Source organism: Lampetra planeri, chromosome 18, assembly GCF_965212315.1.
Source record: "Lampetra planeri chromosome 18, kcLamPlan1.2.h2, whole genome shotgun sequence".
NCBI lineage: Eukaryota > Metazoa > Chordata > Hyperoartia > Petromyzontiformes > Petromyzontidae > Lampetra > Lampetra planeri.
In genome coordinates this window covers 6631310-6864990 of record NC_136124.1, presented here as the reverse complement: position 1 = coordinate 6864990, position 233681 = coordinate 6631310, and the positions used below count along the sequence as shown (strand labels likewise).

Here is a 233681-nt window from a genome sequence, read left to right as displayed (position 1 = left end):
CCCACCCGCCACCAGCAGAAGCCCAGCCTCGCCTCTGTCCACCAGTAACTTCGTAGTTAAGTCTATTGGCAAGTCGTCGTGTGGTGAGGTGGGGTAGAGTGTGGGTATCCCCCACCTCTTGCAACGCGTCTAGCTAGTGTGTGGAAGAGTAGGCCAAATATCCTATTAAGGGGGCTCCTTAGAGCGCCCTCCAGCGGAGGCTCTTCCGCCAGCAGTGGGGTGAGCGAGCAGTTTGCAGGGCTGCGCCTTTAACTTCCCAGCACACGTGGGGGGAAGGGGGCTATGGGGGGCTTACGCTGGAGGGGGTAGACACTTTTACTTTGCATCTATCCAGGAGAGAGCTACACTGGGTTTGTTTTTCAGGAGGGGTCGTGCTGCTGCTGCTAAATTGTGGGGTTTTAATTGAATAAATTTTCAGCCAATCAATGACGAGTCGTGTTTATTATTATTATTATTATCCACGTGGGAGAAAAACCGGAGCTCAACGCGAGCGAGCGAGGGGACAACGCTCTATCCCCGTACATATGGAGACAGATGGCGATCAGTCCACACTTCGCTCTGCTGCCATCTCCTGGCGAGCCAGAGGTTATGGCGCCTCTTGACGCCCACCCACCCACCCACGCTGTTGTCTCCACAGTCGTCTATCGCCTGCCACGTGTAGCCCCCCCCCACTCCTCTAACCTCGTCTCACCTTCACGGGTTTCACTGGTGGTGGTGGTGGGGGGGCGATGGGAGGGGAACGATGTCATCGCCCGATCACCCCTACAGCCGCAAACACGGCTACCTCGCCTCTGCTTTGGCGCCGCCCGTGGCGGCCGCGTGTGCGGTGTTGTGTGACATCAGTGGCGAGTGGGGGAGCGGTGGTGCAGCGGTTAGCGCTACGCTGCGCTACGAACCTGGCGACCCGAGTTCGATTCCCGCTCACGGCCAGCACCAGCGACGATTATTCGAACCGGTCCTGTAACTCCCCTAGGTCGACTCAGCCTCGTGCGGTGTCGGGAGACAAAGGTGGTCGGGCGTGGTGCTGGTCACCCACCCCTCGTGTGCCGTGCCGGCCTTTATAGGTGCTCGCTAACAGCACTTGCCCCTACAGTCTGTTTAGGCTATACGGGGGATATTTGTCTTTTATTTTCTGAAGCAGTCCTGGGCCTCCCCCTAAGTTGACTCAGCCTCAAAAGAGTACCTGGGCGTGGTGCTGGCCACCCACACCCGGCCTGTGCCTTCATAGGTGCTCGCTAACAGCAGCACTTGCCCCAAAATTCGGTTAGGGCTACATGGGAGATCTTTGCCTCTCTGCGTGTGTGCCGCGGGAGACTCGGCCTTGAATGAGTAAGTGGGGCGGTGCTCCTCATAGGTGCTCGCCAACAGTCTGTTGAGGCTATACGGGGGATCTTTGTCTTTGCAGCGTGACCCAACTCACACCCGCGACCTTTACGCGCTGCACTAATCCCCGCACGCGGCCTGCATCAAACACCACGCACGCGCGTGTGCGCGTGTGCACAAAGGCAATTTAAAAAAATCCCCCGTATAGCCTTGGACAGACTGTTGGGGCAAGTGCTGTCAGCGAGTAGCAAACTACGGCAAAGGCTTGCACGAAGTTGTTGGTGGTGTGGCCAACACCACCGATGTTGTGACCGTGAGCAGAAAGCGAACTTGAAAAGCCGGCTTTGCTGACTGTTGGGGCCAATTCTGTTCACGAGCACCTGTGAAGGCCGGGGATGGCGCACAAGCGTCGTTTGTTGTGGCCAGAACCACGCCCGGCCGCCTTTGTCTCCCCAGTGCTGATTATTGCACACACGTACACACACGTGTTGGGCTCTGGGTATCAACGCCTCCTCCTTCTCCGGGCACCCCGCCGATCCCGTGGCCCCTCCCCTCCAGGATCAAGGCTCTCATCCCTCTCCCTGCATGACCACGTGACCCGGGCGAATGCGGTGGTCATGTTGAGCACCGCGGTGTTGGAGAGGGGGTCACGTTTATTCCGTGCAGGGCTCGCCCCGTGACCCCTTCACGAAAACATTTAATCAGGGCCGGCAAACTCCCTGCACACACTACAGTGACTACACTCATTACTCATTACACACATTCACTATACACTACATACACAAACTCACTATACACTATACACACTCACTACACACACACTCACTATACACTACACACACACTCAATATACACTACACACACTCACTATACACTAAACACACACTATACACTACACACACACACACTCACTATACACTACACACTCACTACACACACTACACTAGAAACTACACATATGTCGTGACGTAATTGATGTGACTACCGTGTTAGCGCCAGCCACTATCATAGGAGTGCTGCTGAGCGCCGAGAACCTCCCTCGGGGGCTCGAGGGACACGTGACAGGGAGCCGGGAGCTCCTGACTTGATCCACGAGGGGGCGTGGCCTAGGGCGGGGCGTGGCCTAGGGCGGGGCGTGGCCGAGGGCGGGGCGAGCCGCGGCCAGGGAATAAAAGGAGGAGCCCCGACGGGGATCGGGGCTCGTTTGTGGGGATCGTCCTGGTGTCCCGGTCTCTTTGCTCTTCGTTCTTCGGGTTGAGTCTTAGCTCGGCATCGTGGGTCAGGCAGCGTGTGTGCTGACTGGCCCGTTCGTTATAGCTAACGCGCACGCACGTGGTGAACAGTATAGCCACACCTAGCTGTACTGTAGAACCGGAAGTGGTTTGAGAAGTTGTTAATACACGTGTTGCCTCCAACTATAGTGTGTGCTCCTTTGTATATTACACTACACATACACACTCACTATACACACTCACTACACACACGACACTCATTACACACTACACACACTCAACAAACACACTATACATTACACACTCATTACACACATTACACTCACTATACACCACACACACTTTACTCACGACACACACTCACACTTCACTCACTACATGCACTCACTACACACATTTACTACACTCACTCCACTCACGACACACTCAGTACACTGCACACGCTATACACACACTGCACACTGACGACACACACTGGAATATATATCATCTCCATCAGAGAGCACTGGGACCCTGGGGAGGCAGGAAGATGCCAGCAAGGGGGGGGGGGCAAGTGGGGGGGGAGGTGCAAGTGGGGGGGGGGGGCCCAGAGAGGTGGGGGGGAGAGTCCTGAGGAAGGGTTGGGGGGTCTTGGAGAGGTAGAGGGGTCGTGGGGACACACAAACTACACACACACTGACTAGACACACACAACAACCGCCATTCGCCACTAAGTGCTGGTGACGCTTGTGCCAGGCTATGTGCACTTTGATGCCACGTGAAGCATCGAACGCCCGCTGGTAGGAGGTCACGGGGCAGACCCAGGAACCACGGGTCGACTGACTGAGATGACTGGCTGATGCATCACCTGTGCCCCCTACTGTGCCAACTTGCTGTGCGATAGCCACCCGGCGCTCCGCTCGTTGTTGTGAGCGTCGCTCCTCCGCCCTCCGTTGTTGTTGGAGGGGGCAACTGCCTCCAACTGCCCAGTAGCGTCCTTCACGAGACTCTTACACATGACCCAGCCAACGCAACCTTGCCTGCCGGAGGAGCTCACCGATGGGACTATGTCCAGATCTTTCAATGATTTGTGAGCTCCTCACACAATCCTGCCTGGTTAAACCCAGGATGGATTGTAGACAGGCCAGCCTAAATGTTTCTAACCTGCGAAGATGTTCCATTAGGGGGGTCCACGTTTCGCAAGCATAGAGAAAAGAGGGAATGACCGTGGCCGAGAATACCTGAAGCTTCGTACGAAGCGACAGACCAGGTAGCTTCCACACAGCATTACGCAACCGATGAAAAGATATTGCCGTTCGACTGATTCGGAGTGAGATCTCTGCTGTCAGACCGGACCCGGTCATGAGCACTGCTCAGGTATGGGAAACTCTCCACTCTCTCCACAACTGCCCCATCACCAATTGGGAGTTGTGGGGGTGGAGTGTCCGATGGTACAAAATGCCCAGGCAGGTTTTTGTGGGGCTGATGGTAAGGCCCCACCTCTTAGTGGCAAGCTCCAGGTTCAGCAGCAGCGCCTCCAACTCTTCCCCTGAATGAGCAGCAATTACCAGATCATTGGCATACATAACGTGGTTGACCAATAGGGAGCCATCCCCTGACCGCACTCGGGCATCAATCAACCTCCCATTGTATCTGTACCAGAAGGCTTCACGAACTACGTGGTCGAAAAATATGTTAAATAATGTGGGAGCCAGAAGACATCCCTGTTGCACCCCAAGGTGAACAAGGAATGTCTCCGACTCCCGGCCACGTAGTTTTACCTGGACCCGCTCACCATAATAATGGTCGTGAGCAGAGGGTCAGGGACTCTGAAAGCACAAAGAATAATCCAGAGCCCAGGCCTACTGATGGTAGCATAGCCTTGACCAGTTCAATAAAGCAGAGATGTAGGTTTTGTTGTAATTTCCCACACCTCTGCTGTAGCAGACGGACAGGAAATATGGCATCTGTGCAAGACCGCCCTTTTCTGAAACCGCATTGGGGCTCCGCAAGCCTCTCCTCAGCGTGCCTGGCAAGGCGATGTTGAATAATCCTTGCCAGGACCTTTCCCGGCACACTGAGGAGTGAGATGCCCCTGTAGTTGTTACAGTCTGTGCGGTCCCCCTTCTTAAAGAGGGGGACCACCAGGGCATCCTTCCAATCCTGCGGAACCCATCCAGTGGTCCAGACTGTTGTTATGCCATGTAGGGCAGTCTGTGCACAAACGCCACTCTCCCTTAGCATTTCGCTTGGGAGATCATCTCTGCCCGGTGCCTTTTCCTGGTCTCAGACTCTGGATCACCTTCAATACTTCCTCAACAGATGGCACCTCAGCCAGCCACTCACAGGGGGTGACTTCTTCTTCCAATATTTGGGACACCGCAGCCTCAGCAGGGTCATCCCCACTTTGTCCCTTGATGTTTTCGAGGCTGAGGGATTTCCCCTCCCCCAGGACCTCACATAAATGCTCAACAAATCTGCAAACCTCTTCCGGGGGGTTGGAGATTGGATCACCGTTCTTTCCCCTAATGATGGTAATAGGTGTGGTGCTGCAGGTTATTTTTTTGATGGAGTTAAATAGCGATTTGTGATGGCGGGCCATTGAGGCAGACTCCATCTCCTCAGCAACCCGCGACCACCACCCATCCTTGCAGCGCCTCACGGCTGTCCGAACCTCCAAGCGAAGGCTCCGGTAAGCCTCCTCATTCTCTGACGTGGGATGCTGTAGACGATGAGAGTGGGTCTGTCGCTTTTTCTCAGCCAGCCTTAACACCTCCTCTGTCAGCCAGGGTCTCTGGGGAGGTCTGGACCATGTTCCCAAAGCAGTCGTTGCAGCTGCATGAGCCATAGTCCTAAACCTCGCCCATTTCCCCTCGACATCTGGAGGAGTAGGGGATGATGCCAACCCCAGCCGCAAGCGTTGATGAAATTCTCGCTTGCAACTTTCATCAGCTAGCTTAGACCATGCCACTTTGGGTTTGAATGGGGTCCTGGGTGTACACCTACCACCGGAGTGGAAGAATGGCAGGTGCATCTTACAGATCACAAGTCGATGGTCAGTGGGTATATCAGCTCCATGGTAGGTCCTGGTGTCAAGGACATGGGCCTGCATCCGCTGTTCCGTCACTATGTAGTCCAGCAGATGTTCTTGCTTGGACCCGGCATTCATCCATGATGTTGTGTGGATGAGTCGATGCCGGAACAGCGTGTTGGTAATTACAAGCCCATGGGCTGCACAAAAATATAGCAGCCTCCTACCGTTGTTATTGAGCTGATCTGGCCAATGCCTTCCAATCACTCCAGACCAGGTGCCAGCATCATGACCAACTCGGGCATTGAAGTCGCCCAACAAGATGACTCTATCCCGAGGGGCCACTTTAGCTAGCGCCTGTGACAGGAGGTCATAGAAAGGAATCTGACTCATCGGCCTTGCCTGCATCCCTCCACGGATGTTCGTCTTTGGTGGGGGCATAAGTAACCACGACCACCACTCCTCGCCTCAGGTAGATGGGAAGGCGAGCTTAAAGTAGCCTGGGGCTTACAACTTCCCACACTGCACTGCCACGCTCCCACGCCCCCTTCATTATTTTGATCAGAAGAAGAGCCACTCCCTGTTGTTTGTCAGTCTCCTTCCCCGAGTAGAGGACTGTCTACCCCTCATGGTGGCAGGAGCCAGAGCCGGTCCACCGGACCTCCTGAATACCAGAGATCCAGGCGGTACCGGTCCAGCTCACGATAGAGCATTGGCAGCCTCTCCTCCGCAGTGAGCATTCGAACATTCCACGTGGCCATCCGCAGTGGTTTTTTATTGTTTCTGGAGGAGCCCCGAGGGTAAGGATTCAGTCTCCTGGCTCCGCCAAAAGGGGTTTGGCCAGGAGACGTCATAGACACCTGTCCCCCCCCCCCACCTCGGGGCCTCTGGCACAAGCTTAATTAGATATTTTAGACGTGGTTTTGTGGTAATTAATTGAAGGTGAAGGGGTTACCAGCCCCTCGCACCCGTCCAGAGCCCCCATTTGGCCGCTGTGGTGGTCACAAACGCCATGAGGGGAATGGCCAGTCTAACGAGGTAGGGGGTTGTTTTTGCCGGACACACACTCACTACACACTCACACTATACACACAATACACACACAAACTACACTCACACTACACACTCACACTACACAAACTATACACATACTACACTACACACACACTACACAAACTATACACACACAAACTACACACTCACACTACACACTGCACACACTACACACAGACACTACACTCAAACACATTATATACACTACACACATAAAACACAACTACACACTAGAGAACACAATATACATAAAATACACGACACATACACGACACACGTAGAACACCCTACACACACAATAAAACACCCTACACACACTACACACACACACTACACACACTACGCACACACAATAAAACACCCTACACACCCTACACACACACACTACACACACACACTACACAAACACCCTACACACACTACACACACACTACACACACTACACAAACACCCTCTAGTGTCTAGACCGCCACGCGCTCAGCCCTGCCTCATTCTGAAGGAATTGGCCAAATATCCAGAGGCAGGACTCTCGCCAAAACGTGCTGCCCAGAGCAGTGAGGCGCCAGCAATGGGCGTTGGGTGGAGGGGGTACGGGGGGCTAGAGGGGAGGGGGGGCTAGAGGGGAGGGGTACGGGGGGCTAGAGGGGAGGGGGTACGGGGGGCTAGAGGGGAGGGGGGCTAGAAGGGAGGGGGGCTCGAGGAGAGGGGGGAGGGGCTAGAGGGAATGGGGGGGGCTAGAGGGGAGGGGGGGCTAGAGGGGAGGGGGGCTAGAGGGGAGGGGGGCTAGAGGGGAGCGGGGACTAGAGGGGAGGGGGGGCTGGAGGGGAGGGAGGCTAGAGGAGAGGGGGGGCTATAGGGAATGGGGGGGGATAGAGGAGAGGGGGGGGGTAGAGGAGAGGGAGGCTAGAGGAGAGGGGGGATGGAGGGGAGGGGGGCTAGAGGGGAGGGAGGGGGGCTAGAGGGAATGGGGGGGGGCTAGAGGGGAGGGAGGCTAGAGGGGAGGGGGGCTAGAGGGAATGGGGGGGGCTAGAGGGGAGGGGGGCTAGAGGGGAGGGGGGCTAGAAGGGAGGGAGGTGGGCTAGAGGGAATGGGGGGGGGCTAGAGGGGAGGGGGGCTAGAGGGGAGAGGGGGGATAGATGAGAGGGGGGGGGCTAGAGGGGAGGGGGGGCTAGAGCGAAGGGCGGGTAGAGGGGAGGGACTTGGGGGTGTTCACGTGCTAATTGGCACCCAGTGTAGGTGTCGTGTGTTGTACGGAGGCGCACACTGGAGTGTGGAGGCAACACGTTTATTCCAACACCTCAACAGGGTAAATCACTAAACATACACTGGTTCTACTGCTAGGTGATAGCTACACGGTTAACTATGTGAGCAGCGGGTTAACTACACAACCGGGTCAGCCAGTTACACGCTGCCTGACCCACGATGCCGGGCGAAGCACGAAGACCGAAGGGACGCAGCACCAAAGGTTGATTCCACAGGCGAGCCCCGATCACTCTCGGGGCTTCGCCTTGAACCCCCGGAGCGCGGCCTCGCTCCGCCCTCGGCCACGCCCCCTTCTGGATCTTGCCAGAAGGCTCTCGGCTCCACGTCACGTGTCCCTCGAGCCCCCTTTCGCCCCCCCCCTTGCTACCCTGTTGGGGTCACGTGCCCTCTCGGGTTCACGCGGAGTAGCACGTCCTCACTTGCTCTCCTCCAGCCCTCACCAGAACCATGCCCCCCCCCCCCACTATGGCCAGCTTCCATGTCAACCCATGGTCTGGTGGCAGAGATGACCCCCCGACGTGCGTTTCCACTCTCGTAACGCCACAGTGACACCGTTAATGTCCCTACATAAGTAATGTGTTCGTTGGGACACAGGGGTAGGAAGGGGGTTAATGGAGACGGGGGGGGGGGTGCGGGAATGAGTTAATTGAGACGCCGTTGTCACGGTGAGACGCGAGGTCGCGCATTCGGTTACGAAATGAGCGGTGCCCGTGCCAACTTGGCGAGAGGAGCGAGACAACAGAGAGAGAGATAGCGCACAGCAGCACAAGACTCAGACAAAGATCCCCGTATAGCCTTGAGGAGACTTTTTGAGGCAAGTGCTGTTCGCAAGGAGCACCTATGAAAGCCGCCACGGCACACGAGGGGGTGGGTGGCCAGCACCACGCCCGGCTGCCTTCATCTCCCCATGGCTGACGTTTAACACACACCGCACCAGTCACTCATTTAAGGCTGAGTGGAACTAGGGGAGGGTTCAGCACCGGTTCAGATATTCGTCGATTTCAATCGCCTGTGAGTTAACCTGAGTTCGATTCCCGCTCTTTGAGGATCACTGGCAGGAGATCACGGTACAGACCCAGGTGCCTTGGGTTAACTGGCAGATGCACCACCTCTGGTCCCCACTGTGCCAACTTGCTGAATTTTATCCAGCCAGCACTCGGCTCATTGGGTTGTGAACGTCGCTCTTCTGCCCTCCGCTGTTGTTGGAGGGCGACTGCCCCCAACTGCTCAGCAGCAGCGTCCTTCACGAGCCTCCTCCACAGAGGCCGATATTGACACCGCTGGTACCGGTATTCGGCAAGTCGACTCAGCTCTACGCCCTCCCGTGCCGCATCAGTCCATCTCTTCTCCAGTCCGTGCCGCGCCCGTTTAGTACCCCCCCCCCCCTGCTATATTCGGGCAAACAGAAGCTGCTTGGGCATGCGGGTTACGGGACCCAGCCAACATAGCCCTGTCTGCCAGAGGCGCTCACTGATGCGGACAGTGTGTGGATCGTTCGGTTATCTGTGAGCTCCTCACACAATCCAGCCTGGTTAAACCCAGGATGAATCGTTGGCATCGCAGCCTGGAAAGTTTCATATTGTAACGGGGCGCACGTTTTGCGCGGACATGGAAGGGAGGGCGTGACAGTGGCCGAGACGACCCGAAGCTTCGTATAAAGCTCACCCGCTCACCCGCTCTGCATCCACCCACTCACCCACCGACTCACCCACTCACTCACCCACCGACTCACCCACTCACCCACTCACTCACCCACCGACTCACCCACTCAGTCACCCACTCACTCACCCACCGACTCACCCACTCACTTACCGACTCACCCACTCACTCACCCACCGACTCACCAACTCACCCACCCACCGACTCACCCACTCACTTACCGACTCACCCACTCACTCACTTACCGACTCACCCACTCACTCACCCACCGACTCCCCCACTCACTCACTTACCGACTCACACAGTCACTCACCCACCGATTCACCCACTCACTCACCCACTCACTCACCCACCGACTCACCCACTCACCGCCATGACGCTGAGATCCACGCGTTGAGCCCACGCGGCGCGGATACGAAAATCGGGAGTCGAGGACTTCACGGGCAGGGAGAGGCACACGTGGGAGAAAGACACAGAGACAGGGGAGAAACACACAGAGAGGCAGGAGACAGACAGAGGGAGAGAGACGGGAGACACGGGAGAGACGGGGGAGGGACACGGGGAGACAAAGGTGGATAAGGCGATAGGACAGACGCAGGTAAGACACTGGTAAACACAGATAGACGAAAACACAGGTAGACAATAATAAACAACATGGGACACGGGTCGACACACGCATATGCAGAGACACGAGTAGGCAGGCACACAGGTAGACACAGGTAGACAATGACAAATATGCCCCCTATAGCCTTACCTGACTGGTAGGGCAAGTGCTGTTAGCGAGTAGCACTTATGAAGGCCGGCACGGCACACGAAGGCTGGGGGGGGGGGGGCAGCACCACGCCCGACCAGGTAGACACAAAGGTAAAAACAGAGACACACAGGTAGACAGGAAGACGCAGAGACACGGGCAGACACACACACACGGGGAGACACACACACACGGGTAGACACACACACACGGGTAGACACACACACACACACGGGGACACACACACACAGGTAGACGCACACACAGGTAGACACACACACACGGGTAGACACACACACACGGGGAGACACACACACACAGGTAGACACACACACACAAACGGGGAGACACACACACGGGGAGACACACACACGGGTAGACACACACGGGGAGACACACACACACACACACGGGTAGACAGACACACACACACGTGTATACACACACAGGTACACACACACGGGGAGACACACACAGGCACAAGTACACACACACACACAGGTACACACACACGGGGAGACACACACAGGCACAAGTACACACACACACACACGTGTATACACACAGACAGGTACACACACACACGGGGAGACACACACAGGCACAAGTACACACACACACGGGTAGACACACACACACGGGTAGACACGAGTAGCAGAGGCGCAGCTGCGCGGACTTAGTGCGCGAGTTTCGCCGGAGCTGACCTAGACGGGAGCCGAACCGCCGCGCCCCGCGACTCTCATTGTCTCGCGGGCTCCTCCCCCGCTTCAGAGTGGCCGCAATTAGCGAGAGAACGGCGACGCGGGCGGGGAGACGAAAGCCGCGGCGAGAAATGTCCCCACGTCGCCCATTGCCACCGCCACAGGCACGAAGCCTCGGGGTGGAAGGAAGCCGGACGGGAAAGGGGGACACGGGGGACGTGGGGACACGGGACACGGGACGTGGGGGACACGGGACACGGGGGACACGGGGGACGTGGGGGACACGGGGGACGTGGGGACACGGGGGACGTGGGGGACACGGGGGACGTGGGGGACGTGGGGGACGTGGGGACACGGGACACGGGACACGGGGGACACGGGGGACGTGGGGGACACGGGGGACGTGGGGACACGGGGGACGTGGGGGACACGGGGGACACGGGGGACGTGGGGGGGACGTGGGGACACGGGACACGGGACACGGGGGACGTGGGGGACACGGGGGACGTGGGGACACGGGGGACGTGGGGGACACGGGGGACGTGAGGACACGGGGGACGTGGGGACACGGGGGACACGGGGGACGTGGGGACACGGGGGACGTGGGGGACACGGGGGACGTGGGGGACGTGGGGACACGGGGGACGTGGGGACACGGGGGACGTGGGGGACACGGGGGACGTGGGGAGACGGGGGAGACGGGGACACGGGGGACGTGGGGAGACGGGGGAGACGGGGACACGGGGGACGTGGGGACACGAGGTTCACTGAGACTGATGGAAATGAGGACTTGGGGACACGGGGGACGTGGGGACACGAGGTTCACTGAGACTGATGGAAATGAGGACTTGGGGACACGGGGACACTGGGATAGCGGGGAACGGGAATTTAGGATCACTGGGACACGGAGACACTCTGGGGTAGCGGGAACTTAGGATCACGGTACCTCTGAGAGTGAGGGAAATGAGGACTTGGGGACACGGAAAGACGGGACATGGGGATAGTGGGAAACGGGGACGCGAACTTCGGATCACGGGGACACGGGGATCACTAAGACTGAGGGAAATGAGAACTTGGGGACACGGAGACACTCTGGGAACATGGGGCAACGTAGACACCGATATATGGGGAATACGGGAAACGAGGGTTGAGGGAAGTGATGCCTTTGGGACAGGGGGACACCAAGTACCTGAGTTCCGAGCTGAAGCTAAGTCCCGCAGCCAGGAGACTCATCCTGCAGCTCCCCCGGCTCCTCCATCAGATGCGAGGGGTAGCGGCAACCGCGGGGTCCCCCGGGCCCCCCTCGCCACCCCGGGGCCCCAGCGCGGCCTCCAATCGCGAACCCCGGAATCAGCGGGGGGGGGGGGGGGGGCAGAGGGAGGGAGCAGAGAGAGGGGGGAGCTTGAAGGAGGGAGGAGATGGAGGGAGAGAGCAGAGGGAGGGAGCAGAGAGAGGGAGGGAGCAGAGAGAGGGAGCAGAGAGAGGGAGCAGATGGAGGGAGCAGAGGGAGGGGGGCAGATAGAGAGAGAGGGAGCCAGAGGGAGGGAGCAGATGGAGGGAGCAGAGGAAGGGGGGGCAGAGAGAGAGAGAGGGAGCAGAGGGAGGGAGCAGAGAGAGAGAGGGAGCAGAGGAAGGGAGCAGAGGGAGGGAGCAGAGGGAGGGAGCAGAGGGAGGGAGCAGAGAGAGAGAGGGAGCAGAGGAAGGGGGGGCAGAGAGAGAGAGAGAGGGAGCAGAGGGAGGGAGCAGAGAGCAGTTGGGGAGTGGCAAGAGTAATGTGAGAGGGGAGCGATTGAGAGGAGAGGTGAGAGAGGAGAGGAGACAGAGCAGAGGTGAGGAGAGGAAGCAGTGAGGAGAGGCGACAGGGGAGAGAGGTGAGATGAGAGGCGGTGACGAGACAGAGGAGAGGGGGGGGAGAGGTGACGAGGGTGGGTGGAGGTGAAAACGGGTCGAAGGGATGAAGGGGGCGAGAGCGGGGAGGAGGCAGGAGGGAGAAGGGGAGAGAGAGCGGAGAAGGAAGGAGGCGGTAGTGAGGAGGAGCTGAGTGGAGCTCCTGCAGGTGGTAGCAAGCTTGGGCAGCAGGCGGTGGGGATGCGGCAGAACAGCAATGGATTATATTAGTGAATCACTGTTTGTGTGTGTGAAGCTTTCGGGTCTTAATTATTCCCGAGTCAGCGTGGGTTCTCACTGGGTAGCCTCCCGGTTTCCCTCGCAGGGCGGGAGACTCGGGGAGGCTGTCATGGGTTCATACATCCATTGACGTCTTACATCACCACCATCACTACCATCACTACCAACACCATCACAACCATCACTATCAACATCGCCAACAAGACCACCATCACCATAATCATCTTCACTAATACCAACATCAACCACCACTGCCATCACCAGGTGCACCACCTACCAACGATATCACCACCATCACCACCATCACCACCATCACCACCATCACCACGATTCGTAACCACAACTAGTGACTACCACTTATCGGTAATAATATTATCCCACCTATCCCAGGCACGTCCGCACTTGGGTTGCTAAAACCGGTAACCGTTTTCCAGTTCCCCAATTCAGGAACCGGTAACCGTTTCCAGCGGAATTGTTGCAATGAACGCGCCAGCCAGCACGGCGGTCTAAGTGACCGCGTGGTTCATCTGTACAGTTAAGAGGTTAAGGCGCAGCCCTGAAATTTCTCGCTCACGCCACTGCTGGGGGGGGGGGGGGGGTAGGGGAAGGGGCCTCCACTAATTTAGCGCTCTCGAGAGTACTTGGTCTACTCTTCCACGCTGGCCAGTACAGCAACGTCTTGGAAGAGGCCAGCCCACACTTTTACCCCAACACACGCGACCTGCCGTCAGTGGCGGCTGTGGTTGATGAAGGCATTGCCACTGCCCCGTGGCGGGGGTGGGGGTGGCTCTCACTCGCACGGTCGTTTCAAATGCCGCGCCGGGAGATAGAATCCAACCGGCGTCATCTGTTTTGTAAGTCTCCGGTGCGCGAACCATCACACCCCTGTGGCAACTGCCTTCGTTTCACGGTTAAAAATTAAAACCAGATCCGTTCATCGCCAGACATTTCTGTCCGTGCGGCAATGCGGTAACCGGTTTTTTTTTCAATGCGGTTACCCTCCCCGCGTACCCCCCACGTGGCGCTCGGGGAGACAACGCCGCCTCGTGGCAATCCGAGGGAGTGGTCCACTCACCAATTCTTCCAACTCAACCACTTCATCCACCCATTCATCTAGCCCCCCAAATCAACCACTCACCCACCTAATCAACCACTCACCCACCTATTCATCCAGCCCCCCAAATCAACCACTCACCCACCAATTCATCCAGCCCCCCAAATCAACCACTCACCCACCAATTCATCTAGCCCCCCAAATCAACCACTCACCCACCAATTCATCTAGCCCCCCAAATCAACCACTCACCCACCTAATCAACCACTCACCCACCCATTCATCCAGCCCCCCAAATCAACCACCTAATCAACCATTCACCTACCCACTCACCTAACCAACCACGCATCCATCCAACCACACACTACTCAACCGCATCCAAACAACTCAACCTCCGAAGAAACCACTCAACCATAAATCCACGCATACCTCAACTACACAACCATCCAACCAACCAACCAGCCACCGATTCACGGACTAACTTTGCAGGGGCGGCGGGGGCTTTATAAATAACAATGACGCGTGTGGTGCCTGCGAGTGTCCAACGATCGCCCCCCACATGTCCACCTCTCGACGAACAAGGGTACAACCACGGTGAGCCCGTCGGCCAATCACGTGCAACCGCAAAGTGTGGGTCCTCCAATCTCTTTCTCCAGAGCCTCTCTCGAATGGAGGCCTTTCGACCAGCAGTGATGTGAGCGAGAAATTGCAGGGCTGCCCCTTTACTTTCTGCGATCCAGTTTTCGGAAAACATCTCCGATGCGATAATTGTTTTTTTACCCTTCCATCTGGCAACAAAACTGACACCTTTTTTTACAAGGAGTCATGTTTGCATAGACCACAATACCTGCAGTCATAATGCAAACAAAAAACATAACTCTAATAATGTGCACCGTCCTTGAAGTTGATTGGTCCACACCCGAGACAGCTTTCCTTAGAGCCTAGTCTCACATGGTGTTGGACCAGATGACTCCGATGCGCTTTGGTATTTTCACGTCAAACACGTCATCGCGTCATCACGTGGACGTACACGACGACTGAGGTTGGTACACAGCAAGCGATGGGAGCAGGAACGCAGCAACAAAGGTCGATGATCGTAAATTCGATTCGCAAATGGTCTGGGGGGGGGGGGGGGAGATATTCCACACAATGAGTAATTGTATACTAATCTCTAGCGCAAACAATAATCCCAAGAATCGGACCGTCTCTCAGATGACGATGTGGAAGCTCCTGATGTCACCCTTGTGGAGGTCAACTGTGCCCTTCGCAGTGTGAGTGAGGACATCTCACCTGGATCAGATGGTATAACCGTGGACATCATTAAATTACTCATGGAATCACACAGAGCAGCAATCACCGTCCCCCTACCGGAAGACTAACATCTGTTTGCAGGCCAGGTGCCGAGCCACCTTGTACCCACATCGACAGTTGCTACTGGGGGTGCCCTTTTAAATGCGTCGAGGTGAGATTCGTTATAAAGCGCTCTTCATGCGCCCGCGAAGGGCGCAATATCACGCACAAATAGCTACATAAGTGGCACCAACCGTCGTGATAAAATTAGTTGGGCCTGTTCACAAAATGTGAACAAAGATGTCAAATAACTAGGCCGTGGAATGGTGCCTCTAGCTTTCTTCTACTCTGACGCGGCGACGAAACGGACCTGAAGAGCGACGGACTCATTCGCTGTTCCTCTTTGATGGAGGAATGACGGAGGCCGTAGGTCGCCAACAGACCAACGGGGTTGGAAGCAAAGGCTGAGACGAGGTTTTCCTACCATCCACGGAACGACCCACGACCAATGGTGACTTGTTGGCAAAGACCCATGAACGTCGATGACCGATGTGCCGAGCCCTTGTCGACTGCGAAGAGGCATTTCACTCAAACGAGCTCTCACAAACTGACGGCTAAATAAACTACGCAGAAAATTTTTATATATATTTTTTTAAACCCGCTCACAAACATGCAGCAGCCACGCTCGGACAACAAAGCAAGCGGTCAGTCAGTCAAACTAAATAAACCACTTACCGAACCACAACTGCTCACTCGGCCAACCAACTCGCCTAACCACTCCACATGCATCGGAGACTATCTAGAACTTGATGCGAATGCCAGCAAAACGAAAATGATGCCCTCTGGAAAGCGGTTAATTGACTCCCGCCACCCACCCCACTTCCAAAATGATGGCATTCGACTGTCAACAAGTTGAACTCGACGTGGACAGGTTTAAACAACACCAAGATGTCATCCTCGACCAACAAGCCATCGTTTGCTGCACATACCCATCACAATAAAGGTTTTAAAAAAATGGCTTCCTGTACAAACTTTGCATTTCACCCCGACTACGATTTGATATTATAGGCACTATACTCCCCGTCACACGACTACTGCATCGTAATGCTATGTACAGACCTGGTGTTGCTAAGCGGTAAAACTGGTTCAATTGCACCACTCCGCTTTGACATTGATGTCCACCCACAGCACCCGAAACTTTATTTCAACTCGAATCAGCTCCCCAATGATCCGCGCAGGGAATGGCATTGGGCCATCTTCACCCTCAAAAGCGCTGACAAAATAAGTCTGCAAAGGAGCTTCTGGATCATTTAATTTCCCCAGGAAATGGCGCAACGGTTGCTAGAATATGTTAACTACCTCGCGCTGGTATACAGGAGGTCGTGGGTGAGACCTGACCCAGACGCCTGCTGCTGTATATTTGGAGTTTGCGTGTCTCTTTCCTCGTGGTCGCGTGGATTTTTCTCCGTCTTTGCCCTCCACATTTAAAAACACGCGTTTAGAGTATTACGCTGCTATAAATATCCACATGATAAGTCACATCGTTGAGCTATCATTTGTGCGGAGTCAGGTCGCTTCTACAAACAAGCTGTATAGCTCAGTGCGCATTACTTGCTAAAATAAAAAAAAAACGTAGTTCCTGAATCCTTATAAGTCCCCCTCCCAAACTCGGTTTAAAGGCCTTCCGTGTAGCGGAAGGGATTTAAATCGTAATCTCTGGAATAACCGAGGGAAAATCTCTGGGATAAAATCCTTAACTATCCTCGTCCCACATCAATTCACTTTAGGCCCTCAGATTTCCTTTCACGTGCAATTGGCTGCTCTGCAGATGTTAAGTTCCATGTTGTTTGTGACAATTTAACCTCGGTGCCGTTTGGCACCCAAATACTTTGTCTGTACTGCGTTCTACCAGCCTTGGTGTGTTCTCTATGCTTACATTTTGACTGAAAACTTTCGTGACTGCATGAAATCATATTCTTTGGTTATTTCGGTAAAGTCACGTAGATAGAAAATAACATGAAAATAATAAAGAATAAAAATGAAATAAAAACCAAAAAACTCACGCTTTGAGTTTTTGGTTTTTTATTTATATACATATTTTTTATCTACACTTGTTGCACCGTGATGTCGATTCACGACCTTGCCGTTCGGCACCTGACATGGACTGCAACGCTTTTGGATCGTTGTGTTCATGTTATTTTGCTCTAACCACGTTTCTATCGAGGAACCAGTTACCTTCCCATCGAAAAATATAAATATATTGCCCAATAGGTTTTACCCACGTCAAAATAAACCAAACCACTCAATAAAGTTACCTAGCACCAACTTCCCAACCCACTCGGCAATAACTCGATATATCAACCGATTAACCACAAACCACTCGGGCAGCATCCACAACATCCACTCGGATGAAGCTTCCTTCATTGAGAGCACAGTGGGATCCCCCACCCCTCACTGAGACATCACCGCACCATCATGTTGGCTGGTGCCGCAACCTCCCCACTTCTCTCCCGCGCAAGCCACAACCACCGTCCTGACACCGGCCACATCGATAGCTCCATCAAAGGACTCCAAGCACGCGTCTGTGCCACGCTGCGGAGACGGGAGCTCTCAGGGAGGGGGCGACCGTTGCTCAGGAGCGCCCCGTGTGGGGCTCCACGTGTGGGGCTCCACGACTCCGACTGATACACCAGAAGACGAGCGGAGTGGTCGACCTGGTGAGAGGGCGGGCGAGTTGCAGGCATCGTCCGAGAAGGAGCAAGGGCCCGTGCTGACGCCGAGTACAAAGTTTTATTTTGCAGAAACTGAGCGCGCAGCAGGGAAGTGGGTGGGTGGTTGGATGAGTGGGTGGGGGCACTCGGTGGCCCAGGGTTCAGTGCTGGGAAGGGGAAGGGTTGGGGGGAGTGAGGCAATGTGTGTGTGTGAGGCCCATGTTGGGAGGGTGGGGTCGGATTTTTCCCCGGCACCTCCCGCCGCGATTCGCCGCGGCGCGAGCGCATTGTGCGGGTTGTGTGCAACATCGGGGGCCGAGCGCCACCAACCCCGGGCGCCGCCCGCGCGAAAACACGATCGGCACCGGGGCAGCAGCAGTTTGTGCAAATCAAGTCCCTCCCCCCCCCCCCCCTCCGGCGAGGCCGTGCGCCACGTGTCGGCGATCCCGCGACTCCGCCGATCGTCGCCGGGACGAGGATCCACGGTGAAAAGTCCCCTTTTTCGCGGTAGTGGCCACCGCTCGCGCTCGCCGCTTGCCCACCGCTGTCGCGCTCGTGCTCGCTCTAGCGCGCGCGAGAGAGAGAGATCGCTACGAACGTGACCTCCAGGCCCAAACGCATTCTCGTCGTCGAAACAAGAGCCTCGACGCGTGTGCGAGCGCGCGCACGGAACAAAATACATAAAAATATATATATTATATACCTTCTTCCCACCTCGCAAAACAAAAGAACAAACTCTCTCCTCTCGCTCGTCCGGTCGAGCTGGCGCGTGGAGGCCGCCCCCCGTGATATGTGTGCCGTCGGCGCGGGGCAGAGGGACCAGGCCAAAAAATAACAACACTACACATGTACAGTATGGTACAGGGTACAGTATGGTACAGGTACAGTATGGTACAGTGTACAGTATGGTACAGGTTCTTGTGGAGCGGCGGTGGAGACGCCGGCAGTGGCGTGCTGAGCGTGCAGTCACGAAGATCAGCGACTGCTGCACAGGGGCCGTGCTGCCCTCGCCGCCAGGGCCGACTCCAGCAGCCGCCAGCAGCGTCCCCGCGCAGTTCAAGGGGATCGAGGATTTAAACGTCGCTCAAGGGGTGACGGGGGGGGTTAAGGTTGAACGCAGGAAAAACGTCTCAGTCGATGGCGGCAGCAGCACCAGCAGCAGCTGGGGACTTCATTTCCTTCACCAGGGGGCCCCCTCCTCCCCAGTACCGCAGCCCCCCACCACCGTGCCGCGGCTCCCCCCCCCCTTTGCCACGGCCGCTAACTGGAGCATTCGCGTATGGTGGTGATGGTGGTGGTAGCCGGGCCTGTGCCGGAGCAGGGTGGGGGGGGTGGGGATGGCGACCCGGTGAGAGGGGGGGGGATCCCCTGTGCGGTGGCGATCGATCAGCCAACCGAGCGATTGAGCGAGCGAGCCGCTGTGCTCACGGTGGCTCCACCGAGAAGCCGCGGCGTGCGTCGCCGCTCCGCACGGCTCCAAGCGGCGCTCCACGCGGCTCCGGGGAGCGAGCGAGCGGCGGCGCCGCCGCTATACCACCGTCCCGCTGGGCGAGTTGGCCTGCGTCTGCGCCGCCGCCTGCCCCTGTGAACACGGGCGGCAGCCATCGTCAGCGCTCGTCGTTGGGCGTCAGTTTCCCCAGCAGCTGCTCCGCGCCGCCGCGGTTCTATAACGGAGAGAGTGCACGGGGAGGGAGCGGCCCCACACACACACACTGGCTGAGGCTCCTGCCGCCAGCAGCGGCGTGGTTCACGTAGCTCAGTCAACCCCCCACCGAACCACCCTCGCTCTCCCCACCGCCGTGCCTTGAAGCTACACGGCACGGCAACTTGCCTCCACGTTGCTGCCCTTAGCCAACATCTTGTTGCCCTTTCCTGCACGATGCTGTCCCGTTTCAGATGTCGTGTAGAATCTCACGTTAAACACCATGAATGGGCCACTTCTGATTTGCAACACAGTTGCACATCTACTCAGATTCGCCACCCCTACTGGTGGGAGCGGGAAGCAAATGACTTTCACAGCGGACCGAGTTTCAAAGCAATAATTGAGTCAACATTTATGTTGTCCAAAATCTTTATTAAAATGTTACTCTACTCCCAGCAACACACTGTCCTACATCGACCCTCTAAACTCACTCTACTCCCCTCCATGGACTCTCCTTCCTCTCCCCTCTCATCTCACTCTACTCTCCATGCATTCTCCTGGCTCTCCGCTCTCATAGCAATTTACTCTCATCCATGCACACTCCCTACGTCTCCCCTCTCATCTCACTCTACTCCTCTCCATCCAGTCTCAGATCCAGCAGCCAAGGTCTCCTGTCAAATCCTTGAGCCAACCTCTGTTCGGTTGTAAGTCATCACATCTCATGAACATTAAGTAATCTCATCCACAAATTCTTCTCGCCGTATTCTGGAACTCCCTTCCCCAAACCATCCATGCTGTCTGCTCCCTGCCCCCCGTTCAACTGAGCCCACGGTCAGGACCTGCCCCCCAAACCTGCTCTGCCTGCGACTAAACAATCCTCCTCTAGAATCATACACGTAATGTACAAATCGCCGATAACACGTCACGCGTCGTTTGTGCGCAGGGTCTCGGGGGACGGGGCGGTCGCGTTTAGACACCGTACAAGGCCACGTTGTACTGTATCGTGAAGGGGCCGGCGCCAGCGCCGCGTGCGATCCCCGGCAAGAGCCGTACCGTCTTTCCGGGGCGCGCCCACGTGCAGATGAACCCCTCCTGGCAGGCGCTCACCACCGCCTCCTCCAGGAAGACCAGCACGGTGAGCCTCTCGTGCGCCACCTTCTTGCACACCAGCGGCTCCAGCAGCGGCACCTGCTCGCCCGGCAGCGCACCGCACAAGCCACCGGGGCGTGACATATCAGCCGAGCGGAAGCCAACGGAGTCCGTCGTGTAGCCGGCCGCAGCCTGGCAGAGGCCAGGCAAATGTTGCGTGGCTGCCAGAGCCGGGCGACATTGCCCGTGGTTTCGATTTCAAGCTTTCGTGACTGCAGGGATTCATCTTATTGGTTCTTTCGGTAAAGTCACGTAGAAGCTGCTTGCGTTGTGGCTGAAACGTCGTGAGAATTATTTTATTATGTTTTATTTTTATTATTTTATTACTTCCCTTCTACGTGACTTTACCGAAAGAACCAAGAAGATTGCCCGTGGTTGTTATTTATTGTTGTTGTTTCACTTGTTTACCCAGGAAAGCCTCACCGAGTTTCAAGACTATTTTTGAGGAGGGTGTTGCCAAGTTTTTACTCTAGCGGGCGACATTACTGTTGTGTGTAATCCCAAATAAGAGTAATTTTGGTGGTAATTTTTTTCAGCATTGGGATGTTTTTTGGCCAATACCAGTTACATGTAAACGGGGGGAAATTGGAGAAGCCAGAAGAAACCCATGCAGGACAGGGGGAGAACATACAAAGTCCACACGTGATGGCACACCTAAGTCAGGAATCGAACCCAGACCCGTCTTGCTATGGGGCACAAGTGTTACCACTTTACTGCCATCCTTCCGCTGCACCACCCTTAACTGTGAAAACGACCATGATGTTGTCACGTAAACGAATATAATTTTTGTCTTTGGCCAAGCAATGATTAAAGCAAGTTTGTGTCGTTAGACACCACCACCTGACACAGCCAAACAAATTAAACTGCAACGTGTACAAGCGTTTGACGCGGCAATTATTATTATTTCATCTGAACGGTGAAGAGACGGACGATTCTCACCACCTAATTGAGCAGCAACCAGACACTGCGCCAAGAATTTTATGCCAACTTCTCGGATTCAGGAGGTTGGCATGAAATTCAGCAAGTCGGAACAACCGTGCCACTTTCCCCGGCTTATTTTGGTGCCGTGACCTCACAGGACGCGACGATGACCTCGATGTTCAAATGACCTCGATCGCGCCGCTCAGCTGATACCGAGATCGCTCTCCGTCACAGAGCGGTTGGCGGTCACCGTCGGTTTGTGGTTGTCGGCGAAGTCATAAATTTAAAATGCCCGAGTGGCTCGACGCTCCGCACACAGGCGCACGCACGCAATATGTACATAATGGGTTTGCTGTGAAAGGTAGAGGTGCAGACTTGCACCTACTCGCTCACACCACTTCTGACGGAAGGGCCTCCGCTTGAGGGAGCCCTAGAGGGACGTTCTAGAGGGTATTTGGGACCACTGGTGGATTCGGGGTACTTAAAAAAAAAAACTTTTGGCTCGAGTGTCACACACATCATTACTTGGGCAGTAAGGAAACAAATAAAACCAAGGTGTTCCTAAACAACCAGCAAGGCGGAGCCTGCGCCTCGCCTAGTTTGCCTTTCAGGGTCAACAGATCCCCGCCTCGGCCGAAGCAGCGAGCGGCGGTGCCGAGGGTTGTGTGTGGTTTTACAGTGCGGCACTGCGCGTGCCAGTGCCGCGTCACTCCAATAAATCGATACGGATGCCACGGGACTTTGGCCACAAGCTTGCAAAGGTGGGGAGGGTGGGGAGAGAGGGCGGACTCTTCGATGATAAAGGAGATAAGGCCTCGGCAAATGTGGCAAGAGCGGAGTGAACAAACGTTGGGTTTGTTCACTCTCACGCCACACACCCTGTGTACTATTGCGGTGGCCTGATGTGCTATGAAGGAGGGTCATTGCCCGAAACGTTGCCTGTTGTTGTTTTTTACTTTAAGGTAGTCTGGGTTCGCTTCCTGACTTGAGTGGCTTTCAGTGTCGAGTTTACATGTTCTCTCCCGCGTGCGTGATGAGGTACGGTTAAATAATCTCTGTGGATTGGCACGACATGAGGCCTCAATCCAACAGTTGCATGACAAAAAGCTGCTGATTATTATGATGACACGATGCGTAATACACTGCACCATGTTGGACTGTGTGTGCTGTACCGTGATACAATGCATGACACCTGGCGCTACACCGCTAAGTACTGTGTCTACTATAACAAGTGTTTGACCATTTAATGTAGCCGTGTGTAGCACTGGGGTTGTCTTTTTTCCCCAAATATCATCCAATTTTTTCCATCCCCCCAATTTTGCAGAACCAAATGTAACGTGATAGGTTTGTTGTGCAGTCATTGGTGACCGGGATGAGACCATCAACTCACTACACCTCACACCTAACGACCCGGTTTCATCACGGGCGGCCGAAACCCAGACTCCGAACCCAGGATTCTTAGCGGATGCCGGCTCAGCGTCTCCGAGCTCCGAGCCGACCACACCGTGCACCCTGCCGCCAGTGGGAGGCCCTCACCTCGTCCATGCGTGGGCAGGGCGGGGTGCCGAGGAGGCGCGACGAGTCCGGGCGCTGGCTCTTGGAGAGCACGTGCAGGCGCTCGGCGCTCTTGCTTGAGATGTGCCCCATGCTGTGGTTGCGCTTGTGCTCCTTGTCCAGGCTGCGCTTGTCATTGCCGCTGCGGTCGTGCAGCGTTAGTGTCGCAAACTTGCTGATCCCGGCCGCGATGGCGCCGTCCACCAACCCCCCGGCGCCCCCTCCTCCCCCTCCCCCACCGCCGCCACCACCGCCACCGCCGCCGCCGCCGCCCTTGCTGTTGGCGTTGGCCACGGCCGAGTGCGGGAGGGAGTTTGATCGCGGCAGGGGGCACGAGCCGCCGCCGCCGACCACGGTGGCACCGGCGGCGGAGGGCGACGTGGCGCCCGAGTTGGCGGCCGTCACGATGTTGGTCTGCGTGCGCGCACGCGACAGCGGTTGGTGCGGGAAGAGGACGTCCTCCGTGAGGTCCCACAGGCACAGCTGCGTGTCCTGCCCCACCGAGCCGAAGCGGTACGTCACCGACACGGGCCGCCCGTCCGCCCTCTGGGACAGCCGCGATAGCGTGCTGTTGGCGCGGTCCCGCCCGGCGGCGCACGAGCGGCCCTGCGACGCGGCGAAGGGCGGCGTCTGCTCGGGGAACTCCTCGTCGCTGCCGCTGAGCTCCGTGGGGTCGGCCCCGTCCTCCAGGCTCGTCGTGTAGGGGTCGAAGGCCACGACGCTAACCCACGACTTGTGGCCGTGGCCGCGCGCGATCACGCGGCCGTCCAGGAAGGACCACACGCTCACTAGGTCGTCCTCGCCGCCCGTCACCAGGTACTTGCCGTCGGGGCTCCAGCAGACACACAGCAACCCGCCGAAGTAGGAGCGCATGGCGCCCTGCAGCTCCATGGCCTCGAAGGAGAAGACGCGCAGGAAGCCGTCCTGCCCCACGCACGCCAGGTGCTTGCCGTCGGGCGAGAAGGCGAACTCGTTGAGGGCACCATCGCCGACGGCCCAGCGGTGCAGCGGGTTGCGGCTCGACTTGCTCTTGCAGGCGTAGACGCAGTACCCGTCGCCCTGCTTGATGGCGGAGTAGGAGGGCGCGCTCGTGCCGCAGCCCAGTTCCTCGTTGTACAGGTAGAGACTGCCGCTCGCGTGCGACACCACGAACAGGTTCTCGCTGCCGGGCACCCACTTGAGGCACGTCACGCGCGTCTTGTCGATCAGCCTCTGTGGGACAGAGCGGAGAGAGGGCAAGGCTGACGACATTCGCCGCTCGCATCGGCGCAGCTCTTGCATGGCCGTGTTGTCAGGGTGGAATTGAATCGTGCTCGATGCTCAAGACCGCTGGCATCGCGAAACCGGGGAGATGGCGTTACTGTATGTAAGTACATCTATGTAACACCTGTGGGCTCCGGTTTGTTTGTGTGAATGTGTGTTTATACATGCACATGCTTGTCCAATTGATAATGCATGTTACTCTGAGTATTCTGTGTAAGTACCTTCGTGTGTTGCTGTACGCTTTCACTTACTGGTGACCTGCATTTGTCCCTGGGTGTTCGTGTGTGTCCCTTCGGGTGACCCTGTGTATTTGTGTTCATTTGTGTGTGGTCCTGTCTGGGCGTGCGATTTTCGTGATCGAATTTATTTACGTGTGCCTGTGTGTGAACGTTTTGTACGTGTTCTTGTCGAATCTGTCGCGTAGTCCTATATGCTCCTGAGTGTGTGTATTTATGCATTCCATTGTGTGTTCCTGCATTCCATTGTGCGTTCCTGTGTGTAAGCGTGCTTGCTCGATAAATAAAAATTCTGATTTCTGTTCGTGTATTCCTGTACTTTGAATGTTTTTAAAAAATCAATTGTTGAAATCAACTTTTGTCACCGGAAATGTATTTCATTGAATACTGATTGTTTGCACACGGTTTTCAAATTCTTCTAAAACTCGTCTGTTTTTGCTCCGATTTATATTGCCATCATTGTAATTGTTTTTCCACGACCACCTTCATAATTTTGGTAACCCAAAATGAGACCATTCTGGTCTCTGGGGTTCTCACCGTGTTCTAAACAAAACAACACTCGAAACTTGACTTGGCATTTCCTGTGTGGGTGCGCACGCGCACGCGTACTGCTGCACATGTTCCTGTGCCCCCGCGTGCACACACCTCCTCGTTGAACAGCTTGCTCGTCTCCTTCTTGACGGGGTCGATGAGCTGCACCTGCCCGGCAGAGAAGCCCACGAGCAGCGCCACGCTCTCGGGCCGCGCGGTCAGCGTGTTCACGTCGTGGCACGTGGGCTGGGTGCCCTTGTAGATCCGCTTGTCGATCGGCTTGTTCAGGTCCACGGCCTGCAGCAGTCGCAGCGATAGCGGGAGACACAGGCGGGGCGGTCAAGCGAGTGTGGCGACGTGCGTGTGCGCGCGCACAGCCTGGCACGAGCGCCGTGCTGACGTCGCCGTCACTTCGTGGCGAATGTTGGGCTGCTGTTTTGTACCCGAGAGGTGAATATCTTAAGAGTGCTGGGCTTCGCTTATGTCGACTCGGCCTTAAGCGAGTACCAGGAGTGGTGTGTAAATATGAGAACTGCCGAGACCAAGGTAGCTAAGAGTGGTCCTGGCCACACCACCCCCTAGTTCGACTTGTTGGCCCGAATAGGTCACAACAGCATTTTCTCCAACAGAGCAAGTGCTGGAAAAAAGGTAAAACGTCTATACGGAGGATCTTTGTGTGTGCACGTTTTTTCTGAATGTTGCTCCTTATGATTGTGTTTTTCAGGTGGCCTCAAAGTACACCTAGTCTGGCACACGCCCTATGGTGATGTCACCGTTACTTAGTTTTGAATGACTGCTGTTGCTATTGTTTGCTTTTCCTACGTGCTCTTTGGTAGTTAAATTTACAATGGAGGAGGGATACTAGTCCATTGCACCTGTCCCGTGCCCGTCATTTTGCCACTGTGGTACATGTCCGTGCGCCATGAGGGTACTCAGCCGATAAACATCAGCCTTTCCCCCATTAGGCATACATACAATACACACTACAAGGAGATCGGGATTGTTGCTGCCAGTCAATTCACCTATAGCACCGAGGTGTGTCCCATGTACTCCTGCCAGAGAGCCTTCAACACTTCACGCGGCCTCAAAGTGTTGTGTGATAGTGTACGAATTTGAAAGCGAGAGTGTATGTTTGTGACTGTGTTGGTGGGTGCCAGTTTAATTGTATGTGTGTGTGTTAGTAGTATAGCGTGCTGCGATACGCACACGGTGACCCAAGTTTGGTTCCTGCCCACGGCCAACACCAGTGACAATTATATGAACCAGTGTGGGGCCTCACATAGGCCGACACAGGCTCAAATTAGTACCCTGTGTAAACATCGCCACTAGCAAGACAAAGGCGGCTGGCCAAGGTACTGGCCACCCACCCCCTCGTATGCTGTGCTGGCCTTCATAGGCGATCGCTAACAGCACTTGCCCCAACAGTCTGATAATGCTATACAGGGGATCTTTGTATTTTGTGAGTGCGTGTGTGCCTGTGACAGCGTAAATGTGCATGTGATTGTGAGTAGGAAAGTTCGTGCATGAGTGCACGTTTGAGTGCAAGTGGATGATAGTGCGTGCCAGTGGGTATTTGCATGTCAGTGTACATGTAGCATGTATCCGAGCGTTAATGCGCTTGTGTCAGTGAATGCGAGTGCATGAGCATGCGAGTGAGTCTGCAGGCTTGAGTAGGCATGTACTTATGGCGGTACCACGAACTATACAATTACCCAAGGAAGTCTCACCAAGTCTCAAGACTCTTTGACGACAATGTTTGCATTCAGATGTTTGATCTAAGAATGTTTGATTTGTGGTAGGAAACCAGAGTGTTCAGAAAAACAACTCGCACATATCGCAGAATAATGAAAAGGTAACACAAAGGGACTTACTTCCTGTACATGGTTTGGTTTCGCCATTTCACCATTATGCCCGATTCATTAACCCTTGTCGGAAAAGCGCTGGACCGCAAGAATGTGACAACTGTGCCCGCCAACTCAACCACACACAGATAACTATATTCCTCACCCTAACAAGAAAAACCTAACCCTAGCACGAACTCTCGCAAACTCGAGATTTCAAAGAACGAGCCCCTACTCGCAGAAACCAAGCCCCTCCACTCAGTACCTATCCCTGACCGTAACTTTGCCAAACGTCTCCTCCACATTTCCCCCAGAACTCCCTTTAGAATGTTTCAATTGATCATGCGACGCCACTGCTGGGTCCGAGGAAGCACCCGAGGCTCAGCCAATGTCAGCAAGGAATGGGGGCAGCAAAGCAGAGCATCGTGGACCTCACCGCGCAGGCCAAGGTCAGGGTTTACAGGTCGGCACCGCACGCCAATCCGTTTCACACCGGCGAATGGGAAAGGAGGCAAATTACAAAAGGGTGCAAATTAACGCGCACGAGCCGATCGGAGGCAGAACCTGGACATAAGCGAGACGCGATGCCACCTTGGCAGACCTGTAACATCAACGGATGAGCTTCACAAGGTATTTTTGCTACTTTGCCCATGGGGAAATTTAACGCCAGCTACCACGTGATATTCACATGCCAGCTGTCACGTGATTTTGCCAGATGATTTCCCCCCCCCACCACCACCACCCCTGCCGTCCACGTGACCCTGCTTGGGGAAGCGTGGGAATTCACTCCGGGTTACGCCACGCGATGAAATGCAGCATCTTTTACAAGTTTCACGTAGCAGGGGGCTTCCCCACCGTCCGGCGGTAATGTAATCGCCCGTGTAAATTAGTGAAAGGCCCTCGATACGGCACTCCTAGCGAAGCCTTTGCCAGGAGAGGTAGGGCAAGGGTCTTGTCACTGGAGGCACGGCCCTCGTAAATTGGGTCACGCTCCAGGCAATTAGGGTACGGCGCTTGTATAATTGTGGCATGGCCCTGGTAATGAAGAGACAATCCAGTGAACGGGGCTCTGAGGGCACTGCCCCTGTACCCGGGGGGGGGGGGGGGCACGGCCCGACTCCCACGAGGGCGGCCCCACCCCGTCCGCTGCCCCTGCCGGGTTCTCACGGAACAGCAGCAGCAGCACGCGCCGGGAAGCAGGGCACGGTGGGTGGGGGGGGGGCAAGGCGAAGCAGAGGGCAGAGCAGGGCTCAGGAGGGCAAGGCTGAGGGGCAAGGGCATGGCTGACGAAGACATAAGAGCACATGACGGGAGCGAGATGGATGTGTGTGTGGGGGGGGGGGGTGCATAGCTGACAGGGAAGGCCAAACGCCGGAACGGGCAAGGAGGGAGGTGTGTGGTGAAGCGGGCAAGGCCGGCAGTGGTGGCGAGGCGGAGCGGGCGAGGAGGGCACGTCCGCCGCGGGTTGTGGGCGAGCGGGGGGGCAGTGGACGAGGCGGCAGCGAGTCCGCACCTTGCGCACGCCCTTGTAGATGTAGAAGTAGAGCTCGCGGCCCACGTTGAAGCAGATGCGGTCGCCGCTGCCGGACTGGTCGTTCACGTTGACGAACGACACCTTGACGGGGTTGGAGCCCTGCGCGCTGAAGGGCACGCGGTTGGGGCGGCTGTACTCGGAGAGGGAGAGCAGGCGGTAGGTGCCCTCGCGCGTCGAGAACTGAGTCTTTATGTCGCTCATCTCCTTCCCTCCTCCTCCCTCTGTCGCCATGTCGTCCGCGCCGGAAGTTCGTCGCACGCGTCCTTCCGGCGCGGTGACGTCACCGCGAAACGGCCCGGCGCGGTGACGTCACCGCGTCACGGATCGGCGTGGGGACGTCAGCGCGTTGCTGTTCGGCGTGGTGACGTCACCTCGCCACAGCCCGGTGCGGTTACATCCCCGCGTTCAGGCTTGGCGCGGTGACGTCACCGCGTTGCTGCTCGGCGCGGTGACGTTGCCGCGTTACGGCTTGGCGCGGTGATGTCACCTCGTTACGGCTTGGCGCGGTGACGTCACCTCGTTACTGCTTGGCGCAGTGACGTCACCTCGTTACGGCTTCACACGGTGACGTCATCTCGTTGCGGCTTGGCGCAGTGACGTCACCCAGGGCCCGGTTAAGATTGTGTAGGCCCCTGGGCTCCAGGTACTGTGAGGCCCCCAGGAATATTTTGAAAAGGAAAACAAAGTTAAAGAAAATGTATATTTCACAAGGCTAACAACAAATAAAATTCAGCATTCACAAATAAAATAACTTTTCACTTGTTTATAAATCAGCCCCAAGTACTGTACTGAAGAAGCTTGACTCAATGTATCACTCGGCCTTAAGATTTGCATTGAACTGCCCATATAGGACTCACCACTGTGACCTCTACATTGGGTCAAACTTAACATCTCTGAATGTTCGACGGCTTGTGCACCAGATCTTATTTATTCATGATGTACTTGCAAAAGAATCTGCAGATTACCTGCTGGATCTCATCTCTGTTTCAAAGAACAAATTTGGCCTAAGGTCTACACTCATTTACCAGCTTAATATTCCCTATTGCCGTACATATACTGGAGGAAGGGCCTTTGCTATTGATGCCCCCAGGGTCTGGAATGCTGTTGCCAATAAATTGAAACTTGAGTCACTACCTATGAGATCTTCACTCAAAACTGCTCTAGAGGAGTTGTACACCCCTAGCTGCCAGTGCTATTCAGTGACCTAAAATAAAATGTTTCGCTCCGGATGATCGCTACAAAGTATGACCTGTGTTTTGATTTAGTGTGCTGATCTTAAAGGTGGAGTGACTCATGCAGCCAGCTATGGCTGCAGGGTTTTGGTAGTACATGTTGTTTATGCCATTTATTGTGAAAATTCTGTCACAGTTCCTATGATTGCTTTTTCATTGCTTTCATGGCTTTATTTTGGTGATTTCGAAAAGTGTATTGGTTTAGCCATGTTTGTTTGTTGTAGTACAGAGTTAGACTGATGGCCTTAATCTAAGCTGTCTTGTGGTTGTTGTTGTTGTTGTTTGACTTGCATCCCACTGGGATTTTTGCACACAGCGTTGGTGTGCGGTGTTTTTTCTGCAATATTTTGCTGCCTTTTCTTGGATTTTCTGTTTGCACTTAGTCACATATTCACTTTAAGATGTTTTTTGTTCATGTTTTTTGTTTGTTGCGGTTGCACCCGATTCAAGAGCTGAATGGCTCACAGGGCTATACCTAATAAATGAACTTGAACTTGAACTTGGAGGCCCTCCAGCTGGCGGAGGCCCCTGGGCTGCAGCCAATAAAGCCTCGTGCCTTCATCCGGCCCTGACGTCACCGCGTTATTGATCGGCGCCGTGACGTCACCGCGTTTCTGTTCAGCACCGACGTCCCCCGCGTTTTGGCATGGCGTGGTGACGTCACCTAATTACGGCTTGGCAAGATGAGCGTCAGCGCGAAACGGTGAGGCGCGGTTACGTGTTCGCGGCCAGGCTTGGTGACGTCACTGGGGCAGTGTTTGGTGCGATGACGTCCCCACGGCAAAGCTCGGCGCGGGGACGTCATGTCACCAGTATGCACGAGGTGGGGGGAGGGGTTCGAGTTGGCGTCTCCCCGCGTCTCGATTATTGACAATATTTTAGTGATATCAATGTCCACATTGATAAGCCACTTCACTGAGCTATCATTTGTGGCCAGGTGGCTTCTAAAAAAAGCTTTTCGTTAAGTGGGCTTTACTTGGTCAGATAAAAATAGTTTAGCTGTATTTGTATGTATTTTTAAGTTATTTGTTTACCTTTCCTATAATTTGTATTGTTGTTGTAACATTCTAACCTGCCTCTACTGAACATCTGTGAAAAAAGAGCTTCATATCTCATCGGATTCCTCCAGGATAAAATAAACATTCTGATTCTGAAATGGTTAATTCAGTGGTTGAGTGGGTGGTTATGTTTGAGTGAGTTAATTGAGTGGGTGGTTGAGTGTTAATTGAGTGGTGGTTGTGGTTGAGTGAGTTAATTGAGTGGGTGGTTGAGTGTTAATTGAGTGGTGGTTGTGGTTGAGTGGGTGGTTATGTTTGAGTGAGTTAATTGAGTGGGTGGTTGAGTGTTAATTGAGTGGTGGTTGTGGTTGAGTGGGTGGTTATGTTTGAGTGAGTTAATTGAGTGGGTGGTTGAGTGTTAATTGAGTGGTGGTTGTGGTTGAGTGGGTGGTTATGTTTGAGTGAGTTAATTGAGTGGGTGGTTGAGTGTTAATTGAGTGGTGGTTGTGGTTGAGTGGGTGGTTATGTTTGAGTGAGTTAATTGAGTGGGTGGTTGAGTGTTAATTGAGTGGTGGTTGTGGTTGAGTGGGTGGTTATGTTTGAGTGAGTTAATTGAGTGGGTGGTTGAGTGTTAATTGAGTGGTGGTTGTGGTTGAGTGGGTGGTTATGTTTGAGTGAGTTAATTGAGTGGTGGTTGTGGTTGAGTGAGTTAATTGAGTGGGTGGTTATGTTTGAGTGAGTTAATTGAGTGGTGGTTGTGGTTGAGTGAGTTAATTGAGTGGGTGGTTATGTTTGAGTGAGTTAATTGAGTGGTGGTTGTGGTTGAGTGAGTTAATTGAGTGGGTGGTTATGTTTGAGTGAGTTAATTGAGTGGTGGTTGTGGTTGAGTGAGTTAATTGAGTGGTGGTTGTGGTTGAGTGAGTTAATTGAGTGGGTGGTTATGTTTGAGTGAGTTAATTGAGTGGTGGTTGTGGTTGAGTGAGTTAATTGAGTGGTGGTTGTGGTTGAGTGAGTTAATTGAGTGGGTGGTTATGTTTGAGTGAGTTAATTGAGTGGTGGTTGTGGTTGAGTGAGTTAATTGAGTGGGTGGTTATGTTTGAGTGAGTTAATTGAGTGGTGGTTGTGGTTGAGTGAGTTAATTGAGTGGTGGTTGTGGTTGAGTGAGTTAATTGAGTGGGTGGTTATGTTTGAGTGAGTTAATTGAGTGGTGGTTGTGGTTGAGTGAGTTAATTGAGTGGGTGGTTATGTTTGAGTGAGTTAATTGAGTGGTGGTTGTGGTTGAGTGAGTTAATTGAGTGGGTGGTTATGTTTGAGTGAGTTAATTGAGTGGTGGTTGTGGTTGAGTGAGTTAATTGAGTGGGTGGTTATGTTTGAGTGAGTTAATTGAGTGGTGGTTGTGGTTGAGTGAGTTAATTGAGTGGGTGGTTGTGTTTGAGTGAGTTAATTGAGTGGTGGTTGTGGTTGAGTGAGTTAATTGAGTGGTGGTTGTGGTTGAGTGAGTTAATTGAGTGGGTGGTTATGTTTGAGTGAGTTAATTGAGTGGTGGTTGTGGTTGAGTGAGTTAATTGAGTGGGTGGTTATGTTTGAGTGAGTTAATTGAGTGGTGGTTGTGGTTGAGTGAGTTAATTGAGTGGTGGTTGTGGTTGAGTGAGTTAATTGAGTGGGTGGTTATGTTTGAGTGAGTTAATTGAGTGGTGGTTGTGGTTGAGTGAGTTAATTGAGTGGGTGGTTATGTTTGAGTGAGTTAATTGAGTGGTGGTTGTGGTTGAGTGAGTTAATTGAGTGGGTGGTTATGTTTGAGTGAGTTAATTGAGTGGTGGTTGTGGTTGAGTGAGTTAATTGAGTGGGTGGTTGTGTTTGAGTGAGTTAATTGAGTGGTGGTTGTGGTTGAGTGAGTTAATTGAGTGGTGGTTGTGGTTGAGTGAGTTAATTGAGTGGGTGGTTATGTTTGAGTGAGTTAATTGAGTGGTGGTTGTGGTTGAGTGAGTTAATTGAGTGGGTGGTTATGTTTGAGTGAGTTAATTGAGTGGTGGTTGTGGTTGAGTGAGTTAATTGAGTGGGTGGTTATGTTTGAGTGAGTTAATTGAGTGGTGGTTGTGGTTGAGTGAGTTAATTGAGTGGGTGGTTGTTCGAGTGCAGCAGCGAGGTGCACGAGGTCCATCGCAGGACAGCGAGAGATGGCGACGACTTTGCAAGGCCATAATCCAGCAGTGGATTGACCATTTCTCGATCCTGCTGCTGATGTTGATGGCGTACGGGTTCACTGCCGCTCTCATGGGGACCGAGCAGAGGGCGAGCGGGGGGGGTGGAGGTGGCCACGTGGGGGGGGGGGGGGGGGGGTGGTGGAGGTGGCCACGGGGGTGGTGGAGGTGGCCACGGGGGGTGGTGGAGGTGGCCACGGGGGGTGGTGGAGGTGGCCATGTGGGGGGGGGGGTGGTGGTGGAGGTGGCCACGGGGGGGGGTGGAGGTGGCCACGGGGGGGGGTGGAGGTGGCCACGGGGGTGGTGGAGGTGGCCACGGGGGGTGGTGGAGGTGGCCACGGGGGGTGGTGGGGGTGGCCACGGGGGGGGGGGGGGGGTGGCGGCCACGGGGGGGGGGGGGGGTGGCGGTGGCCACGTGGGGGCGCTCTCGGCCCTGCGACGCCTTCTCCCCCCTCCCCAGCCTTGCCCCCCCCCCAGCCTTGGCCTGCTCCTCAGAACCGACTGCTACCTGGTCCCTGGCGCTCGCTCGACCCTCACCGAACCCTCTCCTCCTCGCCAGGAGCCGTAGGCCACGCTCGAGACGAGCGCAGCAGCCGCGGCCCCGCAGCAGCCGCTCGCCCCGAGATCGAACCCCGAGATCGAACCCCGAGGCTCTCTCCTCGGAGGTCACCCGCGCCGAGCGCGGCCATGCGGCGGCTGCTGCGGTTGCGTCCGGGAGGCCGCGGCCTTCCCGCCCTGGGCCCCCTACGGCTCCCCACCCTGGGCCTCCCCGCGACCCGGGCCGCGGCGAGCGGCGAGCATCGTGAGGCGAGGAGCGCGGCGCAGGTGACTACAGTGATCAGAGTGAGGGATCAGTGGTTACAGTGAGTGATCGATAACTACAGTGAGTGATCAATAACTACAGTGAGTGATCGATGACTACAGTGAGTGATCAATGACCACAGTGAGTGATCAATAACTACAGTGAGTGATCAATAACTACAGTGAATGATCGATAACTACAGTGAGTGATCAATAACTACAGTGAGTGATCAATGACCAGAGTGAGTGATCAATAACTACAGTGAGTGATCAATAACTACAGTGAGTGATCAGTGACCACAGTGAGTGATCAATAACTACAGTGAGTGATCAATAACTACAGTGCGTGATCAGTGAGTGAGTGATCGATGACTACAGTGAGTGATCAATGACTACAGTGAGTGATCAGTGAGTGAGTGATCAGAGTGAGTGACCAGACGAGTGGGAATGAGTTTGTGACTCACTCCTAGTGACTATTCACTGGGTGACTACTAAATGACTGCACTGACGGGGTGACTGCACTCCCTTGCAGTGCCTTGGTTATCTCGGAGTGAATCTTCACTCAAAGCTTTCGTGGCGGCAGGAATTCATTCTTTGGGTCTTTCGATGACGCCTGCTTGTGTTGTGATCGAAATGTCGCAGCTTTTTGTTGTTTTCTTTCAACCTATCTACGTGACTTTACCGAAAGACCCGAAGAATGTAACTCGGAGTGACACGACTGCCCTGGCATGCACGCACACACATGGTGACTAGACGAACTCGGAGTGAACTCCACTCCTCTGGCATGTCTACAAAATGATGTGCCCGACATGAGCGACTCTGCCCCCCCGTCCCGGCATCACCTCACCGACCCTCTCTCATACCCAGCCGCCCTCGGAGCCCGAGCGGGACTGGGTAGGTCCCCCGGACCGGGACTCGAACCTGCGTCCCGTGCGCGTGGGGAGACGACCCGCCGAGTCGCCGCTGGAGCTGCAGCTGCGCGAGCTGCGTGGAGACACCGAGGCGTGGAGCCACCACTTCTGGAGCGATCAGAACCTGACCTTTAGCCGGGTAAAGGCTGGCGTGGGAGAGGATTATGTGACCCCATCCCCCCATCCCCCCCTCCTTCGGGGGTCTAACATAGCTGGGTTTGGACATATAGCAGGGGACGAGGTCACGAGTGTGTGTCAGAAGTGGTGAGATCAATTAATACTGGTAGGAACCTCCTGGTTACACCAACTCACAGGGGATTATTGTGTCTGTCCGTCCGTCGTGCAGGGAGGGGCTGGGTGGGGAGGGAGGGGCTGGGTGGGGAGAGAGGGGAGGGTGGGGCTGGGTGGGGAGGGGCTGGGTGGGGAGGGGCTGGGTGGGGAGGGGCTGGGTGGGAAGGGAAGGGTGGGGAGGGGCTGGGTGGGGAGGGGGTGGTCACCCCGTGGTGCCCTTATAAAACTCAACGTTTAACCTACTCACGCCGGCTTGTGCCCGCCCTCACAGCCGGGCATATTTGCGGAATACACCACGCCGCCGTTGACCCTGGCCATTGACCGAGCAACCCAACGTTCCTACCAGCTCCCTCCGCAGGAATGTGTTTTGTCACGTTTTGAGCCAGCTGGCCAGGACTGGGCAAAGACTAAACTTAATTTTTTTTTGTATTTTACTTGTTAAGGCCCACTCAGCTATGTAGCTCTTTTTTAAAGGCAACGTGGCCGCACATGATATTTCAACGAAGTGGCTTATGTCGAAATTTATAGCGTGTTGATTCTAAATGTGGAGGGAAAAACCAGGGGACCCAGAGAAAAATCCATGCGACAACAAGAAAAACACGCAAACTCCAAATATACAGGCATCAGGGTTGGGATTGAACCCAGGACCTCCTCCATACCAGGCGAGGTAGTTAACATCTCGCCACTGTGGCACTCCTAAGACGTTGTCCACTTTCCACACAGGCAAACCGAGAGCACAGATTTAGGCGTTTCTTAACTCATCACTTAAACAACAAATAGTGTATCTTCTATATCAATAAAAACCTTAATCTGTATGTCTCAAAAAGCTATTGAATACTTCCCGACAAGGTAGAAAGCTCAATTTTGGTACACATGTATTATTTAGGACTCAAACAACAGGAACAATCAGAAAATCTGAGATTGTTAATTTATGGCCCCCAAATCTCGATTGTAAGTGCCTCATAAACATGTTTGTGCATGGTATCATTCAGAAACCATTCAAAATATAAGATTGCGGGTTTTTTTATTTAATAAGAGGGTTAACTGGCAAATAAAAATAAAGCGAGAACCATTGGGGTTCTATCTTTTATTGTTTTTGAGATATTTCGGATTCAAGCGGTTTTGAACAAAAAAATCTGCATTTTTTTAATGTTCAAATCTGAATAATTTGAAAACGGTAGAAGATAGGGGCTTCCCCTCATAGAGGATTACGTAAAAACAAATTTGTTCTTTCTTATAAAAGTAGAATGGAATCTTTAAATTGAGCGGTTTCCGATGGGTACGTCTTTAAATGTAAGAAGTTTAATCAAATCAACAATTTTGTTCGTGTAAATATTACAAAATTTTAAGTAGTTGTTCATGACTGATCGTATAAAAAAAAATCATATCATGTTCATTATTATATTTTTAGAAAAATTTTACCTGGAGAAGGCAGTCTTTTATTATCTAGTATTTAAAAACGCACGAAATTAAAAAGCAAGTCGTGCAACGGTTAGCGCACTGCGCTCCGAACCCTGCGACCCAAGTCGATTTCCACTCACGGCCAACACCAGTGACGATTATCTGCATCTGTCCTGGGCCTCCCCTAGGTCTACTCAACCTCAAACGAGTACCTGTTGCAATGTGTAAACACCGCCACTGGGGAGACAAAAGCGGCCGGGCATGGTGCTGGCCACCCGCCCCCTCGTGTGCCGAGCCGGCCTTCGTAGGCGTTGCTCCCCAACAACACTTGCCCCTACAGTCTGTTCAGGCTATAGGGGGGGAGGGCATCTTTGTGTTTGATGCGGTGTGAGGTCAGCTGTGAGATGTGAGCAGCATTGCTCCACCTGTGCCCACACCACCCATGCCCACGCCTGTGCCCACACCACTTGTGCCCACGCAGGAGAAGCAGCAGTTCATCGTGAAGCGTCTGCGCGATAAAGGGCTGGGGACTCACGATGAGGACGGTGAGTCCCGGCCCCACCCCCTCCCAGGGATTCATCTCCCACTGGAACATTTTGCAGGTCGCCGTGTAGACTGGAGTTGGCATGTGACCGGTAGCCGCAGCCTGGAGTGAAAGGTGTACTGGATATGGTGTGCGCCTGATGCCGAAATATATTATGGGTCGTGAACGTGGATAGACCCAAGGTGGATTGTCAATGTACATGGGACGTGTGCTGGCCGGGTCGATGTGTGTGTGTGTGTGTAGATGGGAGGTGTGCTGGCTGGATTGGTGTGTGTGTGTGTAGATGGGAGGTGTGTGTGTGTAGATGGGAGGTGTGCTGGCTGGATTGGTGTGTGTGTGTGTAGATGGGAGGTGTGTGTGTGTAGATGGGAGGTGTGCTGGCTGGATTGGTGTGTGTGTGTGTAGATGGGAGGTGTGTGTGTGTAGATGGGAGGTGTGCTGGCTGGATTGGTGTGTGTGTGTGTGTAGATGGGAGGTGTGTGTGTGTAGATGGGAGGTGTGCTGGCTGGATTGGTGTGTGTGTGTGTAGATGGGAGGTGTGTGTGTAGATGGGAGGTGTGCTGGCTGGGTCGGTGTGTGTGTGTAGATGGGTGCTGTGCTGGCTGGATTGGTGTGTGTGTGTGTGTGTAGATGGGAGATGTGTGTGTGTGTGTAGATGGGAGGTGTGCTGGCCGGGTTGAGCTGTTCTGGCAGGCTCGTGAAGTTTAAACAAGCTCGAAATTGTGCCGTGGATAGGAAAAGGAGGAGATGAGTATTTGAGCAGGAAATCACTTGGATTTTATTTGACTTGTCTGCGCATAGATCGTCATATGAGCGATGGTGAGATTCGTACGATTCCTGCGTGTAGGTTCCAAGAGGAGTCTGAGCGTGGAGGAGATGGCAGAATTCTACAAAGGCTTTCTGGATGACAACTACACCAAGCACCTCAACTATAACAAGTGCGTGCCCTCGTGTGCGAGTGCCACGCGCGGTTGTACACGCGTGTTGACATGTCAACATTGCGTCACCATGGTGAGACAGCCCATGGTGATGGATGTTGATGGCAAGTTGAGGGAGTGTTTGGTGGTTATGCAGGGAGCCTCATGCGTGTGTGTGTGTGCCCCTGCAAGGAGTGTTGTGTGTGTGTGTGTGTGCATTCCTGCAGGGAGTGTTGTGTGTGTGAATTCCTGCAGGGAAGTGTTGTGTGTGAATTCCTGCAGGAAGTGTTGTGTGTGTGTGTGTGAATTCCTGCAGGGAGTGTGTGTGTGTGTGTGTGTGCATTCCTGCAAGGAGTGTTGTGTGTGTGTGTGCTCCTGCAGGGAGTGTTGTGTGTGAGTGTGTGCATTCCTGCAGGAAGTGTTGTGTGTGTGTGCGCATTCCTGCAAGGAGTGTTGTGTGTGTGTGTGCTCCTGCAGGGAGTGTTGTGTGTGTGTGTGTGCATTCCTGCAGGGAGTGTTGTGTGTGTGTGTGTGCATTCCTGCAGGGAGTGTTGTGTGTGTGTGCTCCTGCAGGAAGTGTTGTGTGTGTGTGTGTGCTCCTGCAGGGAGTGTTGTGTGTGTGTGTGTTCCCCTGCAGGGAGTGTTGTGTGTGTTTGTGTGCTCCGGCAAGGAGTGTTGTGTGTGTGTGTGCCCCTGCAGGGAGTGTTGTGTGTGTGTGTGTGCTCCTGCAGGAAGTGTTGTGTGTGTGTGTGTATTCCTGCAGGGAGTGTTGTGTGTGTGTGTGTGCATTCTTGCAGGGAGTGTTGTGTGTGTGCTCCTGCAGGGAGTGTTGTGTGTGTGTGTGTGTGCCCCTGCAGGGAGTGTTGTGTGTGTTTGTGTGCTCCTGCAGGAAGTGTTGTGCGAGCTCCTGAAGGGAGTCGTGTGTTGTGGCGTGCGTGTTCTCCTGCAGGGAGTGGTACCGCAGGAACTTCACCATGACGTGGATGATGGGTCGCGTGGCCGTGCTCCGAGCCTGGAGGTTTGTGCTGAGTGGCGGTCGCCCCCGGTGACCTCGCGACTCCCCGTGCGGTGGCTGTAGTCACTGCTGGCTACTGGGAGGAAGTAGCCGCCGCCCGTGTCTCCCGGCTGACGTGGTCGCCGCGCGGAGACCGTGTCCGGAGCCGGCGATCCGTGCGCATCGTGCCTGTGGCTCGGCTCTGGGCACAGCAACCACAACAACCATTTTACAATAATTTGAAAGTATGTTGCGTGTATGCGGCAAGTTGGTAAAATGTCGTGAGAGCGGCCTTTGTCATCGCCGCTCTGCCTGCATACGTGCTTGTTTCTGTATTCTCCCGATGGCCTCCGTGTGAAAATTGCGAGAGTTAAAAAAAATTGAATTTATCGGCGTTTTCAGATGCAATTTCCGTAAATTGCGCTATGCGAAAAAAATGAGATGTTTTTGTAAACATTTTTTTTTCTAAAGTCGCATTTCAAGACACTTTACAAGAATGAACAAAAACTACCTCGGGGTAGCAGGCGGAGGGGGTGGAGGGGGAGGGGCGGTCAAGGCAGGGAAATCATCTAAGAGAGAGGAGAGATGGCAACACTGCGGCACAGCAAGCAGGGCCCAGCACCAACAACAACAACAAAAACATTGACAACAAGCGACGGCGTGGGCAGCCAGGACAGCTCCAACGAGTCTCAGGCTCATCCTGGAGGAAACTGGGGGTCCAGGCGATGCCCGCGGACGCTGCACACTGCCGGAAGTAAACGCAAGTTTGGATGTGCGGGATGGTGACCTCACGGTGTGTCCCGCGTGTTGCGAACGAGTTGCGAGCCGGAGTTTCCTTTGCATAAAATAAAGACCTATTCGTCTCGAGCCGTTGCCGTGGGTGTTGCCACTCCACGTGACATCGCATATCACCCCACCCCCGTTTCGTCAGCCACTGCCACCAATCATTGCCCTTGCACCTAATCGTCACCCTCTTTCGTCACCGCACATTGTCACCCTTTGTCACCGCCTGTCGTTGCCCTCTGTCAACGCGCCCCGCTCACCGTGAACTCTGGCGGCGCAAGCTGTCCGCGTGTTCGGGTTTAAACCGATGGGAGGGGGGAAGGTGGCCACCACCTTGCGTCCGTGCGCCTCTACCGATCACGGCCAGGGTCACCCGGGAGTCGGGAATTCGCTTGGGCAGCCAAATGGCGCAGCTTTAAAGCGCTCACGCGCTAACGCACGCACGGGTGAGATGTGTAGTGCGTGTATTAGGATCCTCGGAGGGCAATTTTGACCTTGCGACCAAAATAGACGTCTGCAATTGAATCTGGCGGGGAACGATCAGAGTCGGAGCTGCGGCAGCAGCAGCGACTCGGGTGTCGCTCACGGGGGTCGGGGTGAGGGTGGAGTGGGGGGGGGGATCGTACGTGGCAGGTAGCCTCGTACGCCTGGCCGGCGTCTGCAGCTGCAGGAAGAGTAGTCGAATGGAGGAATAAAAGTCCGGCCAAATCCGGAACCTCGGCTCACGCGAAATTTGCACGGAGCCGGACAGCGGTTGGGCAATAAAATATGCACGGTGAGACTGCGTCGTAATTGTGAGGTGTTTTTGATGGTTTGTTTTTACTGGGCGAAAGGTGACATCTCATCTCAATCATTCAAAGGGCACCCCCCCCCCCCCTCCTGCAGTGGCAGCCGTCCCTGTGCGACACAGGTTGACTCAGCAGCTCGCCTGCCAAGTGGGAAATCATCTGCCAGTCGCGGGCGATGAGGACTAATGTGGGATCCCATTCGAGTCGTTTGCAGGTGAAACATGTGTTTTTGTATTTGCACGCTAACGCCGAGTACGCAATGTTCTTGCCGAAATTAAGCGGACGACGCACAGTCTCGCAGTTATTTTTAAATCCTTTATATTAAGTTCACTTGTTTGCGCGCTTACGACCGTGCAAATCTTTCGGTCGTTTTTTATCCCACTTCCCGTGATCCAATCGAGCTGACATTTTGCACACAGACTCGTTGTGCGTGACAATTTATTTTCGTGAAAATTTTTTCCCAAAATTTTCCACTTTTTAGGAAATTTTTATTTTCATATTTGATTTAAAATACCAATGTGATAAAAATGAAACTCTTACTCGAGAAAAACAGAAATGAATAAAATAAAACCGATGCCACGCATATAAAGGATTTATAGTGAAAAACTTTGTTTTTACGGGTTAATTTTTTCATAATTAAACCACCCGCACAGGTATTTTCCACGGCGGCCTGCCAGGTTTGAATGTCGAGCCTCTCGCAACAGGCGCGCTGTGACGCGCCAGTGCTGGCCCACGTCCCACCGCCCCCTACGCAACACGAGTTGACGTGAATGTGTTTAACCAGAACAGAGCTCGGGGCGACGAGGATGTTACAAGCCTCGCTGGCAAGAGCGACCTGGATCACGGACATGGCAAAAAAAAAATCGAAATTAATTCAATAGACACGACAACCAGTGCGTGCCACGGGTCAAATTCGCACGCAGATGGACAGCAGCGATGCATATAGAGACATTCCTCCTGCTCGTCAACAGAACTTATAAACACGTTTAATAAAAAAATGTTTAATTAAATAAAACATTTTATTATTTTCAAACCGCTACGTGCATATGGTAATCCAGCCAGGATGTATTGTCTACGGTACATGCACGTGAAGGTTCAACTCGTCCTGTAGACAATACTCCATGGGTGTGGGGATTTTCTCTATATCACAGATTTCTCTCAAATCTCTGGCGCCTCTCCAGGGTCCCGAGTGAGCTCACGAGGAAGGGGGGCGCGCGGTGGGGGGGGGGGGCGCAGGGTTGGGGGGGGCGCGGGGTTGGGGGGGGGGCGCGGGGTTGGGGGGGGGGCGGGGTTGTGGGGGGGACCGCGGGGTCGGGAGGGTGCAAACGCTCGTTTTTTGGGAAGAAATCGACGCACAGCGCCAAGTCGCTCGTCTGTGCGGACGTCCGCGATACGGCAGGAAGGACGCGGCATGGAGCCTCTCGAGAGGCAGGCAGGTTGTAGCGGCTGCCCTGTGGCAGACCTGTGGCAGACCTGTGGCAGACCTGTGGCAGCGGCTGCCCAGTGTGACGATCCACATGAGCGGCGACGTGAAGAGAGCGCTTTGCGCAGGGGACATGGGGCAATGACAGTCCAGGCGGTGACTGCTGTGGTGTTGGAGCAGATATCGAGAACCCGGCATCTCTTGTGTCAGGATGTAATCTCCACCTGCTTGTCACCCACAAATTAAGAGTGACCACCCTCCCAAGGAAACTCCACCTGGTCCCCTTTCACTCTCTGCTTTCAGCAAGACTCTCCTACAAAACGTTCCTTTTCCACCCCATGCTTTCGGACCCCCTTCATTGTTTATATTCTCCCCTTTCCTTTAGTGGCTGGGTGAGTGAGTGGGTGGGTAAATTAGTGAGTGGGTGAGTGAGTGGGTGAGCGAATGAGTAAGTGGGTGAATTAGTGAGTGGATGAGTGAGTGGGTGAGCGAGTGGGTGAGTGAGTAGGTGGGTGAGTGAGTGGGTGAGCGAATGAGTGAGTGGGTGAATTAGTGAGTGGGTGAGAGGGTTGGTGAGTGATTGGGTGGGTGGGTCAGGGTTAGAGTTTTAAATTAAATTTGCTACTGAAATATTGCACTCCCAGAAGGCCATGGGGCAGATGGTGAGTCGTGTAACACAAAATACTTGTATATTTTTTTCCCGTTCAGAAACAAACACACGAAGGAAACATTGTCTGCCTTTTTATACGGATTTTTTTTTTTATTGTATAAGAGCTTGAGAAAGCGCGGCGATGGGAGGGAATTCCAAAGGTGAAGCGGTGCGAGGGAAGAATCGGGATGACGAGGTTGAGGTGGATCACATTTGGCCGAGGGTGCCACTAATTGGTTAAAGGAGGGAGTCCTTGCAGTCGTCAAAACTCTAGGGTCGTGCTTCCCGCCTCGAGATGTAGTCGTTTTTTTTTACCAGCGCTTAAAATTATTCTGCGTGTACCCTCAGAATGATGATGATGGTGATCTGAGCCTGATACTGGATGATGGAATGCAGCGAACTGGAAATAGTTGAGGTCAAATAGGTGGTGCCGGGTGTTGAATTTCAGTCGGAACGATCCCGAATTTCAGCCAACGGTAGAAAGGGGCGGAAGACGCGCATCCAGCGCTCATTTGCAGGGAGGGTTCTCGGGTTCGAGTCCCCTGGCCGCCCTGGTTAATAAGGCGGCCGCATTAGCCGAGAAGATGCGACGCGCAGTCTGCTTCACGGCGGACCTTGGAGGATGCCGGGGGGGCGTTATTCGAAATAAGAGTCGGTCCAGCGACACGCAGTGTTCACATTTGCAACATTTTGCAGTGACTCTCAAACTATGCGACAAGGAGAAGCATAGCAACCAACGCTCAGTGCTGCGACAACTTCCTCAAGAAGAGTCTTGAGACTTAGTGAGGCTCTCCTGGGTAAACAACTAGCAATGGCACATGCAGGCTGTGTCTCCCCACCTCTCCCCGTCTTTCCCTTCCTCTCCTTGTCCCTCGATGCATCTCACCGTCGCTGCACATCCTCATATCCCCGTGTCTCCCCCGTGTCTCACCTCCGATAAGCACGGTTGGATACGTACGTTACAAAAGAACTTCAACAAACACGTGTCCCACCGTGTTTCCGTGGCTTCTCCGCCTGTGTTTCTTTATCCGGCACCGTGTAATTTTAACCCTCCATGCCACTGCCCGACTATGGCTGGGGGTCACGCTGACCAACCCTGCACCAACACACAGCATCAAAAAAACCCCGTGCAGATTTTCCCCGCACGACCGCTTTTGAACGAAAACAATAAATCGCTGACTTCTCAAAGATCCTCGTGTTTTGGCCACAGCGGCACGGAGGCGAGTCTCCTGGCTCTACTCCAGCTCTAAGTTTAACTGAAATGTCCTGACGCGGGGAAATACGAGAGAGCCACCCGAGGCTCGGCCCGCACCAGTCCGGCCACCACCACCGCCGCCGCCGCCTTCTCCCTGCGCACGAATTGGGCCACCGGACCGTTCATGGCCACGGTCGGGGCCATGGGGAGGCCTCACGAACGGGACCGCAGAGGGCCCCCGCAGCTTCTTTTGGTGGATGAGGGGTGGAGGAGGAGGAGGGGGGAGGAGGAGGAGGAGAAGCTGGTGGACTCCCCGCGTCTCCACGCCACCAGCTCTGAGCTTGATTAAAAAAATGGCCGATGTCTCCTCACCCACGGACTCAACCTCACCTGCAGCAGCAACCCTCACGCTCATCCCTCAGAACGACCTCAGCAGCTGGTCCCTCACCTCGCCCCCTTCCTCACCTCCTCTCTGATCTCACTCTCTCCCTGAGCTCACATCGACCCTGACCTTACTTCCTCCCTGACCTCACCTTCTCCGTGACCTCTCCTCCTTTGTGACCTCACCTCCCTCTATTGCTTGATCTCACCTCCTCGCTGACCTCACCTCATTGACCTTACCCTCTCACCTCTACCCTGACGTCACCTCCTCATTGACCAACCTCCTCGCTGACCTCACCTCCTCGCTGACCTTACCTGACCTCACCAGCACATTGACCTTACGTCCTCCCTGACCTCTTCCCTCGACCACACCGCCTACACAATCTTCCCTCTTGAACAACAACAGCAACAACAACAACATCATCAAAGCTCATTCTCTGACCACCTCTTCCCTGACCAGAGGTAACCTCGTCGCCGCGACCAAACCCACACGTACCGCATGCGAGATTCGAGTGACCATGATGTTGATGATGAGCCCGTGTTATTTCACGTTATGGGGGGGGGGGGGTCGTGTTTGGGGGTGTGTGGGACTTGGGGGTGTGTGGGGTTATTTTTATCTCGAGGGGGGGGGGCTGGGGTTCGTGGATACCCGAGACGACCCCGCTGAGTGGTTATAAGAGGCAACTCTGTGCGGGGCAGCCCCAGCTCCAGCCTCAGCTTCAGCTCCAACCACAGCTTCTCACTCCACAAAGGTGAGACACCCGTGCACAACAACCAAAGGTGAGACACCTGCTCGCAACAATCAAAGGTGGGCAGGTGTGCGCCAGGTGAGCACGTGTGTCTATGATGCTGTGCACAATGACGATTTAACGCCTACGAGTACACTTTTCTTCACGCGATATAGCCCAGAGGTTAACTCACGCAGTTTAGTCCGCATGAATCCAACACAATTTAACCCACACAGTGGCCACGAACATTGCCGTGATACTTTGATACTGCGATATATCGTACATCGAGTACACGATAATCGTATCGTCCGTTTTGCAATACACCGTTCGTTTAATCTTAGATGTAAAACACTCATGTGCCGTATGCTGGACTTCTTTTGCACCCTAGGTAGCCAACCGTAGCAATCGGAGGGGCCCCTATGTGTGCTGTCAAAATCGCGTATGAAACAGGACCCTGCGGGGTGGGCTGGTAGGAACGAATAACCAAATAATATAAACATAATGTATTATTACACTTGTTAAGCCAGGAAAGCCCCACTGAGTCAAAAGGTTTTTGTAGGGTCCTGCCAAGTGTTTGCAGTAGGGGTCGATGTTGATACACGGACGGACGGACGGACGATATAATCTATTGGTGGTCTGGTCCACTTCGTTCCTACCAGTATTAACAGAAGCAGTGATGATTACAGTCATCAGTAGACAGCTCAATGACCCATACTTTGATACTGGCAAAAAGGTCCAATTGTGTCGCTGCTCATCCCGAGCTATAAATGCCCTGATAGTGGCATTGTCTTGGTACTGCTCGCCTTTTGGCGTTCTCTGGACTGACACTGGTGGTGAGACTAGGCACTAAAGAAGGCTTTCTCTGGTGTAGGCCAATCAGTTTAAAAGACAATGCGGAAATTATTATCAGAGCATGTTGGTTTTCATGTTCACCACAAGTACATGTGGTTAATGCAGACTTGATTCCTTGCAAAAGGTTTCTGTTTGGTGTTTGAACATCTGAACATTTACTGTTTTAGTGCCAGAAAGGGTAAAACCTATTCTTTAAGTTAATCTTTGGTCGTAAATGTAAGTTTCGTGTAGCAAAGCACTACACTATAATACACATTTTAAACACAACTACAGTATAAAAGTATGGGAAATCGATATCGCGATTATTGACATATCTTGAACATTTATATCGTACGATATCGTACTGTTGATAATAATATCGCATTGTAAGAAACTATATCTCATCGTAAAAAAATGTTTATCGGCGTGTCGCCGACATCGATATCGTATCATATCGTTCAAAATGGAAATGGCATCGTGAGAAACGCCATCACCGCGACCTTGGGAACCACTCCGGGACTTTTGGGGGTCATCGGGCGGGTTACTCGCCCGTTCCTGTTGCGGCAGGCAGACCACGGGGTGATTGAATTCAGGTTACAGATGGCCGCAGTGTTGTCACGAGGAACCGATTATTCAACCCTTGCAAGCGGGGCTCGCGTGACACCCGGCCAGGAGGCTCAGCAGCAGAGCGAGAGAGACCCTCCGTCTCAAGGCGAAAGTTGCGAGTTCAAATCCCAGTTGGGTAGGGGAGCGGAGTTGGGAGTTTAATCAGCCCATCATTCATTCCTTCCTGTGGCGGTCGGAAAAATAGGTACCGCTTTGTGGGGAAGTCAACAGAGGCTGTCCTATGAATAGACTCACGCCCATCATAGGAATGTGGAATTTCCACCACTTGCTCAGCAGGGCTGTAAAAGGAACGGCACCATTGCCTCAATGCCCATTTGGGAAATACATCATCCGGGCTTAATTCAATTGCAAGTAATCCAAATAACTGATAACTCTTAGGTGTGTGATTTAGCGATCAACTCTAGATTACAAATGTAATGAGTTTGCACGTATACATTTTACAATATATAAGTTAACGTACAGCCTCTTCATATTTGTCGCTCCACCTCAACAATTTAAACATTCCTCGTTTCAAGAACCATTGCTTTATTGTAACAAAAGACAAAGATCCCCACGTATAACCCGTAACAGACTGTTGGGGCAAGTGCTGTTAGCGAGCACCGATGAAGGCCGGCACGACACCTTTTTCTCCCCAGTGGCGAAGTTTATACACCGCACTAGGTACTCAATTGAGGCTGAGTCGACCTAGGGGAGGCCCAGGACCGGTTCAGATAATCGTCACTGGTGTTGGCCGTGAGCGGGAATCGAACCCGGGTCGCCAGGTTCACCACTACACTACCGCTCCCCACACGCACACACCAACACACACACAAACACACACGCACACTGTGAGCCGGTTTCGGCATGCAGGGTCTCATCGGCACCGATTCCAGGCTCCCTTGCAGCGAACGCTTCTTGAAACCGCCAAATAATTTTCGATTCCTAATGTTTATATTTTATTTGCGTGTCGAGATGAGGTGTCCAATTAACCCCCTGAACTTCTCGCCAGAAAGGACCCCTTCCATCAGCAGCCATGCCGTTCGGAAACACCCACAACACCTTGAAGATGAAGTTCTCGGTGGAGGACGAATACCCCGACCTGTCGGCCCACAACAACCACATGGCCAAGGTTCTCACCAAGGAGATCTACGGCAAGCTTCGCGAGAGGCAGACCCCCAGCGGGTTCACCCTTGACGATATCATCCAGACCGGGGTGGACAATCCCGGTACGTAGAGGTCACCCATCAAGGGGTAGTGGGGAAGAAGGGAGCGGGTGGTGTATGAATTTCTGTTGTATGTTACGTGGCTTTTCTATAATCAATCTACAGAATCCGAATTTGTCAGAGAACACGTGGGTCCTTGCCGATACTAAACCATACAACTATAAACTATTCTGATTTTACCAGGTAAGGCTCACTGAGCTATCCGGCTCTTTTCAGGAGCATGTGGTGGCTCAACGAAGCGGCTTATCGTGTGTACATTTATAGCAGCCGAATACGGAGAAAAATCCACATGACAACGGAGAGAGAGACCACGCAAATTCGCAAATGTACAAATGTACAAATGTCAAGGTCGTGATCGAACCCACGACCTCCTGTATACCAGGCGAGGGAGTTAACATCTCGCCACCGCGGCGCCTGGCATCCCAGGATCGTTGATTCAAGCAAGTGTGGGACACTGAGTGGTCCAGAGTGTTGCTTCACTCAAAGTGCTTGACATAGTGTACAAAACGATCACACGCAATGGAATTATGTGATTGAAAGTGGGCGTACTACAAGGATTGAGAAATGAGTGACAGCGATAGAGGGAGTGACTTGGGGATCACGAAAGGGTAGGGGAGGGACGGGAAGGAGTTGAGGGACGAGGCGAGGGAAGAGGAAGAGATTGGGTGATGGAGAAAAGGTGAAAGGGAAGGAGGTTAAGGAGAGGGACTGATTAATGCCACACTCGCATCTGCTGTTCCATCCCATCGACCGCGGTGTCTCTGCCCTGCCTGCTTGCCCTCAGGCCACCCGTTCATCATGACCGTGGGGTGCGTGGCTGGAGACGAGGAGTGCTACGAAGTCTTCAAGGAGCTGCTGGACCCCGTGATCCGCGACCGTCACTCGGGCTACAAGCCCACGGACATGCACAAGACCGACCTGAACCCCGCCAACCTGAAGGCACGCGCCGCCGAGCTTGCCGAGTAGTCGTGATGGATGGATGGTGGTGGTGATGGTGATGATGGTGATGGTGGTGGTGGTTGGATGGTGGTGATGGTGATGATGATGTTGGTGGTGATGGTGGTGGTTGGATGGTGGTGATGATGATGTTGGTGGTGATGGTGGTGGTTGGATGGTGGTGGTGATGATGATGGAGCCGGGAGTGTGAGGATGATGATGATGATGATGGTGGAGCTAGCGAGGTGTATGATGATAACGGAGCTGGCAGTATGAGGACGATGATGATGGTGGTGGTGGAGCGGTCCGTGAGGATGCTGCGTCCGTGTGTGCTCTAGGGAGGTGATGACCTGGATCCCAACTACGTGCTCAGCTCCAGGGTGCGCACGGGCCGTAGCATCAAGGGCTACACGCTGCCCCCGCACTGCAGCCGCGGGGAGCGTCGCGCGGTGGAGAGGCTCTCCATTGAGGGTGCGCATCACCCCCCCCCCCCGCCATCAACAGGGAATTCACTCACCCCACGGGGGCTCCACACCACCCCCCAACACTAACGAGGGATCTTCTCTACGTTACCATCTAAAGGCCCCCCCCCCCCCCCGCGGGGATTCCATAACCCCCCCTCCCATGCGGGAACTCCACCACCCCCCCTAACGGGGGCTCTGCACACCCCCCTTAATGGGGGATCCTCTCCACCCTACCATCCAAAGGGACTCCACCCCCCACGGGGGTTCTCTATCCCCCCCTCCCACCCCAATGTAGGGATCACCCCCTCCCACCCCCACAACCCCTCACAGGGAATTCACCTCATTAGGAGCTTCATCCTCTCACAGAGGTGATCTCCACAGGGGCTCCATCCCCGGCAATGCCGTAGATGATGATACCTCTCGAGTCCCCATTCGTCCCTGTGGGTCCCCCACGTGTCGGGCTACACGCTGATGACACCACGTGTCATCCCGTGAGTCCCCACGTCTGCCTCCTGCAAGTCCTCTGACGCTGCCCCCCCCCTCTGCCCCCCACCCCCCTCGCAGCCCTGAGCAAGTTGGACGGAGACCTCAAGGGGACGTACTACGACCTGAAGACCATGTCGGATAAGGACCAGCAGCAGCTCATTGACGACCACTTCCTCTTCGACAAGCCCGTGTCCCCGCTCCTGCTGTGTGCCGGCATGGGCCGCGACTGGCCGGACGCGCGAGGCATCTGGTGAGCCAAGTTCCTCCTCAAACTCAAGAGATACAATACGGGACCATTTTGTTGTTGTTGTTGTTGTTGTTGCCAGTATCCAAGTATGAACAAGAAATAAGAATGGGGTTTACCCCTTCTGGCAATAAGGGGCCATCCATTTAGAACATACGCATGGAATGGAGAGGGGAAGGGGGTTAACCCAAATGCGTACGCTTGCGTATGGGGAGTCTACTGACAATGTACCCATAGAAAACGGGGGGGGGGGGGGTGGTGAAGCCTCGATAACAATGTGTCTACATTGGCCTTCAAATGAGTCAGATAGTCCGGCGGTGGACTCTCTGTTTGCTTAAACACGTGAATATTATCGATCCTTGATCGATTCGGCGTGAATTAAATATCGGCCGTTCTATAGGATTCCGGGGGGCGGGGGGGGGGGTGTAAAAAGTCCGCGTGTGTACAGGGAGGGGGGGAGGGGTCAAGTTTTGACAGAATTTTGCGTACCTACTAAATGGATGGCCCCACTAAAGGCCCCCAAACCCTTCAGACGGCTGCGGCGTCAGCACCGCCCCAACAAATATTTGAGCCGCCACCGAAGATCGACCTCTGCTCCCACGTCGGTCGCTGTGGGTATTGAAGGGCCTGTCCCCAGAGTCTGTGGGGTGGAGTCTTGAGGCTCGTGTGTGCATGGTGGTCGCGAACTTTGAGGTGTTCCCGGCGCGTTGGGGAGGTAAGGGGGCTTCGACCAACTCTAAACTAAACTATGTTTTTGTTATTAAACTAAACATCTTTTTTACGAGATAAGGCCCACTGAGCTGTGTAGCTCTCTTCAGAAGCGACCTGGCCACGAATGATAGCTCAACGAAGTGGCTTATCACGTGGACATTGATAGCAGCCAAATGCTCCAAACGCACGTTGATTCTAAATATGGAGAGAAAACTGAAGAACTCGGAATTTTTTTTCACGCGACCACGGGGAGAGAGGCACGAAAACTCCAAATACACATATTCTTAGGTTTTTTCGGTAAAGTCACGTAGGTAAAACATCAAAATTAATGAAAATAAAATAAAACAAAAATCACGACGTTTCGGAGGCAACACAAGTCTCCGTCATCAGGTGGGACCGTCACAGCCGAATTAGCTGCATCACAGCAGGCGTCAGGGTCGTTATTGAACCCACGACCTCCTGCATACGAGGCGAGGTAGTTAACATCTCCTAGCCACCGTTGTCCCATCCTTCGCCGACCTCCCGTCACCACGGTCACCGTCTCGTGTGTCCCCCTCCCCCCCGGCTCGCAGGCACAACAACAACAAGACCTTCCTGGTGTGGGTGAACGAGGAGGACCATCTGCGCGTCATCTCCATGCAGAAGGGCGGCAACATGAAGGAAGTGTTCAACCGCTTCTGCACGGGCCTGCAGAAGGTGATTTCCCCCCACCCAGACCCGTGGCTACGGTGCCTCGAGGTCACGGCGGACCAGAGGCCCGAGGAACGGACGGCCCAGAGGCGCCCTTAGAAGTGTCGTAAGCCCCAATTAATTAGGGGCAATTGGGCGTTCAGAAAATGAGTGGTTTCCAGGCGACACGTAGGAACCAAATACAGTCTCCAACTCGCATCGTCGCCATCTCTCTGGCCGCTCTCGGTACGTGTCGTGATAAAGGGGACATTTGCCCAAAATGTCGCCTGCTACGTCTCTTTCCCTTCGAGAGCGATTGACGAATGCGTCGAGTTTGTTGTTGTTGTTAATTGTGCTCGTGCACCATTGCCAACGCAGCAGCATCGCCAACACAATTCGTTTAACGTCGAAGAGAGATCGCCTTAGGGGTCGACCGTCAACGTCACGAAGAGTCGTTGAATGTAAAGATCTAATTAAGAAAAGCAAAACATCGACGTGGAAGTTAAATTATGGCGAAGTATCGTTTGCATTGGTTTCATTGGAGGTGTGCCCGAGTTTTCCGATCGGGCGTGACACGCGATTATAATAATAATGATGAACATCGTCAATGACACGGTGTATAATCAACAACATTTCACAGTGAATGCAATCTGCGTGCACGACGCAACCGTAATTCATTCAGCCGCAGAGCTGCCAAAGTGATGCGCAGTAGCTATAGAATTCGGGCCACGTTGCGTGGCTTTACGGGTCGGGTTAAACCAACTCTGCTCGAGCTTGTGAGAGCCACAGACACCCGACTTGGGACGTACAATCGGCACATTGCCACCAGGGGGCAGGCTGCCTCGAGAGGGCCGAGAGCCGAGTGTGGCACCACTGGTCCCCAGCGTGGCTTTCAGCCCCGAGTGGTCTAACCGGGTGCTCCGGCACAAGCACTCGAGAGGTTGCCGTCGGCACAGTCGCCAATGGCGATAAGGCAATTTGTTGGGGCTGTCATTTGTGGCCAGGTCGCTGCTGAAAAATACTTTATTATCACCGTGGGCTTTACATGGTAAGATAAAAAAACACAATCATTTTGTTGGTATATATATATTTAAAGCGATTTGTTTATCTTTCCTATACGTTGCACTGATAGCGTGTTTATCTATTGTACGTTGTTGTGGCGTTGACCCACCCCTTACTGTACATGTGCAAAAGGAGCTTTATAGCTCATCGGATTCCTCCGGTATAAATACATATTCTGATTCAATAACACGGGCACCCGAATATGTTTGGATCGGTTGCCACGTTTCAACCGATCGGTCGCTACATTGCAGCGCCCCGAGTGTGAATAGGAGCCAACTGTAGAGACCTCAGCTGGTTACTGGTAGTCTGCTCTTCAACTCCGGCAATCTCAGTCTCGGCAATTTTCATCTGGAGGGTCCTGCCAGGTCTTCACGACAGTGGTGTCGATGTTTCTTTGTGCGCGCGATCCCGAACGAGTAACGTGAAGCGTACATTTTCAGCATTAGGATGTCTGGCCATCACCAGCTACGTTGTGCGTGTTTCTTGTTTAGCTACTCTCAACACGTGGAACATATTTCCCAATTTAATGCGAGTTCCGATTTAAAATAAATCGGTCAACTTCTTGACGATTTCAACCGTGCGTTGACACGTTCACGCGAAGGCACACAACACATACACACAGCACACACAGAGAGCCCGTCGTGATGTGCGCGTGTGGATGTGCCGGGCAGATCGAGGGGATCTTCAAGGAGAAGGGCCACCCCTTCTCGTGGAACGAGCACCTGGGCTACATCCTCACCTGCCCCTCCAACCTGGGCACAGGTCTGCGCGGCGGCGTCCACTGCAAGCTCCCGCACATGGCCAAGCACCCCAAGTTCGAGGACATCCTCAACCGCCTGCGTCTGCAGAAGCGCGGCACTGGTATGGGGGTGGGGGGGCGACGCGCCATCACCTATCGGTAGAGCCGAGCGGTGTAACCAAGTGGAAACATCGAGCGATAGAGCTGGAGTGGTATATCAGTACTCGTGTTTTTTTCGGTAAAGTCACGTAGGTAAAAAATGAAATAAAAATTAATAAAAAGAAATTAATATTTTAATAATTATTTTATGAATTACTATTTTATTTTTATTAATTTAAATTTTTACTTACGTGACTTTACCGAACAACTAAGAGTATTAATCCTTGCAGTCACGAAAGCTTCAAATCTAGAATGGTATATGAGTGTCCATTCCGGGCCGCGTTCGCAGTCACCGATTGGCTCCCTCAGCCACGAACACGGCGTCTCAGCTCAATCTTGGGAGGCGCTCGACTGATTTCAAAGATGCCTCGACAAGTGAGCGGCTTGTGGAAATCCCGAGCACAGTTGGGGCCGTACTGCGATGACACGAAGCAGTCACAATCCCTGGGGGGTTTGATCTTCCACGAAGCGCATGGTCCACCCTAAACCGCATCCACTGTACAGACCATGGGCAGTAGATGCGGATACTTTGATGCACAAATGGAATATTGAAAACTCTCCAGAAGTGTTGCGACTGTGGTCATCCAGATCAGAGGCCGTACAAACGTATAACGATGCAATTGCCCCGATTAACAAACACGAAATCGCAGGGATACACTCCACTCTGCTGTTCCTGATGCAGTTATCTGGGCTTGACCACCTTGAATGTGAAATTGTGGTTTTGCTCTGCATCGACATCACGAGCCGTACGACCGCAGAGCCACCATGCGGTCAAAGCAAAGCAGCAGGAAGCAAGTTTAAGCGGTAGAGCGACGTGCGACCCGGCATTGCACTGTGCCCCGAGGGCACCAAGTGGCAGTGTACACACTGTGCTCTCCGTGCGTCAAAGACCCGGCCACGTTGATGACCACATCTTGGCACGGAACCCAGGGCACGTGTGGCCGGAACCTACGCTCACACGCCTTCCCCACACCCCTCGGTAGCTCAGGTCCACACACAGTGCCAGGTACTCGTCTAAGGCTGGCTATGCGCCTCACCTGTCGACTCAGCCATCAATGAGTGCCGAGTGCTGTGGTATGCAAGCGTCACCACCTGGGGGGGGGGGGGGAGATAACAATGGCTGTCCGTGGTGCTGGCTACAACCACGCTCTTCCACGTGTGGCCACGCGAGCCTCAATGAGTCCTCGCTACAGTACCAACGACATGGTGCAACAAGGCCACGTTGGGAAATGCGTTTGTCTGTGCGTGTGTGCACAGGCGGCGTGGACACGGCGGCCGTGGGCGGCGTGTACGACATCTCCAACGCCGACCGCCTGGGATCGTCCGAGGTGCATCAGGTGCAGCTGGTGGTGGACGGTGTGAAGCTCCTCATCGAGATGGAGAAGAAGCTCGAGAAGGGGAAGACCATCGATGACCTCATCCCCGCACAGAAGTAAACCCCCCGAGCGAGTCCCCCTGCTACACCCCCCAACGCCCCCAACGCCCCCAACCCCTACTTGCCCACAGGTCAACTTCCTCCCGTCAGTCAATCGCAGGCACAGGCTGGGCGCTCACGCAGCTTCATCTGATATTCCAAAACGCACGCAGCAGTCGTGGTTGATACGGGGTGACCGAGGGAGGGAGCGAGTCGACTTGAGGAATTTTGGAAAAGGTTGAATACTTGCACCGGATTCGCCTGCAACACCCCCCCCTCCGCCCCAACTACATCTCGTCAATCGAGCAGCGGCACAGCAAACATCGCTGCACATGTGCGGCACGCGTTTCCCGCGTGTCGTGCGCGAGGTGCTATGGGGGGGGCGGGGGGAGAAGACGGCCCTTCTCGTTGGGTTCACCGACGGGCCAGCGCCAGGGGGGCCTCGTCGTCGGTGCGCGCACGCTCCATCGCTCGTGCCGGTGTTCTCTCCCGTCGCGGCACATACACACGCTGCAGCCGCGAGTGACAAATTACACACCGCGTCAACAACAACAACTGCCCCACCCCCCCTCGCTGTCTGCAAGAAGGAAACATTGGATGGAATAAAGCATTAAGGCAGCAGTGGCCACTCCGCCGTGGGTCTCGTTTCTGTGCTTTGAGCGCGTGTCGTTATCCCTTCCGCCTTCCTGGACGTCAACATCCCCCCCCCACTGCTCTCAATGCTGGAGATTTCGCCAACAGGATAGTGATAATTATAGAAACGACCAATAAAACTGACACCGCATACGTGTTAATATACCGATTGTTATATAACTCGACCGTTCTGAAATCTTGTCGAATGACCGTAGTGACAGTAGTAGATATTACGAGGCTGTCCGTAAAGCAAAAGGCATCCCAAACTTGGGCCTAGTTACAATACTTGTACAATTCTAGTCACATGCACACGAACAATTGTAAGTTGCACCCGCCCAAAAAACGTTGCTTTAAATTAGACGGCAAAAAACAAGTGCCTCCTGTGATCTAGAGAAGGCAGTAACAGAGACGGTGAGGTTGGTCAAGTATAGTGATTACTCTCGTGCCTTTAATTAACCTGCCGGGCACAAAAGGGCAGCGACAACCGATGAACCAAGGGCCGGGGGGGCAGGGCAGCAGCTGCTTCACAAGAGCACCCCGGTGTGACGCACGGTGGCACGCGCGCACACACACACACACGTGGGCGCACGCGCGCGCACCCATCCGCGCATCGGCAAGCAGAAGCAAAACCAGGGCGAATAAATTTGGCAAGTGCATAATTTACGTCACGTTTATTACACGTTCACATGAAAGAACTACAGTTTTTTTTTATTGACAACCAAGCCACTCATTTAAAACTTTTTTTTTTGAGAAAAAGAAAAGCAAAAAAGTAGTAAAGACAATGAAGGAAAATACACTAGATGACAGAGTGACCTGTGAGGATTATTACAGGATTATGTACAGCCCCAAATATTCATATTTCACAAAACATGATTAGGGTGAGCTCAAACCAGCAGGGATCGCACATGGGTAAGGGAGGGGGGCAGGGTGGAGGGGGTGTGGGGGGGCAGGGTGGAGGGAGTGTGGGGGGGCAGGGTGGAGGGGGTGTGGGGGGGCAGGGTGGAGGGGGTGTGGGGGGGCAGGGTGGAGGGGGTGTGGGGGGGCAGGGTGGAGGGGGTGTGGGGGGGCAGGGTGGAGGGAGTGTGGGGGGGTAGGGTGGAGGGGGTGTGGGGGGGCAGGGTGGAGGGGGTGTGGGGGGGCAGGGTGGAGGGGGTGTGGGGGGGCAGGGTGGAGGGGGTGTGGGGGGGCAGGGTGGAGGGAGTGTGGGGGGGTAGGGTGGAGGGGGTGTGGGGGGGCAGGGTGGAGGGGGTGTGGGGGGGCAGGGTGGAGGGGGTGTGGGGGGGCAGGGTGGAGGGGGTGTGGGGGGGTAGGGTGGAGGGGGTGTGGGGGGGCAGGGTGGAGGGGGTGTGGGGGGGCAGGGTGGAGGGGGTGTGGGGGGGCAGGGTGGAGGGAGTGTGGGGGGGTAGGGTGGAGGGGGTGTGGGGGGGCAGGGTGGAGGGGGTGTGGGGGGGCAGGGTGGAGGGAGTGTGGGGGGGCAGGGTGGAGGGGGTGTGGGGGGGCAGGGTGGAGGGAGTGTGGGGGGGCAGGGTGGAGGGAGTGTGGGGGGGTAGGGTGGAGGGGGTGTGGGGGGGCAGGGTGGAGGGGGTGTGGGGGGGCAGGGTGGAGGGGGTGTGGGGGGGCAGGGTGGAGGGGGTGTGGGGGGGCAGGGTGGAGGGTGTGGGTAGAGTCGGGGAAGGGAGGGGGAGCAGTAGTTTGATAGCTGAGACTGGGGACTCATGGGAGGGAGGAGCACAAAGGACAGAGCCTCCAGGCAAGGCTCAGGGAGTCAACTTGGCAGCGAGACCCAGCCCATTACCCCCCCCCCAACCCGCCCCACGTCTCGTGCTGGTAACTTTGTACAATGATTATGGAAATGTTCCTGGACCAGGAAGTCCTCACCAGTCTCATGACTCGTATTTCAGCAGGGTACCACTACATTGGGATGTTTGGCCAATTATATAAACGAGTGTTTTGGCTTCGTGCGGGAGAAAACTGGTATACCCAGGAAAAACTTACGCGTACAAAGGATGACACTCATATCCGCACAGATAGGATTCCAGAGAACCAATTTTCTGTACGGCCGACCTCCTAGCAACTTTCCAGCCCCAATCTTACAACACCTGGCATTCCCTGGCAGTCTCCCTTTCCAGCCCCAATCCTACAACACCTGGCATTCCCTGGCAGTCTCCCTTCCGCATTACAAACCAGGCTCAACCCTGCTCTTAAAACTTCCATACTTTGGCGAGATCCGGAGAAATTTCAGAGCGATTTGACCGTGGGTGCGATTTTCACGACAGCGTTAACGTGACGTTGATAGAGAAGGTGGAGCTTCACTGCCAAAGGGGATCATCCGAGAGGAGGATGATCCTTGCATTGCTCCGCGGGTTTATAGCTGCAAACATTGTTGTTCATCTGCGTGCGACCCCGGTGTGCCGCCACCCACGCACGCGTACGAAGGACACGCGCGGTCGCCACCCCCACCCCCCACTACACACAACTTCCTCCCAAGACAGGAAATGTACAGAATCAAGTTTTTTTTTTCTCCAAAGTTGGCTATTTTTAGACTCCTCGGTTAAACTTGAAGAAGTCAACTGTTTGGCATAGGCATAAACTCGTACACCTGACCATCGACTCCGTGCTGGAATGTGCACACCTGCCTCCAACTGCCTTTGCAGGCGTCGCCTGTATGTACAGAACCGCTCCGAGCACCGTCCCCCTAACACTGGCACAGAGGCTGCGCTTCCTCTTGTCCTAAAAAGGCGTTCGCACTCTCGCTGTGACGTCACGAGCTGCGTGCTCTCACCACCACCACCCCCGGCCCCCCCCTTCACCCTCGCACCCAAACAAGCTACAGCCACATACATTAGGTCAGTCTCAATAATTATCATATCTACTCAAACACTATTCATAAGGAAGACTTTCCAAATGCTTTAAATTTGTTTATGACTTCACAGCTTTGTGCAAACAAATGATTGAAATCCCCGTATGCTTATAATATTTACATCTCTTTTTTTATCCTGCCTTTGTTCTGCCAATCTACCCTGGTATCAAAAGTATTTTCAGCTTTTAACCTGCCCCCCCCCCACCCCTCCCCAGGATAGGAAGGGGGAGGGGTAACTTATTGAGACAGGCGGCTAGCCAGTCACAATAGCAGCTGAGCATCAAACAGACACACCAGACAGCCATCCACACAACCATCCACACAAGCAACCAGCCGGTCAGCCGGTCAGCAAACCAGCCGGGCAACAAACCAGCCGGTCAACAAACCAGCCGGTCAGCCAACCAGCCAGTCAGCAAACCAGCCGGTCAGCAAACCAGCCGGTCAGCAAACCAGCCAATCAGCAAACCAGCCGGTCAGCAAACCAGCCGGTCAGCAAGCCAGCCGGTCAGCAAACGAGCCGGTCAGCAAACCAGCCAATCAGCAAACGAGCCGGTCAGCAAACCAGCCGGTCAGTAAACCAGCCAATCAGTAAACCAGCCGGTCAGTAAACCAGCCAATCAGCAAACCAGCCAATCAGCAAACCAGCCAATCAGTAAACCAGCCGGTCAGTAAACCAGCCAATCAGCAAACCAGCCAATCAGCAAACCAGCCGGTCAGCAAACCAGCCGGTCAGCAAACCAGCCGGTCAGCTGGTCAGTCGGTCAGCCAGTCAGCCAACCAGCCATCCGCACAGCCAACCAGCCAGTCAGCCAACCAGCCATCTGCACAACCAACCAACCAGTCAGCCACTCGGGTCAACCACAGATAGCCAGCCAACCAGCAAGCCAGCCAGCCCGGCCAGCTATAGCTGGCTAGGCAGGCCAACACTCAAAACAAAGTGCTCATCAAGTGTTAGGACAGCGCACAGCAGAAGGAGAAGCACTACACCGGATACCTGGGTTCAGGAACCAAACCAGCTGACCGACCAGGCTCTCCTCAAGTTAATGTCCAGTAACCAGACAGCCAGGGCTGGAGACCAAACACTGACTGGCCCGTGAGCAGCCGGCAGCCGGCAGCAAGCCCCGTAAGCCCGCTGGGGCCCCGAGCCGGGCAGGTGAGCGAGCGGGCGGCGCGGGGGCGGGGGGGGGCAGGCGTCACACCCCCGGCGAGGTTGGCTGGCTGGGCCCCTGCTTCTTCGACTTGGTCTTTCGAATTCCCAGATATGTAGCTACTGCAACAAAACCACCCGACGTAAGCAAGCACGGCTCGCTCGCTCACTCACTAGCAACGCAGCATGACTTACGTCCCCCAACGCCGTTTAACTGGCACCGTGGCCAAAAGAAGGTGCTCTTGGTCGGCACTGCGTGCACCACATGACGACACGCGCGCGTGCGACCGCATGCGCATATGGAATTACGGCTGTTAAGCTGTTTAAGTCCAAGATATATGAACTGTAAACAATTGAAAAGTCAGGAAACAGCCTGCCTTCCGAAGGCGGTCTGCAAACAGTTAAAATGATGTGAAAAACTTGAATCTAACATCGGAGTTTAACGCATAGGTTTTGGCAGCCAATATTATGACTCGTAGTTGATTTTTGGGTCAGGCAACCTGGATTTTGTGCTGAAGATGGCTGGAAAAGTTTAGTACGAAACGTCGAATTTAAATCGCTACATTTGGTTGGAAGGATTGTGCTTCAACTTGAGCCGAAACCATAATTGGTGCGTTAAACGCAAGTACTCGTTAATGGAATTTTTTTTTTTTTGCCAGACAGTAATGTGGCCTCACCCAAAAATAAATGATGAAACAGAGGAGTGCTGGGAATTCCTGGCACATGGCACAGTGCAACGATTTCAAGTAGAGCCTGCTCGGGATTGGGGTCCTACTCACCGTGTCTGGGATAACTGCCCGATGACCTCAGGAGGAATTGCCTGTATTTTATTTTTTACACGTGGAATCTCTGCATGCAGCTCACGCGATGCATTATGCGGGTGCCGACATTCGGTGTACGAAAGGCACGCCACTAACGTCAATGTGCACAGAATTTGTTACCTTGGACTTTCAGGTCTCCTGGCTCTTTAACTCCGGGCTGTGGACCTTCAAAATGAGAAAACACAATAGTCAGTCGGGCAGGCAGCAGCGGCAGCAGGGGGAGGCTACGCGAAGAAGCACAGAGGTTCAAGGAGTGATTTAGCACCAACCGCCACACACTCTTGATAGCGAGCATTAGGAAGGAGACGTACGGGCGGTCTTGGCACCCGGGGTGCTGGTCACGGCAGGGGCATGTGCGGAGGCGCTCTTGGGAGGGTCCATCGTGACTCTGGACACAAATACCAGGCGGCGAGGCTTCTAAACAGCTGACAGGACCTCTACACACCTGACAGGACCCCTACACACCTGACAGGACCCCTACCCACCTGACAGGACCCCTACCCACCTAACACTTTCTTTGCCTGACAAAAAAACTTCTCAACATGTAGAAAATGTGTCAACAACTCACAACATCATTAACTAACTGTCAAACTGCTTAATCACTGCTTATAACCAGGCACATATTCTAAGCATGCAACAATGCTTAGCACCCTCTCAAAAACACCTGATAAGACCCTTACACACCTGACAAGATTCCAAGATAACATTTGAAATTACCCACAAATTTCTCAATTGAAAAACACACAGCAACAATCCTCCCTACAACAAAACTTAGCAGGATCCTCCTGAAAAAGTGTATTAATATTCACAGTGAGGCTTTCCTGGGTATATACCAGAGGTGGGACAAAGTCATTGTTATGCAAGTCCAAGTCGAGTCGCAAGTCATCAAATTCATGACTCGAGTCTGACTCGAGTCCAAGTCACATGACTCGAGTCCACATCTCATAGGTGGGACAAAGTCATTGTTATGCAAGTCCAAGTCGAGTCGCAAGTCATCAAATTCATGACTCGAGTCTGACTCGAGTCCAAGTCACATGACTCGAGTCCACACCTCTGGTATATACATGTTAATAATGTTAAGAGCACACTTGACAAGATCCCTAAATGCCAGACAAAACTCTCAGCACAGCTTCTGTACAAGCAACAACACTTATTAGCACCTAAAAAGCTTCTGGCAGTTGTTAAGATAGACATCGGAACTCATGCTTTCTTTGGAATAGCTGGAAAAGACTTCTCACGTGGAATAATTTTTGCAGGACAAGGAAAGATTTACCACACTGCACACACTCACAACGCCAAGCAAGCCTTCTGGAACTAGCTTTGAACAAAATCAACAATTCTACCTCAACGAAAAGAGGCATCAGCCAGTTGATATGATTCGGGTATAAACCCAGGAGCTATTATAATATCAAAATTTAAAGTGCCAAAATACACGATGCATTCAATAAAAATTATTGCAATCCTCCCAACCACTAGCAAAGCAGCGCCTCGTAATACCGCACGGTGCGCGCAGGCGGCAACGTTCTGATACACATTCCAACCGTCGTGGCAACATTCCTCGTAAGCGGAGTTCACAATTGACGAGAGGCTGCGTAGGAAATTCTGTTCACGCAGACGAAGGCATCTGCACCGCGGTGTGCCCCACACTCTCAAAATCGGGCAAACCAACGGCTACAGTAAACCACATGCAGTGGCTCCCATCTCTAATGCGGTCAGAACACGGCAGCTGGAAGCGCAGCCGTGCAATCCTACAGAAGGAATCTCTGGCACGCCGAAACCCCGGCACAGACGTAGCTCGGCAACTAACTAGCCTTGCCCACCACTACGCTTGTCTGCACGAGTAGGGCAGCGGGTAAAAATCCACGCCTAAGATGGCGCTCGAGGTTGCGTGCGAGAGAGCCCCATGCGTGTGTGTGCTCGCCAGGGCGCGTGCGATGCTGCCGCCGCTGTTGCCGCCGCTGCATCTCTACCTGCGGCTGAACTTGGAGGTGAGCTTGGAGAAGATGGTGGAGGGGCCGCGGCGAGACTGGGACAGTGCCTCGTGGTCGTGAGAGAGGGAGGGCGATGGCGGCGCGTTGTAGGCCGCGCTTCGCGCCGTCTCGGGCAGCTGGCCCCCGTGCACGGTGTTGCGTGCCGACACACCCCGCGAGAAGTAGCCCGTCTCCGGCGCGTTGTTGTTGATGCTGTGCGTGGACGGCGACATGGCCGGGATGCGCTGGCCTAGGACGGAGCTGCGACAGCACCACCACCGGGCAGATGGGCGAACGCGGGGGTGGAGGGAAACGAGAGGACGCAGAGGGCAGCACCGACCGGACGACAGTGAAAGGGGGCACCGGCGGTATGACATGAATTAAGTGTCGTAACGAGGGCTGCCGCAATATGGCGAAACTATTTGTCGTACGATATAAAATCCATGAGAGTCGTACCTATCAGTGTGGTTAAATATCGCGATTCTAAAATCGCTAATTTTAATTATCTTAAAGGTTTTATATTCCTGAAAATATAAAATTTTCATGCATATTATTCATTAAATAAGTGCTTTTCAAAATGTTTTCTCAAGTAATTTAAAGCATAGCGGTTGCATATCACCATTTACGAGTTCAATAATTTATTTCATCTTATCTTGTGTAACCCACATCGGGTGCATTAGAAGCAGAACAGATCGATAAGTTATAAAGATTAGTAAGACTCGTGGCAGGGTTATGTTGAGTGAACTGCAGTTACAAAACTGTAATCGGACCGGACGTACCACAAATCACAAAAATAAATGCGACAAAGATGCAACCGAAAATTGCATCGTCGCCATCGCGGCAAAGCTTGTAACCGTCGGGGGTTGTCCGTGCCGGGGCAGTTTCTCGACGGGACTCAAAAAGCCCCAGCGTCGTCTTGCCAAGGGGCCCAGAGCTGAAGGACCCCGTGGGGGGTAACCCCCGCCCACCCCCCACGGGCGTGTGCAGGCGACCGGCAGTTGCGACGGCGGCGGCTTACTTTGATCGTGGCGGGGCATCCCGGTCCTCGATGCGCTGCAGGGGGGTCCGGGAGGGGCGGCTGGCTGTGGCTGGAGACACGGTTTTGTAATGGCGGATGGGGCGCGAGGTGGTGGGTGGGATGGAACCGGAGCTTGGGATGGCGGCAACAGGGGGGCTAGATAGCCCGCGGCGCACCGCGAACACAAACGTGGAAACCACGCGCAAAAAAAACCGAGGGGAGAAAATAAACGTGGCGGTCAGCACCCACGCGCGCACACGGGGAAAATAAAAACACGATGCTCACGAAACCACAAACACTACTCGGTTGCGGCCATGGCTGATGATCTAGAGCCAGGGCAATGAGTCGATTAAGTTGATTAATCAATAAATATATTAAAGCAACTACTTTTTTTGTGGTTGATAACTCGGGCCCCAATTAAAAATGGCAGTTGACCTCTACAAGCCACGCTCGGTGTCACTTGCGTGGTGATGCTGATGACATCACCAAGCCCTGCCCATCACCTCCGGTTCAGCAGCACACGTGGGAGAAGAGGCAAGACTTTTTGTAACTATTCATGTGTAATCCGATTCATTGTGTAATCGAGCTGATGATTAGTACAGCAATCAATAACGTGTCTAATCGGATATAGCCCAGACCCCTTTTCCACTTTCACATCTGAGCCATGCTAGCACGGGGCCAGGACAGCTCGCGTGTTTTTCTACTGGCTATTATCCGTGTGGAGCCGGAAACAGAGCCGTGCTACTGGTCTCGCATAACATCTGACTCTGGCTCGGGGCCCAGCTGGACTGGGTGTGGGGAAATTGGTTTATGCAATGCTTTCGACGTGCGTCTTGATGCCACACATTGCACGTGACGTCCGCGGGCATGGCTAGGCAACTTGCTTAGAACCAACACCACCCCCTCTAATGGAGGTCTCATTCATAACATCCCACGCATGGAAACGTCACAGATAAAAGGGGGACAAAATGCCAGGCAAATAATAAAAATAAATCAATGGCACAAAGGCAATGCATATGCTCAATGAAGAATGATGGTACAGCTGCATGGAGATGGATTCGTGTTTACGCAATGCAGAAGCACTCACCAAGCCCTGCCGGGTGTTTCGGTGTGTGCCAAGGGATATGGTGGGTGTGGTGTCTCTGATCTCCAGGCAAGGGGACACGTGACAACATTGCACGGTGCCTGTGGGTACGGTGCCTGCGAGTGCAGTGCCGTGCTTGCGAGCGTGTCGTGCGGTGCCAGCGAGTGCAGGTGCGGAGGTTCTCCACCCACCCGGCGTCCTTGCCGTTGTGCGTGGAGGGGTGGCGCTCGCCGCTGCTGCGCTCGCAGATGTAGGTGTTGCGCCGGATGATGCTGCTGGGCGGCGGGGCCGCATCACTCTGGAACCCACAACGAGCACCTGAGTCCTGGCCCAGGCTCCGCACAACTGCAGAGCGCGGAGCCCTCGCGCCGCACGCACTCCGCACGCACTCCGCACGCACTCCGCACGCACTCCGCACGCACTCCGCACGCACTCCGCACGCACTCCGCACGCACTCCGCACGCACTCCGCACGCACTCCGCACGCACTCCGCACGCACTCCGCACGCACTCCGCACGCACTCCGCACGCACTCCGCACGCACTCCGCACGCACTCCGCACGCACTCCGCACGCACTCCGCACAAGCGCCGCCACGTATCTGCGACGCGCCGTTCCTCGAAATTTCACAAGCGGCTCTCAACGCCGCACTCCTACCGGTCTCGAGTGCCGTCGATAAAGAGGCACTCTGGCGAAATCGCTGCGACGACGCGCCAATACGTTGTAATGCGTCAATGCGGTGACGTTGCCACAGTGCTACAGCGCCACACTTGACTGGGGTACGTGAATAAACATTTTCAATGGTGCCAGACTACTGCGTGGGACACACAACCATGGGATTCATCTGCAAGGGCTGTTTGTTTTTTGGGTAATGCTCACAGGTTAGAGGGACCGAACCACTGAGGTCCTGGGTTTGAATCCAGGTTTTGGCCGTCCTGAGATTAAACTAGGATTGCAATCTTAGTCCAGTCACCGATATAAAAGTTGGTCCTATGCTTTATTTGGATGAACGATTGGTTTTACCGTCGCTAGACGAACATTACTCTGTGTGGCAGGGCGAGTGAAAAGTGCCGCCCCCCTTACTCTGCAGATAAGAGGTCACTTGAAGGGGATCTCACAGAAGCAGCATTGCGATATCCGCTGTGAGAGCCGCGTGCAGAGAAGCGAGCACGAGCGCGAACGTACGGTGGGTATGGCGGACGCTTTCTTGCGGTTGGAGCTGGGCGTCTTGGTGGGACTCGTCTGCTTGCCCAGCAGGGGGCTCGTGGCGGGGTCCGTGCGCCTCGTGGACGTGCTCGAGTTGGCCCAGCGCCGCGACGTTGCGCTCCCTTCGGTGCCGCCGCCGCCGCCGCGCTCCAGCTCTGACGTGTTCGTCTGGCTGCGCCGGATGTACGACGTCGACGTGGGGATCGTGAGGCCCGCTGCAACAAAAACAACAAAAATCGGGACACGGTGGGCGTCGGGCAACGCAGATGAGCAAAATCTATAAAACTTGTTTTTATTTTACCAGGTAAGGCCCACTGAGCTGCATAGCTCTTTTTCAGAAGCTATCACAAATGATAACTCAAACGAAGTGGCTAATGTCGAAATGTATAGCAGCCACATACTCTAAACGCATGTTGATTATAAATGTGGAGGGAAAAACCCGAAGGACCTGGAGAAAAATCCACGTGACACTGGGAAAGAGACACGCAAATTCCAAATATACAGGCGGTCAGGGTCGGGATCGAACCCACAACTACCAGGCGAGGTAATTAAGATCTCACCACTGTGGCGCCCCCCAAGCACGGGGGGGGGGGGGGGGTATAAACACAGACATTCAAAAGCACTGCCATTGGTTGGAATGAAGGTCGGATGGACACAACGTTACCAAGATCGGGACAGGGCACTGTGTGGAGGGAATGGGCACTCACGGTTGTCGTTGGCACGCTGCCGGTTCTTCTGGTTGGTGGTGACGCTGCGTTGCACTCGAGAAACGGAGGGAGAGGGGGAGGGGCCCAGGCCCCCACCTCCACCCTCTGTTCCCCCACGTAGCTTTGGCAGCGAGAGGGTGCTCCCCGACCACGAGTTACGGCCACTCTGTAGTAGCCGTCAAACACAATTGCTATCAAACAACCAAACACACAAAGACAAATATCCCCCATAAAGGCTTTTAGCAGACTGTTGAGGCAAGTGCTGTTAAGCGAGCATCTATGAAGGCCAGCATGGCACACGAAGGGATGGGTGAGCCAGCACCACATCCAGCCGCCTTTGTCTCCCCAATGCTAATGTTTACACACTGCACCAAGTACTCACTTAAAGCCGAATTGACAAAGGGGAGACCTAGGACCGGTTCAGATGTTTGTCACTGGTGTTGGCCGTGAGCAGGAATCAAACTCGAGTCAATGGGTATGTAGCGCAGTGTGCTAACCACAATGCGACCACTCCCCACAATCACACGCACACACTTATAAAACTCACACACAATCACATACAAAAATACACAATTACGTATGATGGTCTCAGGCTCCAAATCGCTCTACGCACGTTCCCAGCAGATGGCACATCAGCCAGCGACATGCCAGATCAGCTGCCACTGATCGTTCCATGAGGGTAGTCGGCCAATTAACATCAGCCTCTCCCTAAAAGCAGCATTATTCATTACTCGCTAGTGTTGCAGTCTGGTACTGAGGTGGGGTTAACTGGTGTTTTGTTTTTCTAGACAAGCGGATACACAAAGACAAAGATCCCCTGTGTAGTTTTAACGGACTTTAAGAACACACGACACACTATACACACACTACCAAAGACAAATACAAAGATCCCCCCGTATAGCATTTACATACTTTTGGGGCAAGAGTTATGAGCAAGCATCTATAAAAGCTGGTGCGGCACACGAGGGGGTGGGTTGGCCAGCACAACGCCTGGCCCCCCCTTTGACTCCCTAGTGGTGATGTTTAAATATTGCATCAAGTACTCATTTGAGGCTGCGCCGACCTAGGGGAGGGCCCAGGACCAGTTCAGATAATTGTCACCGATGTTGGCCGTGAGCGGGAATCAAACTCTGGTCGCCGGGTTTGTAGCGCAGTCTGCAAACCGCTACACCAGCGCATTACACAATCACATACACACACAGCTCCGCCAACCTCTCAGCGGCTCTTGTACCACAGCAGACACTTACGTCGGGGCTCTTGTTTCCCAGCAGAAGGTACGTGGCCATGATCTCATCATACTTTTTTGCAGAAAGAGATCCCACAATCTCATCCATCGTGTAGCCCATGCCAATCATTATCTCTGCCACACAAAACAACACGTAGAGCAACGCGTCAACGAAACCGAGCTAAACTGTCGGTTTAAGTGACCGGGCTTCATAACAGGGCGTCGGTGTGAATAATTACAGATCAGCACAGTCTACGGTGCCGGTGCACATCGTTACAGATGTAACCAACTCGAGCACGTTTGTGTGGATCGTTTTATACAAGCCAGTCTAGTGCGTCAGTGTGGATCCTCGTGAGATGTAACGAGTCTACAGTGCCAGTGTGGATCGTTAAGGACGTACCGGTTCTAGTGTTCAAGGTGGATAATTTTCGATGAGCCCGGTTTAGATTATCATTGTGCATCCTAGCAGAAACAAAGCGTCTACAGTGCCAGAGTGAATCAGTAAGAGATTTGAAACCACTCTAAATAAATGTACTGTGGATTTACCGATCCTTTTCTGATCGTTGATGTCCAGCTCGGGCTCCTGGTAGGGTTTCAGCTCGTCCTCCTCGTGACCCACGTTCATCCACCTGTCGCGCATGATTTGCTGCACAGGCGCGCGTCGCGCGGGCATACAGGACACGCAGGCACCACCGTCACACAATCCCTCCGGCACTGAACATTTAACACCGGGGGAGGGACGAACGATGCATCCGTTTGTTGTCGGTTGACCAATCAATGGTTACGCTCGCGACACACGCGTCTGACCGTGACCGAATCTGTCATTTTTCGATTTGTATACATTACACTCCATTAGCCGACGCGACCCGTGGCTGGCCACGTGGCCCAGTGGTTGAGCAAGCAGCTCCCAATCAGACAGGAAGGTCGGAGAGTTAAAATCCCGGTTGTTGGCTTTCCTAAGCCATCATTTCCTTGATAAAAACAAGTGACAATTTGTGGGGAAGACAACAGAAGCAGTCCAATGGATACTCGCCCCGCTGCCATAGGAATGTGGAATTTCCACCTCTAACTCAGGGCTGTAAACTGGTGAGATGACCATCACCTCAATGCTCAAATGAACAAGAAATCCCTTTAACACGCTGTAGCGACTAGAGGCATGAACATGTTAAACCAAGGAATCGATTCCTGAATTGAATAAAACTGTAAATGTATCAAATAGTAGGGACAATGAATCATTACATGCCTAATTTATAGAACTCATCATAATAATTAGTCAAAGGCATTTTCTTTCAATGACTAAAAAAAAAACCTTTCATCCGGCAGTGAAACGTACGCTTGTATGCACACTCAGGATAACGTCGCATTATGGACCGTTTTTCGATAATGTGAATTTACGTAGCGTCTACATTCGACCGTACCTCAACGATACTGCAGATAACAGTGGGAATATTTATTTTAGAGAGAGACAGAGGTCATAGGCAGAAGGGAAGAGGAAGGTCTTGAGCCTGGCCTTGAACAGCGGCAGGAAGTCAACAGCACGGACATCTGGGGGATGGGAATGCGAGTCTATGGGGGCAGCAGTGGATAATAAGAATGTCCAGCCGACTAAGAATGTAATAATTAATGTATTCAAACATGATGCATGCATTAAATAATACGTGTATCAATTATTAACAATGTAAATGGTATGTGCATTTATGGTAATTGCCCCTCAAGCTGATAAGAGTGAGCAGGACAGGGAAAAGAAAACGAGCCAACACACAACACGGGCAATGCGGCCGAGAGAGCGTGACAAGGTCAAAGAAAAACGCAATCCCACAATCGAATGGTGACCTCAAGTGGCCGGGGGGTGCGCCATGAATCATTATGTCTGGTGGCGACCTCTCAACGCTGCGTGCGCCAACCGATGATAACACGACATTTAGGGGTGGGACGTTCAGTTGGTCGAGTGGATTAAAAGACAAAGTATTGAAAGAACTACTCTGTGGTCGGTTACTCAGGCCCCTTTAAAAACGGTTGAACATAATGCCTCCTGTGAAGGCGGGAACACCCCACGGCCGATTATGTCAATGACGTCTCCAAGTCATTCCCATCACCTCCTGTCCGGCAGCACACATGGGAACAGAGCAGATACGTTTTTTTTTCCCCGAACTATCTTCTTGTTATCCTACGAGGGTCACGTAATGTAGGGTACAGATAGGCCAGCTCCGAACAAGACCCATGGTGCTGCTGCTCGCGATCAACAAACTCAAACGAAAGCCTGCAGTGTTGATTGTCAAGGAGATAGGGGCCGAGGGGCCAGGAGGAGGGCACCGATCTCACCTCTAGGCTTCCCCGCTTGATTGGATTGAGCACCAGGAAGCGCTTGAGTAGATTCTCACAGTCGGTGGACATGTAGAAGGGGATGCGGTACTTGCCGCGCAGAACCTTCTCCCGCAACTCCTACACAACCAAGAGTTGAATTCACTCGCGACCCCGCGGCGTGTGCTCGCGACCCCGCGGCGCGTACACGACCTACAACGCTCACTCACTACCCCGTAATATACAAACACCCACACACAAACCACCGCGTGCCCACACAACCCACATCATGCGCTCATTTAGAAACGTGTGTTTAGAGTATTTGGCTACTGTAAGTTTTCACATAAGCCACTTCGGTGAGCTATCATTTGCGGCCAAGCCACTTCTGACCTGGCCAAAAATGACACTAACCATTGCCCTGGTAAAATAAAAATTAAATGACCCTCAACACACATGCATGCCACATGACACACACCACTTACCCACATCCCATGTACACAACGCACATTTACTCACTACCCATAGCACGCACACACAACCCACACCAGGTGCTCACTGCACCTGCCCGTGTCCTCATCCCCCACCCCCACGCACCTTCAGGTTCTGGCCGTCGAAGGGCAGCGACCCGCTGACGAGCGTGTAGAGGATGACTCCGAGGCTCCAGACGTCCACCTCGGGCCCGTCGTACTTCTTGCCCTGGAAGAGCTCAGGCGCGGCGTAGGGGGGGCTCCCGCAGAACGTGTCCAGCTTGTTGACGAGCGTGAACTCGTTGCTGAAGCCAAAGTCGGCGATTTTGATGTGCATGTCCGCATCCAAGAGAAGGTTTTCTGCCTGTAGACGGCCAACATCGTCATCGTCATCATCAGTTTGTGTCTTCGTCCAGGCTTGTCGGTGTTAGTCGCGGTCAGTCACGCGGTGGTATTTAGTGGGTGGTCGTGATCATCGTCACGCTCGACGATTTTCGTCTACCATTAGTCATCGTTGACTATGGTAAGAAAAGAATCCTTCGTTAACGAATGTTTTCGTCAATCACTGCTTCCGATAATGGAATTAACAGAATATTTTTTTTTACTTATACTGGAGGAATCCGATAAGTTATAAAGCTCTTTTGCATAAATTTCCAGTAGGGGAGGGTAAGAACGTTACAACAACAAAGAATACAAAACACGACAGTAGTGCAAAGTACAGGGAAGGCAAACAAGTCACCCAAAAACATACAAATAAAACTAAACCATCTCTTTCCCACCAGGCAAAGCCCACGGAGGTGTTAACTTATTTTTCAGAAGCGACCTGGCCACAAAATAAAAGTTCAGCAAAGTGGCTTATGTGGAAATTTACAGCAGAAAAATTATCTAAATAACACTGCAGCACACACAGCCAATCACAGATTACACACAGCGCCCGCGCACAGCTGGTTTAACCACCAGACCAGCTGATGCCAATGGCGATAAAGTCGATTATTAGTGATACGAGTAAGTTAATCATGCTGTGCTGTCAATATCTTGCAGTGAATAATGCTCAGACGAGCTAAATTTCAGCTGGGTTTGTTTTGGGTCAGGGGACCTGGAAAATATTCCACATCTGGTGCAACACATCCAGTATACCACCTCTTATTATTGTGGCTACAAGTTACAGTCACATTCCTGGGCGCCAAGGTGGCAAGATGTTAACTACCTCGCCTGGTATAAAAATGTTGTGGGTACGATCCCGACCCTGAGGCCTGTATATTCGAAGTTTTCAGGTTCTCCCCATGGTCGTGTGGATTTTTTTGCCGGTCCACCGGTTTTTCCCTCCACATTTAGAAACATGCTTTCAAAGTATTTGGCTGCTATAAATGTCTATGCTGAGCTATCATTTGTGGCCAGGTCACTTCTGAAAGAGAGCTAGACAGCTCAGTGGGCCTTGCCCTGATAAAAGAAACAACAGTTTAGTTTAGTGATCCAGCCAACCAGCCTACCCGGAAAATGTCAGTGAAAAATTAAGCTCTGCCCGTGCATTACATCAGCCATGGGAGAGAGCTAGACTGTGAGCAAACGCACCTTCAAATCCCTGTGCACAATGTTCTTCTGGTGACAGTACTGCACAGCAGACACGATCTGTAAACACAGCAAAGGGGCCACAGGATGACAGTCATGAGATGTCATCTCAATGCTGTTACACGGCTGCGATATGACGTCCGCCGGACTCTTGGACACCTTCCCAGCTTCCAACTCTGGCAGCACGGCGGAGGGTGAAAATGATTCAAGCTTAAAAGTAAAATTTTGTTTATCCAGGTGAGAACTCAAGGAGAGCAGGATCATCTCTCGTTTGCACCGGTGACCCGGGTCACCAAATATAATACAATTAATAGCATTAACTAAATTACAGCAAATAAACATTCAAATTCGGAGCAAAAACAAACCAGAGTTCAGAAGAGTGTCAAGAGTCAAGGGATAGGTTAAGGCATGAGGAAATAAGTAAAAAAACACACAGGTCACACCTAGCAAAATAAATCAAGTGGAAGAGGACCACGCACGTCATGAGACACAATGAGAGATAAGGAAGACATTTTACTCTAGAGAGGGGTCCCAGAAATGGGTGCAAAACGCAGAGGAATATAACAGAAGATACGGCAGCAAGATGAAATCACAGAGTACGGAGCAACTGAGCAAAGGAAGGAATGGAAGTAAATTGGGAGGTGTATGTGTGTGTATGCGTGTCAAACTTCTTTTGCACCATACGTTGCAAATCGTGTGGGGGAAGGACAAAAACGAAACACAAAAAACATTTATAAAGAAATTCGTTTTCAATCTAGATTTAAAAGTGCATAGCTGGTGGGCTGGGGGCGATTCTGTTGCCCAGCAGTGGGAAGTTACAGACTGTCAACAACTACACCAGCAATGGGCACGGTTTGGACATGGGGCGGCAAGGTGGCCTCACCTGCCGGAACTTGGCACGCGCCTCCTTCTCCTTCATGCGCCCATGTGCCACGAGGTAGTCAAACACCTCCCCTGGGCGGCGACACACACACACGCGCACGTCACATACACACACGCACATCACACATACACACACATGCGTGTCACTCATGCCGCTCGCAGGCAGCGACTCGCACGGCCCGCCGCCCTCGTTGGAAACGCAACTCTCCGTGAGCTCGAACACACAGGGGGCCCCATTCATCGGAGTATCAAGTGTAATGGCACCCCTCATTAAAGTAGCACACAGACATGATGATTTTTAACTGTACAAGGTTAAAAATCAGCGTGGTCTCCATTCACGGTTGTAGTGACTCCAAAGTCTAAAGAGGCACCCCTCTTGTTAAAACTTAAGATTTCCCTGTAAGTTGTTGGGGCAAGTTCTGTTAGCTAGTACCTATTAAGGCTGGAATGGTACATGGTGGGGTGGGGGGTTTATTTGAAACAGTTTACCTACACAATCCCTTGAGATTGAACATCTCACACGCAAGCTTCTGACGGCCAGCACCAGTGATGCTTACACACTGCACAAGTTACATACTAAATTTGAAAAAGGAGTTGACATATGCGAGCCCCCAGGACTAGTTCAGATAATAGCCACCCATGTTAACCGTGACCAGGAATGGTACTTGGATAAGCCGGGGTTCGTAGCTCATTACGCGAAAGCATTTTTGCCATCGTTCCCCACTTGCGAGACGCCACGCACTCCGCAACGCATTCCTCCATGCTGCGCCATCATTGCACGAATGTGGTCAACACGAGGGACCCGATATGCTAACCAATTGCCCATAATTGCTGCTGATGTTGCGAGGGCTTCCCCCTGGATGAACGTGGCCTGTCGGTGACACTCACCACCACTGGCGTATTCCATGACCAGGTACAGCGTCTTTTCCGTCTCGATCACCTCGTAGAGTTTCACTGCCGCGCACAAAAAAAAACCCAAATAGTCACGTAGCTGAATACAGCTCCGGTGCATTACAGGTAACCGCGACGGCCAATACGCAAAGGTGCGTGTGAGCGAGCGAGCTTCCCGACAGAAATAACGACACGCAAAGGTCGCTTTACAAATGTTAGGATGCCACTACTTCCATCGATATGCCTCGTGTGTATGTTATGTGACCACCAAATAGCCTTGTCTGGACCACCAACTCAAAAGAGAGCCGAGAGCATAGCTGGATTATTTTTTAGACCAGTAACTCAAAAGAGCTTAAATTATTGCGAGTGTGGCCGTCCCTTCAGGCAGCAGTGATGCAATGAAGTTACCGATGTTGGGGTGATTCAAACACTTCATTATCCTGACTTCTCGGAAGAGCTGCAACAAAAAAACAAAGAGCGTTTCCATCATTCCTGCTGACAACGCAAGGTAAAAGAAAGCTACAAAGCAACTACCAAGGCAGAATGCAGATAGAGTCTAGAGTTCAGAACGAAATGCGCACGTACCTTTTGAAGGCTTGTTGGGTTCAGCTGAGTTTTATCAATTATTTTGATGGCCACCTACAGGGAAGAAAGGCGACAACTGTCAGCCACGAGGGTAGAGCTCCTGGTGACGATGCAAAGAGCGTCATTTATACACAGGGAAGACAATGTCTACGATAAATCGCATCGTCCGTTTTGTAAAATACAACGATCAGCGTCCCTCATTTAAATGTGTATTTTATTGACAAAATACGTACGAATTAACAAAAGCACGATAATGAAGGTTCTACACAAATGGTCGTTTGCCATAAAAAAAATCTGTGCTTTGTCAAATGTTTGCCGAAGTGATTGACAGCAAGGTGGTTAGATGACCTCATCATTTTCGTAGCTCAATTAATGGAGTTCATTATTTCTTGTGTCAGTGACAGCACCCGTGTTGTTAGCAGCACAGACTGTAAAGTTGCAATGACTATAAGACTTAGAGCAGGATTTTGCCGAACAAGCTTTGGTCGAATACATTTTAAGTAAGCTACATATGTACTGATGGAAGTACAGTACAGCAAAACACAAAAACGACACAATAAAAAATACCTAACAATAACTAGGCCACGGGAAAAGGATGGAGTGTTATTCGTCACGTCGTCAAAATGTATATTGGATCGTAACGTGAAAAATTACATCATAACAACCCAAGTACATGGCCGAGCAATCCCTTTGAATTGCCGTGAAGTGACACGCTGTCGCGGTGGAAGGTCTCACCTCTCTGCCGGTGAGGATGTGTCTCGCCAGCTTCACCTTGGCAAAGTTGCCCTTGCCGATGGTCTTTAGGAGACGGTAGTTGCCGATGTGGGGGAGCTCCTCCCCACACGCGATGGAGCTGCGACTGCGGGAGCCATTGACTCGCAGTGACTTGGAGGATGGCGTGTCAAAGCGGCCCTCCATAGACAAGTGCTGCATTCACACAAAGACAAAGATCCCCCGTATAGCCTTTATATAGACTGTAGGGGCAAATGCTGCTAGCGAGGATCTATGAAGGCCGGAACGCGATGGGGTGGGGGTGGCCAGCACCATGCCCAGCCATCTTTGTCTTCCAAGTGGCGATGTTTATGCATTGCACCAGGAACTCATTTGAGGCCGATTCAACCTCGGGTAGCCCTAGGGACTGGTTCAAATATTCACCACTGGTCGTGAGGGGGAATCAAACTCGGGTTGCTGGGTTTGTAGCGCAGCTCTCTAACCACTGTGCCACCGCTCACCATGGGTACACCACGGCTACACAGCACGTTGCCAAATCATCACCACAATACTACTGCAGCATCCCAGTACACAGCTGCAGCATCAATACGACACTGCCACAGCATTGCCACAACACTGCCAAACCGTAAACACTACACTACACCACAGCATCAACAACGATGCTACCACACAGCATTATTATCACCATAACACTCCCACAACATTAAAACATCAACACAACGCTACCACATTACCACAACACTCTCACAGAATCAACAACACTACTGCAGCATAACCAACACTCCTGCAGCATCAACAATGCCATGCCCATAACACTACCACACAATCCCCCACACCATCACCATAAGTCTACCACATTACCAGCACAATGACACAATCACTACAAGACTACCAGAGCATCACCACTATCACACCATAAATACAACCCAACCACACCATACCCACAAAACGACCACACCATCTCGACCCCATAAAATACATCAAAATAACGCATACCACACCACTAATACACCACGACCACTCACACCGAAATGATCACCATCGATACACCATATTTGTGCAGTTTGTGGTCCTTCCCCTGCATCTCCGATTAGCACGGTTGGCTACGTAGGGTGCTAAAGAAGTCAAACTTACAACCACACATGCATTTACACCATCCCCAAAGTCATCATCACACCATCACCTAACCCATCACGACATCGCCACTTCCATTCCCAACACCATCACCACATCCCTAAAATCATCACCAACGCGATACCCAACATCAACACCAAATCACCATCTCCACCCCACCGCCAAACCATGATAAACATCAATACCGCACCATCATCAAACCACGGCAACACACCAACACCGCCCCATTCATACATCATCCCAACCCCATCACCACGGCGTGTCCCATCACGGGCCTTGCATGGCCGCTCTGTGAATCCCATCGGCGCGGGGGGGTCAAAGGTCGGTGGAGCTGTCCCGTATCCGCATCCCCACGGGGAGGGGATAGGCACGGCAGCTCCTCCTGTCTCCCTGTCCCTCTCTGCATCGCGGCTCTCCATGTATCCCCTCGCCTCTGTCTCCCTACCCCTCAATCAGTCTTTTCCGTTCCCTTGTCGCCTCGTATCCAGCTCCTCCGTCGCCGGTCTCTCGCCATGCATCTGATTGAATCTTCACGTTTTTGACTTCTCTCCCCGCGTCTCTCTAACCCGTCCCCCTTTATTCCTAATCCACGTCTGCCCGTCTCTCCACAAATCTCTACGCGCCATTCACCGTCTCCCAATTTCCCTAATCCCCGTGTGCAATACCATGTCCATGTGTATTCCTACCTTTGTATCACCCCGCTTCCTCTTAATCCAACCGAACTCCCGTGCCCTCCCCCCTACCCCCACACGTACCTCTTCCTTTCATCCACAATATATGTTGGTCTTCGTACCTCTCCCCCTGTTATCTCACCGTCTTCCCTAGAATACACGTCTCCACGTCTCCCCCAGTTACCACCGTCTTTCATCCCCCCCCTTGCATCGCTGTCTACCCCAATTGTCCCCATCAAAAAATCTCCCTCGACCAAGTGATTCCCCACGTCCCCGTCTCCCATTGTCTCGCCGTCTACCCCGTCCCGATGTCTCCCCCAGCTACCCCCAGCATACCCCACCACCCCCCAGCATCTCCCCCAGGCAACCCGTGACTCCCCATCGAGTAGCCCCGTAGTCTCTTCCTCGTCGTCTACCCCCAACCACCCCAACCACCATCGTCTCTCGGTGCAGCCGCGGCCCTGACCGTGCCCGGGCCGTGGGGAGGAAGGGGAAACCCGACAACGACGACGCTGCCACCACCACCACCACCGCTGCGTCTTGCGCCACGATTCGCCATTTAACGCCACCTCCCCCCTCCTCTCCCGTGCCCACAGCTCCCCCGCCGGGTCTCATCGCAAGCTCCCTCGCAAGGGGGACGCGGCCCAGAGCCTCTTTCGCCTCCTTCGGCGTTACTCGAGGCCTCCACCCCCCACCCCCTACCGCCCACCACCGCCGCCCGCACGGGGCCCGGTCCCCTTTGATCCCCGCCCCGGCGGCCCCCGTCGCCGCCGCGATCCCCTCGGTTCCCGCGGGGGCCCCGGCGCTCGCCTTGGGCTTGAGGTCGCTTCCCGCTGCTGCGGCGGCGGCGCCACGGCCCGACATCGCGTCCCGTGCCGCCTCCTCCTCCTCCTACACCACCACCACCGACGACTCCTCGACGTCCCCGCAGCCTCCTCCTCCTCCTGGTCGTGGTCGTGCTGCTCGGCGGTCGCCGTCGTCTTCGTCGTCTCCGCCGCTCCTCTCCGGGGGCCCGCGGCGGGGGATCGGGGCGGGGTCCGAGTGGGGCCCCGGCTCGAGATCCGGTTCCAAGATCCGGGTCCTCGTGCCCCCGCCCCCCTCCGCCCAAGGCGTTTAAATGTCCCCGCCCCCCATCTACCACCCTCCCCCCACCTACCCCCGCCCCCACCTACCCCCGCCCCCCATCTACCCCGCCCCGCCCCCCACCTACCCCCACCCCACCTACCCCCACCTACCCCGCCACCCACCCCCATCTACCCCGCCACCCACCCCCATCTACCCCGCCCCCCACCTACCCCGCCACCCACCCCCATCTACCCCGCCCCCCACCTACCCCGCCTACCCCGCCCCCCACCTACCCCCACCCCACCTACCCCCACCCCAATCTACCCCGCCCCACCTACCCCCGCCCCCCACCCCACCTACCCCCACCCCTATCTACCCCGCCCCCACCTACCCCCACCCCACCTACCCCCACCCCCATCTACCCCGCCCCCCACCCCCATCTACCCCGCCCCCACCTACCCCGCCCCCCATCTACCCCGCCCCCCACCTACCCCCGCTCCCCACCCACCCCGCCCCCCACCTACCCCCGCCCCGCCCCCCCCACCTATCCCCACCCCCCAAGGTGTTTAAATACCCCCCGCCCCCAACCATCGCCCACCCCCACTGGATCCGGTTCCTCACGGTCCGCAAAAAAACCCGGACGGGATCCGGATCCAACCCGGCCGCGAGGCGGAACCGCCGTTGTTTTTCCTGAGCGGCGCAGGGCGCGGCCGATTGGCTGCCGCCCGCGGAGACGTCACGCCCCGGGGCCCGCGCACCCATTGGTTGAGGCCGCGCCTCTGACGTCGGGCGGGCTCAGCCCGCGCTTGATTGACAGCCGAGCCGCCCCGCCCCCTCTCTGCAATCCCCACTGCGGATAAGCGCGGAGCGAGAGCGGCCACTCTTGTCCGCGCTGGGGAATACAATCACTCGCCAAAACCCCAGTCACTTGTTAAAACCAGTCACTCCTTTGCACCCAGTCACATCCTCTCTAAACCCAGCCACTCCTTAAACTCGGTCACTTCGTCTCTAAACAGTTGCTCCCTCTCTAACCCAGTAACTCCTTAAACCAAATCACTCCCTCTCTAAACCCAGACAGTCTCTAAACCCACTCCCTCCCTAAACCCAGTCACTCACTAAACCCAGCCACTATGAACGTGAACACACACTTAACCTGCACACCAGTTTATTTGGATGGGAACCGATCTCCTCCACGCGTACAGGGAATCGTTTCTAAAACACGACGAGGTTTGTAACAGGAACCGCTCTCAATGTCCATCCGGGGGTTCACGCGTCCCTCGCTCTCACCCGGACTTCTGTACGAGGCACGAGCCGGAACACAAACCTCGACCCCTGCGACACGGCCAACATCGGCCGTAGAATAAAAACGGACGAGACGAGGACAACCGCCAACCGCTCTGCTGTGGCAGCAGAAGTTTCCGGGACTGTCGTGCAACTCCTCTTATCCGCAATATAGTGGGGATAAAAGAAGCATCACTGTCGGCGTCATCATCACGATCGCCCGTGATCAAGCCGTTGCCACCTCTCACGATCCTACAAAGTAACAATCCACGACATTTTTTCAAAACTCCATCTTCTCTGAAGATTTCCCCTCGGACGCATTCCCTCTCCATGTTCAACCGTACTTAATCCTGTCCACCGAACATCACTCGTTATAGCAACGTATGTGTGCTGCCCAAGCCCAATTTGAGTCATCACCAGAATGATCAACCAACCGCTGGATGGATGAAGACCCTCCCCCCATCTCTTACGATCCTGCGACGGTAACAAATCCACCAAGTACCTGGACCACGAGCCGATTTCGTTGCTGTACTGCATTTAAAATAAATTGCACAAATAAAATAAAGCACTCGCCGCCCGCCCATTTCCCTGGGTGCTCTCCGCACTGCTGCCACCACGGTGTTGGCAACCCGATGGCGCGGGGAGAAGGGGGCAGCCGGGTGGAGCTTTGATTTCCGACGGGCTTAACTGGCACCCGCCGCTCGCGGCGCCACCCCCACCAGCCCCGCTGCCGGCTCGCCGGAAGCCTCGTCACGTGACCAGTAGCGCCGGTAGATGTCGTCGAACATGTCCTTGCAGGTGATGACCGCGCCCAGGCGGGCGCACAGCAGGAAAGCGCCCGACATCTTGCGGTGCAGCGAGTAGCTCTCGGGCGGCGGCGCGGTGAGCCGGTGCCGCAGCAGCACCGGCACGAGGCCCTGGATGCGCGCCGTCGTGCTCTGCGCCCCGAAGTCGAAGGGCTCGTCGCGCCTGAAGGGCTCGCCGAGGATCATCACGGCATCCACATGCGCCCGCTCCATCGCCTGCGGTCGGGCACAGGGAGGCCGGGATCGGTCAAGTCGGCTGATCAACGAGACATTCTAGCCGACCGATTACGATCGTTGTGGTTGAAGCGACCGACGGAAGTGAACTGCGTGAAGAGATAATGAGGAAGGCTGCAAAGTGGGGGTCAATAAAAATACGAGGAAATGTGATTGGTTTAATATTGTTAACTAAAATACCAGGAACTCTCTGCTCGAGAATAGAGCTGGGACAATTGGACAGTCAAGCCAAGTAACTCACAACATGTAACGGATTACTTTTTTTCTGGAACAATTGCTCTGACCACCTTTAAAAACGATGGCTGGCTCCACGTACATTCTGCCTCCTGAAGGCAGGAAACCCCCCTACAAGCCAGGCCCGGCATGACAAAGCTGCTGATGCTTATGACGTTGCCCAGCCCCACCCATCACTTCCCGTCCAAGGGCACATATTGGCAACAGAAGTGATACTTTTTTCTGTCAACTATTTTCGTGTTATCCGATTGGACGGAACCTGCCGCCAGAGGGCGACTTCATTTCTGACCGAATATTTTTCCGGGTTATTGATAAACTGGAGTAGTCATGTGACTAGTAGTCACAGCCATAGCGAGAGGTACACTGGATGTCAAATAAAATTCCAGGTCACCGACCCAGACAGATAAACCCGGCTGTAACTTAGGCCCCAGTCCCAAACCAAGTCTAATGGAAACAAACGCTACGTGTAAAAATCATCACACGGGTATTCCAAGTTTGGCTTCTGAATGCAACCGGCAATAAAATTCCAGGGAAGGAGCTTCGTCACAAGCGCTTGCCTTGGTCTCGTATCCCGTGAGGAACTTGAGGTCGCGGGATTTCTGCAGAACTCGCTCTGTGTCTCCGTCAGCAGCAGCCCTGACGACCTGGGCAGATTAAGCGTCGCATTACACGACGCATCGCATACTGATCTTCGCACCTGACAGGCTCACAGTGATGACATCACCTTACTCGATTTAAGAGGAGAAACGGGAAGACTTCTTGACAATTCCAGCAAATCGCCTGAAGCTGGTTGTAATCACCCGCGAAACGTCGTACTCAAATTGTAAATGTTGTGGGTCTACTCTCCAAAACACCGGTGTGCTGAAGAAGCAACGAATTGGCACGTTTTGTTTACGTGACAAACCTTACTAAATCGGCTGTGTCGGGTGGTTGGGGGTTAACGACAGATTTATATTTACCCAATCTGATCCACAAACTCTTTATTTTGAATAACTAGCTTTACTACCCGGCTTCGCCCGGGACTTGGATTCTTGTCTTGGATTAATAGACGGCCTACGCGGAGGGTGGGGGGATGCGTGACGTCAGCAGGCACGCTGTGTGACGCTGCTGCATGCAGGTGACATCACAATGTGACGTCACCGCTCACTTGCCGTGCAATACATTATATCCATTATTGCGCCCCCCCCCCCAAAAAAAAAATACAAAAGTCTATTTTATACTTTTTGCATTGTGTACAGTCTGGTATCTACACAAATGCCAAATTAAAAGTTTGTAGCATGTTGGGAAGTATGCTAAACATTTCGAACAAAGACACATTCACAAATTTCCCTTTTATATATATTGGTCGTGAAAACTGATGCATCGCATGGTTTAGTTTTATTTAACTTAGGATACCCTCTAATGGCAGCTTGTTCGCTAACCCTGCCAACGAGAGACCCAGGGTGCCTTACCTCGATGTAGTCGTCTGTGAACAGCTGGCTGAACTCTCGGCTCGCCCCAAAGTCCAGCAGAGCCACCTGCCAATCAGCAGCGACCCCCACCAAGGCATTAGTCCAGACAGCGGCAGCAGCAGTTAATAGAGTGATGTCCTTGCTCAAATAAGCATGAGGCATTGGTGCTCATCTCCTGTTTACTGCAGCCCTGATCCAGTTTTACAGCCCCAAAATTCCACATTCATATGACAGGGGCAAATGTATCCATAAACAATCACTGTAGACTTCTCAAAATCGTGGTGCTTATTTAAAGACCAGTACAATGCAATTTGTACCATTGGAACCTCATTTGCCAGTAAAAAAATATGATAATTGTTTTTTTACCCTTTTATCTGGCAACAAAATTGACAACTTTTTTACAAGGAGTCATGTTTGTATTGACCACAATACCTGCAGTCGGAATGCAAACAAAAAACATAACTCTGATAATGTATTCACTGTCCTTGAAGTTGATTGGTCCACACCCGAGACAGCTTTTCTTAGAGCCTAGTCTCACATGGTGTTGGACCAGATGACGTCAAAAGGCGCCTTTTGGCGTCATCTGGTCCAACACCATGTGAGACTAGGCTATACGAAATAAATTACACTCAAGGCTGTGTGTATACATCTCATGGGTGCAGATGTGTATTTGTGTGTAAATATGCACAGAGCAGTAGTGTAATGGTGAGCTCAATGCATCACGAACCCGAAAACCCAAGTTCAATTTCCAGACTACGGCCAACATCAGTGGCGAATATCTGAACCAGTCCTCGGCTTTGAGTGAGTACCTGAGGTGCAGTGTGTAAACGTCAACGCAAAGGCGGCCGGGGGGCGCGGTGCTAACCACACCACGTGTGCCTTGGAAGTCCCTTCATGGGTGCTCGCTAACGGCACTTGCCCCAACAGCCTGCGTAGGCTATGCGGGGGATCTTTGCCCTTGCGTCCGTGTGCGTTTTGCTGCCTGCCCACCGACTGTGTGTGCACGCACCTGCTGGGTGCCCGCGTTGTAAAGGAAGTTGGACCAGTTGGGATCGGTCTGCATGAAGCGGAACTCAAAGAGCTCCCGCAGGCACAGATGCAACACACCGGAGCAGATCTGAAGAGCAAAAGCAATCAGAGTTTCAGATGACAATACATCATCATCATTACCGTCGCAGCCATCATAATTTATTCCTTACACCACGCAACAAGCGCCTGGGTTCGATCCCCAACTCAGTTGCCTTTGTGTGTGGCGTTTGTATGTTCTCCCCCAGTTCTGCATGGTTTTCCTATGGTTTCCTCCAATAGCCTCTCTTTCCCCAATCTTTGATCATAAACAGCTTTTCTCCATTCAGGAAATATGTCAACTGTTGTCTAATACAACTTTAATAGTTCTCCATAAGAGGTTTTTTTGGGTTAGATCGCGTTTATTTACGCGGTCTAACCCAAAAAAAACCCCTCTATTATGGATGATATTGGTCGCGAAAGCCTACGTGTTAAACTTTAATAGTACTGTTTGTTCCTGGCCGCTTTACGCTTGGGGCCTACTGTGCTCAATAACCGGCCACCCTCTCGTGCGCCCGCTCGTCCGCCTGCTCGTCCGCCCACTCGCCCGTCTCCCCACTCGCCAGCCCGCTTGCCCGCCTCCCCGCTCGCCCGCCCGCCCGCTCACCCACCCGGTTGCGAGTCTCCTGGTCGAGCGAGCGAGCTTGCTCAAGTGGCTCGCCAGCGAGCAGCTGGGTGGTGAGGATGTGACGGCTGCTCAGCTCGCTCACCACTTCCGGCACCACGAACAATGGGTCATCCTGCAGCAACTCCCTGCACACACGCACGCACGCACGCAGCGACGATGCACGCGGGAACAACACGCCACATCGCACCACGGTTAATCCCGGTCACACAAACAATGGTCCCCCATGGTGCCTATGACATCGGCCACACAACTATAGGACGACCTTTGTCTCCCTGATGTTTACACATTCAACCTAGAGGCCCAGAATAAATTAATTTGTATTCGCCAGTGATAGAAATACAAATATCCTCCATATAGCCTTTAACAGACTGTTAGGGAAATTGCTCTTAGCAAACACCAATGAAGGCCGGCACGGCACACGAGGGGGGTGGGTGGCTAACACCACGCCCGGCCGCCTTTGTCTTCCTAGTGCTGATGTTTACCCAGGTACTCATTTTATGCTGAATCGACTTAGGCGAGCCCTAGGACCGGTTTAGACATTCGTCACCGATGTATGCCGTGAGCGAGAATCGAACTGGTGTCTCCGAGTTCGCATGGCAGCGAGGTAGCCACTATGCTATCACACACAGGCACATGCACTGCATGTTGCATAATTGACCCAAATACACTGGGGGACTCTGCTGTGTGGACATTTTTTGGCGATACTGCATTGGCAGTAATGCACAAGTGTACAAAAAAACACATTTGGCAATAACACTGCCTTAGAAAGGGAAATATTTGTATCCATATATTACTACGAGGCGATTTTTCAACTAATGCATCTTCATATGATGGACCAGAGGTCACCTGACAGGATCTCAAAAGTGGTTCTGTCATGTCCGTTTCCAAGTTAGAGCTTTAAATGGATTTCCGGTCTCGGGACATTACATAAGTGGCACAATTGGGATAATATCTTGAGACAAGATTTACTCCAAAAATGTTTATTGTAATTATTATTGTTACGCTTGTTTACCCGTGAAAGCGTCACAGAACCTCAAATATTTTGTCAGGAGGGTCTTGCCAGATTCTGGCAGTAGAGGGCGATGTTACTATGTCTAATCGCAATTCGGGTGAACTTTTTTTATTCGCAGTGGAGATGTTTGGCCGAATACCAGCTGCATCATATAGTGAATTTTTTTTGCCATATTTGTAAATAATAGGTAACGTTTTGGGCAATTGGCCCTTCGTCTACTTCTTCACAGCACAGAGACGATGGACCACAAAAGTCCACGGAGGGGCGGTTTTGACGCTTTCCCATTTCGAGACGTCTGCAAGTTGCAGGATGGGTGTCCTGTTCACCGCTGAATCTCAGAACGCTCAAGCGGTTAGCATTAACTTTATTTAGAGAGGAATAGCACCGTTGTTTTTAAAGACACTGTACTCACCGCAGAGAACTGGAGTGACAGGACCACACTATGATAGCTGGCGCCAAAACGGTGCCACACCTCCTCCCGCATGGCCTTGTGGGAGCCTCGATACCGATAAAGTTAATTAATTTTTTCATCCGATGCCGTTCCGATGACGTGCGTGTACGTCGTGCGGAATCGGAAGAAAAACAGCTCATCGGATTCCTCCAATATAAATATTCTGATTCTGCAAACTGATGACGTACACGTGTGCGTCACCGGAATGAGAAAGGGTTAAAGAGAGAGAGAGAGAGCGAGGCGGTCCCCACCCACCAGAAGCGCCGGGTGCACACCGCCTCCCGCTTGTAGTCGCACTCCCACGCCAGTTCCCGGCGCAGAACCTCGATCGCGCTGTCGGCGAACAAACCTGCAGCGGAGAGAGCACGGCGCTTTGTGTGACCACGCCGACGCGAACACGACAACGCCCGGCGTTTCCGGCTTGAGACATCATGACGTGAGAGATTTGGCAACTTTCGGGTTGCACCAGCAACTCAACGGTTTGTCACAGAGATTGGTGACAAATCTAGCGACTTCCTCGAATGAAGACGCTGTGCACATTCAGGGGCGATTCCCGATTTATCAAGTTAAATATTTTTAAATACTTGCTAAATTATCGAGGGGACGTGCTCCCTCTCTCTGCCTCCGCCCCCCCCCCCCCCTCTGTCTATTTAAGACCACCACACAGAGACGATCACCCTCTCTCTGTTACCTGTGTTGCTCTCGCTATGTATCTTGGTGATATCTGTCTGCTAATATGTCTGTCTATAGTTTTCTGGTTAGATTTTATGTCGCTATTTCATTATACCTGATGATGATTGCTTGTGTTGCAATCGAAACGTCGTATTCTATTATTTAATTTAATTTATTATTTTATCTTTAGACGTGACTTAACCGAAAGAAACAAATAATAATTCCTGCAGTCACGAAAGTTCTAAAATTAAGATTGTGCTTTAAGGAATTGGTGGCACGGACAAAACCATCCAATACGAGGTACCCAAGCACAGGATGAGTGGATGTGTGTATGTGTGTATGTGTGCATGTGTATGTTTACAGGCGAGGGTATGTGTGGGCTGAGGGTGTGTGTCGGAGTGAAGTGGCGAGTTTGTGAATGAAGTGGTGAGTGTGACGTTTAATGGTGAGTGGAGTGGCGAGTGGAGTGTTGAACATAGTAGTGAGTTAAGTGGTGAGTGGAGTAATGAGAGCGGTAGTGAGCAGAGTGGTGAGCAGACTGGTGAGTGGCTACCGTCGGGGAGTGCGCGTGCCAGCGAGAGGACCCCCATGAGGTTGCCGATGTCACTGTCGATGCTCTGCTCCACGCCCGGGTACTGCAATGGTGGGCGTGACGCGCACACGTTACGCGCGGTGCTCGTGCCGGCCCGCAATGGGGGGGGGGTGGCCGAGGTGGGGGGGGGCGGTCTTAAGCAAAATCAATGTGGAGGGCTCCCCAGGAGGCACATCTAGAATCTTACCAAGGTGGAGGAATGGTCCCGAAATTGCAAGCTTGTAAGACAGGGCCCGATATTAATATTAAAAAACACTCAATGTATATTCTCAAGTAGCACCTCTGATTAGCACGGTTGGCTACATAAGGTGCGAAAGACGTTCAACATACATGCATATACAAATATGACAAAAACATTGTTTTGGGGTCTCAAGGTATTGGGGGGGTGAGGAGAGGGGGCTGGATGATTTACACTGCCGTCCCCCCACATCCGCCACTGGAACTCCCCCCACCTTTGAACATATACACTTCTCGTGAGATGACAGCAGCGATAAAGACAAGAGTAAGAGCTGTAGCTAGATGGGAGAAGAGATAAAGAGACAGCTGTAGTGGCGTGACAGAAGAGAGAGAGCTGCAGAATTGAGAGAAACGTTTTTTTAAATGCAAAAATAACATCTGAATCCGAGTTGATACTTGGTGCATTCTCAGGGGCGCCACGGGGTCAAGATGTTAACTACATCGACTGGTATACAGGAGGTCGCGGGTTCGATCTCCACCCTGATGCCTGTATATTTGGAGTTTGTGTGTCTCTCCCCCGTGGTCACGTGAATTTTTCTCCAGGACCTCCGTTTTTTCCCCCTCCACAATTAGAAACAGGCGTTTACAGTATTTGGCTGCTATAAATGTCCACGCGACAATCCACTTAGTTGAGCTATCATTTGTGGCCAGGTCACTTCTGAAAAAGAGCTACATAGCTCAGTAGGCCTTACCTGGTCAAATAAAAAATAGTTTAAAAGTTTAGCTAATTTGTTTTGTGAATACAGGGCCCCCTGAAGGTGCTTGGGCCCTCTCCCCCCCACTCCCCTTCAGGCTGTTGCTCGGTTTTCTTGGTGCCTAGCATCACTATCGGTCAACAGAAACGATCCCGGCAACAGCCGCGACGACGTCCCATCGACGCCTGTCAAGAGTGAGCCGTGAGCCCCCCCCCCCCCGCGACCTTTGATAACGGCTGCGCTATTAACAAAACGTGCGACGGCACAGTCGAGCCGTGGTCATCGTCCCCTCGGCCCAAAGTCCCCTCGGCCCACAACGTCTCAGCGTCGACACACAAAGTCCCATTGCCCGGACAGTCGCCGTCCCCACGCGCGCGTCTCCTCCTCCTCCGAGCGTGCCGGATTCGCCACCCGAGTTTTTGGGGACAGGCCACTCCGTAACGATGTGGACAATTTTTGTTGTTGTTGTTGTCGTCGTAAAACCCTCCACCACCACCACCACCACCCGACACGGCCGAACTAATTGAACTGTGCCGCGTACAGACGTTTTAGAGACGCCGCGCCAACTGTTGTTATAATTGCACTCACCAGTGGGTGAGTTGAATGGCAATTTTCAGGGCCCAAATATAGCAGCAATTAAGACTCTGCGCATCTTCACAAGTCGCATCATTCCACTGTCCTTATGCAGAGGTACAATGACTCACGCAGAGCTCCATAGACAGGTACCCTCACACCGAAAACAATAGGCTCACATACTTACATGATCCGTAGACACAAAGACACATAGACTTTAGATACATTTAAATCAGCCATTAACTTATAAATAGATCCATAGACTTACGTAGAGAAACACACATTTACACAGAGACCCATACATTTACATACAATATGGGTGAATAAGTGACTAGGTAAGTGGTTGGCTGAGTGAGTTGCTGGGTGACTGGCTGGGTGAATGAGTAGCTGGGTAAGTGAGTGGGTGGATAAGTGATTGGGGGGGATGAGTGAGTGGCTGAATGGGTGGCTGGATGAGTGAGTGGCTGGGCTCGTGGCTGGCTGGGTGAACAAGTGAGTGGCTGGCTGGGTGAGTGGCTGGCTGGTTGGGTGAGTGGGTATATGGCTGGGGATTAAGCGAGTGGCTGGGTAAGTGGCTGGCAGGCTGGGTGAGTGGCTGGGTGAGTGTGTGCATGGATCAGGGGCCACCGCACCTGAATTTTGACAGCGACCGTGTCTCCGCTGGGCAGGGTGGCGGCGTGGACCTGTCCGATGGAGGCAGCAGCGAAGGGCTTGTCCTGGAAGGAGCCCATGTGGGACCTCCAGTCAGAACCCAGCTCCGTCTGCAGAACCTTCTGTACAACCACACGGTCAACAATAACATGGTCAACAACCGCAGGTACAACATCTCAGCGTCGACACACAGGCTCTGCTCCTGTTGGGGAGAACTCCACCTCCTGTCCACCCACCGAGCCAGCCACTCACCCACCCACCCAACCAGCCAGGCACTCACCCACCCAACCAGCCAGTCTCCTAGCCAGCCACTCACCGACTCGTTCACTCTCTCAGTCACTCATTCACTTCCCCAGCTGCTCACCCAGTCATTCACTCACTCACTGAGTTACTCAATGACCTAGCCACTCACTCACTGAGCCAGTCACCCACTCGTCCACTCAACCACTCATTAACTCCATAACCCAAGCACTCGCACATGCACGGTCGCTCATGTTAACACGTGGGACACGGCCCAGAGCCACCGTCGTGGGCCACGGCGTCACCCACCTGCGTTTGCCAGGAGGGCATGAAGTCGGCACTCTGCCGCACCCTCTCAAAGATCTTCTGCACTTGGGGGTTTATGAAGCTGTTGTCTATAAACGACACAAACATCCGATGTTCACAATCACAAACACACACTCGCAACAACAACGGCGGCTGCCATTCGCCATAGAATGGTGGTGGCATCACCACGGGGGTTTTTGCCAGGCTATATGCACTCTGAGGCCATCACGTGAAGTGTGGAAGTCTTTTAGGCAGGAGGTCACAGGACTGGACCACCCTGATCCAAAAACACGACGAAGGTTACTTGGGCCTCCATTCACCGCAGTGTTAGCGAGGCGTGCGTTTCACGTTGTGCATTAGTGTGCTTTGCGTTCGTAAGGCATTTCGGTCCCCACGTGAAAAAGAGCATCTTAGCTCAGTGGACCCGACCCGAAATAAACGAACAGACTGGTTTGTTCCACGTGGCGCCGACATCCCCCCATTTTTCATGCACGGGGGGATGTTGACCCAGCCCATCATCTATACGTGGTCGTTAGAATTAGTACCAATTTGTAGAGTGGTTGCCTTATGGAGATACTCTTCCCTGCCATAGGAACGTGGAATTTCCACCATTGGGCGCTTGTAAATGGGAGATGAGCATTGACGACGCCTCAATGCTCATTCGAGCGTTGATCTTCCGAGTGCCATTTTAAGGTGAAGTATGGGGAAGTGGGGCGGGGGGGCTCAGAACCTTGGATGCTGAGCATCTGTCCCAGCTTTAGGGCGGCACCGCGCACCTTGCAGAGCGTGGCCACGATGCGCTCGGCATTCTCCTCCGTGAGCAGCACGCTCCCCGCCAGCAGGGAGTCGCCACCTATACCAGCAAAGACAAAGACCCCCCCCCCCCCGTATAGCCTTAACAGACTGTAGCGGCAATTGCTGTTAGCAAGCGCCTATGAAGGTCGACACAGTAGACGAGGGGGTGGATGGCCCACACTACGCCCGACCACCTTTGTCTCCCCAGTGGCGATGTTTTTACAGACTGCACCAGGTACTCATTTGAGGCTGAGTAGACCTAGGAGAGGCCCAGGACCGGTTCAGATAATCGTCACTCGTGTTGGCCGTGAGCGGGAATCGAACTCGGGTCGCCGGGTTCATAGCGCAGCACGCTAACCTCTGCAATACCGTTCCCCAAAGATAAAGACAAAGATCCCCCGTATAGTCTGAACAGGCTTTTAGAACCAGTGCTGTTCGTGAGCACTTATGAAGGCTGATATGGCACACGACGCGGTGGGTGGCCAGCACCATGCTGGGCCACCTTTGTCTCCCAAGTGGCAATGTTAATACATCACACCAGGTACTCATTTGAGGCCGAGTCGACCTACATGTACACACATATTGGTCCGCTTCCCAATATCCATGTGCACATCACCACATATATCCCCTTTGTTGACACGGGCATTCTGTGTTTCACAGCAGTGACTTTACCGTCAGCTTGGTCCGATTTCCCAAAACTTTTCTTCACGACTTCTGTGAGAGCTCCAATTCCAAGCCCCATAGCCAGACCTGAGAAAGCAGAATGCATAACGTGGGTCACACGACAAACAAATGCGCAGTGTCACAACGAGCATTACACAAACACCCGTATCCCCTCTACCACATGCTGCGCCCATTTAGCCTCCTCCATCTGGCAGAAGCTGCTTGGGCATGCAGGCCAGAGGACCCAGACAACGCAGCCTCGCTTGCCGGAGGAGCTCACTGACGATGAGACTGTTTGGATCTTTCCAGAACCTGTGAGCTCCGAACATAGTCCAGCTTGATGTTGTCCCTGAGTGGGAATCGAACTTGGGCGGCTGGGTTCGTAGTGCGGTGTGTCAACCGCTATGCAGACCACTCCCCCCACCAAGACCCCCCATATAGCCTTAACAGACTGTTGGGATAAGTGCTCTTAGCGAGCACCTATAAAGGCCAAAATGGCACACAAGGGGGTGGGTGTCCAGCACCGCTCCTGGCCGCCTTTGCATTCTTAGGGACGATGTTTACACACAAGCTTAGTAGACTTAGCGGAGGCCCAGTACCAGTTCAGCTAATCTTCACTGGGTGTTGGCCGTGAGCGGGAATCTAACTCGGGTTGCCGGGTTTGTAGCGCAGCGTGCAAACCGCGACACTTCCGCTCCCCACACACAGACACACAAACACATGCCTGCACAACGACGCACGTCTGCACTCACCGCCAAAGTTGGCCATCCTGGCGATCTTGGTGGCCGGAACAGCTCTCTCTCGCGCGCGCTCGCTCAGCTGCCGAAACAAACGACGGCCATCGACCATCGAACCTCGCAACGCACAACAACGCCCCACATTTCTAGCCGCTTCGCACCCCACGGGCCCCGTCTGGCTAAAGAAAACCAGCAGCAGATCTAGTGATTTCCCAACAGCGTGGTGCAGAATTCGAAACGTCAAGATTTTTCTATTTACTAATTAGGGCCTTGCTTTAATAATAATAACCATCAAAGTAATGTGACCAGTACATGTCGTTAAAATACTGACCGTGTGCTTGGGGAGCGCCGCCATTTTGCCGGCGCCGCCCTTCGTCCCGGCCACCTCCCGCGCCTTGCGGATGTCGCTCGCGGTCAGTCGGCCTGCCGACGGGCCCTGGTGGAGGCGACGTAGCGGGCCCAGCGGAGGCAGCGAGGCTCCGCCGTGCAAACCCCTGCCGGGGCCCGCTCTGGCGCCCGCCGTGCCGGCCGCGCGCCTCGTGGTGCTGCCGGCTGCCTCCGCGGTGCGCCACGCGGGCCCCGCGCGGGCCCCCACTCCGCCAGGGGCCCTTTTGTCCTCCCCCCTCTCCCCCGACGCATCGTCGCACAAGCTTCCTCCTGCCCTCGCTCGACTCAAGATGCTGTCCGGCGAAGCGCCCTGGGAGAGGGGGAAGAGGAGAAGAGTCACTGCACAGTCCCTCTCTCTTCTGTCTGGCTATGAATTGGGCCAGCAGATGTTGACCCACGTCTGTGAATCCAGCTGCTGGCTTCTGGGCAGTCAGTGCGGAGCCCACTCGTGCCCTCGGAGAACGCTCGCAGCAGACAAAAGTTCACACAGAGAGAGCCACAGACTCGCACAGAGAGCCATAGGCTCACACTAACACAGAAACATGTGACGACATATGCAGCCGTCCAAACGTTTCTCGAAGACAACGCCGTGCAAAAAGCGTTGGACAAGCCAACACACGTCACTCAGTGGCATCATTGCCTCTTCATGTCTCTGTCTCTTGGTATCTGCTTCCTTGTCTGTTGCTGTGTCTATTTCTGTCTCTCCATATCTCTCTGTCCCTATCTCTCCGTCTCACCACCCGTCTCCATCTCTCTCTCTCTCTTTTCATCTCTGTCCCCATATCTATCTCTGTCCCTATATCTATCTCTGTATCTCTATTTCTGTATCTATATTTCTACATCTCTTGTCTCCAATTCTGTCTCTCCCGATCTCCCAGTCTCCATCTCTATCTCCGTCCCTCTGTCTCCAGCTGTCTCTCTCCTCCCCGTCTCAATCTCTCTTAATTTCTGTCTACAGCTCTGTCTCTTTCCCCATCTCTGTCTTCATCTCTGCCTCTCTGTCCTTCTGTCTCCATCTCTCCGTCTCTGTCCCCCCATCTCCGTGTCCGTGTGGTGGCGGGCGTGCGGCCGTTGCCGTGGGGGGGGGGACCGCCCGGTGTGACGCTCACCTGCCACGTGGCGATTGCAGAGCTGACCCAGCTCTCGAGGGCAGCGCCATTCTCCACCGCCAAGGCGATCGCCACCTTCGCGATGCTGCCGCTTCGCGCCGCGCGCTCCCGCAGGCGCTCGCGCTGCAGCGAGGCGACCGCGCCACCCACGTGGGACAGACCCCGCAGCACGGACAGTGCCTCACCCGCCATGGAGCACTGACGCGCACACACAAAGACAAAGATCCCCTGTATAACCTTTAACAGGCTTTTGGGGCAAGTGCTGCCATTAGCGAGCAGCACCGATGAAGGTTGGTACGGCAGATGACAAAGGTGGGTGGCTGTCACCACGCCCGGCCGCTTTTGTCTCCCCAGTGCTGATGTTTACATAGTGCACCAGGTTGTAATTTAAGACTGAGTCAACGTAGAGGGATTAGGAACAGTTCAGTATTTCGCCACTGTTATTGGTCATGAGCGGGATTCGAACTCAGGTCACTACGTTTGTAGCAAAGTGTGCTAATCACTGCGCCACCGCACACACAAATAAATACATATATGTATATATTCACACGTGTATATAGTCTAAGTGGCTTCCTGTTCAAGTGAGCATTTCCATTGCTTAAAAAATCTCCTTCGTTACTCTCCCACATAATGCAGTTTGATACCAAGCAGTCAATTATTTAGATCTTCACTGGCACAGCTGATCGGGCAAGCTGCCTACATTATCCATCCAACGCAACCTTACTTGCTGGAGGAACTCATTGATGGGATTGTGGCCAGATCTTTCAAGGACCCTTAAGCTTGTCACACAATCGAGCCTAGTTAAACTCATGATGGATCATAAGCAGGACTGCCTGCGTATTTCAAGCCAGCGCAGAAAGAAGTTCCTTTAAAGGGATACACGTTTCACAAGTGTAGTGAGTTCAACTGAGTCGCAGACGTACTCTTTGGAGGCAACACATTTATTGATACCAACACAAAGGGGTAACTGCCCCTTCACCAGATAACAACCTAGGGTGGTGGATCACCAGGCTAACTACACACTATAGTGGTGGACCACCAGGCTAACTGCACTAGCTACACTGTCAGTAGCTACGACGGACAGGACCCCCGCTTGGGTCCAGGTCCACGTGTTGGTGACTCTTTTCGGACGTAGAACGTAGATTCTTTAGGATAACCACAGCAGTCGGTCCCTCTCGGGGACCCGGCTTATATCCTCTGCGGCGTGGCTGGCTCCGCCCTTAGCCACGACCACCTTCGAGAACCCTCGAGCAGGATCTCGGCCCTGACACGTGACCACCCCTAGCCCCCACCTGGGGGCCCTGTGTAGACTTTACCGGTCAAGTGTCCTTCGGGGTCAATCAGAGTGCCATGGCCCTGAGTAACCCCATTCCCATGGCCGGCACTCTCACACCCCATCCTGTAGGGGTCGGCACTGCACGCAGAGCGTGGTGCCCTCCAGCACTGTCAATCAGTGCTCACCGAGCCCCTCTAGGGCCGGTACTGAACCCAAATCCAAGTGGTGCACGCGATGTCAAGCCGGCATTACACAGTGACATCCGCGATGTCACTACACAAGCATAGAGAAGGGACGGCATAATTGTGGCTGAGACGACCGGGAGCTTTGTATGGAGTGACAGGCCAGGTAGTATCCACACAGCGTGACACAGCGGATTATAACTTTATGCTGCACGACTGATTTGAAGATGAGACCTCTGCTGCCAATCTAGAGCAGGTCAGGTCATGAACACAATGGCCAGGTATGTGAACTCCTTCCGCCCTCCCCAAACTGACCCAACGAGTTGACGGGGTGGGAGTGTTTGATGAAATACAAGATGCTGGCAGGTGCTTTGTTTTAGTGGGCCCCACCTCTTCATCAAACTCCTTCTCAGAGTAATTACCAGATCAGCAGCATACATAACTTCCCTGGACCACACACGGGCAAGCGACATGCTGTACACGCAACAGATGAGAATAGCACTCCCAGATGAACAGGGAATGCCTCGCATCCCCAGCCACGCAACCGTACACGGGTTTGCCCACAATCACATAGGTCGTAGTGATTGTGCAATCTGTTCCCGTGTAATACGTAAGCCCCGTGTTGCACAATAAACCATGGGTACTCTCATCGTGCACGCTGTCCCCGTGTTCTCCAATTTCGTGGACCCTCTCCCAGTCCTTTATAAACTCCATAGACTGCGTGGACTCTCTCCACATCTGCTCTCTCCCCGTGCAATGTCCCCTTGCACTCCCCCCATGTTCCTCTCCCCGTGTCCGTTCCGCGTGTACTCTCTCTCCCTCCCCATGTACTCTCTCCCTCTCGCATTGTCCCCTCTCTGTGTACTCCCTCCCTCTGTACTCTGTGTACTCACGTCCCTTGTTCTCTCCCTGGGTACCGTACTCTCTCTTTCCCCGTCTCTCCTCTCTCCCCCGTGCCCTCTCCGCGTGTACTCGCTCTCCTTCGCCGTCTATCTCCGTGTATTCTCTCCCATTGTCCTCTCTCTGTGTACTCTATCCGCGTCCACTGCTCTCTCTCTCTCTACCCTCGTGCACTCTCTCTTTCCTCGTCTCCCGTGTGCCCTCTCCCCCCGTGTACTCTCTACCCCCCCCCCCCCCCGTGCCCTCTCTCTCCCCGTGTCCTCTCTCCCCCCGTGTGCCATCTCCCCCCGTGTCCTCTCTCTCCCCACGTGTACCATCTCTCTCCCCGTGTGTCATCTCCCCCCGTGTCCCCTCTCCCCCCGTGTACCATCTCCCACCGTGTCCTCTCCCCACGTGTACAATCTCTCTCCCCGTGTGTCATCTCCCCCCGTGTCCTCTGTACCCACGTTTACCATCTCTCTCCCCCCCGTGTCCTCTCTCCCCACGTGTACCATCATCCCGTGTACCATCTCTCCCCCCGTGTGTGCCCTCTCTCACGCTGCGGTACTGTACCTCTCTGGGTCCTCCGCCGGCTCCACGTGTTACGCAACCCAACTTCGCGCACCACGTGACTCTCGCCCGCCGCTTCCGGTTCAGGCCTCGCCCTCTGATGTCACGTGGGAGGGAGCGAGGGGCGGGGCGAAGGGATCCTTCCGCCATCGGGCGGAGTGAAGCGGCTCCGGGTGGCGTCGTGGGTCGCGCAGCCACCGCCGCACGAGGGGGTCCCGGACTACACGGGGGTCTGTGACCCCGCCGCGAAGGGGCGCTCCGGGTGCCCTCCAACCGGCCCGACGTTGAGCGCGATTGCCTCTCTCCCTCCTTCCCAAGCTCCGCTCGCTCGGACGAGGTCCCCCGGAAGAGGGGAACACGCTGCGAGAGGTGAGGGTGGCCCTGGCGGTGTACGGTGAGTGAGGTCTGGGCCTCATGTCCCCCTCGCGTCTTCCTCCCCTGGGGTGGCCACTAACATCCTCCTGCTCCCTCCCTGTGCTGTGCCTAGGCGGAGCCCGCGGCATGGGGGCCCTGCGAGGCGGGGCCCCGCTGCCTTAGCGGAGGGGATGGCGGCGGCGCGGGAGCGGGGCCCGGGCAGGGGAGAGGGGATTGAGGGGACGGCCCGAGACCCCATCGCCTCGCACTACCCTGACCCCTTAATTCAACATCAGCCTGACCCCATCACCCAGCCTCACTCTGATCCCATCATCCGGCATAATCATGACCTCATCACCCGCCCCATCACCCATCCTGACCCCATAACCCACCACAACGCTGACCCCATCACCCACCCTGACCCCATAACCCACCACAACCTTGACCCCATCACCCACCCTCACCCAGACCCCATAACCCGGCATAATCATGACCTCATCATCCGCCCCATCACCCATCCTGACCCCATAACCCACCACAACCTTGCCCCCATCACCCACCCAGACCCCGTAACCCACCAAGACCCCATAACCCACCCCATCACCCAGCATGACCGGCGTGGAGGAGACGCCATATCTCCTGGACTGGTCCAGTGCCGATCTGCGAGGGAGTTGGGGGCCACTCTCCCTGTTGAGGCCGGGCCCCCTCGGCCCGTCCCCCCACGAATCCCCCAGCTGATCGTGACGGAGGTGGAGGAGGGTGGGGGGCCCGCGGCCCCCTCGCCGCTGGCCCGCTCCCTCTCCAACTCGTCCACGTCTTCGGCGGGGGGTGGCTTCTCCTCGTCCATGGAGGAGTCCGAGGAGGACTTGTTCCTAAACGAGCCCCCCGAGTGGCGGGGAGCAGACGCCTCGAGCCACCTCCACTTCCCGCTCAGCGCCAATGGGAGCCGCAAGGTAGGAGAGGGCAACGCGGGAGGGAAAAAAAACATTCGGTTTGAAATGAAGCCCTGGTCTGTGTGTGCTTTGGTTCGGGTTACACTCTGCGTGTGGTGTGCGTTGCACCGTGTGGCTGTGCGTGTGTACGTCGCGGTGGGTCATGTGCGCTGCGTTCGTGCGTTGTGCCAGGCTGATTTTTGGTTAACCCGCTGAGACCTCTCCATAATCTCATTTGCATAAGAAATAAAAAAAATATTGCACGAACATAAGTGAATGTTTTAGATTATAAATTGTACAATTAAGTTACAGAAACATACGGATAGTGGGTGACTTTCGTACTAAATATGTAAACAGGAAAGGACGTATGAGTCAAATGCAATTGCAAGTGAAGTCATCGTAAAGAATTTACATATGTGCCATCAACTTGTCATTTCGATGGGAGAGTCACCAAGGGCATTTGGGATTCCAAGTGTTTGGGGCATTAACAGAGAATGTGTGAGAACCACTGCGTTATTTATCTTCGTTACAATGCACTCTAGGGCTTGGGGGCATCGAATATTTCGAGGGTTTCGGTCCTGAATATACACTTTGGATAGGCAAAGGACTGAGTTACGTGCGCACGTGTGTGTGTGTGCATTAACGGTGCTTGCTAACAGCACTCGCCCCAACAGTCCATTAAGGCTATACGGGGGATATTTGTCTTTCTGCGTTAACGATGAACTTGTCCTGTGAGCGTCCTGCCTGCTACGGTTGGTGTGTGCAGTGTCCTTCCCGCGTGAGCTCATGCTCTGTGGTTCGTGTGGCAGGGCGAGTCGTGGCGGAAGGTGAAAGGGGTCTTCCAGTGGTCACCGGCAAGGGTGGCCCCGTGCAGTCAGGGGCCCTGGGTGCAGCTCGCGGGACACAATGGTGGGTGAAGGGGTGGGGGAGGGTGGGTGGGGGGAGGGTCGGTGGGGGGGCATGAGGCCCGCACGACAGGGGCAGTGGGGGGGCATGGTGGGGGCAGTCCTGCGCTGTGTCTTGCTCTGCTCGGGTCTCATGGCTGGTGTTTGTTGCAGGATCCAGATTTATTTCGGGCCAGAATTGAGGACCGTAGATTGCCATGCCTGTTTAAAAAAAACATCAGCAATGGAACATGCCCTCGGCTTTTTAGCTGACGGTCTGTCAAGCTGGAACATTTCCATGTGTGTAGAGGTGTTTACATGGATGAAAGGCAAATGTTGATTTATGTGAATTCAACCTTTAAAACACAAACCCCCACCTCGTTTGGGGGTTCACTTGCGGGAGAGGGAAAATTGAGGTTTTGAGCCCAGTGGCCATGTCACCTCTCAAGTCGACGACAAATGAGATGCTCACACAAAGAAGCAAAATTTAACTTAACAGGAAAACCTAGCAAAGCTGACCGAGTAATCGACCGCAAAACAGTCGTGGATTACAATATTTAGCCTATTAAATTTGCGGGCGTGCGCACGCGCGTGTGTGTGGACCCCATGTGCCACAGTGCCGGCCTTCATAGGTGCTACTACCAGCACTCGCCCTGACAGTCTGTTCAGGCTATAGGGAGGATCTGTGTTTGGGCCTGCAGGCAGCTTCGTGGCGGGCGAGGAGGGCCGCGTGCTCAAGAGGCTGAGCGAGTGCGAGCGGCGCTGCCTCGATGCGCTCATGGCCGATCCCCTCGGCCCGTACGTGCCGGCCTTCTATGGCGTGCTGGAGCTCCACGGGGAGCGCTACAACCACATGGAGGACCTGCTCCACGGCTTCTCCGCGCCCGCGGTCATGGACTGCAAAATGGGGATCAGGTGCGTCTGGCGTGTGTGTGCGGTTTGGAGATTATTGGACTGGGCGACGACTTGTGTTGTCGGTGTCAAAATCGGGCGCTGTGGAGGAGGCTTGTGATGGACGGGTTACTGGGGCAGTCGGAGGGAGGCACTCGCCTTCCGACGGCGGCAGAAGGTGGAGGAGGGGTGCTCGCAACAACGAATGGCGTGCCGGGCAGATAATACGCAAGTTGGCACAGTGGGGAGCGTAGGGGGTGCATCTGCCAGTCATCTCAGTCAATTAAGCCATAGAACCTGGGTCTGTGATCTTCCAGAAAGCCCTCAACACTTCACTTGGCCTCAAAGTGTACCTAGCGTGGCACAAGTGTTGTGGTTATTCACCGGCACTTACTGGCGAATTCCGGCTGCTGTTGTTGCCGTTGTCTGCATGAATGATTTTATTTGCGACTCTTCGTCGTGATATACGCAGCTTAAGTTTTGTCATCGTCAACTATTAATCCACTGCTGGATAAAATACTCTGCATCCTGAAAGCACCCAGACACAGACTGCATCCCCACTATTGCTCCTGTGTCTGCCCCGTCTTGTGGTCTCGCTTCTCCCTTCACTCGCGATTTAGTTTTGGCCCTGTCACTCTGCCACTCGCAGTGCCTAATGAAGCATCCTGCACTGGTGCCCTTGTTTTCCCCGATAGCATCGACAGTGTTAATTGTTCGGCAACTAAATGCAGTTGGATCTCAAGATGCAGAACAAGAGTGGGGTTAACAAACACCGAGGGGGGAGGAGTGGAGAGCGTGACGATGTCTCCCGGTTTTTGCTCGGCTACGCTGCTATGTTTTGTGCTTATGCCTTGCACCCTTTATTTTCTTAAACTCGCTCTTTGTGTAGCGTGCCTATGTACGTAGGTGCGGGGGAAGGACAACAAACTAAACATAAAAAGCAGTTTATTGGGGAGCCCACTGTTCGATCGCATGCGAGCCCATGCTCGCTCTAAGACTGGGCAGGTTACCTGGGCAGGACGCCATGTCCTGGCAGTAAACATTTTGCCAGGTTACCGCCATCCACCCATGATAGTAACAAACGCAAAACAAGTCAAAGTGATTTGCTGCTCAAATGAGCATCGAGTCAGTTGCTCATCTCCAATTTAAAGTCCTAAGCCAACGGTGAAAAGTTACGTTCCCATAGCAGCGGTGAGTGTTTGTCCACAGGACAACCACGGTTGGCTCGTTTTATCGACCACGGAGGGATGATGGGCTGAGTCAACCCCCAACTTGGATTTGAACCTGCAGCCTTCCAAATGCGAGCCGCTTGCTCGACAGCTGAGCCACCTGGCCGGGTAACCGGTTAAAGACCACGTCCATAATCAGTTCCTGTCATTCAGCACTGCGCATTTTGTCTTGTGAGACTTTTAATTTAAAACAGATTCAAATCTGTCCAACACTCCTATGCGGATTGTCGTAAACAAGTCCAAATGAATTGCACAGCTCTAATTTCCTTTCCATACGCTTGTCTTCATGTACCTCCACGTTGCAAGCTATGCATTTGCAATTTTGTATGTGTGTGTGTCATGGCAGAGTAGAAGAGTTTTGCCCAAACTGCGTGAATGACATTTAACAAAATGTTGTTTATAGATGATACTGATTATAACTTTAACATTGCTTCCCATGTGCTTATCTGGCTGCCTGCTTAAATTCCTTTCCATAGTCAACAGAGGCTAGGCATGAAGGTATTTATCATCAATTGTATTCTTTAGAATCTCTTTGTATGTGGTTTGTATGATGTAAAGCAACCTTTCCCAAATCCGGCTTTCTGACGTGATGGGTTAGCCTTGAACATGTGTTTTCTGTTTCCATCGATCTTGGTGAACATTTTATATACATATGATTAGAAGCGAATTTGTCCGTCTTTTTTCAAGTTAGTTTTGCCTCCCTTTTTGATTAGAACAATAATTTAAGGTGTCATTCTTATCTTGTGTAAAGCTGAATTAACTTGTGCTCAAAATAAATTTTTATCAACATTGTTTGGTCATTCACAAATGATGTGAATGAATCATGTGAATATATGAAATGCAGATTTGCAAATTATAGTTACCAAATGCTGCCTCTTCGTACTAACCACTGGCAGAGCCAGTGGGGGGTGGGGTGGAACGTGCCCCCCCAATGATCTGATCGAAATCCCTAATTTCGATCGGCTCATTTGGGTTTATTAGTAATAAATCGGCATTTTGCGACTCCCACTGCGATTGTATAGCATATTATTATGTGCTAGGGACTTTATGAGATGATAGGACAATAGTCTAATTCCATAATTGGCAATAAGTAACGGCAAAGCAGTTGTAAGTGACTCACAGAATTGTGCGCAGTTGCGTATACAGTACACGACTTCCCTGAAGGCATTCACCTTCAGCGAGCGTGATGCCGATCACACAACGCGGTTCGAATTCGACCCTCGATCGATGGCTGCGCCATTGCCGCACACGCGTTGAATAAAAAGCAAGGGACAAGTACTTACTTACTAACAACTCCTATAATTTTTCATTGCTGGAGGGGTTGCCCCCCCTACCTGAAAATCCTGGCTCCGCCATTGGTACTAACAAAGCATACGAAGCGTTGTATGAAGCACAGTTCAAGTTTATTTGTTTCACCAAGTGATCTCTGGTCACCAGGATCTAAACGCTCTGGGGTGGTGGGTCAAAGATGCACCAGGATTCTTCCTCTTGCGTATGGCTTCGATTTATTCACAATTATTGTAATTCTAGATCGAGGTTTAGCCACGAGATACCTTCTGGTGACGCCGAGTGGAGAACTTCCATCCCTGCATCGTTGTTAGTGTTTCTCAGCCACAGTCGCACCTGCGCAGCACTCCCCATTGCCTCTCTTCCCATGCTCTTTTAACCTTGCCCGATTCAAGAAATGTGTTGACTCTTTGTCTTTTACAACTTGATAGCTTTTGTGTTTTTTTTTTACCTCTCCGCTTGACGTTTTGGGTCATTGGTCCCGTGCTCAGAGAACTGCGTTAAAAAAAAAAAATCACTGCAGCATCGGGCTGTCTGCACGAGCGCCGCTCGAGACACCGCACTGATCCAAACCCGTGACGTGCGGCCTTGCTGGGCAGAACCTACCTGGAAGAGGAGCTGACCAAAGCGCGGGAAAAGCCGCGGCTGCGGCGGGACATGTACCAGAAGATGGTGGCCATCGACCCGGACGCGCCCACCCCGACGGAGCATGCGGCCGGCGCCGTCACCAAGCCGCGCTACATGCAGTGGCGCGAGACCATCAGCTCCTCCGCCAGCCTGGGCTTCCGCATCGAGGGGGTCAAGGTGAGGGCTATGGGGGGGGGACACGCTGGGGGTGGGGAGGATGTGTGGGGGGTGGGGGGGGGGAACGCACGCGTGGGGGGGGGGGCCACGCGTGGGGGGGAACGCGCGTGGGGGGAACTGGCGGTCGGGAGGTGCACGCCCGTCGCCCTGTTTCACCGTGCCTGGTTTGCGTGCTGTGATTCGCAGAAGGAAGACGGATCGGTGTGCAGAGACTTCAAAAAAACGAAAACCATTCCTCAGATTGTGAAAGTGTTTGAAGATTTTGTCAACAAAGACGACGATATATGGGTAGGTGGTACACTCAACGTGGCACACATAAACGTATTTTATGTCTCCCGAGTGTTTTGGTTTGCAAATCACGAAGCAGCACGTAGTCAGTGACAGCAGTTGCAGGATCCTGCGGCCCATAGGGGGGGGCAGCGTTGCTGCCGTCGGGTCAACATCTCTGTGGCAGGTCATGTGGGGCTATGCGGCACCCCTCGTATGAATGAGGCGATGGGCTGCTTGGTGGTGACAGTTCTGAATGGCCGCTGTCTCATGACATGCTGCCGATTGCACAATAACAAGCAAAAAGTTGGAAAATGTGTGAGTTTTTAAACTGACATTTGCAGGAGTAGGCCACCATGCCAAGTGTTGTGCCCCAGATTTTTTACTGCAGTCGCTAAGCCACGAATACTGATCCGCAGCGCTTAAGATGTGCGCCAGAGTTCCAGAGTTTGGGGGGGGGGGGGGGGGTTAATCCTTAGCCGAGTGGCTCCAAAGCAATAATCCACACGGTGCGTTGTGTCCATCGTTAGCGCCGTTCATTTCACTGGTGGTGCGAGCGACGCGGCCACCTCGCGTGCGGTGTCCGTGTGTGTGTGGGCTGCATTGGTGACGTCCTGCCCCGTGTGGCCCCCTCTTGCCCACCTCTAGGCAGGCTACCTGCAGCAGCTGGAGGAGCTGAGGTCCGTTCTGGAGGCATCACCGTTCTTCCTCTCCCACGAGGTGCGTGGCCGCCGGCTCCCACTGGGACCCCACTGGCGCATATAAATGCACGCCTGGCCTGCAGTGCATCCCGTTTGTTATGGTTTCTTACAGATGTGCGTGTGTATAGGGATCCTCGGTGGGAAGTGCTAGTGTCGTGGTTAGCACGCTGCACTACGAATCCGGTGACCAGAGTTCGATTCCCGCTCATGCCCTACATCGGTGATGAATATCTGAACCGATCCTAGCTCGACACAAATTTGTACCTGGTGTGGTGTTTAAACATTGCCACGGGGGAGACAAAGGCGGTCGGGCGTCGTGCTTGCCACCCACTCCCTCGTGTGCTGCTATAGGTGCTCGCTAACAGCATTTGCCCCAACAGTCTGTTCAGACTATACGGGGGATCTTTGTCTTTGTTTGTGGAAATCGTCAAATGTGACTGGACATTCTGCCCTAGACTGGATGTGCACTGCGCACTGTTTGAGTCGGAGGCACCTGTGCAGTGTTGCCGACTCGCCAAACCTTAAAATGGCTCTTGGATGTCGCAAGGTATACCTTCGAATTCATCAACAATGTCAATCGACAATGAACGAAGCGTTAAATTTGGTAAACTTCCACCGGATTCTCAGCACACCTGGAATCGCTCCTAAAACAGCATAATTGCGTTCGCGCCAGAAAGTCGCCCTACTTTTTTCGCTATTCACAATTAAGTTGATTGGAGAAACCCAAAAAGTCTGCTGGCGAAAATTGCTTAAGTTAGCAACGCTGCCCCCGCTGTGGGCAGCAGGATCTTACGCGAGCCGTCACCGACCATGTGACCTGCGCTCCATTGTTGTTGCCGCCGCTGCCGTCACACCGCAGGTCATCGGCAGCTCGCTGCTGTTCATGCACGACGTGAGCGGGCGCGCGCGGGTGAGGATGATCGACTTTGGCAAGACGAGCGCGCTGCCGGAAGGCCGCCGCCTCAGCCACCGGCGGCGCTGGGAGGAGGGCAACCGCGAGGACGGCTACCTGTGGGGGTTCGACAAGCTGGTGGAGCTGGTGCGGGGAATGCTGACCAAGCACTGGCCCGAGCCTCCCTCCCCACCGCCGTCGCCGCCGCCGCCACTCCTCCAGAGCCCCGACGAGCCCCTCCCCGCCCCTTGCGTGGTGTCAGAAGCAATCTCGCAAAAAGGTGGTTCGCTGACATAGGCTGCTAATGGATATATATACTATGGGTGAAAAAGGGTTAATTTTATACAAATGGGAAGGGTTTAAATATTTTATGTATATAAATATATGCACCGCTTGTAAATTCCAGACTGGCTAATTTTTTTAAAGTTGTACACACTCATGAACTTGAAACATTTTTAAATTTTGTTAACATTTAAGGTGACCCAAGCATTCCTGTAATTTATTTGCAGTGTAATTGGTTTGTATGAAGTGGTGCGCTCAGTTGGCCTGGGCACGTGAAATTGAAGTGCCTTTGGCTGGGCACCGGTCCAAGTCGGTCCCCACTAGTCGTGCGCGTTTAGTTTCTTTGCCACGTCAACAAGCAAGATGCAGCATCGATCACTGGACTTTTGGAAGCCATATGTTTACTCGGGCGTGTTTGGAACGGCTCAAAGATTAACACTAAGGCAGGTTACCAGTTTTTTTTTAAAGTTTCATTACCAAAACTTTTATCATCGTTTTAATGTTCGTGATCATTTATTGGATGTTTGTTACTTTCCTTCGCGTGCCAACGTATGCAATGTGCCTAAAACTGTGGGCACCAGATCTGTGTACAGCAGAGGTTGGAGGAAGGCTCCTTTGCCAGCGTTTTATGGATTACAATTTTTTTTTTACATTACCTATTACATTGGAAGCATAAACGTATTTTATAAACTGTGCAGTTCCGGTAATGCTGATACTGTACACGTGTAAGTGGGTGATGCCTTGGAGCAGTGGCTCCCTCTAATGTGTGTGCTTATTCGCAAGGTAGTGGGGAAGTGGTCTTCGAAATTGTTGCAGATAGTGTGCAGTTTTTTTGTTCTCACAAAAACCTCATATTTCACCCTCCAATTCACATTGCGCTCGTGAGCCGTCAACACAGCTGGCGAATGGCTCAACCTGATCGCCGGAATTTACTGACATCGTGCAGTGTGTCATCGATGAATGCACGGTGGTCCGCAGCGCTACAAAGGTTTGGATGGGGGGGAGAGAGCCGCTGCCTTCGACTTAAGTTTTTGCCGTCGATCAGAATGGGGGTTAGGAAATGCGCTACCGTGCGGAAGACTTAACTCTGCCTTAGATATGGCGCCCTTCACTGTGAACCATTGGCGTTTGTGGCCCATCGATGGCGCTGGGCTGAGGAGACCAGCTCGAGGGGAAGAGATTGCAGCCAAACACTCTGTGCTTCCAGCTGCCGCTCGATTGCAACTGCGCAAGGGGAGCAAAACCCTGGCACTGCGCAGCATCTTTAAAGAGGTTTATCAGGGGCAGGGGGGGGGGGTTCGTGAAATTCTGTTGACAATTGCAACATTTCTGGTAATGCACTGCTGCAGTGACGTCGTGGCCTTTTTTGACGGGTGCTTTGCCAAGACGTTGCCGTGCGGAGATTTTCCTGGCTGGGAGTGGTGTTGGTGTACGCGAGTGCGTAATTGATCTTACGGGAGGTGGGCTTGGTCAATAAACCAGATGGATACGTGTACGTCTAAAACCAACATCCAGAGAGAAACGGGCCCATCTACGCATTGTAAAAACACTTATTATTGGTGTTAAAGGACCGCACGCTTGTGTGCGAGTGGCTGTTTGCTACAAATTATTACTAGAACGTGTGCTTATTTTAAGAAATATATATTTTTTGCTGGTGGAATCCGTGTGTTTTGGAGTTTGTTCGATCAACAAAAAACCTTCATCACTTGCCCACTTGCTGTGCGTATACCTACTATACACAGGGTGATCAATTTATACAGTAAATCCCCGTTGAACGCGTGGTCACCTTAACACATTTTTTCTTTAATCGAACGTAACGGACTACTTTTATGAGCGATTTCGGTGTTGTTCGGTGATGCTGGGAGTTGGTACTGTAGAGTGATGTGCGCTGTGATACACGGCGTGGTTTCCTCGCTCCGGCAGCATTTTTGTGTGCGTAGCGTCAACTACAGTCTATCGCTGTCCACTCCCTTACGTTTTTCACTCGTCGTATCTCTCACGCACACATTTTAAATTTAAACAACTGTCACGCATAGAATATTTATAGAAATACTTTATAAACACAACACATTTAAACAAAACACATGTACTGTAAAATATAAACATTACGGGCTGGAATGACACACCCCACCCTTACCATTATTCCTTATGGGAAAATTATTCCCCGCTTAACGCAAATTCACTTTGTGCAGAAATTTTCAGGAACGCAACCCCCGCGTTAAGCGAGGACTTGCCATTCTGACTCGGGAGAAGATGTTATTTCAAAGCCTCTACGTGTCTCCCACCAATCTCAGTACACATCATGATCGAACACTCCCGAAGCGCTGCGTTCAACATGACCAGTGTGGTTTGTTTACAACCATCAGTGATACGCAAGCCAAGGTTATTGCTATCTCGAGTTTTTTTTGTCTCGCAGACAATTTTCTGTCATCCCACAACAGAAAATTCCAGTGGGGTCATTTCAGGTGAATGGGAGAGCCATGTACACGTTGCACAAATGCCTCTTGTAAACCATTTGCATACAGCACAATACCATGGTCATTATAAATGAGGCATAGATACATGAACCACACCTGAGCATCCTACCATGGCCACTGCAAACAGTGCATTGGCTCGCTGGATTATTAAAATTCACTGGCAATGTCATGGACTTTTCCAACACGGCAGCATTCAACATCCCGTACTGAGGCTTTGCATTCATGCAGCACCTGCATTTCTTCATGTTAACCAGATGGTTTGTTTATTATCAGTTTGCCCACAACCCTCCCTCCATGCCTGCTCCATCCACTTTACAATCTCAGGTCACAACTTAACCAGTCTGCCAAGGCTATGCTTTTCTAGATTCGAAGCTTTCGTGACTGCAAGGATTCATACTCTTAGGTTTTTTCGGTAAAGTCACGTAGGTAAAAAATTAAATTAATAAAAGTAGTAATAGAAATAAAATAATAAATCACGACGTTTCTCAGGCAACACAAGTCTCTGTCATCAGGTGGGACCGTCAGCTAGATTTACTGTATCGTGATTTATTATTTTATTTCTATTATTACTTTTATTTTTTACCAACGTGACTTTACCGATAAAACCTAAGAATACAAGGCTATGCTGTTGCTGCCCATATTAACCAAGAGAGGACATGTAAATATGCATCAACAATCCTCTGTCACCTGCACGCTTCCTGTTTTTACACCAATGGCAGATACCCACTACTTTATCTTCGAGGGACGCATGTCCACACTCCTGTGTGTAAAGGTGCATGTGTTTATTCCAAAACATTAAGTAAGCCCTCGCTTATCACGTTCACACAACGCTTTTTCGCTGAAAACATTAGGGTACGCTTCGCTCAATGTGGTACGCGCCTGTTCTAATGCGGTTTCTGACCGGTCGATGAGTAACTACTTGGAGCTGCACGGAATGATATCGCAACGTGGCGGCGTATCCTCGGGTTATGTCACGCCATGTTACCGTGTGTGTACATCGTATCTCGGCAAACTTTGTTGTTACTTTGTGGGGAAACTTCGCTTAATGCATTTTTCAGAAATGAATCTACCGCGTTAAACGACTTGCAGTAATTGATGGGAAATGTAGCCATCTTCGACCTCTATTGCAAAAACTTAGGACTTGTCTGAGAATTAATTGAGACTCGGTGAGGCTTGTGCAAACAAATTTAATAATAATATGCAGTCACGACTTACATTGCGTTACATTTCTTGGAAATGCGGCAAGGTCTTTACACGACAATGAGAGACAGGAATATGAAATGTAAATACGAAATGTGTTTATATCCCCCCCCCCCCCACATTCTTCATGAAGAGACGTTTAAGAGAGTTCAAACAAAGACTAAAGTCGGTTAACGTGCGTCCACGGTCTCCGCTTGCTCGCTATGTGGGTAGCCTCTACATCTGCCCCTTGCTGGAGATGCGCCGTGCGCACTCGAGCAGCGAGTTGTGTATGTCCTTGGCGCAGGAGATCTGGGACTTGATCATGGCGAGGTACTGCCCGTAAGACAGGCTGTCGGCCTGTGTGGCGTCCAGTTTGGTGGCCGTGGGCACGAGGCTGGGGGAGTGCTTGGCGCTGTCCACGCTCTGCGAGATGCACTCGTAGCCCAGCCTCTGCGATGCACGTTACGCACAAATTCATCTACACAAATTCATCTACACAACACGAATATTTATTCATGCTGGAGGAATCCGATGAGCTATAAAGCTTTTTTTACAGATGTCCAGTAGGGGTGGGTAATAATGTTACAACAGTACAAAAACGTAATACAAAGTCCAAGAAAGGTAAACAAATCACCCAAAAAACATACAAATAAAACTAAACCATCCCCATCCTACCAGGCAAAGCCCACGTGTTTCTACGTAAGAAAGTCGATATACACACACGTGCAGCCTTGCACCCCTTTTTATTTTTCAGAAGCGACCTGGCCACATGATAGCGCAACCTTTCGGCTTATCTGGAAAATTAAAGCAGCAAAATAATCTAAATGCATGTTTCTACGTACACTCCACCAGGCTCAACAGGTAAGAGCGGTTGGTTGTGATCGCTTTCGAGTTGGCGCAACTAAAAATCGGCTGCAACTGCTTTTTTCCACATCCGAACGAGTAGTTGTGCAACGAGGAAGTGAAATGCCATTGAGGATTGTAACCTTAGTTGGCTCATGCGCACGTCATGAAATGCGTCGCTGAGTTGTGGATCGGATCGCCCTGGTGTGGACCCGGCCTCACGGACAGCCGATTGCGACATCTCTGTGACGTCCAGTCGGATAACTGTAAACATGCGACTTATTAAGACGTGGCTCGGAGCGGCAATTCACGACGACTTACCAAACACAACTCGATCTGATCGCAGATGGCATAAAACTCCTCCAGGCACTTGTCAAATCTATGAATGGGCGAGTCACTGCTCTTCCTGAAGGAGACAAAGGCATGACAGTACATTCCTTGCGCAACATCACTTCCCCCTCTGCACATACACAGCCGGACGTAGACTGGCAAGTGTGGATATGTAGGTTGTTGAACTTCTTTTGCACCGTACATAGCCAACCGTGCTTTCTGAACACAAACGTTTTCCCCCCAATATCGACATAGGGGTCGTCCATAAATGACGTCACGCGATTTTGGACGATTTTTGACCCCCCCCTCGTCACACGGCGTCACAAAAAGTCAGACCCCCCTCAAATATGATGTCACAAAGCTCTGCCCTCCCAAAAACCATATTTCCATTTTGAAAATAAAACATGCTTTAAACCATTTTGAAAATAAAACATGCTTTAAATCGATTTAAATTATTGTCATTGTAGTGCGTATTTAATGTGGCGCTGCATTCTGATGTAGGAGAAAACGCGTATTAAAAAGAGTTGGAAAGCTTACATTTAGCATAAAATTAACTTGAAAATATTCAGCGTCTAACTAAAACTGCAGATGTTCAAAATATTATATTGAAATTATCTTATAATTATAAAATATTTAAAGTAATTATAACTATAAAAAATACTTGAAACTTCGTAGTAGAAAGAAGCAAAATGGAGAGTACAATTATAACAATCATTCATTCCAGAGAATGAAAAGCCCTGGTAGAATCAAAATGTTTAATAACAATTTTAAAAAATGTTCAAAGTGTATGCTTCTCCATTCTCCCACGGAGAAGCAAAATGCTCCTTCATGGAATAAATTAAAGATGACCTTAGTACATTAAATAATCAAATAGTTAATAATGAAAATTAATCTAAATTAGTGTTGTAACAATTCTATATTTATTTAAAGTTGCGCATTTTGATGTGACGTCCCATTTCTCAACCCCCCCCTCGTCACAAATGTCTGACCCCCCCCCATAGGTGCGTGACGTCATTTATGGACGGCCCCATAGCCAACCGTGCTTTCTGAACACCAACGTTTCCCCCCCAATATCGACATATATATATACACACACAGAGTCCTGCACTAGAATTGTAAGAAACCCAAAGGGTGGAAAAACTAAGTGTGCAATGGAGATCTGCAATGCAAGTGCTTCTCACAAGCCATTATCAATCGCCGTGTTCTGGTTCAGGTTCTGAGCAGCAATTTTCATAAGATTCTGTAAACAAACAAAAAAAACACGCGTCACAATCCCGTTAGAGCCCAACTATAACATGTGCACATTTCTGCTGATTAGAATGTAGGGAAAGGCTCTGCCTCATCATGTTTGTGTTTTACCTGCACTTCTCCCGTGTTCTACCCGTGCCGTTCCCGTGCTGTTCCCGTGCTATACCCGTGCCATACCCGTGCCGTTCCCGTGCTATACCTGTGCCGTTCCTGTATTCAATCCATACGACTCCCGTGTTCTACCCGTGCCGTTCCCGTGCTGTTCCCATGCTGTTCCCGTGCCGTTCCCGTGTTTCCCAATGCCGTTCCTGTGTTCTACCCGTGCTATACCCGTGCTATACGCGTACCGTTCCTGTATTTTATCCATACTACTCCCGTGTTCTACCCGTGCCGTTCCCGTGCTATACCCGTGCCGTTCCCGTGTTTCCCAATGCCGTTCCTGTATTCTATTAATCCTGTTCCTGTGCTATACCCGTGCCGTTCCCGTGCTGTTTCCGTGCTATACGCGTACCGTTTCTGTATTCTATCCATCCTGCTCCCGTATTCTACCCGTGCCGTTCCCGTGCTATACCCGTGCCGTTCCCGTGCTCGACCCGGATGTAGTTACATAGCCGGGTCACCCCGGTTGAATTCCTACAACTACAGCGTGCGGCGCGAGTCGTTAAAAGTTTGTGAAACGCCATGGAAGAGAAAGACAAAGACGCGTGTGCGCGGGGAGGTGAGCGGAGACGAGTGACCGATCGAGGGGACCGACCCCCCCGGGCGGCAACTCGCGCCGCACACAACAACAGCAGCCGGGATTTGAGTGCCGTTACCTGCAGACACTCCTTGAGCTGCGGCAACAGCATCTTTACTCGCGCCACGGGGTCAAAGTCCTGCTGCTGCTGTTGTTGCTGCTGTTGTTGTTGCATTTGTTGTTGCTGCTGCTGAGCACCGAGCGGAATCGCCATTGCGTCTCTCCTGCTCGTCACGTGACGTCGTCGCGCCAGGTTCTGCGCGGCAACGTCACGCGCGAGACTTCGGGGTGACGTCACCGCCCCAGGCTTTGCGGGGTGACGTCACCGCGCCAGGCTTTGAAGGGTGACGTCACACGCGAGACTTCGGGGTGACGTCGACGCACCAAGATGTGTGGGGACGTCGCTGCGCGACTTTCCAGGGTGACGTAATCGCGCCAGGCTTTGCGGGGTGACTTAATCGCGCTAAGCTTTGCGGGGTGACGTAATCGCGCCAGGTTTTGCGGGGTGACGTAATCACGTCAGGCTTTGCGCAGTGACGTCACCGCGCGAGGCTTTGCGTAGTGACGTAGCGCGCGAGATTGAGGGGGGGGTGTGACGTCACGTGATGAGCTGTAGATACGCAACGGTGAGACTTTGTTGTGTAAACAAATTTAATAACAATAAGCAGTCACGACTTCCATTGCGTTACATTTCCTGAAAAGTGCTTTACACGACAATGAAAGACGAGAATATAAAACGTCAATACGAAAATTGTGTTTTTCACCCTGCCCCCCCGTTCTCCATGAAGCGACATTTAAAAAAGAGAGTTCAAACAAAGATCAAACTCAGTCAACGTGCGCCCACAGTCTCCACTTGCTCACTCCGTGGGTGGCCACTACATCTGCCCCTTGCTGGAGATCTCCCGTGCCCACACGAGCAGCGAGTTGTGTATGTCCTTGGCGCAGGAGATCTGGGACTTGATCATGGCGAGGTACTGCCCGTAAGACAGGCTGTCGGCCTGCGTGGCGTCCAGCTTGGTGGCCGTGGGCACGAGGCTGGGGGAGTGCTTGGCGCTGTCCACGCTCTGCGAGATGCACTCATAGCCCAGCCTCTGCAATGCACGTCACGCACAAATTCATCGACACAACACGTGCGCGACTGGCACCTTCGGTGTACAACCACTAAGTATAACAATCATACTCCCGCATCTCCGATTAGCATGGTTTAGAATGAGATTTATTTATACTGGAGGAATCCGATGAGCTATTAAGCTCTTTTTCACAGACGTCCAGTAGGGGCAGGTAAGAATGTTACAACAATACAAAAACACGATCGGAGTACAAGAAAGGTACACAAATCACCCAAACATACAAATAAAACTGAAGCATCCCCATCCTTTCGATTTAAAGCTTTCGTGACTGCAGGAATTCATCTTCTTGGTTCTTTCGGTAAAGTCACGTAGAAGGGAAGTAATAAAATAATAAAAATAAAAATAATAAAATAATTCTCACGACGTTTCGGCCACAACGCAAGCAGCCGTCCTCAGGTGAAGAACAGGTCTGTCGGAAAGACAGCGTCTGAATGTATTTTATTATGTTTTATTTTTATTATTTTATTACTTCCATTCTACGTGACTTTACCGAAAGAACCAAGAAGATGCATCCCCATCCTACCAGGCAAAGCCCACGTGTTTCTACGTATGGTGTGAAAGAAAGTCGACTTAGAAACACACACATGCGCCCTTGCACACCTTCCGGCACAATAACGCTTTGTGGCACGCTCCGCCAGGTGTCGGCAGGTAAAAGCGATGGTTCTCGAGATGGTGCAACTTAACATCGGCTGCAACTGCTTTGTCCGCATCCGAACGAGTAGTTGCGCAACGAGGAAGTGAAACACCATTCAGGACTGTAACCTTAGTTGGCTCATGCGCAGCACAACGGATCGGATCGCCCTGGTGTGGACCCGGCCTCACGGACAGACGATTGTGACATCTGTGTGACGTCCAGTGCCTGACCAGATAACTGTAAACATGCGACTTGTTAAGACGCGATTCGTAGCGGCAATTCACGACGACTTACCAAACACAACTCGATCTGATCGCAGATGGCATAAAACTCCTCCAGGCACTTGTCAAATCTATGAATGGGCGAGTCACTGCTCTTCCTGAAGGAGACAAACAAAGGCATCACGACAAATCCCTTGCACAACATCACTTTCCCTTCTGGACATACACAGCCGTACGTAGACTGGCAAGTGTGGATATGTATGTTGTTGAACTTCTTTCGCACCGTACGTAGCCAAACGTGCTAACTGAACACCCAACATTTTGCCCCAAATATCGACATATATTTTCACACACACAGCCCTGCATTAAAATTGTAAAACTCCAAAAGGTGGAAAAACAAAGTGTGCAATGGAGATTTGCAATGCAAGTGCGACTCACAAGCCATTATCAATCGCCGTGTTCTGGTTCAGGTTCTGAGCAGCAATTTTCATAAGATTCTGTAAACAAAACAAAAAAACACGCGCCACAATCCCGTTAGAGCCAAACTATAACATGTGCACATTTCAGCTGATTAGAATGTAGGAAAAGGCTCTGCCCCCGTCATGTGTTTGATTTACCCGTGCTGATTCTGTGCTGTTCCCGTGGCAACCAATGCCGTTTCCATACTCTACCCGTGCTGGTCCCGTGCTTTCCCAATGCCGTTCCTATATTCAATCCATCAAGGCCGTAATTATAATATATATTGGGGGGGGAGGGGGGGGGGACACATCCCCCCCAATATTCAAATATGCTCAAAATGTCCCCCCCAATATATTGCTATAAAATAGATTGCTGTTTATATAATTGTGGTTATGGTTGCACTTTATGAATCACTAATCTCTGCCATTACATACAATTAAACAAGAAATTTTAAAAAAGAAAAAAACACCAATGTAATACAATACATTATTAGACATTATTATAAAAAATAAAAAGTCCATCCTATGTGTTAGTTATTTTTTTTATATTTTAGACAGGAAATTATTTTCAAATTTAATTTTTTTTTTTCTGGGGGGGGGACCCCCAGACCCCCTGGAAGATTTGCTCCCCCCCAATGTTGACTCCATGGCTACGGCCTTGCTATCCATAATGCTCCCGTGTTCTACCCGTGCCGGTTCCGTGCTCTACCCGTGCCGTTACCGTGCTATACCCTTGCCGTTACCGTGCTATACCCGTGCCGTTACCGTGCTATACCCGTGCCGTTACCGTGCTCTACCCGTGCTCGACCCGGATGTATTCCCATGGCCGGGTCACCCCGGTGAATTCCTACAACTACGGCGTGCGGCGCGAGTCGTTAATAGTTCGTGAAACGCCATGGAAGAGAAAGACAAAGACGCGTGTGCGCGGGGAGGTGGGTGGTGAGCGAAGGCGAGTGACCGATTGAGCCCTTCGAGACGCCGACCCCTGCGCGGCCATCAACACGCGGTCATCAACACGCGGCACCGCACACAGCAGCAGCAAGCAGCAACAGCCGGGGCAGCATTTGCGAGTCGTTACCTGCAGACATTCCTTGAGCTGCGGCAGCAGCATCTTCACCCGCGCCACGGGGTCAAAGTCCTGCTGCTGCTGTTGTTGTTGCTGCTGCTGTTGCGGCTGAACACCGAGCGGAGTCGCCATCGCGTTCTCAACTGCTCGTCACGTGACGTCATACGCGAGGCCCTTGCGCGGTGACATCAACAGCGAAGCCCTTGCGCGGTGACGTCATGCGCTAAGCTTTGCGCGGTGACGTCATGCGCAAAGCTTTGCATTATGACGTCATGCGCGATGCTTTGCGCGGTGACGTCATGCGCGAAGCTTTGCGTGGTGTCACGTCGTCAGGCTTGCGCGATGTCGTCACGCGTCAGGTTTGCGCGGCGACGTCAATATTTTCCCGCGGGGGGGAGGGAGGGGGCGTCACGTGACCAGCGCAGTGGGGACCAATCAGAAGCAGCTTTCTTCGTTTTGGCGCGAACGGCAGGAAACTTTGGGCAGAGCCGAGACGCGGTCCCCCCCCCTCCACTAGGTCGACTCGGCCTTAAATCGCCTGAGCTGGTGCGGTGCGTAAAGCGACACCACCGCTGGGGAAGAAGAGAAACGACTCGCAACTCTCCTCCACCATCGGCAGTCTTAACAGGCGCCCGCTTGTGCCGGCTAAACGAGTGGGGGAGGTAAAACGTTGCCTCTGTGGCCGTGGAGCAGCGTCCCCCCCGCCCGCCGGCTTCTCCCGAGTGACGGCGGCGGCGATGGCGGAGCGCAAGGCGATGCGCTACGGCCACATGGAGGGGTTCACGGGGCTCTGCTACGACGACGCCGGCAGGTGTGCCGACAAGAGTTACTCGCACAGAGACCCACAGATCTACTCTCTGACCCTGTCTGTTTAAAGTAGTCACTTCAAGCCGCGGAGCCACTTTAAGATGTTTTCATGTTCATGGTTTTGTTTGTTGCACCATATTCAAGAGCCGGATGGCTCACAGGGCTTTACCTAATCAATGGAAATTTTACAACTGTATCCCATCATCGAGCACAGTGTTCTAATTATCAGGAGGGGGGGGCACGGGGCACTTTTGTCTATAAGACATCATCAGTATGAGCCCCCCCCCCCCCATACACATTTGAAACCATTGGGGGTTGACAGCACGACGATGATGATGGGGGGGGGGGGTTGACATTTGTGTATTGACATTTGTGTATTGACATTTGTGTATTGACATTTGTGTATTGACATTTGTGTATTGTCAGGGGCCACACTAAAGGCGATCAAGTGACCCGCGGGCCTTGCATTGAAGAACACTGACCTATCCTTGGGTCACATTTTTACTTAAAACTTTCGTGACTGCAGGAATTCATATTCTATGGTTCTTTTCAAAGAACCATAGAATATCCTTGGGTCTTCTCGTGTGGCCACCAGACACCATTCCCAAGTCTGTCTCGGCAGTCGGCCCCCAACCCTCTCATCCCATACAACACCTCCCGGGACAATTCGGCTGCAAAAGACCGTGCGCTGTTTGAATTGCTGCTGTGTTTGGCTTTGAGGTTTTTTTTTATTGCTCACGGAGGGACGATGCTGTGTGTGCAGGTACATCGTGACATGTGGGGTGGATGGGGATGTCCGCATCTGGGACGGCTTCGACGACGACGACCCCACGTCTGTGCGCGTCGGAGAAAAGGCTCACGCTGTTGCACTCAAGGTAAGGGCATCCTTACTAACAACTTTGACCACGAGCCTGTTTTTTTTTTATCACGTTCACCACATTTATCTGGATTATAAGACACTCCAGAACGTTAAAGACGCATCTTCAAACTGGTGCCCGATGTCATTAAAGTGTGGTTGCACACCTGCTAAACTACCGGATTATATGTAGATGAAAAGTAGGCTTGGGCACGACAAGTCGCTGAAGGTGTGATGACCAATGGCTTAGACCAGGGGTCCTCAAGCTTTTTAAACAGGGGGCCAGTTCACTGTCCCTCAGACCGTTGGAGGGTCGGACTATAGTTAAAAAAAACTATGAACAAATTCCTATACTGCATATATCTTATTTTGAAGTGAAGAAACAAAACGGGAACAAATACAATATTTAAAATGAAGAACAAGTAAAGTTAAATCAACAAACTTGCCAGTATTTCAATGGGAACTATGGGCCTGCTTTTGGCTAATGAGATGGTCAATGTCCGGTTCCATATTTGTCACTGCTAGTCGTAACAAGTGATGCAAGTGTGCATCCGTTAGTCTCGATCTGGTTGGAGATTTCAAATGTTTCATTCTGGAAAAAGGTCTGTTCACAGACATAAGTGCTGCCAAAGATGGTTGCCATTTTGAGTGCCTGGTTCCTGAGATGAGGATATGTCTCAGAGGGGAGAGATGCATAGAAATTATGAAGGCTGCTTGACTTGAATGCATCTTTCAGAGAGTCACAATTCTGCAGTTCAGCCAGTTCCATTTAGTAAATTGTATCCACATTTTCAATGTCAATAGAAAATGGGTTACGGAAAAGCTGTATGTCCTGTTCATGGAGATGAAGCTCTTTAAATCTAAATTGGAACTCTTTTTGCAATTTTTCCAGTGAATCCACACATGTTTTGTTTGGGAATGCAACCAATGGTTTTTCCGCTAACAGATTTTGAGTTGTGGGGAGATGGCAGAAGTTTTCCTCCTTCACTTGTTTGATGAGGAGGCCTAATTTTACTTCAAATGCTTTGACATGTGATTGCATATCACAGATGAGCTTCCGCTTTCCTTGAAGTTGCACATTGAAACTGTTGAGTAGCTCTGTTACATCTGTCAGAAAGGCAAGGTGCCATTTCCATTCTGCATCATTGAGCTCTGGTACTTCTTTGTTTTTTTTAAAGCAGAAAAACTGTAATCTGTGGAAGTAAGTCATAGAAACGTTTCAAAACTCTCCCTCGACTCAGCCAACGGACTTCTGTGTGGTACAGAACATCTTCATAGTCAACATTTAGCTCAGACAGAAATTCCTGAAATTGTCTGTGGTTTAGTCCATGAGCTCTAATGAATTTCGATTTAAAGCTTTCGTGACTGCAGGGATTCATCTTCTTGGTTCTTTCGGTAAAGTCACGTAGAAGGGAAGTAATAAAAGAATAAAAATAAAAAATAATAAAATCATTCTCACGACGTTTCGGCCACAACGCAAGCAGCCGTCCTCAGGTGAAAACCAGGTCTGTCGAGACGACAGCGTCTGAATGAAACAGCACACGAGCTTGGAGCATATATATAAGCTGGGTTGGAAGGGGGGGGGGAAAGGGCGCCTTGACAAAAGAATTTGCATATCAAGAGGAATTTAGCATATTTATGGGAAATGCAGGAATGTGATTAGTACTACATATGCCCGTGCATTATGCAGGACTAGCAGCATCAAAGGGAGGGGTAGCATTAATAAAGGGAATGAGTATTAATGCTACCCCTCCCTTTGATGCTGCTAGTCCTGCATAATGCACGGGCATATGTAGTACTAATCACATCCCTGCATTTCCCATATCCCCTCCCTTTGATGCTGCTAGTCCTGCATAATGCACGGGCATATGTAGTACTAATCACATTCCTGCATTTCCCATAAATATGCTAAATTCCTCTTGATATGCAAATTATTTTGTCAAGGCTCCCTTTCCCCCCCCCCCCCCTTCCAACCCAGCTTATATATATGCTCCAAGCTCGTGTGCTGTTTCATTCAGACGCTGTCGCCTCGACAGACCTGGTTTTCACCTGAGGACGGCTGCTTGCGTTGTGGCCGAAACGTCGTGAGAATTATTTTATTATGTTTATTTTTTTATTACTTCCCTTCTACGTAGCTCTAATGAAGTTAACACAAGATACCACAATTTTCATAACAGAGTCCTACTTCAGTGATTTACTACACAGCGCTTGTTGGTGGATGAGGCAGTGTATGGCTATTGGATGAGAATGGTTATGTTTGTCCATCTCTTGGTTAATGCGAGCAATTACTCATTTCTTAGACCCCACCATGCTAGGAGCACCATCAGTTGTCACACTGGCTAGTTTAGCCCAGTTCAGCTCCAAACCATTCAGTTTGGCAAATCTTTTCATAGATATCCTCTCCTGTAGTTGTTCCTTTGATGCTTTGCAGTGCAGCAAGCTCTTCTGTGATTTCGAAATAGTCATTCGTCCCACGAATTAAAATTAGAAGTTGTGCAGAATCACGAACATCATTGCTTTCGTCGAGTGCCAACGAAAAATAGGAAAGTTTTTTTGTGGAGTTTTGCAAATGCTGATGCAAATTGTCTCCCATTTCCTTAATTCTCCGTGTAATTGTAGGTCCTGAAAGACTCACTGTACTAAATAAATCGGCCTTCTCTGGACACATCTCTTTGGCAACAGAAAGAAGGCATTCTTTAACAAATTTTCCCTCCACGAATGGTCTGCCAGTGCACGCTATTAGCTTGGCAACTTGAAAACTTGCTCGCAGTGATGAAATATTTAGCTGCTTCTGCTTCACAAAAGTATTTTGCTGAGTTGTTAATGTATTTTTCAGTTTTAATATTTTATCTTTTCTCACTTCTCCGACCAAACAATCATATTTATCTTTATGTTGAGTTTCATAGTGTCGACGTAAATTGTATTCTTTGAACACAGACACTATATTTAGGCATATCAGACACACAGCTCTTTCCTTGTACTGCATGAAAAAGTAATCATAAGTCCACTGTTCTTTGAATATCCTACACTCCGAGTCAATTTTTCTCTTTCTTGACATCATTGTTTCCGAGGGAGTCAATATTGCTATTAGTAAAATACCAATATATATACAGCGCTACAAAAACAATATACCAGCAATAACTTTGCCCACACAGAGACATACAGACTGCACTGCCCATCAATGCAGTCTGATTGGGGGAACTCCGTTTTTACCCCAGGCTCACACTGGTGCGGGTGCCATTAAAAAGTTAATTACACCTGCAGTTTTGTACACAGCGCAGCCGGCCCCTCCCACATGCCCTGGCTTCCTCTGAGTCCTGGGAGGTGGGAGTAGTAGTCCGGCTGCGCTGTTCAGTTCCTCCCATCGCCTGAAGCTTGATTGCGGCCGGACTACAATTCCCATGATCCAGCGCTTCAGCCGGCCAGCCAATCGGCGGCGGCCGCCCCCTCTCCCTCTTCCACAAATGACCGTCCTTCTCATGTAGAAAAAAAGTAACAGACAGGCAGCGGCGGCAAAAACACCCGGCGGGCCGGATAAATGTCCTCGGCGGGCCGCATGTGGCCCGCGGGCCGTAGTTTGAGGACCCCTGGCTTAGACGGAAGATGGCATGGCAGGCCACGCCGCTGTGAGGATGACCGGAGTTCGCGTGATGGTTTATGCTCCTTAACGAGATCATCAAGGTACTGTGGTTCATTTGTGGCAAGAACTTTGTGCGTAATTAATGCGAAGTTTCACAGTAGGGGTCAACATGAGCTTTACGTGCTTTTCCCGTTGTGTAATTAATTTGCGGGTCATTTCTTACAATTGAGGTACATTTGGTTGCACGACGGTGTGACTTTGCCTCTTCTTGTCTGGTGTGCACGCCGGGTGTGCAGGGCAGCCGGCTCGTCACGGCCGTGTCCAATCACACGGTGCAAGTTCACACCTTTCCCGAGGGCGTCGCGGACGGCATCGTCACCCGCTTCACTGCGGCCCCCTCGCACCTCGACTTCAACCACGACGGCTCGAAGCTCGCCGCTGCCGGAAGGTTCGCCCTTCGAACTGTCGTGGGGTTTTTTGTTTTTGGATAAAAAAAAATTTTACTCAGGAATGCCTGAATTTAATAACATTTGCTTCGTTGGTGTACGATGTTTTGTTATTTAGGTGTCCCAGGTCACTCTTGCAAATGAGGACTCATTCCTGGTCTCGTGAGCGTAACGTTTTTTGGAAGGGTCCTGCAAAGTTTCACGTTAGAGGAGAGACAATTGTTGCTACGTGTTTTCCAACTGAGCTAATTTATGGATCGTTTTTTTATTATTTTGGAAAATATAGACCTTGATGCCCACCACACTATGCCTACTCTTTTATAGCATCATGTCACATGGACTTTTAACGTCCACTGTGGAGCAGCCAGCAGATATATTTAAGGTTCTTACACCCGCGGTGTTAACTAGGGTGCCCCTATGGCTTGAACCGCGAACCTGTGCAACAATCGGCAAACGCCCCACCGCTCTTAGGCTCGTTTGTGGTATAAAGTAGTGGCGTGTGTGTAATTTGCTTTTGTTGTTGAATGTAAATACTTAAAAATGTCTGCATGATAACCCGTTCTAAAAATATGCAGAGATTTGTATTTTTTTAATGAATTTTGTTGGCAAAATGTAATTCTAAAAGTCGCTTAGGGGCAAAAGACTAACCTGGGGCATTCTGTGAACAGCGACTTCCTCATCAAAGTTGTGGCCATCGAGGGTGGAGAGCAGCAGGTGACGCTGTACGGACACCAAGCGCCTGTGCTTAGCGTCGCCTTTGACCCCTGCGGTGTGTTCCTGGTGAGTCTTGGTGCCCTCTTTAAACCAATTGCACGTTAGCGTGATTTAGACGCACCAGCCCTCTGCAATGGATGATTAAACTATGGAACGGTGCTTGCGTGTGCGATGATCTCGTGAGATGCCACCGCCCTGTTGCTGGTACTCGTGTTGCCGTGCCAGTAGAAGCCGGTTCTATGTGCTGCTGTCGCAGGTGGTGCCGTCACATGTTCTTGTCTTTGGTTTTAGGCTTCGTCCAGCTGCGATGGGACAGTGTGCATTTGGCTCATATCTGATCAGGTTTGCCATATGTTTTTTATTTCTCTTTTAATCAGTCCAATACACTGTACATCCATTTATTCGAAATTTAAAGCTGTATTGATTAGTCCTTTAGTGCCACGTTGTCGACCAGGGGTGGGGAACCTTTTTTCTGCTAAGGGTCATTTGGATATTTATAACATCATTCGCGGGCCATACAAAATTATAAAATAAAAATTATTCTGTTATATTTTGTAAGACATTAATTAACTCACCCCTAATGTGATGGCTGGAACTGCTTCTCTTTGGTGAGGCATGTGATGTTAGCGGGTATTGATGATGTTGCTACTCGCAACTGCTTTTCCAGGTTTGCTCCTAGATTTATTGAATTTAGCGTCCCACCTGCGGTCGCCTTGACAGGGCTTGACCAAATGATTTCGCGGGCCTTATACGGCCCGCGGGGCGGACGTTCCCCACCCCTGTTGTAGACGAATGTGTTGTCTATATCATTCATGGTGTTCTTCGAAACGTTTAACTCCCACCGTTACACTCGGTTACACAGAAAGATCCAATGCTGTGTATGGGCCCTCGCCGTGTCCGGAATGACTGCTCTGGTTGTGGGCTGTGACATGTGGTTGTGGTTAGTCCAGAGCACAGACGTGGGCTCTTCTGGACAAGTCGAACGACGTGTGCAACGCACGCACTCTCTGCCGCCTCGCCTGGCAACCACACACTGGACAGGTGAGCTCAACCCAGCAGAGCCCAAACCCTTGCCCCAGAGCGCCAGTCTTGATGTAAGCAATCCCAACAATCTCTTTATAAAGCAATGTCATCCCTCGACCGCCAATAATTTGGTACATTTGGGGTTCGCACCATTCTTATAGTGCAGGGCTATCACGGAGGCACTGTGTTTCACAGATGGATATAGTCTTTCATGAGGGAGCAATATTGCTATGAGCCATATCCCAATTTAATAATTTGCAGGTAACTTTACCAGTTTGGCAAATTTGGAATGTGACACTGGCACACAATGGCCTACTCATTTCGAATAACGTCAAGTGATCATTAACATCCACTTTGAAGAAGATGGCGAGTATTATGCTATCCTTCATACACCTGGAGTAATAACAAGAGAAGCCTTCCCAACTCAAACCACAAACTTCCTATTAGCACGGTTGGCTATGTACGGTGCAAAGGAAGTTTCCATACAATAAGCAGTGAATGCGTGACTCTACTGGGCCATATCACCACCACTTAAGCATGAATTTACTCTAAGAATGTTCACTCAATGTGAGCAGTATGCGTTCCTGTACCATCAGTGTGTGCCACGCACCACTGTGCAGTGATCGTTCCTTTCTTCCTCTGCAGCATTTGGCCGTACCTGTGGGAAAAGCTGTAAAGGTGTTCGAGAGAAACTCATGGGACAAGAGTTTTGAATTGGTGGCCGATGGAGTCGTGCAGGTGAGCTGCTTATCTACTGATCAACATTGACCACGGCATCACTGTACGCTAGATACACAAACAAACATTTGTCATCATCAGCCATGGTCAATCCACTACTGGATTACGGCATCCTAAAGCTACCGCCACCTCATGATCATGTGCTGTAACAATCCACGTAGCAGCTACACAAGTGTTCCTATGTGAGGTAAATATGTATGAAGAGCAATATTTAGGATCGGCATCTGTGCAACATGGGTCATGTGAGAGCTTGCATCTGCCCACCGTTGACAACTTGTGTTGTAGCTAGATGCACGTCTATCGGAACATGTGTGATTGGAAAAACTGTTTGTGGTTGTGTGCATGGACCACAGCCCTGGAATGTGGTTGCATGGGCACCGGGAGGTGGAAGCGTGGCGGCTGCCAGCGTGGATGGACACATTGTGGTGTGGAACATTGCTTCACGGAGCTGTGTTGAAAGGTGCGTTCCACACTCGTATACACGGGTATGCTGACCATGGAATAATGTAGAAAGCCCCCCAGTTGTATCGTGCACTGTTACAATGAAAATAAAAGAACTCCTAATAATATACAAAAATATGGTGCTAAGGGGCCCTCGCTTGGTGTCTGTTGATCCTGTGTGGCAATCCGGGAGAAAGCAGGCCAGGGGAGTGATGTGTATACAATTAGGAAAAAACAGGCTACGCTTGGTGGGACACGGGCAGGATGGTGAAATGGGTCAGTTACTGAGACAGGCACTTGAGTGGGCTCCACGGGTCCTTCGAACAAAGGGACGACCTTAGACCAGGTGGTGGGATACTGTTTTAGCAGATCTTGGGTGGTCGCTGTGTCTTCTGTGCGGCAGCTATGGGATCTGGCGGAGGGTAGAACGCGGTGGCAATTCAGGTGCGGTGGCATCAACGGCTTCGAGCCAGGTTGACATCTTGATCCTGGTCCTGTGTGGCAGAGTGAGGCACGAGAAAGGATACAGCATCTGTGGACTTGCTTGGAGCCCTCAAGGCAGGGGGGAGCTGGCCTACACGGACACCAAGGGCAACCTGGGGCTGCTGCTGCACGTGTCCATGGGCTCCACCGTTGCTCCGCGAGAGGTGCCACAGGCTGCGCCCCATGCTGCTGCTGCTGCTGAGGACGCCTACGATGACCTCTTTGATACAGATGACGCAGGGTTCCGGGACGACGAAGCCATGGAGGATGAAGGTGATGGAGATGATGCGAGGCCGGCGGCCAACCACAACCGCAGTCTCGTGCTGCATGACGATGATTCCCGTGGTGAGAGGCACCGCTCGCACCACTCACATCGCTCGCATGAATCACATCACTCGCACGACTCAAATCGTTCACACGATTCACGTCGTTCACTTTGAGGAGTTTGAAGAGGCCTCCCCTACTGATGAGGTCAAAGGCCTTTGTAAGATCAATGAATGCCAAGTACAGGGGCATTCTCTGTTCTCGACATTTCTCCTGTAGCTGACGCAAGGAGAAGAGCATGTTAATCGTAGACCTTCCTGCTCTGAAGCCACACTGAGCCTCAGGATGCATCCTCTCAGCTAGTATCTGTAACCTGCTGAGGACCACACGAGCAAAGGTTTTCCCCACAATCCTCAGCAGGGAGATGCCGCGGTTAGTTATTGCAGTCCCCACGGTCACTCTTGTTTTTATATAGGGTGATGATGTTGGAGTCTCTCATGCTTGAGGCACTGCTCCTTCTTCCCAACACTGGCAGAGAAGTTAATCATGGATTTTTGTGAGGATGGCGGGCTTCGCACATTGCAGTACCTCAGGTGTGATGCCGTCCTGTCCCGGGGACAGGACGACATCACTCTTACCACTCACGTCGCCACACGACTCGCATCACTCACACGACTCGCATTTCTCACTCCACACGGCACCACTCGCATCACTCACTCTGCACGGCACCACGCACATCACTCACCCCGCTCACACCATTCGCAGACCTCACTTTACACTGCACCACTTAAGCCAATTGAAGCACTCGCACCACATTATGTGGCAAGCAAAATGTTTTTACGAAGTGCTGTTGTTTTGTAGACACGGGCTCGCTGAGGCAAGGTTCTGCTGTGGATGAGGACGACGGGAGTCGAGGCCCGGCAGCGGAGGATCAGCGGCCAGGGCCTCTTCCCCCTGGCGACACAGGCCCTGCACCCACCCCCCGACAGAAGGCGTTCCAGCCGGGATCAACTCCTGCACACCTCTCCCACCGCTTCATGGTTAGATACCATGATACACACGCACAGATGCGTCATGAGTGGATGTATAAGACAGATATCATCGGAAAGGTCCTGATGTATCCTTTGCATTTATACGGCACTTGCTTAAATGTCTCAGAAACTCAAAATCGCTTATCACATCTCATCTCAAACATTCCAAGGATACCCCGAGTGGCAGCTGTCCCTGTGTAGCACATGCTGATTCAGCAATGGCCTGCAGGTGGGCTTTAGTCTGCTAGCAGACGGTGATGATTGAAATTTTGTAATTTGATGTGTAATTTTTCTAATTTTGGGAAATGTGGACCATGACGCCAGCACACAATGGCCTACTCGTTTGAATGATGCTGCTTGTTATGGAAATTTGCGATTCTAATCCAAAATCCAGGCCTAGTTTATACTGCGGGTGTTTTAACCATGAAATATGTGTCCTTAAACTTCCCTTTGTCTTTCGAAGAAGAGTAGCCCATTAGCCCAATGCGCTACGAATCCGGCAACCAGAGTTAGATTCCCGCTCACAGACAAATTTATGGGCCAATATTTGAACCGGCCATGGGCCTCCCCAAGGTCAATGCAGCCTTAAATGAGTACCTGTTACGGTGTGTAAATATTCTCACTGGGGAAACAAAGGTGACCAGGGGTGGTGCTGGTCACTCACAACTGTGTGTGCAGTGCCAGCATTAATAGGGGCTCGCTAACAGCACTTGCCCCAACGGTCTGTACAAAATATATAGGCCGGGCGGATCTTTGTCTTTGTGTGCATATGCGCGATGCAGATGTGGAACTCGGTGGGAGTGGTGCGGAGTTACAATGACGAACAAGACAGCGCCATAGATGTGGAGTTCCACGATGCGTCGCTGCACCACAGCATGCACCTCGCCAACAACCTGAACCACACGCTGGCTCACCTCTCCAGCCAGGCCGTGCTCCTGGCCTGTGAGGCCACGGAGGACACGCCTAGGTGGGAACACAACGCAGCTTGCAGTGACAGGGGACTTGGGAGGCCTCTAGTGCAGAGTGTCTGGAAGAAGCTTATTATGACGCTTCTCTGTGTGTGCTCATGTGTACTGGGGAGCAGTAGTGCAGTGGGTAGCGCATTGCGCTACCAACCTGGTGAACCGAATTTTTATTCCCCTTAACAGCCAATATCAGTGACGAATATCTGAACTGGTCCTGGACCTCTCCTAGGTTGACTCAGTACGAGTACCTGTGTGAACATCTGCATTGCGGGCACAAAGGCGGCTGGGTATGGTGTTGGCCATCCACCCCATTGTCTGCTGTGCCGGCCTTAATAGGTGCTTGCTAACAGCACTTGCCCTAACAGTCCGTTATGGTTCATATTGGGGATCTGTGTTTTTGTTAAGGCTGTGTGTGCCACGTGTGCCCTTGCTTGCTCTTCGTGCTGTGTATGTATTGTGCTCGTGTGTGCTGTGCATACTCAGGAGTGCTGTGCGTTCAATGTGTACTGCATGCCCGAGAGCAGCAAGGTGCAGTGTCTACACTTCGGCTCCTGGGACACGACGAAGGAATGGACTCTGGAGCTGCCCACGGGCGAGACTGCCCACGCCATTTGTGTGGGTGGGGACTGGGTGGCCGTGGCCTCCAGTGGGGCCTCCATGGGTCCTCTGCTCAGGATCCTGTCCCTGGGAGGCCTGCAAAGGGAGGTGTCCCTGCTCCCAGGGCCGGTGCTCGCCTTGGCCGCTCATGCGTCGAAGTTGCTCATCGCCTACCACAGGGGTGAGCATGCTGTGAGGCGGTTTCTCTGCATGGGTGTGTTCACTATGAATTATAAGTAGGGTTGAAGTTTATTTGTTTAACCGGGTAAGAATTCATGAGACCAGGATGGTCTCAATTGCCAGTGACCTGGACTGTGTGTGTATCGAGGGGTAGTGTAGCGGTTACCGCACTGCGCTACGAACCCGGCAACCCAAATTAAATTCCTGCTCATGGCCACCACCAGTAACGATTATAATCTGAACGGGTTATGGGCCTCCCCTCGGTCAATTTAGCATCAAATGAGTACCTGATGACAAAGGCGGCCGGGCGTGGTCCTGGCAACCCATCCCCTCGTGTGCCGTGCCGGCCTTCATAGGTGCTTGCTAACAGCACTTGCACCAACAGTCTGTTAAAGGGTATATGGGGGATCTTTTTCTATGCATGAGTAGTGTGTTATACGGAGGCACACACTGGAGTTTGAGGCAACACGTTTATTTAACGACCCAACAGGGCTAACTACATAAACGTACACTGGTTCTACATCTAGGTGATAACTACATGGTTAACTAGACCACAATGGGGTAACTACATAACCGGGTCAGTCAGTAACACACTGCCCGACCCACGATGCCGAGCGTAACATCGAAGACCAAGGACCGAGGATCGAAGAGACGTAGCACCGACGAGTTCCATTCCAACAGAGAGCCCAGAACCGTCTCGGGACTGCCCCTTTATGCTCCTGAGCGTGGCCTGGCTCTGCTCTCGGCCACGCCCCCTTCTAGATCCTACGAGAAGACTCTGGCCCATATCACGTGTCCCTCAAGCCCCCTTTTGGACCCCCTTGCTACCCTGCCCCGGCCACGTGCACTATTGCGTTCGCACAGACTATCACGTCTTCACTTGCTCTCTCTCTGACCCTCACCAGAAATGTCCCCTAGGGCCCGCTTCCATGCCATGTCGACTCTGGTGCCAGAGAGAGACTCAAGACGTACATTTCCACTCTTGTGACAGTAGCTGGCGCTAAACACCATAGTGACTCCATATAAGTCACTGTACATGTATGTATGTTGAACTTCTTTTGCACCGTACGTAGCCAATCGTGCTAATCGCAGTATGCGTGCTGTCCAGGTGTGGCCTTTGATGGAGACCAGTGTGTAGGATTCCAGCTTCTGGATTTGAGCTGCCAAGGTAGAAGGGCTGTCGTGCGAGGAGACCCCATTCCCCTGGGACCCAAGGCCCATCTCACCTGGCTAGGCTTCTCCGCCGAAGGTTCGTCCTCTTCCAGTGCCCCTTGGAATTCACTCGTTTTACGTGACTATGTTGGCGTTGTCCAGTTTTTTTTTTCTTCCTCTGTTTTCTCTTTTGTTGAGAGATGCTCAACAATTCTGAGCTGGGAGATTTATCAGGAGAAGTTTACGTTAATCTTCTCAGGGCTCTTAGAAGCATTGCCTGTTATGCCTTCCTCTGAATAAATATTCCAATGCAAAAACGGCTATGGTCTGACAAATGTGGCCTGCTTTCCTAAGCCAAAAGTCCCCACATGGGGTCTGCTACTCAGATTTTCTCCCTGCATGCACTGCCACTTATTGAGTCCTCGTATCTCATTTCACCAGATCAATCCAACTTGCCCTGGCTCTCTCATTACTACTCCTAGGATCGTTAAACATGTTACATTTCGTTGCACAATTTTATATGGTCCTTTCGGTGCACTCAACTCTTTTGCCGTGCACCTGGTGCTTGTGCCTCCCAGGTACCCCAGTATTTGCAGACTCGCTGGGGGTGGTCAGTCTCATGAACCGAGCGCTGGGCTACAGCTGGACCCCGGTGTGTTGTACCCGTGACCTACTCAAGAGCCGCGGAGACCACTACTGGCTGGTGGGCGTACAGGAGGCCCTGCAGCAGCTCAGGTGAGTGGCGTGTGGTTGACCAGGCGAGGACTTAAGAGACTGGGATAGTCTAATTTAGAAGAGTGAGCTCTGGTGCATTAGTCTGCCAACCTAGGGGTGATGGTTGCTACATTAAGTCCCCAAATGAGCAATTTGTGGGTACATTTAAAAATACAAATTATTGAGTTAAGTGCACAAGCCTGGTATAATGTGCGGTTTCTGGGGAGGGGGTGGACAAAAACAGCGAAGGGAGAGGAACTTTTTGGCACTCTCACATTGTCTAGGTGCGGGGAAGGGATGCTCGGTGCCCACCCTGATGGGGGTCTCCGACGGATGTGGGGGGGAGAGGTGGGAGTTTGTATTTACGGGCAGGGGAAGAGGGGTAGGGAGAAAGTAACCAACATTCTAGGGGTTGATCGGGTGTGGGAGGGGGAGGGGACTGGTAAAGGGACACACTCCAAGTCATATAACATACGTGCGGCTTTATGTGTTGGGGGTGACAACCTCTCCTCTATCCGGCACACACGATCGTCTACATTTTGCGAACAACGTCTAAAGCGCGAACGTGCTACCGCCGGGCCACCGCCACCACCTGCCGCTGATGCAGGAACGTGTCCCTCGGCAGGTGCATTCCATGCAAAGGCTCCAGATTCCCACCCACGTTGCCCCGTCCAGCGGTCACCGTAGTGCCCTTCAAGTTGCCGTTCTGCCAGATGAACACGGAGAAAGGCGCCATGGAGGTACGTGGCTGCGCGGTTGTTGTTTTAGCGGCCGGGAGAGAGCCGTTTATAGGAGTGGTTGATTACATTTGTTGAGGTAATAAGAGGAGTAATGCTTAGGCGGAACTGACTTCTATATTTGGGGGGGGGGGGGCGGTGAGCAGGGGTTAGCTTTGTCCCTCACATTAGGTGGTGGCATAAGCGGCTCTGGCTTGTGGCTCCAGAGGCTTAACGCGATGGCTCTGGCTTCACCCACAGGAGCAGTACTGGTGCTCCCGTCTGACCAAGGGGGCCGGACCCAAGGGCGACGCCACGCACCACCAGCAGGAGTGCCTCATGAAGATGTTTGCTGTTCGTACTCGCCCTCACTCTAGTCCTTACTCGAGCGGACTCTGCGTTGTGGCTGAATCTGCGTTGTGGCGATGTCTGCGTTGTGGCAGAATCTGCGTTGTGGTTGCTCGGTGTTGCGGCGACTCGGTGTTGTAGCTGCATCTGCTTTGTGGCCGGGTTCTGCGTAGTGGGTAGATCTACATTGTGGCCGGGTTCTGCGTGGTGGCTAGATCTGCGTTGTGGCGGTCCTGCATTGTGGCTATCTCTGCGTTGTGGCCGATTCTGTTTGTGGCTAACTGTGCGCTGTGTCTGGCTGCACGCTGCAGCTGGCGTGCAAGCTGGACCGGGAGTTCCGCTGCGTGGAGGTGGCGCACATGATGACCCCTGCGGCGCTGACCCTGGCGATCAAATACGCGTCTCGCTCGCGCCACCTGGGTCTGGCGGAGCGCCTCGCCGAGCTGGCGCGGTCGCTCGAGGATGAGGCGGAGGCCAAGGCGGAAGATGAGGAGGACGTGGCGGAAAACGAGGCTGAGACTGTGGCCGAGGAGCCGCTTGTGAGGCGGGACGCGGATCGGAGCAGTGAGTGATGGGGGGGGGAAGAAAAGATTCTCTAAAACAGTTATTTTCATTCCAATATGACAAAAAATATACAGGCATTCCTCAACGTATGTTGAACTTCGTTCGCAACATACGCAGCCAACCGTGCTCATCGGAGGTGCGAAGTGTGACATGGCTTAGGGCCCCAGCAAGGTCACAATCCGGCCCTGTCGAATTCGTTCGTTTTGCTGTCCATAGCCGTACAGGCGCGTCCGCACCTGAGCGATCTGTATATATGTTGAACTTCTTTCACATCGTACGTAGCCAACCGTGTTTATCGGAGGTGGGGATCTGTCATGCAACCATTGCGCGCTCGAAGTCCCACAACTTATTCACCCCCTGTTTGTAGTGAGCTCAACCTCCTCCTACCCCCACCCACTTCAGAATTGTAACAACCAATTATAGTTTGTGTGCTTCGAAGAAGTGTCATTGCCTGATACGTCACCTATTATATATATCCGTTTTTATTGTAAAGCCATATGTTATTGACCAATGTGTGTTTTGTTATTTGCATTGAAAGGGTTTGTCTCTGCTGTAAGCAGCCTGTTGAGCAACTTACTCGCAACCCGCGCATAAGTGATTAGGTTGCATGCAACCGAGTTGCCCAACAGATCGCCCAGGATCGTGAGTATAACTCCTGTTCGTGGTTGTTGCAGGACCAGTGCTGCAGAGCAACAGAGACCAGGAACCTTCCTTGCCAATCAGGCCAGGTGAGAGGACCAGGCCGCGAATGTAATGTGCCATGATGCCCGCGTTTGTGTACACGGCAAAAATGCGTGATGTCGCACATCAGCTATATATAGGGAATTTTTAAAGGAATTTTTTTTTGTAAACAAGAGATATAACACAATCGGCATTTAATCTATAATATGTTTACAGTAACATTACCCTTCATTTTGCCAATTCCAGGGCCAGTTGTGCGAAAATCCGCAATTCATCGCAGCAACCCATTCAAAGTAAGAGGACTCCTTTAAAATACGTCTCATTGTGTACTGTGGTGGTTGGAGGTATGTGTCCTTCATTGTATACTGTACGTGTGTATTGCATTGTGTGTCTGCACATTGTGTGTGTACTGTGTGTTTATAGTGTGTGTATGCACTTTGAAAAGGAACGCTGTGTTTGTGCACAATGTTGGGGTGTTCACCAGGTCCTTTCACTGCTGAGTGTACATGTGTATTGTTTTGGAGTACCCGTGGTATTATTATCACGTGCTTTCCCATGCAAATTTACACGGGGAGGCATATTCTTTTACAGTCGGAGCCAGTCCTGGAAATTCCACATTTCTGTGGCAAAGTTGAGCAATTTTATCATCGAATCTGACACTTTATCGAAAACCAGTCTAGAATTTGCTTGTATTGAACCAACGCTGCTGAATATATGAGCTCCCAGAAGGCCTTGTGGTTGGCGGGAAGCATACAAAAAACTAAAACATTTTAATGTGCAGAGACCGATATATATATATGAAGGAGAATATTGTCTGCTCATATATTTCACGACCGGGCTTTGTTGAACTCCGTCACCTTGTGATTGGGATTCATGTTCTCTGACCATTTCACCGCCTCGCCCGGGCTCTCGTGCCTTCCCAGGTGTCGGCAGAAGCTGCGACCTCGAGCGAGGAGCGGCCTCCGTGCAGCAGCATTCTGGACAGCATGAGCAAACCCCGACGCTCGGCCCCCACTCCCAGTCCCGGCCCACAGCCTGCCAAGCCAAAGGCCAAGCAGGTGCCTGTCCCCTTGTCCACACGCACGCACACACACGCTGACTTTCTTATCTGTTCAACCTTTTCACGGTTCAGGTTGCGTCGATTCTCAATGACCCGGTGATTCCTTCCAGTGGCCGGTACTATTGGTTTCACGGGAGAGAATATAGGTTTGGGTCTTCGGGCCCACACACATTGTGTGGCAAAATAAAAAAAATGATAGGTATCGCCTTGAAGGACCAGTGTCATGCCCCATTTAGTCTGAAAATGTTTACCAAAAATTTAACCGAGCAGCGTTTTCAGAATTAATTCAAAAGTGGCTTGCTGCAAGGTGACGTACGGCTGAAAAACGCATGGCTGTGAAAAGTGTTAATTGCACGATCATTTCCATATTGTTGCATTAAAATGTTTTTCCAGGGATGCCTTACAGAGACTGTATTCTCCAAATTACAAGATACTTTTTTTCCCCCCATGTATTTTAAAATAATATTGGGAATGAGTCTTATAATCCACTAGTAAGCAGATTTGTATAGATTTATTGACACCGGTTACACATTTGTGGTGCTTCTGACTTTCTGGTGCGTCTCACAATCCTGAGAACACGAGTATGGTGTAACGTACAAAGTGCACTGTGGTTAAAAATGTTAGCGCGACACGAGTGTCCGCGGGGGGCACTGTCGACCCACGCTGACGCGTTTGCCGACGATATGACGAACAACACTGCCCTGGCCTCGCTGTGTTTATGGGCTGAAGCAGACGACACTGTTCGGAATGAGTCTCAAAGGAAAAGACCAAGAGGTGGCTGGAGATGCCCAGAAGAAGGAAGAGCCTGGAGATTCTCAGAAGAAGGAAGCCGCTGGGGTCATTACAAAAGACAAGGAAGCTGTGCGATGGTCAGTGGCTGAGTTCGTTGCAGAATTGTTGCCTCCGTGTCGACATGCGGAGGCTGCTAATGAGCAAGCGTGCATTGTGTGAAGACCGTGTCGGTTGTGGAAGCTGATTGGATGTGTGTCAGCAGGTAGAGCACTAGGCTACCCACTGGGCGGTATGTTTGGGTGGATACTATGAAGGTGTGCTATGACTGTTGTCTGGGTGTGTGCTATTTCTCAGTCTGTGTTTATGCTGTACCTCTTTGTGTTCTATTTCTGTGTGTGCTGTATCTGTACTCTATCTACGTGTGCTGTGTTTGTGTGTGTGCACCATGCTATTCATATCTGTGTACTGCGTCTGCGTGTGCTGTGCGTTTGCGCCATGCCTGTAGTAGTCATTCGAACACTTTGCTACGAATCTGGCGTCCTTGGTTCGATTCCCACTCGTGGCCAACATCGGTGACGAATATTTTAATCGGTCCTGTGTCTCGCTCAGGTCGACTCGGCCTTCTATGAGGGAGATTTAGGCGGCCGAGTGTTCCTGGACACACCACCGCGCTGTGTGTTGTGCCGGCCTTCGGAGGGGAGCGCGCCAACAGCGCTCGCCCCGCGACGGTCTGTTTAGGCCGCACGGGGGATCTTTGTCTTCGAGCGGTCGCTGTTGTGCGTGTGCAGCGTGCGCACTGGCTTTGAGCTGTGGCTGCGGGAAAACCGTGAGCTCGTGGAGGCCGGGCGCAGCGACCTCGGCGAAGAGGATCTCGTGCGGGACGGTACCGCGCGCTTCCGGGAGCTCTCGTCGCAAGAGAAGAAGGCAAGTGTGCCTCTTTTACCAACCGCTCGATACCACAGCAGACTCTCACCTCGCAAAATGTATGTTGTATGTATGTTGAACTTCTTTCAGTCCGTACGTAGCCAACCGTGCCAATCGGAGGTGTGGTTGAAATTTTCAAAAATAGAAACTTGCAGTGAGCGGCGATAATGGCATCTGGGTGTTGGCAGGCTTGCCACTCCATTCAGTGTCGACGGATGCGCCACATTTAGGGCCTGCTACATTTGTCAGCAGACAGACTGGCAAGGCAAATGTTTGGCTAAATATCTATAAGGTGTTATGGGGATGGTCACTTTCCCACCAGCATATGAATCGGGCCCTTAACTGAGAAATTTAGAGCTATCGCGGCGGAATGGTTCGCTCACTGGACTTGCTATCCAGAGGTTGCCGGTTCAATTCAATCTCCATGTGCGGCAGTTGAAACGATGATGCCAGTTTCTGAAGTCCTCTCTACCTCTGTCCACCCAGCAATATAAATGGGTATGACACAGTGGGTTAAAGTGTGGGTACTCCCCACTTCTTGCGGAACCTGGACCCTGCACCCTGGAACTGTCTTGAAGCGCAAGTTTCCGCCTTCCCCCGGGCTGAAGGTCCGAGTTGTGTAATTATCGTGTGCTCGTACAGGAATGGAACGCCAAGGCAAAGGCGTTTGCGCAGGAAGCTAAAGAGGTGGAAGATTTGAAAAGGATGCGCGAGGAGCCGGCTGACGAGAACGATCGGAAAGCTCCTCCCGACGATGAACGCGCATCGAAGAGGAAGCGTCCTCTGGCAGCGGTTACAAGTGTACAGTTGTCGGCCTTTGCATTCAGCAAGGATGGGTGATCTTACGGAGTTTGTACAAAGTGCCGCCCCACCGATTTTTAACACGTTGGCTGCAATAAATGTTCGATGTTTTTGGATTTGGAGTTAAAAGCTTTGTTGATGTGACAAGTTAAATGGACGTTCGCGACTTACATTTGTAGGTAGTGTCAAAGTGTGGCTTTTAACACCAGTTGCACAGCAGCATCGCACCAGCTTCACAACCTGTACACGTACCGGGACACACCAACCACGCGCCAGTCACAACACTGGGGTTACGAGTTCAGGAAGAGGGGGGGGGGGTACGATTGTGTTAGCGGTTATGGTTAACACGGGGGTTAGGAATAACGTTATGCTTGGTATTGGTGTCTGTGTTAGAGGGGTGGAGTTGGGCACAACTAGTGCATCTTCCAGTCATCTCAATCGGTCAACCCATAGCACCTGGGTCTGTCCCGTGACCTGTCAGGGAGCCTTCGACACTTCACGTGGCCTCAAAATGTACCAGGTCTGGCACGGGCGCCGTGGTGACGTTGCCGTCACTTAGTGGCGAATGGCGGGTTAATGGTATTGGTTAGTGAGAAAGGTTGGCCTCGTTCTGTTACTCGATTAAAGACTCGCCATTTGATGGAGCGTTGTTTAATGACTCGGAAACATAAATGGAAAAAAATTTACTCCCCATCCAAGAGTAGTCTTCCATGTTGAGCTACGTGTTGGGTATTTTCTTCTCTCACCCATGGCACGACTGCTGCGGGTATCTTCGGGATTGGAATCGAAGATGCCCGCAGGTTAACAGATGCGCGCACAAGCAAAGCACGTACATTCACATCGTACATACACTTATATTCACCGGCACACTCATGTACCATATACAAACATACAAAGACACGTGCCCACACACTCGCATATAAGGCAGCGCAGCAAGTGGGTTCACGAACATATCGAATGGACGTTTAGACTGCCGATCACCCTGGTATGCACGGTGATCAGCTTTCTGGTTTTTCACACATTTTTTATGTAATTTGTGGAATCGATCAAAAAAATACTTATAATCAGTTAGGACCTGGGAAATGGGTTAAAAATGCTAAGCATCATGGGACCTCCTTTGCCAGTACCAAAATTTGATAGGTTTTCCCCTTTTTCTGGCAACAAAACATGTTACGATGTTAAAACACCAAACTGAAACCTTTTACAAGGAATCATGTCTGCATTAACCACAATAATTGTGGTCAGAATGCAAACAGAACACATACTCTGGTAATATATGCATTGTCTTTGAAATTGATTGATCCACACCAGAGACAGCTTTCTTTCGAGCCTAGTCTCAATCGGTGTTAGACCAGAGAACGCCTAAAGGCGTACAGCACAAAGACAATGAACTATCAGAGTAATGAGAGCTCGGGTGAGCAGCTATATCATGCCATGCATGGGAGGGACGAAATGAGTTCCCAACCCACTGAGGGGCGGGGTTGGGGGGGTGCTTACCTCCCACCCGGGAGTCAATTTCAAGCCCCATTTGCGAACTTTGAATCGATATCGTGCTACGTTAGGCATTGCACGACCTCGGCAGTGAGTAAAGGTGAAGCAATGACAGTGCTCTGTCATTGATGGGCGTCTGTGTGGACCGTCTCTATCTGAAGTCCATTGAAACGTTCTGATGCATCGACGCAATTCTACTGCACGCATCTGATACAAATACAACCACGACGGACAGGTGATGTAAGTTCTAGATCAGGGGGTCGGCAACCAAAATATTAAGTCATTAAGGTGGTTCTTAATAAATAACTCCTGAAGCGGTCTTTAAGAGCCACCGCATGCGATTCCGGAGCGACAGGTCAGCGACCTCTGCTTCGGACCGTCTCGGTAGCTCCATCTTGATCGCTTTAATCTGCAAAAATGGCAAAAAGATTTCTTTTTAAACCGAGAATAATCCGGATTCGAGGCTGTGATTGGTTTCACTCGCAGGGCAGGCGAGCTCACACTCAATGTCACGAATCGCTTGGACCCAAGTAATTCATCTGGCGCGCGTTATTCTACAGCCGAAAAGCAGAATAAGCCCATTGGTGGTGATTGCACACTAGTTCATGAAGCCTGTCTTTGCCAGGTAAACATTTTCAATCAGTATCGTGAACCTGATAAAATTGTATTTTTCCGCAAAAAAATTGTGACTTGATTAAACTTCTTATATTTAAAGACGTACTCATCGGAATCCGCTCAATGTAAAGATTCCGTCATTTGTTAGTAGAAAGAACAAAAATTAATTAACTTAATACTCTGAGGGGAAGCTCCTATCTTTTACCGTTTTCGAATTTTTCAGATTTGAACATAAAATGCGTATTTTTTTGTTTAAACCGCTTGAATCTGAAATACCTCAATCAAAGATGAGAACAATAATTCTCGCTTTAATTTTATTTGCTGTTTAACGCTCTATCAAATGAAAAAACCCCGCAATCTTATATTTTGAACAGTTTCTGAATGATACCACGCACAAACGTTTATGGGGCACTTAAAATCGAGATTTGGGGGCGTTAAAAGGAAAAATCTCCGATTTTTACTGTTTTTTGTGTCCGAAAAGCTATACCAAATTTCAGTTTTCTACCTCGTCGGGAAATACCCTAAATGTTTTTGAGACATACAGATTAAGGTCTTTATTTAGATAGGCACACAACAACGCATTCACCACTAAGTGTTGGTGACGTCACCACGGGGCTTGTGCCAGGCAAAGTGCACTCCGAGGCCACGTGGAGTGTCGAAACCTCGCTCACGAGGTCACGAGGTCACGGGACAGACTGAGATGACTGGCAACTGCAACACCTGTTCACCCTCCTGTGCCAATTTGCTGTATATTAGCCGTCCGGCGCTCCACTCTTTGTGAGCGTCGCTCCTCTCTCCGCTGTTGTTGGAGGACGACTGCCTCCAATTGCTCATTCTAGATTTGAAGCTTTCGTGACTGCAAGGATTCATACTCTTAGTTTTTTTCGGTAAAGTCACGTAGATAAAAATAAATAATAAATAATAGTGAGGCTCACTTGATACAGTAAATCTAGCTGTGACGGTCCCACCTGATGACGGAGACTCTGAAACGTGGTGATTTATAATTGTATTTCTAAAAAAATTATTTTATTATTTATTTTTACCTACGTGACTTTACCGAAAAAAACCTAAGAGTATGAGTATCCAATTGCTCAGTAGCATCATTTACGAGCTTTCTCCAAAGGGGCCAATCTTGACACCGCTGGTACCAGTCTTCGCCAAGTCCACTCAGCTCCATAACCTTCTGTACCGTATCAGTCCATTTCTTCTCCAGCCCGGGCCGCGCCCATTTAGCCTCCTCTATCCGGCCAAGCAAGCTGCTTGGGGATGCGGTGGCGGGGCTTGTGGGCTACATGTCCCAGCCAATACAGCATTGCCTGCCGGAGGAACTCACTGATGGGAATGTGTCCAGATATTTCAAGGATTTTTGAGCTGACAAGATCCAGCCTGGTTAAACCCAGATCATAGGCAGCTGAGCCTGAATGTTTCTAACCGGCGCAAATGTTCAGTTCAAGGGGGTCCACATTTCGAAATTAAAGACAAGGAAGGGCACGACTGTGGGAGAGAAGACCCGGAGCCTCGCATGGAGTGACAGACCAGGTACCTTCCACACTGTCTTACGCAGCTGACGAAAAGATAATGCCGCTCGGCTGATTCGGAGATCTCGGAGTTGGTGTATTCCTCAGACGCGCACACACACGTGACCCTGCCGTGCACAGGGAGGGAACCCGCAAGACCGGCCAGGTGAGCTCTCTCTACACAGCTGCCGGCATCGTACCACGGGACGAGCCCGACGAAAAGAGCCGGTGGTGTCTTGGTTTAATTCCATTTTGGGGTGAGAGGTGTCCACACACCCGCTTAGACTCCGGGTTGTGGTGTCTCTGAGACGTCTGCAGGTGACACGAAGGCAGGTGAATGACGGGGCAGTCACTGCAGCGCGCAGCCACTGAGGTGGGAGATTCACATAGACGCGGGGCCAGGCGGCGTTGAATTCGGTGAAGAGAACGCCAGGGCCATGCATCTGGAGCCTAGACACCCTGCACCTGGAGACCATCCAACTTGGAGACCCTGCACCTGAGCCTACAGACCCTGCACATGGAACCTAGAGACCTTGCATCCGGAGCCTAAAGACCCTGCACCTGGAGCCTAGCGACCCTGCATCTGGAGATGCTGCACCTGGAGCCGCCTGAAGCGTGAGTTATGGCTTTATTTTGGTGATTTTCGAAAAGTTTTTCGGTTTGGCCATGTTTGTTTGTTGTAGTACAGAGTTAGACTTACGGCCTTAATCTAAATTTTCTTGTGGTTGTTGTTTGACTTGCATCCCACTGGGATTTTTGCACACAGTGTTGGTGTACGGTGCTTTTTCTGCAATATTTTGCTGTCTTTTCTTGGATTTTCTGTTTGTACATAGTCACTTTAAGATGTTTTCTTGTTCATGTTTTTGATTTTTTGTTTGTTGCGGTTGCACCCGATTCAAGAGCCGAATGGCTCACAGGGCTATACCAAATAAATGAACTTGAACATTATGGAGTGACGTCACCCGCTAATGGTTATTGGGGAGGGGTGCGGCATGTGGAGTGACGTCACCCCTCATGGTTATTCTGGAGGGGTGCGGCATGTGGAGTGACGTCACCCGCTCATGATTATTAATGAGGGGAGGGCTGCGGCATGTGGAGTGCGCGACCTTGTGCGTAAGTGTAAATTTCCACGCGGGCATGAATATTAATGAGGGGGGGGGGGGCGGCTCTTTTGCAGTGACGTCACGCACGGATGGAGCACTGTGCTGCGTAGATTTATTTTTTTACCGCGCACTTTCTATAAAGAAACGTCATATTTGAAGCGACTTGGCGTAATAAATTATTGAATTCAGCTCGACCTTCCTCTGCGTTAGTGTAAAAAAATCCACCCACTCATGAATATTAATGAGGGGGGTGTCCCTCATGTAGAGTGACGTCACGCGGGGGGGTGGGCCTCATGTGGAGTGACGTTACGCGCGGGACGGACAGACATTTTTGTGTGATCATAGCAGTTTATTATAGTAGTTTATTATAGTAGTTTATTATAGCAGTTTATTATAGCAGTTTATTATAGTAGTTTATTATAGCAGTTTATTATAGCAGTTTATTATAGTAGTTTATTATAGCAGTTTATTATAGCAATTTATTATAGCAGTTTATTATAGTAGTTTATTATAGTAGTTTATTATAGTAGTTTATTATAGTAGTTTATTATAGCAGTTTATTATAGCAGTTTATTATAGTAGTTTATTATAGCAGTTTATTATAGCAGTTTATTATAGTAGTTTATTATAGCAGTTTATTATAGCAATTTATTATAGTAGTTTATTATAGTAGTTTATTATAGTAGTTTATTATAGTAGTTTATTATAGCAGTTTATTATAGTAGTTTATTATAGTAGTTTATTATAGCAGTTTATTATAGCAGTTTATTATAGTAGTTTATTATAGTAGTTTATTATAGTAGTTTATTATAGTAGTTTATTATAGTAGTTTATTATAGTAGTTTATTATAGTAGTTTATTATAGCAGTTTATTATAGCAGTTTATTATAGCAGTTTATTATAGCAGTTTATTATAGCAGTTTATTATGTAGTTTATTATAGTAGTTTATTATAGTAGTTTATTATAGTAGTTTATTATAGCAGTTTACTATAGTAGTTTATTATAGCAGTTTATTATAGTAGTTTATTATAGTAGTTTATTATAGCAGTTTATTATAGCAGTTTATTATAGTAGTTTATTATAGTAGTTTATTATAGCAGTTTATTATAGTAGTTTATTATAGCAGTTTATTATAGTAGTTTATTATAGTAGTTTATTATAGCAGTTTATTATAGTAGTTTATTATAGTAGTTTATTATAGTAGTTTATTATAGTAGTTTATTATAGTAGTTTATTATAGTAGTTTATTATAGCAGTTTATTATAGCAGTTTATTATAGCAGTTTATTATAGCAGTTTATTATAGCAGTTTATTATGTAGTTTATTATAGTAGTTTATTATAGTAGTTTATTATAGTAGTTTATTATGTAGTTTATTATAGTAGTTTATTATAGTAGTTTATTATAGTAGTTTATTATAGTAGTTTATTATAGTAGTTTATTATGTAGTTTATTATAGTAGTTTATTATAGCAGTTTATTATAGTAGTTTATTATAGTAGTTTATTATAGCAGTTTATTATAGTAGTTTATTATAGCAGTTTATTATAGTAGTTTATTATAGTAGTTTATTATAGTAGTTTATTATAGCAGTTTATTATAGTAGTTTATTATAGTAGTTTATTATAGCAGTTTATTATAGCAGTTTATTATAGTAGTTTATTATAGTAGTTTATTATAGTAGTTTATTATAGTAGTTTATTATAGTAGTTTATTATAGTAGTTTATTATAGTAGTTTATTATAGCAGTTTATTATAGCAGTTTATTATAGCAGTTTATTATAGCAGTTTATTATAGCAGTTTATTATGTAGTTTATTATAGTAGTTTATTATAGTAGTTTATTATAGTAGTTTATTATAGCAGTTTACTATAGTAGTTTATTATAGCAGTTTATTATAGTAGTTTATTATAGTAGTTTATTATAGCAGTTTATTATAGTAGTTTATTATAGCAGTTTATTATAGCAGTTTATTATAGTAGTTTATTATAGTAGTTTATTATAGCAGTTTATTATAGTAGTTTATTATAGCAGTTTATTATAGCAGTTTATTATAGTAGTTTATTATAGCAGTTTATTATAGCAGTTTATTATAGTAGTTTATTATAGTAGTTTATTATAGTAGTTTATTATAGTAGTTTATTATAGTATTTTATTATAGTAGTTTATTATAGCAGTTTATTATAGTAGTTTATTATAGTAGTTTATTATAGTAGTTTATTATAGTAGTTTATTATAGTAGTTTATTATAGCAGTTTATTATAGCAGTTTATTATAGCAGTTTATTATAGTAGTTTATTATAGTAGTTTATTATAGTAGTTTATTATAGTAGTTTATTATAGTAGTTTATTATAGTAGTTTATTATAGTAGTTTATTATAGTAGTTTATTATAGTAGTTTATTATAGCAGTTTATTATAGCAGTTTATTATAGCAGTTTATTATAGTAGTTTATTATAGTAGTTTATTATAGTAGTTTATTATAGTAGTTTATTATAGTAGTTTATTATAGTAGTTTATTATAGCAGTTTATTATAGCAGTTTAGATGTAAATTACTGTTTTTTTACCGTTTGTCATGTTACTTTTAGAGATATTTTTGTCCACAATTTTGCGAAAATTCACAGATTTTGAAAATCCGACGTAAATGCATTTATTTGCAAGGAAATTATACCTTTAATGGCGATGTCCACAGACCCCCAACCCCACCGTGGCCATCACTGATTCTTTTTTCTTGCAATGTATTAACGTGTCTTCCTTCTCTTTGGCTCCAGGTCTCCACCTCCTGAGCTCGCACACATGTTGGTATATTCATAAAGTAAGACACACACGTGTTAGTACGGAGACACACATTGTAGATTCAAATGTGTTAGTGCAGGCACACATTGTAGATACTAACGTGTTAGTGCAGACACACAGACACGCGTTAGTGCAGACACACAGACACGCGTTAGTGCACACACACACAGACACGCGTTAGTGCAGACACACACAGACACGCGTTAGTGCAGACACACACAGACACGCGTTAGTGCAGAGACACACAGACACGCGTTAGTGCACACACACAGACACGCGTTAGTGCAGACACACGTTAGTGCAGACACACAGACACGCGTTAGTGCACACACACAGACACGCGTTAGTGCACACACACAGACACGCGTTAGTGCACACACACAGACAGACACGCGTTAGTGCACACACACACAGACAGACACGCGTTAGTGCACACACACACAGACAGACACGCGTTAGTGCACACACACAGACAGACACGCGTTAGTGCACACACACAGACAGACACGCGTTAGTGCACACACACAGACAGACACGCGTTAGTGCACACACACAGACAGACACGCGTTAGTGCACACACACAGACACGCGTTAGTGCACACAGACAGACACGCGTTAGTGCACACACACAGACAGACACGCGTTAGTGCAGACACGCGTTAGTGCAGACACGCGTTAGTGCAGACACGCGTTAGTGCAGACACGCGTTAGTGCAGACACGCGTTAGTGCAGACACCCGTTAGTGCAGACACGCGTTAGTGCAGACACGCGTTAGTGCAGACACGCGTTAGTGCAGACACGCGTTAGTGCAGACACGCGTTAGTGCAGACACGCAGAAACGTGTTTAGTATAGAGACAAAACGACAGACGGGTTGTTGGTAGAGACTCCACATCCCCCACGCCTTGGGCACCATCTCCTCAGCTCTACCTGCACTCCCCACACATACATATATATAAATTAGACACACATATCAGACACACATGTTTAGGACATTCACACAGTAGACACACATGTAAAGTACATTCACATCATAGACACATACCTTGCGTCGTGTTTATAATTATTTACCACTCGTCTTTGTCGGGGTTCGAACCTCGTGCCTCCAAGCATTCCTTCAGGGTTGTCTCTCATCGCCTGGCGCCACCGAGTCTTCACGTAGGTCGAGGGTGTCCCCGCGTGGTGCAGTGATCGTACTCTGTGCACGTGGCCGCGTAAATACAGGCGGTGGCGTCATCGCGTGCGCCTGTAAACCAGCAAAAAAAAAATCGAATGCGGGATTTGAACTCGGGTTTTACGGCTCAAGAGGCAGGCGTTATATCCACTACACCATGTAGACTCACACTAGATGTGTATGTTCCGGTCTTCTTGGTTCTTTCGGTAAAGTCACGTAGAAGGGAAGTAATAAAATAATAAAAATAAAACATAATAAAATAATTCTCACGACGTTTCGGCTACAACGCAAGCAGCCGTCTTCAGGTGAAGAATGAGACACTGCCAAGCTTGGAGCTTATATATAAGCTGGGTTGGGGGTGGAAGAAGAGCGCCTTGACAAAAGAATGTGCATATCAAGAGGAATTTAGCATAGTCATATTGTTTTAGTTGCATATTTTTTAAAGTGTACAAAGTAATAAAAATAACAACTTTACTTTGCGTTTGTGATTGAATTTGTCGAAATAAAAAGGTCAAATGGAAAATCTGGATTTGAACCCGCAACTACAAAGACTTGCAGCACCACGTGCTCGCCACTCGACCACCGAGCGGTGGCAACGTCACAGTGCTCCGCGTGGTGTGACCTCACTGCGCTCACGTGGAACAACAAACACTCGATGATGTCATAGCGTGATTTGTAAATTAAAGAAAATATGCCCCGTGATTTGAACCCGGTTCAACAGCTTCAAAGGCAGCCGTGACGCCACGAGGGCTGCGTGAATGTTGTGACTGCTCTAGCTATTGCAGCATTGTGTTTTTTTTATTACGTTGTATGTTAAAATGATAAAACAGTAAATGTAACTATTTTAAACTATTTCTTGTTAACCAGTTAAGACCTGCTGAGCTATTTGGCTGGGGTTTTTTTTTTCAAAAGCTACCTGGCCACAGATGATCGCTCAACGAAGTTGCTTATCACGTGGAAAAAAGCAAAATACTCGGAGCGCATATCTTACAACCAAATTCGTCCAACAGCTTTTGATCTGCATCAATTATTGAATAATCATCGCTTGTTCTAGACCGTCTAGATAGCTGCATCGTGATCGCTTCAACTGCAAAAATCCCAAAACCATGTATTTATTTATGTTAACACCTAATAATCCGGCTTCGAGGCTGATGGTTTTCTCTCACGGGCCAGGCAAAGTCGCACAATATGTTCCAAATCGCTTGAACCATGTAACTCACCGTTTGTCGAGCCTTATTCTACAGCCGAAAAGCAGAATAAGCCCATTGCCGGTTACTCCTGATAAGCACAAATCCACACCTACACACAAAGATCCCCCGTATAGCCTTAACAGACTGTTGGTGCAAGTGCTGTGAGCGAGCACCTTTCAAGGCCGGCACGGCACACGAGGGGGTGGGTGGCCAGCACTCGGCTCGGACGCCTTTGTCTCCCCAGTGGCGACGTTTACACACCACACCAGGGACGGATTTTAGCTGGGTCCGCCTAGGGATAGTCCAGGAACGGTTCAACTAAGTCGTCACTGGTGATGGCCGTGAGTTATAACTCAGGTCGCCGGGTTCCTAGCTCAGCATACTAACCGCTGCACCACCGCTCCCCACCTGCACACAAACACCAACACCCCGACCGTTTGCCGAATGAAGCTCCCACGTGGGTGTATTTATCACACACAAACGCACACACGTGGCCCTGAGATGCACAGGTAGGGAACCCGGAAGACCGGCCAGGTGAGAGCTATCTCTCTCTGCACAGATTCCGGCGTCAGCACGCGGGGCCGTTCCGACTTAAACCGCGCGCGTCTTGGTTCAATTCCAGACTGGGGTGAGAGGTTATGGAGAATGTGGAAAGTTCCCCGGACTGCAGAGTTTCCACCCAACCGATTAGCGTCCGGGGTGTGGTGTCTCTGGGACGTGTACAGGTGAGGGTGACGTGAGAAGGTGAATAATTATAGAGCAGTCACTGCAGCGTGCAGCCACTGAGATGGGAGATGACGCGGTGCGGGGCTGTATTGAATTAAATGAAGAAACAGCCAGGGTCACTCAGTTCCGTGCGTACAGCACCCAGAGAACCTGCACCTGCAACTGGAGACCCTGCACCTGGAGTCGTCTGAAGCGTGAGTTGCCGCCTCTGTCTGGGGCTGTCTGAGTTGGATCCGCGCTGAGTGACGCTTCCATGCCGGGATGCGGGGAGGTGTGGAGCTCAGCACGAGGCTTTGATGTTGATTCGGGAAGACTTGATGTAACCTCTTGGAAGTCTTGAAGCCCCATTGATGCTCATTAAGAGTCAGGGTTCCTGCACCTAGTTAGACTCGGTGCACAGCAAGTGCAGGCGATACTGAGTATGTGTTTATGTAGGGAGAACATCTCATCTACAGTAGAGTAAATATATTCAACTCATGAATGTAAATCACTCGGATATCTAGCTTTCATCATAACACGTTCATACTCACCACGACACGGACATAGACTGCGGGGTGAGGACCTCTCCACTGCGTTTCGCTCAATGCGGGTTGTTTCGCCATACTTCACCAAAGCTGATCAGTGCGGCTTTGTGAATACGGAGGGAGACACAGACGTAGAATACAATGGATGCACAATTGGTTTTGCTGCACCGCTCTGTGCTGCCCATCACAGCGTTCCACTGTGCACCAGGTTCGGGGATCCAACCGGTAACTCTCAACCCCAGGGGCTTGCGTCTCCCGTGCCGCCACGTGGCGCCCCTCGGCTTAGGGCAACGGAGATGTAGGAATCTCCTCCTGAGTGCGGCTGCATTGGAACCGGGGCGGCGTGAGTATCCTGGGAGCAAGGGACGCAGCAGGGCTTGGTTCTGTTACTAGCACGGGGGCAGAGGGGTACAGGGAGAAGGGTAGAGAGAGAGGGCGGTAGAGGGCTACAGGGAGATGGGTACAGGGATACAGGGAGAGGGATAGAGGGATACCGAGAGAGTTTATACTGGTAGGAACCTCCTGGTTACACCAGCCCACAGGGGATTATTGTGTCCGTCCGTCTGTCGTGCATCCAAAAATGGGAGGGGTGGGGCTGGGTGGAGAGGGGAGGGTGGGGAGGGGCTGGGTGGGGAGGGTGGGGAGAGGCTGGGTGGGGAGGGGCTGGATGGGGAGGGTGGGACTGGGTGGGGGGTGGGAGGGGTGGGGCTGGGTGGGGAGGGGCTGGTCACCCCGTGGTGCCCTTATAAAACTCAACGTTTAACCTACTCATGCCGGCTTGTGCCCGCCCTCACAGTCGGCCATATTTGCGGAATACACCACGTCGCTGTTGACCCTGGCCATTGACCGAGCAACCCAACGTTCCTACCAGCTCCCTCCGCAGGAATGTGTTTGAGAGATACAGGGAGAGGGAGTTTCAGGCAGAGGGGGCAGCAGAGAAGGGGCAGTGACCTCCCATTGAGAGGAGTTTGGGGTTTAGCTGTTGGAGCAGAGAGCACGGAAAGGAGAGGGGAGTGGAGGTGAGAGGGGAGAGGTAGGGGAATGTTCACTCACTGTGATTTTCTAAACGGGTTGCATTTTAGACACCATTGTTGTTACTGGTAAATCGTGCTTTTAGTCATATTTACGTGTAAAAAAGCAACCCCATTTACCAGTTGGTTTGGTGATGTGTCGCGGTATTTATCTTCGATAGATAAATCGTTTTTCGTTGTATTTTGTTGTAAAAAAAAACGAATGTTTGTTGTGAAAGCAGAAATGTAATGCCAAATTCCAGCAGCTGGAGCGCCCCCTTAAGGGATATAAATTTGCTCTTTTTACCATCGGCACGGTATCTTTTGAGATTGTGGGGGATTTTACCGCGAATTTGCAAAAATACGGCTTAGAGCTGCAATATACAGAATATCCGGTGTAAATGCATTTATTTTCAAGAAAGCGACACTTTCCACGGCTATTGCCATAGGACAGCGCCCCCTAGTTGAAAATAGCGCCCCCTAGTGGTTGCACAGCGCCCCCTAGTGGCCAAAACATCGCTTATGTTAAAAATAAATTCAATTTTCTTCACTACCCCCCCCACCTCTGGTCCCCTTCCCTCTGCTCCAGGTCGCCTTCACAGCTGTTCCCGAGGTCTCTTCCACGCCGCTGCTCCATCGCCTCAGCTCTGCCTGCACTCCCACACACAGTTGATACATCCACATATCAAGACACACACATGTTATTGTGTTCACCTTTGGCAATTACTTTGCACGTTCTGTTTATTCGCGACTCGCACCTTTGCCGGGGTTCGAACCTCGTACCTTTAAAGATGCTTTAAACTCACCGGGGCTGCCTCTCATCGCTTTGCACCACCGAGTCTTCACACAGGTAGAAGCGACTCCGCGTGGTGTAGTGATTGCACTCCGCCCACACGTGGACGTTTAAATGCCGGCCGTGACGTCATAGCGTAATGTATAAATCAGCAAAAATCAAATGTGGGATTTGAACCAAGATTTTCAGGTTCAGAGGCAACCGTCATATACCTCTACACCAAACAGGCTCACGCATATCGTGAAGGGTCCAGTTATTACATAATCGACATTTTCAACATTGTTTTCGTTGCATATGTTTTGTCAAATATATTAAAAAATGAAGCGTTTAATTCGCGTTTATGATTGATTTTTCCAAAAAAAAAAATAAAGCTGGATTTGAAACCTTGACTCTATGACTTGCAGCACCACGTGTTCGCCACTCGACCATCGAACAGTGGTGACGTCACAGGGCTCCACGTGGTTTAGTGGCCTCACTGCGACAATGTTCATAGCGTAATTTGTAAATTAGCAAAAAAATTATTAAAACCTGGATTTGAACCATAAATTACAACCCTCAGAGGCAGCCACGCGACCCGCTACACCACGCGGGCCGGATGATTGATTTTGATGCTCTGGTTATTAGATTATTGTCGTTTTTATTTTGTTGTATAAAAAAAAATCAATACACCTAAATCCCCCCCGAGAGCTTGTGATTTATATGCATTAATTGAACTTTGGCTTAGAGCTGCGCACGCTCCCCGCTTGGACATCCCAAACGGTTCCGCATGCAGCCAGTACCGCTATTGCATCGTCACACACAGCGTTGTAATACGGTGGGGTTTTTGTGTGGAAGATTTGCTGGTCGATCCAGGATGTTTCTGTTGCGCGTCGTCGCTTTAAGATGTTTTGTTCATATTTTGTTTGTTGCGGTTGCACCCGGCTCAAGAGCCGCATGGCTCACAGGGCTATACCTAATAAATGAAACTTGAAACTTGAAACACCGTCTCCAGACTCAGCGGTGACTGCCAGCGTCGTGAGGTTTCACCTCCGATTATTGTATCTTGGATCAAGCGACCTCGTCTCGCGCATGACAGCTCCTCGAAGTTAGCGCGCATATCATACTTTGTAACAGCTACACGATCTCAGCGCGTGTGTCTAAAATTAAAACACAAAAACTAGAGGGACCCGGAGAAAGAATCCACGCGAGAGAGAGAAAACACGCGGCCTCCAAATATACAACAGCCTCTGTCAGGGTCCGGGATCGAACCGACGCTCTCCTGCGTCACAGGCGAGGGAGATGTCATCTGTACGTCACCGCTGCTCCCTATCACAATTCATTGACGATTTATAGGAGCCGGGTTCCGTCAAAACGGCGTGAGACCCCACTGAGCAGTGGCGGATTAAATTATCCTCGTAGCAAAAGTAGCTACACGTGTAGCAGCTACCACACGTGTAGCAGCTACCACACGTGTAGCAGCTACCACACGTGTAGCAGCTACCACACGTGTAGCAGCTACCACACGTGTAGCAGCTACCACACGTGTAGCAGCTACTTCTACATGTATAGCAGCTACTACACGTGGAGCAGCTACCACACGTGTAGCAGCTACCACACGTGTAGCAGCTACCACACGTGGAGCAGCTACCACACGTGTAGTAGCTACTACACGTGGAGCAGCTACTTCTACACGTGTAATAGCTACTACATGTGTAGCAGCTACCACACGTGTAGTAGGAGCAGCTACCACACGTGTAGTAGCTACTACACGTGGAGCAGCTACCACACGTGTAGCAGCTACCACACGTGTAGCAGCTACCACACGTGGAGCAGCTACCACACGTGTAGCAGCTACTACACGTGGAGCAGCTACTACACGTGGAGCAGCTACTACACGTGGAGCAGCTACTTCTACACGTGTAATAGCTACTACATGTGTAGCAGCTACCACACGTGTAGTAGCTACCACACGTGTAGCAGCTACCACACGTGTAGCAGCTACTACACGTGGAGCAGCTACCACACGTGTAGCAGCTACTACACGTGGAGTAGCTACTTCTACACGTGTAATAGCTACTACATGTGTAGCAGCTACTACACGTGTAGCAGCTACCACACGTATAGCAGCTACTACACGTGGAGCAGCTACTTCTACATGTGTAGTAGCTACTACATGTGTAGCAGCTACCACACGTGTAGTAGCTACTACACGTGGAGCAGCTACTACTACACGTGTAGTAGCTACTACACGTGTAGTAGCTACTACATGTGGAGCAGCTACTACATGTGTAGCAGCTACTACATGTGGAGCAGCTACTACTACATGTGTAGTAGCTACTACACGTGGAGCAGCTACTACTACATTTGTAGCAGCTACCACACGTGTAGTAGCTACTACATGTGGAGCAGCTACTTCTACATGTGTAGTAGCTACACAAGAGCCCCGCGCTAAATGCTTTCAAGCTATCAATTCCGGTTCAGTGATTCTGCACTTGCTCTATTACTATAGTACTATACCGCCTTCAACTTTTATGAACGACTCGGTGTTTAAGGTGAGCGATTTGTCGTATTATCTGGCTGTATATCAAATGAAAAAATACTACGCAAGTTAAAAATGTGCGTTTTAATATTTACGTCTTTTATTTTATTTAGGTCCCCTTCATAACATATTCTACAGGCCCCGCAACTAGCTTCATCCGGCACGGCCACTGAGTTACGGGTGATGTTGTCCGCACCGGCGTTGTGAGTCTGTCGCCAGTCTCTCTGCGTGCTGCTCATGTGGGGGTGGTGGTGGTGGCGAGGCAGCCGATGGAGTGGTGAGGGCAGGTCCAGGCCACGCGGCGTGCCGCCACGGGCTGCCCAACGCCGCCACGCGGGTCGGGGCGTGAGTGGGGGGCGGTGTCCAGGACGAGCTTCATGGGCGGAGTTGCGGTGGTGGGGGTGCAATGCCTCAACTTTATTCATTTATTTCCAGTAGTTTACAATTTAAAAAACCCCCGCCCCAAATAGAAGTCAAACTCCGCCTCTGCCAGGCTTAGGGGCCGTCCATAAATGACGTCACGCGATTTTTGACGATTTTTGACCCTCCCCCCCCCTTCGTCACACGGCGTCACAAAAAGTCAGACCCCCCCTCAAATATGACGTCACAAAGCTCTGCCCCCCCCCCAAATAAAACATGCTTCAAATCGCTTTAAACTATTGTCATTGTAGTGCGTATTTAATGTGGCGCTCCACTCTGATGTTGTAGGAGAAAACAATTATTAAAAAGTATATTTAATTAAGTAGAACGCGTTGTCTATATTTATTTAAAATTGCGTATTTTGATGTGACGTCACATTTCTCAAACCCCCTCCCCCCTAGGTGCGTGACGTCATTTATGGACGGACCCTTATCACTCGCCACTGATGTGCGCCCTGGCTAGGAATCCTACTCACGTGCGCCAGGAATCCAACTCGGCGATGAGATGACATCTTCACCACCGTGTGGATCGTGTCAGTACGCTCGTGTGGGTTAAATCGAGAGGACCGAGCAACGCTCCACAGCAAGATGACGACTCGTAGACATCTCTGGTAGTTTTTTTCATGATTATGATGATGATTATGATGATGATGATTATTAGTGTCCCAGTGGGGCGCTTAAGCTTTGGATTTGTTCCCAAACGAGACTTCGAAAGGGGCACGTCTTGTCGCCGCTCACGGGAATCCCACGCGCGAATGCCGAGCGGTCACGATGGTGGGCCACGCGGGGCATTCCTGGGCCCGGCTTGAGAGACGCCGGCCCCCTCGCTCGTTGGCGACTGTCGGGCGGAGCTGTGTCGATGGGACGATAGCGCGCACTCACGGCCCCCACCCCCGCCCTCCTCGCCCCCTTCTATTATTCAGCCGACGGCTAAGTGGTCAATTATGTCGCGATCTGAGGTCATTCCAATTATGCCAAACAAATTACTGTGCGGGTAATGGTTTGCGATGAAGCGATGACATTTTTTTGAGGTTTCAACCCCTCGGCTGCGTTGGCGTTAAAAATTGGCCGTGGCTGCAAATCAGAGTGACCTCGCTCAATTGAGCGCCGATGCATTGTGGCTCATCTCTTGTCGGCAGCCCTGAGTCAGGAGTGGGCATTCCACATGCCTATGGCGGGTTCGAGTCGACCCATAGGACAACCACTGTTGACTTCTCCACAAAGTTGTATTTACTTTATCGACCCCCGGAGGGATGATGGGCCTAGTCAACCCCCAACCAGGATTGAACTCGTCACCTTCACGATTGCGAGCCGCTCGCTCCACTACTGGGACTCACCGAGTCTGGACTCATCAAGTCTGAACTTGAGTGGACAAAGCATCTGGTCCTGTGGGCCACAATTTTAAATAATCACAACGATTCGTGGAGTCACATTGGGAAACCCTAATTCAGCGTTCTTCACTCTTTTTTTTTATCGCCGATAAGACATCGTCAGTGTGTGGGTTTGACAGCATCACGACAACGACGATGACGATGGGGGGGGGGGGGGTGTTGTCACTCTGTGTGTCTTGTCGGGGGGCCGCACGTCAGGGGGGCCCCACTAAAGGCCACCAGGGCCCGCCAGTCGGCCGCGGGACTTGCCATGAAGAACACTGCCCAAATTGAAGAACACGTGATTAACGATTGTCGTACTTCATTTTGTAACTGTGCTACGATCAGTCTGAATATAATCTTCCCGAGGCGACTCAACGATCCCAGGGAATATATTATTATTATTCAACATTGATTTTGTGTTCGTTCATTTTTTATTTCTCACGTGACGCAGTTGTTTTGCCTCCGATTTCCGTTTGCTTCATTGCTGCACTTTGTCGTGTTTTGCTTTTGTTATTTTGGTGACCCTGGCCACTCTTGAAAAGGAGACTTCTCCTGGCCTCGCCACTTCTCTACCTCGGTAAACAAAAAATAAACTTTCACCCGACTTAACAGAAATAGCATTTTGTTTATGCTATCCTGCATATCCATAGTGTTTAACGATGGTGGAGTTTTGTGGCCAAATGTACTCAACAATTTTCCATCCAAAAATATTTAAATTCAACACAGGCATGCAAATCAGAGAGAGAGAGAAAACAAACATATAATGACATCTGCGGTAATGTTTACAGTGTTTGTAATCACAGGACATCATCGTAAGCCTGCCTTCGGTTCCAGCACGTGTTTACCTTAGCGTGAGCCAGGGTACATTGTCACGGGGTCTGTCACGTGCTGAAAAGGTGGCGTCAATTATAGGCTCAATTACAGCACAGTCCTCTATATCAACAGATGCTCTCTCACTGAAATTCATTCAGGAGTGGACGCAGACCCAAGACATCGCCACCCTGTACCCCACTGCAGCGAAGGATAAAAGAATTTAACTTAAAGTAAAAAAAAATAGCAAGCTTCTAGAAAGTATAATTCGTAGCATATTATATTAATACACAGTAATTTACACAAATTAAACAAGCTCTTCGGATTGCCGGCACAAGATTAACAAAGATAAGGGAAGACCATCAACAGATTGGAGAAAGAGCTCTTCAAACTCTTTTACATTTGGGGAGCAAGCTCCAGAAAGGTTTCGGCAGCTGCAAAAACCACCGGGTTTGTCGACTTTTTTGTTCTTTCAAATTTCTTCCACCAACCAACCGACCGGCAACGATGTCCTCCGACTGCTGTCACTCACGTGGCTGCCCGGGTGCCGCCCGCGCCCTCTCGCCGAAGATGAAATGCCACCGTGGACAGGATTTCGCGGCGCTGAGAGACGCGGCGCTCGCTCATTGCGGTCCCTTTGAGGATCCCTGCTTCCCGGCAGGACCCACGTCCCTGGGGTACGATAAGCTGGGGCCCTGCAGCAGGTTCAGCGAAGGCATCGTCTGGATGAGGCCATGGGTAAATATGTTTTATTTGTATAATATATGGTGCAATGTTGTTGTTGTTGTTAAGATGGGGTTTGTCGTAATTTACAGATTTGAATATTTACTTAATGTTTTCGGCATAATAAACTTTTTTTATTTTACCAGGTAAGGCCCACCGGGATATCTAGTTATTTTTCAGAAGCGATCTGGCCATCACAAATAATAACTCAACGAAGTGGCTTAATATCGCATGGAAATGTCTGGCAGCCAAATACTCTTAAAAGCGTGACGTCGATTCTAAATGTGGAGGGGAAAACCGGAGGACCCGGAGAAAAATCCACACAACCACGGGGAGAGATACATGCAAACTCAAATATACAGCAAGCGTCGGGGTTGGGATCGGACCCACGACTTCCTGTACACCAGGCGAGGTAGTTAACATCTCGCCACTGGACTTGCAATCCAGAGGTCGCTGGTTCTGTTATCTCGGCAATAAAAATGGGTCCCCCCGCAGTTAGTCGATCGGCAGGTCACATGCGGAGAGGTAAAGTATGGGTAACTCCCACCTCTTCCAACATGTCTGGACAGCGTGGAAGAGTAGGCCAAATACCGTCTAGAGCGTCCTCGAGTCGGAGGCTCCTTTCCACCAGCTGTGGGTGTGAGCAAGCAGGCACCTCACTTGGATTCCTGGTCACGGCTAACACCGGTGTTGGGGGATATCTGAGCCGGTCCTCCTGGTTCACTGATTTCCTCCCAGAGCCAACACCCGCACCACCCTCCTCCCCATCAAATACTGTAACTGCTATCGGCCAACCATCCAAGGTGGTGAAAATACTCAATTGGAATTTCCACATCGCAGCAACATCGCCCCGCTACTGCAACACAATTACTCGGTAGGATCCTCCAAATAAAAAGCAAAGAGAATGAGCGAGGGCCTTCCTGGGTAAACGAGACAGCGGAGTAATAATAACGGCGGGTGTAAACATCCCGTGTGTGTTCATGTCGTGTTGATCTCATTCCCTTTTAAATACACCCAAACAACTGCATTTAGCATCTAATTGGCTCCTAACGACCACGGAGCGTTGTGTGATGGACGCTTCACCCCCCCCCCCCCCCCCACTTAGAGAAGTAAATTCTGCATCAGTCGCCACCCGATTCATCTGCGGCACGCAAAACGACGCGCAGAGCGTTGGCGACGAGCCGGCAACACAACTCCGTCGTGTTCTAGCGATGTCACGATAATCTAAACATGCCTTTAGATTATACCCTTTGGTTCTTTCGGTAAAGTCACGTAGTTAGTCATTTTATTTCTAACTACGCGACTTTACCGAAAGAACCAAAGAGTATGGATTCCTGCAGTCACGAAAGCTTCAAATCAAGATGCCTTTAGATTATTTTGAGAATTTTTCTGGTCTAAGTTACACGTGATAAGGACACTTCGTTGAGCTGTCATTTGAGGCTAGGTCGCTTCTGAAAAAGAAGCTACATGAGCTCTGTGGGCTTTTCCTGGTAAGATTAAAAAAAAGTTTAGTTTTAGTCGTATTTGAATCGATTTGTTTAACTTTCCTATACATATTCTTTGGTTCTTTCGGTAAAGTCACGTAGAAAAAAAAGGAACTTTTTAAATTATTTTTTTCACCTACGTGACTTTACCGAAATAACCAAAGAGTATGGATCCTTGCAGTCACGAAAACTTCAAATCTAGAATTTCCAATACCTTTCACTCTTATCGTGTTTTTGTATTGTTTGATGTTGTAACGTTCTGACCTCGTGCCCCTACTGGACATCTGTGAAAAAAAAGCTTTATAGCTCATCGGATTTATTCTGCAGTATAAATAACTATTCTGATTCTGAGTCTGGCGACCCAGGCCGCCATTGAAAACGAGACTGCGTCCTGATCTCTTGAGTTCTCCCCTGGTGCGACAAACACGTCCACAACACGTGCACAACAACAAAATTGCCAGGTTACATTTAGACCAATGGTTCTTAACCTGGGGTGCACGCACCCCCTGGGGGTGCGAGATGCCCTTCCTGGGGGGTGCGAGACATCGCAATTATTTTTTTTAAGGTAAACCGAAAACACAAAACACATTCCTGCGGAGGGAGCTGGTAGGAACGTTGGGTTGCTCGGTCAATGGCCAGGGTCAACGGCGGCGTGGTATATTCCGCAAATATGCCCGACTGTGAGGGCGGGCACAAGCCGGCGTGAGTAGGTTAAACGTTGAGTTTTATAAGGGCACCACGGGGTGACCAGCCCCTCCCCACCCAGCCCCACCCTCCCACCCCCCACCCAGCCCCACCCTCCCCACCCAGCCCCACCCTCCCCTCCCCACCCAGCCCCACCCTCCCCTCCCCACCCAGCCCCTCCCTCCCCACCCCACGACGGAAGGACACAATAATCCCCTGTGGGCTGGTGGAACCAGTGGGTTCCTACCAGTATTAATTAAGCACGGCCACGTAAGTATAACTACTTTGTTCCATCAAACCACGTTCTATTTATGAACACGATACATTAGTTTAACGATTGAGAACCAAAGGGGGTACAAGGCTGCAGTGAATCTTTAAAAACACTGGCTTAGACACTCGTGCATTTGGCTTAGAATATTTTGAAATAAAAACCCAAATGCAGCAAGACCCTCCTGGGGAAAGGTCCTTGAACTCGGTGTGGGTTTTTGCTAGATACATCGGTAATTAGTGTTATGAATGATCACCTACCGATACCAGTCTGATGAACCGAAATTGCACTCAGGCGCGCTTGTTGAAATCACGTTGTGTTCGTCTCTGTGTTCAAAACAGGCGTACACACACATGCACCCGATAGCAGTCCCGTTTTAAACATCGCCAGATCATCAATTCTTGAGCGTTTTCTCCCCATTAATCGACGATGTCATTTCGCAGGAGATCACCAGCGACCCCCAGTTCATCGTGCGAGGAGCCAGCAGATTTGACCTGTGCCAAGGAAAGCTCGGTAGGGATGTAAGCATGGGTTTCTGTGCGAGTCTATGTATATATGTATGTATGCATGGTGAACTTCTTTCGCACCGTACGTAGCCAACCGTGCTCACCGGAGGTGCGTGGGAAAGACAACAAACTTAACACAAAAAGCAGTTCTAAAGAAATGTGTTTACGATCTAGACGATGATTTAAAAGCGCACAGCTACAGCGACTTCCTAATATAGGAAGAGCTTTCCAGACGGCCGCGGAAGCGCATCTGAAAGCGCTGCGTGATGCGGTGACCGCCTTTTTGTTCGGCGTCCAACCAAAAGCCGCCGCTGTCGCTGCCGCGAGTGTGAGCGGAGTCCGCGTGATTGATGGTTTATCGCTCCTCGACGAGATCGGTCAGGTGATTGTCGTGGTTCATTTGTGGGTGCACCTGGGGCCGAGCTGGACCAGGTGGTGAGAAGGAACCCAAGAGGCCGTGATGAGTCTCATTTGCAAGCGTGATCCCCAGGGCAACAGTCTTGTCAGTAGGGGGGGTGATGATTTCCACCGAGTATTTGTAAAGGTGCAGTATTTGACGTTTTGAGTTTGGCTCCACGCGGTCCGCGGTGCTGCCCTCTCACGCCAACGCCTTTGGCTGCACCAACGCACCCCTCCAAAAAGGCGCAGCCCTTGAGCTGCTTCAACTCTCACGGGCCCACTGCCGGCAGAAGGGACTCCCACGAGAGGGAGCTCGAGAGGGCATTTTCATGCGGTCCTCTCTTCCACGTTGACCGGATAAGTTGGAGGTGGGAAACGCCCGCATTTTAGCCCCCCCCTGCTCCCACACGCGGTTTGCCGATCGACGAACTGCTGGACAGGGGCGGGCGGTTTTGAGGGATGGTTGAGAAACGTTGACCGTCTTTTCAACGCGCCGCGCCGCGACTTGGAGTCGAACCTCTGTGTTGGAAGTCGCTTTGCACTGACCACTGCATGCACCACTGTGGCAGCCACGACATCTCCCGCACCTCCGATGAGCTCGGTTGGCTCCGTACGGCGCGATGGAAAGAAGTGCAACTAACTTTCGATTTAAAGCTTTTGTGACTGCACGGATTCTTCTTCTTGGTTCTTTCGGTAAAGTCACGTAGAAGGGAAATAATAAAATAATAAAAATAAAACATAATAAAATACTATTCTCACGACGTTTCGGCTGCTTGCGTTGTGGCCGAAACGTCGTGAGAATTGTATTTTATTATGTTTTATTTTTATTATTTTATTATTTCCCTTCTACGTGACTTTACCGAAAGAACCAAGAAGAAGTGAAACTAACGTGAACGTTTCAACGCACAGCAGTACAAACACAACGTCGTTGAATTCGAGGTCTGGCGTGACTATCACTGCGGACACGTGTAGTGTTATACATTCAATCAAATTATCGCTCAGGTTTCTTTCTTCCTCGTGGAATATTCTACAGTGACCCTCGTGTGTTGTGACGTTGTTTCAAACATCGTCTCTACCGGGCTGACGATGGTGATGAGAACTCAGCCCTCCCTGCTGCGAAAAAAACACAAACACGTGGTGGATGGAACAGTGCCGGATTAAGTTAGTGCGGGGCCTGTTTAATATGTTATAAAGGGGCCCTGAATAAAAAAAAAACACAAATATTAAAACACAATTTTTTTACTTGCACATTAAAGTAATTGTATTTTTTCATTTGCTATACAGCCAGATAATACGACAAATCGCTTAACTTAAACACCCAGTCGTTCATAAAAGTTGAAGGCAGTATAGTACTATAGTAATAGAGCAAGTGCAGAATCACTGAAACGGGATTGATAGCTTGAAAGCATTTAGCGCGGGGCCCTTGAAAGTTGCGGGGCCCGTAGCTACTACATATGTAGCTACTTTTGCGACTACGATAATCCGGCACTGCGGTAGACCTCCTGGTAAACGTCTTGAGACTCAGGAAGACTGCCGTCCTCGGTAAACACGCCTCATAGGAATGACGATGCAGAGTGTAAACATCCCGTATGTATTCATGTCGCGTTTATCTCACTCGTTTAAATATACCTAACAACTGCAATTAGCATCTAATTGGCTCCGATCGGTCATCGAGCGCGTGTGATGGACGCGACACCTCCGCTTACAGAAGTCAAATCTGCGTCCATTTCCACCCAATTCATCTGCCCGCCAATCAATCACCCGGGGGGTTACGGTGGAGATATGTTAAATACCTCGCCTGGTATGCAGGAGGTCGTGGGTTCGATCCCGACCTTGACACCATTTATATTTGGAGTTTGCGTGTCTCTACCCATGGTTGCGTGGATTTTTCTCCGGGTCCTCCCAGTTTTCCCTCCCACGTTTAGAAACCACGTGCGTTTAGGGTATTTGGCTGCAATAAATTTCCAAGCGATGATAAGCCCCTCCGTTGAGCTTCCACTTGTGGCCAAGTCGCTTCTGCAAACAAAGAGCTGTACAGCTCAGTGGGCCTTCCCTGGTAAAATAAAAAAAAACAGTTTTGTAAAAAAAATTTTGCGATTTGCTCAATCTGGTAATGATGACATAATTGATGATGATCACGATGACATAATTGATGATGATCACGATGACGAGAACTGTATGCCCCGTTTCTCACCTCCTCGTGGCAGGAGACTGCTGGTTCCTGGCAGCCATCTCGTCGCTGACCCTCAACGAGAGGCTCCTGGGCCGCGTGGTGCCAATGCAGCAGGGATTCGGCACGTGCCACTCCTACGCCGGGATCTTCCATTTCCGAGTACTCGCCCACCTCACTTTAGAACTCATTCCTCTAAGAAACTGCTCTTTGCGTTTCGTTCGTTGTCCTTCACCTTCCCCCCCCCTTAACCTACGATTAGCGCGGTTGGCTACGTACGGTGGTGCAAAAGAAGTTGAACATATCTTCTTGGTTCTTTCAGTAAAGTCACGTAGAAGGAAAGTAATAAAATAATAAAAATAAAACATAATAAAATAATTCTCACGACGTTTCGGCCACAACGCAAGCAGCCGAACAGGTCTGTCAAGTAGACAGAGTCTGACAGACCTGTTCTGCACCTGAAGACGGCTGCGTGCGTTGTGGCCGAAACGTCGTGAGAATTATTTTATTATGCTTTCTTTTTATTATTTTATTATTTTCCTTCTACGTGACTTTACCGAAAGAACCAAGAAGATGAATCCCTTCAGTCACGAAAGCTTTAAATCGAAGTTTAACATACATACGGGTCAACTCCGTGCTCCTCAAAAAGTAACCCCCTCCCCACCAAAATAGCAGAGCAGGGATCAGAAAGACGGCTGAGCCACCACCGCTGAGATCCTGGGGGCCAGTTCCAGGCAGCTTTGCCTCTGATTAAAACGGGTTTTCAAGTATTTTTTTAAATCCTTTATATTAAGTTCACTTGCTTGCTTGCTTGCGTGCTTACGACCGTGCAAATCTTTTGGTCGTTTTTTAACCCACTTCCCGTGATCCAATGGAGCTGATATTTTGCACACAGACTCGTTGTGCGTGACAATTTATTTTCGTGAAATTTTTTTTCCAAAATGTTACACTTTTTAGGAAAAAATAAATTATATTTAATTACCAATTGCTTAATGGTGGCAGGCAATCATCTGACCCATAGGTGGCAGCCATCTCAAGCCAGAGGACGAAAGGACTCTAGCCGCCACGCATATAAAGGATTTATAGTGAAAAACTTTGTTTTTACGGCTAAATTTTTTTTTTCCTACGGCTGATGTTGATGGAGAACAACAGCAGTTTAACATTGGGTTGGTTCATGAGCCAGATGATTGCGTCAGGGGTAGTGGAGTGCCGTGTCGCGACCGCGATGATGCCTCCTCCTCTTCCTTCGTGATTGTGAATCGGGACACCGAATCTCCGTTACAAGTCGCGTGGTTCTGTTCTGGGTGGTGACCGCAGTTTCCGCACATCATTATTGTCATTAATTATATTATCAATCATCATAATTCATCATTATCAATCAATCATCAATAATGACTCATCATCAATGATCATCACTCATAATTATCACTCATCATCATCATCATCAATTATCCATCATCAAGTATTCTCATAATCTGCTGATGCTGCTATGGTTCGTACAATGGATCATGAGGTTCAGGGGTTGTGGTTCAATAAGCTTCACGGTCGGAAATCGCAGCCCAGGGGAATCTGCGTGGATGGGTCCTTCACGAGGAGGCTGTTGTTGTTGTTGTTGTTTTTTTGCAAGTTGATTGCCTCAGCCGATTTGTCAACGACTGCACGAAACCCAAACACAGATTCAACATTTGAGAGCACTCAAAGCACCACGCACAGAGCTCATTGCGCATGCTGTTTGTAGATATTGATATATACATGAATACATTAACGTTTGCTTTAATAATTTAGTGTGTCTTCTTGGTTCTTTCGGTAAAGTCACGTAGAAGGGAAGTAATAAAATAATAAAAATAAAACATAATAAAATAATTCTTACGACGTTTCGGCCACAACGCAAGCAGCCGTCCTCAGGTGAAAACCAGGTCTGTCGGGGAGATAGCGTCTGAATGTCGAAATTTAATTTAGTTTGTATAATACAAATTCAAAGAAGCATAAATAGAACCATCAGGGTGGTTGTTCGGATGTCGGGTACTGGTGACATCATCCGACCGGCGATAAATTGTAAAAATTCCGAATTTGGAATTCCTCGCTTGTCTCTACAATTAGCATTGTCAACCACTTCGTAAAGTCACTGGTGGACATTCGCAATGGCTAATATATTTTTTTGTGCACGACTGCAAACGCGTTCAACTATCGCGTGGCTATTGCTCGTTTGCCCGCGGAATCCTTCCCAGAGCGAGTTGCGACATTCGAAGCGTCGTCTCAACCCAGAGCTGTCCCGCTGAGCGGTGGCGGTAGCTAGGCTGCAGCACGTGGCTGCCTGCAATCCTGCGCGCTGTATGGACAGCGAGGTTGGTGGATCACGCACGGATGTTGTAACTGCTCCCTTCCCGTGGGCGTCAAGAAGGAGCCGTACCATGGCTGGCCAGGAGATGGCGGTACAGCAAAGTGTGGACTAATCTCCATCTGGCCCATCTGTATGGGATACAGTGCTGCCTCCTCATAGGCCTGGGCTGGTCTATGCTCCTTATTAAACGGCCGATAACACCTTAATATGATTATTTAGATTATTTGGCTGATATACAGTTCAACATGATAAGCCACTTCGTTGAGCTATCATTTGTGGTCAGGTTGCCTCTGAAAAAGATAATAGCTCAGTGGGCTTTGCCTGGTAAGATTAGACAATTGTTTAGTTTTAGTCGTATTTGAATCTATTTGTTTACCTTTCCTATACCTTTCACTTTCATCGTGTTTTTTGTATTGTTTGTTGTTGTAACGTCTGACTCCGGTGCCCCCACTGAACATCTATGACAAATAGCTTGATAGCTCATTTGATTCCTCCAGTATATATAAATATTCTGATATATAGAGGACCGCAGAGCTTGGTGGTGGGGACTTTGGCACCGGCTCACCGCGTGGCTGCTGCCTTCCCCTTCGTCTGCGGTTCCTCCTGCTGCTGCTGCTGGCGCCCCCGAGTGGTCCTCTCGCTGTCTCTCTCTACGAGAGAGCGAGGAGCGAGCGCTGCGCGGCGACGCGTTCCAAGTTCACAGCAACATCGTCGTCATTGTCGTCGTTGTCGCCGTTGCAGTTCTGGCGGTACGGCGAGTGGGTGGACGTGGTGGTGGACGACAGGCTGCCCACGCTCAAGGGGAAGCTGGCGTTTGTGAGGTCGTGCGAGAGCAACGAGTTCTGGGGAGCCCTGCTGGAAAAAGCTTATGCCAAGTAAGTCACGCCAGCCTGGCTCGAGAGCCGTTGGGGACAGGTAGCACCTCGTTTCTACTGCGCGCAGCTGAGCCGAGCCGAGCCGAGGCGGCCCCGGTCGTTTTTCCACCGCGCAGCGCGAGCCGTGCCACCGGTGTCGCGCGTGACGAAGGAGTTCGCGACGCGTGCGGATGACGCGGGGACGCTGCGTTTGAGCTGTGCAATGGATGCATCGTGAGCCCCGGCCCCAGGGCCCTGCGTGACCCCGAGATAGGGTCAGATGTTTTGTGAGACCACCGCAGCACGGCTTGATGCTGGAGCTTCACAGAATATGGCCGGCGAGAAAGCCACCCTGTGTGGTGAGGGCCCTGCACTGTGATAAAGTCCAACACAAATCCGGCACCAGATATCGGTTCGATTCAATTCCTGGCACTCGTAAACATTCCTTAATGTGACAATTCACACAAAAGAAAACTCCCGGACTGTCGAAAGCTAAACTGTCGGACCGGTGACGGTGGTGACCAATTGTGACGGAGGTGACGACGGTGACCGATGCGGCGGCGGTGACCTTTGCCGCGTGCGATCCCCGGGGGGGCAGGGTGTGCGGCTCGTACGAGGCGCTGAGGTCGGGCCGCTTCACCGAGGCGCTGGTGGACTTCACGGGAGGCGTCAAGGAGCATTACCTCCTGGGCGAGGCGCCGCCGCCCCACCTGTGGCTCTTCCTGAAGCGGGCGGAGAACGCCGGCTCCCTCATGGGGGCGGCCACCCACCCTCGCCCACACCCCGGGAAGCGTGGGGACGCAAGCTTCCTGGGCCCTCACTACGCCTGGCGCCACGGGGACGATTGCTCCGGGCCGAGCCCTCGGTACGGCTGGGGCCGCGACTTCGGCGGCCTACGGCCCAGCGCCTCCTTCTCCTCCTCCTCGTCGTTGTCGTGCTCCGGCGTGGGCGAGCGTATGCCGCGCACGCGGCCGGAGCAGAAGACCCGCGACGGGCTGGTGCTGGGCCACGCGTACTCCATCACCGGCGTGGAGAGGGTGCGTGTCACCGGCCCCCGCTCGGCACGCCGCTTGCTTGCTCGCTCTAACGCTCGCACGCTCACCTTACTCACTCGTTTTTGCGCTCGCTAACTCAATTACTCACTCATTCGCCTGCTCACTCACTCACTTACTCGTTCACTCACTCGCTCACTCATTAACTCACCCACTCACTCACTCGCCCGCTCATTCAATCACTCACTTTTAATGTCTTGGGAAGACTGACAGATTTCTGAGGTCATTGGCGTCAAACCTAAAAAAATAGGCCAATCCGGGGAAAAACAGCTCAGATTTCAAATGTATTTTTGTAAACAGGCGTGAACTCAAGAGAACAGGTTAGAGTCGCATTTTAAAAAGTAGCCTGGGGTATAAGTCTGCCAGAAGGCGGCGATGATTTCTGCTGGGCATGAGATCCCGACTGAGTAATCCATTGCGGTGTCATTTTCGAATGTGGAAAATTTGGGCCCTGACGGTGGGCACATGATGGCACTACCCTTGCGCACGACGTCACGGGGGCTCTTTAACGTCCGCCGTGAAGCAGACGGCGTGCAGCGTTTCTCCGGGTTTTACACCGCCGCGGTGTTAACCAGGGCGGCCGCCGCATTCGAACCGCGAACCTCAACGTGCGGCGAACGCGCCCACGCCTGCCGGGCCGCGTCGCCGCCCGCCCAGGTGGCAGCAAGCGAGGGACGCCAACTCTGCCGCGTGCTTTAAGACGAGGCGTCGATGTACGTTTGTCGTCCACCAGGTGAAGGTGGACGGCGAGGTGGTGGAACTGGTGAGGTTGAGGAACCCGTGGGGCAAGGTGGAGTGGAACGGCACTTGGAGCGACAGGCATGGACCCACGGACAAAATATTTCGCTCGCGTTTTCCTCGGGCAGAAAATTTACCAGCTCCAAATAACCAATACCAATACCCCCGACATTCGCCACTAAGTGACGGTGATGTCACCGCAGTGCTTGTGCCAGGCTAGGTGCACTTTGAGGCCACGTGAAGTGTTGAAGGATCGCTGACAGGAGGTCACGGGACAGACCCAGATGCCGTGGGTTGGCCGACTGAGATGACTGGCAGCTGCACACACAATTTAAAAACGCACATACAATATAACACACACAGACGCACAATAACAGGCACACACACACAGTCGCCACCGGTATTGGGTCAGCTGCATACGGTGCACTTTTTTTTGCCAGTATCAAAGATAAGAATAAGAAAGAAGTTTGACGTACGTTCATCTGCCATACGCCCCCGATGATGAACTATTTACCTGCAAGTCACTCCTTGACTGGGATCGCAGCAGCAGCAGCAGCAGCAGCAGTAACATCGCCCCCCCCCCACCCCCGTCTGTGAAAACCAGGCAGGACCCTCCTGATAATGAGTCTTGAGACTCGGCGAGGCTTATCTGCATTGACAAGCGTAGTCATAATATTATGCCACTGCTGCAGTGATTGAATATAACCTGCCAAATAACTAAGTTAAAAAAACAATGTGTAATTAAAAAAAAGCACTGATGTTGCTCTTTAATGTCTGAATTAGGTGTCAAGTGATGGGGTAGGAAGGGTTATTTGACCATACTTCACCACGCTGGTCAGTGTGTGGGCTGCTCAGTGTGTGGGTTCGTTACTGGAGTCCTATTCAAACATAATCTCTTACTATTAATTCTAATTGTATGATTATCATTTTGTCTGTTTGCAAATACCTTGTTTTTGTAGTTTTGATATTTTATATTTTTCTTCTGCTCCCGGCTTGTTAAAGCCAAGGTCTCATTTTGGTCTCTATAGGCTCTCGCCTAGTTACGAATGAAGGCCCTGAACGCAAGTCAGTTCGTTCAGGAGATCAATAATGGCTGTGATCATTCAGTCGGATCTTAAGAAGCCTCGGTTTATCAGAGGGGGCACGCTCACAGAATGATCGCCGGGCTGCCAAAAACGTGAAATCTCTAGGCATACCCTTAGGCTTCAGCGACGCACTCGTAAGATGATGGGTTTGCTCGTCGACGAGACCGCGAGAGACGGTGCCGGCTTGAGGAGGCCTTCATCCGGCAGTGGATAGATCGTGGCCGATGATACTCAGTGAGAGACGCATCTCATGTGTACGGCAACGTCTTGATACTCATGTCCGACACAGAAGGGAGACGCCTCTCATGTGTACGGCAACGTCTTCTCCTACACAGCTCACCGGTGTGGAAATGTGTTGACTGCGACGCCAAGAGGAAGCTGCAGGTGAAATTGGAAGACGGCGAATTTTGGTGAGACATTTCCCCCCCCCCCCCCCATACAAAGAACCCCTGTGTAGCCTTAACAGACTGCAGGGACAAGTGCTGTGAACGAGCACCTTTGAAGGCCGGCATGGCACACGAGGGGGTGGGTGGCCAGCACTACGCTCGGACGCCTTTGTCTCCCCAGTGGTGATGTTTACGCATCACAGCAGGGACGGAGTTCAGCTGAGTCCGCCTAGGGATAGTCCAGGAACGGTTCAAATAAATCGTCACTGGTGATGGCCGTGAGCGAGAATATAATTCATGTCGCCGGGTTCCTAGCTCAGCGTGCTATCCGCTGCACCACCGCTCCCCACCTACACACAAAAGCCGACACACCAACACGCCTACTGTGTGCGTAATGTGCACACACACACACACACCCACGTGGGTGTATTTATGTTAGCGAGTGGCACCTATGAAGACCGGCACAGCACACGTGGGGGTGGGTTTCCACTTACTGGGGTCTCAGATCCTCCACCGGCTTCCGTGGTGTAACGGGCTCAGCACACGGTGGACTTGCCGCTGGCTCGATCTCCTGTCGCGGCGGTTGCAAAACAACGTGGGCAAGATTATTAAACCCCCCCCCCCACCCCTCCCGGCTTCTGTGCACCCCGCAGTATGCATGGGTCACTCCACAATTAGTCGATCGGCGGCAGGTCGCGTGTGGTGGTTGGGCAAAGTGTGGTGGCGACTCTGACCTTTCAGCAGTCGTCCGGTGCAGCCGGCGTGGAAGTGTAGGCAACAAAAACAAAAACAACAACAACCCGTCTCGAGATTCTTCTCGTGGCGGGAGATTTCCCAGCAGCGGATGGCACTGAGTGAGCAATTGAAGGGCCGCGCCTTTACCCTTCCCAAAGGATGTCCATGGAGGACTTCAGGAGGCACTTCAAGAGGCTGGACGTGTGCCACCTGACGCCGGACGATGTGCAGAACGGCCCTCGCAAGACCTGGACCGTCACGATGTACCAGGGCAGCTGGCAGGCCGGCCACTCTGCCGGGGGCACCTGCAAAGGTGGGTCCACGGGGGCCCACCACTCACACAGGCCCTGTGCGTACCCGTGTGTTTCTGTACCCGTGTATGTGTCTGTACCTGTGTGTGTGTGTCTGTACCTGTGTGTGTCTGTACCCGTGTGTGTCTGTACCTGTGTGTGTGTCTGTACCTGTGTGTGTGTCTGTACCTGTGTGTGGGGAGCGGTAGTGTAGCGGTTAGTGCTAGGCTGCGCTGCAAACCTGGCGACCCGGGTTCGATTCCCGCTCACGGAAAACACCCGTGATGATTTTTTGAACCGGTCTTGGGCCTCCCATTCGGTCGACTCAGCCTCAAATGAGTACCTGGGTGCGGTGTGTAAACATCGTCGCCAGGATGACAAAGGCGGTCGGGCATTGCGGACACACCTCGAGTATGAAAGACAGGAGGCTGCCTCCACTCTGAAGCGACAATGTATAACCCCCCCCTCCCCCCGTAAGCACACAGCTGGATGTCAGCTGTGTGACCATACTTCACCATGCTGGTCAGTGCGGGTTGGTGATGGGGGGGGGGATGGTGTAGCAGTGGGGGGGGGGGGAACCTTGGATACATTTCCCATCAAATGTGACCGGCCGGCTTTCTTTCCCCGTGTCTATCCCCCCCTCTCTTTCTCGCCCCCGTCTCCATCGCAGAGACGTTCTGGAAGAACCCGCAGTACCTGCTGGATCTTCACGAGGCGGACGCGGAGCAGGAGGAGGGTGATGGCTTGTGCGGTTGCGGTTGCGGTTGTGGCGACGGCGAGTCTGCGCTCTGCAGCCTCATCGTGTCGCTCATGCAGAAGCCGCGCGACGCTCAGCGCAACCGCGCGCCCTGGTTCTCCATCGGCTTCGCCATCTACAAGGTTGTTACACAACTGGAACCTCATTTGCCAGACAGACCTGCTCTCCACCTGAGGACGGCTGCTTGCGTTGTGGCCGAAACGTCGTGAGAATTATTTTATAATGTTTTATTTTTATTATTTTATTATTTCCATTCTACGTGACTTTACCGAAAGAACCAAGAAGATGAATCCCTGCAGTCACGAAAGCTTTAAATCGAAATACAAGGTTGTTGTTGGTTTTGTGTTCTTCAAATCGCGCGCTCGTTAGCCCACGGCCAAGCCTCGCTCCCCTCGAGTCTCGTGGGGCGTTCGTCTGCCCGTGGGGAGCGGCGATTCTCCTCCGGGTGCTGTAGTTTGCAGGCGACACGAGCGGCCGGTTACTTAAGAGTGCAAAAGGAAGGTGGATGTGGTGGTTTTACCCATTAGAAAACGCGTTTTAACCGCTTACCTGAAATTTGATACTTAAAAAACATCAAACACGAATGATGTTTTGGAAATGTATAATTTTTTTGTTTAATATATAATAAAAATCTGGCGGTTCACCAGCATTGGCTGAAGGGAGCCCGACTTTGCTGATGAGACACTGAATGTTGAAACCGAAGATGCACTGCCCAGGACTCCGTGTGGCCAATGGGTTGTCTAACAATTACTTTTGACTATTTATGGTGGAGGAACGAATGACGGGAGAGGGGCGGATTGTCTGCAAATTGACTCTGTTGATGTTGTTATTGATGATGATGATGTTGTTGTGCCGCAGGTTCCCGCCGCGGTACGTTGGTAACGCGGAGCTCGCACACACACACACACGCACATCAGCACACACACACACGCACACACACACACGCACGCACACACGCACACGCACGCACACACTCACACACACGCACACATACACGCACGCACACACACATGCACACACACACACTCGCACGCGCACACACACACATGCACATCAGCACACACTCACACGCGCGCACACACTCACACGCGCGCACACACACACATGGCAGCTTGGGTCGACGGGCAGAAGGGGCGACTCTGGCCACACGCCGCTCACCCCCCTCTCGCATAACGAGGCTCCGATACGGCGCACGGCTCCACGTCCGCAGGAAGGCGTTCGCCCAGGCTGCAGGGAATCCACGACCTTCATCTTCGCAAACACCCACCGCTGCACGCGAGCTCCAATTTATAGCCGCGAGAAAGTCGTCCTCGTTGTTGGATGAAGGCCTCCCCCCCAAACTGTGTCCGTCATACGTGCGGGCGGGGGGTCGTTTGACCATACTTCGCCACGCCGGTCGGTGCCGCCGTGTCCCAGGCGTGCGGGCGGCGGCTGTCCCGGGAGGAGCTGCGTGCCGCTGTGCCCGTGGCGCTGCTGGAGCGCTTCGAGGCGCTGCGCGAGGTCAGCCAGCGGCTGCTGCTGCCCGCGGGCCGCTACGTCGTCATCCCCTGCTCGCTGCAGCCGGGCGAGGCGGCCGACTTCCTGCTGCGCGTCTTCTGCTGCAGCTGCGACAGCAGCGAGTACGACGCCACGCGGTCGCTTCTCGTTCCTCTTCTTCCGCTGCCCCCCCCCATCCCCCCATGCCCCCATCCCCCCATCCCCCCATGCCCCCATCTCCCCGTGCCCCCATCTCCCCGTGCCCCCATCTCCCCGTGCCCCCATCTCCCCATGCCCCCATCTCCCCATGCCCCCATCTCCCCATGCCCCCCATCCCCCCATGCCCCCATCCCCCCATGCCCCCATCTCCCCATCCCCCCATGCTGCCCTTCCCATGCCCCCATCCCCCCATGCCCCCATCCCCCCATCCCCCCATGCTGCCCTTCCCATGCCCCCCATCCCCCATGCCCCCATCCCCCCATGCCCCCATCTCCCCATGCCCCCATCTCCCCATGCCCCCATCTCCCCATGCTGCCCTCCCCATGCCCCCATCCCCCCATGCCCCCATCTCCCCATGCCCCCATCTCCCCATGCCCCCATCTCCCCATGCCCCCATCTCCCCATGCTGCCCTCCCCATGCCCCCATCCCCCCATGCTGCCCTTCCCATGCCCCCCATCCCCCCATCCCCCCATGCCCCCATCTCCCCATGCCCCCATCTCCCCATGCTGTCCTTCCCATGCCCCCCATCCCCCCATCCCCCTATGCCCCCATGCCCCCATCTCCCCATGCCCCCATCTCCCCATGCTGCCCTCCCCATGCCCCCATCCCCCCATCCCCCCATGCTGCCCTTCCCATCCCCCCATGCCCCCATCTCTCCATGCTGCCCTCCCCATGCCCCCATCCCCCCATGCCCCCATCCCCCCATGCTGCCCTACCCACGCCGCCCCCACTGCCCCCCCCCCCCCCAAGTGTATCCCGGTTGTGCTCTCGGCATCATGTCACGAGACGTAGCAAAGTCAATTTGGAACGCTCGCAGAGCCGAGCGAGACTAATACAGAATGAGCCACGGAAGCAGATATCACAGAGCTACCACCCGGCGCGTCTCGCGGTGTGGTTCTCGCTTTCGAAGTAAATGAATTACGATGGGCGGGAAAAAATGAACAACGCAACGTCGATATTTGTGCCGTTGTTTTATATTCCGCGTGTGACCATAGCGATTTCTTTTTTAGTATTTCTCCGGCGACCCCATGTCAATTGCAGCCAACGCGTGCGTTGCTTTTCAGGTTAACCGATGAGCTGCAAGAATGCGGAGCCCCGCACGAGGTGGGCCACGACCTTTGTAAAACGTGTTCTAATATCCTAATGCAATGTCCCATCCATTTGCACAGTAATACCATAGTGCTTTTGACGTACCTAATTTCATGCCGAGTTGCGGTTAATTATTAACCAAACACTGGCCAATGTGAGTGGGCGAGCATGCTTTAATGGTTTTACTTGTATGAACGTCTTGCATATATGCTTGTGCCGAAGAGAATTTTAAGATGAACATGGTATTTTGATGACGAACTCATATTCATCATCTTACAGTTCAACGGAATCTATTGTTGTACTGTACTGTGCTGTGACGTACATGCTGCCCTGCTTCACCAACTCACAGGGACCACCAGTGACAAAATACGCACAAAAAATATCCTCCATGGACCTGTATTAGGAGGCCCTCATCCAGCAGTGGATTAACGCAAGGGCTGTATACCGTGTACAAGGATAGCGGGCGCCACGGTGGCTATGAGATGTTAACTCCCTCGCGTGGTATGCAGGTGGTCGTCGGTTCTATCCCGACCCCGACGCCTGCTGTATATTTGGAGCTTTCGTGTCTCTCTCTCTGCCCGTGGTCGCGCGGATTTTCTCCCGTGTCCTCCGTTTATTTTCCCCTCCACGTTTAGAGTATGTGGCTGCTTTAGATTCCCACGTGATCAAAGGCACGTCGTTGAGCTATCACTTGTGGCCAGGTAGCAGCTTCTGTAAACAAGAGCTGCATAGCTCAGCGGGCCTTGCCTGATGAAATAAAAAGAGTCTCGTTTAGTTTTTTTTACGCGATCGCTCAACGTAACGTGACCTCCACCACTGCTGCTTTGGGTCCTGGACGACTATGTCCAGTAGTGCTATTGGCCAAACGACTCTGCAGCAGTATACGTACGTAGGAAAACGAATTTCTTTAGAACTGCTGCTTCTTGTGTTAAGTTTGTTGACCTTCCCCGCACGACTCCGATTAGAGCAGTTGGCTACGTACGGTGCGAAAGAAGTTCAACGTACACACGCACGTATAAGTTGGTGACAGTACACTTGTGAACACGTTTTTGACGGATGAAGCTCATCACGATTTTGTGATGGGCTCTTGTTGTTGTGGTTATTGTGGTGGTTGTTGTTGTGGTTGCTGTTGTGGTTGTTGTTGTGGTTGGAATGCAGCCGGTTCTGCAGCATGAGCAGTACGAGGGGCATCTCCTGCGGGCCATGTGGAGCGAGCTGTTCCAGCAGCACGCGAGCCCGGCAAGCCTCGCCACCAACACCACCACCAACACCACCACCAACCCACGGCACAACCCTCACCACCACCCCCACGGCACAACCCTCACCACCACCACTCCCACGGCACAACCCTCACCACCACCACCCCCACGGTACAACCCTCACCACCACCACCACCACCACCCCCACGGCACAACCCTCACCACCACCAACAAACGACACATCCCTCACCACCATCACCAACACACGACACAACCCTCACCACCACCACCACCACCCCCGTCGTCGCAGGAGCCACCTCTCGCTTGGTTCTGCCCGCCAAGTCGCGTGCCGACCGCCCGGATGCATTCACAGGGCTGCTCGCATTCCCGGCCCCGTGCGTTGTGCGTTGTCTAGGACCGCTCGATTGGACCCGCCGAACTACAGGCCGTATTGTACAAGGCCGCTTCGAAATGTAACGTTGCAATCCCATCATCCATCATCGCTCGCACGCTCACACGCACGCAACGGGTTCGTTTTTCATTCCTCATTTTAAAAAGCTTTGTGCGTCGCCTCGCTTCGGTCGCACGTTCGCAAAAGCTGTTAACCGATAATTAAATGGTCGCACCTCCTGCAGACCCCGCCACCGTATCGCAGAGCTTCAGCTCCGGAACCTGTCAAAAAATCATCATCCTCCTGAATGTATCCTTTTATAACCAAGACTGGAGGGAGGGCGAGGGGGCGGGGGCGGCGGATTAAATTATCGTGCAGTAAATGTTAAGCGATCGCAGTCCATGACAGCTGAACAGCGTGTTCTTGGCAAAAAGTTATTCAAGCTTTCGAGTCGAATTCTTCATCAACAGCAACAACATACGCTCTCTAAGGCTATATATATAGAAACTGTTTTTTTTTAAGGGGTTAGCTTCATAAGAAGAGACACTTCTGCAAAATGAATTAATCACCTGCCAAATACGATATTTGTTTCTATTATGAACTCTAAAGCCAGCCCGACCAGCAGCCTGCCAGCATCACACTCCATGATGTAGCCACTGGCACAGAGAATGGATGGGAGTGGACAGCTCTAGAATAAACGTGCGCATGTGGGACACTCGATTGACTTACACACTCACCTCACCCCACACACCCATTCACTCACCCACACACTCACTCACCTACCCAGTCTCGCCCTCACTAACCCATTCACTCGCCCACTCACTCTCACACCTACCCAGTCTCCCACTCACTCTCACACCTACCCAGTCTCCCACTCACTCGCCCACTCACTCTCACACCTACCCAGTATCCCACTCACCCACACACCTACCCAGTCTCCCACTCACTCACACACCTACCCAGTCTCCCACTCACTCACACACCTACCCAGTCTCCCACTCACTCACCCACTCACTCTCACACCTACCCAGTATCCCACTCAACCACACACCTACCCAGTCTCCCACTCACTCTCACACCTACCCAGTATCCCACTCACTCACACACCTACCCAGTCTCCCACTCACTCGCCCACTCACTCTCACACCTACCCAGTCTCCCACTCACTCTCACACCTACCCAGTCCGAGCCACAGCAAATCGCGCGTCATGGTCTATCCACTGCTGGCTATATCACCACATACCAATGAGCTTTCCTGCACCTCTGATTAGCGCGGTTGGCTATGTGCGGTGCGCGACAGAAGTTCAACGTGCATTCGTGCAGCACTGGATAAACATAATGACTGTGGTGGCAGGACGCGACGAGGAGGAGATCGTATTCCCTTGGGTGAATTTCCATCGCGATATAACGTGGATGAACAGTCGCCCCCACCAAACCTTAATCCTTGCTCCTACTTTGTGTGTGTGTGTTTTTTTAGCTTGCGACTGACATCTATCCACGGCAGATGAGGGTTTTTTTTCCTTTTAAGATCTGAAATGAGCTTTTAAAATGATTTGTTATCAACTAAATATGCGGCGTGTTCACAGCCATTGAACGCGCGCGAGCGTGTGAGCGCGCGTGAGCGCGCGTGATAATTGCAAGTGATCGTTTCAGCTCTTTTCAATTAAAAATGCATTACCATGCTCCGCTTTTGTCATCGCCGCGATGCCAGATTAAAGTGGATTATTATGATGTTTTATTTTCACTGAGCTTTCGTACATCCAGAAAAGCGTCTCAAGCAAACTTGCGTCAAGGGAGTTTGAAATCCTCTCGCACAAGTTCACGGAAATCCACGTGAGTACTCAATGTCGTCGCAATGGTGCGGGGGAGTTTCTGAAACACCCCCCCCCCCAGAGCCCCCAGCCACCCCCCCCCCCACTCACCAACTGCCACCAACCCAGTGGCGCTGTAACGCATGCGAGGGGCAGGCAGGGGGTGCCCCCCCCCACTCACCAACTGCCACCAACCCAGTAGCGCTGTAATGAACGTGGGGGCCAGGCAGGGGGTGCCTTGCCCCCCCCCCCCCCCACTCACCAACTGCCACCAACCCAGTGGCGCTGTAACGAATGTGGGGGGCAGGCAGGGGGTGCCTTGCCCCCCCTCCCACCCAGTGGCCAAAGCTACGAGTTGGGGGCCCCCCCTTGACAACCACCATGAGAGATGTTTTCAACAACAGTGCAAAAAGAACAAAACACGTGACGTGACGGTGCGATGAGAAAACAGCGTTGGGGGGGGGGCCCACCTGACCGATTGTCGCGCCCCCCTGAGCTGATAGTCGTCACAAGACCACTGCAGAACCCCCCCCCACCACCCCCACCACCAATCACCTCGGTCCACCCAATATTACAAAACGGGGGTGCAGCAGCAGCCGTTTGGCGATCGGCTTGTCTTGTGCGGTGCAAGGGGAAGGCCCAAACACCCCCGTCGAGCTCGCTTCAGTGGAAACCCTTCGGCCAGCTGGTCACGTGACCCGGCAATTGCAGGGCTGCGGCTTTACTTTTACGCAAATGTCCGTACGCGCGTGTGTTGAACTTCTTTCGCACCGTACTTAGCCAACAGTGCAACATGGGAGATGCGGGGCGGGGGGGAAGGACAACAACAACAATAACAAATAGCGCTGCGTTCCTGGTCGTCCCGTGTACTTGTACCCACCTCCAACACCGCGACATTGTCCAACGCTCGCTCCGTTTTTGCGCTCCGTTTCAGGACCTCTACCGTAGATTCCGCCTCCACAGCAACGCGGCGCCGTCTCTGCAGTCCGTGCACCGGGGCCTCTACAAAGCGGGTACGCGGAGCGAAACATCGCACACAGAGGACAAAGATTCCCCCCGGATAGCCTTCACAGACTGTAGGAGCAAGTGGTGTCAAAAGAATGGTGGCCAAAAAAATGGCGGCCAGCACACACGCGCGGCTACTTGTCTCCCTCGTGGCGATGTTCACAAACCCCCCCCCCTCCGCTACTTTGTGTGCAATGCCGGCCTTCACAGGTGCCACTCGCTAACAGCACTCACCCCGACGGTCTGTTCAAAGGCTATCACGCGGTGGGGTGGGGGTGGGGGACATCTTTGTCTTTGCGCATTTGGCCAGGGCTCCCGGTGTCTGGGGACCTGGAGAGGCACACCCTGCTCAGGTACCTTGGCGGCAAGAGGAGGATCGACTTCGAGGATTTCCTCTGCTGCCTGCTGCACATCGACGCGCTGTCAGGTGCGGCGAGGTCGGCGTTACCGTTAAGAAATGATGCTCTGCAGCGATTTAAATCCGGGGTGTTACAACGGTTTGGCTCGGACATCTAAGGCTGCGTACGTCCGATTATGGGCTGAGTCAGCAAGCACCTTTTGTCGTCGCCGCGCCGTTCGTATCGCGACCGACGTGGGGACCGCGCGCGCCTGTAACGGAGATCTGCGCCACGGAGCAAACATCTCTGCCGCCCCGCAGGACGCGCGTTGGATAGTGGAGCCCAACAGCTCATTGTGGGCCCTTCCCCCGCCGAAATAAAAACAATACAAAAAAATTAAACCGTAAAAACAAAGTTTTTCACTATAAATCCTTTATATGTGTGGCATCGGTTTTATTTTATTATTCATTTCTGTTTTTCTTGAGTAAGAGTTTCATTTTTATCACATTGGTATTTTAAATTAAATATTTTTTTTTTATTTTCCTAAAAGTGGAAAAAATAAATTGTCACGCACAACGAGTCTGTGTGCAAAATATCAGCTCGATTGGATCACGGGAAGTGGGTTAAAAAACGACCGAAAGATTTGCACGGTCGTAAGCGCGCAAGCAAGCAAGCAAGTGAACTTAATATAAAGGATTAAAAAATATGTGTTCGCCCCTATCTCGTCTGGGCGTAAGGTTAAGTTAAAACGTGGATGTCGATACTGAGATGACCGAGGATCGCGATGCTGCTGCTGCTGCTGTGCGTGTGATGCCGCAATTTCGTCTCTTCTTTCAGGAACGGTGAAGGCCATCCTTCAACGGCCGGATATACAACCCGAACAGAAGGAGGTGCCTGGCATTCCCCCCAACCACTTCCCCCCCCCCCCCCACTGAAACATGTAAACTACGTGGGACTTGATGAGATTTCGATTTAAAGCTTTCGTGACTGCAGGGATTCATCTTCTTGGTTCTTTCGGTAAAGTCACATAGAAGGGAAGTAATAAAATAATAAAAATAAGAATTATTGATGAGAATTATTTTATTTTATTGTTTTATTTGTATTATTTTATTACTTCCCTTCTATGTGACTTTACCGAAAGAACCAAGAAGACTTGATGAGATGTTATAGCCAGAATGTTCGACTCGGTGCTTCGCTCAGCTGTGTCATGAAGCAGCTGTGTGTCGTCAGATAAACGAAGAGCGTCCTTTGTGTGTGTCTTCATGCAAAGACAAAGATCCACCCTGTAGCCTTCACAGACTGTTGGGGCAAGTGCTCTTAGCGAGCACCTATGAAGGCTGGCACGGCACACAAGGGGGTGGGTGGCCAGCACCATGTCTGGCCATCTTTGGCTCCAGAATGGCGATGTTTACACACCGCGCCAGGTACTCATTTGAGGCCGAGTTGACCATGGGGAGGCCCAGGACCGGCTCAAATAATCGTCACTGGTGATGGCATTGAGCGGGAATGGAACCCGGGTGGCCGGGTTTGTAGCGCAGCGTGCTAACCGCTACACGACCGCCCAGCTGTACTCACACACATTAACCAAGTGCCCGCAGTTTATAAATTCTTTAGCGTAAACAATAATAATGAGGACAATAATAAAAGGGGATCAGCTCGTGCGTTGGTGCCAAGTGGCTTATCGCAAATCGCAGGATCGTGAGAGATGAGCGATGGCGGCGTTTTAGGGGAGGCCTTCATCCAGCAGTGGATCGATCACGGCGGACGATGACAAAAAACCCGGCATGTACTGCGGGTTGCGCGAGAAATGCTCGGTCATCGCTGTGCCGAAATGCCTTTGTCCTGACAGGACATGCCAACAAGGCCATGCCCGATTTAAGCTGCACCATGCGCAGTGTTCGCTTAAACCTCGTTGTTATAATCCTCACGTCCTTACCCCCTTGGTGACGTGGACTAATGGAAGTGCTTGCATCTATTGATTTATACAATGAGCTCATCTTGATCCCCCCCCCCTCTTCCCCCCCCACCCGCGTGTCTTCCCAGTGGATGAAGAGGATCATGTTCTTTTGAATCCCGCCGCTCGGAGAGGGCACAGCCATTCGCTGTGCGCAAAAGAAAAAAAGAAGTCGAATTTACGCTCATTCCTCTCGCTAGACCGCGAGCCGGCCCATTGGCTCACAGCAGTTTTTTTTTTTTTTTACAAATGCACGGACTACGACGAGCGATCCTGACATCCAAGGTTTCATTTCTCACGCAATATTTTCTGGGTCCCTCCAAATCCCCAACCCCCCATGGGCACAATCCCCCCCTACCCCTCCCCCAGGAGAGGAAAATAGCTCAGTCCCGGACAGCTCCGGCTAAATTTAAGCCCTGCCTTACACGAATAGGCAAGCAAAGAAATCGTGATTATCTTGATCAGTAAATATACTGCGTCGTAATGCCAGGGTTTCTCTCCGCAGCATGGAGAGTGATTTACATTTGAGGTTGTAGTTGCCGGGATCAGATGTAAATGTCGGAATGGGGACGGCGTAATTATTCCGTGAGCGATGCAGGTTTGTAGAACGCGCCTAGGAAACCGGACGGCTTAATTCCTGCATCCATCCAACACCTCAGCGGGGTTGTTTTACCGACCGTATGATCACAGGTCAAGGTGCACACACGTAAAGTATTGCGGTGCCTAATCACTGAACGTTTACGGACAAATTAGAACGCGTCCATGGCGGTACGAAACCTCGATCATTCGTCTGTTTGAAAAGAGACAACAAAACCGATCTACAGAATTATAGTTCCATTGCCCTCTTGACGCTAAGATTGGAGAGAACCAATTTAAAAATTGACAAGTTAGGGGACAACCGACCATCCGAGGAAGCTGGATTGAGAAACAGGTTCTCTACCGTTGAGCACATAAATCCGATGAACCAGATTCAATGAGAGGCAAAGTCGTAAAAAAAAATGCAATTGTAACGTACCTTGTAGAAAAGGTGTTTTCATCGGTAGCATTGTAATCGCAGACGTTTGGTTTAAGCCGGAAGAAGGCGGTGAGCTGTGCAGCCGTATCTTTGGTGTCCCAGAGCCCAGGCTGGGATCCGCAGTGGTGGAAAACTAGAGAGGAGGTTACGTAAACAAATCAATAAATCGCACGCAAGCTCAAACAAAGCAACGGAATAAATAGAGAGAGGAAAAAAACTGAACAAAAATATAAAAGAGGGTAGTTTGTCGGTGAAAAATATATATATGGTGCGGTCCATCATTGTTCTTACAAACCGAGTGATGTCGTAATAACAGAAGATAAATTGACGTAATTTAAACTCGATTTAAGAAGATAGCACAGCTGAGATTGCACAGCTGAGATTTCCCTCCCACGGAGGCAGCGAGCAGCGACTCTGGAAGGCGTGTTCTGACCACTCGATTGGAGACATTCCAGGCGTAACCATAAAACGGATGTAGCCAGTTGTAGTCGACGTACCGTCAAGTGGGAATGAACCACGAGGGAACGATTGAATAACTAAATTACGGCTGCAATTTTAAAAAGGACACAACTGAAATACACAACGGAGTGTGTGCGTGTGCGTATATCTAGGATATCTATTGAAAAATAGAACACCAAAATAAATTAATGAATAGGTTTAACGAGCAGGGCAGGTCGGGAGTGCTTTTGGAAAATTGTACTGCAAAATGAAAACGCAACAATACGGCTGGAGTTTGCAGTGCACGCTATTGTAATACCCGTCATGACATGTTGTTTGGAAATAAAACACGCGAACACCGACAAAAAAATGGAACAAAAGGCGTTGCATGATAGGTGCACGTTGGGATTTATACCGAGGAGACAGAAGAGAGGGAACACGTTGGGGGAGGGGGGGGGGTCACAGGGCCAACGCGAATCAGAGGCGGCGGGCGGAACGTGCCGGGAAGCGAGAGAGCGCTGACCGGGAGGGGGTGGCGGCCGCTGAATGAGACTGGTGACGAAACCGCAGCACGTTCCTTCCCCCCCGCACCTCCGATTAAGCACGGTTAGCGACGAACGGTGTGAAAGAAGTTCCACGTACGTGCATTCAGTCAGAGTGATGTCACATTTTTTTGTCGGATCAATACAAAAATGTTTTTCCCCGGATAAGGAATTTCGCATCGAGGCCGCATCTGCGGGAATTTCAGATTAATCCAAACATTGGGAAAGTATCCCACTCCCCCTCCCGTTCTGAGATGTCTACAAATTGCAGGGTGGTGTCCCATTCACCGCTCAATCTCAGAAAACGCAAGCGGCTCCGCGCCTATTTTATTTAGAGGAGGCGTAGCAGATGCCATTGTTTTTACATAGACATTGTTACTCACCGCAGAGAACCGGAGCGATAATTGGCCCCAATCTGTGCCACCCGCCCTCCTGCATGGACTTGTGGGAGAGCCTTGGTACTGACAAAGGGTTAAATGGGCAACTGCATGGGAACGCCAGGTGCTGTAGCCGTAGGGGGGAGGGGGGGTTATTTTGGAGACAGGTAAACCCCATTGGGATATTAATTCTCGTGTTCGCAGGGGACCTGCGGTGACACCACGGACACCTGGTGACTGCCAGCTTTGTCCTGCGTTGCTTCCCCCTCCTCGCCCACGTGGGGTTTCTTCTTCTCCATCGGAGACCTCCGGCTTCTTACCACGTGGGGCGAATTTGGCGAAAACGCGCACCAAGTGCACGACCCTCGTGACAAAAAGGAATCTTGAGGACTCGTTGCGGCTGTCCTGGGTAAATAAACGGGTGGGAGTATTATCGCGGGTAGCATTCGTTTACAATCGTTGTTGCAATGTCGACCGTAGAACTGTAACCACAAAAGTCTGATCAAGTCTATTAGATGTATTAACTGCGAGACGGATTCAAATAAAAAACACATTATCATTTGTTCGTTGTCAAATAGGAATTTATTTCTTTATAGAGTAACGCACAGAAGGAGGACAAGCGAGTGATAATGCGTTTGTGTAATGTACGCATTGTTCTGCGACTGCACACCTCTAACACCACAGAGACGAGAACCCATGAACAAAAAAGACACAAAACGTACAGGAAACGGCGCGCACACAAACGCACATACGCCTGCCAAGACGGGTTTCAAGTCAGCGGGAGCCGTTGTGACCCCGCGTGCGTTTGGACGGAAAGTCGAAGCACGATTGTCACGTGCCGCTCTTTTCCACCGGCACATCCGAACCGAACCAGCGCCAGGTTGCCGTCACGGTTGCAGGTCGTCTTTTTTCCTCCCACTGCCTCTTTTCCGTCTCCCCGGGCCGGAACTAAACCGTGCTAATATCATTTGCCGTCGCAAGAAAGGCATCCGAATTCTGCTTCGTGGCCCAGGTTAGTTCGGGACCCCCGGGGGGAGGGGTGGCGGAATGAAGACTCGATCGTTACGTCCGACGTCGTTCGGTCGACGCACCCAGGGGGGCACGGCGTTACCGCGTCGCCCGAGCGCGCGTCTCGAGTTGCAGGACGGACGGGCGACCCATTCACCGCCGAATCTCGGAACGCGTAATCGGTTTTGCGTTCATTTTATTAAGAGAGGCGTGGCGAAGAAGTTTTTAAAATGACATCGCGCTCACCGCAGAGACTGTGGCAACACGACCACACTGTACGATAACCGGCGCCAAAAACTGTGCCACACGCCCTCCCGCATTACCTTGTGGGAGCCTCGGTACCGATAAAGTTACTTTCAATTTTGGTTTTTCTTCCTGAAAAACGGATGACGTACATCATTGGAATGGCAAAGGGTTAAAACGATTGTCACTTCTCCCGTGTGCGATTGAAAGTGATTAAATCTATAGCACACAGGGCATGTACAAAGTATAGCCTGTCTCTACGAGCGAGTCAACAAAATGCGCTTCCATCAAACTTTCAGTTCTTTTTTGTTGCTTCAATACTTCATATATATAAAAAAAAAACTATTAAAAGTGTTTACAAATCTCCCAAACCACCCGGTTTTCAAATCTTCTAAAAAGATAATTTAAGAATAAAGTTAACAGTGACCAAGCACTTAAGCACGTTTACCCTCTCTTGAGATCTTCAATTTTGTTAACGATGTTCTCCAGTTCCAACTCCATCGCTGCGATTTCTGAGAGTTCTTTGTCCTGCAAAAGAACAGCGCCAGACACAATTTGCTTCACACTGTGCACAGCGACACAAAGCTACCTTTTCAACTTTCTTATCGTCAGCCGTGGTCAATCCACTGCTGGATGAAATCGGCCCCTCCCCCCCCCAAGCCATCGCCATATCTCCTGGTCCCGCAACGTAATGATCCAAACCCCTGGGAACGTTTCATTGCTCCATCTCCCCTGTGGACGTAAAACCCAGACGCGTTCCATTCCTTGGCTGCCACTCCCATCATTATTCTTGACCATCTGCCATCGCTTCCCGCACCTCCTCCTAATGGTGGCCAGACGCTTTTGTGCAAGAGGTGAGAGTACCTACACTTTACCCCTCCGATTAGCACAGTTGGCCAAGTACGGTGCGATAGAAGTTCAACATACATACATCGTCTCTCCAAGCGATGTTTCCTCTCTCCGAAGCCCACTCACCGTTCTTAAATTTGAATTATGTCATCAACCTGTGCCCTTTATCCACGTGTTCCTCTTTTGCCCTTTGAATTTTATTCCACGTATGAAGGTTTCCTTTATTTGTTTCACACTTCTTTTTTTTACGATATTGTCACGGAAGATCATTCGCACCGATTGAAAACCAATTAAAATCAAGTCTCACGTGGATTCGTGTGTCGTCTCTTATTAATGCTTTCCCGTTCCAATGACGTGCGTGCACGTCACCAGTTTTTCTTCCGATTCCATTCCGATGACGTACGTGGACATCATCTTAACGAAACCGGAAGAAAAACTAAAATAAAATCACTTTATCGGGACCGAGGCTCCCACAAGGCCATGCGGGAGGGCGTGCGGCACAGCTTGGCGCCAGCTGTCGTGCAGTGCGGTCGTGTCGCTACGGTTCTTGGCGGTGAGTGCAAACGTCCTAAAGAACAACGGCGCTACGCCTCTGCAAATAAAATTTACACCGAGCCGCTTGCGCGTTGCAAGATTCAGCGGTGAGCGGGACACCACCCACCCTGCAACTTGTAGACGTCTCGGAACGGGAAAGGGTTAAGTTGAGTATAATTCACTTTCTCTGGTCATCTGCACTGCCGAGACATTTCCCACGATCGATTCTCGGCCCCGGACATTCCTCTTCTCTTCTGCCTCGCTGCTTCCATGTTACACTTCAACAACAATATCATCTCAATCCCACCTCCGGCCCTCTAGGAGTTTAAAAACAATCGTTCCCCGCTCCTTACAAAAAAAAATCCCTTTCGGCACGCGAGCCTACTTTGGAAGAGGTCGCATGTAGACACGGTACGCATCTCAATTGTATTTTTTATAAGTTACCACGCATTTTGTCTTTGACCTGGAATGCACCCAATCACTTATGATCTCAGAAGCTAAGCAAAATTGAGCCTGGATAATTTATAGGATGGGCAGACACCGTGCACCAACCGGCTGTCACAGGCCTCTGGGACGACTTGGGGGATGGCAGCGCAGACAAATCCATAGTTGTCCTCCACTTCTATGCTCCCACGTCTATGGCCCCCCTGCCTTCACCACCCCGTACTGGCCTGCGTCGTGCCATGCACTAAAATAACCCCCACGACCGCCATTGTAGGGGGAGGCCCTCATCGAGCAGCAAATTGGCAAAGAGGGCTGTCTAGACGCACCTGCACAATGGACACCGTGCAATTGCTAAAAAAAAAAGGGACGTTACCTCTTCGCTGCTGCTCCAGGCCGCCGCACGACTGCCACGATCCGCGGCACCGTGAGGATTTCCCACCAGTCCCTCCGAGCTGATCTCCCTTCCCGCCTGGCGCGTGGCGGCGGCACCACCACCACCACCACCAGCAGCAGATTCTCGCTTTGCAACCGCGGCGTCGCCAAGCGCCAGCGTGACGCCGGGCGCGTCGTCGCTCCGTTCCCTCTCCGCAGGAAGCAACGCGGCGGTGGCGGCGGCAACGGCGGCATCGTCTGCGGCATCTCGACTGGGACCCCCCCCCCGTGGAGCCCGGATGGTGCGCGGGTTTCTCCCCTGTGCTCACCTTCCCACCAACGCTCTGCAGCGTCATCCGTATGAGCTCCTCCTCCACCTTCTCGCCCTCCGACTCGCCCTCTCGTCCACGGCGCTCACGCAAGCCGGCTCGCAGATCCGTTGCCCTCGAGCTTCTCCCTTCCTCCGCCTCTCCATGGCCTCCACCGGCATTCTGGTGGCGGTCGTCGTCGTCGCCGCCTTCGTGGTGGTTAGGAGCCGCGCTCCGTTCCTGTTCAGAAAGCGTCAGCGGCGCGGGTTGTTCACTTTCGCGTTCGTCGCTGGGCTGCTGAGAAAATCTCGCCCCGTCGTGATGCCCCCCCCCGGTTTGATCATCTCGGCCGTCTTCGCCGTCTTCTCTTTCAATCGACCGCGTCGCCCCGTCCCCACGGGCACGTTCGCGGGTGTCGTCGTCGTTATCGCCGACGCCGTCGCCCTTCGTGACGACGCCACGAGGCTCAGCGGCGTTGTGCTCAAGGCCATCTCCACGCAGCTCGTATCCCGTCTCAACGTTCCTCTCCTCGATTCCAAGACCTTCACTTCCGCGTCGGCTCACACCGCGGTTCCTGTAATTTACGTTTTTTTTATCGACGGCTGCCGATGTATCATCATCATCATGTGTAGCCTTATCGCCTGGTCTCCCCTGCTTGACGAGATGCGCGCGTTCTCCCGTGGTCGCTCTCCCCGTTCCTGCCGCCCCTTCACGCGCCCCCTCCCCGCCGTGCTGGGCCCACTCTCCCGCGCCTCCCAGCCGATCCTCTCCCCCTTTGTCACTTTCAACCGGGCGATTGGCCCCGATGTCCGGCACCACCGTTCTCTGGGCCTCTTGTTGGCGCCGATCTTCGATTAGTTCAGCTGCGGAGAGGGGCAATCACCGTCAACTCGTGCCGCAACTACTCTCAATTAAACTCCAACAAACACACGTGCACAAAACGTCTATTTTCTTTTAAAATTCTCCTCACCGTGCCTGGAGAGTTGCTGCAGCACTTGTATTAAATCTTTACGATGAAGAAAGCCATTAATTCTTTCATCTGAAAAGACAACAATAAAATTACACGTTTTCAGAACGCGATTTCCCGCGCTGTATTTTACTGTCCATGCGCTCAATACGCAGCGTCGAGAGCCGGCGCACGGGGAAAGGAAGCGATGTCGAGGCGGTGGCATCAATGGTCTCTTGATCCAGCCTCCCAGCCAGAGATGAAATCTCCTTTGGCAGTGATGGGCGACCCAGACGAGTTGGCGTGCCACACGAGCGACCCTCCTCCACCCTCGTCCAGGGCTCGGCAACCCGCGGCTCCGGAGCCGCATGCGTCTCTGCGAGGACCGCTGCTTCGTGATGTTATTCACCCTGCATTGCGCCTCTTCACCGAATTCGAAAAAAATTGCTTGTTATTTTGGTTGTCGACCGCTGCCCTAAATACACTGAAACCAGGCCCACCACGAGGTGGGGGAAAGGCCGCAGGGTGCCCACCAATCTCCTACGGTTCTCACGCGGCCAGAATTCCAAAAGGCATTTAATGAACACTACGTGCACTGCAGGCATCGCGCACTGTGGGGGTCAGGGTTGGTGGAACTCACCAATTCGTGGACCAATTCCCACCTGTATGGGAAGTGAGTGTTACCCCGCCCCCTCCCTCGCACGTGTGGGTTGTCTCCGGGTGCTTTGGCTCCCCCACCTCTCACCCCACCCCACCCCCACCCCTCACCCCACCTTCACCCCTCACCCCACCCCCCACCCCTCACCCCACCCCTCACCCCACCCCTCACCCCACCCCACCCCTCACCCCACCCCACCCCTCACCCCACCCCACCCCCACCCACACCCCCACCCACACCCCCACCCCACCCCCACCCCTCACCCCACCCCTCACCCCACCCCACCCCTCACCCCACCCCCACCCACACCCCCACCCACACCCCCACGTATAAACGCTCATCGATGGAGTTGGCCAAACATTTTAATATAGGGCCACAAAGCTCAGGCTCCGAATCATCCCCCCTCGCTCTCTCTTTGAAGAGGAGTGAGAGAAAAAGTGTGCGAGCTACACATTCTCGGTTGTTATTATTACCATCATGCAACGGCTATCGACCCATCTATCCATCCCCTTGTCCCCATGCCGGCGGAAGCCTTTTTGCTTCCGGTGTCCATTTTACCTTCTCGCAACACGCGGAGGCAGTTTTCCGTGGCGGGCGCAGGGCTGGCTTCCGAGATGGCGCGAGCGACCACCTCACCGACACACCTCGCCACCTGCCGAGCAGAGGAATTACTCCCGAGGTGGATGGCGGTGGCGGGCAGGTGGCGGGCAGATGGTGGCGGCGGTGGCGGCGGCGGGGGCAGCGGGGTTGGCGGATGATTGGGGTCAAGGTCACAGAGAGGTCACCCAGCAGCTGGCCGCGAAACTCTCGAGCCCGTTTTTAACGATCGAGCCGCGGGGAGGCAGGCGTCGCACGGAGGTGGTGGTAAATGTACAGGCCAAGAAGCTGTGTGTGTGTGTGTGTGCGCGCACAGGCGCCCGTATGTACGTATGACTTCTTTCGCACCGTACGTAGCCGACCGTGCTAAAAATCAGAGTCCAGGAATAGGTCCCAAATTATTATTCACCGGCTTCGCGTCAAAATTGTTGTGACATTGATGCTGCATGTTTATTTATTTATTAAAGGGCCACACTTGCACAACTGTAGCGAACGTACGAACGTGACAAAACGCACCAAAAAATGGTCGCGGCAAAATGCTAGCTGCCCGACCCCACACCTCGATGCAAGCGTACAGCCCCATGCGACGTTCACGTTACGGTTTCATTCGCAGCATGGCGGTCGATGCGATGCAAAAGATTCGAAAGAAATGAGGCCAATTGAGGAGGGGATTGAAACACCGCTCGGCTCGCTGCTCTGCAACGTCTACTTCCTCGCCGTCGAGCTGCCTCTCCCCACCTCCATGAGCAGCAGCTGACATGTTCACCGACGCCGTCGTGACAGATGCAGTGCAGCGAGAGGCAAAATTGTCGTGAAGCACGGTCATTAAATTACACGAGTGCTCGCGTGCGCGAGATGCACCCTACACCCCCCTCCCCCCGCCGCCCCCCTTCCCCCGCCGCCCCCCCTCCCCCCGCCGCCCCCCCACTTCCCCCGCCGCCCCCCCCCTTCCCCCGCCGCCCCCTCTCCCCGCCGCCCCCCCTCCCCCCGCCGCCCCCCACCCTTCCCCCGCCGCCCCCCACCCTTCCCCCGCCGCCCCCCCACTTCCCCCGCCGCCCCCCCCTTCCCCCGCCGCCCCCCCCCCCTCCAGGCAGTGCAGTTTTTGTGCGGAGAATTTCGCACGACGATTTGTTTTTTCATATATATAGTTTTTTTTTTACTTACGCCATCATCTGTTGTCAGCAAAGTCGCCGGCACGGGAAGGGACGACACTGAAGAAGAGACACAAACAAAACAAGAAACTATTCCTACATCACACGCGTGGACGTAAGGAAGCGGTTCGTTACAGTACCTCATGTCAATGCATTTTGTCCTTCCCCCGGCAACTCAGATTTGCACGGTCGGCTATGTACGGCGCGAACAAAGTTCAACGTACGTGCATTTGCTTCGCACCTTCTTAAAAAGAAAGGTTAGCAGTTTTTTTTCTCCGGGATTATTCGCAAATCATTTCCCACGAGCATCGTGTGCGACTGGAGCAAGGCAGAGTGTGAGTATGTGTGTACTTGTGGGGATGAATCTATAGGGAAGGCAACGTGTAAAAAATGTAATTCAAAATCAGGCTCCCATCACCAACATCGACAGCACAATTCCTAATGAGCCACGTGGTTCCCAAATAGTCTCACGCACTACAAACAGATACCGTGAACACCCCGGTAAATTTTAGTGCTTAAAAAACACGCGCACATTGAGAAACAGTTAATTTGTTATCACCTTTCATTGCAAGTTAGTCATCGATAATAAAAAAATATATATTCTTCTTCTTTCAAACGGCCAAATAAAAAGCAGCCTTTTCGAGATTCAGCCGCAGGGCGAATTCGCCTTTCAATTGCTTTGTCTGAGAGTTTGTGATTAGCTGATAATCCGCTTTCAAGTCCATTTTTATAATTTATATTTAAAATCGCACACACCATATAGGATTTGTATTGACAATCAAATGTACTCGGTGCATATCTTAAACTCTATATGTGCTGTGTCCTTTCTCAGACGTTTCTGAGATCATGATATTCCATACAATGCGCACTGCTCATGATATTAAACTCAAGAACTTAGCATTCGACACTCCCAGTTGCATCCAAGTTTGCCCTACATTCTCTAACACATTCCTGCTGAGGGAGCTGGTAGGAACGTTGGGTTGCTCGGTCAATGGCCAGGGTCAACGGCGGCGTGGTGTATTCCGCAAATATGGCCGACTGTGAGGGCGGGCACAAGCCGGCGTGAGTAGGTTAAACGTTGAGTTTTATAAGGGCACCACAGGGTGACCCAGCCCCTCCCCACCCAGCCCCACCTCTCCCACCCCCCACCCAGCCCCCCCCCCACCTAGCTCCTCCCCACCCCACCCTCCCCTCCCCACCCAGCCCCTCCCCACCCTCCCCACCCAGCCCCTCCCAACCCTCCCCGCTCCACCCAGCCCCACCCCTCCCATTTTTGGATGCACGACGGACGGACGGACACAGTAATCCCTTGTGGGCTGGTGTAACCAGGGAGGTTCCTACCAGTATAAATAATGAATGAACGCTTCCGCAAGCTAACTCAAGAACCACAGGAAGAATCGCCACGACGAATACGCATTCCTTGCAGATGTTTGCTGCTAAAGTCGTGAGCCAATAAATCACGTTCGTCAATCGTCACGTTGCTGTCCGTGATCATCACGTTTGGCGGGTGAAGTGGGTCAGCGGTGGCGCGTTCGACACTCGTTGCAGAGGCTCACGGTTCGAATACAGCGGCCGACCTAGTTAATACTGCTCGTGCAAGAACCGTAAATGATGGGTGGTGATACTGGTAAGCGTCTGCTTCGTCGTGAGATGTTAAAGATTCCGTGATGCCACTTGTAAAGGAAGGCCACTGTGTGCCGGCGTCATGGTTCAAAATTGCCAAATGTGAAAATGTACCCGCAAATTTACTCGGTTGTAAATCTACTGCCAAACCCTTGGCAGGACCCTCCTGAACCAAAAAAACGAGTTACGAGCGGAATAGAAACGATGTTCTCATTCACTCACTGCCCATTACACAGCCACTCTCCGGCACCACTCTCCAAGCAGCAATCCGCCGCGTGCGCTGTCCGTGGTGCTGAAGAAGCTAATGCACGCTCCAGCGTGTTATTTGTTACGCTCGGTTTTTTTACCCAGCAGGAAAGCATCGCCCGAGTCTCACGACTCCTTTCTCGGAGAGTCCTGCCAAATGTTTCGCAGCAGGGGGCGATGATCGATTGCTATTCAGATTCCAATTGAGTAAAAAATAAAAAGCACTGCAATCGTTTCAATTAGTAACATCTGGGACCATGTGTGCGTGATATTTGCGTCGAGGGTTAGCGACGTGGGTAACAAGGACAAGAGCTACCACGCGATACCACCACAAGACCACAGCGACTGGCGCAGGCATAGACGCTACGTGTCGCCATGTGCCAGGTCTGTTTCATGGCACATTGTATGCAACATTTAAACGGATTATTTGGCGATGCTGCTGCGTTTGGCAGTGGTGCACGAACAACAAACGCGACACGTTCGTCAATCACACTGCCTCAAAAACAGAAATTATACAATAGGCGACGTTTCAGGCAATGACCCTTCTCCATAGCTATTTGCAGGACATGCAGAAGTGCCATTGCCTGAAAACGTCATCTGTTAACGCCTTTCTATTTTAATTTTAAGGCCGCCGTGTGTCCAGCTTTTGTCACATTTTGAGCGTGCACCCCTCCCCCCTTCACCGTTCCCTCTTTTTAGCATCCGGCAAAGATTGAATAACCAAGAAGAAGAAGCATCATGAGGGTTGTGGATGTGTGCGCCACTCACCGGCAACCAGGCAGGCGCAGAGGCTCGCAAGCAGCAGGCGGTTCATCTCGGAGAGCTCGGAGGGCTTTCTGGGCCAGGAGACGGATGCAATAGGCGTATGTCTGGGTCGCCTAAACCGCACAACACGGCCACACAACCCTCTATAGGGGGAGCAAAACTTGAGATCCCTTTTGGTGCACGCGCGGTGCTGCGGGCAGGGATCGCGAGTGGGTGGGAGTGGGTGTAGAGCTTGTATAGAACGCGTATTAGATATAGGAGCGCTTTGCTAAAATAGATATACAATACACCGTGTGGTTATTGTTTGAGCAAGTATGCAAGACGAGTGGCGAGATGAAGTCGCGAACACACTGATGCGCACGTGCTCACAGCAGCAAAGCGGCGCTGTGGAGACTGCTGCTGGGAGCGGCTGCTTTTAAAGCCACGTCGGGAGGGGGGTAATGGAGAGGTGGGGGGAGGGGAGGGAAGGGGTGGTGGGATGGCGGTTGGAAGGAAGGGGGGGGGGGGGGCGACTCATTGCGTGGCCAGAATTCTAAAACGGAGGCAGTGCTATTCTGTCGGTAGGATTAAAGACAAAAAACAAAAATCGGGGCACGCTGCAAACAAAAAAAATAACAAGCAAAGCTGAATGGTGCGAGTTGATCTCGAGTCACAGGATTCTCACTTGTGGACGCATTCGCGACGTAAATTAAAATGTTCCTTTAAAATAGGTCAAGCGTTACAACAACAAAAAACGAGAGTAGGGGGGAAAAGTTGATTTGCTCCAGACACAAACACGCAGCCGCCCGAGGGTGCCGATCGATCGCGCGTGCGCGATGCCGTCTCCAGCATTACGGGTTGCGCTGAAAAGATCACGCGTCGTGCAGGCAGGCGATACCACTTCGGGCAAAATAAGCGTGCCGTTGGGCAAATAAAAAAAAATCCACATTCGCATCCCGGTCAAAAACAAACGTTAAAGACACGTCCTGCTCAAATTGGTTGGCACCTCCGATTCGCACGGTTGGCTACGCACGGTCGTAAAGCGGTTCAGAATACATCTCTTACAGACAAATGAGCACAAAGGAGGTATTATTTGGTGCTCATGTGCACAGCCCTGCAGATTCCGTGGTGACAAATTCCACGTTTGCATGGGGTGGGGGGGGAGTGAATCTATCCACAAGAACCCTCAAAGTGCAACTAATTTTATCGAACCCGGAGGCGGATGGTGGGGACAAGTCAATCCTCCCCCCCCCCGCCCACCCCTCAACCAGGTATTACACTCGGATCCTTCTGCTTGTGAGCCGATCGCTCTGCCGCTTGAGCGACATCTTCTTGCTTGCGAGTCAACGTTCATATGATTTTGGTCCTGCGCTCTCCCAGGAACGAGGGGGCTACGCGGCGACTCCTCTCACGGCCAAGGGGCTGCTGCTGCTACTGCCCCCCCCCCTCTCTCTCTCTCAACGCATTGATAATGAACGGCAGCATCGCCACCGCAGAAACGAGTAGACGACAGAAATCGTGTTCCCGACGTTCGCGAGCTTCCGCCCTCGCCGCACAAAATAAACGCGGGGTCAAAATCGTCGCCGCGCAACAAACACCACCCCGGTTCACTCCTTCATGACGCGACGCAGGGACAGACAAGCGGGTGACGAAACGAGCGCATTTCAATCTCGCCGATGGGGTGAAACATCTATCCTATCCATCCTATACATCCCCTCCCCCCCCCGCCACCTCGCTGCAAACACTCAACAGCCATGCATTATGTATGCGCTCACATCCATCGATAGCGCCTACTGCGGAATAATGAATTGGAGCTTCCCATTAAATCCTGTAATTCAGGATAATTTAATTATTTGGCGATACTTTTACCGTAATTACTTTCACCGTGGCGCTCGTGCGCTTCATTAGGGTTAAGAGCCCGCAGGAATCGATTGATCTTATTAAAGGGAAAAGGCAATGGTTGGGGAACAAAGCACGCTTTCTCCGTGGCATTTCTGAAACTGCAATGTGCATTTTTTTTTTTACAAATGGTATTACCCATCCAGCTCCTTTAAAAACAAAACAACCCCGACCCCAACCGCTATCATTATTATTTATGGAATTCAACAGCAAGACAGAAGCCAGCGGAGCCGCAGTGCACAACCAAGTACACGGTCGACACATGCACGACACAGATGTGTGTGGCCCGCGGTGCTGCTCGGCTGTGAGAGCTGGGAGAGCTGTGAGCTGTGTGAGCTGTGAGAGCTGTGAGAGCTGCTCGGCTGTGAGAGCTGTGAGAGCTGTGAGCTGTGTGAGCTGTGAGCGCTGTGAGAGCTGCTCGGCTGTGAGAGCTGTGAGAGCTGTGAGCTGTGTGAGCTGGGAGAGCTGCTCGGCTGTGAGAGCTGCTCGGCTGTGAGAGCTGTGTGAGCTGTGAGAGCTGTGAGCTGCGTGAGCTGCGTGAGCTGGGAAATCGAAAAAGGGGTGAGAGAGGGCGTGAGACGCAGCGAAGCAAGGGTTGGTGTTGGGGGGCCGGGGGGAGGGTAGCGAAGATGTAAAGGAAAGTAGCAAGGAACACGCGGTGTCGGGGTGACATCAAAATATGGGGAGTGTAAGGAATCAAAGGCAGGGTGCAAATCAACAAAAGGGGGGGGGGGGGGGTGGCACATCCTCCCGTACACCGCCGCTGGTCTCTGTGACAGAGCCCCCACCACTCCTCCTCAATGTTCTAGAGTGGAGATATTTCAAGCGTCAAATTTAGCGAGCGCTCCAAGTGCGGGCACGAGCAGCCGTCGTCGCTCGCGTTCAAAAACAGACGTCCCCTCGACACGCACAATCCTTGCGTACGCACATTGTAATCTCTCATTTACTTGATACAGCTATCGTGCTGTGACGGTTCCACCTGAAGACGGAAGCTTGTGTTGCCTCCGAAACGTCGTGATTTTTATTTTATTTTATTTTTATTTTACTTTTATTAATTTTAATTTTTAACCTACGTGACTTTACCGAAAAAACCTAAGAATATGAATCCTTGCAGTCACAAAAGCTTCAAATCTAGAATTGAAAGCGTGTGTTCGTGTTTAATCGTGTTCAGTTTAAAATATTTGTTGTTTTTACAAATTTGAAGGAATAATTAAAACTAAATATTTGTTGTTATTATATTTATTATTATTATTACTAATTCTGCAAAAAAAAGCGCAGAAATGCCGAGCTATAAGCGATTGCTAATTGCAACGTGCAACCATCGTCGTCTGCGCGATTGAGCGGCCTTCATTTTTCGTCTCCACGCCACCGGCAAAGCAAAAAAGAAAGCAAAAAAATCGCTCCTGCGAATCAAATTACAAAGACACCCAACTCCGTAGGCATGGATCACGCTGCAGTGCTGCAGCTGGGGAATAATCCGCTGCTTCTGCTGCTGGACCTGCTGCTGCTGGAGCTGCTGCTGCAGCTGCTAGCGCTCATTCTGCTTCTGCTAGAGCTCCTGCTGCTTCTGCTGCTGCTGCAGTAGCAGTTGCTAGCGCTCCTGTTGCTTCCGCTGGGGCTGCTGCTTCAGCTGGAGCTGTTGCTGCTGCTCCTGGAGCTGCTGCTCCTGCTGCTTCTACTGAAGCTGCTGCTGCAGAAGCTGCTGCTGCAGCTGGAGCTGCTGCTCCTGCGGCAAATTGTGCCTCCACCAAATTGCCTCCCCCATTGATCTCTTCTTCTTCGAGGGCCGATGCGATGATATTCGTCGTGCGCTGCGACGCTCCACACAGGTGGGCCACGTGAAGGCCACCATCTCCCTCCCACCCTCCCACGGCGGATACAGCGGACGGGTACGGGAAAGGCGATTTTAAACAAGACACGTCGTGATTTCACGCACGGACGTAGCGGGTTCTCAGGGACGACATCACATTTACCCCCTCTATTAAGAACCGCAACAGGAGGATTTCTCCACAAATCTGGCTGTCGCCTGGTGAGGCTGGTTGTAATTACCGGCGAAACGTCGGACATTGTAAATGTCGTGGGCTCACTCTCCAACACACGGGTGTGCTGAACTCGTAACGAATTGGCGCGTGTTGTTTACGTGACAAACCTTACTAAATTGGCTTTGTCGGGTGGTGGCGGGTTTAAAGGCACATCTATATTTACGCGATCTAACCAAACCCCCCCCCCCCCCTCTATTATTGAGTGCTAAGTGTTTACGAATCATGGACACGCGGTCCCCCACGTGTGCAGTGACAGTTGTTTCCCTTCTTGCGAAATCACCGAACTAACAGAACAAATCTCCCAGCACCGTGTGGCCACAGAGTGAGACTTACGGAGCGCTCACAGATCCCAGCGCTCTGCTGAGACGCGATTGGGAAATTGAGAAATCGTCACGTTCGGTGCGGTCAGTATGACGCATTCGCTTTGATCGAACGAACATTGAGCAGCAACTTGGGCTGTTCCAAGTATCAGCCAGCGCGAGTACATTTGCCTAAGCTCATGAAAAAACGAATTCTCAAAAAAAATGTTACTATTTAGTGGGCAAGGCCGGTATAAATTGCGAAAAAAAAATATTCCTACGTACAAGAGAGTAAAAGAGAGCGAATTTTACTCAACCCCGCGTGAAACTTCCACCTACGAGCGATTGTTGATTCTTCGCAGGCAGCAACGGAAGAAACGAGCGCCTCAGATAAAATATGTGCATGGCGAGAAAAATCCAAATCGCAAGAGGAGACAAACAACAACAACAACAAACAACAACAACGGCGTCGGCGGAGGGACTGCTTTCGCAAAACAACACGCAACCGGCATCTCCCTCTAGGAGTGCAGCATTTTGTGGTGTGCTCTTAAAAAACATCGCCAGAATATGTAGTTATGGTGGAGGAATCCGAGGAGCGATGAAAGCTCTTTCCTCGATGGGGTTGCAGCTTGCCCTTACGATCGTGGGGGGGCTTTCACATCGTTTGCACGGTGCGATTATTGTTGGGCATGAGCCGAGCCCATGAGGAGGGGGCCCATAGAGAGTGGAAGTGGAGGACTCCACACCGTTCGGTGCCCAGGGGAGGCAGACTTTGCAGTCGTAGGGCATTGGGGGCTACACGGCACCGGTCACATTAGTCCCATCTCTTTACCACTGCCGCCTGTTAGTCGGTGATCACGTGTGCGTACATTTATTTTGGTGGTGACCTAATGCAGGGCCAACTACAAAGGACATTCTTCAGGAACTGCCGATGGTTTTTTCGCCTAAATGGACAAAGGGCTGAGTGATTTTAAAACGGCACCTTGACAAGATATTTTCCGGGCATCAGAAGCTGCACTCGCTCACCGTTAGGGGATGGAGGAATTCGATGAGGGGGGGGGGGGTCACAGTTCAATTCAAGTATTGATTTTTAATAAACACAGCGATGCATGACACAGTCTCTGTTACCTGCAAGGGTCACGTGAACGCATGACAAACATAATTAACGATCATCATATTCTTAGGTTTTTTCGGTAAAGTGACGTAGGTAAAAAATGTAAAATTAATACAAGTAAAATATTTTACTTTAATTAATTTTAAAATATTTTACTTTTATTAATTACAATTTTTTTACCTACGTGACTTTACCGAAAAAAACCTAAGAATATGAATCCTTGCAGTCACGAAAGCTTCAAATCTAGAATTAACGATCATCAGCAATGATCTTTCCACTGCTGGATGATGGCATGCCTCAAGCCATCGCCATCTCCTCGGACGCAACAATCCATCGAGCGCCTCCACACGAGATGCTCTCCCTCTCTCCACATCCACAGCGGTCGCACCTTTCAGGAGTATTCCCCACTTTGCCCGCCACTCGCTCATTCGTCTCGACCACAGTCCATTATATATTTGTATACATCTCTGCTAGCCACGACGCGTCTGAACCCAATCCCAGTTACCTTTCACAAGTCAATACGATGTCTCCAACTCGCTCTCATGTTCGCCAATCCTACGTGCTATTTTGGTTCATGTTTCTCATTGTAATTCCAGGCACATAACTCGTCTCGTTTTTTGTGTTGTTGCTACAGACTTCTCAGCTGTTATTCCATTTCCTTTGTCAGCGGTTCGCGTTTCAGATCTATACACCGCAGCGGGTAGTAACGCAGTGAATAACAGAACGTTCTCTTTAGAAAGGCACGCTGCGTTTGACGTATTCATTATTAAGTTCGGGTTTCGAAAGTGCCCCACAAACCTGCTCCTAGGCTCAACATTTTTTCCCTCCATCCTCCGCTGGGGGTTTTCACTTCGTCCTAGTATCGAAGTTGATCCACGCAACCTTTTCCTTCACCCTCACGGTTACCGACGAGCCCGTGGTTGTTACAGCGTTTCTTCACGGGAGTTGCTCGAACCGTTCCCGGTCGTTCGCTTCCGTTGCTTGCTATGAACAACAACAACAACAAAGAAAGAGCCGCGTTGTCATCGGCAACATCTCGAGATGGATAACACTCTACCGATTTACTATTCCCACTGGAGAGATGCTGCAATCCAATTTCTGGAAACACAACTTGGAATGTTGCAGCGAATTACTTTGGGAAAATGCGCGTTTTTTTAATACGACCCTTCTTTAAAAAAGAAATGCTTGGGCGCTGGTGGCTATGAACGTGGACCGAAATCCAGCAGTGTGCAGGCGAGGGGTTGGTGAACCACCACAGAAATGTCGTGAAACTCCCGGTATCGGCGCTTGATATTATAATTCGTCTCTTGCGGAAATCCGATTCGTTGTACGCGTTCCATCGCCCGCCCGCTGGCACGCGTACAACTTTCCTTCATTCTCGCGTGCCCATCGCTTGCTTGGTTGGATTGTACGTACGTCCAACTTATTTCGCGCCGTACGTAGCCAACCGTGCGAAACCGGAGGTGCGATTGCCTCCAAGCTTAAGAAATGACATACACACACTGGTTGGCCTCCGAGATGAATATTCGATATTCATTCGATTAATCGATGCATCATCATCCACTCGGAGTAGCTGTGAAAAACTTAACACAATTGTCAATAAACACTGTGGCCCTAAAAGGGGGAATATGAAATAAAATATTAAATAAAATATAAAATAAAATATTGGCAACATTTTGGGACCATGACCCTTCATCCGAGACTCAGGCAGTTAACCCACGAGCGGTCTCTTTGTGTGCTTGCATATACCGGGATGAGCGGTGAATTATGACATTTAAATTCAGGGAGCGTTTTAAGATGATGCTACATTTGTTTTTAATCGCGTAGCTGCTCTTGCAGATCCAAAGCAGAGTCCTAGGCGCACAGTCCAGGACCGTCAGTCCATCTGACACCGTGACGCCGAAGCGCGAGGTCCCCCCGCCCCCCAAAGCGCGGGGCCCGGGACAGTCGCTCCGATTCGCCGTGCACCTTCGGGACAGCCTCAGGCTGACACCGTCTGGAGCAGAGTGACTTTACCACAGCACTGCATTCTTATTTGTGTTATTCCCGTGTTATTGTGTGCAGTCCTTGCTGGCTATGCCGAGTAAAAAAACATCTTGCACAGCCAACTCCTTTCATGCCATAATTAAATGTTTTCTTTTTTTTACAATGTGGGTTTTACGATTACACTGTATTCCATTTCCTGGACCATTTGAAAGTGCAGCAGGTTCTCGGAAATGTTTTTTCCCACTTTTAATAAATTGTAAAGAAAACCCACATACGACGTTAACTAAGCGCAGTCTTCACCGTATTCGTCACGACAACCGAGCAGCACTTCCAGCTGAAGGAAAGCTGCCAGAAGCAATTTGCCCCCTCCACCCCCGCCCAGCCAACGGTCGTGGCCGCTTGTCGTCAGGGCGAAGGCGATTCGTGCCGCAGCGAGGCAACGCAAAGCGAGGCAAGCCAAACCTCCGGGGCGGTTGGGGAATTATTTGACCACTGGAGCCCTCGCGGCAAAAGCGTGCAGCGGACGGAGGCAAAAAATAGCAAAAATGCAGCCTCGTATTTCGCCCCGGCTTGAAAATGCAACCGCGTCGATTTACAGGACGCGACAACCGCCGTGGTAGCATCTGCCGCTGCACGCCCGGACAGACCCCATCGCGACGGGAGACGTTCAAATTAATTCGATTTAAAAAAATCCTCCAAAAAAACTACACAAAGTGAAAAGGTGAAAAACCATCGTCTCACCTCGCTGACGAAAAGGATGCCGATATATGTGTCAAAGAGAAACAAACAATGTAAACTTATAAAATAATAATTTGCAGCCACCCTACTACTCCCCCCTTTGAAAAGGTCAAGCCAATGCCTCTTCCCCGCCGTGTGGGTTTGGGCAAATTGTGGGGGTCCCGGAGCGGTGCGTTCAGAAACAATGACGCCACCGACCTGGGCCGTGGCTAGGAATCCAATTCGGGTGTCTCAGACTGCAGAGTTCATAGCGCGCAGTGTGCCAACCCCCACTGCGCCACTGCTCCGCCCCCCCTCCACGCCCGAATCTATTGGGGAAGAAAGAAAATATGAAAAGGGCGCCTGTGATGATTTACGTGAGGAGCCAGAAACCCAAGAGAAGACCGTCATTAGTTTGTCAGCGTTACTGCCTTTAAAGGTTGTGGGAGGGAGGAGATCAAGCGCCAGACAATATAGAGTGCATGCACATTTATACAAGAACAAAGAATCCCCCCCCCCCCCGTATAGCCTTAACAGACATTTGGGGCAAGTAATGTTAGCACCTATGAAGGCTGGCACGGCACACGTGGGCGTGGGTGGTCAGCACCATGCCCGGCCACCTTTGTCTCGCCAGTGGTGATGTTGACACAGTGCACCAGGCACTCATGAGGCAGAGTCAACATAGGGGAGGCCCGGGGGACCAGTTCAAATATTCCCCCACTGTTATTGGTCGTCAATAGGGAATCGAACTCGGGTCGCCGGGTTTGCAGCACAGTGCGCTAACCACTGTCCCACACACACAACGAGAACAACCGCCATTCGCCACTGAGTGGCGGTGATGTCACCACGGCGCTTGTGCCAGGCGAGGTGCACTTTGAGGCCACGTGAAGTGTCGAAGGCTCGCTGGTAGGACCCAGGTGTCATGGGTTGACCAACTGAGATGTCTGGAAAATGCACCACCCGTGCCCCCTACTGTGCCAACACACACACACACACTAAATAATAAAGTGGCCCATTTCTTCTGTAAAAAGCATAACATGTCCATGGAACATGTTGATGCAGAATCAAAGCAACCTTGTGAAACTCACAGAGTGGATTCATCCACCACCGCGTAATTGCTCATATGACCTCAAGTCGCCCGACGACTGCTCAGGAGCAATGGTTTTTGTTTGACAGCATGGGGCCTCGGGAAGCATGGGGCCATTGTGGCCATTCGCGGTGCAGCGCCTCACCGGGCCCAATAAGTGGCTGGATTAAGAGGCGAGCATTCATCAAAATGGTTTCACTTCAACCCCCCCCCCCATCGTTATTTGCCGGGCGGTGGTGGCTACGCACGTGGCTGCCTTTAATCCCCCGCTGTGGAGGCAGCAGCGAGGGTTGTCGGATCACCGTCCTGGGTGTCGAAGAGGTGCCATACCCTGGCTCGCCAGGAAAAAGGGTTACATCAAAATGTGAACTTTATCTGTTCTGTCTGCTTTGGATAGTGTTGCCCCATCACACCCATTAATTGGCCGATAATACCGTCATATATAGAGGACCGCAGAGCTTTGTGGGGGGAGGGGGGTGAGGAATTGGTGCCATCTCACCGCCTAGCGGCTGCCTTCCCACCCCTCGGCGGTTCCTCGTGGGCCTGAAGCAGTTAGTGCCCAACCTTTCCGGGCCCGTGAGCATTTCCGTGGGCCACAATGCAGTAGACAATGTGGTGGTTTGTAATTAACCCCCCCCCCCTCCCACTTCATTGGACTACGTCCCACGATCCCCACCTTGCACCAAAGGTCGTCGCACTACAGTGAGAAGACCATTGGCCTCGAGCAGGGCTCAGCAACCAAAATAAGAAGAAGCGACACTTTTTTCGAATTCGGTAAAAAAAACAACTCAATATTTCAAGCGCCGCAATGCACCGCGTGGTGAGTACAAGACGGTGGTCCTCAACAAATAGCGCCACGGTGCGTCCTTAAAAAAAATAAAGAGCCACAGGTTGCCGACCCCTGGCCTCGAAGATCCGACCTTGACAGCGGCCTCTGCTTGGCCTTGTGGGTCGAGGTCTTTGATGCAAGGCTGCTGGTGTAGCCACCGCGGGGACGGTAAGGCGGGGTGGGGGGTGGTAGCTCTGCTCCCTCTACAGCAGCGTCCTTCATATAAAAAACTAAACTCGATGCACGCAGAGCCGCCGGTTGTCCGGAGGCGGTTTGCGAGACAAAGACTCCGATAAGCTGCATACAAGAGAGGGACACGCGGCGTTCCTCGTGCTCGCCGCCGAAATCTCACGGGGCGGGAGAGAGTCGCCTTCAACGCGGAGTAGTCGGCTTTCGCGACCAATAGCATCCATAAGAGGTGATTTTGGGTTAGATCGCGTAAATATATAAATGTGTCGTTAAAACCCGCCACCACCCGACACGGACAATTACGGTAGTAAGGTTGGTCACGTAAACAGAACGTGCCAATTCGTCACTCGTACAACACACCGGTGTGTTGGAGAGCCAAGCCACAACATTTACAAACTGGCTTGGCTCTCCAACACACCGGTGTGCTGTACTAGTGACGAATTGGCACGTTCTGTTTACGTGACAACCCTTACTAGTCTGCTGTGTCGGGTGGTGGCGGGTTTAACGACACATTGATATATTTACGCGATCTAACCCAAAAAAACATCTCAATTATGGAGAGTCAACCTTGGCGACTGTGAAATCTGTGCACGCACCCAAGACGATGCCGCTGCTGCTGCCACGCTGCTGCCACGCTGCTGCCACGCTGCTGCCACGCTGCTGCCACGCTGCTGCCACGCTGCTGCTGCCACTACTGCTGCTGCTGCCGCTGCTGCCATGCTGCTGCCACGGTGCCGTGTTTGGTTTGACGACACGAGCATCTCCAGCAATGCCATTGGACTTTTTTTGGTTTTTACTAAAATTTGAATCCATCCCCCTGCGTGGCATTTATTGAAAAAAAGGTATACACACACACACACAATTCACCTCGAGTGCCAACTTTAATTAGCGAACATAACGGGACCAGACGGTCGCGGTAGCGATATCAACATGAAAAATAGATGAATGATAATTGTATTAGCTACTCTGCTTATATAAAAAAAGAAAACTAATTTACCATTGAATGCAATTGCGATGTGTTTATTTATTTATTGCATTAGAGTAAAAACGCAATTCTTGTTGCTAGCAATTGATATCTGCAATCACTGACCCAGACACGTGACGTGCAATGTGTTTTTTTCTGTTTTGGGAAAATGAATAATAAATGAGTGGGCCAAATGTTACAGAAGTAAGCACCCTGATGGGCTATGAACCCGGTAACCCCGGGGTCTATTCCGAGCCACGGCGCACATCAGCGACATGCAACATCCGAACCGGTTTTCCTGTCACCAACACACAACTGACCAGCGTGATGAAGTATGGTCAAACAATGCACTCCCTCCCAAGCACCTTGGAGGAACCCTTCATCCACAAGTGGATCGATGAAAGGGCTATAAATAATAAATACAATTTACAGGAAAAATGCACATCGTGAGTCTGTGCGAGGAACCTTGCTTCAAGGGATATAACATCAAAACAAACAAGGTTCGTCTCATGTTGCGAGTGCCACCCTTTGTGTTTAGGCAGTGCTGCTCAATGTATCAGACAAGAATACAATGAGAGCGAAACTCGTCATTTGGCGATGCTGCTGCTGCTGCTGCTGCGGTGTTGGCAGCGGTGCACAGACACAATTAAACAAAACAAAAAACTAATTCGTCAATAACACTGCGGCTTTAAAAAGGAAAAATACATAACAGGTGACGAATGGCTATTCTTCACAGCGCAAAGGGCGAAGGGGATGTTAGTATTATGAAGAAGGCCCATTGCCTGAAACGTCGCCTATTATATATTTTTATCCCTTTAAAAGGCCACACACCGTGCCCATTGACGAACGTGTTGAATGAGAACATCGGGACGGGAGGTGCGGCTATGAAGATGCATAATAAATTCGAGAGCCAATTATCCGAGCACGAGGCACATGCAGGCGCTCCACGCGGCGACACGCGAACCAGGCCGGTGAATGCAACACCTCCAACACCGCCTTCACCCCCACCGTCACCTCCACCACACCGCCACCTCCACCACCACCACCACCACCGCCACCACTTCCACCACTGCCTCCACCTCCACCACCTCCACCGCCACCACCACCACCGCCACCACCACCTCCACCACCACGCCACCACCGCCACCTCCACCACCACCACCACTGTCACCGCCACTACCACGCCACCACCACCACCGCTGCCCAGCACGGACAACGCGGAACCCAGCACCCAATTAACGCATTTCCAGCCACACACGCACAGGACGGCGTCCAGCAGCTCGGATCAAATATCAACACCGTGCCTTGCCGTAGCACAATTCCATCCCCTCGTCCTAACCCCCCCCCCGCACAACTCCCCCATTGCGCCCCCCCCCCCCAAACCTACGACCCCCTCTACGCTCCTCCTCCACGACCCTACCCCCCGTCCACGGTCCCCTCCACGACCCCACCACCCCCCCCTACCCTGCTGATGCTCTTTTGGTATTATGTACCGTAAATGCATTTGGAAAAATCGAATTTGTCTTTGCCGAGGATGTTCCTAGGAGACGAGAGTTTCCGTACCGGTGCACACCGCCGCTCGGTCGCGACGCGGGGACCACGAGCACGGACGAATGCGCTGCGCCGGCAAATAAAACGGCGCCAAGGAGGAGCAGGAGCGGTGCGCAAAGAAGCGTGGGGAGCTTTCGTGCTGGGAATGACACAGTCCCCCTAAAGAGGAGCACGTGGACAGAAGAACGAGTTCGCAGATTGTAGACATCACAGCCACTTCCTGCGAAGAGCACAAGTGGGCTAGAGCACGACTCGGGCGGTGGTGGTGGTTAGTTTTGTATATATGCCATTTCCGAAAATTCATGTTGAGAGTGATGATTGCCTATTTTTAATGTAATAGTTCTATTTTTTTTATTGCACGCCTTTTATTAACTCACTCTGTTGTTGTATCCTCAAATCTTGTAACTCAATTTTAACCCACTTCCCAATGTGGTATCGACTGCAAACTTGGTATACTTATGTCATACTGATGACAACACTATATTCTATCAATAAAAATAAAACTATATATTTTTCAACTTTGTTTTTTTTATGTTATGTTTCGGCTTGGGTCTAATTGTCCACGCTCAACTGACGTTGGCTGTAAATCACCACGGCCCCTTACGTTATGGCAAGCTTCGGGGCCACTTCCTGGAGTCGTGGAGTTCTGCCATTACGAGTACGGTACATTTCATGAAAGCGTGTTTTTTAAAAAGTAAAAAAAGATATTTTTTATTTACATTGGGGTTTAGCGCGTTCGAACTTCTCCCTTGAGACAACAAAGGCCAAAGGGACACTCACTGCTGCTTCTGCAGTGTTCTTCAGACAAAGGAGGCATCTGGAAGTTTATTATTCACAAGCCTCACTTTACACTTGCTCAATATTTTTGACCGTACCTTGTGTACAGGTTGTGGACCGAGAATAATCTCAGCTCGCACGCCTCACACACCGTAGCGAGGGAATTGTGTGTGGTAGCGTTGCCATGAGACAGCCGATTGTTGTATTTTAATCACGTGATTGTGAGATCCGATCGTTGACGTTGAACTATTTGACACGCATTTTGATGAGAACGCGTTCTGTGCGAACATTGGCACTTTGAGGTTACTGCCTGTTGTTCTGCTTTAACCACGCGAGCGTGAGATTGGACCATTGAGGCTTTATTGATCATCCAGTACGGATTGACGAGTACCTATTTGTTGTGTGGACACTGTTGTCTGCATTCTGATGACCAGAGTTTGATGTTCGGGTAAGTTGAGATTAAAGTTGCTTAGATTTAAAAAAAGTTTCCGAGTGCTTCTGTCCTAAATGAGTGCATCGCTGTCGTAATGACGAACTGTATCCTGCGGTGAGATCCGAATCCCGAGACCTGCCATAATTACACACATTATTGTTAAAGCGAGAATCATAAATGTTGAAGCGAGAATCATTGATATCATCACAATTGGTGATACATACCTCTACACAACGAGATCACAAACACATAATCACTCATACATACCCCTAGACAAACACTCACACACACATTAATCATTAATATTTAACACACATTCTTTATTAATTACACTTAACACACATTTTAGTTTATCACACTTAATAACATATATGAACATATTTGATATAATTTTAACATTTCTTAACATTATTTTAGTATTTAATCATATTTCATTTTTACATTTAATATTTTTTTTAAATAACAATATATACAACAGTTAGCACTACAAGTAATTACGTGTGAAAACCCGGTTTGTTGCAGAGAAATATCCATCAATAATAATATTATGTTTGTCCCCATTATAACTGCTGGGAAGTGAAGGAGCTGCCGGTCGGTGGGACAATGGGTAGTGCACTGCACTTGGCATCCAGAGGTCACGGGTTCGTGAGTTGGAATCGACGGGTTCGTAACGCAGTGCACTAACCGCTCGGCCACCGCTCCCCACATGCAGAGAGACAAAGACGCAAAGGACACAGGACTTGACAAGCCTCATAGAAACATTGCCTGGGATCTTGTGATGCGGTCCAGGCTTAAAACACTTTGCCACATGCATTAGCTATCGAGTTCAAGCTTCTCAAATGTCAGGTCTCACATCATACAGCTAAAAAGCACACATGAATATACTTATTATTTTATAGACCAACTCGAAATGACAGACATTGTTTGGTGATGCTGCTGGTGTGTTGGCAGTGGCGCACAACCAACAACTTCAAACACATTTACCAATAACATTGTGATCTCAAAAAGAAATACATAGAAAATAGGTCACAGTTCGGGCAAGAGGCCCTCCTTCACTGCACATAACATTCTTGGGCAGTGGCCCAAATTCCACGGGAACATCTCACGGCACGGCACACACACGCACACAGCAGGACGGGCGGGGGGGGGCCTTCATTATAACGCGATGTATATTTATAGCGCAACGGCGTACACACGCGTGGGTCGTCGCAAAACGCAGCGTGCGCTTTTCCCTTTTGAAGAGCGGCGAACGCGAGAGAGAGAGGGGGAGAAGTTGCCTAAATCTGTAATCAATAATGCAGTCTCCCCCCCGGGGGGAGGGGGGGCTATCCGCTTTCAAGGGCGAGCAAGGTTGCGCTACTGCTGCTGCTGCAGGAGACGCAATCGTAGACCGCAAAAACCGCACGCAACATCAACTCGGGGCAGAAAAATAAAGGGGACGCGCTGCCCTTCACGGCAACGCCGCCGCTGTGCAGGCGCGAGCGGCGGGGACAGGTCACGCGGCACGGCGTGGGTCGGTGACCTCTCGGTGATTAATTGCCCCACTCAACAGTGGGCGGCGAGCACGAGAATGCCTCGGTAAAAGGTGCGGGCCCCCTGCAAAAAAGAAAATCGCTCGCTCAAACTCGGAGGAGTTCTCTCTCTTTCGAGAGAGAGAGCGAACTCCCTTGTCGAGAGTTAAACAAACTTAAACATTTTTTTATTTTACCAGGTAAGGCTCACTGAGTCTATATAGCTCTTTTTCAGAAGCGACCTGGCTATCACAAATTATAGTTGCAACGAAGTGGCTTGTCACGTGGACATTTTAACCTTATGGCGGGACCCCGGGGTCCCGAATAAACGGAAGTCAAAATCGTAATTATTTTTTTTGGCGACTCCGTCCCACAGCGTACATAAACGCCGCGACCCACCAGAAATCAATCCTCTCGTTCTTCACCAAGCACCCGTCGTTGCCAAAATTACCAAATATTTGAAACTTTGATAAACTCATCGTGTAGAGCTCATCGAGAGGAATAGATTGCTGTGTCGTTCGCCTTCAACAGACATAAATGACGTCGCAACGCAGTTTATGCGAGACCCGGGGGATTATGGGACCCCGGGGTCCCCCCATAGGGTTAATTTATAGCAGCCAAATACTCTAAACGCGTGTTTATAAATGGAGGGAAAACCCGGAGGACCCGGAGAACAATCCATGCGACCACGGACTGGTTGGCCCTGCGCTACTCATTGTGGCCAAATGCTTTTGTGGAAGAGGTGGGAGGACCCACACTTTACCCCACAACCCGCACCTTCGATTCGCCAGTTTCGCTACGTACGGTGCAAAAGAAGTTCCACATACTATACATTCGTACATACAGAGCAAGCGGCCGAGCAGCGGTGTACTCATTTATATTGCTGGGAGTACCGCAGTATGTGTACAGTATGAAAAAAACTATTATTAAGCTTTATGTTTACATCTATGATTGTGCAATGCTTTGATGTTGTCTGCCAGCCGAGTCGCCCTTGAAAAAAAAGCGCTTCTTAAAGCTCTATTGGATTTACACCGGGAAATACTTCCGATTCTGACCACAGCAGTGCCAGATTATCCTAGTTGCAAAAATAGCATATGCTACGGGCCCTGAGCTAAATGCTTTCAAGCTATCAACTCCGGTTAAGTGATTCTGCACTTGCTCTATTACTATAGTACTATACTGCCTTCAACTTTTATGAACGACTGGGTGTTTAAGGTTAGCGATTTGTCCTATTATCTGGCTGTCTAGCAAATGAAAAAATACAATTACTTTACTATAAAAGTAAAAAATGTGTGTTTTAATATTTGTCTTTCTTATTATTCAGGACCCCTTTATAACTTATGCTACAGGCCCCGCACTAGCTTAATCCGGCACTGGACCACAGTATAAAACACGTTCACGGGGGGGAGCAGGGCCGGATTAAGATTTTGTAGGCCCCTGGGCTACAGGTACTGTGAGGCCCCCAGTGATATTTTCAAAAGGAAAACAAAGTTAAATAAAAATAAAATGTATATTTTACAAGGCTAACAACAAATAAAATTCAGCATTCACAAATGAAATAAATTTTCACTTCATCTCTGGATGCCCTCCAGCTGGCGGAAGCCCCTGGGCTGCAGCTCCTAAAGCCCCGTGCCTTAATCCGGCCCTGGGGGGGGGGGGGGGGATTAAAGAAAACGTTGCACCATCCTTTGAACTGCGGCAGGTAGAGATCGAATCAAACCGTCGGACCGGGACAGTGTGGGTTTGCAAGTTCGGCGGTGCCAGCCAACGTCACCGCACGGGGGTGGGAGGGGGGTGCAGCAAGGAGGGGGGCATCGCACCTGGGAGAAACGAATTGCCACGTTTTGTTCACGTGACAAACCTTACTCATTGTCTGTGGGCGGGTGGTGGTGGTGGCGGGTTTAACGGCGCATTTATATTGACGCGATCCAACCCCCCCCCAAAAAACCTCTTGTGGATAATGTTGGTCGCGAAAGCCGCCTCCTACTACTGAGTGTTAAACTGGGAGACGCAGCAGATGGCTCTGGGGCGGTGCACGATGGCACTCACCGAATATCAATGCACGGGGTGGTGGTGGTGGGGGGGCACACGACAAGGCACTGGCACGCGAGGGACTGGCTGATCGCCAAAGCCACGCCAACACTGAGCCTCGGGATGGCTCGGTGAGGGGGGGGCTTTCCGAGTTACCGACTGGGAATGCTCAGGCAGCTTTGGCAGTCTCTCGCGCCCTGTCCAAGCATGCAAGCGATGCGACGGCGCGCGCTTCAGCATTGAGCCGTCAGCCACCATGATCAGATCCACTGCTGGATGAAGGCCGCCGCTTCGCAAAGCCGTCGCCATCTCTCACCGCGCCGCAAAGATGTAACGATCCGTCATTCAGCCGAGCTGCCAGCAGCACATTAGACGATTTCGTCGCTCCATCTCCGTGTTGGATGAGTTCTCTTAGTCGCTGCGTACCAAACGCGGCCATAAGCTCATTCTGTAAATAACGTGCTTAAACCCAAAAAAAAAACAATTCGATAATTTATAACGCATCTTAAGCCTGTGACATCCAATATTAAGACAACGGAGCAGTTCAAAATACTGCACTACATGTTGGTGAATTGAGCTTGGCTATGCCACAGTAGATGGTCAGCGGGGTTTGCCACGCACGGGCAAAATTGGTGGCACGATGGTGGCTTTGTAATGACTAACGCAACAACAACCGTGGGAATCCACGATCGCCGTATTTAAGCTCCCCGAGTTGCTTTCAGGAGCTGTAAAATAAAAAATAAAAACAAAAAAGGCCGGAGCAAGGGGACATACATTCTGTGCAACTACAATATGATTTCACGGTCCGCTGCATTTTTCCAAGATGTATTTGGGCCAAAGAGACTATGCTGCGAATGTCAAAAGCCATTACCGGAATCTCCGCATGCATAATTCACTTTCATTTTACGCAGCCAGTGGTGGTGGGATGCTCTCAGAGGATTGTTTGAGTCGATAAATATTCATGGGAAGCGTGTGTGCATGTTTTCTGCTTAGGGGCACCATTCGACGAAGATGTTTATCCGATTCTAAGTGGACGTTTTAATTAAACATCCCTGCCCCGTTAATGCTAAACATACGATACAAGGCAAAGGTTTTTTTTTTCCAAAGGCACGCCATTTTAATGTCCATGCCTTCAGGGGGAATACAGAGTGCTATTCGATGTTCAAGCCTGCCTGATCCTGCGCATACAGTCGTTTGTGTGTTGTTGACTTACAACAAAAGCTCATTCAACATTAAAAGCCAGATCCGTGCAAAATAATGATTGTCAGATGCAAACTTGTTGACTTTAAAAAAGCCATGGTGACGGATACAAAAAATGATCTCATTACGTCTTTAATATAATGTATACGCGTGTGACTTTTTGGCTAAACTTTGTAAAATATCAGATCAGTAATCCTTACATAGGCTGTGCCAACACGCAGCGGGAAAGCGCAAATCCAGGCTCTCAGAGAGAACAACTTTAACGGGTGTGTGCGTATCGCTATTACTTCTGGGGATTTTAACAAAACATTGGCCATATAGTACGATCAAAATCACTCCGAATTGACGTGCAACGACATCGCCAGAAAAATGGGACATCGAGCAGAGGCGATCCTGGGTGAGTCCCAGGGGGCTCACCATGGGGGTTTAGACGCAAACCTGAAAACTCCTTATCAGTGCCCTACCTTATTACAGACTAGACCTTATTGATCACACCGTGCCCTTATACGTCTCAACGTTCATCCTATAAAGTCCCATCACAAGGGAGAACACAAACAAATAGACACTCACCACCACTACACTCACCACTACATACCTGCCAACCCATTATCAGTGCCCTACATTATTACAGACTAGATCTTATTGGTCACTCCGTGCCCTTATACGTCTCAACGTTCATCCTATAAAGTCTCATCACAAGGGAGAAACACAAACAAATAGACACTCACCACCACTACACTCACCACGAGTACACTCACCACTACATACTTGCCAACCCCTTATCAGTGCCCTACCTTATTACAGACTAGTTCACACCTTATTGGTTACCCTGTGCCCTTATCAATCTCAAAGTTCATCCGAACAAAGTCCCATCACAAGAGAGAAATACAAACATGGGCAAAACACTTTTTTGCCCGTGTTGAAACGGCTGTACGCCGTATGGACCTGAAATCTCCTGTACAAGAATACAGAGTAAACCGTTTAGTTTGACAGGTGTGTAGACGTAAGGATTGCGAGCAGGCCCAGGAGATGGCGATGTTGTTGTGGGCATATTTCTGGACACCCACGAATTATTGAAAAAGCCAAATATCGGCAAAACACACCAAGGCGGACCTAGTTTTTGTTTACACATTTCTAGAGCAGCGGCTCTTAACCTGGGGTGCACGCACCCCCTGGGGCACGCGAGACGCCCTTTCTGATGATGCGAGACATGGCCAGATTTTATTTAGAAGGTAAATAATCGAAACACAAATTGAGCACAGGAACGTATAGGTGCAACTACTTTGTTTCATCAAAGCAACGTGTTCCTTAACATCGTACACGTTTTAACGATTGAGACCCAAAAGGGGGCGCAAGGCTGCAGTAAAAGTGAAGAAGCCCCTGGTTTAGACTCAGCGAGGCTTTCCCGCATGGTAAATACTCGCCAATATTACCCTCATCGAGGTCTGTTTACGAAATGTGCAGCGGACGCCTACGGGTTATCTGCCCGTGGTTCGTGATGATGATATCGATGGTATAGTATACATAAGAATGTCCATTCAAACACGGGGCTTTAAAACACTATACATTAGGCTTCACAGCCTTGACTCTAACCCTCCAAGCGTACGATTTATACGCGTGTATACATATATAACGTTTACGTAATTCGTCGTTTAGTTCTAGTAAATAGTAAAACACTTAGCATGAAGTGCAAGAAAAATTCACCATCAAAGTGTCGAACAAATATCGTAAACGCTCTAGCTCAGTTCCAATCAGTATATAAACAAGCAACTTTGACAAGTAACATCTGGCTCATAAAAAAAACAAACTTGTTTAGCCTCTGATACAATATCCCACTTTGTACTTTTGCAGTGACGACTGACTCAGAGACGAAGAGTAGGAGGCACTCTGCTTATTAACAGCCTTCACAGTCCACACAAAGTAACTACAGCGCCCAGTCAGGACAGCTGGCAGACTGCCTGACTGACGACGCCGAGCAGGTGAAGACGTTGACGGCAGCGAAGACTCCAGCAGCACGACGAGGGGATCCTACTCCAGGCGACAGCCCTGAGCTCCTGCTCGGGGTCACCTTTTATCCTCCCGGCGTGGCCTCGCTCCGTCCCAGACACGCCCCCTTTCTAGAACCTACTAGCGGGTTCCAGGGCTTCCCTCACGTGCCCCCTCTGTAACCTTTTCCCTACATCCCTCTCTCTGGTTTATCACGTGACCTGCTGTCAGTCAGGGCTGCTGCAACTGTAGATCCCCTTCTCTGCCAGCAAGCAGCGCTATGTTACGTAGCGATCAATTCTATGTCACTACACTTTCACCAACAAGTCTTGCTTACCGCCTCCTCGCGGTATCTTCTACACAGGAACTCCTCCGCGTATCCGTGGTGATGATGGGGGTAGGGGCGGTTAACGAGACCAAATATCGCAGATCCTATAATCCGCAGGGTGTATCCTTGATTTGATTTCTATTCGCGGGTGAGAAATAAATATCGTGGATAACCCCCCGCGGTTAATCGGTAGGAATAGGGTCGCGAGTAACGCGAGCTTTTGCCAACATTACAGCTACCGCGGATAATAGGAGTCGCGGATTCTAGGAGTCGTGGATAATGAGTCGCAGGTAACAGGGTCACGGATAATAGGAGTCACAGGTAATAGGGCCGTGGATAATAGGAGTCGCAGCTAATAGGGCCGCGGATATGAGGTTGTTCTCTGCTGTAAGGCGATTAACGGTATTCTCCGGATTTTTAAAGATGCACTTTCCTCCCCTGGAAAGTTGAAAGCAGTCGTTATGAGGCGTGCGTTTTATTATCCTGTAGGTGTGCGAGAATTTTAGAACCGTATTGACGGTTCTAAAACGAGTAGGTGCGTCCTACTTTCCAAAGGGTCTTGTTATAAGGTACATTCCCCAAATGGTAAATAAAACAGCCTACCTGTGAATTTACATTTGTGGGCAGCAAACATCCATTCATATTTTTCGATTTAAAGCTTTCGTGACTGCAGGGATTCATCTTCTTGGTTCTTTCGGTAAAGTCACGTAGAAGGAAAATAATAAAATAATAAAAATAAAACATAATAAAATAATTCTCACGACGTTTCGGCCACAACTCAAGCAGCCGTCTTCAGGTGGAGAACAGGTCTGTCGAGAAGGCAGAGTCTGCCTTCTCGACAGACCTGTTCTCCCCCTGTATATCGTACTCTGCAACGATATTTGCCATCACGCCTACGCTCCAAACCTTCACCAAACCCACATGAACCAGCGTGGTGAAGCATGGTCAAATAACTCTCACGAACCGCACGTGCGCCTGGGGGCCCATCAGCTCAAGGGCTGCTTACATGTGTAGAGGAGTAGAGGAGAGTGGTGGCGTCGCGTGCGCTGTCCGGTGCTGTGACATCACGGGACGTGGGGTCGCACGCGCCGGGCAGTGCACGTGACGTCTCGCCTCAGAGGGTATTTAAGGGAGACCCCGTGACGTAAGCGGGGTCACTGGAGGAACGGGGATAGTGGAAGGGGTGAAGAGGGAACCCTTATAGTGATACCTGTTAATAAACCCTGGCGGAAGCCCCTAACTCACCTCCGTCTCCGAGTACCTCCGTCTGCAACAGCAACAACTACTTAACAACTGGTGTCAGAAGTTTACACCGTCGCCAACATGTCAAAAGCGGGCGCACGGCGTAAGAACCCACCGGCACATGACTTGGAGGGTGCCGAAGGCGGAGAGGAGGCTCCAGCAGTGACCCCGGAGCCCGGGACCCCGGTGACGGTCCCCATGGAAACGAGCGGGCCGGAGCGGGAGGATTCGGCTGCGGGGAGTGCCAGCTCACCGCCGCCGCCAGAGACGGAAAGCGTCCCCGCAGCTCTGCTGCACCAGCTCCTGCAGGCGGTGGGGCAGCTGACCGTCAGGTTGGCCGAGGTGGAGGCACGGACGCAGCCAACCGCCCCGCACTCGAGACGGGAGCAACTGTCAACTGCCAACGTTGAGAGCGCCGCCGTTTTCCCAGCGACCGCTCCACCGGAAATGGCCGTCATGTTGGCTGCGACGCAATCCGCGGCGGCCATGTTGGCTCGGGAGACGTATGCGGCCGCTACTACGGCTGCGACGCGGCGGCCGGCGGACATGGCTGCCATGGCGACCGCGACGCCGCGTCTCTCCACCGACGCGGCCGGGGTTTTTCGGCACGCCGCTCCTGCGGGACCAGCCGCCGGCGACGACGCGGCCCTACATCAAGCTGCGCCCGCCGGGGGGGCCCCGGGTAAGTACGCGCGTGCCGTCCTCGCCGGGCCGCCGGGGTGGGCAGCGGCGGCTGCCGCTGCCCCGTACATCGCCGTGCCGCCGGAATGGGCCGCGGGTGCTGCCATGGCGACCGCGACGCCGCGTCTCTACACTGACGCGGCCGGGGTTTCTCGGCACGCCGCTCCTGCGGGACCAGCCGCCGGCGACGACGCGGCTCTACATCAAGCTGCGCCCGCCAGGGGGGCCCCGGGTAAGTACGCGCGTGCCGTCCTCGCCGGGCCGCCGGGGTGGGCAGCAGCGGCTGCCGCTGCCCCGTACATCGCCGTGCCGCCGGAATGGGCCGCGGGTGCTGCCATGGCGACCGCGACGCCGCGTCTCTACACTGACGCGGCCGGGGTGTCTCGGCACGCCGCTCCTGCGGGACCAGCCGCCGGCGACGACGCGGCTCTACATCAAGCTGCGCCCGCCGGGGGGGCCCCGGGTAAGTACGCGCGTGCCGTCCTCGCCGGGCCGCCGGGGTGGGCAGCGGCAGCTGCCGCTGCCCCGTACATCGCCGTGCCGCCGGAATGGGCCGCGGGTGCTGCCGCGGCTCCACCTGTCGCTGCGCTCACGGGGCCGGCCACCGGCGATGCCGCGGCTCTGCACCTCGCCGTGCCTGCGTCCCTTGTCATGGATGACGCCGCGGCTCCGTGTTATACCGCCGCGTCTTCGGCGTGGCCCATGGAGGCTGCAACGCCGTGGTGCCTCGCCGCGTCGCGAGAGGTTGCGGCGGCTGCGGCCGCTGTCCCGCACCTCGCTGCGCCGGCGGGGTGGGCCGCGGGGGCAGCCGCAGCTCCGTGTTATACCGCCGCGTCTTCGGCGTGGCCCGGGGAGGCCGCAACTCCGTGGTGCCTCGCTGCGTCGCGAGAGGTTGCCGCGGCTACGGCCGCTGTCCCGCACCTCGCTGCGCCGGCGGGGTGGGCCGCGGGGGCCGCTGCAGGCCCGATTTATACCGCCGCGTCTTCGGCAACGCCGTGGTCCCTCGCCGCGTTGCGGGACGACGCCGTGGCTTCGTACGCCGCCGCTGACAGGTGGGTCGCGAAAGCGCAGGTGCCTTCACACCTCGCTGCATCTACGGCGTGGCCCATGGGGGCCGCAACTCAGCCGCACTTCGCTGCGTCTACGGCGTGGCCCATGGGGGCCGCAACTCAGCCGCACTTTGCTGCGTCTACGGCGTGGCCCATGGGGGCCGCAACTCAGCCACAATTCGCTGCGCCTACGGCGTGGCCCATGGGAGCCGCAGCACCACCGCACCTTTCCGCGTCTTCGGCGTGGCCCGCGGGAGCCGCAATGCTGCCACCGCCGCACCACGTCGCGTCCGCCGGGTGGCCCGCAGGTGCCGCTTGGCTTCCACACCTCGCGGCGCCGCGCGGCCAATGGCAGCGCCGGTTACCCGACGTTGCGCCGTTTGTCGCGCAAGGAGGCGACTGGTCGGCCTTCCAGGACCGGTTCGACGCGGCATACATGTCGGTCGGCTGGTCCATGGAGGAGGCCTTGCCGGCGCTTCCGACCTGCTTGGACGAAAGGGCTCTGCAGGCCTTCAAGTCCATACATCCGGCCAATCGGGCTACACTCCCGGCGGCCTATATCCAAATGGCCAACGTTTTTGAGCCGCCGTCCACCGCGCAGCTAAAGTTTTCATTGCGGCGGCGGGAGGAGGGGGAACTGCCGCTGGCCTTCCGCTGCTCGCTCCTGGCCCTGGCACAGGCTGCATACCCTGACCTGTACGGCAGGGCACTTGATTCTATGGCCTTGGGGAAGCTGCTTGACCTGGCAAGGGAGCTAGGAATTGCTCTGTCGATCAACAATGATCGGCAGATCACATCCTTGGCGGTCGCCGAAAACATTCAGGCGCACCTCTCCCTCCGCCAACGGCCTCAGATGGCGGCGTGTGCGGGGGTCCCGGCGCCGGACGGGGGGGTCACCTCTCAGGGGGTGGACACCCTCGCGGCCCTGGCGGTGCCCGATCGTCGAGGAAGGGGGGCGGGTGGTCGCCGTCCGGAGCAGCGGGGGCGGCCGGGACCTTCCCGTCCACAGGAGGCGGACACGGTGGCCTGCTTCCGCTGTGGTCAGCGGGGCCACATTGAGCGGGGCTGCCGGAATGCCCCGGGGGCCTTTGGAAAAGGGACTCCACCTTCTCCTAGACCCTCCTTGGCATCGGGTCCGGGGCCCCAGGCGAGTCGCGACGCATCATCTGCGCGGCCGCTCCCTTCACCTCATGCATCTAGCGGGGCTAGGACCCATCGTCATGGGGTTGTCCTCGAAGGGTCGGGTGCACCATCGTCATCACCCCCTCAATGGCCCAGACAGACCCGCCACTGGGATGCACTTGCGCATAGGATGGTGGCGGCAGCTGCCGGCTCCTCAGCGGTGGCAGGATATGTGCAAGGGGTGCACGTTCGCCTCCTGGTGGATACGGGGGCATCGGCCACCATTATTTCGGAGGCCATTTTTGGGCTGCTACCCCGCAGCGTGGGTCCGTTAAGGCCGGTTCGCGGGGCTTGTGTCGCCGCGAACGGCGGCAGTTTGGGCATCTTGGGCCACGTTGTAGCGTCGGTTCGGGTTGACGAGATTGAGTTGGCCGGGCCGATTTTGGTCTCCAGGACCTTGGCAGTGCCATGCCTCTTGGGGACCGACTTTTTGTCTAGGATGCCCATCCGAATTCTCGTTGACCAGGGCTGTGTGGAAATGCCGTCAGGGAGGCGGCTGAAATTCCTACAATCGCCTACCGTCCTGTCTCCCTTGGTCGCCGGTGTACGGGCCTTGAATAAAGTGCCGGTGACCGTACCACCGGCGTCACAAATCCTGATACCCCTTAGGTTGCGCAAACCGCTCGAAATGGGCTCCACGGAGACGGGTATCCTCCTGTCTCCGTCAAGCTACTTTTCAAGGACGAAGGGGTTGGTGGGCGCCTTGACAGCCGTGTCGGGGGGCCAGGACCTTTTTTTGCAGGTCCTCAATTCGGGACCCTTGCCGGTCGTAGTCCCGGCCGGCGCCGTTTTGGCACACGCGACCCCGGCTCCTCCACCCGAGAGCGCTGCCCCGGATGGAGGGGTCGTGGCGGGCGTGATGCGCACGGGGGACCCCGACGCATCATGGATTGCCACGTTGTGCGACGAGAATGCCTCGTTGTCCTCCGGGGAACGTCGGCAACTCCGCGACCTCATCGAGCGGTTCACCGATGTATTCAGCCAAAGTAAGTTTGATCTGGGTCGCACTACTCTTTTGGACCACCACATAGACACGGGCGACGCGGCCCCTATTCGACTTAATTCCCACCGCTTTAGCCCAGCGGAAAAAGATCATGTCCGCTCGGCTGTCGAGGAAATGTTGGCGGCGGACATCATCTCCCCATCTACTAGCCCTTGGGGTGCCCCCATTGTGCTAGTCAAGAAACGGGACGGGAGTCTCCGGTTCTGCGTCGATTTTCGTAGATTGAACAAGATCTCGGTGGCTGATGCATATCCATTGCCTCGCATGGATGATTCCCTGGACGCCCTCTCGGGCGCGCGGTTCTTTTCGACTTTAGATTTGCTCTCCGGCTTCTGGCAATTGCCACTGGATGAGGCCTCTAGACCCAAAACAGCGTTCCGCACACCCCAGGGGTTGTTCGAGTTCAATCGGCTTCCTATGGGTCTCCATTCGGCCCCGGCCACCTTCCAGCGTCTCATGGAGATGGTCTTGGCGGGGCTGCAGTGGGAGTCTTGTCTAATCTACTTGGATGACGTTATTGTTTTTGGCCGTACGTTTGGCGAGCACTTGCAACGCCTTGAGGCGGTGTTCGTCAAAGTGCGTGCTGCTGGCTTGAAATTCAAACCCCAGAAATGCCACTTGCTACAACCATCGGTGAGGTATTTGGGACACATTGTTAGCACGTCAGGTGTCGCCACGGACCCGGATAAAACGGCTTGTGTCCGGACGTGGCCGACTCCCACATCTGTCGCGGAGGTGCGTAGCTTCGTTGGCTTCGCATCGTACTATCGCCGGTTTGTCCGCGATTTTGCGACCATTGCGAAGCCACTGCACGCCCTTTCCGCCAAAGGCCAAAGGTTTCACTGGGGCGCGGAGGAGGAGGCGGCTTTTGCGGCGCTTCGCACGGCCTTGGCGGATGCGCCGCCCTTGGGGTACCCGGATTTTACGAAACCCTTCCTGCTCGATACCGATGCCAGCGACACGGGAATTGGGGCTGTCCTGGCCCAGGTGGTCGACGGGGTTGAGAGGGTGGTAGCCTATGGCAGTCGCGTTCTGTCCTCGACGGAACAGCGATATTGTGTGACCCGGAGGGAACTTTTGGCCATAGTTTATTTTGTTCAGTTGTATAGACCATATTTGTACGGTAGGCTGTTTACGGTCCGAACCGACCACGCGGCCCTGCAATATTCGCTGAAGATTAGTCAGCCCTCGAGTCAGCTGTCTCGCTGGCTCGAAGTGCTCCAGGATTACCCCTTTGATGTAATCCACAGGAAGGGGACACAGCATGGAAATGCGGACGGTTTATCCCGATTGCCGGCAGGCGGTGGGTGTGCTTGCGCCCTGGGCTCTAGCCGTTGCAAGGCCCCAGGGGACGCCGCGGCCCAGTTGGTCGCGTCGGCCGAGGCGGACACCCCTCCAGGTGCGGCGTCGCCCGCGGATTTCGGCCTTGGACTTCCCCGGGAGGTATGGTCCGGCTTGCAGATGGAGGATTCCTCTCTGCTGAAGCTACGGCGCCGTGTCGGACATAAGGCCCGGAGCTCAGCTTCGTCGGCTGCCCCGGAGATCGCCGTGCATGACGGACTACTCATGCGTTGGGATGCCCAATTGGAACGCTATTGTGTGGTTGTGCCCACTAGCCTGCGTGGTAAATTAACCCGAGCCATTCACGAGAAGCTTATGCACCTTGGCTACCACAAGACCTTATTGACCCTTAAGCGGGACTATTACTGGCCGGGTGTTGAAGGTGACGTGGCACTGATTTTAAAGGGTTGCCACGACTGCGCGCGGAGGAAGGCCCCAGTTGTCCGGGACCGGGCCCCGCTGCAGTCCATCCGGGTTTCTCGCGTTAATGAGCTCGTGGCGCTCGACATTTTGGGGCCATTCCCTGCATCCCAACGGGGCCACAAATACCTCTTGGTGGGCGTTGAGTACCTCACACGTTGGCCCATGGCATGGCCTTTGGTCGATCAGTTGGCCTCTTCTATCACCGAGGCCTTCGTCCAGGGGTACGTGTTTGACAAGGGCGCGCCGGAACAATTGTTGACTGACCAGGGGCGGAATTTCTCGTCTAGGTTGCTCAAGGAGGTGTGTGACCTCCTTGGCACCAAGAAAATCCGCACCTCGCCCTACCACCCCCAGTCAGACGGGATGGTAGAGCGCTTGAACCGCACCCTTACGTCCATGCTGTGCCACCAGGTGAACACGTCCCAGTCAGACTGGGACCTGTTCGTCCCGGGGGTCTTGGCGGCGTATCGGTTGGCCCCTCATGCCTCCACGGGATTTTCGCCTTTTTATTTGATGTACGGTAGGGAACCGGAGCCCCCGGTGCACGTCCAGATGGACGTTGGCTCCTCCAAGAAGGGGTCGGCGGTGCCGACCCCTTTGAAGGTCGCGCTTGACCGGCTGCGCGAGGCGCGACAGGCCGCTGCCGAGAATTCCGCAAGCCGGCAGGCGGCTAATGAGCGGCTGCCCAAACACCAGGCAGCTGGCCTCCCGTGGATAGCGGGTCAAAAAGCGTGGCTGCATTGTCCCCAGGTCCCCGTTGGCACATCGGCCAAATTGCATCGCCCTTGGCAGGGCCCTGTGGAGGTTGTGGAGGTCCGCCGGCCGCAATGCGTCCGGATTCGGTTCGGTCGCCGGCAGTGGATAGTGCACCCGTCCCGGCTCAAACGTTATGTTCCATCTACCCTGGGGGATCCACCCCCAATTCCGGAGCGGCCGGCTGATGATGTGTCCGGCGTGCCTGACCGGCCGGGTCTCGCTGACGGAGGTGACGTCCGACCTGTGTGTGTGCCCCCAGGCCCCTCCCGAGTGAGGCCGACAGAGACCCCCCGGTCACCGGAGGCCACGGCGGTGGGCCTGTTGCCCGCTGACGGGCCACCTGCATGGGAGACGGACATCATACGGGGGAGCGGGCCAGCAGCGCATACCCGCTCGAGGGGGATGCGGCTCCGGTGACGGCCCTGATGGCCGTTCAGCGGGCCCAGCCCCTGGCGCCCGTTCGGCGCTATCCGGCGGATGAGGCCTTCGGGGTCTATTTGTCTTGTTTTTTGTTGTTGCTGTTCTGCTTGAGGGGCCGTGCTGCCCTAAGGTTTAGTTTCTAGCAGCCGGTTATACCTTCAGGCACACGAACTCGTGAATATTCGGTCTTCGGTCCGGTGTGGGGCCCCGCTTGCGGGGTGCTTGCAGCCGGGTCGGCTGTTTTTTTTCACGGGGGGGGGTGATGTAGAGGAGTAGAGGAGAGTGGTGGCGTCGCGTGCGCTGTCCGGTGCTGTGACATCACGGGACGTGGGGTCGCACGCGCCGGGCAGTGCACGTGACGTCTCGCCTCAGAGGGTATTTAAGGGAGACCCCGTGACGTAAGCGGGGTCACTGGAGGAACGGGGATAGTGGAAGGGGTGAAGAGGGAACCCTTATAGTGATACCTGTTAATAAACCCTGGCGGAAGCCCCTAACTCACCTCCGTCTCCGAGTACCTCCGTCTGCAACAGCAACAACTACTTAACACATGTACACGCACAGTCATTTTCCGTAACAAAAATACCAGACAGCTCGAATCCTTCGACATTTAAAATGTCTTAATTATTTTTTTCTTTAAATCCGACAGTGAAATGAGGCTCCATCAGCTGTTATTACCGAGACAATGCAGTCGACTGTATTCGCTTTTATAACGAAAGCTTCAACTACAAATCCGAGGCTGCGGGCAGAGGCGCCCTTCAAAAAGAACATCTCAGCTCAATGGGCTTTGCTTGGGCAAATACAAAAAAACCCTTCCCATTATTTTAAGATTACGTTTGCCGAGGATCGGTGACACAATCTGCTCGCATTTCTATCCTTCTGCCCAACTACTGTTGGGATTTGGGAACGGAATCCCGACAGAAGCACTCGGACCGTGATGATGACTTACCCTGAACGGCACGTGTTGTTGTCGATTTGTTTTTGTCCGACGAGCGTGTTGGTTGTAGCGAAGAGCTGCGTTTGACATCTGCTGCACGGCTGTATGGCACGGGGGGAGTTGATCAGCGACGTGTTTGTATACTCTCCATGTTCTTGTCGAGGTTGGTGAGTGAACGAGCGAGTGGTGGTAGTGGCGAGACGCGCATCCCCGGTGAATATCTTGAAAATCTGCCACTGATTGATCAAAGCCGGGCCTTAAAGTTAAAGCCCTACCCGAAATACTCCGCCAATGTCCCTCGCTGGAGATCACCACCTCTATAAACATCCTGCCGGCAAAGAGGATTAACCTCCCAAGCAATGTCCTTATTAGCGTCTTAACCCGACGGAAATGGCAATGTGCTTGATCTTCATTGTTGTATCCGCCATGCAGGTCATTTGGTGCACGTACAGCCTCAATCACTTTGGGGAATATTTTTTATCTCGACGTTACAAACAAGTTGGGAGATTGATTTTGTTATTGGAATCAGTATAACAATGAAACCAATTATGCAAATTGTGGGCGACCGTTGTGTTCCAATTAAGTCGTGGAATAATGGGAACTAATTTAATTATAAATGTATTATGATTGCATCACATGATGGTAAACGTGGGTGGGTAATCACTACGACCCGAGTAGCTTAATGAGCAAGGGAAAATTTGCTTGACCAGCATAAATAGGGAAGATGCACGTCAGATCGGTATACACACGTGCATGCTCAATGGCTTGTGCAGTTAGCCACCTACAGCGGACACATGAGCCGAGAGATAAACGATCAGGAAATCCATGATCTTTCAAGAACAAAGATCCCCCGTATAGCCTTAACAGACTGTTGGGTAAAGTGCTGTCGGCTCGCCCCTTTGAAGGCCGGCACGGTAAACGAGGGGGGTAGGTGGCAAGCACCACGCCCGACCACCTTTGTCTCCCCAGGGGCTATGGTTTAAACACCGCACCAGGTACTCATTTGAGGCAGAGTCGACCAAGGGGAAACCCAGTACCGATTCAGATAATCACTGGTGCTGGCCGTGAGCGGGTATCAGACTCGGGTCGCGCAGCATGCTAACCGCTCCCCTATATATACAAAACAAAGATCCTCCGTATATACACATGCACACATACTGTACATGCACACATGCACGTTAACACTGCAATATGTTCGTTTTATTTTTAAACCGACTTGATTCAACTGAAACGTGGTTCGGGGGAAACACATGAGGAATACACGAAGCCCAACATGCAACCAACTGCATGTAACACATTAGCCACGTGTTACACTTTTAAGATCCCTGATCAAGCGTTTGTAGCATCTTGCACATTTTAAGGCTCAACGACTGAAAATGGCACGGACATCATCCCAGGCAGCTAGCCTTGCGTCATGGCCATTACATCCCAGGAGCTAAATGTCAACGTGGAGGTCTGCTGGCCATGACAGGGGTGAAAAGTTGAGCCGTTTCGCTATGAAAATTTACCGGCGAAACGTCGTACTCATTTGTAAATGTTGTGGATTTGCTCTACAACTCACCAGTGTGCCGTACTAGTAACGAATTGGCACGTTGTTCACGTGACAAACCTTACCTAATTCGCTGTCGGGTGGTGGCGGGTTTAACAACACAATTATATTTAAGCGATCCAACCCAAAAAGCCTATATTATGGATATTGGTTGCGAAAGTCTCCTACATGATAAACTCACAACTCCTCCTCCGTTCAAGGAGCGCAGAGTCTAGTGAAGTGGCTTTACTGTATGGTCCACAGATTGGGTTACATGACCACAATTTCAGTGGCTGGTGTCTTTCGTAAGCAACTAATTTATAGGTTTGCATAAACAGGAATAAGATGTAATAAAATAACTTTGACATTTAAAGCACTGTATCATAAGTCCTTTAAAAGGTGCACAGGTCGCCTTACTGTTATGATTATGTTAACAGTAATTCTGATTGTATTGAAAAAGCAAATATTGCTTTTTAAACAATGGAAATGTTAATACATCAATAGGTAAAATATACAATTATTTTTAAAGAAACTAAACATTTTCATGCCATATCACGGTGTGCCACATTTTATCCAATATACTAAATTAAACATTGCACCTGGACAGGTCGTCAACCAGAAATGAAATTACTTTCAATCTGTTTGTATTTTATAACACCGGGTATAAAGTAAAATTAGTACCAAAGGAATCAAAACCGTCCTGTTCAAATTAACGCTACGATATCCACTCTTGGGATGTACGGGTTCATTAAACGAATTAACTCTATACTCTGCAGTCACGAAAGCTTCAAATCAAGATTGAATTAACTCTACTTCGAAATGCAAAGCGGATGCAAAACAAGCCTAGTTTTTTTTTGCGAACGCTGCACACATCAATATTCAGCGGGAGGGAGTGCACGTGTGTGCTCCTGCAAAAAGGCACTTTTTTCTATTCAATAGCAGGCGGGGTCGGTGGCCTTCTCGGCATAGAACAGGCCCCATTTTTGGTCGCCCAGCTCACACCGGTAGAGTTTCTCCTGCCAGCCCTTGACGATGTAGTCGTAGTCATCTTGTGAGAATTCCTGCGGTGACACCCAAGGGAGAGAGCGCGTTTAGTTCGTTCTCTCGTCCATCTTTGCAAATAAAAGCCCTCAAAGGGAATAGCAGTCCCGTGAGCCTGAGCACAAGAGGAAAATATTACATATTAAGTTGGCAAATGTTAAGTGATTACAGTTTTTTTTATATATGGCAAATAATATACATTGTGATAATATACTTAGAAAGATAAGGTTACTGTAGAATTGACTCTTATTGCCTATATAAAAATGTTGGTATTATTGCTCGAAGATTGCCATCTGAGGCGCTAACGACAACTAAAATATGTAGTCTTTCACCCATGGATCAATATGACAATTCACCCCACCCCAGGGATTCTATGAAATGTCACGATTCAACGTCACAATTTGATTCGAGAATTGGTTTTAAAAAAAAAAAATTCATTCCACCATTTCATTTACAATATCCAGATTTTTTTTGTCTGGATGGGTACAGATGTTCTTGCTTCGACACAATAAAAGTTCCTCATGGAAATTCTTTGATGACATGATGCGATAGCACTTTTGGAATTAAAAAAAAGTATACGTAAAAAAAAATCGAATGATTAATTTTATATAGCGCCGTTCATGCGTATTGCATCTCACATTCGTTGAGGAACCACAGACACGAGCTGGAAAGCTGCCAGGCAGTGATCCGGCGACAACAATTGCTCTGCAGCTCTCTATATATATGAAGATGTTTTCAGTCAATTAGTTTGTATTATACATGTGCGAGGGGGCAACGCTCTATCCCATACAGAAGGGACAGATGAAACCAGTCCACACTTTGCTGTACTGCATTCTGCTGGTGAGCCAGGGTAGGGAGGTGCCGTACCCTGGCTTGCCAACCCTCGCTGCTGCCTCCACAGTGCTGAACTACAGGCAGCCACCTGCATAGCCACCACCACCACTGGGGAATAAGTCAACTGGGGGGGGGGGGGGAAGTAAACATGTTTAAACTCTGTGCCTAGACACACGTGGCTTGTACCTTCACAAACTCGTCCTTGACGAGCTCTGTGCGAGCCACCTCCTGTTTGGCCACCTCTACGAAGTGGTTTGTTCTGTCCTCCGCCTTCACACGCACAAACCCTGCCGCCTCCAGGAACTAGAAGAGCACGACCCAAACACAGGAAGACAGCTCGCCTCATCAAACGTTTTATAAGTTTTGATATATTTTGGTATCTCTATGTCCTAGTGCCATGAACAAAAGACATTGAAATTATGTTGCAAATCATCACAATCTGAACAATCCAAGTGTGGTCTTCGGGGCCAGGCAGTGTGCTAATCACATCTCCGTAAGCTTTCACAACACAAAACTGCATTCTTAATTTGGGAGCTTTCGTGACTGCAGGAATTATTCTTTGGTTCTTTTCGGTTAAGTCACGTCTAAAAATAAAATAATAAATCAAAATAAAACAACACATTACGACGTTTCGATTGCAACACAAGCAATCATCATCAGGCATAAAAGAAATAGCAACAAAAATCTAACTAGAAAACTAGTTAGAATCTAACTAGAAAACTAAGATTGAACCACTTCTACGGGGAAGTTTTAAACGTATCCTTTTTTCTTTCTGGCTATTTGTTCTCTCTGCCTGTGTCCTCTCCTTGAAATTTCACACTTAAAATTCTAACTTAGCAAATTTTGAAACATGTAATAAACCAGGCTATGCGTTAATTGTGTGTTAACCGACTTTCTGTGTTGTATTACATCACATTTCGATAATTTACTAGGTTATTTAATTTTCGTGTGCTTGTCTCCTAATTTTCAGGCTTGCCTCCCGTGCCGCGTTTGTCCTAATTTTCAGGTTTGCCTCCCGTGCCGCGTCTATCATCTCACTTACAATAGGAGTACGTTGGCGTGCACCCATTGATCTCCCCGCCCTCTCCCTCCCCCCGTCCCCTACCCCTCCTCTCTATATTTAAGGGACCGTCACAGAAACGACCATCTCTTTGTGCCGATTTGTGTCCTCTCTCTGTGTGCCGTTGTGATGTCTGTCTGCTTGTATGTCTGTCTATAGTTTTCTAGTTAGATTTTTGTTGCTCACACAGCCGATTTGTGTCCTCTCTCTGTGTGCCGTTGTGATGTCTGTCTGCTTGTATGTCTGTCTATAGTTTTCTAGTTAGATATTTGTTGCTCACACTTAAAATTCTAACTTAGCAAATTTTGAAACACGTAGTCAACCAGGCCATGCGTTAATTGTGTTAACCGACTCTCTGTGTTGTATTACATCACATTTCAATATTTTACTAGGTTATTTAATTTTCGTGTGCCTGTATACTCCTCTCTATGTGTGCCGTTGTGATGTCTGTCTGCTTGTATGTCGGTCTATAGTTTTCTAGTTAGATTTTTGTTGCTATTTTTTTTATGCCTGATGATGATTGCTTGTGTTGCAATCGAAACGTCGTAATGTGTTGTTTTATTTTGATTTATTATTTTATTTTTAGACGTGACTTAACCGAAAAGAACCAAAGAACAAAACTGCATCTTCAGTTAAATTACTTTAGACGCCTGCAGTGGTGTGTGGCAAGAGAAGACATACTCAAGACGTGGCCTAACCTAGAAGACCAGGCTTAGACGACGAGTGGCGGTGCGGAAATCTACGTGCCGTTTGAATGATGGTGCCCAAAAACAAAGTACATCCGTGCAAAAATGAAACGTGTTGGTGGATACCCCACCTTGCCATACTGAGAGACTTCGTACAAAATGTATCCACGGTCTTTCACGTAAGCCTCAAACAAACCAGACCAAGGCTTGGCACCGCAGCAGTAGTCGGTTATGAGCAACTTGCCTCCAGGCTTCAACCAGGCCTGCATGCGGATACCCACGCGACAAAAAAACACAGCGGATTTTAGCAGTATGGGAATCTAGCATTAAAGCATTTTTCGGATGAGCAACTGTATACGCTACCCGGGCACAGCTGTGGCAGCTCGTTGAGTGTAACATGAATATGGAATGGACACACCAGGTGGCTCAGCGGTAGTGCGAGCGGTCCACTATCAAATGCTGGTTGTGGCCATGCGTTCACTCGGCACATCATCCCTCCGGTATAATTTGAGGAGCACTTTGATGTTGTCTTATGGATGTCAAGAGTGGTTGTTCTGTGGACTCACTCCCACCACAGCAAATTGGAATTTCCACCACTGGCTTAGGGCTGTAAACAGAACAGCGGCGCTTCAATGCTCATTTGAGCGGAGAATCACTTTATGAAGGACACGACCTCACGTTCTCCAGAATCACAGGGCACACGCAATTCAAACGACAAAGCAGTTAATTTGTCGATGAGAAAGTTGGCACAGCAGTCACACCAGTGATGGTTCTTCTACTGGTATAGGGCTTAATTTGATAGGAACATTCCTAGGAAAAATATTTCTTGGAGCTGCTCTTTACACACCCTCTGTTGATATTTAAGGCAGTGTATTTCCTCCGCTGAAGCCTTACCTAAAACCTTTGCGACTTGATTGTTTGATGTTACTACCGAGCAAGTGTTTGCAGTTCTACTGTAGTGCACAGCTCTCCCGAAGTGTTTTCGGTTGTACCGCGTGTCATCCGGCATGATGCCTGACATTTCGTTCCACGTAATGGTGGCTTCTTCAGAAACTAAATTCTGTTTGAAAGAACGATACGTGGTACGAGCTTGATATTGTACACAACTCTCATTTTTATCCTGCAGCTATTTTTTTTTACTATTTTTCTTTTCTACCAGGTAAGGCCCACTGAACTATGTAGCTCTTTTTCAGAAGCGACCTGGCTATCACAAATGATTGCTCAACTAAGTAGCTTATCATCATGTGGAGATTTATAGCAGCCAAATACTCTAAAACGGATGTTGATTCTAAATGTGTAGGGAAAAACCGGAGACAGAGAGACATGCAAACTCAAAATATATAGGCGCAGGGTCGGGATCAAACCCATGACCTCCTGTATACCAGGCAAGGTAGTTAACATCTGTTCACCGTGGCGCCCACAGCGGCGAGCTATTCGGTCTGACAACACAACGGTGTGCTCTTTTACCGCGGCAGGCCACCTCGCTTACATAAAAACTCTTGAAGAGCCCCACTTTGTCGGCGATGTGGAGGATGGTGTCTCGGCTATAAACCACGTCGAACGAATTTTCTGGAAACACGCGCTTGGTGGCGTCGCTGATCTCAAACTGCACCTGCGCGAGAAGGCAAAGGTTTCAAACTTTTGAGGACAAATTAGTCACAAATATCAGTGCTTTGTGGGGGTGAGCCTGGCGAGTGCTTGGATACGTGAACACTGCACGCAGCTGGCTGCTGTGACAGGGATTGCAGGGCTATGTGTTGCTTGTGCACTGCGGCAAAATCCATTGTTGTATTCTACTTCTATGCTCACATGTTTATGTTCCCTGTGTCAATTACTCTCAAATCACCCCTGCGACCTGCACAGTGTGGGATGCATGAGGTATCTACAATATACCCTGTTTGCCTGGGGTGAGTTTCGGATTTTAATATTTCGGACATTGAAGGTCAACTTCAGATCAGTTACAATTTTTCGTATCATTTACATCCCAGACTGATGAACCGTCTTCTTGTTAACAGCAGCAATGTCACCCGATGCCATGCGACACCACTTTTTGGGGTGGAGGGAGGAGGGGTGGGGCAGCGTGGAAGTGGCGTCATATTAGTGACATCACTTCCAGTTTTCAGATCAGTCCTAACCAAAGTGTTTCCAGATCACCTGAAATTTCGTATCCAGGCCTGATTAAAAATATATTGGATTAATGCGAACAATCGGGAGACCTGCCCAACTGCGCACAAATCGATTGATCGGAATCGACGATGACCATGGCCTCCGAACAGACGAGCGGCTTCGGGAGACGGAGGGGGTGGCGCTGCGTACGCCACGTTCAGTTCCAAGCTGGAGGGCGTTTCAGAGAATTTGTCGTACGACCGGGTGACGCCACAAAGGGCATGGATGGAGACCATATCTGTATGTATGTATGATGAACTTCTTTGAGCACTGTACTTAGCCAACCGTGCTAATCGAAGGTGCGGGGGAAGGACAACTAAAAACGTGGCTGGGATGGCAGAGCCGTTCATGTAGTACCGTGTACTATGTAAAACAACGTGTGATATTGGTGTTGGTGCTGTTGATACATTATTGCTGTTGATGTTGTTATGAACAACTATCTTATTGTCGTTAATGATTTTGTCATTATTGTTGATGTTATCGTTGTTGCTACGTCAAATCATTGTTGTTATAATACTGTTGTTCACGTGGTTGATATGTCACATTCTTATTGTTGTTGATTAAAAATCGGCCAGTGAGTCGTTGGAAAATTATAAGCAAGAAAACCACTGCTTGCAATTCCCTTAAGTTATATCCCCACGCAAACGTGCGGGCAGTGCTTGTAAATCAACGAGGCAAATATTCCCTGCGTGTTTCTGCAGGCCGAGCTGCCGTGTAAGTCGTAAGCTCGTTGTTCGTGACGCGTACCAATGGGGCGTCTTCTTCCACAGCTCTCTCCATGGCTATCGCCACCATGTTGGATGACAAATCAACGCCAAGCACTTCCACTCCGTATATCTAGAGACGGACACAACAAAGTTGAAATGTAAAGCTGTTAGGCAAGAGCTCAAAAAACCTAGTAAGAATATTTTTTTCAGATGAAAAAAAATCTCCAAATTGTACTATTGATATCGTGCCATCAAACGGGGAGAAATCGCCACTCGGAACTCTCAAAGTGAGCGATGCATCGTCGTCAGCGAATGGCTCTGGGGATGATCTCAGAGCTCTCATCATCACCGACATTTATTTCGTATCCCATGCCTCCCATGCGGGACATCTCGTGGGACCAAAATACAGGGGTATGTAGAAATGATTTCAGACGAAATACTATTTTTAAAATACAGTAAAGCCGGTTAAGACAGCGAATTAAGATGCGCCATAAACAATTTGAACAATTGGATGCAACTGGAAGTATCTAATGCAACGTTCTTGAGTAAATGTCATGGACAGAGCTAAGCAGAAAGCCATGATCGAGTACAGACAGTATACACGAGAAATAAACACGATTTAAAAACTAAATTGTACTATGGAAAACACTATCTTTTGTTAACTTGATTTGAATAATTCATACTTGAGAAGTCACTTAAAAAAAAGACTCGCAGACTGCTTATTGCATATAAAAGCCGTAATGTATATTTTTTAAAGTTGGATATATAAGGCTAGGTTTATTGAGTAACCAGTGTGTCACCGCTATACTTTAGAACCTGATTTAATAACGGGTGGCTGGTGGATTTGAACCAAGCATCTCAGTAGGTGCCACCTCAGAATGTGAGTTGGTATTATCCCCCACTGAGCCAGTCACCTGGGCCATCTCACTCAGAAATCACACAGGGCAATTCTGAAGTTCAGCTGGCAGAGGAATCCCATCATTTAAAAGCATTCATGATGATCTGTACCTTTTGGACAAAGTGATATTTTATTAAATTGGCAGCGATACTCGCACAGAACGGAACTCTCTTATCCACGTGATGGGTTCTTTGGCGAATTAATTTCGGGCAGATGGTGTGCTTCGGTAATTTCCTATAGGAATTACTGTGCAAGAATTAAACTAATTAACTTCAAGCAAACTGCTTCAGTGGGGAATAAATGCTCTAACACCACAGCACCATGCAATATTAAACAGAAACATTACGACAAACACAATTGTATACTTTTCAAATGTATTTTGTGCACGTTGTATAATATTAAGCATGCACAACAGATATTTACAATGACAATCGCAAAATAAATGTTATGCACCTTAGACATCAAGAAGTCACCCCCTCCAATGCCACAGCCAACATCCAGGACCTTCTGTCCTTGTCGCAGTCCCAGCATGGCCAAAAACTCCTGAGAAAAAGCAAACCGTGTCACACTCCAAAAAAACAACAACATTTCACTCTCAAAAAACTTAAGGAAGCTTGTTCTTTACCCATGTGTCTTTTATTCAGGAATTATCTCACTTCAAGATCTTTCACATATGCAATGCAATATATAAAATAATACACCCACGATTGCTGGACGATTCCTGTGGCAATCACTATGCCTCTGTGGGTGGTTCTCAAGTCAATGTTTCATTCACTTGAATGTGGTTCTAACAGGGAGTCTATCACAGAAGGAATCGTCCAAATGAATCGCATTCGTTTGAATGGTGACGCATAATCGTCATTGAAATGAGATTCAATCACCATTCAGAATCCTCGTTCATTTAACAGGTGATTCCTGGATCTCCATTCTAATGAATGTGGACTCTCAGAGAGATAAAGCCCCGTGCATTTCAATGACAATTCCACTTGGCTGTGTCCCAGGCTCGCCAAAGAGTTTGAGAAGATTCCATATTGACACGACTTCACAGTCAGGGCACTCCGTCCTAATGTCCTCATTGATAGTGTTTTAACCTTAGGGACGTGACCTCACTGGAGCACTATAACGGAATTCTTGAACGTAAGTTTACGGTCCTCAACGCACCTCGGTGGTCTGGCGGCCACCTGTGCTGACAAAGCCGTGGCCAAAGATTTTCTCGTAGCGAAGAATGGAACGGGACGAGTACTGCTGCGTGTCCAGAAACTGCTGGAAGGTGGCGAATCCGTAGTTGGCAGCCTGGTCCCGCTGGACCTTCTGCATTAGCCAACACATCTGGTTCTTGTTGTTCTTGAACTGTAAAAACACAAAACGGCAGCAGCATTTCGCGCGATGATTCCCTGAGAGGCCAAGGTGACCCGGGTTGCAATTGCAATGGGAAAGATGCATATTACTTGGGGATATGCAAATAGGTTCCATTTTGTTCGTTAACATGCACCCGACAGCCACAAATCAATTGCTCGTTTTAAGAATGACGTTTAAGTTCGAGCATTTACCTTGATGTACGTCTGGACCGACTTGGACATTACAATCTCAAAGCCTACACTCTTGTCCTCCTTGTTAGGCACAGGCAGGCTACCCAGCTGCAACAGGTGGTTGTACGCAGCCGGTTTACGATACTTGGTTGGGTTAAAGTTTCGATGACCATCGCCTGCAAAAGTTTTGCAACACAGTCTCAACATACGGCAGCTTCACAAGACACAAATTCGTATTTTTTAAAGTTAAAAGGTACAGCCCTAAAATGACTGGCTCATGCCACTGCTAGTCACAAATTTAACTGTTATGCACTGCCAAAGCACTTTACTTGGTAGCTTTTTGTTTGCAAGGGGATGTCGTGAAATGGAATATTGTGGAAAAAGGGACAAACCAGACTGGGTGAAGCAAGACTCGCGGAAGAAGAGATGGCAGCCAGGTCGCAGCCAAGTGAGCATCTTTCTGGTGAGTACCAGGAGCTCTTCATCCGTTAAGTACATAAACAACCAGTTCGAGAAGATGACGTCGAAGCTGTAAAAACGAAGTAGTAAACCGACCGACTCGATTGGCACGGCTGTGTACAAAATGGTCACAAACGTGGTTTCAACACATCGTAAAGTTATCTGAATGACATCGGAAGCCTCTACCTGTTGGCTGGAAAATCCAGCTGAGTCACGTCAGCCTGTAGGAAGGTCAGGTTTCCACGGTGACCGTTGTCTTCCTTGTTCTTGGCAATGAAGGTCTCCATGAAATCCACTGCAGTCACGTGGTTGGCAATCTTGGCTAGGTGTCCAGTAAAACGTCTGCCAAAGCAAAATACATGAACTTTATATAGAAGAAAAAATTTACAATAATGGCAAGGTTAAATATTCGCGATTAAATTATGTAGGCCTCCTCTATTTTGTGCATTGATGTGTTGTTAACAGATAAACAATTTCAGAGCTGAGAGTTTTCATTCCATTTTTTGTTCAAATAATTATCTTATCCACAAAGTTATCCACGGTTAATATAATACATTTTCTTTGTGACTCCTCTTTTGAAAAATATAAATTAGATTTGTCAGGTGATTCTTTAGTGGCAGAAAAAATGGCATGAGAATATTAAATACATGGATGTCTTCTAGAAAACTCCTTATCTGTTTTTACAAGAGTTTGACAGATTAATTTAGGGACACAGATAAGGAGTGCTGGATATTTGGGATAATAAGTTTGTGATAATCAGAGTTTCACTGTAGTTAACGTAAAAGCGGCTTGGCCCATATTACACACCATATTGCTAGCACGTGTGCCGTGAATATATATTTTACATTCTCAGAGTCAACACTGACCCAATGCCAGCTCCCAGCTCCAGGATGTCGGTTCCATCCAGGTTTGGCAACAGCGAGAGGATTTCCGGCTTCTCCTCCTCAGCCAGAGTAGAGGCCTTTGAATCCAGCATCATCTGCTCCAGTGTCGCCTCTTGCGAGTGCTCCTTCCAGAACTTTGTCATTTCCTCCCGGGAGGTGCATTCTTCGTTCGCCAAGCACACAAGAGTCAACAGCGGAGTCAACGCGCGCTCAGAATATTTTCACTGCCCATTCGCAGACAGCCAATTCATTTCAAGTTCATTGATTAGGTATAGCCCTGTGAGCCATTCGGCTCTTGAATCGGGTGCAACCGCAACAAACAAAAAACATGAACAAAAAACATCTTAAAGGAATATGTGACTTAGTGCAAACAGAAATCCAAGAAAAGACAGCAAAACATTGCAGAAAAAAATCACCGTACACCAACGCTGTGTGCAAAAATCCCAGTGGGATGCAATTCAAGGCACCGCAGTAGTTCGTTGTAGCAGGATTACCCATGGGGCATGTTATTTAGGCATGTTGCAAAACATTATTCTTAATATTTAAAATTTTCTAAACACTTCCTAGAAACTTGACTACAAGTGTAATCTCCAAATGATTTAAAAGTATTTTTCCACTTTAACTACACTTATATCAGTAGATTACGGGGGGAGTTTTTTTTACAGCAATTGGCAACTGTTCGGTTTACAGTACAGTGTTTATATAACATAGTAGCCATGAACTGTAAGTTATTAAATGGCTGTAACTGCTTGAGGGCAAAAGTAATTCAGTATAAAAACAACCCTCACCAAACCTGACTACAATGAACCAAACTTTCCACGTTTATGGATGTTATAACCTTCATTTTATGCGTGGCAGTTAGGGAAAAAAAACCCACAATTTTTTTGTAATAATATGGAATGTCGGCAAATTGATTCCACTCCAATGCTTTATCAAACACTGTCGTGTAAAAGCGTCCTGTACCAAATTTACATAATAAAGAATGTTTGGCAAGTAGACTCTGCATAATGCACTGTATAACCTGATTGACAGACTTGCCTAGTGACACACAATTAGCACACGACTTAAGAGTTTTCTACTTTTCAGTTTTCAAACTTCCCACAGTAACATTTATTTTGTTACATATAAGACTCTTTTTTTCCCAAGAGGGTTCTACTACACTGGTTTAAAAAAATTGAAATTATGTTTTCAGCCAATTTATGAGTGTTTATTATACAAGCGGGATGAAACCAGAGGACCCAGAGAAAACGCTCTATCCCCGTACTGATGGAAACACATGGCGATTAGTCCATTTGCTGTACTGCCGCCTTCCCCATGGTGAGCCAGGGTATGGAAACCTCAACGTCCACCGGGAAGGGACTTGTACAACATTTGTGTGGTCCACCAACCCTGGACTCCACAAGGAGGCGACCAGACGCAAGCGGAAAGTTTAAAAGCTGGCAGCAAAACGTGGCATGAAATTATGACGACCCCAATATGGTTTAGGTAAGGGGAGATTCGTCAACCTGAGGCTATTCACACATGTATTGAAATATTAGTTTTTTTTTTTAAACCGGATTCGAACAAAAGTGTCTCTCATTATTTGGGTTGCCGATCCCTGGTTGTGTTCAACGGGGCTGCAAGTACTGTATTCCACAGCAAACTGGGAGGTTAAGCAGGTTCAACAGCGTCACAGTAACACACAGACAGCTGAAACACCTCATATATCCGTATTCACCGTGACATATTCTAGCCACCTGCTACAAACGTGGACACTTTTCTTCGTCAGCTATTCTTGACAATGTCCTGCTCACTGACACGTGAGCTCACACCAGCCAGAGCGAGGGAATTATTCCGAGTCCACACCAGAATATAAACTATGAAGACTCGCATGTTACACAAGGGGTCAAGGTGGGATATACTGTAGTTCAATTTGGGGATGCTTAAAACGAGACGTAATTGGTTGTAATTGCCTGCACGTGGCGTGACACAACGCGCAACACGACGGAGGGATGGCATCATCTCGTGTGCAGGACACGTGGGGGGTCGGTGCATCTCGCAAGGCCACGAAGGAAGCCTTCATCCGAACAGTGGATAGGTGAAGATGATGACGAACGTACATTTTATATTACGGCCTAGATAACAGCACGGCTTGTTTGGATTAATAATTTACGTTGTCAAATTAAGCACGTTCCAATGTCAAATTACTGTACGAGTGGGTGCGTGATCATCGCCATTGATAAATAAAACCAACCTGGGCCTGCGGATGTTAGACGCGATCACAATTCGCATTAGCAACAAACACCTCTGTGGACAAAGAGTCAAAGACTACCGAGTTATAAATGACCGGTGCCATTCGATTCCGACGGCAAACGCTGCGTCGTGTAAGTGGCGAATCTGCACGCAGTCCATATGAGATTGACCCCCCCCCACCCAATTTAAATGTCAAAAATTATCCAGCGGGCAAAGATTTAAAAAAAGCCACACACATTAACATCGTGGTACGAAATTGCGAATGTCTGGTTAATACAATTACCACCCAACGTGTAAGGTTATAAAACCGAAACACCTCCGACGTGAATTCACAAGCCATGTTACATTAAATAAATATATAACTTCAACCGAGCGATGAAAAATAACAACTCACTCCCACATCGTGGAAAGCATTTCCACGGGGTTCACTCGAACGAATCGGTATCACCTCTAGGTCAGCTCCGGCGCAAATCTAAATGGCATTACCACACCTACCTTGAGCGGTTGCCATGGGCTTGGTTGAGTACAGTACTCAAAAAGTGCCGAGCTAACGGGGCGCTCCGTATTTATTGCACGTAAAATACTTTGTACTATAATAACAACGACGACGACGAGAGGCAGCTCTTGTTATTGCAGCAGCAAGAAGAAGATTAATAGAAGTATAGAATTAATGTTTAAAGGGAGGAGAGCACCGCCAATACTGCGTGGATCGCAGCTCGAGTGCGTGAAAACGAGCGGCTGCTTCTGTTGTGAATTCTGCCCCTGGGCAGCATCCAGCCGCGAATTAAATCTCAATTGTCTCACCCCTCCTCCACCAACCAAACTATATCAACGTTGCACAATACACTGTGGAGCCAGTGTTTAACCAACCCACGCGACTGTCTCTGGTGGTGGTGGTGGGTGGCCAGGCACTTTCGTGTAACGATTGCGTGAGCCGGACGGATTTAGCCACGGCCGTCCCACGTTGCCACGCACGATTTGAGACCCGCTGCGGTTGAGGCCCCCCTCTGTTGGCGGATGAAGCCACGCCAGGTGGACATGTTAGTATGGGATTGCTGTGTCGCAATATCCCAACTCTCTCTTTTTTTAAATATACACTCTTCTCTGGCCCTCTTACGAAGGGTCGTCGTCCGAAACGTCGCCTGTTATAGAATGTATTTTAAGGCCACGGTGTTGTTTGATGAACGCGTGGAGTTTTGTTTTTTGTTAATTGTGCGCCGTCTGCCAACGCAGCAGCAGCATCACCAGATAAATAGTGTTGCATTATGGGGTAAAACGTGTTTTTTTTTCAAATGTAAACTTTTACTTGTTAAGCATTTATTTTCTTTCTCATGACTGTTATTAACTTGCACTGCACTGTATCAAGGTGCATGAACTGCATTGTCCCGTATTGACATAAATCTACCAAATATGAAAATTCCACACTACACAAGTTTTGCGGACAGGAATTTATCTTTTTTTGAGAGGGGAAATAAAAAACGATCCTTGGTCAGTGAAATGAGCAGATGATCTGTGTTCGGTTGTGAGATAATTGCCAATATCACGACGACATAAAAAAAATATCTTTTATTTTTCTACGTTTTTCGTATATTA

At 51.3% G+C, this 233681-nt stretch overlaps 12 protein-coding genes across 21 annotated transcripts; 5 read left to right on the top strand and 7 right to left on the bottom strand.

Moving 5' to 3' along the window:
- Positions 1-18234: 18234 nt before the first annotated feature.
- On the bottom strand, positions 18235-29145 carry WDR20 (WD repeat domain 20). 3 transcript variants are annotated; one of them, XM_078602405.1, is made up of 5 exons: positions 28825-29145; positions 25585-25767; positions 23423-24652; positions 20870-21004; positions 18235-19838 (listed from the first exon to the last, which is right to left on the bottom strand). In XM_078602405.1, the coding sequence occupies exons 1-5, from the start codon at positions 29074-29076 to the stop codon at positions 19782-19784; spliced, it is 1857 nt and encodes a 618-aa protein (XP_078458531.1). In that variant the 5' UTR covers positions 29077-29145; the 3' UTR covers positions 18235-19781. The 3 variants fall into 3 exon arrangements, with proteins under 3 accessions (XP_078458531.1, XP_078458532.1, XP_078458530.1); XM_078602406.1 differs by having other exon boundaries at positions 18235-19756; XM_078602404.1 differs by lacking the exon at positions 18235-19838 and having other exon boundaries at positions 20228-21004; positions 28825-29144.
- Positions 29146-33725: 4580 nt separating this feature from the next.
- On the top strand, positions 33726-40002 carry COA8 (cytochrome c oxidase assembly factor 8). The gene is made up of 5 exons (XM_078602403.1): positions 33726-34101; positions 34945-35127; positions 37162-37225; positions 38072-38162; positions 39091-40002. Exons 1-5 carry the CDS (start codon positions 33964-33966, stop codon positions 39188-39190), a joined length of 576 nt encoding a protein of 191 aa, XP_078458529.1. The 5' UTR covers positions 33726-33963; the 3' UTR covers positions 39191-40002.
- A 128-nt stretch (positions 40003-40130) lies between these two features.
- Positions 40131-55257, top strand: LOC144723560 (creatine kinase M-type-like). Of its 3 annotated transcripts, none has more exons than XM_078602400.1 (8): positions 40131-40920; positions 47529-47745; positions 48527-48681; positions 49017-49149; positions 49707-49878; positions 51156-51279; positions 52986-53175; positions 54470-55257. In XM_078602400.1, the coding sequence occupies exons 1-8, from the start codon at positions 40882-40884 to the stop codon at positions 54646-54648; spliced, it is 1209 nt and encodes a 402-aa protein (XP_078458526.1). In that variant the 5' UTR covers positions 40131-40881; the 3' UTR covers positions 54649-55257. The 3 variants fall into 3 exon arrangements, with proteins under 3 accessions (XP_078458526.1, XP_078458527.1, XP_078458528.1); XM_078602401.1 differs by lacking the exon at positions 40131-40920 and adding an exon at positions 45021-45106; XM_078602402.1 differs by lacking the exon at positions 40131-40920 and adding an exon at positions 45040-45106 and having other exon boundaries at positions 47533-47745.
- Positions 55258-58270: 3013 nt separating this feature from the next.
- Positions 58271-77602, bottom strand: LOC144723554 (MAP/microtubule affinity-regulating kinase 3-like). 4 transcript variants are annotated; one of them, XM_078602392.1, is made up of 19 exons: positions 77338-77602; positions 74726-74917; positions 73991-74044; positions 73814-73862; positions 73403-73468; positions 72516-72586; positions 71636-71692; positions 70191-70427; positions 69618-69737; positions 67842-67941; positions 67318-67430; positions 66071-66236; positions 65343-65578; positions 64351-64457; positions 63076-63231; positions 62058-62318; positions 60399-60475; positions 60208-60252; positions 58271-59389 (listed from the first exon to the last, which is right to left on the bottom strand). In XM_078602392.1, exons 1-19 carry the CDS (start codon positions 77389-77391, stop codon positions 59313-59315), a joined length of 2238 nt encoding a protein of 745 aa, XP_078458518.1. In that variant the 5' UTR covers positions 77392-77602; the 3' UTR covers positions 58271-59312. The 4 variants fall into 4 exon arrangements, with proteins under 4 accessions (XP_078458518.1, XP_078458519.1, XP_078458520.1 ...); XM_078602393.1 differs by having other exon boundaries at positions 58271-59386; XM_078602394.1 differs by lacking the exon at positions 60399-60475.
- A 1138-nt stretch (positions 77603-78740) lies between these two features.
- LOC144723556 (atypical kinase COQ8B, mitochondrial-like) lies at positions 78741-95543 on the bottom strand. The gene is made up of 15 exons (XM_078602396.1): positions 95322-95543; positions 92412-92609; positions 91247-91612; positions 90931-90997; positions 90188-90265; positions 89451-89573; positions 88724-88809; positions 88156-88296; positions 85980-86061; positions 85010-85103; positions 83275-83416; positions 82608-82715; positions 81599-81664; positions 80705-80791; positions 78741-79895 (listed from the first exon to the last, which is right to left on the bottom strand). The coding sequence occupies exons 1-15, from the start codon at positions 95466-95468 to the stop codon at positions 79557-79559; spliced, it is 2124 nt and encodes a 707-aa protein (XP_078458522.1). The 5' UTR covers positions 95469-95543; the 3' UTR covers positions 78741-79556.
- Positions 95427-105501, top strand: LOC144723557 (inositol-trisphosphate 3-kinase A-like). Its single transcript, XM_078602397.1, has 8 exons — positions 95427-95712; positions 95806-96625; positions 97414-97513; positions 98190-98403; positions 101495-101699; positions 101886-101987; positions 102615-102686; positions 103527-105501. The coding sequence occupies exons 2-8, from the start codon at positions 95864-95866 to the stop codon at positions 103854-103856; spliced, it is 1785 nt and encodes a 594-aa protein (XP_078458523.1). The 5' UTR covers positions 95427-95712; positions 95806-95863; the 3' UTR covers positions 103857-105501.
- Positions 105502-107485: 1984 nt separating this feature from the next.
- LOC144723558 (mediator of RNA polymerase II transcription subunit 29-like) lies at positions 107486-110976 on the bottom strand. The gene is made up of 4 exons (XM_078602398.1): positions 110737-110976; positions 109855-109913; positions 108665-108749; positions 107486-107950 (listed from the first exon to the last, which is right to left on the bottom strand). Exons 1-4 carry the CDS (start codon positions 110869-110871, stop codon positions 107735-107737), a joined length of 495 nt encoding a protein of 164 aa, XP_078458524.1. The 5' UTR covers positions 110872-110976; the 3' UTR covers positions 107486-107734.
- A 314-nt stretch (positions 110977-111290) lies between these two features.
- LOC144723559 (mediator of RNA polymerase II transcription subunit 29-like) lies at positions 111291-114358 on the bottom strand. The gene is made up of 4 exons (XM_078602399.1): positions 114179-114358; positions 113081-113139; positions 112716-112800; positions 111291-111748 (listed from the first exon to the last, which is right to left on the bottom strand). Exons 1-4 carry the CDS (start codon positions 114296-114298, stop codon positions 111533-111535), a joined length of 480 nt encoding a protein of 159 aa, XP_078458525.1. The 5' UTR covers positions 114299-114358; the 3' UTR covers positions 111291-111532.
- A 257-nt stretch (positions 114359-114615) lies between these two features.
- Positions 114616-134099, top strand: WDHD1 (WD repeat and HMG-box DNA binding protein 1). 2 transcript variants are annotated; one of them, XM_078602390.1, is made up of 23 exons: positions 114616-114977; positions 115737-115848; positions 119706-119857; positions 120524-120635; positions 120861-120911; positions 121515-121610; positions 122238-122330; positions 122684-122790; positions 123277-123599; positions 124380-124558; positions 125332-125516; positions 126039-126292; positions 127400-127540; positions 128022-128178; positions 128783-128897; positions 129135-129227; positions 129533-129785; positions 130460-130513; positions 130713-130759; positions 131390-131524; positions 132256-132395; positions 133047-133182; positions 133825-134099. In XM_078602390.1, the coding sequence occupies exons 1-23, from the start codon at positions 114904-114906 to the stop codon at positions 134020-134022; spliced, it is 3207 nt and encodes a 1068-aa protein (XP_078458516.1). In that variant the 5' UTR covers positions 114616-114903; the 3' UTR covers positions 134023-134099. The 2 variants fall into 2 exon arrangements, with proteins under 2 accessions (XP_078458516.1, XP_078458517.1); XM_078602391.1 differs by having other exon boundaries at positions 114618-114977; positions 132259-132395.
- An 18448-nt stretch (positions 134100-152547) lies between these two features.
- On the top strand, positions 152548-176111 carry LOC144723736 (calpain-9-like). Its single transcript, XM_078602671.1, has 18 exons — positions 152548-152778; positions 155643-155712; positions 158312-158436; positions 161357-161490; positions 162068-162506; positions 163255-163340; positions 164680-164754; positions 165624-165778; positions 166426-166634; positions 167929-168146; positions 169273-169312; positions 170456-170536; positions 170912-170969; positions 171266-171378; positions 173633-173711; positions 174014-174130; positions 174879-174931; positions 176085-176111. The coding sequence occupies exons 1-18, from the start codon at positions 152548-152550 to the stop codon at positions 176109-176111; spliced, it is 2310 nt and encodes a 769-aa protein (XP_078458797.1).
- A 2815-nt stretch (positions 176112-178926) lies between these two features.
- LOC144723552 (uncharacterized) lies at positions 178927-218210 on the bottom strand. Its single transcript, XM_078602389.1, has 7 exons — positions 218077-218210; positions 188115-188224; positions 185491-185537; positions 184288-184381; positions 183096-183164; positions 181819-182988; positions 178927-180146 (listed from the first exon to the last, which is right to left on the bottom strand). The coding sequence occupies exons 2-7, from the start codon at positions 188158-188160 to the stop codon at positions 180091-180093; spliced, it is 1482 nt and encodes a 493-aa protein (XP_078458515.1). The 5' UTR covers positions 188161-188224; positions 218077-218210; the 3' UTR covers positions 178927-180090.
- Positions 218211-219242: 1032 nt separating this feature from the next.
- On the bottom strand, positions 219243-233008 carry LOC144723551 (uncharacterized). Of its 2 annotated transcripts, none has more exons than XM_078602387.1 (12): positions 232584-233008; positions 229839-230019; positions 229159-229314; positions 228906-229042; positions 228535-228689; positions 228146-228334; positions 227438-227527; positions 226127-226216; positions 224703-224825; positions 223345-223476; positions 221654-221770; positions 219243-220653 (listed from the first exon to the last, which is right to left on the bottom strand). In XM_078602387.1, exons 1-12 carry the CDS (start codon positions 232597-232599, stop codon positions 220525-220527), a joined length of 1515 nt encoding a protein of 504 aa, XP_078458513.1. In that variant the 5' UTR covers positions 232600-233008; the 3' UTR covers positions 219243-220524. The 2 variants fall into 2 exon arrangements, with proteins under 2 accessions (XP_078458513.1, XP_078458514.1); XM_078602388.1 differs by lacking the exon at positions 232584-233008 and adding an exon at positions 232090-232188.
- Between the last annotated feature and the right edge of the window lie 673 nt (positions 233009-233681).

Coding starts and splice junctions, on each gene's coding strand:
- WDR20 (XM_078602404.1), bottom strand. CDS start 29,076: ATGGCGACAGAGGGAGGAGGAGGGAAGGAGATGAGCGACATAAAGACT. Junction 25,768..28,824: donor TCTACAAGGGCGTGCGCAAG/GTGCGGACTCGC, acceptor CGACTGCTGCAG/GCCGTGGACCTGAACAAGCC. Junction 24,653..25,584: donor GCAAGCTGTTCAACGAGGAG/GTGTGTGCACGC, acceptor TCTGTCCCACAG/AGGCTGATCGACAAGACGCG.
- COA8 (XM_078602403.1), top strand. CDS start 33,964: ATGCGGCGGCTGCTGCGGTTGCGTCCGGGAGGCCGCGGCCTTCCCGCC. Junction 34,102..34,944: donor AGGCGAGGAGCGCGGCGCAG/GTGACTACAGTG, acceptor TCTCATACCCAG/CCGCCCTCGGAGCCCGAGCG. Junction 37,226..38,071: donor GGGGACTCACGATGAGGACG/GTGAGTCCCGGC, acceptor TCCTGCGTGTAG/GTTCCAAGAGGAGTCTGAGC.
- LOC144723560 (XM_078602400.1), top strand. CDS start 40,882: ATGAGGACTAATGTGGGATCCCATTCGAGTCGTTTGCAG. Junction 49,150..49,706: donor GGAGAGGCTCTCCATTGAGG/GTGCGCATCACC, acceptor CCCCCCTCGCAG/CCCTGAGCAAGTTGGACGGA. Junction 51,280..52,985: donor TCTGCACGGGCCTGCAGAAG/GTGATTTCCCCC, acceptor TGTGCCGGGCAG/ATCGAGGGGATCTTCAAGGA.
- LOC144723554 (XM_078602392.1), bottom strand. CDS start 77,391: ATGTCGGGCCGTGGCGCCGCCGCCGCAGCAGCGGGAAGCGACCTCAAG. Junction 64,458..65,342: donor AAGCGTCCGCCATACCCACC/GTACGTTCGCGC, acceptor TGTGGGTTCCAG/AGTGATGCGGCCCCGCCGCC. Junction 63,232..64,350: donor CACAACGGCAAGGACGCCGG/GTGGGTGGAGAA, acceptor CGGGCTATCTAG/CCCCCCTGTTGCCGCCATCC.
- LOC144723556 (XM_078602396.1), bottom strand. CDS start 95,468: ATGGCGGAAGGATCCCTTCGCCCCGCCCCTCGCTCCCTCCCACGTGAC. Junction 88,297..88,723: donor TGCCCTCCTGGCAAACGCAG/GTGGGTGACGCC, acceptor GTGGTTGTACAG/AAGGTTCTGCAGACGGAGCT. Junction 79,896..80,704: donor TCACGGGATACGAGACCAAG/GCAAGCGCTTGT, acceptor GCCCGACCGCAG/GCGATGGAGCGGGCGCATGT.
- LOC144723557 (XM_078602397.1), top strand. CDS start 95,864: ATGGCGGCGGCGCGGGAGCGGGGCCCGGGCAGGGGAGAGGGGATTGAG. Junction 97,514..98,189: donor GCAGCTCGCGGGACACAATG/GTGGGTGAAGGG, acceptor TTGGGCCTGCAG/GCAGCTTCGTGGCGGGCGAG. Junction 101,700..101,885: donor TCCGCATCGAGGGGGTCAAG/GTGAGGGCTATG, acceptor TGTGATTCGCAG/AAGGAAGACGGATCGGTGTG.
- LOC144723558 (XM_078602398.1), bottom strand. CDS start 110,871: ATGGCGATTCCGCTCGGTGCTCAGCAGCAGCAACAACAAATGCAACAA. Junction 109,914..110,736: donor AGCTCAAGGAGTGTCTGCAG/GTAACGGCACTC, acceptor GTTTGTTTACAG/AATCTTATGAAAATTGCTGC. Junction 107,951..108,664: donor ATCAGATCGAGTTGTGTTTG/GTAAGTCGTCGT, acceptor CGTGCATCGCAG/AGGCTGGGCTACGAGTGCAT.
- LOC144723559 (XM_078602399.1), bottom strand. CDS start 114,298: ATGGCGACTCCGCTCGGTGTTCAGCCGCAACAGCAGCAGCAACAACAA. Junction 113,140..114,178: donor AGCTCAAGGAATGTCTGCAG/GTAACGACTCGC, acceptor TTTTGTTTACAG/AATCTTATGAAAATTGCTGC. Junction 112,801..113,080: donor ACGGCGATTGATAATGGCTT/GTGAGTCGCACT, acceptor TGTCTCCTTCAG/GAAGAGCAGTGACTCGCCCA.
- WDHD1 (XM_078602390.1), top strand. CDS start 114,904: ATGGCGGAGCGCAAGGCGATGCGCTACGGCCACATGGAGGGGTTCACG. Junction 130,514..130,712: donor TTCCTTGCCAATCAGGCCAG/GTGAGAGGACCA, acceptor TGCCAATTCCAG/GGCCAGTTGTGCGAAAATCC. Junction 131,525..132,255: donor CCAAGCCAAAGGCCAAGCAG/GTGCCTGTCCCC, acceptor TATGGGCTGAAG/CAGACGACACTGTTCGGAAT.
- LOC144723736 (XM_078602671.1), top strand. CDS start 152,548: ATGTCCTCCGACTGCTGTCACTCACGTGGCTGCCCGGGTGCCGCCCGC. Junction 166,635..167,928: donor TCGGCTTCGCCATCTACAAG/GTTGTTACACAA, acceptor GCCGTGTCCCAG/GCGTGCGGGCGGCGGCTGTC. Junction 170,537..170,911: donor TCCAGCAGCACGCGAGCCCG/GCAAGCCTCGCC, acceptor TGCGTTGTCTAG/GACCGCTCGATTGGACCCGC.
- LOC144723552 (XM_078602389.1), bottom strand. CDS start 188,160: ATGAACCGCCTGCTGCTTGCGAGCCTCTGCGCCTGCCTGGTTGCCG. Junction 185,538..188,114: donor CTGCGCCTGCCTGGTTGCCG/GTGAGTGGCGCA, acceptor TCTCTTCTTCAG/TGTCGTCCCTTCCCGTGCCG. Junction 184,382..185,490: donor TGCTGACAACAGATGATGGC/GTAAGTAAAAAA, acceptor TCTGCTCGGCAG/GTGGCGAGGTGTGTCGGTGA.
- LOC144723551 (XM_078602387.1), bottom strand. Junction 228,690..228,905: donor GTCTTGCTTCACCCAGTCTG/GTTTGTCCCTTT, acceptor AAACTTTTGCAG/GCGATGGTCATCGAAACTTT. Junction 224,826..226,126: donor TGGAAGAAGACGCCCCATTG/GTACGCGTCACG, acceptor CTTCTCGCGCAG/GTGCAGTTTGAGATCAGCGA.